General features: G+C 41.7%; 1 protein-coding gene and 3 non-coding genes across 4 annotated transcripts; 3 read left to right on the forward strand and 1 right to left on the reverse strand.

Annotated features, from left to right (window-relative positions):
• The first annotated feature begins 22,597 nt into the window (after positions 1-22,597).
• On the forward strand, positions 22,598-208,861 carry CFAP54 (cilia and flagella associated protein 54). The gene is made up of 69 exons (XM_038756067.1): positions 22,598-22,854; positions 24,577-24,682; positions 29,413-29,559; positions 32,003-32,174; positions 34,265-34,323; positions 38,153-38,296; positions 40,091-40,204; positions 42,011-42,112; positions 46,254-46,452; positions 49,900-49,989; positions 51,440-51,552; positions 51,645-51,810; positions 55,269-55,354; positions 57,212-57,358; positions 58,332-58,482; positions 61,984-62,057; positions 64,776-64,904; positions 65,279-65,411; positions 67,880-67,966; positions 68,053-68,174; positions 74,449-74,625; positions 81,168-81,260; positions 81,467-81,652; positions 82,959-83,101; positions 83,547-83,694; positions 86,694-86,849; positions 87,444-87,566; positions 87,835-87,987; positions 89,191-89,296; positions 91,048-91,137; positions 93,076-93,202; positions 94,163-94,277; positions 98,165-98,280; positions 100,592-100,813; positions 103,134-103,279; positions 107,136-107,305; positions 108,556-108,783; positions 111,596-111,819; positions 112,395-112,530; positions 114,051-114,159; positions 120,388-120,540; positions 123,072-123,266; positions 124,085-124,172; positions 124,414-124,623; positions 127,014-127,080; positions 132,229-132,411; positions 136,617-136,703; positions 140,175-140,297; positions 142,085-142,141; positions 148,655-148,862; positions 150,843-150,922; positions 152,536-152,705; positions 154,943-155,045; positions 157,786-157,933; positions 159,997-160,154; positions 162,795-162,980; positions 163,079-163,205; positions 168,313-168,468; positions 171,637-171,742; positions 174,422-174,509; positions 179,364-179,462; positions 180,007-180,148; positions 182,637-182,834; positions 183,843-184,063; positions 189,648-189,833; positions 190,578-190,684; positions 195,493-195,637; positions 200,466-200,540; positions 208,595-208,861. The coding sequence occupies exons 1-69, from the start codon at positions 22,598-22,600 to the stop codon at positions 208,712-208,714; spliced, it is 9,552 nt and encodes a 3,183-aa protein (XP_038611995.1). The 3' UTR covers positions 208,715-208,861.
• LOC119937341 lies at positions 43,365-43,502 on the forward strand. Its single transcript, XR_005454017.1, has one exon. It is a non-coding gene; the product is annotated as a small nucleolar RNA SNORA7 (small nucleolar RNA).
• On the reverse strand, positions 141,409-141,481 carry TRNAV-UAC. Its single transcript has one exon. It is a non-coding gene; the product is annotated as a tRNA-Val (tRNA).
• LOC119937356 lies at positions 169,467-169,604 on the forward strand. The gene has a single exon (XR_005454032.1). It is a non-coding gene; the product is annotated as a small nucleolar RNA SNORA7 (small nucleolar RNA).
• Positions 208,862-218,057: the final 9,196 nt, after the last annotated feature.

Consider the following 218,057-nt stretch of genomic DNA (forward strand, 5'->3'; position numbering starts at 1 on the left):
CTTTCAAGGGATCGTGCTTGTATCAGTGCCACCATTTTTTGTCCATATTTACTTAGTATAGTGCTGTGCACATTAATTATAACAATAATAATTATGGTATTTGTTAAGGGCTTACTCTGTTCCAGGCACTGTTCTAAGCACTGGGCTAGAAACAAGATAATTGGGTTGGACACAGTCCCCTGGCCCACAAGGGGCTCACAGTCTTAATCCCCAATTTACAGATGAGGAAACTGAGGCACAGAGAAGTTAAGTGACTTGCCCAGGGTCATGCAGAAGACAAGTGGCAGAGGCAGGATTAGAAACTGACCTTCTGACTCCCAAGCCAGTGCTCTATCCACTAGGCAACGGGGGCCTGGATCACAGAATGCTTAATTTGATGTTTATTTTTTTTTTACTTTTAGATTGCCAGTCTAAATGTAGGTAAGAAGATAGAAAGCCATAAATTGCTACTCTCAATTCCTTCATTCATTCAATCGTATTTATTGAGCACTTACTGTGTGCAGAGCACTGTACTAAGCGCTTGGGAAGTACAAGTTGGCAACATATAATGGTTCTTAAAAGTTCATTGTAAAGGAACCCTACAATCTGGGCCAGTCTTGGACTCAACCACACTTGGCATAAAATATCAGGTGCTTTGGGAAGTTTCATCCAGTCACTGGAGAGGGCAAGTGTTTCTCTGCATCAAGCTGGAAGCTGAATGCAAGGGGAAACTGACTAAGTTGGTAAGCAGTTTCCCCTTTCACCAACATTTATCAAGGATGCTAGTCAGTTTCCTTTTGCAACCTGCTTCCAGCTTGCTACAGGCAGGAAACAGCCAAATCCTACCCAATTTCCTCCTGCAAAATCAACACAGAGTGGAAAGGCAGAAAAAAGGCCCCGTTATTCCTCACTTTCCTTTTGCAGACACCCAGCAGGCCTTGGGCTTCTCCCCGATCTTCTTCTCTCCTGCAGTTCTGCCTTCCAAGCAAGATCAAGATCCGGAGCTGGATGAAATAAACAAGGCCTAATAGTTTCTTTGACAAAAGTTGAGGCACGTTGATGGGAAGGCTTGAATTTCTGCTTACTGGTCACCCCCAGCTTTCTGTTTTCTACATTCTGAATCCTTTTACTTGCAGTAAACCCAAGCGTTTGGCGCTATTCTTAGTGCCTAGCTGTTTCCATGGGGAATTTGTCTGCAGAAGCTAACAGGAAAACAGAGCTGTTTAATGAATTATGGGGCCTATTGTTTAAAATAACTACTTAAAGAATGCAATGATTTGGGGGAAAAACATTGAATTGGCATTCAGATAGTACTGGATGAAGATATATTAATTTAGCAGCTGGACTATTTCTTTACTCATCTTATTTTCTATCCTTTGATCTGTTTTAATTTTCCTTGGACAGTTGCCCTAATTTCTGGATTTCATAGGCATTATTTTAACTGCAGGCTAACAAATTGCTGATGAATATCTGTGTGAGATGCAATGTTATTTTGTCCAAATTCCAGAAGAACATATGCCAAGTCGGTGACAAAAACTGTGGGTTGTGATTGCCGCCAAAGTCATAAATAGTGTTCGGGAGATGGGACTAGAAAGGGACTGACTTTTGTCATGCGAAGATTTATTGAACAGGATGATTGAGCTCACAGGAGAGTGAGAGGGGCAAAAACTATCCGCATGTGGTTTGCACCAAGGGAACAAACCTATGAGCTTAGTCTTTTGGGCAGGACCAGCGGTGGAGCCAAAATAGTGGCTTCATCATTTGCCCCCACTGGCAGGAGGAGGAGAATAAGAAGGAGAAGAAAAATGAGAAAAAAGAGTCTGCTGATGCTTCCATTGCTGCTTTCCTGGTCCTTCCTGAGCTGCAGGGCCAGGTGGAACCTTTCCTCTCATCCCTCCAGGGATACCCTGATAGTGGGGAGCCGTTCCGCTTGCCTTATTCCTACCTAATAATAATAATAATGGTAATGATAATGATAATAATAATAATAATATTTGTTAAGTGCTTACTATGTGCAAAGCACTGTTCTAAGCGCGGGGGGGATACAAGGTGATCAGGTGGTCCCATGTGGGGCTCACAGTCTTAATCCCCATTTTACAGATGAGGGAACTGAGGCCCAGAGAAGTGAAGTGACTTGCCCAAAGTCACCCAGCTGACAATTGGCAGAGCCGGGATTTGAACCCATGACGTCTGACTCCAAAGCCCGGGCTCTTTCCACTGCGCCACGCTGCTTCTCAATATTTGTTAAGTGCCTCCTATGTACCAAGCAGTGTACTAAGCGCTGGGGGTACATACAAGGTAATCAGATCCCGCATGGGGCTCACAGTCTAAGTAGGAGAGAGAACAGGTATCGGATACCCATTTTGCAGATGAGGGAACTGAGGACCAGAGAAGTTAAGTGATTTGCCCAAGGTCACCCAGAAGTGGCAGAACCGGGATTAGAACCCAGGTCCTCCGACTCTTTCCACTAGGCCAGGCTGCTTCTCAATTCGTCCAGGAAGACGAGTGGATCGCATGGGAGTCGGAGTTCCGGAACCGTTGCGACGGAGGGAAGTACTGACACTTTTGAGCCAGGCCCCCCGGCTCTGACGATGGAGCTGAGTTGCCTCTGTGTCCGTAACAACCGTGGCCACAGCCGGTGGTCTGATGGAACGTGAGTAGAGCGCCGACCCCAGTCCCAACTCTGACGGACCCCCAAACTACCTGGGCAGAGTGAGTCGGGGTGAGGCAGGAGGCTGGGTCTTCATGGGATTTGGGGTGGGTGTGAAAGAAATGGCACCACTTAGCCACCATTGTGGGCCTGAAAGAAAAGCAGCAGTGGAGAAAGTAGAGACAGAGGAATAGCAGCCTTGGTTAGGTGGCTGGTTTTGTACCAGAAAGTCCGGTTTTATCAGGGCCCGCCTCGTTGTGGTTTGCATTCTGAGGCAAGAGGAGCCGCCTCGCCGTGTGATTTGGTGATATCATGTGGCATGGGGCAGTGTGACGTTCATCACATTGGGCCGGCCGTGAGGTAAGGCAGGGAGCAGTCTCTACAGCCCCTGCTAGTTCACTTGGGCACCTCCTCTGGCTCTGGCTGCCTGCTGGCTGTGGCAGGATGGGGTTAGGTACTAGGCATGAAGCAATGGGGACTGGGGGTGGGCCCAGAAATGACAGTACAAGGGAGCTTGGTCGGCGCCCACTTCCCCCCCTGCAACACAGCATGACTGAGCTTCCTGCTGCACTCACCAGTTACTGAGCAGTGGGAGAGAGTGAGGGAGGTACCAGCTGATCCGTTCTGAAAAAAACCATTTTGTGGGGGCAGGAAAAGCTGGTCATGGTCCATGACCAGGCCTCCTCCTCTCCCCCTCAGCAGGGCTGAATACTCATGGCTCCTCCTTCTCTGGCACTGGGCTGCAAGGTAGCAGTCACTGTCTCCCTCCCGGTGCTCTGCAGACCCCCCAGCTGGGTCTCATCAGCCCATCCACCCCTGCCTCCCGGCCTCTTTGAGGAAACTCAAAAACACCCACCTCCATCCCCTGCCTCAGCCTTACAGTGCGACACTCCCCAGCCCAGGAAGTGGGAGGGAAGGGGACAGAATGGAGAAAAATCATCAATCTGTAAATATATAAAAATAAACCAGCCTTGGTGGAGACTTTCTGTCGTGGGACGTTGTGGGGGCATATGCTACTTTTAGACTGTGAGCCCACTGTTGGGTAGGGACTGTCTCTATATGTTGCCAACTTGTACTTCCCAAGCACTTAGTACAGTGCTCTGCACACAGTAAGTGCTCAATAAATACGATTGATTGATTGATTGATATGCTAGGGGAGGATGAGGAAGAGTGGCTCCCTTGACCTGAATTTTGGGACAGGAGGGGCAGGAATGTTTCAGGAGAAGGGGCGGGAGTGGAAGATGACCACCTCACTGGGCAGCATCAGGAGGAGTGGGGGGCAGCGGAGACATGTGTGGTGGCCATCCTGATAAAGTAGGCTCTGCGAAGTAAGGTGGGGGCCATCTTGTGTATCGTCTCTCCTGCTGAATGCCACCTTGAAGAAATGGATGACCTCAGTTACCTTCTGAAGCCGGGCCTGGTTTTCAAACCAAATATCCGGCGTCCAGTTAGCCCGTCCCCCGTCCACTCCAGTTCCCTGTCCAAGCACATAATCAGCCACTCATCAGACTGCTGTCTTGGGCAGTGGTGGTGGCAGACTCCCGCCTATAGGAGTTGGCCGACAGCAGCCCATACATCTCTCTGTGCTACTACTCCACCCTCCATATTGCTCCAGGCCCTCGGCTGCCGCTCCTTGGGCTGCTGAAGGGCAACTAAAGTCTATGCTCCATGGGCGTTGGAAGCAGGAGTTCCTGTTTGAAAAAGCCTCAACCTACTTAATCCTTTGTGTGCCCCGGGTGTGGCAGAGTTGGTCACTGAAGCAGCAAACGCTATTAGTTGTGATAGTGTTTATTAAGAGCTACTATGTGCAGATCACTATACCAAGAGCTGGGAAAGAGTACACAGGTGGAAATTCATCACAGACCTTGTCCCTTGGGGACTCATAATCTGAAAAAGGGCTCACAGTGCACATACTTTCTTCCATACAGATAATAATAATAATAATAATGGCATTTGTTAAGCGCTATGTGTGAAGCACTGTTCTAAGCGCTGGGAAGGATACAAGGTGATCACGTTGTCCCACGTGGGGCTCAGTCTTAATCTCCATTTTACAGATGAGATAACTGAGGCTCAGAGAAGTTAAGTGACTTGCCCAAGGTCACTATTGAGCGCTTACTGTATGCAGAGCACTGTACTAAGCGCTTAGAAAGTACAATTCAGCAACAGAGACAATCTCTGCCCACAATGGGTGCTATCATCAATCGTATTTATTGAGCGCTTACTATGTGCAGAGCACTGTACTAAGCGCTTGGGAAGTACAAATTGGCAACATATAGAGACAGTCCCTACCCAACAGTGGGCTCATTTGTGCTTTCAGTTATTTACTTGGATCACTCTATTTGTAAACACTTTTCTGCTAGTGTCACCCATTAAACTGTAAACTCCTTGTGGGCAGGGAACATTTCACTGGTCTGTTTGGTACTTACCAAGCCTTTAGTATAGTGCTGCACGCCCAGTGAGCATAGGTGATAGGTACTCCGGAGACTAGCTGGGAGACCAGATTTCTTAGGAAAAATGGGAAAAGGGTAATGCTTTGGCTTATAAACTGAAAGTCCAATATAATCACAATCCAAGTTGGCAGGAATTACTATGACAGATTTTCAGAGCTCTTACTTTGACTGGATGTAATCTGTACAATTTGAACCATAACATTAGTGTGGGAGAGGTTTGGTTTTTGTTTTGTTTTTTTAAAAAAATATTATCAGCTAAGCTTAAGCACTTTGTTTTTGAATGGTAGCACATCTTTTAAATTGAGAGAATTCGTGAGCCACTAGAACAGAGTGTGACAGCCCAGAGTGCTTAGCAACAGAGCGAGCGTGGGCTGTAATGAAGGCAAGTGTGTGGAACCTGATGACATTACAAAGGCAGCTTGGAAGGGGTGGCTTTTATTTGGCAGAAATGTTTTTGAAGGTGTTTTGAAGAGCATGCGTTGGCTAAGGGCTGACGTCTAGTTCCCTGCTCGTAGGGGGTTGAGTGTCCATGTCTGCCCGTACCATGCATTATATATCAGGCAGAAACTCCTCACCCTGGGCTTCAAGGCTGTCCATCACCTCGCCCCCTCCTACCTCACCTCCCTTCTCTCCTTCTACAGCCCAGCCCGCACCCTCCGCTCCTCTGCCGCTAATCTCCTCACCGTACCTCGTTCTCGCCTGTCCCGCCATCGACCCCTGGCCCACGTCATCCCCCGGGCCTGGAATGCCCTCCCTCTGCCCATCCGCCAAGCTAGCTCTCTTCCTCCCTTCAAGGCCCTACTGAGAGCTCACCTCCTCCAGGAGGCCTTCCCAGACTGAGCCCCTTCCTTCCTCTCCCCCTCATCCCCCTCTCCATCCCCCCCATCTTACCTCCTTCCCTTCCCCACAGCACCTGTATATATGTTTGTACATATTTATTACTCTATTTATTTATTTATTTTACTTGTACATATCTATTCTATTTATTTTATTTTGTTAGTATGTTTGGTTTTGTCTCCCCCTTTTAGACTGTGAGCCCACTGTTGGGTAGGGACTGTCTCTCTATGTTGCCAATTTGTACTTCCCAAGCGCTTAGTACAGTGCTCTGCACACAGTAAGCGCTCAATAAATATAATTGATGATGATGATGATGATATATCCTAACACGGTAATACAAGGGACAGACTTTTTATTCGCATAATGCAGGCAGCACTATTGTGAATCCCACTTTAGCCATCTCAGTCAGACATGAACCTCATTGGTAAATTTTACTGCGAGTGATGTCTTCTTGGTATATGAAGCAGAACCCACTCATTCTGTTTCTTTTCTCCCTCCCATCCTTTGCCCATTTCCCTCTCCCTTTTTCTAAGGACAATAATGGTAATAATTGTGGTATTTGGTAAGCGCTTACTATCTGCCAGGCACCATTCTAAGCTCTGGGGTAAATATAAGCAAACAGTTCCTGTCCCACAATAGGGTTCACAGTCATAACTCCCATTTTACAGATGAGGCACAGTGAAGTGACTTGCCCAAGGCCACTCAGCAGACAAGTGACAGAGCTGGGATTAGTACTCAGTAAACTTCTGACTCCCAAACCCATGCTCTATTCACTAGGCCACACTGCTTCTCTCTTCCTCCCCTTGTCCTTTCCCCCCTCTCTTCACTGCCGCTTTATTGGGACTTGTAAGGCTGGGAAAGGAATCCCGCTCGCTCGGTTTTGCGGAAAAGTCTGTAGGGGGACCGGATCGGGAAGCAGCGTGGCTTAGTGGCAAGAGCCCGGGCTCGGGAGCCGGAGGTCGTGGGTTCTAATTCTGACCCCGCCGCTTGTCAGCTGTTGACTTTGGGCAAGTCACCACTTCTGGGCCTCAGTTCCTTCATCTGGAAAATGGGGATGAAGACTGTGAGCCCCACGTGGGACAACCTGATGACCTTGTGTCTCCCCTGGTGCTTAGAACAGTGCTTGGCGCATAGCAGACACTTACGTGGCTCAGTGGAAAGAGCACGGGCTTTGGAGTCAGAGGTCATGGGTTCGAATCCCGACTCTCCCAATTGTCAGCTGTGTGACTTTGGGACTTCACTTCTCTGTGCCTCAGTTCCCTCATCTGTAAAATGAGGATGAAGACTGTGAGCCCCCCATGGGACAACCTGATCACCTTGTAACCTCCCCTGTGCTTAGAACAGTGCTTTGCACATAGTAAGCACTTAATAAATGCCATTATTATTATTAACAAATACCACCCTTATTATTATTACCTCCGTGGGCGAGTAGCCTCTCTTGGAAGCAGCGTGGCTCAGTGGAAAGAGTAAGGGCTTTGGAGTCAGAGGTCACAGGTTCAAATCCAGGCTCCACCGATTGTCAGCTGTGTGACTTTGGGCAAGTCACTTCTACTTTAATTCTATTTGTTCTGACGATTTTGACACCCGTCTACATGTTTTGTTTTGTTGTCTGTCTCCCCCTTCTAGACTGTGAGCCCATTGTTGGGTAGGGACCGTCTCTACCTGTCGCCGACTTGTACTTCCCAAGCGCTTAATACAGTGCTCTGCACACAGTAAGTGCTTAATAAATACGATTGAATGAATGAATGAATTTCACTCTCTCTCTAAATACACACACCTAGAATCTAATTAGTTCATTTTATTCCTATAGGAAGCATTAAGCGTGACAAACGGTCCCTCCAGCATTGTGTGGAAGCTATACAGTTGCGTTCTAACCTGGGCCCAGCCACTTGTCTGCTCTGTGAATTTGGGCAAATCACTTCACTTCTCTGTGCCTCAGCTGTCTCATCTGTAAAATGGGGATTAAGACTGTGAGCCCCCATGTGGAACATGGGCTGTGTCTAATCTGATTAGTTTGTTTCTACGCCAGCCCTCAGTACAGTGCCTGGCACATAGTAAGCGCTTAACAGATTCCAAAAAAAGATGCTAACTCTGAGCATTTGTCTTACAAAGGTCAGAATGTGTATAAAAGCAGAGAGTTTGTGAGTACGTGGGAGTTTTCCGATGGTGCTGCCACAATGGGGAATTTATCTGGTGTCTGGAGGGGACACTCTGTTTTGTCTTCTTAAACACTAAGCTAGACTGTAAGCTCCATGTGAGCAGGGAATGTCTACCAACTCTGTTATATTGTACTCTCCCATGTGCTTAGTACAGTGCTCAGTATACAGTAGATGTTTAGTAAATAGGATTGATTGATCGATTACCTAGCACCTAGTAAGCACTTAACCAAGACCAAAAAAAAGAAAAATGAAGTTGAGATCCTGTTCTGCTCACCTGTCTCTTTGTCCACTCTGCCTGCCTAACCTCCATGTTGCTCTTTCCGGGAGCATAACCGTTCAACCGCAATACCAACGGTAACAACTTTTCAAAAATGTGATCTGGAAAAGAGGGATTGAAATGTAAAAAAGTGCTAATTTTGCCACTTCATTGTTAGTATGTCCTGTGTAGCACAGTCTTTTAAATTCTGTCAGGAGTGTGAGAAACCGGGTGAGAAAAGACAAAAAGATGGCAGAGGAGGGAGAGAAAGAAAAAAGGAAGGAGAGAGAAAGAAAAAAGGAAGGAGAGAGAAGAAAAAAGGAAGGAGAGAGAAAGAAAAAAGGAAGGAGAGAGAAAGAATTGTCCTTTGGGGTTGGACAATTTTGCTACTCATACTGTTAAGTCTATGGGCCTGGGGTCCAATGCAGGTCAGTAGTGTTCTCTAGGTTGAAGTAATGAGAAAGTAGCTGCCACTGCTGCTGTCATGGCCAGAACATTCTGCTTTTTTCCCATTGCTCCCCAATCCTGATTTTTCAGGAGGTGAAAATGAGTTTAGGAGCAGTTTCATCAAATGGCCTAGTGGAAAGAGCCCTGGCCTGAGAGTCAGAGGATTTGGGTTCTAATCCCGGCTCTGCCAATTGCTTGCTCCGTGACCTTGGACAGGTCACTTCACTTCTCCTGTTCTCCCTCCTACTTAAACTGTGAGCCCCATGCCAGACAGGGAATGTGTCCAAACTAATTAACTTGTACCTATCCCAGTGCTTAGAATAGTGTTTGCACTTAGTAAGAACTTAACAAATACCGTTAAAAAAAGCCAGGGCATAAAAAAAGGCATTTTTGTAGCAGTTGCATGTTACCTTCGGGGGTTTTCCTAAAAGACTGAGGATTTAAAGGAATAGCTTATAGATAAAACTTTCACCAATATATATTAGCTGAAGCAACTATTTGTGATCATCTCTCTTGTCAGTATGCATCAAAAGGACTAGTGTTCCTTATTCAGTTTCTCATGTGAATTATTACTTGTATTTTCTATGGCAGTTTTTAAATAGCATAACATCTAGAGTTGTTTTGTATGTTGGACACCGTCAGGAGGGGAATCATTTGTGCAGAGCTTTGTATGGTTCAGCCATACCTGGAAGACAAGGGTAAAAGTAAAATTATTCCTTTCATCATAATGGCAAGCAGGAGTTCCTGGAGAAAGTGATGGCGAGAGGCAGAGAGCAGGAAATTCCCATCTCTCCTGTCTCTAAAGAGTCTGGAGTAATTGGCACTCATTCTCCATTTTTGCTTATCTTTTGGGTGAATGTCATCATTTCACTTCTCAAACATACAACCCCCACATCCAAACTAAGATTAGGCTATTGTTAAACTTTGGATTGATGGTGGAGCTTGATATCCTAATTAAGTAGCATCTTAGCATTGCTACGATGACAACAAGCAGCCGTGATGTTTGTTGAGTGTTCCTTATCCATTTTCCTCAATTGCAAATACCAGAAAGAAGTAATATTAATGAACAAAGACATGCCACAGGTTATTGTATATGAATCATAACAATAAAAGCCTGTCATTTTGAAAATTAAATCTGTATTTTTACCCTTTAAAAAACTCCTAAAATCCCATACACTACAAATAGAAACAGTGTGGCGTAGTGGATAGAGCATGGGACCTGCTAATTCCAGCTCTTCCACTTGTCTGCAGTGTGACCTTGGGCAAGTCACTTAACTTCTCTGTGCCTCAGTTACCTCAACTGTAAAATAGGGATTAAAACTGTGAGCCCCATGTGGGACATGGACTGTGTCCAACCTGATTAGCTTGTACCTACCCCAGCGCTTAGTACAGTGTCTGGCACATGGGCTTAACAAACGCCATAAAAAATACGTCCAAGACAAATTAGACTGTTGAGTAATATCATCCTCCTTTTCACCCCAAGAAATTAACCTGCATATGACCTAGGACTAGTAGCTGATGGTATTTAGTGTTCAACTTCTTTTATCCATTATCTGCTGCACACAGAATACAGAATTAGGAACAGACAAAAAGAATGAAAAAAATAACAGACTCTACCTTTGTGGACCTTACAATAATGGGGAAAATGGTAGACACGAATGGAGCTTCCCTCCTCTCCCCCTTGTCCCCCTCTCCATCCCTCCTATTTTACCTCCTTCCCTTCCCCACAGCACCTGTATATATGTATATATGTTTGTACATATTTATTACTCTATTTATTTATTATTTATTTATTTTACTTGTACATATCTATTCTATTTATTTTATTTTGTTAGTATGTTTACTTTTGTTCTCTGTCTCCCCCTTTTAGACTGTGAGCCCACTGTTGGGTAGGGACTGTCTCTATATGGTGCCAACTTGTACTTCCCAAGCGCTTAGTACAGTGCTTTGCACACAGTAAGCGCTCAATCAATACGATTGATTGGTAATGTATCATGGCTATGAGTGAGAAAAGAGTCAAGTAACAGTCACAAATGAATAAATCAGTAAAAATCAATAAATAAACAAACACACGAGTGCTAAGGTGGCTGATGGAGGAGATGGAGAACATTGGGAATCATCAGCCTCACCCGTACCGATTTCCCTGGGTAGGGCAGCAACCTTAGCTTGACTGCTGTGCTAGAAATTGAAGCTGTGGTAGAATCTAGGTTGGGACTAACCTAGCCAAGATAGGGTTTTGGATAGGGTGAGGCTGGAAATCGGAGGTCTAGATAAGAAGAGTTGGCATGCCGGACCCTACTAATAATAACTGTGATATTTGTTATGCTCTCACTATGTGCCAAGTCCTGGGACAGATACAGAGTTGGGCTGTGTCCAACTGCATGGACCTCACAGTCTTATACGGAGGGAGAGCAGGTATTATGGGGAGGGAGAGAAGTGGCATGGCCTAGGGGCAAGAGCCAGGCTTGGAAGTCAGAGTACATGGGTTCTAATTCAGGCTCCGCCACTTGTCTGTTGTGTGACCCTGGGCAAGTCACTTAACTTCTCTGTGCCTGTTACCTCATCTGTAAAACGGGGATTAAGACTGTGAGCCCCACGTGGGACAACCCGATTACCTTGTGTCTACCCTAGCGGTTAGAACAGTGCTTGGAAGCAGCGTGGCTCAGTGGAAAGAGCTCGGGCTTTGGAGTCAGAGGTCATGGGTTTGAATCCCAGCTCCTCCACGTGTCTGCTGTGTGACCTTGGGCAAGTCACTTAACTTCTCTGTGCCTCAGTTACCTCATCTGTAAAATGGGGATTAAGACTGTAAGCCCCACGTGGGACAACCTGTTAGAACAGTACTTTGCACATAGTAAGCGCCTAACAAATGCCATCATTATTATTAGTAAGCACTTAACAAATATCATAATTATTATTATTATATTACGGATGAGGAAACTGAGGTGCAGGGAATAATAATAATAATTGTATTTGTCACGTGCTTACTATGTGTGAGGCACTGCGCCAAGCCATGTCCACACATGAGCAAAGTGGGTTGGACACAGTCCTTGTCCCTTATGAGGCTCATGTTCTCAATCCCCATTTTACAGATAACTGAGGCATAGAGAAGTGAAGTGACTTTGCCAAGGCCACAGAGCAGACAAGTGGTGGAGCCGGGATTAGAACCCATGACCTTCTGATTCCCAGGCCTGTGCTCTAGCCACTATGCCATGTAACTCCAGGTCACACCAGAGGCAAATGGCAGAGTCAGGGTTAGAACCCCAGCTCGTTCTGTTTCTCTGCTTTTCCAGCCCCATCTATCAACATTTTACTTTCCATAAACTACGGGTGTTGTGAGTCTTCTTTTCAGACAATTTGAGTGTCAGGGTCTCATTCTTATTTTCCTTTTCTGCCCTCCAGGTGCTCTGCTGCTTTGGGAGTCTCACCCCAACTTCACCCCCACGGTCCGATTTGAAGGATGGCATCTTTATGGGCAATCCACTGGGGAATGCCTCTGAGAGGAGGTGAGATTTTAGGAAGACTTTGAAGGAGAGTAGGGTTGTGGTTAGGAGAAGCTCAATAGAGAGGGCATTATAGGGAGAAGGATTGTGTGGGCTGTGTGTCAGGCAGCAAGAGAGTAAGAGATTCAAGAGTTGGGAGAAGCAAGATTATTTTAAAAGCCACTTTGATCAACCATTCAACCTCCCCCGGCACCAACACCAACCTAACTAGGGAGCCTCACACCATCTGTTCTCCCAGCCAGGCGGGCGTTCTGATGTTAACATTTATATGTTCCTTTTTTTTTTTTGGAAGGAAAAAAACATTGTTTGAGCTCCTAAAGGATATTTAATGCAGTGAAAAACAGAGCTAATTACCCGTACAAGATTTCACAGCAGCGTTTGGTTTTATTAGTGGACGACTGACCAGCCCACTTAATGTGCATTCCGAGAGTCTCAAACTCAGGACAAATTAAGTATTTTATAGGAATAACTCAGAAAACCATAAAAAGAGACTACAGAGAATGAAGATGACTTGGCAGGAAGCATATTACTCGGTAAAATATTAAATAATGTTAAAGGAAAATAAAGGACTGGTCATCAACAACATATGCTTTTATTGGAGTCTACCAAGTACAGGGCAAGTGGTCATCTTTCCCTAGTGCAGGAGTCCTATGCAATTATGGTCCCTCTGGCTTGAGAAACTGCTTGGCTGCTGATCTTGCCAAGGGATCAGATCTTTTCTGGAATGGGTCAAGCTGTCCCTGGGATACTAGTATAAGTGTAGTAATATCAATCAATAGTCAATCGATGGTATTTATTGAGCTCTTACCATGTGCAGAGCACTGTACTAAACACTACAAGGAGTACAACACAACAATATAACAGACCCATTCCTCACCCATAACAAGCTAATAATATTCATAAAGCACTTACTATGGGCAGAACAGAAGAAAAGCAAAATGGCGTAGTGGACGGAAGACAGTCCTGGGAGTCAGAAGGTCATAGGTTTGAATCCTGACTCAGCCCCTTATCAGCTGTGTGACCTTAGGCTAATCACTTAACTTCTCTGTGCCTCATTTACCTCTTCTGTAAAATGGAGATTGACACTGTGAGCTCCACGTGGGACAAGGGATTGTGTCCAGCCTGATTTGCTTTTATCTACCCCAGCGCTTAGTATAGTGCCTGGCACATAGTAAGTGCTTAAAAATACCATTATTATGATTATTATGATTATTAACACTATACAGAGTGCTGGGAAAGACTACTCAAGTGGGAATCGGACACCAACCCTGTCCCTTGAGGGGCTCACAATCTATGTATATACGTGGCAGAGAGGAGTGGAGACAGACACAGCAGGTGCACTAAAGCACAAAAACAGCCTAAGAGACAAAGATAAATACACAGTATGTAAAATAAAAATGAAAGTCAGTAGGGTGCTGTGGCTAGAGGAGCAGAATTTTTGACTCCTCATTATTCAGGGACCATGGATTGTCTGTAGCCACGAGCCATTCATTCAACAGTGTTCTGCACACAGTAAGCGCTCAATAAATACGATTGAATTAATTCATTCAATCGTATTTATTGAGCGCTTACTGTGTGCAGAGCACTGTACTAAGCGCTTGGGAAGTACAAGTCGGCAACATATAGAGACGGTCCCTACCCAACAACGGGCTCACAGTCTAGAAGGGGGAGATAGACGACAAAACAAAACATTTAGACTCTTGAAGCTGAGAGTGAGGAGTTTTTGCTACTATCTAGAGAGGGGGGAGACAGACATCATTACAAATAAATACATTACAGATTATATAGATAGGTAGATATAGATATATACATATAAGTGCTATGGGGCTAGGAGGGGAGAATAACAAAGGGAGCAAGTCAGAGAGACACAGAAAGGAGTAGGGGAAGAAGAAAGTGGGTGCTTAGTCTGGGAAGACCTCTTGGAGGAGGTGTGTGGGAGAGTAATTTTCAGATTTGAGGAGGGGATTTGAGGCCAGAAGCAGGATGTGGACTAGGGGTCGGGTGGCAGAGATAGGCAAGATGGAGGCCCAGTGAGAAGGTTAGCACTAGAGGAGCAAGTGTGCAGGCTGGGTTGTAGGAGAGTAATGAGGTGAGTTAGGAGGGGGCAAGGTGGTGGACTACTTTAAAGGCAATGGTGAGGGTTTCCTGTGTAATGGAACAAAAGAACTCTATTCAAAATCATTACCCTGGTAAAGATTATATGGATCAAATGTTTTGGGGTTTTTTCCCCCCTTTTCACTTGTAAATCCCTGTTTTCACCTTTTGTCTACACCAAAGTCCTGATGGAAAAAAAATGCTTCTGGGGATATAGCCTGAGGCAAGCCAAAGGAATATTTTCAGAGTCAAATACCACTAAATCCTGCCTCCAAACCTGTCCTGCCAGCTATGAGGTCACCCTAACCACACTATTGAAAGACAGCAACTTTGGGCTTTGTGAATTCTAAAGCCCGACTCCACCCTGCTGTTGTGCTAGGAAGACTCATGCCAGCTCCCGGAGTCAGTCAATCAATCAAACAAATTTATTGAGTACTTACTATGTGCAGAGCACTGAACTAGGAGCTTGGGAGAGCACAATACAAGAGAATTAGCAGACATGTTCCTTGCCCATAATGAGCTTACAGTCATGAAGGGGAGACAGACATTGAGATGAGTCTAACCAGAATGTGGCAGGTGGTTCAGTACTGAGACTCAGTATTCCCAGACCATCAGTCTATCAGATTCCCTTACCAATCCAACAGAAATTCCCTTACCAAACAAGAGGGATCACAGGGACCTGATCTCACAGACCAGGGCTGCGCACTTAGTAAAGAACTTAACAAATATCACCAGAGACCAAAATCCGTGTCTGCTGAGGTTTCAACAAGGGACTGCCACCCATCTGAAAAAAGGTGATCAAAAGAACTACTGGCAAAAGCCCTCTTTCATTAGGGTGAAGACAAATCTTTTCTGTTTGTATCTGTAAGAAACAAGGGATTTAGTTTGCTTTGTTTAGTGCATATTGCCTTCATTCAAAGCAAACTTGGCTGCTGCCAAAATGGAAGGTTCTAGCTTTGTTTATTTTAAATTACATTTGAGGTATTTTAGCTCTTCAATGTTATGATTTTCCCTGTAGTTAAATATACTGATTATAGCATCTTTACATTTCATTAGTTTTCCTTTAATGTTTTTACTACAATCAAGGAAAGCTAGAGGTTGGAAGCAGTCACGCACCTGACAATGTTATACTATGTAAATAGCTAGTAACTTTATAATTAGTTTCTGCGAGGGTTGCCTCATACCCTTACCCCCTCACTAACTAAAAATCTCTGAAGTTTCTTCCTCTATTTTTTACTACTGGCAAACCAATACATAATACCCATGCCTTTTATTAGATTATTTTTTTTTTGTTTTGCCTGATCCATCAGCAAGTAATTTGATCTTTCTAAAAATACCTCTCCTCATTTGTGTGTGGGTTCTTTTATTTTCTATTTTATTTTATTTTCATTTATAATAAATCACTCTAAATCCAGGCACGTATTAACTACTCCTTTACCCCACACTAGCACTTTATTTCCATCTGGTGACTGAATGGAGAACTGTCCAATCGGCAAATCCGAAAGGCACTATACAGGCATGTCAATAGATCATTCTCAACCTAAAGCATCTCAAGATACACACAGCCTGAAAAAAACACGATTATGATTTGAGAGTTCTCCCCCAGGGTGCAGGAACCTCTTGATGCATACAACAGAGAGATTCAGTCATTATAATTTGATGTTACCCCAGTTTACAGCCACCCCAAGATAATGCATATAACCCAGGAATACAGACCTGTATCATTTGACACTTTGACAATCCATGACATCATTACAAGATGCATTCATTGCACAGATGAAAATGTCATGGTCTCTCCACCATCGTCTTATTATCATTATCTACAATTTGAGGATTAAAAAAAATCTTGCATCGATTTTAAAGCCAGCAAATGAAATTTAGAAAAGTAATTGAAGTTGTCCTTGATGGAGAGTGCTGCAAGGTACTTCATGAAAATAAGGTTATTGTCCAACCTAAATGAGACAAATTATGTCACTAAATTTGAAAAACCACCACCATAGTAGAATAAGATTCTACTTTCGGGGCCTCCTGCAAAAGTTATGCTTTGAACTACTTATAGATTCAACCGTAATTTAATGGCGCTTAACAGCATATAGCACATAAAGGAACTTGGTACTTTTCTAGAGGTTTTGAAATGGACCCAATTAACATGTAAGTGTACAGGAAAAATATTTCATGAAATAGCCGTTCAGGATGCAGCCATGTTTCCAAAGAACACATTATGTTGGATCGTGGAATACACCGCTCTCCATCACCACCGAGCATAACTTGGGGTAACCTCAGTCTTACCTCCCTCCACTGTCTCGACTTCCCTCTGCTACAGGCTAGTGAAATGCTCCCCTTGCCCACCAACCGAGGCCCTCGCCCCCAGCATACTTTAAATGTGTAGAGCCGTGTATAAAAGTAGCTGCTGAACCCTCTTGGACCCTTTCCCCCCGGGGCCAAATAAAACATCCAGTAACTGCAGATTCCCTTCTCTGCACATTTTAGGCGTCCCTCGACCGCAGCCGAGCAAACTGTCTTCCCTCCCTGCTACCTGGGGCCGCTGCTCCCAGTATGCTGTGTGCCCTAGCTAAGGCCAAGCAGCCTCCCTGAGAGGTGGCACCTGCTCCCCTCTGAACCATCGAGGACACCCAGCCCACCACCCTGGTGGGAAAGAGAACAGAACAAGCACCTTGAGGCCTGCTCAAGATGGCTTCAAGGCTCTCCGTCACCTCGCCCCCTCCTACCTCACCTCCCTTCTCTCCTTCTCCAGCCCAGCCCGCACCCTCCGCTGCTCTGCCACCGCTAACCTCCTCACTGGGCCTCGTTCTCAACCGTCCCGCCACCGACCCCCAGCTAATATCCTCCCCCTGGTCTGGAATGCCTTCCCTCCACATATGCACCAAGCTAGCTCTCTTCCTCCCTTCAAAGCCCTACTGAGAGCTCACCTCCTCCAAGAGGCCTTCTCAGACTGAGCCCTCTTTTCCTCCCCATCCCTCCCACCCTACCTCCTTCCCCTCTCCACAGCACTTGTACATATATTTGTACAGATTTATTACTCTATTTTACTTGTACATATTTACTATTCTTTTTTGTTAATGATGTGCTTATGGCTTTAATTCTGTTTGTTCTGATGACTTTGACACCTGTCTACATGTTTTGTTGTCTGTCTCCCCCTCCTAGACTGTGAGTAACATATTTGTTACTCTATTTATTTATTTATTTTACTTGTACATATCTATTCTATTTATTTTATTTTGTTAGTATGTTTGGTTTTGTTCTCTGTCTCCCCCTTTTAGACTGTGAGCCCACTGTTGGGTAGGGACTGTCTCTATATGTTGCCAACCTGTACTTCCCAAGCACTTAGTACAGTGCTCTGCACACAGTAAGCGCTCAATAAATACGATTGATGATGATGATGTGAGCCCATTGTTGGGTAGGGACCATCTCTATCTATCTGTTGCCAACTTGTACTTCCCAAGCGGTTAGTACAGTGCTGTGCACACAGTAAGCACTCAATAAATACGATTGAATGAATGAATGAATAGTAAGCTGTCTGTTTATTGTTGTAGTGTACTCTCCCAAGCACTTAGTACAGTGCTCTGCACACAGTGAGTGCTCAATAAATACGACTGAGTGAATGAATGAATGAATGGCTGTGATTTTGAGGCAGGTGCCACAGCCTCCCTGCCCCTCTTGGTGATGTTCTGTTTTGGAGAAAGGATTCCAGAATTACGGGATTGCTCACTTCTGTGAGGCTCGGCTCCTCTTAGGGGAGAAAGGAAAAAGAGGAGGTGGGACACTCAGGCTGTCCAAAGTGCATTTGGAAGGACTGGGAAACAACACCAGTGGTCGATCCCCCATGAGTCCTGCCACGGCAAAATATCTATTGGCATGGATTATTTAAGGGTAGTGCTTCCACTCTTTAAACTCCTCTTCCCCCCACACTTTCCTATCCCATCAGGCTCCACGATCCCTGGCTAGATGCCCCAGATACTGTACCCCAGGAATGGTCCTGAGAGAGAGTTACACTCTGAATGCTGAAAGAAGGAAAGAAAAACATTTCTGGTTCTCTTCCATTTTGTTTTCTACAGGAAAAGGCGGCTGGAGCAGGCAAGCATGAAAGCCCAATCAGGCAGTCTCCTGGTCAGTCAAGACTCACGCAGACGAATTCAGTCTCATGGTCAAAAATACACATCTACACAAGGAAAATCAGGTATTTGCAGCCCGAATCCTGAGCAGAACTGATACTTATTATTGAAACATTTGCTATTATGCCATTGGGTTTTGTTTTGAGTAAAACCACTTGTTCTGTTTTTTCGTTTTAATTGGAGTTGGTTTTGTTCTATGCAGATGTCTCATGTATAATAGTTAAAAAGAGAAAACAATAGTGGGTGTGCTAGAACTGCTAACATGGCACCTTAATAGTTTATTAGTATCAATGATAAACCTCAGTCGCTGACTGAATTTCTCCAAACACAAGATACCTCTGATTTAAAATACCCCTGAATATCTGAGAGATTAGAAATATAAAAATGACCTCATTCTACACTTCCCTTTTCACACAGAAAATGGAGAGACAGAGAACAGAGAGGGAAAGAGAGACAAAAGGCCCACCATGATTCAGTGAGTTAATGTTAGCACAACATGGGTGTTACCTTAAATTTGGTGGCCTCAAATTTAACCTGCTCCTGTAACTGCTTCTACAAAGACTCCAATTTTACTCTTTTTCCAGCATTTATTCCATGGGTCCTACCTCCCTTATGGGTATACATATACATATAGTTATCTTTTGTATCCGAAGAACACATCATTGACAGTGAAATCCACCTTTGAATGTGTGTGAGGTTTAAAAAGATCACTGTCCCTTCTCTTATTGTGGTGTTAACCTTAATATATGCAGGGCCTGCAGCTTTTTTCTCTTTTGCCTTCTCTTTAGTTATTCATTCATTCAGTCATATTTAATGCATCGTAGTTAATGTTCATAAAGAAGGTGTTGGGAAAACAAAGGAGGTAGTGAAGGGTCCAAGTTGTTGAAGTCTTTGGCTTTGGCTAGATTGGTATTTTTAAGATAAGCCTTCGAGTACTTAAAGATGGTTCCAAAAAATCCCTAGTTTTGGTTTGGAAGCTAAAGGTTATCAATCAGTGGTATTTATTGAGTGCTTACTTTTTGCGGAGCACTGTACTAAGCTCTTGGGAGAATACGGTAACCTTGGTGTGGGCAGGGACGTGTCTACCAAATCTGTTGTATTGTACACTCCACCTTGGTTTTAAATGTCTAATTCAATCAGAGTAGGATTCATCTTGTCAAGGTATTCACAACGATGAATTTTTCAGTTACTGTGCGGTCATTCTTTCATTCTTGTTTACTTAGCACTTACTGTACTACCTCTTGGGAGAGTACAATACAACAATATTAACAATATAACAATAAGCAGACACATTCCCTGCCCACAGTGAGCGCACAGTCTAGAGGGCCACCATCCTTCCCTCCTTTAATTAGTATGAAAGTGTTTAAATGCAAGTTAGCTCAGCTCCCCAAACTAAACCAGTACCACAGAATGAAATCTAAAAAATTAGTTCTTATGCTTATGAGATTATTAACAAAAATGGAAAATTGACCCCTCATCTCTGGTGCTCACTCACTGCCATTAGCTACAACTCTGTGCGGTAGCTACAGTTGTTGAAGCTGTTCTGGGATGAGAGAACTAAATTTTTTTCCACCCTCTGCAAAGCTAAGTGGGCTCTTGTCTTTCACAAACTCATCTTTCATCCTGATTAAATACTGCATAAATTTGACGGTATGCCTTTTTTGTGCAGTTTCAGTAAGTCCATGTGATGACACTTTTATATCATCACCACCATGAATGGCATTTATTGAGTGCTTACTATGTGCAGAGCACTGTACGAAGCGCTCCAGGTTTATGCAGTTCAATGTACTCATTAGTGGAAGGAGCAACCTTTTGAAATAATATTCAAGAGCAATCCAACCTTCAAGACAGCGAGTACCAGAAATTCCTAAGATACTTAAACTAATTGAATTCCTTTTACCCCGCAGAGACAAGCACCTCTTCACAACCAGGGACATTTGGTCCTCCAGAAGCACAGGCTTTCAGAGATGCAAAGAGGGGGATAAGGGGCAGGGGGCTCAGACTTCAGGCCTCAGCTGTAGTGTGGCATGCAGCGGTGGTAGAATTGGCCACTTGGGAAGCACCTGACCTGCCCTATCATCACTGCAGATGCGTTCCGGGGCCAACTGGTCCAACCCTATTGTTATTATTAATAATCATATTAATTGAGCACTTACCGTATGCAAAGCGCTAAACGAAGCACTTGGGAGAGTGCAATATAACATCAGACACATTCCCTGCCCACAGTGAGCTCACGATTTGGAGGGGGAGACACACATTAATATAAATAAATGAATAGATCAATCAATTGCAGAGGGAGGATGAGTGAAGGAGCAAGTATGAGCCGTGCAGAACAGAGTGGGAGAAGAGGAGAGGAGGGCTCAGTCAGGGAAGGCTTCCCGGAGGAGCTGTGCCTTCAGATAATAATAATAATGATGGTATTTGTTAAGCGTTTACTATGTGCCAAGCACTGTTCAGCTGTGCCCTACAGAAACAGCATGGCCTAGTGGAAAGAGAACAGGCCTGAGAGGCAGGAAGACTGGATTCTAATCCCAGCCCTGCCACCTACCTCCTGTGTGACTTTGGGTAAGTCACTTGGCTTCTCTGCCTCAGTTACCTCATCTGTAAAATGAGGATTAAGACTGTAAACCCCACGTGGGACATGGACCGTGTCCAACCTGATTAGCTTGTATCTACCTCAGCACGTAGTACAGCGCCTGGCATAGCGTAAGTGCTTAAAAAAAACCACACCAACAAAAAACCCTAAAGAGGCCTTCTGGGCTCAGGGCAGATGGGAAAGCAGTATGGTCTAGAGGCAAGACCGTGGGCTTGGGAGTCAGAGGACATGGGTTCTAATCCCGGCTCCAACACTTTTCTGCCATGTGACCTTGGGCAAGTCACTTAACTCCTCTAGGCCTCAGTTACTCCATCTGTAGAATGGAGATTGACTGTGAGCCCCACGTGGGAAAACTTGATCACCTTGTGTCTATCCCAGTGCTTGGCACATAGTAAGCACTTAAATACTATTATTATCATTATTATTATTACTAGAGCTCTCCTAGGTGGGTTGGAGAAGCCTCTCCCTCCACAGGTTTGAACCCTCTGCATCCTAACCCTGTCCTTTTTTCCCCTGTCCTCCTGGTAGCAGTGGTAGGGCCGAGAGGGTACTTTGGAAGGGTTGGGTCTGCTCCTCCTCCCCTCCCCATCGCCCCTACTCCCTCCCTCTGCCCTACCCCCTTACCCTCCCCACGGCACTTGTGTATATTTGTACCTATTTATTATTCTATTTTATTAAGGATGTCTACGTAGCTATAATTCTATTTATTTTGAGGGCACTGATGCCCGTCTACTGGTTTGGTTTTGTTTTCTGCCTCCCCCTTCTAGATTGGGAGCCCGTTGTTGGGACCTCGTTCTTGCCTGTCCCGCCATCGACCCCAGGCCCACATCATCCCCCGGGCCTGGAATGCCCTCCTTCTGCCCATCCGCCAAGCTAGCTCTCTTCCTCCCTTCAAGGCCCTACTGAGAGCTCACCTCCTCCAGGAGGCCTTCCCACACTGATCCCCTTCCTTCCTCTCCCCCTCGTCCCCCTCTCCATCCCCCCATCTTACCTCCTTCCCTTCCCCACAGCACCTGTATATATGTATATATGTTTGTACATATTTATTACTCTGTTTATTTATTTATTTTACTTGTACATCTCTATTCTATTTATTTTATTTTGTTAGTATGTTTGGTTTTCTTCTCCGTCTCCCCCTTTTAGACTGTGAGCCCACTGTTGGGTAGGGACTGTCTCTATATGTTGCCAATTTGTACTTCCCAAGCGCTTAGTCCAGTGCTCCGCACACAGTAAGCGCTCAATAAATACGATTGATTGATTGATTGATAGGGACCGTCTCTGTATGTTGCCGAGTTGTACTTTCCAAGCGCTTGGTCCCGTGCTCTGCACACAGTAAGCGCCCAATCAATACGATTGAATGGCGGGGAAGGCCCCCCGCGCCTCCTCTAGAGGGCGCTGCTCCGCCGGCGGGGCCGCGTCCGCGGGCCGGTTGCCGGGAGACGGTCTCCATGGCAACCGTGTAACTGGTCCCCTCGCCCCGCCGGATGCTTCGCGGGATGGCGGCCCCGGGGGCTTCCCCGACGGCGACCCCGGCCTCGACCGAGCCGGGCCAGCGGGCGCCGCCGCCGCTTCCTCGGCCCGGAGCCCCCGGTCCCGCCGCCCGCTGCCCCCCCGGCGCCGCTTTTTACGGGCCCCTGGACGAGCAGAACCCGCTGCTGGCCTCCTGCTCGGCCCACTGCCGCCACCTGCTCGCCCTCCTCAGCACCGGGGGAACCGCCGCCGCCGTCGCCCGCCGCCAGCTGGCCCGCACGGGGTGACTGACCGGACACCGGAGAGGCCGGGGGAAGGGGCAGAAGAGGGGAGGGGGGAGGAAGGATGGAGAGAGAGGTGGGGAAGGGGGGGGGGAAGGGGAGCAGCGTGGCTCAGTGGAAAAGAGCACGGGCTTTGGAGTCAGAGGTCATGGGTTCAAATTCCGGCCGCTGTGTGACTCTGGGCAAGTCACTTCACTTCTCTGGGCCTCAGTTACCTCCTCTGTAAAATGGGGATGAAGACTGAGCCCCCCCCCATTGGGACAACCTGATCACCTGGTATCCTCCCCAGCGCTTAGAACGGTGCTTTGCACATAGCGCTTACTAAATGACATTGTTATTATTAAGGGGGAAAGAGGGGAGCGGGGATGGGAGAGGAAGGGGTAAGGGAGTAGGAGGGGTAAGGGAGAGAGAGGTGGGTAAGGGGGAGGAAAGGGGAGGGAGGGGAAGGGGGAGGAAGGGGGAAGGGGGAGCAGGAGCGCTTACTAAATGCCATTATTATTAAGGGGGAAGGAGGGGAAGGGGGAGGAAGGGGGAAGGGGGAGCAGGAGCGCTTACTAAATGCCATTATTATTAAGGGGGAAGGAGGGGAGGGGGGAAGGGAGAGGAAGGGGTAAGGGGGTAGGAGGGGTAAGGGAGAGAGAGGTGGGTAAGGGGGAGGAAAGAGGAGGGAGAGGAAGGGGGAGGAAGGGGGAGCAGGAGCGCTTACTAAATGCCATTATTATTATTAAGGGGGAAGGAGAGGAGGGGGGAAGGGAGAGGAAGGGGTAAGGGGGTAGGAGGGGAAGGGAGAGAGAGGTGGGTAAGGGGAAGGAAAGGGGAGGGAGGGGAAAGGGGAGGAAGAGGGAAGGGGGGAGCAGGAGCGCTTACTAAATGCCATTATTATTAAGGGGGAAGGAGGGGAGGGGGGAAGGGAGAGGAAGGGGTAAGGGGGTAGGAGGGGTAAGGGAGAGAGAGGTGGGTAAGGGGGAGGAAAGGGGAGGGAGGGGAAGGGGGAGGAAGGGGGAGCAGGAGCGCTTACTAAATGCCATTATTATTATTAAGGGGGAAGGAGAGGAGGGGGGAAGGGAGAGGAAGGGGTAAGGGGGTAGGAGGGGAAGGGAGAGAGAGGTGGGTAAGGAGGAGGAAAGGGGAGGGAGGGGAAAGGGGAGGAAGGGGGAAGGGGGAGCAGGAGCGCTTACTAAATGCCATTATTATTAAGGGGGAAGGAGGGGAGGGGGGAAGGGAGAGGAAGGGGTAAGGGGGTAGGAGGGGGAAGGGAGAGAGAGGTGGGTAAGGGGGAGGAAAGGGGAGGGAGGGGAAGGGGGAGGAAGGGGGAGCAGGAGCGCTTACTAAATGCCATTATTATTATTAAGGGGGAAGGAGAGGAGGGGGGAAGGGAGAGGAAGGGGTAAGGGGGTAGGAGGGGAAGGGAGAGAGAGGTGGGTAAGGGGAAGGAAAGGGGAGGGAGGGGAAAGGGGAGGAAGAGGGAAGGGGGAGCAGGAGCGCTTACTAAATGCCATTATTATTAAGGGGGAAGGAGGGGAGGGGGGAAGGGAGAGGAAGGGGTAAGGGGGTAGGAGGGGGAAGGGAGAGAGAGGTGGGTAAGGGGGAGGAAAGAGGAGGGAGAGGAAGGGGGAGGAAGAGGGAAGGGAGGAGCGGGAAGGGGGGTAAGCGGGGAGGTCCCTTATTATTTTGGATTTTCAGCTACCTTTCAATCCATCATCTGGTTTCTTGATTTTCATTAGAGCCACTTCTCTGTTTAATATCTGGACCAAGTTTGAGTCACGGCTGCCAGCTGCATATTACAATGAAAAACTACTTAAAGTTGGAGAGAGCCTGATGCAAATCAAAGTAAGTAATAGTTAGAGAATCTGAACAAAAGATGTGTGTGTGTGTGTGTGTGTGTGTTTATTGTGTGGGTGTGGTGGACTCACAGCAGGAAGTGCTGAATCATGTTCTCCCTAGATACAAAAGGGAGCCCAGAAGCACTTCCTCTTGTTTTTAGCTTCTTATGCTTGTTGGTTTCCTGCTTCACTCCCATATAATTTAGCTCCCAGGGTCCGGATTTGATGATTTCTAACTTTTCTGAACTCTTGTAATCAATCAATCAATAGCATTTATTGAGCACCTATTGTGTACAGAGCACCGCATGAAGTGCTTGGAAAAGTACGGTAGGATTAGTAGACATGGCCCTTGCCTTCATAGAGTTTACAGTCCTGTGGGGGAAATGCACACTAAAATAAGTTATAGGTTAGAGGAAATAATAGTCTACGTAAGTTACGTACATATGCCTACAGGTGTTTCTAAGAAAGTGCTTATAAGTGGCACCAAACAGTTCAAGTGGATATAATTTGAGGAGATGAGAGATTAATTGGAGAAGGCCTCTTGAAGAAGATTTCAGAAGTGCTTAGAAAATGGAAAGAAATGTGGATATGCAGGTTCATTCTGGGCAGGGAACCTGCCTGCTAATTCTGTTGTGTTGCACTCTCTCAAGCGCTTAGTACAGTGCTCTGTACATAATGAGCACTAGATGAAAACCATCGATTGAGAGAGCTGAGAATGAGGCACAGTGTGTTGTTTAGCTTCAGAGGAATGAAGAGTGCAAGCTGGGATTTGATGGGAGAAGAGAGTGGAAAGTCAGAAGGAGAGAGCTGAAAGCCTTAAAATCAGTGATGGAGAAGAGAGGAATTATATTTTTGAGTAATTATCCAGGCAGCAAATTAAAGTATGGACTGGGGAGGGGAGATACTGGAGGCTGAGAGGGGGAGCCGGTACAGTAATCAGCTGGAATATGACAAGCGCTTGGCCCAGTGTGGTGGCCATTTTGATGGAGAGGAAGAGTTGGTTTCTGGAAATGTTTTGGGTAGGAGCATGGTCTAGTGAAAAGAACATGGATTTGGAAGTCAGTAAACCTGGGTTCTAATCCCAGCTCCAGCACTTAACATCTCTGTTTGGGGCAGGGACTCTGTTGGACCTTATTACCTTGTAGTTACCCCAGTGCTTAAAACAGTACTTGACACATAGTAAGCAGTTAACAAATGCCATTAAAAAAATAGATGAAGAACCGATAGGCTTTGGTGACAGACTGAATCTGAGAGTTGAAAAAGAGGGAGGGTGTCAAGGTTTCAGGCTAGAGAGATGGGGAGGGTGATATTATTGCCGACTGTGATCGGCAAGTAGGAGAAGAGGATTTGGAAAGGAAGATGTTTTGCATAACTTTCTGATTTAGTAACTAGACTTGATTGAAATCAATCAACAGTATGTATTGAGTCCTACTGTGTGCAGAGAACCCTACCAAGAACTAGGGAGAATACATTAGAATTAGTAGACATGAACCCACCTTCAAGGAGCTTATGATCAAGGAGGGAAGACAGACACTAAAATATATTGTAGATTGGGAAAAAAGGGGATAATGGAGAAAGGAAATATAGATATGAGATGAATAACTGCTTAAATAGTAGGGTATATACTTTGAAAACTGAATGCTACAGAAACTAGCTGAAATGATGAAAAGTTTGAATAACTGAACAAAATTGGGTAAGTATCACTTGGACTACTTTATGCCTAACTTGGTTTGGCTACCACAGTTCTCCCCCCTCTTATTAGGACAGAATCAAAGTTTTAGCTCCCTGGGCCTTTTATGAGAATAAGTCATAAAGCGATAAAGAAAAGCGAAACTTTTTTTCCCCTCTGATGCAAAAGTTGTACTTTGTGTTTCAAACTGTACATCTAGTAGAATAAAATAATTTGAGAGCAAACATAGAATCATGAAACAAATTCATAAATTCATGTTAGAAAGTGGGTTGGCATTATTTCACATGTTCTCCCCTTGATCTTGGTAGATTTTATAACTCTGATCACTTTTTATTTAGCTGGGTAAATTACTTTTTATCTGGTACGTTTTTGACCCAGAGGAATAACCTTTTATACAGTTTTATGTAACTCCCATCAAATTCAGACGATGAATTAGTGTCACACGGTTCTTTGAGAAATTTGGAGTAGCTCATTATGAAAAATGCCATTTTCTTAAGGAAATTAATGTGACAGCTATTTTCTCCTGAAGAAATATAATTTTCAAGAAGGATTTTGAATGAATAATTTCTTAAAGCACCCTGGGGGATCGAGAGGCTCTTTTTAGCCTCAGTGGAGACGGGGACCTGAAAAGGTGCCGTAAAATTTGCCTGCTTCACCCAGTCGGCTTACAGAGAGACCTGTGACTGGAGCACCCTAGCCACACACACAAACAAAAGCAAACTGAAACCTACCTAATGAAAATAACAATTCCATTTGCCCGAGCATCAAGTTGTCGCACAACAACGAGAACCTCAGCATCCTATATGGAGAATGGTGTGAGTGGTACAAAGCTAAGTAGGGATGGAGTTGACCTCGCAGCCTTTAGAAGAACAAGATTTCCTAATGGCAGCTCATAGGAAGATGTGCTCTTGATGTGTCTCCTCTGATAAGTCCTCCCTCCTCTGAATGAAGTTTTGCAATAGTATTCCAGCCCTGCCAGACCTGCTCAGGGGCATGAGAGAGCATCTGGTGACCCTCAGCCTTTCTTCAAAGCAAAAATGCCATGCTAGAGTAATCAGTGCACTTGTTCCCCTGGCAACATTTTACACGAGTTACAGGAGACCTGGGTTCAAGTTTCGGCTCTGCCACTTTGCTGCTGTGTAACCTTGGACAAATCATCTAAATTCTCTGTGCCTCTGTGTTCTCAGCAGCAGCATTCATTCATTCATTCGTATTTATTGAGCGCTTACTGTGTGCAGCATGGCCTAGTGGATTGAGCATGGTTCTGGGAGCAAGAAGATCAGGGTTCTAATCCCACCTCCATCATTTATTTGCTGTGTGACCTTGGACAAATGACTTAACTTCTTTCTGCCTCAGTTACCTCATCTGTAAAATGGGGATTAAAACTGTGACACAGGAAGTGTCCAACCCGATTATCTTGTATCCACCCCAGTGCTTTGTACAGAGCCTGACACATAGTAAGCACTTAACGAATAACATTAAGAAAAGGTTATTTAACTTCCCTGTGCCTCCATTTTCTCATCGGTAAAATGGGGAAAAATACCTGTTTTCCCTCTTCTATAGACTGAGACACCCATTAGGGACTGAGGGACTGTGGAGCTGATTGTATTTTTTTTAAATTTAATTTTTAAATTTTTTATAAAATTTAATTTAAGCGCTTATTAGGTACCAGGCACTGTACTAAGTCATGGTTACAAGTAATCAGGTTGGACACACTCCAGTCCCACGTGAGGATCACAGTCTAAATCCTCATTTTCAGATGAGAAAGCTGAGGCACAGAGAAGTGAAGCAACTTGCCCCGGGTCCCATAACAGACAAGTGGCCGTGTCTGGATTAGAATCCAGGTCCTTCTGATTCCCAGGCCTGTGTTGCATCCATTAGGCACCACTGCTCTGAAACAATGCAGAGCATGACACACTGAAGCACTTAACAAGTACCATTATTATTAATAATCCAACTGATGCGCCCCAGTAGCCTTCTCTGAGGCTCCGTGAGGTCCAGGAACTGTCAGGTTGCAGCAGAAAGCAAGGAGGGAAAAGGCAGTGGAGACCCTCATCCCCTTGGCCTCGGCTCTTGCTCTGAACTAAAAGAGCTGTTGCTTCCACTGCTGCTGCTACTACCGTCCAGGCTTCCTGGGTTCTGGAGTCACTTTTCAGGAGATTCCCCCTGTACATCTTCTAAAGCTGTACCAACTACATGGCATATTAAACATCCATGGTAAGACCTGATCACAGATGAGGAATTTTGTCAGTTCCCCAACACTAAAGCTAAGTTAGAATTGACTTTTTTCCTCAACTGTCACGTGTTGAGAATGGGTGAGAGCAGGATACTGAAGGAGTTGTGGTCTCGTGAAGCAAAATGGGGGACTAATCAGGGAGCACAGAAGAAATATTTTGTAAAAGAAAATGAAGCAAACAGAAGTTATGTAACTACTACAGAGCTTAGTGCAGTACTCGGGACAACGTAAGCACGTAACAAATACCACTGTTCTTATTATTTGACTACTGTAGGGAAACAGAAGCGGAAAACAATTTAGCTTGGCACACAGTGATTAGGAATGGGTTGCCTTGCTGAGCAGAGATCCTGAGAAGCTTGTGAATCAAAGAAGTAGTAAAAATGATGCAAGGCACTGAGGGTAAAAAGTACGCTATTGTGGCAAGAGACAGTCTTGGTGTGCGCATGACGTAAAAGAGGTCATTGGAGCAGTTTTAATTTTTGGAAGCATCAACAGTTTAATTTGCCAGTGTTGGAATTCTTGGTTGTTTAATTTTAGATAGCTTGTCGCTTTCCCTCAAACTCAGCATAAGCCCTTAATCATTGAAAATTCTGTCCCATCTTGTGCTGAAACGAAGACCGTTCCAGGTGGAAAAGCCCAAATTGCCTCCAATCTGGGGTGAATGAAGCCATTTACTTGTACCCTAACCACACTGCCTGACATTTTTGGGTTTTTCTTCTCTTAGTGAATTGTTCATTTACACAAAGATGTTGTTGTGCTCAATTGAAAATGTTATTGAAGAACTAATCTGTTCTCTTTTTTTTTATTACAGGAATATAAGCTAGCCCTAACACAGTGTTATGGAAGATATCTTCAGCAGTTCAATGCTATGACTTTTGATGAGAGAAAAGCAGATGTGGATGAGTTTAAAGCCATCTATTTTCCAGAAGGTTTGGCACATAAAAGTGTTAGCATGACAGTAAGTGTAAAATAGTAAAAAAGAGGCAACTTTTATAAATGTTTCCTGTCAAACACCAGATGAACTTCAAAATTCTTTCACTTCCGGTGTCTTTGTGAGGCACGTATGGAGGCCGAGGTGTAATGATAATAATAATAATAATAATTGAGGTATTTAAGTTGTTACTATGTGCCAAGCACTGTACTAACCATTTGGGTGGATACAAGATAATCAGCTTTCCCAGGGGGCTCATATTCTAAGTAGGAGGGAAAGCAGTTATTGAATCATTTTGGAGATGAGGGAGCTGAGTCACAGAAACATTACATTGCCCAAGGTCACACAGCAGGGAAGTGACAGGGCTGGGTTTAACCCCAGGTTCTCGGACTCCCAAGTCTGAGCTCTTTCCACTAGGCTACACTGCTTCTCCGAGGGCCAGGTATAAAGTACATGGCCGACTGTAGACTTTGCTCACGAAAGTTAGCACGGGTATTTAGGCAAAGCTTAAAACCGTCCCTGACCTAGCTGATTTCTCCTCTGCGGCAATGTGTTTGTCCTCAAAGCACTGAATGGGACCTTTCCTGGGGCAGCAAACTCCCAAGCCCTGATGTCCTGGAGCAGGTCCTTAGAGTGGCCATCGGGATCCTGTCTTTGTGCTTTCCCTCTAGCCCCTTCAGGAACATCCTCTCAGTGCTGAGTTTTCATAAGAGATGACTTTGGGAATCTTTTTATCATCTGTCCATGTTAGGTGACCATACCACTGCAGCTGAGCTCTGATTATCATCACCTCAGTACCTATGATCCCACAACATTGCCAGTCTTGGTGTTGCAAGTGAAATTCGTCATTTTATCCTCCTCTGTCCACCCAAGGCAACACAGATGGAATTCGTGGAGGTGTTCTTTTTGTATCATTATATTGTCTGTGCCTTACAGCTTTGTAAGTATGGCAGTCAGCCTGGTAAATGTCCATTTTTTCTTGGGGCTGACTTCCTTTCCAAAGCCTATGTTCTAGATTTCCATCATCAATAACAGCACTTTCTGAAAGTACCCTGCCCAAGCTGTACAAGTTTTCAGTGGCTTTAAGCTACACGGATTGATGACAGTGATAACACCGGAACAGAAGCTGTGATTTTGGGCTGTGGTTGAATCAATCAATCGATCTCTAACATACAATCACTCACATTTGTTGAGTGCTCGTGTGCAGATACACCATAAGTCGTTGAAGTGTGACTTCAGTCTTTTCTAGACTGATTGTCAACGCAGAGCATTTAGCCATTCTTGTAGAACATTCACTGTGCACTTGTATGTCATGAATCATCTAAGTAGAAGCTCACAAGTGCAAATCAGTGCCACATTTGTCTTTCCACAGAGTCGCTGCACTAGGCGTTACTGCATGTAGACCCCACATTCTATGGCATTGAATGCATCATTCAACAGCCTGTGAACACGAGAAGTGGACTGGCCTAGTTGATAGAACAGGGGCCTGGGAATCAGAAGGACCCGGCTCTGCTACTCGTCTGTTGAATAATAATGATGGCATTTGTTAAGTGCTTACTATGTGCAAAGCACCATTCAAAGCGCTGGGGGGGATACAAGGTTATCAGGTTGTCCCACGTGGGGCTCACAATCTTAATCCCCATTTTACAGATGAGGGCTCAGAGAAGTTAAATGACTTGCCCAAGGTCACACAACAGACATGTGGCAGAGACGGGATTAGAACCCACGACCTCTGACTCCCAAGCCCGTGCTCTTTCCACTGAGCCACGCTGCTTCTCATGACCTTAGGCCAGTCATTTTTCTTTATGCCTCAGTTTCCTTATCTGAAAAAATGGAGATTAAGACCGTGAGCCCCATGAGGGACGTGGCCTGTATCTGACCTGATTAGGTTGTAACTACCCCTAGCCTGGCTTATTGTAAGCGCTTAACACATACCATGAAAAAATTGTAGTGAAAAACATTGGTGTGAGAACACAGACCTGCTTGTTGCATTTGTGACAGCAAAACATGTCAAAAAGCAGCTTTAACCCAGAACCCAAGCCACCCAAACCGTTTTGTCGATGCCATGCCTGGCCAGCTCTGAGGTGATGTTCAGTCTGCCACATGAGACAGTTGTCACTGTCCGACACTCTCAGGGAAAACATTCCAGGAAGCAACAATCAGATGGTTCCTCTTTATTTTTCATTCTCTGCTTTAGCAACAAACTATTCCCTTTTGTACTTGATTTGGTAAGCTTCATTTCTTTGTGAAAACTAATCACCTGAATGTGTCATTTTTGAAAACTAGTATATTTCTCATAATAATAATAATAATGGCATTTATTAAGCGCTTACTATGTGCAAAGCACTTATATGAATATCCATTTAATTAGGTATCGATGATTCATAATTAGGTTCTTATGGTACTGAAAATTGCTTCATAATAGAAAATGAGATTGATTTGTCACTTAATCTTTCCCTTTGTATTTCAGTTTCAAGCTTTGCAAGGAAGAAGTATTTGCTCTTTCCACATGGTCTGTGCCAATGACATAAACCTTCAGAATGAAGAATCTGTAAGACAGAGCTTGAATATATTGTCTTCTTTACGACTTACCATGCAGGTGGCATTACCTCAGGAACATCTTTGTTGGATTGTCTACAACGGTATGGTACTATAGACTTTTTTCCACACCTATCTTTTAGAAGGCAATTGCCCTTGCATTATTATAATTAAAATAAATGATCCGTAAGGGCTTTTTTACCCAGACTCACGTGCAGATGATCTGTGAGTTTGGCGCTGTCTTGCCAATTAACATTGCACAAGGAGTAGCAATATAGTTTGTCTCTTGCAGTCAACACCCTCCAAAGGGAACAGATGTGTAGCAGGACTGACCAGGGTCCGGATGCTATCTCTGCACAAGCCCTTGGTGATTATAGCTGAAATAGTATAAATATAGGTAGATGTCCAAATTCAATGTTTAATCAATAATCTAACTGGCACCAATATGAGCAGAGAGCCAAAAGAAGATTCCCAAATTAAGATTTCCAGCTGTAATACTGGGGATTAATAAAAAGCCACAGAGTGCTTTTTAACATTGTCTTGGGACCGGATTTTGCAATCTCAAGGCCACCTGAAGTCTAAAAGACTTCTGCTTCCTCTGTCAACGGAACATCCTCAGAGGCAGATTGTGGCTCCGGAGATCCTGGAACAGTGTAATAATCCTGAGGGTTCCATATACATTGAAGCATATGTTATGTTATCTTCTAAAAGCACATATATGCCTCTAGCACTCTTCCCCAGTACTGGTGGTGATATACGAAGACTAGTTGCCGCTGTGGGGTAAGAGTGAGGAGGGTGCTGCGAAGAACGTATTTATTACTCTATTTATTTATTTATTTTACTTGTACATATCTATTCTATTTATTTTATTTTGTTAGTATGTTTGGTTTTGTTCTCTGTCTCCCCCTTTTAGACTGTGAGTCCACTGTTGGGTAGGGACTGTCTCTATATGTTGCCAACTTGTACTTCCCAAGCGCTTAGTGCAGTGCTCTGCACACAGTAAGCGCTCAATAAATACGATTGATTGATTGATTGAGGGCGCTGCGAAGGACATATTTATTACTCTACTTATTTATTTATTTTACTTGTACATATCTATTCTATTTATTTTATTTTGTTAGTATGTTTGGTTTTGTTCTCTATCTCCCCCTTTTAGACTGTGAGCCCACTGTTGGGTAGGGACTGTCTCTATATGTTGCCAACTTGTACTTCCCAAGCGCTTGGTGCAGTGCTCTGCACACAGTAAGCGCTCAATAAATACGATTGATTGATTGACATACCTGGGGCTTAAGGACCAGACGGTTGATCTTTTTGTTCAAGAATTAAAATGGCCCCATTCACCCTGAAAGCGTGCAATTCCAGTAGAGAAATAGTTTTCATGTTTTCAGGTGGTACAATCAATCTTTTCCATCTGAAAAATGGTATTTTACATAAAATGGCTCTTCTTGAAAACTTTAAAATGAGAAAGGCAGGAGACGTGCACTCAATATGGGTCACTCATTAGGTTAACTAAGATTTTAAAAAAGGAGCCAGATTCCCCTCCAGTGCTAGTTCAGAGAACATTTTCACTTTTTGTCTTCCCCCAGTAAAAATAAAAATAACACTACTGTTTTTATATAATTATTTTAGAGGAGATTTTAAAAATTGTTTTTATAATCATCACTTGATAGCTAGATGTAAATACTCGATTGCTGTTAAACCAAACACTTGATGTTAAAATATTAAACATTATTTTTTATCTTAATGTTTCCACAAAAACTTATGAAGGGATGAATGCTGGAAAATGCAGATAAAAAAATCTAAAGTAATTTATGTCTCCTTGTAAATATTATTATTCAGTTTAACTTATTTCATTTGATTTGCTATGCTGGAGATTTTCAAACAAATTGAACTTATTTATAAACTTATTTGAATTCCTAAAACCCCAGTTTATTTAGCCTGTGTGCCTAAAAATATAATCACTCTTATGTAGACAAAAATAACATTAACATATTTGAGGCATGTATAAAATTATTTAATTGGATCAGGATATCCCAAAAACTGAAATTCAGGACTATTGTTGTTTTCCCTCTTGCTTTCTATAATGTTACAACTTGTAGCCTTTTTTGGGGAAAACTCAATTTGAAGGCCATCAGAGATTTTTAAATGTCATCATTTGATTTTAATTTGTGATTATTTTTTTCCCTCCATACAGGTACAATTCACATATACACTATATGCAGGAAATTGATGAGTATCGGTCAATCTAAAAAGGTATGGCATGGCATAAATAATGAAATATTTTCTCTTTAGTCATATCCTCCATTCAGTTTGTTTTAAAGGAAATTAAATTTTTACTCTAAGAGGACATGTTTGTGAATTTTGCATAGTTTTAGTTTCAAATTCTTAAAAAAATTCTGTTCATCAATAATGATAGCATAACAAATGTCATTCATTCATTCATACATATTTATTGAGTGCTTACTGTGTGCAGAGCACTGTACTAAGCGCTTGGGAAGTACAAGTCGGCAACATATAGAGCCGTCCCTACCCAACAACGGGCTCACAGTCTAGAAGATGAAGGGCTAGTGGAAGGAGAAGAGAATGTTTCTGTTATATTGTTATATTGCACTCTCCCAAACACTTAGTACAGTGCTCTGCACATGGTAAGCACTCAATAAATACGATTGACCGACTAACAAAAGAATACTCACCTTTTCCCCTCTTAAAAAAGCTGATAACAGTGTTTTCAAATCTCCTGTTGCTGGACCTTACAAGCAGGCCAAAATCAATATTTATGTTCTTAGCATAAATTAGTAGGGGTTTTTGAGCTGGTGGAGTCATCACTAGGAGATATATTTTTATCACTGGTCGGTAGGATCTACAGATAAGCATTACTTTCTTCAGCACAGGTGAACAAATAATAAACATTTTTGTAGACAAGTAATGTATTTCTCCAGTGTATTTCTTGGTAAACTCTAGAGCTGAGTTGTCCTAACCAGGTACTTTAGAATCTGAGGTCTCTATCTTGGCATTTGGAGAGGGCTTTGAACATTTCTCCTTCTCTAAATAAGTGCACGTTGGATGGCAATAGTTGTTTGAACAACTGTTGCCATCAAACACACACTTGCCAAAAAATTTTGTTGTGAACATTTGCAGAACAGTATCTCAGGAGGTTGACATGTAACTGCTGTTAGCATTTTGGTCTTCAAGAGATAGGCTTGTACCCTCAATCATTGTTCTACACATCAGAACGGTGGCCAGGAATTGAAATTATATCCCCAGTGAGACCACGTTCAAGTTGTTCTTGGCATCTGAAAGATAGCCACTGCCTATCCAACTGCATGAACAACCATATTGCAAAAGCGCCAGCATCAAGAACATAGGAATTGTTTTTTCAAACGGTATCAACAAATGACAGAGCATATTAAGAATAGACCTAACCTCTTGGGCGTCAGGAGAAGAGCAGCAAAAGCATTTGCATACAAAATGGCTAGCATAGATCGTGTGGACTCTGACAGCATGATGCTCTGCATTTGTTCCTTCAAATTAAGCTCTGTCACAACAGTTCCTTTATCAGCTCTTTATCAGCCCTTTAATCACTAATTAAAATGCAGGAGACATATAAAAGCTGACCTAAAGATTATTCCAGTGACTCTATATTCAATTGTAGAGGCGTTCCCAGAATAAATCACAAACTCTTGTTCCACTGCCATAGCAAAAGCCTTTGCCTTAAAGGAATTGCTTAACAAGGTTTATTCCAGAACCTGGCTGCCCAAACCACAAGGACAGAGATGTCTTTGGTAACAACTGTCTGTTACCTTTCAGTCAGTGGTACTTCATTCATTCAGTCATATTTATTGAGCGATTATTGTGTGCAGAGCACTGTACTAAGCGCTTGGGAAGTACAAGTTGTCAACACTATAGAGATGGTCCCTACCCAACAATGGGCTCACGGTCTAGAAGTGGGAGACAGACAACAAAACAAAACATTTAGACAGGTGCCTGGAAGAGTACAATACAGCAGAGTTAGTAGACACTATAGTTTTATGCTTTTTAACATAGTGAGAATTTTAGCACTATTTTAAGGTTATTTTAAGATATTTTCTTGTTTGTACAACATTGTCAGTCATTCTCTGCCTCTTGAAGAATTTCTGTAGAAAGATAATCCGGGCAGCAGAGTGAAGTATAGACTGAAGTGGGGAGACACAGGAGGTTGGGAGATCAGAAAGGATGCTGATGCAGTAATCCATTTGGGATAGGATGAGTGACTGTACTAACAAGGTAGCGGTTTGGATGGAGCGGAAAGGATGGATCTTGGCAATGTTGTGAAGGTGAGACTGGCAAGTTTTGGTGACTGATTGGATGTGTGGGGTGAATGGGAGAGCGGAGTCAAGGATGACACTGAGGTGGCGGGCATTTGAGATGGGAAGGATGGCAGTGATGGGAAAGTCAGGGAGAGGACAGGGTTTGGGGAAGGAAGATTAGGAGCTCAAGTCTTGGACATGTTGAGTTTTAGGTGGTGGGAGGACATCCAGGTGGAGATGTCCTGAAAGTGGTTAGTCCACTACCAATATAAAATCACTCAATTTAATACTTCCAGTCCAAAATATCTTTGGATTGATTTTGTAACCATTTGCTAAATGCAATATAAGCTAATGTAAGTGGTGCTTTCCTGACACCTTGTGGCTGACTGTGTTAAGGCTCTATTCCATTTAAAATGCTTCAAATCACCTTTTTCTGAATTCAGTCAGTAGGTATTTTTTGAGCACTTACTGTGTGCAGAGCACTATACTAATTGCTTGGGAGAGTATAGTATTATAGATTTGGTAGTCAAGTTCTCTGCCCACAAGGAGTTTACCATCTAGAGGGAATTTGCCGTTTAGATGGAAGTTTCCTTTAAGGACAGAAAGACAAAAGGCAGTTATGAGATTTGTATTATTTTGAAATGGTTTCATAACTGGAAACCTGTAATTTCAACCTCAGAATTTAAATTGGCTGTTGTTTGGACCTGGACTTTCAAATCACATCCAGAAGAACGATAGATTCTAAACTCCATTTAGGCCTCGACATTTTTGTGCTTATGGTTCAGCCTTGACTGTTTGTTCTTTCAATAAGGATTTTTATAATAGCATATATGGTAGAGGGGAGGGATGTCTCCATTTTAACCTTAAGAAGCAGCATGGGAGTCAAGGACCTGGGCTCTAATCCAGGCTCTAGCACTTGTCGGCTGCGTGACCTTGAGCAAGTCATTTAACTTCCCTGTGCCCCCGTTCCCTAATCTGTAAAATGGGGATTATGACGATGAGTCCAAAGTGGGAAGTGGAGTGTATCCAACCTGATTAGCTTGTACCTTCCCCAGCACGTGGTAGTGTGCCAGACAAATAGTAAGCACTGAATAAATACCGTAAAGCAAACAAACAAACAAACCAAAGCCTTGCAGACTCCTCTCAATCCTTCTCCTTAGTGGCACTTTTTCTTCACTCCAGGCCCACTCCACTTTGTCCTTCTCTTGTCCCTGATCCTCTGCCACTGTCTTCTCCAGATCAACCCAACAATCCTCATCACAACCTCCAAGTGTTCTCACCACCTTTAACAGCTGTGGCCTGAAAGAACTGCGGTGTCACTAGAGAAGGCAACATTGCCTTTTGGAAAGAGCAGAGATCTTAGAGTCAGCAGACTAGAAGTCCCAGCTATGCCACTTCCTACGTGTGACTTGGAGCTTCAGTTTCCTCATGTGTAAAATATGGATAGAATTCTTGTTCTTCCCCCTGTTAGGCTGCAAGCCCCATGTCAGGCATGGACTGTATTCGATCTGCTTACTTTGTATCTGCCCTAGTACTTAGCATATAGTAAGCACTTAAAAAATTAATACCATTATTGTTTTTTTAGGGGTGTGGGAGGTGATTTTTGAAAGTTACTGTTCAGCTGAGCAATCGATCATATTTATTGAGTGCTAATTGTGTGCAGAGTACTGATTTAAGATCTTGGGTGAGTACAATATAACCTGTTCCCTGCCCACTACGAGCTTGAAGTCTAGAGTAATGACCTCTTCTCCCAGTAAGACTATTTAAAATTGTGAATTGTTTTCGGTTTCTTACAGGCCCTTGAATATCTATTATGGTCTAGTATTTGTATGGAATCTTCTATTCCACTTTTGTCGGTTAATTATCTAACGTGGAGGACTGTCCTTTACACTGCCGTTTGCCAGTGCTATTTTGATTGCCAAGAAGGTCTCCAAGGAGAGGTAATGTATTTATCACTGCTTAGTTTAGATAAACACAAGGCATGGAGAGAGAACTTTTTAATTTCTCCCTTCAGATGTCCAATTAGAATTCGTGTTATACACTTTTCTTAGGTCTTTATGCTGGACTCTCTAATTCGGCCATCTAATCTGCCCTGTGGCCATCTTTGAGTCTCTCATGCAGCTCATTCCTTCTCGTGTCTGTTGTTTCACTTTCCTTCTGCCTCTTTGGTCTCCCACTTTGAGTCAGAAGCTTTTGCTTTTAATGAGGTTGAAATTGAGGTTGCTTAGCTACGTAACTCCAAAACTGGGCCAGAATGATCCACCTTGAATTTGGAACTATCAGAAGTTCTTGATTCTGGCCCCACTGTAAACAGAGGAGCCACTACCCTCCCAAAATGTCCTAATAGCTTTTGGGAAGTGTAGCCAAAACCAGCCCTTCCGCACAATGGGGGTTTTTAGTGGGCCCTCCCTTTCTTAGGATCCTACCATCCATTTCAAAAGAATTTAAAACACCATATTTCCATGGTGACCTCGCTCTCTAGTACATCCTTCTTTCTAAATGATTCTGTCGCTGCCTCTCATTTTCCTGACTTCTCCCCGCTATTATCGGCCCCTGTTCCCACTTCATGGATTGTATCTGCAGAAAATGCTCGTGATCGTTGCCTCCACCAATTTTATTTCCCTTTATCCTGTGATGATAATAAACGAGGTAATTTTACAAGAATTGATTAGTAATCAGCAGCTTTTTAAAAAGTGTCACCTACTTGTAGAACTACATATCTGGTTCATCCACAGGAATAAATGTGACATGCCTGTCGTAGGTAAAGTTGATGTCTGGGGCAGGCTTCTGGACAGTACTTGTCCTGTCCTTTCTAATTGTTTCTGGTCACAGCCTTTTCTTCTGAAAAGTTAATGATTTAAAAGAAAAAAGTGTAGAAAACTGTGATATAGGTTTACTTAGGAGTCTGATAATGTTGACAGCATCTTCCTCTGAATGTCAAATCAATAAAAAATATGAACTTTAAATTAAGCCTCTGAAAGAACAGAGAAGCATTACGGAATTGAATTCAATCCCCAAGGTTGAGAACATTAAAAAATGATTAATGATGTATCCTTGAACTGCCTTTTGGTAGCTCTTATCACAGTCGGATTCCAAGTAATGATCCCCTCCACTATTCTGTTATAATGTCCGTGCATGAAAGGCTGAATTAACAGGAGACTCTCATTTCTCTGAATTTCTTGCTTTAATGAGTGTCTTCATGTCTTGGAGACCTGTGCATTAGATGAGTGACAGATACATGCCAATGTTTCATAATATAAAAATGCTTCGGAGAAGCAGCATGGCTCAGTGGAAAGAGCCCGGGCTTGGGAGTCAGAGGTCATGGATTCTAATCCCGGCTCTGCCACTTGTCAGCTGTGTGATTTTGAGCAAGTCACTTCACTTCTCTGTGCCTCAGTTCCCTCATCTGTAAAATGAGGATTAAGACTGTGAGCCCCACATGGGACAACCTGATCACCTTGTATGCCACCCCAGTGCTTAGAACAGTGCTTTGCACATAGTAAGCACTTAACAAATACCATTATTATTATTATTATTATTATAAGTTCAGTTATTTATAGAGAAAAGTTAGCCAAGTGATCCTATTTTGCATATAGTCTGACAGCTCACGAGATTAAATCAACAAATTAAATCATTTGCCTGGAAGAATAAACCATCCTACTGTCTCGATGAATTTTTAATCATTGCATTTTTTTTCAAATGATGAGTCTTTGAAAACATTTAACTCCAACTAGGTATTTGCTCGACGTGCTTTAAGTAAAATTGATGAATTAAGGACCCTGGAAATGATGAGTTCCTCACCACCACAGGCGGAATCAAAAAATATTTATAAAGAAGCTACTATAAAGGTTTGAAAAGTTAATGTCCTCAGAGTCCAAATGTAAATGTGCTTTAAGAAAACTTGGGGCCTTTTATATTTAACCGCGGAAATAATGAGCTTCATTACCATGAGGATGGTGTTTTGGTGCCACTTGCAGCCATAATCAATCCATCGACTGTCTTTATTAATCAGTTAATTTGGGCAGAACCACTGTTTAGCACTTGGGAGAGTACAGTAGACTTGATCCCTGCCCCCAAGAAGTTTGCAGTCTGATGGGGTTGCAAAACTAGCCTAATCTAGCTTTATGATGACTTGTGTTGAACTCAGGACCGACTACAGACATTAGGCTGCTCTGAGGTGGAGAGAAAATCACCGCTCCTCCCATCCCATATGGCATCATTACATCATATACACATGCAGCATAAAGTAATGACATTGTGTGGAAGTGCACTAAATCCTAGATACTAGAGTTACTTTTCCGGGGAGAACCTTGACCCTCGCCCATTCACTCCAGAGCCATAGCATTCCTCCCTCAGGTTTCGGTTAACTCAGGTGCTGCTTCTGACTTGGGCAGGGGAAAGCTCACCACTTTCCAGTTTTCAGCTCCTGCTGCCCGTGAGACCACCCCACAGCCAATTTCTCTAATATCTACTATAAATCTGGCACCAGTTGGATTATTTCTCCAACTCAGCCGATCAGAGTCAAAGAATGCTTGGTCACTGAGGAGACTTCGGTAAACGAGGCTTCTAGGTACTGATGAGAGTTTCTGGGATTGGGTCGGATTAATGCATAGGCTCTAGGGGATGCAGCCCAGGGCTCCAGGCGAAGGAGGGCCTCGGCAAAATACAGCAATTATATATATGAATATCTCTCTATATAAAATGTGCAATCTATGTATCCTAAGTTACGAAGTAGGCTATTTTCAATTAATATTTTATGTATTTTAAGAAAGAAATGTAGCCACATAACAGCTTTATGTTAACTTAAGCTAGGCTTAATATGGTGTTAATAGTCTGTCATTTTGTTTGAGGCTTATGTAAAGGGACCCCCATGAAATCTAATCTCCTTGGGCCCACAGAAGAGTTTATCCAACCCTGTTTGTGTCATATGTCAGAGAAGTGATATTAGGGGCGGGACTGAGCCCTCTATTTCCTTCCCCCCGCCCCGCCTGCCGAAAATTGCAAAAACAACTTGCCCCACAGACTGCTGCCAGACACGTTCTCAGAGGTGTGATGGGATAGACTCTCACTGGTAATGGTTGGGAGAAAACCCTTCTCAAATTCACCAAAATTGGGGTACTAGAAATGCTACTAGCAAGTGAACTGGTGGTGGCAATGCAAAAAGAGGAGTCAGAAGGACATGGATTCTATTTCCGGCTCTGCCATCTGTCTACTGTGACCTTGGGCAAGTCACTTCACTTCTCTGTGTCTGTTAAGTCATCTGTAAAATGGGGATTAAGACTGTGAGCCCCAAATGGGACCTGCTTACCTTGTATCTACCCCATGCCTGGCACATAGTGAGTGCTTACATAAAACCCCGCAAAAGCTGTTGAATAAATCTGCCTCAACTTGCCCTGACCATGCTTTATTTGGGTGTTTATGAAAGGAACAACCTAGTTGAGCATGAGCAAAGCACAGAGTGGCTGTGCTGCTGCAATCTGTGGAGAACAGTTCTGCCCCGCTGACTTTAAATGAGCTCACTTCCCCTCCCCATTGCCTCCCTGCACTGTTGGGGAAGAGGGGGTGATGATTGGGTTCAAGATTTAATTCTTGTAACTTTAGATTGGGTTCAAGATTTAATTCTTGTAACTTTAAAATCATTTTTTCTGAGGCAGATGGCAGTGATGATCTTCAAAAGGGCAGTGTATGAACCAAGAAGAAAACCCAAAGGGTTCTTGAGGCCAAAAGTAAGGGTTAACCTAAAGGAAGTACAAACTGTAAGTCTGAAAATATATTGTATGGATTTATCTTTTGAGATATATGTGTGTGTAGATGTGTGTAATTCAAGCAAGCCCTGGAGAATATATTTTCATGGCTGGTAAATCAATAAAGCTTTATTAGTTCTTTTAAAATATGTCTGAAGCCTGTCCAAAGTATAAAACAGATTTTGCTGTTTAATTGGTGTGAACCTGATTCGCATGGCATTGCCGGTGAAACAAACCTTGACCTCTAGAGCCGGGGGGTTCAGAAGCAGAAAGATTTCAAATTAGTTCAGATCAATGATTTGCTGTTCTACTCTTTTATATGCTTGTTTTCTTTGAATACGATTCAGACCACATTTTACCAACTATATTTCTCTAAAAATAGTATGCATCTGAATAAGGAAACCTAATAATGGTTCCTATTATGGCTGGGACACTTTTAACTCTGGGTACAAAGTTCACAGCCATTAGGAGTGTGTTAGAGCATACTAATTGCTGACACATTATTCTGGGTTAAGGCATGTAGACAACCACACTATAGATCCGTGATGGGAATTTTGATTTATTTGCATAACCAAGAGTGCCACATTTATTTTTAAGGTGCTTTGGAATTTTGAGACTAGAAAATAACATGTAAAATAAAGGTTTATATTGTTTTTTATTCATGATGATAGTTTTTTAATTTTGATTGTTAAATGTGCCCTTTACCGTAGAAAAAAAGCTCATAATAATTCCCAACAGTTATTCTTTATAGAGAATCTCTAGCGAGGGGTTTGCTATCTTGCAGAAGAACCCTATTGTAGGGAAAACACTTGTTTAAATAGTCATCCTGTGTCCAGTTACGCATGACTACCCATAACTGTTTCTTCCAACACCATATCACTTTTTCTCCAGAGAGGCATGTTACCAAAAGAATATTCTCTAATTTATCAATAGCATTTTATCCAAAATGCATAATGAAGATATACATTGTCTCAGAAGTGACTGCACAGATTAACACACAGAAGCATATGTCATCAAGTACAACATTCCCAAACCTGGACCAGATCTCTCAGGAATCCTGAACAGCAACATTGATTTCTAGAGTGTCTGAAAGTATCTTAGACAGTCTTAGGGGTGGATCATTGTTAGACCACCTCTCTTTCATTTTTATTAATTCTATAAATGAGGCTTTTGTCTCAGACTTGAAAGACCAATGAAGAAGACTAAAGATACCTAATGCTGTGTTTTCATTGGTAGCCCTTACCAGCTCATCGGTGGTTTTAGTCCCCTCTTAGAATCACACCCGGAGAGTTTCCAGTACTCTACCAGTCTCGACTACAGGAGGGAGAGTCAAGCAGGGGCATACCCATTCCATTCCTAGCTTGGGCAACGGCTAGCGACTGGAAGGCAATCAGCTACAAGTCAAAACTCACCTGTGCTGGGCAGGAGTGGCACGGAAAAGACTCAAATTTACTGTGTGGAGAAGGCAATGGCAAACCACTTCCATATTTTTACTAAGGAAATTCTGTGGAACACTACCAGAATGATTGCAGGTGGAGGTGGGCCATTCTGGGAGAGATGTGCCCATGGAGTCGCTCTGGGTCGGAGATGGCTCGAAACCATAAGACTAGACAAGTGGTTTTAGTAGCTCGGGTAAGGAGATAGGACTAGATTATAATAGAGAAGGAACAGGAAGGACATTTAAAGGAGTCTTATATTGGGAAAAAATTCCTTTGGCCGACTCTTAACCTTTCTAGTTTTCCATAGCTTGTTTGTGTGTTTAACAGGCTGAATAGAACCCCTGGGACAACTGTGAAGCAGCATAGCCCAGTGGAAAGATCACAGGCCCCTGAGTGAGAGGGCCTGGGTCTTAATCCCGGCTTTTCCACTGGTCTGCTGTGTGACTCTGGGCAAGTCACTTAACCTCTCTGTGCCTCAGTTACCTCATCTGTAAAGTGAAGATTAAGACCGAGAGCCCCATGTGGGACAGGGATTGTGTCCAACCTGATTAACTTGTATCTAACCCCACACTTAGAATAGTGCTCGATACTTGGTAAGCACTTAACCAATACCATAATGTTTCATTATTATAAAGCATCTCTGAAATTTTGGCCATATAGTCATTTTAATGATTAAATTTGGTACACATGTATTTTATTCCAAAGAATGTACCACGAGCTGGAGAAAGGTATAAGGATATTCAGATACAGGCCTTCGGTGGTTCACTCTCTGTAACTGGGGATCTGAAAACAGACTCACAAGAAAAGAAATAATGAGTAACACTAGGAAAAGTCACTGTACTTTATTTCTGAAAGGAACAGATTCCAGGTTTTTCTTGCTCCCAACAGGGCTGTCTGTGGTTCTTCAGTCACAACCTCCCCCAAGTTATAAGTGGCAGGAAGGCAAGCTGCGGCCCACCCCACAACTGTGGGATGAGGCTTTACGGTGGGGAGAGAGGAGCTATCCCACAGACCCCGAGCCATGGGCCCGGTGGGCACTGCCCCAACTATACGCCCATCCGACTCTCGTTTTAGGCAGACAGCACTTCGATGGGGGTGCGAGCTCTGTAGGGTGAATTGGCTTTAGAGGGGCAATGAAACCTGTTGAATTCAGCTCCATTGTCAACCTATTCCACCCCCAAAAGGCAGATGGTGGACGTGGTGTCAAGCAACGGCTCTGAATTTTACTCTTGACAAAAGATTATGGCTCCCTAGTCTGGCCTGGAATCCCCTTTGCTCCACCTGAGTTATGGGACCTGATTGGAAACCTCAGTCACTCCCAATCTGACCCTAGAGTCTAGGGGAGGTTCTAGGATTAAGCCGTTGAGCCATTTTACCTCCTTCCCTTCCCCACAGCACCTGTATATATGTTTGTACATATTTATTACTCTATTTATTTATTTATTTTACTTGTACATATCTATTCTATTTATTCTATTTTGTTAGTATGTTTGGTTTTGTTCTCTGTCTCCCCCCTTTTAAACTGCGAGCCCACTGTTGGGTAGGGACTGTCTCTATATGTTGCCAATTTGTACTTCCCAAGTGCTTAGTACAGTGCTCTGCACATAGTAAGCACTCAATAAATATGATTGATGATGATGATGATGAGCCATTCATCGTTACCCTGGCTAGGCAGTCCGGCGGGCCTCTCGGGATGGGGTAGGGGGCTCATTTTTTTTTTATGGTATTTGCTATACACTTTCTATGTGCCAAGCACTGTTCTAAGCACTGGGGTAGGTATTCACTCATTCGGTTGTGTTTATTGAGCGCTTACTCTGTACTCTAGGTACAAGGTAGTCAGGTTGGACACATTCCATGCCCTACATGGGGCTCACAGTCTTAATTCCCATTTTACAGGTGAGGTAACTGAGGCACAGAGGAGTTAAGTGATTTGCCCAAGGTCACACAGCCGGCGAGTGGTGGAGCCAAGATTAGAACCAGGATTTGTGGGTTCCCAAGCCTGTACTGTGCTCTGGGGGCCAGACCAGATGCTTCCTCTGGTTTAACTCTAGTCCCGGAGAGTCACAGGATACCTGGGACTTCTCTCCTCTCTGGGGAGCTTTCGGCACCCAAATGAGGCAAGGCTCTGGTCAAGGCTTTCTTTGCATGTCTGCCAGTTTCTGGGACCAATCTGGGATTTTTTTCTCTCCCTCACAGGCTTCTGGATCAGTTGGGAACTTCTTAGGTTCCCACTGATGGGCAGTGGGGTGGTTTCTGCCTCTAGAAGCTGTGCCCCCCTCGTCCCCCTCTCCATCCCCCCCCATCTTACCTCCTTCCCTTCCCCACAGCACCTGTATATATGTATATATGTTTGTACATATTTATTACTCTATTTATTTATTTATTTTTTACTTGTACATGTCTATTCTATTTATTTTATTTTGTTAGTATGTTTGGTTTTGTTCTTTGTCTTCCCCTTTTAGACTGTAAGCCCACTGTTGGGTAGGGACTGTCTCTATATGTTGCCAATTTGTACTTCCCAAGCACTTAGTACAGTGCTCTGCACATAGTAAGCGCTCAATAAATACAATTGTTGATGATGATGATGATGCCCCTTCGAGGTAATAGTTAATCAAAGTTTCACCCCCCTAAAAATACTGCCCCAGATTCACCCCCAAGCTCCAAATAAAAAATTGGCATCTGGCTCTTAGGTTTTTGTTGTGGTTTGGTTTCAGTTACAATGGCCCCGCACTGTAACAGAGAGGTTGTTGACAGAGATGTTCGATAGCACTGCATCTCAGTTCCTGGCGATCTTGGAAGCCCTCTCTGACAGTAACCGGCGAACACTGCAAACTGGCCCTCCTACAGTTGATGAAATAGAAGTTCGTGATGTTGTCTTGGAACTTTTTATGGCAGGATTGGAACTTTTAACAGGTAAAGATAAAATAACAGTTTTTTGGCCTTGTGTATACTCTGTTTTTATAATTATACCAAAAATGTGTTCTTGAGACCCAGGAAAAATGTCCAGCTTGTTTCTAAAAAGTCATAAAAATGACACAGTTCCATTCGTTGGAGAACGGAGAGTTGGAGAGTTCCATTGGAGAAGCAGCGTGGCTCAGTGGAAAGAGCCCGGGCTTTGGAGTAAGTGGTCATGGGTTCAAATCCCGGCTCCGCCAATTGTCAGCTGTGTGACTTTGGGCAAGTCACTTAGCTTCTCTGGGCCTCAGTTCTCTCATCTGTAAAATGGGGATTAAGACTGTGAGCCCCCCGAGGGACAACCTGATCACCTTGTAATCTCCCCAGCGCTTAGAACAGTGCTTTGCACATAGTAAGCGCTTAATAAATGCCATCATTATTATTATTATTCGTGAATCACTATGCTCCTGCGCTCACATTGCAGAATGCTTGTGATTGGCAAATATCTGAACAGGCCAATTGTTCCACTGAAAATTCATCCATACCAGGCGTAAGTCTGCCCTTTCTTCTTCTCAGCAACATTACTTTCTCCTCCAAGGGCACCCATGCCCATTGCTCCCCGCAATAATTCCAGATCCCTAACTCCTTCATGAAGCTCCAGTTCCCCTATCTTTCCATGCTAATGTCCAGTAGTCTTAGCAGGTACATTTTCTTTTAAAATGGATGCCTCCAGACTGGGCTCCACAACTGCCCTCCCCACCTTCCTAAATCCCTCCCAGCCGTACATTCAATATTTCATTTTCCGTAGTCATCTCTGAAGAGGAGATCTCACCTCTGTTCAAAATCTACCTCTTCTACCTGTGCCTTTGAGGTCATCCATTCTCTCTTTCCAAAATCTCTTGCCCACTTCCTCCATCCCCCTCTAATGGCCATCTTCAACTGTCCCTTTCTGATGGGTCCTTCCCCTCTGCCTTCAAACACGTTTGTCTCTTAGTTAAAAAAAAATGCTCTTCTGTATCCCACTGCACTCTCTAGCTATTTTCCCATTTCCCAGCTCCCACCCATGTCGAAATTCCTGCTGCCTCCAGTTCCTCTCCTTCAACTCCATTTTTGACCCCTACCATCTCCTCCCTCCAGTGAAACTGCACTATGGTTACCAATGAGTTCCTCCTTGCCATATCAAATGGGCCCAATTCTATTCTTATCTGCTTAGGTCTTTTGGCTACTTTCAATCCTGTGGACTTTTTCTTGTCTCGATACCTGGCTTTTCTTTTATCTCTCACCCCCTAACTGTAGGGATCCTTCAAGATTTTGTTCCGAGTCCTTGTTTCTTGTCTCTTTACACTCACTTTGTAGAGCAACTCATCCATCTGTTCTCACAACTTCAACTACCACATCCGTGCTATCAGTAGCCCCCACCTCTCACCTCCTCTGCAATGTCACATTTCCACTTGCTTCCAGGATATCTCTGAATGGATGTCATGTGGGCGACTTAAGCTTTAATGTGCCTAAAACCGAACTCTTCAACTTCCTTCCCCAAACTACTCTTCCTCCTAATTTTCCTTTCTCAGTGGACAATTTGACCATTCCCCTTGTCGCCTGGTTCTGAGGCCTCCAACCTTGGTATTATCCTTAACTGCTGGTTTTGATTTATCATACTTCCCAGATCTGCCGCTTCCTCTCCATCCAAATGGTCACCATCCTGGTCCGGGTGCTCATCATATTCTGGCTAGACTACTCTGTCAGCCTCCTTACTGGTCTCCCTGCCTCCAGCCTCTCCTCTCTCCAGTCCATATTTCACTCAGCTGCTTGCATCATTTTTCTAAAATGTTCTGCACATTAATCTACACTAAGCAGAGAAGCAGCGTGGCTCAGTGGAAAGAGCCCGGGCTTTGGAGTCAGAGGTCATGGGTTCGAATGCCGGCTCCACCACATGTCTGCTGTGTGACCTTGGGCAAGTCACTTAACTTCTCTGAGCCTCAGTTACCTCATCTGGAAAATGGGGATTGACTGTGAGCCCCACGTGGGACATCCTGATCACCTTGTATCCCCCCCAGCGCTTAGAACAGTGCTTTGCACATAGTAAGCGCTTAACAAATGCCATTATTATTATTATTATTATTACACTCAGAAGTATTTAATAGTTAACCATTCTTCTCTGCGTCAAACAGAAACTCCATCGGCTCTCATTCTCTTGCTAATCCATTCTCTTGCTAATCCATTCTCTCTTCCGGTAAGTCAGTCAGTCGTATACGAACACTTACTGTGTGCAGAGCACTGTACTAAGCACTGGGGGAAGCACAGTACAAAAGTAAATGGATAAATCCCCCACTATACCCTAGCTCGCACTCATAATTTCTCTCCCAACTCTCGTAATTGTGCCTCATTTATGTCTCTCCTGCCAGTGACCATTTGGTCATGTTTTTCTTCTTCAAATCCACCAGACCACTGCTCTTTCTAGCTCCAGAGATCTTGTAAAGTCTCACGTCTCTCTAAGGCTTTCCCCAGCTATGTAACTTCTCTTCTTCTCAGGTCATATCCACCCAACTATCGTCGCAGCACTTATGGAATCACAACCACCCATAATACTTTTAATTCATACTGATTTACATACTCTTCTGTTTAAGCATTGATTTTCCCACCTATCCATCTCGTCTCCTTCGTATCTGTAAATCAGTTTATGTGTGTCTCCATTAGATTGCAAGCTCCTTTAGGGCAGGCACCATGTCTTCAATCAATCATTTATTGAGCGCTTACTATGTGCACAGCACTGTACTAAGCGTGTGGGTGAGTACGATACAACAGAGTTGGTAGGCACATTCCCTGCCTGCGATGAGATTACATTTCTTCAAGAGGACATATCTTCTCCTTTTATTATACTTTTCCAAACATTTGGTGTAATGCTCTGTCCACAAAGACCCTTTACCAACGTGGTTGATTCTAATACCATAACTATTCCACCTTGACAACTCATTTCTTTGAAGTCCCTTTTTATGCAGCCTATCCCCACGTAGTATGAAGGTGTCCTCTCTCTATAGTCTGTTAAACCAAGAATGGTCAAAAGAAAAATCATTCTCCAGATGGAATAGGCATTTTTCTACTTCCTGCCCTTGGTTAATCTCATGAACTTTCTTTAACACACTGAATTCAGTTGGCCTCCTTATGAAAATCTCTTTGGATAGGTAAGTAGGTTCCTCATTCATATTTGTATGGACAGTATTTCTTAACATTGCCACCTTTCACTTTAGTGTATATGTGTGTGACAGCCATTTAACAGAAAGGGAGAGAATAGACACAGATATTTCATAAACTGTTATGTAAAAAAAGTGTTTTTTTTTTTTAATTATACCACCCAAACTCTTATTATTGTCTCATTTAAAAAGGATATGCTTCATGGGATATTTGTAACCTCAGAAAAAATCCAAGGAAAATATATAGCAATTGAATGCACTTTTTCCATTACAGGTGGACCCAATGGGCCTAGTTTACGGAGAAAACTTGACTTTTCCCAAATCATTCATGCCAACTCAACTCAACTGCAACTAATAATAGAAGGTAAATTGATTAGAATTAGTGAAACATGTGCATCTACTCAAAAATGCATGTTCAGGAAAACCCAATTATGATTTTCTTGCATATTAAGGAGCAGCATAGCCTAGTGGAAAAAGCACAGGCTTGAAGGTCAAAGGACCTGGATTCTAATCCTACCTCTGCCACTTGTGTGCTCTGTGACCTTGGGCTAGTTTATAAGGTCATTGTGGGCAGGAAATGTCTGTTTATTGTTGTATTCTATTCTCCCAAGCACTCATTACAGTGTTCTGCCCACAGTAAGTGCTCAATAAATATGATTGACTGACCAGTCACTTAACTTTTCTGTACCTCAGTTTCCTCAGCTGTAAAATGGGAGTTCAATCCCTATTCTCCCTACTATCAATCAATCGTATTTATTGAGCGCTTACTGTGTGCAGAGCACTGTACTAAGCACTTGGGAAGTACAAGCTGGCAACATATAGAGACAGTCCCTACCCAACAGTGGGCCCTACTACTTAGACTGTGAGCTCCACTTGGGACGGCAAGTGTATCTGACATGATTATTCATTCAATCATATTTATTGAGTGCTTACTGTGTGCAGAGCACTGTACTAAGCGCTTGGGAAGTACAAGTTGGCAACATATAGAGACGGTCCTTACCCAGTAACGGGCTCACAGTCTAGAAGGGGGAGACAGACAACAAAACATAGACAGGTCCTCCTGAGTGGGAAGCATTTGTGGGTGATTATCTTATAATACTTAGAACATAGTAAGTTAATGTTATATTTTGTTTTCTCTGCATTTATTTACATCTTAGCCAAGGGCCCAGAAATTGTCTCTGAAACATTTCTCCAAATGCATTGTTGAAAAAAATTTACCCCTCTAGAATAAACTAACATGAACAGCAAATATATGATAGCTTAAATGCTAAAAATATATGGAGTAATCTTGTCTTCCCCACTGAAGAACCTTTTGGATCATTTGTCTTAAAAATTTATAATTTTAAATTTATAATTTATAACATTATAAAGTTTATAATGTTAAATAATGTTAAATTGAGGAGCAGCGTGGCTCAGTGGAAAGAGCATGGGCTTTGGAGTCAGAGGTCAAGGTCAAATCCCGGCTCTGCCACTTGTCAGCTGTGTGACTTTGGGCAAGTCACTTAACTTCTCTGGGCCTCAGTTACCTCATCTGTGAAATGGGGATGAAGACTGTGAGCCCCCGGTGGGACAACCTGATCACCTTGTAACCTCCCCAGCACTTAGAACAGTGCTTTGCACATAGTAAGCACTTAATAAATGCTATTATTATTATTAACTACATTAAATACCAACATTGCAATTGAAACAATCATATGGTATTATTTAGAAACAACTCTTTTGCCAAATACCTGAAAAATATTTTGATATACCAGATACTAATTAGTCTTTCAAAATATCATAAAAAGTTTTGTTTTTTGGGGTCGCCTTTACAGGAAAAAATGCCATTTCTGCGGATGCTGCTGTGAGATTTATAAAATTAGCTTTTACCTATGAAGATTGGAATTTATTTAATTCTACAGCTGATCTACTCATTAACTTTTTAAAGGTAATGGATATTTATCATGCTCTTTGAGTGTGTTTTTGTATATAAAGCTTAGCCATGCTAAATCGCTAATTAGTTGGGCATGAATTTCCTAGAGTCAAGATGATTCAGCATCGAAAAAATCCGAAATGGATCTAAAACTTCTTGTTGCAATGGAACCACTAGTCAATGTCAAACGGCTAAAAGGGACCCTCTTTAGTCAGGAATGCTTTAGAGATGGAACTCCTCGTGGCTCTGGAAAAAAAACAATTGCATTTCAAGGTAAGTTCATATATGGGAATTTTATTTTGGTATATCAATCAGTGATATTTATTTAGGGCTTACTATGTGCAGAGCACTAAGCACTTGGGAGAGTACAGTACAATAAAATTAGCAAATTCCCTGCCCATAAGAAGCTTACAGTCTAGAGGGGGAGACAGACATTAATATGAATGAATAAATAATTTATAATATGTAATTCATTCATTCAATCATTTTTATTGAGCTCTTACTGTGTGCAGAGCACTGTACTAAGTGCGTGGGAAGTACAAGTACAGAGACGGTCCCTACCCAACAACGGGCTCACAGTCTAGAAGGGGGAGACAGACAACAAAACAAAACATGTAGACAGGTGTCAAAATCGTCAGAACAAATAGAATTAAAGCTATAAATGGGGATGAAGACCATGAGCACCCCCGTGGGACAACCCGATCACCTTGTAACCTCCCCAGCGCTTAGAACAGTGCTTTGCACATAGTAAGCGCTTAATAAATGCCATTATTATTATTATTATTAACAAAATAAATAGAATAGTAAATATGTACAGGTAAAATAGAGTAATAAATCTGTACAAATATATACAAGTGCTGTGGGGAGGGGAAGGTGGTAGGGCAGGGGGATGGGGAGGAGGAGAGGAAAAAGGGGGCTCAATCTAAAGGTATGTGCAGAAGCGCTGTGGGTTGGAGATGGGGTGAATATCAAATGTCCAGAAATCACAGATCCGAGTGCATAGATGACATAGAAGGGAGAGTGAGCCTGGGAAAAGGGATCTTAATTGGGAAAGGCCCCTTGGAGGAGACATGACCTTAATAATGCTTTGAAGATGGAGAGAGTGGTGGTCTGGCATATAGGGGGGTGGGGAATGGAGTTCCAGGCTAGGTGAGGGTCGTGGGACAGGGTTTGCGGGTGAGATGGATGAGATTGGGCACGGTGAGTAAGAGGGAGCCAGAGGAGTAGAAGGTCCAGGCCAGTATGTAGTAGGAAATCAGTGAGCTGTGAGGTAAGACGGAATAAGCCGACTGAGTGCTTTTAAGCCAATAGCAAGGAGTTTCTATATGATGCAGAGGTGGATGGGCAGCCATCGGAGATTCTTGAGGAGTGAGGAGATGTGGACTGAAAACGTTTTTGCTGAGAAGTATTCCGTTCAGCAGAGTGAAGTGTGGACTGGAGTCGGGGAGAGATAGGATGTTGGGAGGTCAGCGAGGAGGCAGGTGCAGTAATAATAATAATGTTGGTATTTGTTAAGTGTTGACTATGTGCCAAGCACTGTTCTAAGTGCTGGAGTGGATACAAGGTAATCAGGTTGTCCCACGTGGGGTTCACAGTCTTCATCCCCATTTTACAGATGAGAGAACTGAGGCCCAGTGAAGTTAAGTGAGTTGCCTAAGCTCACACAGCTGACAAGCGGCGGAGCCGGGATTAGAACCCATGACCTCTGGCTCCCCAGCTGTGCTGTTTCCACTGAGCCACGCTGCTTCTCAGTAGTCAAGTAGCCAGTAGTCAAGGTTGGATAGGATAAGTGTTTGGATCAGCATGGTAGCTGGATGGAGGGGAGAGGATGGATTTTAGCAGGGTTGTGAAGGTAGAACCTTCACTATGAGGTTAGAATGGGAAAGGTGAGTCGAGGGTCAGTGTCAAGATTACGGGCATGTGAGGTAGGATAGCGTTGTTGTCTACAGTGATGGGGATGACGGGAAGGATAAGGGGTTTGGGTGGGAAGATCGAGAGTTTGGTTTTGGAAATGTTTAACTTGAGGTGTTGGCAGGACATCTAGGTAGATATGTCCCGAAGGCAGGAGGAAATGTAAAACTGCAGGGAAGAAGAGGTCAGGGCAGGAGATAAAGACTTGGGACTCAACTGCATAGAGAAGTTACTTGAAGCCTTGGGAGGAAATGAGTTCTCAAAGGGAGTGGGTACTGATGGAGAATAGAAAGGGACCTAGATCTGAGCCTTGAGGGACCCCCTACTGTCAAGAGGGTAAAGCAGGCCAGCTTTAAAAGATCCCCTGAGGGATCTTAATTGACTTTTAAAAACATGGCTTTAGTGTATATATAGACCAGTGAGCAGTGTTTACCACACTCAGCCTTCTCCAAATGAAAGTGAGTCGGTTCAGTTTCAAGATGAGCAAAATGCAGTTTCTCAGGTGAGTACCTGCTCACCTCCTAGAATCAACTGACCATTCATCCCACATTAGGTAAGATGGGCTAGAAATTCTTGCCCAACCACTCTCCCCAGAGATGCCGGGGGCTGCTTTCAGATGGGAGATGAAAGGGGAGAAAAACAGCCTTGGCAGTGGCACAGAAAGTATATGAAGGAATGGAGAAGAGGTTACCTTATCTTTCGCTCTTCTATCAGTGTCATTGGTGCTGCAGCCATCCTAATTGCTTTCACCTCTTGGGCTCTTCTGAGGATTTTAGCACAGGTGGAGTGGCTCCAGGGAGGTTTTGTGGGAAATCATCACGAAACAACCCACAGCTGCTGTGGGCATGGCTGCTCCTTCCTTCCCCACACTGTTGCTCACATGCCTGAGACTTGCAGTTGTGGCCTAGTTGGCTGCAGCGAAATGGTGGCTCTGCTATGGAGGTGACTGCGATAGAGCAGAGATGACTGTTAGGGCTGAGAAACTGCTTATGTGTGTAGGTTTCCAGGGACACGGGAATGTGGGCATGTCTGTCACACCTGCTCCTTTCTCCTCTTCTCTTCTCTCCACCTGTCTTTTTCTTTCTCTTACTCTCCTGCCCTCTCCAACTCTTTCTCTGTCCATATTGTTGTCGTTTTCTCTCTGATTCTGTCTTCTTTTGGCTTCCTTTATTTTTCTCTTTCTCTGGCTCTGTGTTTTCCCTTCCCTGCATTTTCATCCTGCACCAGGGGGCCCCACACCTTCATTCCAATTTAAGCCCCTGAAAATCCAGTCATCTTATTCTTAAGGTAAGAAATAACTTCAGAATTTACGTTTGGACTCTTTTGCACCTTTTAGGGTTGGGTCTGATGCAGTTTTCCTAAATTCTAGAGACTGTAACATACTTCTGTAGTCAATTTTGTGAAAAATAAATCTCCTTATGACAACATTTTGTGGCCATCTTAATCCTTTCTACTGGTCCAAGCTTGAAATTCTTTGGCAATATAAATGAATTCTTAGTATACCCTGTAATTGGCTAGTTTATTTTATATTCTATTATTAGATAGGTCACACATTCCTTGGAGACTGACCACTAGACAAGGGTATTTATCATGTACTGCAGAGCAAATAATAATAATTAGAATTTACAAGATATTTTCTATTTGAAGATCATGAAATTTTTCTAGACAAGATGTGGTCAAAACCACGTTTTGCAGATCAAAAGCAAAGATAAATGGGCTGCTCTATTTTCTCCATTCATAAGCATGTCTTTTATTCTGAATTTTGTAATTTGTATTTTTTTTTCACTTTGTATTTTTTTTTTATTGAATTGTCAATTTAGATGTATCCAAGAAGACTGTTGGCCACTCTGATGAACTCATCCACTTGGCAGCAACATTGCTTTCCTGTGTGCGTGATCCTTCTCAGGTGAAATAGATGTTCTGAACATTTCCTCATTTGTGTTAGGATGCTTTCTTGATGCATACCACTGGGTATTTTAAATTGTATTTGTTAAGTCTTGTAATAAATGATCATATTTGGTACTAGGTATTAAATTGTTTCCAGGGGTCCCTCAAGTTGACTTGTTTCTAAAATTCAGGAAAAGAAAAGTGTAGTTTTAAGGAAAGCAGAGTGAGAAGTAACATGGCTCAGTGGAAGGAGCACAGGCTTTGGAGTCAGCGGTCATGGGTTTGAATCCCGGCTCCCCCACGTCTGCTGTGTGACCTTGGGCAAGTCACTTAACTTCTCTGAGCCTCAGTTACTTCATCTGTAAAATGGGGATTAAGACTGTGAGCCCCACATGGGACAAACTGATCACCTTGTATCCCCCCCCAGAGCTTAGAACAGTGCTTTGCACATAGTAAGCACTTAACAAATGCCATCATTATTTATTATTATTTATTTATTAAGGAAAGGGCAACATGTTTAATTTGATTCACTCTTCATTCATTCATTCATTCAATCAATCGTATTTATTGAGCACTTACTATGTGCAGAACACTGTACTAAGCGCTTGGGAAGTACAAATCGGCAACATAGAGAGACGGTCCCTACCCAACAATGGGCTAACTTTTCATTTCATGACTGAAAATTCTAGAGTACTTACTTAGAATTACTAGTGTTCCTTTGTGCACAACGTTTCACAACATTCAAAGATATGTGTAGGAAAGTGAATGTTTTGGTAATATTGGTTTATATGTTTTCAGTTCTTTGAGAGATGCTTTTTGCACATAAATTCCCGTGTTCCATACATTGCTCCACTTATTCATAATAAGATTTTAGAAATCTCTTTCGTAGTGGCAGTTCAAGTCTGTATGTGTGTTAAGGTGATCTCACTTTGGGGAACCCAAAGTAGGTGAGGAGATGAGATCTCCAGGACTGTATCTTAAAAGGCAGGAGACATAGAAAACTAAAAAGCTTGAAAGGACAGAGAAGAACGTGAGTCAGGAAAAGAGGAGGCAGAAATAGAGGGAGCAGAGTAAAAGAACTAAGGAGAGTAGAGGGGGAAAAGATGGAAGCAGAGAGGAAAAGAGGGTGGGGGTGACATAAGGGACAAAGGAATACGGGGGAAAGAGTAAATATCACTCTTTGGCCCCTCTTCTCCCTCTCCCACTCCTCTCCCCCCACAGTCACTGACCTCCATCTCGTGGGTTTCAGCAGTGGGACTCCTGCCACTGTCACCACACCATAGCTGTGGGGCACTGCAACCTCCTGCTTCTACCTCCTGTATTAAAATATCTAACTGTATTTTTGTGGTTTCCATGAAGAATCATGTCATTATGGCTGCCCTGGGAACCTTCAGGAAATGCTGGAGAGGTGATTTATTTCAGCTACTGTGGAGGAAGAATGGGAGGAAGCCCTCTTCTGCTCATTTACTTCCTTGCTCTTGCTGAAAGGTTACCACATCCCAGCTGTTGCTTCCCTCCTACCACCTTGACTCCACTGGTTGTAGAACAGAACCTGAAATTCATGACTCTTCTCTCTAGTATGGAGTGTTTGGATATCCTGTGGTCACTATTCTCTTTGGGTCTGAAACATTTATATACCTTACGAACAGGAAAGGACCTGAGCAAAATTTCGGAGGGAATTTTCCCTGCCAAATGATATATCCAGCTCCCAATACTGCTTTTGTAACTGACACCCACAGATCTAGACTTTCTCTTCAAATTTGTAGAGGGAATAAAAGTGTTAATATTAGGAGATTGAAATTTTGGTTTTGTACTTATTATAACTTTTGGATATGTCTGATGAATCATTTGTCCTAACACCCTTTTTTTTTTTTAGAACATTCAACCTGACAGAGAAATAGTTATTGACATTATAATGTTCCTGTGGCAGAAGTACAAAGTAGGAGTAGAGCGGATGAGTATCAGTGGCGACATGACCGGATACGACTCCCTAAAATTTACCCAGAAAACCAGAGTCAACAAAGTATATTTTAACTTACATTTACATGCCCGTATTTTACCTTAATCCAATTAGATTGGTATCTTAAAGACAATCTTCCCCGTTAATTTCATGCTATTTCCTGCAATGTTATAATATCGATCAGTTGTATTTTTTGAGCACTTACTGGGTGCAGAGCACTCTTGGGAGAGTGCAGTACAGTCTACGGTATCTGGGCATTTATTTCAGTAGGTGTGGAATCAAAGCAAAAGTGTTTTTGAGAATTCCAGAGAAGATTCCCAGCTTCTTAGTCTATTAGTCTTAGTGTTCTCAGACTAATGTCAATTCTCAGACTACTCCTGATGCCAATTTTGAAGTGATCTGGTCATTACAGTTGGAAGTCTGGGTTTGCATGCTTGGCCATAAATTTCTGAATGTGGATGGGAAAATGACACCAGGAATTAGGCTTGGGTAGGTGTGTCCCCAGAGGGTGGTTATTTTGAGGGTGGATTTGCACACCTACCTCTGGTCCCTGGAGTAGCAAATCTCCATCAATCAATCAAATTAGTAGTATTTATTGAGTGTTTACTCTGTACAGAGCACTGGACTAAGTGCTTGAGAGAGTACAACAGAATTTGACACGTTTCCTGTTCAGAATGAGTTTGCCGTCTGGAGGGGGAGACAAACATTAATATAAATAAATAACTTTTATAATTTAAAAATTTGTTCATAAGTGCTGTGGGGTTGAGCATGGGGCAAATATCAAATGCTCAAAAGTCACAGATACAAGTGTATAGATGATGCGAATGGGAGTGCAGGTGGGGAAAAGAGGGCTTAACTGGGGAAGGCCTCTTGGAGGTGATGGGACCTGAAAAATTTCTTGAAGGTGGGAAGAGTGTTGGTCTGACATATGGAGGGAGAGGGAGTTCCTTAGTTTGGGTTCTCTGGAGTGTGATCAACATGAATGTTGGTTGAATCTCCCAGAACATTTTGTCTTTTGTATGTTTTCTGTCTTTAGTGGGTTCATCTGTTATGGCTGATAAATGAGATACTTCAGTGCTGTAAAATGGAGAACGTCGATATTGTAGTGGTGGCAGAGGCTGCGTTACGATTAAGTGAAATTTTGGAACATGTAGGTTACTTATCAAGAAAAAGGACAGAAACCTCAGGTAAAATTTAAAATTAACTAAACCGATGAGCCAGGTACGAAATAATGATCATGATGACAGCGGTACTTGTTAAGTGCTTACTAAGTGCCAAGCACTGTTCTAAGCACTGGAGTAGGTACAAGTTAATCGGGTTGGACACAGTCCCTGTCCCACGTGGAGCTCACACTCTTAATCCCCATTTTACAGATGGAGAAACTGGGGCACAGAGAAGGTAAGTGCCGTGCCCAAGTGAGAAGTACAGAGTGCCCAGCACTCTCAGCTCTTAGGGCAACCAGTAGCATGCATAAGGCTACCAAAAGTAAGGTTTTTCAGTTCTTCCAAGAAAAATTACCTTGAAACATAAAATATTATCATTGTCCTACCAACCAGACATGTTTTACCTAGCCCATTTATAAAGACATGAATCTGATTATTCTGTTCAAGCTGATTAGGCTTTCCTTGTAGTAACTAATTCCCCTTATTCAAAAGCAGTGTGGCTTAGTGGATAGAGAACAGACCTGGCAGTCAGAAGAACTGGATTCTAGTTCCGGCTCTGCCACAGGTCTGCTGTGTGACCTCGGACAACTCAACTTCTCTGTGCCTCAGTTACCCCATCTGTAAAATGGGGATTAAGACCATGAGCCTCATATAGTACATGGACTGTGTCCAACCTGATTAGCATTTAGAAAAATGCCTGGCACTTAGTAAGCTCTTAAAAAATACCATTGAAACCTCTTCCCGCCCCACTTGGAGATCTCTCGTTCACTTTCAGAACAGTCCCTGCCATAACTTCTCTATTCCATCCTACATTTCCCCCCGCTTACCACCCCAAGATATTCACAAAGTCAGAGGCTTTAGCTGTATTTGAGGAAATTTCACTACTGTTTTTGCCGAAAAGGCACTAATATTATCGAACATTTAAAATCCGATAACGGTAGAACCGTTAGGTTGTGGATTATGGCAGGGGACAGGACGTTCTGGAGAAAGTTTATCCGTGGGGTCACTATGAATCGGAAATGGCTCCAGCATTTAGTAATACAACAATAATAATGTCAGTTAGGAAGGGTTTATTAGTCATACTTTATTTTGAAAGTTCCATATGTTGAGATATAAAAATGATTGTGTTGAAGCAGCATGGCGTCGTGGATACAGCATGGGCATGGGAGTCTGAATAATAATAATAATGTTGGTATTTGTTAAGCGCTTACTATGTGCAAAGCACTGTTCTAAGCACTGGGGGGTACACAAGGAGATGAGGTTGTCCCATGTGGGGCTCAAAGTCTTAATCCCCATTTTACAGATGAGGGAACTGAGTCTGCTGTGTGCCCTGGGCAAGTCACTTCACTTCTCTGGGCTTCACTTACCTCATCTGCAAAATGGGGATTGAGACTGTGAGTCCCACACAGGACAAGGACTGTTCCCAACTTGATTTGCTTGTATCCACCCCAGCGCTTAATAGTTGAGTGCTTAACAAATACCATCATCAGTACTATTCATGTACACAGGTTGTATACCAAAGCTCAGCCATCGACTCTTTAAAATTTTAATCCAGGTAGATGACTAGGACACCTTCCTTCTCCACCCGCACCATCCACTGCCCAGGCTTAGTGTGTGTCTGTGTGTTAAATATGCTTGGCATGACCATTCAGATGAGTCTCATGCCCCCCCAAAAATCATCATATTTTCCGCTTTGCCTGTGTGTTTGCTGTGGTGAAGGAACAGCTCAGCTTCCAGGTGGTCAACTCCACCCACACCTTTGTGGACTTCCTCGTCAGTTTCCAGTTGGCACCAGAAAGTCTCTCTGAGTATTGTCTCTAGGTCTCCTCCACTCTTTATCCATGATTGTATTGTTATTCCAGGGAGCTGGTTCCATTAGAAACTGGGACTTTCAAAAGCAACTCAGCATTAACACATTAACAGCATTAACACACTCTCCCCCTTTTAGACTGTGAGCCCACTGTTGGGTAGAGACTGTCTCTGTATGTTGCCAACTTGTACTTCCCAAGTGCTTAGTACAGTGCTCTGCACACAGTAAGTGCTCAATAAATACGATTGATTGATTGATTCCTTCCCCAACAGGGGAAAGCCACTGAAGGGATCCTTGTTGGGAGCTACTTGGGTGTCTCCTGAAGTCTCTGTAAGAGACTGATTAGGGTCCAGGCCTTCCTTCCTGTGTAGTAGCCGCAGTGACCAGGTTGAAGAGGGCAGAAGTGGATCAATCAATCAATCAGTGGTATTTATTGCCTAGACAGAGCACTATACTAAGCACTTGGGAGGGTTCAATACAACAGAATTAGTAGACACATTCCCTGCCCGTAGCGAACTTTTAGACTACAGTGGGAAACAGAGAGTATAAATAAGTAATTTACAATATATAATTTGTACATAAGTTCTGTAGGGCTGGGGGTGGGGAGAATATCAAATGTCTAAGGGTCACAGATCCAAGTGCATGGTCAATGCAGGAGAGAGCAAGTTGGGGAAAAGAGGGCTTGATTGCGGCTCCTCGGAGGCAGTGTCACCTTAATTATGCTTAGAAGGTGGAGAGAGTGGTGGTCTGGAGCGTATGGAGGGGGAGAGAATGAAGGAAAAGCTGAATACTGTTTTGTATTTTAAGAGAATTACCTCACTCTTCCCTGCGGTGGCATCCAAGAAGCAGGGATTCAGCAGATAAGCAGGGAACCTCTTTCCAGAAACCCAGGCTAACTACGTGCTCCATCCTCTCTCTTCACCTAAACAAAAAAAAAAAGCACTTAAATCTCTAGGAGGTAAAATTGGTTGTGGTAGTGGACACCAAGGCACCCCCAAAATATTTCTGTGTTGCTCTGAACTATTGATTATTTGGTCGCTCAAAGCAATTTTCAGTTACTTCCTCCGAATTATTTTAGTCGCTTCCTGCACTTTCACTCTTTTTAATCTAGCATTTTATGTCTTTTTCCATATGGTGAACTCTAGGTCCTTTTTCAAAGTGAAAATAAATGTGCAGAATCTATCTTGTTTTTCTCAGTTTTTTTATATTTGATAATGTAATCAGGAGATGTTCCTGGTTCGTGAAAGAGTTCATAGTTGCAGTACCAGCTGCTGCAAACCGGGCAGTGGGAATACTTTTGTTTAGTACCGTAGATTTGGTAATACCCTAACAGTACCATAATTGTTCCTAGGCACTACTGCCAAGGTCACTGAAAGTTGAAGAATTTCATGTATTGTAACTTTTTTCATCTAAATACATATATCACTGTCTCTCCTCTGTGGAGTTTAATTTCTTTTTCTGAATGTGGCACTGTTGCAGAAACCCACAGCAAAAGAATCCGGCTATATTTTCTTGCCACCTTAAGGCATCCATTTACTCTGTTGAAGACAATACTTTTGATATAGGTTATAAAAGGACTTGTGTGGTGGATGTATTGTGAATACTTCTTAGACCGTGACTTAAGAAGGGAACTGTTATCCGTGTCTTGAGTTCATTTGGGAAAAATTTGTGTAATTTTACATGCTAAAATTTTCATTTCCTATTAATTTTTCCAGATAATACCAGAAACAGACCGAGTAGTGAAGTAGTCTCTTCTAAAAACTTAGCTGATATTCTTCCTATAATTCAGGTACAGTCCACTACATTGAAATGTTGGAGAAAATGTGTAAAAAAAAAAAAAAAAAAAAGAGGAATGTAAATAGTAAAATGTGAAAAATCAAAATGTTTACCTAAATCTGATATGGAATGCCTTTTAGTACTTAATTTCATGAATTGGAAGTTAAAATTCAGAATATATTAGATTGAGTAGGGACGTCTTCATACTTACAGAAATAATATGGAAGAACAAATCCTCCTGTAAATTAGCACAATGAAAACTCACCATGTGTTTTGTTATGCAAACACATTGAGTTAATGTGGTTTTCAATTCAGTAATAATAATAATAATAATAATGATGGCATTTATTAAGCGCTTACTATGTGCAAAGCACTGTTCTAAGTGCTGGGGTGGATACAAGGTGATCAGGTTGTCCCACGTGAGGCTCACAATCTTAATTCCCATTTTACAGTAATTTCAACGAGCCATTGAATTGACTCAACTAAATTTACCTCCTTCAATAAGTTCCTTTATCAGTGAGTTTAAAATTTCAAAGTTACTCATTTTAATTCCCTAGGAGATAATGGGCCAGTGTTGATAGAAGATTTTCATTTTTCCCAGTTGCAGTCCTCAACACGCATCATGCATCTCATATCCTGTCTTCCACCATCTGCCCAATACCTGGTTTTACAATTCTTCTGATTCTCTTGGTGACCTTTCTCACCTTTTCCAACAACATTCTCCATGCTTCTCTCTAACCCCTAATGAATCCCCTTATCTGTCACCAAACCCTTGTCTCTTTATTTTCCTGATGTACAGTCACTCAGCAGTATTCATTGAGCACCTACTGCATGCAGAGTACTATACTAAATGCATGGGCAAGAGTGATAGAATTAGAAGACATGACCTCTACCCTCAAGGACTGCCTCTCCCTGCCTTTCCTCACATGTCTCCATCAAAGAGAAGCTGTGTAGCCTCGTGGATAGAGCACGGGCCTGGAATTCACATGGATCCAGTTCTCACTGGATCCTGGATCCTTGTTGGAACCGGATCCAGTTCCAACTCTGCCCTTGTCTGCTGTGTGACCTTGGGAAAGTCTCTTAACTTCTCTGTGCCTTAGTTACCTCATCTGTAAAATGGAGATTAAGGCTTTGAGCCCCATGAGGGACAAGGATTTGCTTATATCCACCCCCAGAGCTTAGTACAGTGCCTGGCACATTGTAAGAGCTTAACAAATACCACAATTATCATCATTATTATTATTTACAACCTGCTCCCAACTTCCAGTACTGATCTCTGCACATAGTAACTTCCAGTACAGTGCTCTGCACATAGTAAGCACTCAATAAATATGATTGATGATGATGATCTCCATCTTCCACTCTCTGTATCAACCTCTCTCTCTCCTCTCTCCCCATCACCATGGCTCCTTGCCTGGACCTTTTCAGTTTTCCTTCATTTTCTTCTTTTTCATCTTGTCGTCCCTCTTTTTTTCAGTCTTCAGCCACGGTCCCTGCTCCTGTTGCATATTCTCAGCTTTGCATTTGTCTTCTTTAATTAGGAACCTCAGGATTCTCTGCCATTATCCTTAGAGATTGGCAGCTTTTGCGCTTTCTTTATATTTTACTGGTGACTATCTTTAGCCTCAGAGAAATCCAAAGAGAGGGGCTGTCAACAGGTAAGGAAAGGCTAAGGCTGAAAGCGGTCTAGGGAGAAGCTGAGCTCTTACTTGCTGAATGTTCAGAATGTGTATATTTGTTAATTTCAGTGTACAGTCAAGTGTTTGGTTATCAATTGAAGATTAATGCACAACTTTAATAGGTAGTTTTTTAGAAAATAAATTGAGTTTGTTTAAGATAGTCTTTTACAAGGCATGTTTTAAATCCTTTTTATTAAGAACTTCTTGTTTCACAAGTGATCTGGGAGATTCTGGAAAAAATAGCATTTTTAGATTACAAAGTCCATTTAAGTCACCATGATGAAATGTGGGATAGAGTTTAATGGTGAAAGTTTTGGGATTCTGAAATTATTGTGATCAAATCACCAAATTATTAAATTGAAATCCAAAGAAATTCTTGTTCAGTCAAACACCTTCAGCAAGCTCCTATGAAAAGTATATTTAGTATTTGTAAATATTCTCTCTTGTAATGTCCTGCATCCATGTTGATATTCTGCATTTTGTCATAAGTTTTGTTTTTATAGCCATGCTAGGGTTTTTCCCATAGTTTGGTAAATTACAGCTTTTTGTGTTGCGGAATCTTCCTCGAAAAGGGCTAAAACTTCATCTTTCCTTTTTTAAAATGCTGCAGTTACTTTCAAGTGAAAATATTTGAATAGAAGCAGTATCTTTAAAATATTACCCATAGATTACGACAATCAGTGTATAGTCTCAATACGTAGTGAGTGGCAGTAACAAATCATTTCCTGCTTTCTGATATAAAACATTTACATTTGCTCCAGATGGCTAGTAGACAAATAGGAGATTGAAAGTAAATTATTTTAAAAAGAATCTCCATTCTTCACGGGAAAAATCATGGTGCCATTCTTATGGGGAGTGATTTTTCAGCTTTATGGCTAATTCATCTTAAGTTCATTTGACTAGGATAGAGCCAGTCTGTGCTACATGCAGAGTTTTTAAAGTGTATCAGTACTATATCATGATTATTTAACCTAGCTTTCAGAAATTTTTTTATAAGGCCTTACTAGATTTTTATTACCCTTTGGTCGATATTTTTGTCAAATTCATTGTAGAAAAGTCCTGAAGAACAGTTACTTTTTGCTTATGAAAATTTCAACAAAGCAATTGACAGCATGAACGTGGCCCGCTCAGTAACTTCTTTGCCAAATGGATTATCGGCATTTGACCACTGTTACACCAAGGTAAGAGTTGATCTAAATTAGAATGAACCATACTATAGCAAGGAAACTATGTTTCAATTAGGGGCAACAATTCTAGTTCCACACTTTAGCTTTGCTCTTTTCTTCCTTTTTAGAATGCCACATTTTCATTTCTTTGTGCTTTCATTCATTCATTCATTGTCATATTTATTGAGCACTTTCTGTGTGCAGAGCACTGTACTAAGTGCTTGGGAAGTACAAGTTGGCAACATATAGAGATGGTCCCTACTCAACAACAGGCTCACAGTCTAGAAGGGGGATAGATACTACCGCTTTGATAGAGGTAGTATGTTGTGTAGCAAGTTTGTTGTTTTGATAACTAACTTTCCTATTTTCCTCTGGATTCAATTGGACAGAAGTTGAACACTTCAGAAGCAAATGGAAGTTGTAATACACCAGTCACAGCCAATAGCTTTGTGATGGATTTGCACCTTGAGCTTATCCAAGCTCAGCACCGAATAGCTGTAATGCTTCTTAACCAGACATCCGGTAGGATTCTCTGATGTACAATAATTTCTCTGAAAGCGTTTTAGGTGGGACTCAGTTGTAAATAGAATAAGTTTAACTTTTAACAACAGACACTGACTACCTCACGGGACATTTTGGCAATTGCCAAATGCAATTGCCAATTTCTCAAAATCTCCAGTGGCTACCAATCAATCTGCACATGAGGCAGAAACTCCTCACCCTGGGCTTCAAGGCTCTCCATCACCTCGTCCCCTCCTACCTCACCTCCCTTCTCTCCTTCTACAGCCCAGCCCGCACCCTCCGCTCCTCTGCCGCTAATCTCCTCACTGTACCTCGCTCTCGCCTGTCCCGCCATCGACCTCCGGCCCACGTCATCCCCCGGGCCTGGAATGCCCTCCCTCTGCCCATCCGCCAAGCTAGCTCTCTTCCTCCCTTCAAGGCCCTGCTGAGAGCTCACCTCCTCCAGGAGGCCTTCCCAGACTGAGCCCCTTCCTTCCTCTCCCCCTCGTCCCCCTCTCCATCCCCCCTTCTTACCTCCTTCCCTTCCCCACAGCACCTGTATATATGTATATATGTTTGTACATATTTATTACTCTATTTATTTTATTTGTACATATCTATTCTATTTTTATTTTGTTAGTATGTTTAGTTTTGTTCTCTGTCTCCCCCTTTTAGACTGTGAGCCCACTGTTGGATAGGGACTGTCTCTATATGTTGCCAATTTGTACTTCCCAAGCGCTTAGTCCAGTGCTCTGCACATAGTAAGCGCTCAATAAATATGATTGATGATGATGAAATGGAGCTGTGGAGCTGGTTGTTCTCCTAGGTATTTAAAAAGAAGGTGAGGAGGACAGGTAGTGCTTTGTACACAGTAATTGCTCAGTAAATAAGAATAAATACCAGTAGTCTATTCCTTAAGACACCATTGGCCATAATTTGTGGTTTGGATTTACTAGGCCTTAGACCCTGGTTGAGGACTTCAAACTCTCTCTCGCTCGCCATCACGATAATGACGAAATAAGGGGTATCCACAGCAGATCCCCTTCTGCCTCTTCTAGCACAAATTAAACTCAGCCCTCCACCAGTCCCTCAGACACACGCTCATATTTTTGTGTTACGCCGAATGCAACAGACCCTAATTTGCCACAGCTTTGAATGTTTCGTCTATTGGCTTGGCATCTTGGAAATTTGTCTAGGAGCTCATCCTATTCTTTTAGCCACCTGTTGTTGGCTTATCCTGGATAGGTAGTAAAACCTCATTACATATATTTTGAGCTTTTAGGGGGCTCTTCTTTTTTAAATGTTATCATTCATGTTTATCTTTTAATGGATTTATATTGATAGGCACAATAATAGGGACAATCTACATTATATTTAAAAGATCACTGCAAAGCTCCATACAATTCTTCCACTTTGAGTCAGGGAATTAAAGCATTGAATTTATCATGAATCACATGCATTGAGTTTAGTAGTTTGCTTTCAGTAGAAATTCTAATAATTAAAAGGAAATGAGTCAAGAAATTCTAATGAAAATTAATTAGTGTATAATAATATTATTCACGTAAGGATCGCACAATGCCTTGTATTTTTTTCCCAGTGCTTAATGCAAAAGGGCTTTGTGCAAAGTTGGCCTATAATAAATAATATTCCTACTTCTTAACCATTGCAGTGATAGATTGAATTTTGAAAAAAACAATTTCATCTCTGCACAATTCTACTTGATTTGTTCATATATCTTTGCTATTTTTCTACTGTAAAACATCAATCAATGGAATTTATCAAGCAGGTACTTTATGCGGAGCACTGTACTAAGCACTCACGTGAGCGCAGTACAGTACAGTTAGTAGACATGATCCCTGCCTTCAAGAAGCTTACAATCTAGTGTACAATTGTTGACATGTGTAGCTATATGTATTATATAATCCATCTTTGTGTGTATATTAGAAAAGAGGATAACTAGAATATTAACTGTAAAACTATTGTTTAATTCTTAAGGGATTGCTATTCTCCAGGTAGAGATTTATTATCTGCTCAGTAAAACTACTTATTTAACCTAAAGGCCAGAATATAAATAATTTTTATCTGAAGTTAGTTCTAAGACTGGCTTGTTTTACTAGATGTATCAATTTAATGATACACCTGGAGTAGCAGCCAATGTAGGCCATGGAATTGTGCAGTAAGAGGTCCTACCCTTTTCATCTGCAGTCCCCATTTACAAAAGAGACAAGAATTACTCCTTTTCTTGAAATAAAGTTGTAGAGAATAGAAATGGTATTTTGCATAGTTGGAGATTTTTCAACAATCCAGTCATTGCTGGCTTCTTAAGTGAGCAAAAAGGCAGAAAAGAATGATATTACCTACTCCGGAGTAGAAACATACCAAGATATCTTTCATCTTTAGTAATTCAAAAGAAAGGTGAGGTAGAATAGGATATGGTAATTAAAAAGACTGTGGGGGTATTTTTTTGACACATCTCTTTCTTTTTTAAGGTTTTCAAACTCTGGACAAGGATCTTAAGCCCACCAAATCTTCTGTAAATACCACACAATCTGTAAATAATGCACATTGTTTAACAGGTACTGTATAAAGGGTCATAAAAATATTTACAACAGGAAAAAAGTTTTATCCTCCTGCTTGCTTAAAATAATATCTTGTTTTACAGAATCAGATGTAATGAATACAATCAAGAAAAATAAATTATCCAAAGCTATCTTCCTGATGCAGAAAGCTGAGCTGATATTTCAAAAGCAGTTAGCCTGCGTTTCGCCAAACCACCTCTTAGAGGTAAGAGTAATATTTATCTTTTCTAAAATAATCTGTAACTTTCTAATGAGTTTTAAATTATAATAAACATTTTCTTAATACTCCTTGTTAGCCTCAAGTACTAAATTAAGTTACAAATTTATCATAGAAATAAGAAATACTTTCTATTTTTGTTGCCTGTTCCTTGGAGAAAATTAGTAAAGTGTCATAGAGCTGAATGGGACCCAAAGAATTCTATCTATTCAAAACCATTTTCTACAATAAGACCTTTTTCTCTTTTAAATTTCACTACTTCCATTGGCATGTTAGAACTCTCCTTATAATCATTCAAATTAATTTATAATCATTTTTCTCTCATATTGAAATTTAAGTGTATTTCTTCTCATTTGGTATTTGTAGAAATAGTTATTCCCCTTCTAGGAAGTCTTTATATACTTTATTTCTAAGAAACAAAACTACCCCTTCACTTTTGAGAGAAATAACTAAAATGTAAAGCTTCAGAATGGAAAAAGAATTTTACATAGATTATACTTTGTCACTTTATCTAGGTTCTCTCCTCTCCTTTTATGAGTTACAAAACTTCTTTCTGATTTTTCAGCCTCCATATGTGAGTTTGTGGCTCCTATCTTACTTGAGTGTCCTGTGAGAAATGTGGACCACCCGGCTTCCTATGCCCCTAGAGAAATTCCACCTTAAATAGTTTTTTTTAAGCGCCAAGATAATTGGGGTCTGGGGAGCAAATAGAGATGGGAAGTTCTTTGGCTTGCTTGATTTACTTGTTATTTCTGCCTGTTGGGTTTGTGGGTAGGGAACGTCAAAGGCATCTTGTGATGAGGGCGACAGCAGAGGGGTGGATTCTATAAATATACAGTTGTCCTTGACATTCAAGGGTGACATTGCTGACCGTGAGATTTCACCTGTGTGTGAGGGCTGCTGAAGGACAATTTTTTCCCCACCACGTATCTATACAAATGTGATAGTACACATTTTCTAGGCTGCCACTCTTTTAGGTGAGCAGGACACCCCCTGACTAGGCTTTTCAAGCTCCAAGAGTATTGCCAATTGGCTCTTCTAAACTTGTATCTACTCCAGGGATTAGTACGATGCTTGGCACTTACCAAATACCTCGATTATTCAGCTGTTCACTGTGATAAGGTTTTTAGGTAGAGTTTCCAGGGTGGGAAAGGATATCCTACAGCCGGCACGATATGTCTTTGAGTTGCTTTGCCAAGTGGTGATGGGATGTGCTGAAACATCCATACTCTATCACCATATACCTAATAACATGTCAGGGCCAGCAGGATGTGGACTGTGACCTCTTTTAGCAGGAGAAACTCTGGGCCTCATCCATTTTCTAAGCTGCCGTAATAATAATGATAACAATAATTGTGGTATTTGTTAAGCATTTGCTGCGTACCAGGTACGGTACAAAGCAATGGGGTGGATACAAGCAAACCATGTCAGACACAGTCTCCGTCCGCCGTGGGGCTCAGAGTCTCAACCTCTGTTTTACAGATGAGGTAACTGAGGCCCAGAGAAGTGAAGTGACTGGCCCAGAGACACCCCTCAGGCAAACAGCAGATCAGGAGTAGCACCCATGTCCTCTGATTCCCAACCCAGTATGTTTCCACTAGGCTATACTACTCCCCATGGTAACTCTTCATTTTGTGGCTCTCAAAACAGGTTTTAAAACTATAAAAGTTGCAGAGCAATAAGGAGACTCGAGGATAGTTATTTAGCCTTCCCTTTTCTGTGTTAAAGTGATTATGGTTGAGTCTTATTCGTTCTCACTTTACTAATAATCCACTTCCAAACCAGCAGAGCTTGTCAGATCATCTTCCCTTTTGAGCAGAGATCTGAAGCCTGTGTTCATATTACCAACCAAAGCAGCGTCGCTCAGTGGTAAGATCTTGGGCTTGGGAGTCAGAGGTCATGGGTTCAAATCCTAGCTCCGCCAATTGTCAGCTGTGTGACTTTGGACAAGTCACTTAACTTCTCTGGGCCTCAGTTCCTTCATCTGTAAAATGGGGATTAAAATTGTGAGCACCCCCGTGGGACTACCTTATCACCTTGTAACCTCCCCAGCGCTTAGAACACTGATTTGCGCAGAGTAAGCGCTTCATAAATGCCATTATTATTATTCAGCGCTTAGAACAGTGCCTTGCACATAGTAAGCGCTTAATACGTGCCATCATCATTATTATTATTAGTCTTATTATATATGCTGAGGAAGTAAAAGTTTACTTGGAAAAAATGGACTAAGTATATTTATAAATTAGGATTCCTCATTTTTATCTCTTCCTACTTGTTTGGCAAGTATAAACTTTTGAGATCTGATTTCTGAAAGACCATTGTATATCAAATTAAGGCTGAGGGAGTAAAAGTTTATTTGGAAAAAATGGAGTAAGTATATTTATAAATTAGGATTCTTCATTTTTATCTTCCCTTGTTTGGCAAGTAAAAACTTTTGATATCTGATTTCTGAAAGACCATTGTATATCAATCAATCGTATTTATTGAGCGCTTACTGTGTGCAGAGCACTGTACTAAGCGCTTGGGAAGTACAAGTTGGCAACATATAGAGACAGTCCCTACCCAACAGTATATCAAATTTTACAGGATTAAGAGTTAGTTATTTAGATTCTTTACTGGGTCAAAATCTTTTTTTAGAACAATTTATACTAAAACTTTATAAAAATGTATTCTGTACAATTGTTCTCCAAAATAGTTAAAAATGTAATTGAGTCAAATTGAGAATTGTCTTAATCTTGAATCATCCTACTGGGAATGAATATTCAGCTCAGTACACCAATAGAGGAGATTATATGTATAGTGCAACTAGGAAAATAAATTTATTCAAAATTTCATTGGATTACTGGAAGATTTTTATGTAACTAGAGGTTTATCATCCTGGAAAAAAATCCAACAAAGATTTATTACCATGATTATAATTCCACCATTATGCTAGGAGTAGGCACACACATTTTAGAAAAGGTTTTTTTGTAGTTATGCCACATCTGGTGTTGTATGCAAATGTTCTCTCTCAGTAAGTTGTATTTCTCTCTTCCATCGTGAGCCTCACGTATTGAAAGTTATAGGTGGGAAAATTTAGGAAGTTTAGAATATTACTCTATCTCAATCTAAAAAGCCCTTGTTTTTGTTTCAGTGACTGAAACAATTGCGTACTTTTAAAGCATTTGCCGCTGAAATGAATGTTTTCTTTTGGAAGTAAGCATTTTGCCAATTAAGCAAACATTGTATTTAGAAAATCTTTGCCAATTTAGATGTTACCAAAGTATAGTAGGAGCAAACAAAGCCATATGACATTGAGAAGGGAACTCAAACCCAATTTTACTATGTCTGGCTCTGTAACCCAGAGGAGGAGTGTGGTCTAGTGGAAAAAGCCCAGGACTGGAGACCTGGGATTTAATCCCTGTTCTGCAACTTGCCTGCTGGGTGACCCTGGGCAAATCACTTCACTTCTCTGGACCTGTTTTCTCATCCATAAAATGAGAATGAAATACCCATTCCCCCAACCCAATAAACTGGTGACATGCTGTTCATGATCCAATTATCTTGTATCTACCCCAGTGCTTAGCAGAATGCCTTGCATGTGTACAAAATCTGCCCCAAGCTTGGGGATTCCTACTTATTGGATGTGGTACCAACAATTGGATAACCCCCATTCTGTTGAAAGGTGGTGCATGATATCCCTGATGCATGGCTTGTTTTCTCTAAGTAGCTTTTTCATCTTCCATTCCTTCACTTTTATCCAATTGATTTTAGTGGGATCCTCTAAATATGCCAAATGTCTGACTGCCTGGTAGACAGCGCTTAATGGAGATACTATCATTTATCAACAAAAACATTGTCTGTGTCTCCCCACTCCTCAAGAACCTCCAATGGCTACCTGTCCACCTCCATAGCAGACACTGCTTACTCTTGGCTTCAAAGCACTCAGTTAGCTTGCCCCATCCTACCTCATCTCACTAATCTAAGGGAAGCAGCACGGCTCAGTGGAAAGAGCCCGGGCTTTGGAGTCAGAGGTCATGGGTTCAAATCCCAGCTCTGCCACTTGTCAGCTGTGTGACTTTTGGCAAGTCACTTAACTTCTCTGTGCCTCAGTTACCTCATCTGTAAAATGGAGATTAAGACTGTGAGCTCCACGTGGGACAACCTGATCACCTTGTGAACTCCCCAGTGCTTAGAATAGTGCTTTGCACATAGTAAGCACTTAATAAATGCCATTATTATTATTATTATAATCTCCTACTACAGCCCACACACTTCGCTCCTTTAGCACCAGTTAACTCACTGTGCTCTGATCTTGTCTATCTCGCTGCCGACCCCTTTCGCATGTCCTTCCCCTAGCTTGAGTCCCTCCCCCTTTCTATATGCCAGACCACCACACCACTCTCTCCACCTTTAAAGCATTTAAGGTCACATCTTCTCCAAGAGGTCTTCCGTGATTAAGCCCTCTTTTCACCAGCTGGCTCTCCTTTCTGCGTCATCTATGAACTTGGATCTGTGACCTTTGGATATTTGATATTTGCCCCACCACCACAGCACTTCTGTACTTATCCGTAAATTTTATATTATAAATTATTTGTTCACATTCGTGTCTGTCTCCCCTTTGAGACTGTAAGCTCATTATGGGCAGGGAATGTATCTACTAATTCTGTTGTAGTGTGTTCTACCAAGTGCTTAGTACAGCACTCTGCACAACCAAGCACTCAACCCATTTGCTTTTACATTAATGGGGGGGGGGGGGGGTCTGTTCAGTAGTTGGGGATGTTGTGATATTGTCAAGGATCTTTTAAAGTTGACTTTATTCTTCAGAAGGTTGATCTTAAACTATTTGAATGGATTCATTCATTCATTCAGTGTATTTATTGAGCGCTTACTGTATGCAGAGCTCTGTACTAAGTGCTTGGGAAGTACAAGTTGGCAACATATAGAGACGGTCCCTACCCAACAGTGGGCTCACAGTCTAGAATTATTATATAATTTAATAATAATAACTGTGGTATTTGTCAAGCACTTACTATGCACCAGGTACTACTCCATAACCTATGCACTTGCATTCATACCTCCGAGCACTCTGATTCCCCAACCCTCAAAGCCTTTATTTATGTACATATCCTTATATTTTGTTGCTTCCCCATCTGCAATTTAATTGTCCATCTCCCCCACTAGATTGTAAGCGCCTTGTGGCCCAGGATTGTGTCTAACAACTCTACTGTACTTTCCCAAACACTTGGGACAGTGTTTGGCACACACTAAGTGCTCAATAATTACCACCAATTGATAAAGCAAAATTTGGCATTAGACATTATTTTTATGGTATTTGTCAAAGGCTTACTATATGTACTATTAAGTATTCCAGTCCCAACAATTCTTTTCCACATTTCAACATTGCAGTTTACCCAGGCAATGGAATCTCCCCTGAAAATCAGTTTGTTAGCTATTGGAAGTGCTGAACAGAATTTGAATTTGCAGGAGGAAGGATACAGCATATAACAAATGGGTGGTGTAAGCATAATTTTTAAAAAGCAGTGGTGGAGATTCTGGTGTTACAAATTTTAGAGACTCAGTTATTAAATTATTATGGAGTGTGCATGGCTCTGAATTCCATAATTAAAAGTGGTTATTAATTCTGCAAGAATTCAATTAATGGTATTAAGAGCACGGGCTTTGGAGTCCGAGGTCGTGGGTTCAAATTCTGGCTCTGCCAATTAGCTGTGTGACTTTGGGCAGGGTACTTAATTTCTCTGTGCCTCAGTTCCCTCATCTGTAAAATGAGGATTAAGACTGTGAGCCCCCTGTGGGACAACCTGATCACCTTGTAACCTCCGAAGCGCTTACAACAGTGCTTTGCACATAGTAAGTGCTTAATAAATGCCTTCATTATTATTATTATTATTATTGAGCACTTCTTGTGTTCAGAGCACTGTACTAAGTAAGCTCCTGGGATAGTACAATACAGCAGAGTGGGAAAACATGTTCCCTGCCCCACAAGGAGCTTACTGTGTAGAAGCAGAGATCTCAATTGCCTCAGATCTTTAAAATTACTGAGTAATTATGCTAAGCTCTGTTGTGCAGTTACTATTTCCAAGCACCTTCTAAACTATTACTACAGGCCTGAAGTTAAGTGTTCAGTGATGTGGTTTGGATAACAGCTATGATTCGTGGTTTATGAGATTATAATGTTTATGATCAAGAATTTTTGCAAAGCTCAATGAGGCCTAATCCCTTTAAGCTTATTTTTCTGTCTTGTTTTAATTTTTAATAACAGGAAGCATTTTCTTTAATTCAGAAGACTGAGGCAGAGCAAAGTGCTTTGTATTCTTATCAGAAAAAATTAGAAGATTTAACTAAAGAGAAAAACAGAATTCCTCCTCCTCCTATACTGCTTTCCAGATCATATAATTCAATGACCTTTAAACCTGCTCCATTTACTTCGGGTGTTAAGGTAATGCTTTCACTTCAACTGTAAAAAAGTTCAGTAGTTTATCAGTCGATCTGTGATATTTATTGAGTGCTAACTGTGTAATGAGCACTGAATGAAGCATTTGATAGAGTTTAGTAAAGATGCAATCCCTGCTCTTAAGATCTAGCATGGTTATATTATACTCTTTCATTGGGCAATTAGTAGAATCAGTAAACTTTTTTATCTCGCCTTTGGGACTATCAATCAGTTAATCAGTGGTATTTATTGAGTGCTTACTGTTTGCACAGCCCTCTACTAAGTCCTTGGGAGAGTGCAGTACAACAAAATTAGCAGACACATTCCTTGTCAGGAATACGCGGAAACAGTCTACCAGTAGCCAAGGAATGGTACCCCAAATACTGGAGACATGTCTGCATTTTCTGGTCCTTCATTGAAGTCTATGGTGGTGTTCTTAGATGTACGCCAGTGCAGAATTAGGACCCAAATATCCTCTCTATCTGCAGCCCAGGTTTTTTTAGTAGAGTGGGATATTTTTAACTCAGAGATTGGGAGCAGGGGGAGGGGTTGCCATACTCTGGAATTTGATCCAGGTGGTCTTCTGGGAGTTTCCATGGGCCCCGTCTCAGAATTAGAAAAGGAGATCCAGGCAACCCCATTTTCCATGAAGGGGCTATTTGCCCCGAAACAAACCCACTTTATTTCAAGATTGGCTTTTTACAGATATCTCTCAGCAGCCCACTAATAATAATAATAATGGTATTCGTTAAGCACTTACTATATACCAGGTACTGTTCTAAGCACTGGGGTAGTTACAAGATAATCAGGTTGGTCACAGTCCATGTCCCACATGGGGCTCATAGTCTTAATCCCCATTTTACAGGTGAGGTAACTGAGCTGAGAAGTTAAGGGACTTGCCCAAGGTCATACAGCAGATAAGTGGCAGAGCTGGGTTTAGAACCCAGGTCCTTGTGATTCTCAGGCCCGTGCTCTATCCGCTGGGCCCAGCTTCTTCCCACAGTGTGTGATCTAGCTGATTTATGTGGGCCCAGTGATGTTAATGAACAGATCACCAGGCCCTTGTCTGATAGGTATGTCTTAATGAGTTAGTCAGTAGTATTTGAATATCTCACAGGTAGTTACCTCTACTGACAAAGTAAAACTTTAACATAAAAATATGTGACCCTCCATTGCTCAACCATTATACTTCTCACTTGACCTCTCCGATTCCTTTCTTCTTGGTATTCCCCATGTGTTTAAACTTTAGGTCGGCATTACCATTAACACCATCATCATCAGTGGTATATCTTGAGTGCTTACTGTGTGCAGAGCACTGTACTGAGCATTTGGGAGAGCATTCACTCGGTTGTATTTATTGAGTGCTTACTGGGTGCAAAACACTGTACTAAGCGCTTGGGAGAGTTCAGTATAACAGTAGACACACACACTCCCTATCCATAATGAGTTTACCGTCTAGAGTGGGAGACAGGCATTTATATAATTTACAGATATGTTCATAAGGGCTGTACAGTACATCAGAGTTGGCAGGCATGTTCCCTGCCCATAGCAAGCTTACAATCCAGATGGAAAGACACATTAATATCATCACTGTCCTTTTTTCACAAAATATTGCCTCTTTTCTGATTGCCCATAATAATAATAATGGTGGTGTTTGTTAAGTGCTTACTATGTGCCAAGCACTGAAAAGACCCCATGAAAGCAGGACAGTGGAACAGATAAGAACAGGGACTGCTCTTTGCTCTCTCACCATCATCATCATCAATCGTATTTATTTAGCGCTTACTGTGTGCAGAGCACTGTATTAAGCACTTGGGAAGTACAAATTGGCAACATATAGAGACAGTCCCTACCCAACAGTGGGCTCACCACTTTGGATGGGGTTCAGGAAGAGCCTGGAAATCCCAATTACTAGCCAAACCAGATGTTTATAATTGAGGTCAAAGGAAGCTTACAAATATTTTAATTCATCAATGGTTGTTGCGTTGTTTATTATAAATTGCACCATTGTTTTGGGGTAAAATAAACTCACGTTTCAAGTATAAAAAAATTCCAAGAAGCTAAAAATGGATAAAATAACTTTGAGCAATAAATGTCAGTGTAAAAAGAAATGTACTGTGGCAGAGATCTGTACTCTAGAAAATTGGTAGGTGGGAAACTTGAGGATTGTGGTGGCATATGGGGCTATTATGTTTTGGATTGGTTTTTTTAGGGCTTCTCCAGATCGCAACAGAGATCTTGGATTCCAAATAAATTCCAGACTTTTGTTTATATTTGTGATCATATATATCATCAGTTTGTTTTTGTTCTACATATAGTATGAAAAACTAATGTTTATCCTCTACATACACTGGACTTGAGACTTGATTTTAATGTATTGAATTGCCTCTCAAATATATTATTTTGATTAAGTTAGAACTAATGGTCCAGGTATTTTTGAATACTCAATAATTGCTCAGAATCACAAATTAGAAAATGTAGCATTTTAGCACTTTTATTAAGGATATGTGCAAATGTAAGGATCCAATATTTAATGAAAGAATAGCCTTTATTTCATTGTTTAAAACAGAAATCTAGAATAAAGGGAATTGTTGTCAATGTAGGTTGTTCAACACTAGATGGTACTGTGCGTCAACGTAAGATCTGTCTTTGAAAAATCAGCCATTTATTTTACTTCTTAAGTCTCTTCTGAAAGCATTTATTCCAGGAAAACTGATTTCATTGGAATTTCTAAAAATATTCAAATTAATGAAAAGCTCTTACTTTCAAAATTGGTGGTGACTTGTTCATTATTGGTATTATGTCCTTTATTCTCCAGATATTCTTATAGGTTCACTTTTCCAGTCCTCCATTCAATAGTGAAGTATTACAGTTGGTAGAACCAGATAAAAATCCAAATCAAATTTGTAAAATTTCATGGCTAACAGGGATTATGAAAGACAGGGGATGTCACTTTTGTAGGTCTGTTCAGGTTTGAATCTAACTGGGCTTTTGCTTTTATGAATATATTTTGGGGGTGAGTCATAATAATAATTGTGGTATTTGTTAAGTACTTTCTATGGGCCAGGCACTTTACTAAGCTCTGGAGTGGATACAGTGAAATCAATTTGGACGCAGTCCCTGTCCCATATGGGGCTCAAATTCTCAATCCCCATTTTACGGATGAGGTAACAGAGGCACAGAGAAGCGAAGTGACTTGCCCAAGGTCACACAGGAAACATGTGGCAGAGCCGGAATTGGAATCCATGACCTTCGGACTCCCAGTCCTGTGCTTTATCCAGTATGCCAGGCTTTTTCCAGGGAGGTTCAGGAGGGTGGTCAATTGCCTGGTTTTACAAAAACCATCTCCTTTGCAACTGGTCTGTTTGCTATCCGGTACTGATTCGCTACTAGGTGCTTTTTATGTCGGTTTTTCTTTTTAGTGCCGAACCTCCTCCTGCTGCCAAGTTCACCAGCTCCGCTCTGCCCCCAGAATTCATATGGCTCTGGGAGGGGGATGCAAAGCCTCTGGACCAAGTAGGGGGTTCAGAGATTGTCCGATAGAAATGTTCTACAATGGCGTAAAATATGTCCACTTCCCCAGAAAGGCACCTGTGAGGTCATTGTGGTTATGCTGGCATAATGTGTGTGATGTGTGTGATGTCATTGTGTGTGTGATGTGTGTGATGCACAAGGGACATCAGTGTCCCCCCCCACCCCCCCCCCCCCCCCACCCACAACTGTTTTCACAGTTGGGGAAAACAGCCAGAAAAGAGATAGAGAAGACGGGAAGAGAGAGAGTGTGAAAGCGAAAGAAGCCGAGACCCATAACGAGGGAGGGAGAAAGAGAGCGAGAGCACATAAGAAAGAGGATAAGAGAAATAAAGAAGACAGAAAATGGCTCTTGGTGTCATCACTGAACCCTTCAGGCGTTAACTCTGTTAGAAACATAATAATAATAATTTTGGTATTTATTAAGTGCTTACTATGAGCCAAGCACTGTTCTAAGCACTGGGGGAGATACAAGGTAATCAGGTTGTCCCACATGGGACTCACAGTCTTAATCCCCATTTTACAGATGAGGTAACTGAGGCACAGAGAAGTTAAGTGACTTGCCCAAAATCACACAGCTGATAAGTGGCGCAGTCAAGATTAGAACCCATGACCTCTGACTCCCAAGCCTGTGCTCTTTCCACTGAGCCACACTACACAGAGAAGCACACCCACAGAGACATAACTGCATTCACCAGGACATCTCCCTTCAGAACAGCTGGCTACAACAGGCCTGGAACGCCCTCCCTCCACACATCCACCAAGCTAGCTCTCTTCCTCCCTTCAAAGCCCTACTGAGAGCTCACCTCCTCCAAAAGGCCTTCCCAGACTGAGCCTCCTTTTTCCTCTCCTCCTCCTCATCCCCCCGCCCTAGCTCCTTCCCCTTCCCACAGCACCTGTATATATGTTTGTACAGATTTATTACTCTATTGGACATATTTACTATTGTATTTATTTTATTAATGTAAGACTGTGAGCCCCCTGTGGGACAACCTGATCACCTTGTAACCTCCCCAGCGCTTAGAACAGTGCTTTGCACATAATAAGCGCTTAATAAATGCTATCATTATTTAGCTCTAATTCTATTTATTCTGACAACTTGACACCTGTCCACAGGTTTTGTTTTGTATCTGTCTCCCCCTTCTAGACTGTGAGCCCTTTGTTGGGTAGGGACCATCTCTATATGTTGCCAACTTGTACTTCCCAAGCTCTTAGTACAGCGCTCTGCACACAGTAAGTGCTCAATAAATACGATTGAATGAATGAACAGGGAGACTCATTGTTTTCTCTGCTGCTGTAGTCATCATATTCAAACTAGAGCTGCTGCCATTACTGATATTTTTGCTGGAGGTGATCTCCTGGGGGTTTCTAGTCCAGGGAACTGGAGGTAGAGTAACCTGTCTGGGAAATCCACGGAGAGCCCTCTCCTCAACAGCGACAGTAGCAGTGACCAAATATATATAGTCCAGAATAGGGCTGTGGAAGAGCAGTGTGGCCTGGAGGAAAGAGAACAGGTTTGGGATTAAGAGGACCAGGTTCTAATCCTGGCTCTGCCCCTGGGCTGCTGAGTGACCTTAAGCAAGTCACTTCACTTCTCTGGACATCAGTCACCTCATAATTATAATGGCATTTATTAAGCACTTACTATGTGCAAAGCACTGTTCTAAGCTCTGGGAGGTTACAAGGTAATCAGGTTGTCCCACGTGGGGCTCACAGTTTTAATCCCCATTTTACAGATGAGGTAACTGAGGCCCAGAGAAGTTAAGTGACTTGCCCAAAGTCACACAGCTGACAATTGGCAGAGCTGGGATTTGAACCCATGACCTCTGACTCCAAAGCCCGTGCTCTTTCCACTGAGCCACGCTGCTCATCTGTAAGAGGGGGATTCAGTGCCTTCGACTGTGAGCTCTGTGTGCGATAGGGACTGTGTCCAATCTGATTACTTTGTGTATGCCCCAATGCTTAGTATACAGTGTTATTAAATACCATTAGTATTACTACTATCTAATAGTAGTAGTAATATTAATAACAATGAGAGATTCACTTGGGGAAGGGAGATCTGACCACCTCTTTTCCTCTCGTTGCCTCTCTCCCACTCTTGCATTGGGTTGCCAAGGCCACTTCTATTATACCTGCCAAAGTGAAATTATGGGAGATCCAGTCAGTCATCTTTTCAGTGTTGGGCAGAAACCTGGATATGTCCTACACAATGAGTGACTCCTGGAAATGTAATTTTAGCTCTGATTAGTAAAATGGGTCTTCCATATCAGTTATATATGAAAGATATATAATATGAAGCTCTTTCTGTGTGCAACAATAATAATAATGGCATTTATTAAGCACTTACTATGTGCAAAGCACTGTTCTAAGCACTGAGGAGGATACAAGATGATCAGGTTGTCCCACGTGGGGCTCATAGTCTTCATCCCCATTTGACAGATGAGGGAACTGAGGCCCAGAGAAGTGAAGTGACTTGCCCAAAGTCCCACAGCTGACAAGTGGCGGAGCTGGGATTTGAACCCTTGACCTCTGACTCCGAAGCCCGGGCTCTATCCACTGAGCCACGAGTTCAGTAATCATGAATTAATTTTGGTTCTTTGCATCCGGGTTCCTCCAGTCTCTTGTTCCTGGACTTTTTAGTTCTTTTGACTTAGGCTTTTCGAATTTTTCCTGCCACTTCAGGTCGGTGAATGGTTAATCATCAACTGGGGCACATGGTTGTCTACTCTTTACTTTAAAACCTCCGAATATGGAAATTAAGCCATTTCCCTTCGTAGTCTACAGTAATGTTTTTAGCAATCTATTATTCCCTAAGTCCAGCCCAAAATGTTTTCTGCCTTAAAGTCCATTTGTTTTTGGTTGGTTCCAAAACATTTGGTTAACTATGTATCTTTTATCAGCTCAGAATTTTTTTTTAATCTTGCACATAACATTATCATTCAAAAACTCATTCCTTCTCGCCATAATCAATTACTCTGTTAGCTCCCAAACTAAAAGATTACATTTTTTCTTGAAAGGTCTCTTGGTACCGTATTTTGGGATGTAAAGCAGATGGATGCAGTGGAAAAGTAAGACTAAACAATGATCATCTTTCAAATTCAGGAGAAATGGTAAGCTAAAGTTGAAATGTATACACATCATGCACCCTTGCAATGTTTTTCATAACTAAGTTTTTTTATTAAGTCCCATAAAGGTTAGGTTGAGTCTTAAATTATATTAATGTAGTGAGTAAAATGTTTTGCTATAAAGCTTTACTTACAAAGTTTACATTTTCACCTTGATGAAACATAAGCTTGAAATACATTTTTGCCAACAGATACCAGCTGATGGGAAAAGCATTTTGGAAGTCAAAGATTTAGAGGCCAATGAAAAATACATATTTGCGGTTGCTGCATATTCCTCAGATGGAAAACTTGTTGGGAATGCTGTTGGGGAAACGACTAAACCAATCCTTGCATATTCACCTCTTTCTACTATTACTGTTCGGACATTCTTGACTCAGGTAGGAAGATTTTTATCTATCACTTTTAATCTTCTTTACTTCATTAATAAGCTGTTATTGGGTAAAAAACTAAGATTTGCAGCACTAAGAATTTCCCATCGTTATAATTTTATCTTAATATAAATCAAATAGTTCTGTATCTCCTCAGACTGTTCCCCCTTGTTGTACTTATGTTTCTGCCCTCAATCAATTAAGCTTCATGGGGGATAGGGATTGTGTCCAACCTGATTAATTCTTACCTACCCCATTGCTTAGAATAGTGCTTGGCACAGAGTAGGTGTTTAACAAAGGCCATAATAATATTATAATTTTTAAATAAAAGATCAGATTTGAATTCAGTAAATCAGAATTTTTAGAAAAGTACATCATCATCATCATCAATTGTATTTATTGAGTGCTTACTGTGTGCAGAGCACTGTACTAAGCGCTTGGGAAGTACAAGTTGGCAACACATAGAGACAGTCCCTACCCAACAGTGGGCTCACAGTCTAAAAGGATTCCTTGATCTACATGATCAAGGAATTAGGTTTGATCTATTATAGGTTTTTGTTCTAGGTTTCTGGGCTTTGAAAAGCTGAATTATAATAATACTTTATATTCATATAGTGCTTTTATTTTTCCAAAACATTTCCCCAGGAATTTTCTCATTTTCTCCTCACCGCATTCTCTGTGGTAGGAAGGAGCAGGTATTATTAATCCCATTTTACAGGTCAAGAAACTGAAGGACGAAGTCTTACTTGGGACTGGTGGCAGAACTGAAAGTAGAACCTAGGTCTCCTGACTCCCAGCCCCATGCTTTTTCCACTAGACCATGCTGTATTAAACTCTCCTTAGCATCTCCTGATTCCTTTCAGCTTTCACTCCTTCCCTGTACAATAGCCCAGAAAGTGTCAGTCATAACCAGAGAAGAATGAATTGAATTTCATATTTTTGGCCTGGGAAATCTGATTGTTTCTCCTGGAGCAGATTGTTCATTATAACAATATTTATAACAAATGGAGTGCACTGCAGAGATAGATGGAAATGAAATTAATTTGGCTCAGCTGTGATCTTTGCTTTGCATATGACAATTTGAAATATTCTTTTAGATTTTTCAAATTTTCATGCGATTTAAGTATGTCAGATGGTTAAAATTTTGCCAGCGAACAAAATTAACGTAGTTTGATAATGTAAAGTCAGAATAGAATTCAGTCGCCGTGTTTGGAATTAGTGATTAAAAACACCTTCTTGTAATTAACGTCATGTCATGTGTGTATGTATAACAGATACACAAAACTAATTTTAGGAATCAATTTTTCTCTTGTAGGTTGCTTATCAGATTGGTAGCTATACATTAGCGAAGAGGGCATTTTCACCCATTTGGGATTATTTTGTCTCAATTCCTTCTTCACCATCTACTAATATATCAGTGGTTTCTTTGAGTAGTAAATTGAGCATTTCACAATTCAGGTAATGGCAAACAGTATTTTCAAATACTATAAATGGGAGGCATTGTCTATAGTTGATGGCCCTGACTGAATTTGTCATTTAAATGCTTTATTAAAATGCATCAATTTTTTTACACAATAATTAATTATTAATTCCTGTTTTCTCTTTGCAAAATTTTTTCTTATTGGAAATAGCAAATCAGAAAATCTTGCAATTATTGATGTTCAGCAAAAATCATTTATGGAAATAACCATATTGACCCTAGAGCCTTAATTTCTTAATTGCCTTTTCATTTTTCATTATATTTCTTTATGCATAAATTGCCATAGTGTTGAGCTTTCTGTGTAAGTTTAATAAGGCTAAACCATATGTTAAATATATGTGAAGTGCTCTAGACATAGTAAGTATGCACTAAATGCTGCTAACCTTTATAATTCAGTTTTTAACCTACTTTAATATTTTATAGGTTAATTCCTGAAATCCTGTCACAAACGTCTTCTATCCTCCTATACCTTTTTCTCCGAAGCATTTTTATAACTAGTGACATTATTATTAAAGAAAAAAATCTCTTCTGTGATGCTGTTTGTGGTAATGACATGTATTGTTGTCAACAAGTAAGTGACATGAAATTATTTTTATAGGTGCTTTTTCTTTTCTTTAACGCTTAATAAGTGGGGTTTTTTTTAAAGGCACACTTAGGTGGCCTACCTCTGTATCCTCTACTGAATTTTCTACGTTCTTGATACTCAGATTTTAAATCATGTCTTAATTGAGACATGGAAATCCCCTGTTTTATCAGTTCTCTATAACCAGTGTCATAAAGTAGGGATTTGTGATATATCCAACTGTACTCGATTTCTTCTATGGACCCTGATGGAGGCTGAAAGTTGGCCTCGGTTATGAATATACTTACAATCCTCCTGGACATTCTTTCAACTAGATGGGATCTGAACATCATTGAAAGTCATAGAGGCAGTCATTAGACATTTGCTATATATGGATGAAAATGATTCTGGTATCAAAGAACTTCTTGGAGTGAAACAAGCGTGGCCTCATTATCACCTTGCTAATCCTCATGGATCTGCAAAAATAATGCTTACGAGATGGAACGTAGAGCGAGTTAAGGAATCTGAGGGCTAAGGGGAGGGATCCTAAGACTGAAGAGATACAAGTCTACCAAGGGCTTTTCTGAATCCCTGGAAAGGGTGTGCTCACTCATATAAACAGTCAAAACACATCTTAAGAGAAAAGGTCATTCCATCATTTCAGTAACCTTTTTCAACAGTTCTACGTGACCCTTTTCCCCCATCACTGTCAGAGTGAAACAGGTTCATGTGATAGGTCCAGTCCTATTCAATCTGTTCTCTGCTGACATACTTCAGGATGCAGCTATAGAGATGCAAGCAGGCATCAAAGTAAACTTCTGATCCACTGGGAAATGTCTCCTGTTCAAAACACTAAGAGCATCATCAAAAACCTTTGAGGCAGTGACTTAGGAGCTGCTTTGCAAAGATGTCTGTCTATGCTCCAGAAGCACATACATGGGAGGACTGGCAACTGATTATGAATCAGCATAGCAATATGGTCTGACAATACATTTAAGGAAAATGGAAGTCATGTACCACCTTCTACCACCCCCAACCCCACAGCACTTAGAGTGCATATCTTTAAATTATGTATTATAAATCACTTATTCATATTAATGCCTGTCTTCCCCTCTAGCCAGTAAGTTCATTCTGGACACGGAACATACCTCCTAATTCTGTTTTATTGTACTCTCCCAAGCAAGTAGTACAGTGCTTTGCATATACTAAGTGCTCAAGATATACCATTGATTGATTGTCAACACTATTTAAGTTCATCTCATGGTCCAGTATGCGTTTTAAAATTTCTTTTAGTTGTACTTTTTACCGAGAGCCAGTTATTTACCATCATATATTTTTGCACTTTTTCATTTTCTTCCACTCAGTCCATTTTCCTTATTTAATTTCATGTGTTTCTTCCTTCGTTGTATCGTATCTGAAAGCGAAAACAATTCAAGAGTGGAGATAATGTTATTCCAACAGTTACTTGGCTGGAAGTCTAGTCTATGTGAAATGTCCAATTATCACTTCTTTAAACTCTTGGTGTCCATAATTCTTTGCTCTATCTGGAAGAAAACTTGTTTCATGTCTAAGATTTACCAGACTTAGCCGTAAATTTAAATGGAGAAAAAAAATGCCCAAGTAGTATTACGCTACCCCCGAGTTATAGAATTCACTACATTCACTACACTAGAGAAGCAGTGTGGCTCAGTGGAAAGAGCCCGGGCTTTGGAGTCGAGATCATGGGTTCGAGTCCCGGCTCCACCACTTGTCTGCTGTGTGACCTTGGGCAAGTCATTTAACTTCTCTGAGCCTCAGTTACCTCATCTGTAAAATGGGGATTAAGACTGTGAGCCCCACATGGGACAACTTGATCACCTTGTATCCTCCCAGCGCTTTAAACAGTGCCTTGCACGTAGTAAGCACTTAACAAATGCCATCATCATTATTATTATTGTTATTATTATTACATTTGACCTGTTTTCAGATTAGTATAGTGCTCTAAAACAATGCAACCAGATCCACACACTTTGCTCCTCCAACACCAGTCTACTCTCTGTACCTACATCTTGTCTATCCAGCCACGGATTCCTTGCCCATGTCCTGTGTCTGGCCTGGAACTCCCTCCCCTTACATATCTGTTATACCACCACTCTCCCCAACTTCAATCACATCTCCTAAAGTCACATTTCCAAGAGGCCTTTCTTAACTAAGCCCTTATTTCCCCTACTCACTCTACCAAATACATCACCTACGCACTAGAATCCGTACTTCTTATACGCTTGGTAGTCACCCCATCTTCAGCTCTGCAGCACTTATGCACATATCCTTACAGTCTGCCATTTCCCCTTTCTGTAATTTATTTTAATATATATCCCCCACCCCTAGACTGTAAGCTCCTTGTGGGCAGGGATTGTGCCTGCCAACTCCACTCTATTATACTTTCCCAAGTATCTAGTATAGTGCTCTGAAACCAGTAAATGCTCAATAAATACCATTAATTAGTTGATACTGGACTACTGTTTTGTTTAAATTTACCAAACATTCAAGTGATCCGTTACCAGATGGTACAGTTTTCTGAAAATTTCCCCATTTGGCTGGGAAATTCTTTAGGTAGTCTATCAGAGAATTTGGGATCTGCCAAAAGTGGTAAAATATTTTCAGGTAGTTGTATTTCTGTTTATTTTTCAGGAACATGTTTGACAGTATTACCAACGGATCTCTGAAAAGATAGTTTCATTAGAGGAATTCATTTACAAAGTGAATTCACATAGTTTATTACCAAAAGGACTTAAGTTTAATCCTCAGTTCTTTCTAGAATGACAGAATTTCATATTTTAGATTCATGAACACTGTTTTTTCTAAAACTTCTTAGGTACTAGAGGCCAGTGACTTCTTCCAAATTTAGACCTCATTTATAACAATGACGTTGTCCTTATTCCACAAGGATCTTGTCTTCCTTTATGGAGACGAGGAATTTAAGTAATAGCTGCTGCGGCCATGTAACCTGTATGTTCTTTGATTTGCAGGTTGGTAGACTAGCTGAATGTGAGAGATTGCTAGTGGCAATTGAACTTAGTACCTGGTTAAATGATGCAAATTATGTCCTGCAAGCTGTTGTTCAATGTTATGGTCTACTTGCTCCCATAATCTATCACAATATCGCTTTGGTGCCAGTTATACAGGTAAGAGCATTTTGATAAAGCACAGTTTATTGTCTGATTTTTTTTTCTCTATCTCAACTGGGAGAATTTAGTGGTACTGTTACACACATTTCCCCTCATTTTGTTGCTGGTAGTATTGCCAAGAAGTCTTAATAATAATAATAATAATAATAATAATGGCATTTGTTAAGCACTTACTATGTGCAAAGCACTGTTCTAAGCACTGGGGGGGATACAAGGTGATTAGATTGTCTCACATGGGGCTCGCAGACTTAATCCCCATTTTACAGATGAGGGAACTGAGGCTCGAGAAGTTAAGTGACTTGCCCAAGGTCACACAGCAGACATGTGGTGGACCCGGGATCAGAACCCATGACCTCTGACTCCCAAACCCGGGCTCTTTCCACTGAGCCATGCTGCTTCTCTGGGTCTTGGTTGGTCAACCAAATTCATACTGAAAGTCAAAGGTTAATGGTTAAAACTTGAACTAAGTACAGATCTTCACTTAATATAAAATCTTCACGTACTATAAAATTATAGTGAAAGTAGGGATAAATAATGAATATCTATTTTCAGATAATTCTCTACAGTCTTGTCAATTTGTGTAATTTTCAGGTCCTGATTAAATGCTTGGCAGTTCTGCAGGAAATCCCAGGCACCATCTTTGTAAAGAAACAGACTGGGACTTTTGAGAGTATACAGCACATGATAGCTTGCTCAGTCTTTTACACAGCCAAGGTAATGATTTCTTTATACTATGAGGATCAGTGATCCCGATTCTTGACACACACCGGGGAGGGCTTGTTTGTTCTTCTGAGGGGATGCTGCGCAATGCAGTAGCTCGTTATGTGCAGGGACTCCCCATTAAATATTTCCCATTGTTTCTCAGCAGTGACCTCTTAAACTTACATTACTCTTGTGTTTTTCAAAGAAATTGAAAAATAATGCTCATTATTGAAGAGAAGAAAATGCAAGAGCAATGAGTAAATAGTAAATGTTTCATTAGGTACTTCGCTCATGGAAGGAGTATGAGCTAGCAGTAATTATTATAAATTATGGAAAAAAAATGTTGGATTCCTCCGGCCTGTTATGCACAAACTTGTCTACACTATCAAAGAGCAGTATGATTGATGATGAACAAGATGACACACTGGAGGAGGTAGTCTTTTGCTTATTTTCTTATTGCCAGCTTGTACTTCCCAAGCACTTAGAACAGTGCTCTGCACACAGTAAGCGCTCAATAAATACGATTGATTATTTTCTTTGGCAGTCACCATTATTATCAAAAGTATTTCTTGAGCTCCTCCTATGTGAATTGGATGCTTGGAAATTTATAGAACAAAGAAAGAGATGGTCTCTGCCCTCAAGCAGTTTAAATTTATTATTTCAAGTGGAACAGGAATTGAGCAAGAAGAAAGGACTAATTTGCTGTAGTTCTATAACGAGGGAACCATTTCTATTCTTGAAACAATCTAGTGACCTTTTTGGACTATTCAATGGTCTTTAATATGATATTAGTTAATATTGTATTTAAGCGCTTACTGTGTGCCAGTTACTGTATTAAGACTGGGGTAATTACAACTTAATCAGGTTGGACATAGTTCATGTCCCACATGGGGTTCACAGTCTTAATGCCCATTCGACAGATGTGGTAACTGAGTCACAGAGATGTTACATGACTTGGCAAGGTCACACAACAGTCACGTGATGGAGCCACGGTTAGAACCTAGGCTCTTCTGACTCCCAGGCTGATGCTCTATCCAGTAAGCCATGCTGCTTTTCAGGTTGTAATCTCCTTTCTTTTGTGAAGACATTGATTATAGAGGGGAAACCAACTTCTTGCCTAGTCAGGCCTTGCCAGTAAAGAGGCCACTTTAATAGCAACTGAATCATTTCTTATTCAGTGGTAAAATTCAAGTCAGAAGGAAAATATTTTTCTGGGTTTCCAGTTGTGAATGTCTGTAGTATGCACAGAGGCACAGGAAGAAAATTCATTTTTTCTTCAGAATGCAATTACTAGATCACCAACGATTCATTCAGTCAGGCACAATTCCTCCAGGAGGTAGTCAAAATAGTATTTACCAAGCATTAAGAATGTGCATAGCACTCTACTAAGCGCTTAGAAAGAATACACGGTTGGAAGTTGCCCCAGCAATAAGCATAATTTCATGACCCTGATTAAATGATCTTGCAAGTTTCCTGCTAGTCTCCCAGTTGTGTGATTCTATTGTATTTCAATTGCTTTGTCAATTATGTTCTGCATTAGCCTAAGTGTGGAGATGTAAGTTTGAAATCACGATTCAGTTTTATTAGAACCAAATGAAATTTGTATCATGAAAATCTCCCCAATGTTTGTTTCTAGGGTGCTCCTACTAAGAAATCTTTGAAGAAGAAGACACAGTTATCTGAAAAAATAAGTGAACAGCTGAACATTCTGGAAAATAACATGCTCAAGCTTACAAAACAACGTACTTATTCAGTTTAATCAAAATACATTTTGAATTATAGAAAGCTTTTGTTGAGATACAGCGAGCAATGGATATGTCAGGACCTTGCATTGAACTCACAGAAAGATTTAATTTAACTTGCTAGTGATTTTGTCTTTGGTCACTATTTTGAAACCATCTCTAAAAATTTACAGTACACTCAATTTTGTACTTTTCAAAATCTGGTTAGTTTTTAGTGACGAGCAGTGTCAACAAATGTTGAGGGGCAAAGACCATGAATTTGTGAGAGTCCTTACTATAATAATAATTTATGATATTTGTAAAGCGGTTACTATGTGCTGAGCACTGTTCTTGGCGCTGGGGTAGATGCAAGGTAAACGGGTTGTCCCGTGGGGGACTCATAGTTTTAATCCCCATTTTACAGATGAGGTACCTGAAGCACAGAGAAGTTAAGCGGCTTGCCCAAGGTCACACAGCAGACAAGTGCGGAGCAAATCAAAAGCTACCTGTAGTCCTATGAAATTTAAAAATTATGTTTTTTTGCAAGAGAGTGGAGCCTCATTAGGGATCATCTTTCCACTTAACTTGATCAATTTGGAAGAAATTATGGCTTCTGTTGTTACCTTTTTATGTTAAACATGAAATCAGAGGTCAGATGATGTATAGGATAAGTATGCTGATAGGAGTTAAATCCTATTTGAATTTGAATGAGGATTTGAATCTCTTTTGTTGTTTATAGCCAAGTCTTTGGGGGTATCCAAGGTTCCACTAGCCAAGAGGAGGCTCTCCTTGGATCTGTGGATCTTGTTATTATTATTATATAGTATATTATTATTACTATTAATGGTATTTGTTATGTGCCAGTCACTGTACTAAGCACCGGGGTGGATACAAGCAGATTGGGTTGGACACAGTCCCTCCCTGTCCCACGTGGGGCTCACAGCTCACAGTCTGTCCCCATTTTATGGATGAGGGAACTGAGGCCCAGGGAAGGGAAGTGACTTGCCCAAGGTCACACAGCAGACAAGCGGCAGAGTTGGGATTAGAACCCATGACCTTCTGATTCCCAGGCCTTTGGTCTAACCACTATGCCATGCTGCTTCTCTGTCTCTTGTCAAGAGGATCTTCTTGTCTCTGATCTCCTTGTCCCCCTTAACTCCTTCTTATTGCTCGTTATTATACATTATGAGCCCAAGAGGTGTCTGAGAACCCTTTTCTCCTACTCTCCCTCCCTTCCTTACTTGTCCTTTTCTCTGTGCTCCTGTTCTTTTCAAATTAAATCCACCAATCAAGCCCAGTTCTCCAGTCTCTTCCCCTGACCCCATTCAACCTGGAGAAATGTTCTATTCTGCCGACTTAAAAAATGAATGTAGAACAATTTATAGAGGTACGGTTTAATTATAATGTATTAATGAAACGTGGATTTCTCAAATGAAAGTCACTTCAAAGCATAACTATTTAACATACCTGAGAAAACAATTCCATAAAAAGTTTCATTATACATTACTCTTCTCAATAGGGAAATGACTTCAGAATACTTCACCTGTTTAATGGCAGATAACTATTTTCTCTGCATAACGTTTTCAGAAACTGTTAAAAGAAATGATATAACAGATCATTGGATTTTTTTCTCATTTTTGAGGGTGACCCATTACTTTAAATTATGAATGAAGAATTGTTTTTCCTTTCTTTTTCAGTTTAATGAAGAATTTATGATGCTTTGGGTTTTCCTTAGTATTGTGTTAACTATATATATATTTTTTTAAATTTAGATCATGGATCAGATCTTTTGTGTGTAGACGATCCCATATTTCTCTACCCTATAGTTTTTAACTGGACAACAAAATGTGCCCTCAGAGAAGGTAGGATAATTCCAACTATTTATTGCTTTGCATTATCTGCTCCATCCTAAGAGCTGCTGGGAGCAGGGATGCCAACTGTTCATTTTATGCTTAAGGACAAACAAGGTGTGAGGTTTCCAAGGGTGAAGAAAATCCCTGGCTGTCACTGGGGATTGGTGGAGGAGAGAAAAGCCCCTTCCCTAACTATAGGCCCTGACAGGTGGTCCAGAAAAGTCCTTAGCTGAGGCCAGAGACCAGGGGAATGTGGAGGATTGACAAGGTGGACAGAGAGAAGGGAAGGAAGCTGAAATGGGAAGGAAAGAGATGGGAAGCAGGATGGTGTAGTGATCCTGGCAGATCCAGGATTAGAACCCATGACTTTCTGACTTTCAGGCCTGTGCTGTAGCCACTATGCCATGCTGCTTCCCTGTAGTAATAATAATAACAATGATGGCATTTATTAAGCATTTACTATGTGCAAAGCACTATTCTAAGCGCTGGGGAGGTTACAGGGTGATCAGGTTGTCCCACGGGGGGGCTCACAGTCTTAACCCCCATTTTACAGAGGAGAAACTGAGGCACAGAGAAGTTGTGACTTGCCCAAAGTCACACAGCTGACAATTGGCGGAGACGGGGTTTGAACCCATGACTTCTGACTCCAAAGCCCGGGCTGTTTCTACTGAGCCATGCTGTAGTAGGAGTAGCATCAGCAGTGGCCACACAATACGGTGGCTGCAGCCCTGAAGTTGCACAGTAGCTTGTAGAGCCATTGCAGTAGCTTCTGAGGCTAGATGGTAGCCTCCACCAAGGCAGTCTGGAGGGGGTCGTGAATAAGATGACCCCCCCTGACTTGCCCCACTCGGTTGCAGGCCGGGCTGGGGAGGTGCAACCTACCAGTCAGGGGCAAAAAGTGGAGTTTGTTTTTTTTTTAAATGGTACTTAAGTACTTACTTTGTGCCAGGCACTGTTCTAAGATAGGTTGGACACAGTCCCTGTCCCACATTCATTAAATTGTATTTATTGAACGCTTTACTGTGTGCAAAGCACTGTAGTAAGTGCTTAGGAGAGTACAGTATAACATCAGACACATTCCTTGCCCATAACAAACTTACAGTCTAGAGATGGGACTTGGAATCTTAGTCCCCATTTTACCGATGAGGTAACTGAGGCACAGAGAAGTGAAGTGATTTGCCCATGGTCACACAGCAGACCGGTGGTGGTCAGGATTAGAACCCAGGTCCTTCTGATGCCCAGGCTCTATCCACTAGGCCACAATCTGTACTCCACTCTTCTCTCCACATGGGCAGGACATCATAGCTGTGACTGTCCATCCTGCCCAAAATATCAAAGCGAATGGCTTCCAATCGTGCCAATCGCATGGGAACCTACATGGATCTGGTACTTCATTTACTAACTTGGTGGCATTCCCAAGCGCTTAGTATAGTGCTCTGCACACAGTAAGCGCTCAGTAAATACAATTGATGATGATGATGATGATGAGGGTGGATTCTCAGTTGTGAGCTTCCCAGTGTATTTTGTTCAAGCTGCAGCTGCTCTTCAGTTGGGAAGGACCAAACACCTATTATCACTGAAGGTTAATGGGCTTGAGCACTGGTGAAATATCCACTAATATTAATGCTTAGTTATGATTAGAATATTTGCAGTCGAAAATGTAACACTAACCGATCGCCAGGAAGGAAGTATTTCTTGCCCTTTTCTAGTTGCCTGGTCAGTGCTTAGAACTTCAACAGTTCCCAAATTGTGATTTACCAGTCTTGTTCAGAAAAAGAAGGAAATGTATATGTTTAGGGGGCTAAGCACGCAGGTGAATCAAATAAATAAGACTAACATTAATTCATCATGGTGCTTTATAAATGGAAAATATAAGTCAATGGATAAACTGGTAATTCAGAAGACATACAGTTACTAAGTGTTAACTTTCTTTTCTTTGTTTCACAGTAATGAAATTTAAGCACAGACCCCGTTTCCTTGAGTTCCTTGTTCAAGTTATGCAAAAATCTCTCAATGAAGAGAAATTTTTTCAATTGCTGGAATGGTCAGGTCCCATCCAGGATTTCTTAAAAAGGTACTGATTAAATAAGTATTAGAAACCAAATAATTCTCCATAGACTTTGCCATATTTCTCTGGGTGCGCAGAGTCTTTTGGGTTATTTTGGGTTAGAGAATCAGCATGGCTCAGTGGAAAGAGCATGGGCTATGCAGCCTGAGGTCATGGGTTCAAATCCCGGCTCTGCCAATTGTCAGCTTTGTGACTTTGGGCAAGTCACTTAACTTCTCTCATCTGTAAAGTGGGGATTAAGACTGTGAGCCCCCCGTGGGACAATCTGATCACCTTGTAACCTCCCCAGTGCTTAGAACAGTGCTTTGCACGTAGTAAACGCTTAATGCCATCATTATTGTTATTTTACCGAAGAGATTTAATAGTACATTATACTAGAAACTGGATATTCTCTCCCAGTGCTTAGTACAGTGCTCTCTATAGAGTAAGTTCTTAATAATTCCTATTAGTACCTCTAAAATAAATAATATTCTGGCTCAAAAGGGGCCTGGCTATAAGAACACAGTTTTCTTGCTTGGCTAATGTTGGTGAGGATTCAGATTCTGACTGGAAAGGGCCTTATGAGGCAGGTATGTGGTGGAGCAGGATTAAACCCAGGTCCTCTGATTCTCGGGCCCATGCTCTTTCCACTGGGCCACACTGCTTCTTTTAGCAAGATTCATTTTTGTTAATTCCTACATTTCTTAAAAGAGAAAACAACTCCAGGCATCAAAAACATTAAGTACACCATCCACGTTGGCCTCTATGCTAATGCCACACCCCCACTCGTAGGTGCACTTCAGTCAGGGACGTCTTCCTTGAATAGGGGAATTATAATTACTACTACTACTGCTACTCTACTGTAAGTACACTGAGGAGATGGGTGGTCTCAATTGCTTGCCTTTATGGGTCCTCTATTCATGTAAATATTTATGGGGGCATCAGAACTATATGGGTAGGCTAACTAATTTGCTATTTATGGTTTAGGAGAAATGACACCATTCTTGGGAACAAGAAAACTCCAATCAGGGAAACTCCTGGAAATCTAAATCCTGGTGAAGATGTGAGTAGGCCCACTACAGCTTCAACGGAATTTTCCAGAGTGAGTTTCATGTGGGTCTCTAGTTCACTAAGACATTGAAAATAGCAGGAGTTTTACTGTACCACAGTCCTCCAGTTATGAAATATGAGCAGTATACATTATCAATCCCCATGATTTCTCAGTGAAATGTTAAGCAGACTTGTTTTGATGGAGGTCAGAAGGCTCAACAACTTGTGCTATATTGAATTTAAATGCTGCCACTTGAAGAGCTTTGTTTCAGGTTGTGTAAATTTAATTGAAACAAGAGGTGCACAAGAATAAGGATACTCAGAGAGGGAATAGCCTCAAGGCAGAACTCACTTCTTAAGCCCTGAGTAGAACCAAGAAGAGAAAAATGGTGCATCGTTGTTGAGTTTTGGCCAGATAGTGGTATATTCAAAGTAAAAATTTGGGGTTCATGTGTTAGCAGAGCTAAAGCAGAATGCACTATGGGTTAGGTGGAAGGACAATGAGCTCCTCACAACCAGATATGGATTGTTTTGGGCTCTTTGATTTTGGGCTTTCCCTGCCCATATCCTGCCAAGTATATGGCAGTACCGAACCAGGATGGGTGAAGGAAGGGAACTGTATAACATGTACAATGTTGGCTGGATTCGTTAGTTTTTCTGTTAATTAGATTGAGTCAGGGGAGAGAGGAAGAGTGGTATTGCCATGCTGCCCTGAGTTATATTGCTGAGCAACTCTTGTTTTATAGTTATGTTTTATCTTTAATGCTTAATTATTGGTTGTTTCTACTTGTATGTAGCCCTCTGAGTTGTGAGTTCCTTGAGGACTTAAGCTTCTCTAATCCGGGATTTCTTTGTATTTTCCCAGGTGCCTTAGTCTAATAGCATCACATGCATTGCAGGCACTTATTAATGGCATTTGAGCATGATCATGATATCACGTCACCGTAAAGATAATTTACAAAATTAGTAGAAAAGGATTCTGCAGGTGTTTCTTTTAGAGGAGTTTGATTAAGAATTGCATAAAATACAGAGTTCAAATCCAGGAAAGAAAATATTTTTAAGTGTTGTGTCAGGCACTGTGATAAGTATCTCAACGTCTTTTGGTGAAATGTGATAGTCAGTTTACAGTTTATATATCCCAATGTGATATTATTTGAATGCCTCAGTTTTGAATGCCCACCTATTACTACTCTTTACTACTCGGTAGTAATATTTATGGAGCGCGCCCTGTGTGCAATGCACTGTACTAAGTGCTTGCCAAGTACCTAACAGACAAGTGACAAGTTATCTACCTACAGATGAGCTTAGATTTTGATGAGGGTGGCAGACATAAAAACACATATCTTAAAGTCACTGCGATGGGGTAACAAACCTAAAATGCACTATTTTTACTTCATTGGATAATGGATTTATAATATTCACTAGTTCTCCTCTTTGTTCTGTATGTTTTTTCTTCCTTTTTCATTTTCTTCTCTAACTGTTGTTCTTGATGATTAAACAACTCATTATTTTGGGGGTTCCCTTGAGCTCAAGAGTCTTCTACAAAAAGGCCTCTAAGTGTAATGTCAGGAGGATAGTCTCTTTCAGGATACATGACTCGGGCCTGCTCTCGACTGGATCTCACTTGAGCAAGAGGTTTGTCTTGCTAGTAGATTGGGACCTTAATTCAGGACTGCTCTAGTGAAACCTAAAGGGTTCCTCTAATATTTACGGGTAAGGTATACCCTCTCAGTGTGAGTAGAATTGTAAGGTAAATTTACATCACTTGTATGTACTGCCTCTTTTGCTCTATTTCCTCCCCCATGTCAGCTTTGTATTTCAAAATGTCTTTATAGCTCCCTCTTTCCCATTTATCCCATTTCCTACTTGTAGTCTCATCTTTATGTCTCTATTGTTGTTTTTTATCATCTTTAAGGACTTTACTTTCTCCTGCTCTAGGGATAGGAGTGAGGCAGAGAAAACAGCTAGCTTCATTAACAGCTTTTAAAATGAATTGGCAGTTACTCAGCACGATGCTCTCCTTGAACCTATACTCTGCCTAACTTTTCCATCTTTTTTGGCCTCTATTGGCTTTCTTCTTTCCTGACACATTGGGAAGGTGTTTTAGTATAAGAATAGCACTGTTTATTCCTCTTGGTTCTAAATTTTCTTTCACTGAGTGTTAACATGAAATGATTTGAATCGTCATCCTTAAGCTATATCAGAAGATAGGACTGTATTTAACTGTGGCTGGCGCATTAGGTTGAACTTTCTTTAGGCTATGGTCCTCAGCCCTATAATCACCAATTTTCAGATAGGTTTCAGGTTTTTTCCAGATGGCATTTGTGAAATTTCACAAATGTCACAGCCATATTACAGAATGAAAGATGACCACAGGAATGCTGTAATGTTTTAATAAAGCAGATGGCATTGAGCCATGAGAAAAATAATACTTCAAAGATGATCAAATCTTTGTATAAGTGACTCATAGTGATTACTGTTATCCCAACTGGAGCTCTTGAGGGTAATAATAATAATGATAGCATTTGTTAAGTGCTTACTATGTGCAAAGCACTGTTCTAAGCACTGGGGAGGCTACAAGGTGATCAGGTTGTCCCACGGGGGGCTAACAGTCAATCCCCATTTTACAGATGAGGTAACTGAGGCACAGAGAAGTTAAATGAGTTACCCAAAGTCACACAGCTGACAACTGGAGGAGCTGGGATTTGAACCCAAGACCACTGACTCCAAAGCCCGTGCTCTTTCCACTGAGCCTACTACAGTGTTCCCTTCTGAGGCTGCAGAGAGGGAATAATCTACCTCCTTTCCCCCCTACTTTTTTGCTGGCAGCAGGCATGAGTACTTCAAAGGGAAAAATATTCCAGCAATTTGCATTATTTCCCTTCACCCATCTCCCTAATGTGTAATAAAGAGCTATCAGAATGGGAGCAGACTAGTGATGACCCCACCAAAGGCAGAATCTACAAGAAGTCCACCCTCTACCATACCAAAATGGCCCTGGATAATCTCCCAAATGGAAGTGTATAGCATCTGTAGTATGTCAGTACAAAGAGCTATTTAGAAACGTTAAACTGTATGCAAAGAGGGACATGCATTTTTCCTTGTGCCTCAACTGAAGTCCATACATGGTACCAAGAAGAATGAAGAGCATGGGACTTGCTAATGATTAGCATCAGTTTTCCAGAAGAGAATCACAGGATCACGGAGTGAGAAAGGACTTTGAGAGATCATCAGGTCCAGCTCCCTGCTACCCAGAGTAATTCCTAAATCATCCGAGGCAGATGGTTGGTGATTCTATTTTAAAAGATCTCTGGAAAGAGAAATTCCATTCATCCCTTAGTGGTCTTATCCAATGTCTCTCTATCTCAGCAGTCAAGAAATTCTTCTTTATATAACCGAACACTTTTTTGAAACAAAAATGCGTAAAGGATTGACTCTGAGGTCTTTTTAATAGCCCATTTTCTCCCCACATTCTGAGTTTTAAATTGTTACTCACCAGGATGGAAGTGGCCGCAGGCCAGGCTGGTAAAATATCACAAAGAAAAGCTGATAAGTCAGATAACTGATATGGCTGCTCTCTTATTCTGAAAGGCCGTGGCAAAAGGAGAGGGAAGTATACATAGCTCTCAGTATAATTTAGATTAGTGATAATCTAGTGAAGTTTAATTTAGTGAAAACCAAACAGTCTAAATTGATAATGAAATATAATTATGCAGCAATGGTATCATGAAACATAAGTTTTAGGATAATTGTGCGGATATTTTATCATGAATACCCTTTTGACAAATATAGAAGTTTTTAAAATTACATGAAACAGGCAATTTCATCTTGGTGTATTAAAAAAAGCTGTACTTTATTTTAGGTGCAAATTATGAAACTGCTCAGAGTACACCTAGGGAATATTTAGAGTTTAAGATAACTCTTCCGATTGTTTTTAAGAGTGTGGAGTCGACGGGTTTGAAAAAAACAAGTAGAATGGAGACCGCAGTTCCTACAAAAAGACGACAATCAAGGGAATTTTATACCAAACGATACTCAAGTCAAGAATTTGAAAAGTAAGTACATTGAACTGAAATTTGAGGTTTGCACACTTTTAATTACATCATGTAAAAGTTGAATGAAAATTTGAAAATCAGATTTGTTTGGTACAATTTTGTGTTGTTTGTAACTTTTTCCAAAATGGCATTCTAATAGCAAATATAATCACGGTGAGACCTTAGACTCCTTTCATCTGGAATTTGTGATCATTCAATTGCCCACTTTTTTCCTTTGCCCTTTCTATTGTTTCCACAATAAGAAAGTGTTTGATTGTCACTGTGACAATTAAGCTTCAATTAAGCTATAAGTTGGAGAACTGTAGAAACAGCTAGTAGCATGGGGAAGTAGGGGAAACAGCAAGAGATAGCCCAGAGGTAGCAAACTGTTCTGCTACTTTGTTGTTAACCGGCTTCCTGCAGATGTCTTTGTTCTCTGACAGCATTAAAAGACAAATGAATATTAAGTGGAAGTGTTATTTAGCTTTACAGTCTCCTTTGTCTTGATGACATTTTTCAATGTTTGAAGAACATGTAAATGTTGAAGCACAGACCTGGGAATGAGTACAGACCTGGGAATCAGAAGGACCTGGGTTCCAATCCCGGCTCTGCCAATTGCTTTCTGTGTGACCTTGGGCAACTCACTAAGCTTCTCTGTGCTTCAGTTTCCTCAACTGTAAAATGGGGATTAAATACCTGTTCCCCCTTCTACTTTAACTGTGAGCCCAATGCGGGACAGGGATTGTGTCCGACCTAATTAACTTTTACCTATCCCAGAATTTAGAACAGTGCTTGACATTTTAAGCATTTAACAAACACCATAAAAAAAGTTTTGCTCACTTTTATACTGTGTTAAAATCATCCCTAACACTGAGCTTGTTAGATGTTGGTATCTTAGCACTTCTTTTTGGTCTTTACCCTAGGAGAGCTTAGGCATTTTTCCAAAATGCCTATGGTAATTAGCATAATAGGTTTCAAATTTTTCAATCTGAGATGTATTTTGGCATGGAAAAAATAGTTATGGGATTGGGGAAATGGAAAGGAGCAGAATCCCATCATCAAGTATGACAATTTTAGAAAGAGATAATATGTCCTAAGCTATTTATTAGCATCAGAAGCCCTTGCTTCATGGGGTTGAAATTGAGACCGCTTAACTGCATTACCCAAACTAGGACCAAAATTAACTTTCTTTTATTTAGAGTGATCCAAGGAGAATGTATGATTATAAGCACCAGCCAGAACTCAGTTGAGAGCCCTGTGAAGGCCCCAGGGTTCCTGGTCAAACCAGATAACAACCAATGTCAGGAGTTCATCCAAAGTAACATAAAATACCAAGGTTGAGATTTACAAGATGATATTTGAAGCCACTGTGGTTCAAAGCTGCAAGGGACTAGCTTGATGATTATCAGAAATCAAAAACCATGGGACTCTCCACATGTTTTTGCTTAGGAAAGTGGCTTGACAAAAGAATTTACTATGAGTTATCCCAAATTAACTCCTCCTGGTTTTTGTTTTAATCTCAGTATAACTTAAGCAGAAGGAAATAGTTGACTACAGGGAACTTCCTGACTTTAGCTCAAAGGAGCAAGCAGACAGGCATATCACAACCCAGGGAGCTCATAAATTGAATTTCCTCTGCCAGTTCTCCCTGAGTAAGACCTCGTCCCCTGTCCAGCCATGGCCTTGCTCTCAAATACCTCTGCCTAAAAATTTGCATCGGAAGCATCCTGGAAAGCACCGTACCCATTTTAACTGTTTGAAGAGTCCTTGAGAGTAGTTTAGTGGATAGATTACATGTGCGTATTCTTTAGAGAATCAAATTTTTAATCCTGTTTTCACCTCAACCCTGAAAGAAATCCCAATCCATTCTTTGAAAAAACGTAGTTTTAAAACAAATCGAAAGCAATGATAAAAATAACAGACCTGCTTCCCCTACTTGGTGTTTTGGTTAATGGTAGATAGAGCCAGAACAAGTGTAACTCTAGTCAAGGATGGATAAATTGAGTTCATGGATTTCTGGCAGAGATAAATAGGAAAGCTAAGGTTACTGTCCCCAAATACATGAAATGTAAATGAGGATAATGGGTTTATAAAATACAGCTTCAGGCTTTGAAGATGCAGGAACTCAGTTCTTTTCAATTTTGATATAATGTTCAAAGACTCCATTGGATCAAATCCTTACTGACTTTATAAATTAACCTAAATTCTAAATTTGAACTTACTGTAGTTATTGTTCTTTCTCCATTATTAGATAGATGAGAGTTTCTAGATTTATAGTTTGTGTAACTCTGAAAATTTTCTTCCTGGATCGGTACCTGGATCGGTACGCAAGGTATGATGGCAGAAAAATGGCTTCCAAATGTCTGATCGAATTCTTGAGTCCATTTATACTATACCACTTGAAAAGAAAAAAACTCCATCAGTTGTTTACTGAGGAAATGCCATGGAGATCTCAGATGAACATATATCTGGCAATGGCGCACTTCAATGTATTTAGAAAGCAACTAGAAGATTCTACAAATATTAAAGTTTGCAATTCTCAAAATATGATCAGGTAGAGTAAATTTTTTTAACTACAAGATCTTTAATCACGTTTCTAGGAATTCCGTGTGGATTAGCTGATAACCATGACATATGTATGGGAGTCTTGCCTTTTCATCTCTCTGATCTCTTTGTCCATTACCCTCTTTCCCTTCTCCATCTTCTGCTCACTTACTTTCAGAAGTCCCCCTCCACACTTCCCTCCCGACCCTTAGCCATAGGTTTATTGTCATCCTTCAGCACTCCTCGGGCAGTATTTTCCAGCTAGGTAGCTAGCGCACTGAGAGATTGGTCAAAGAAATCATTATTCCCAGCCCGTGACTTAAAGTGATGGCCTCGGAAAGTAGCGGGAATCAGTTGTCTGCTACTATAATGGGGCTAGTAGCTCTGCTTTGAGGGAATCATAAGCCCTCCTAAAGTATAATGAGGTCTCATTATGGTTATGGGTGCCCCGAAGTATTTTATTAAAGCTGAATCAGTCGATCAGTGCTATTTTTCAAGGCTTACTGTATGCAGAGCACTGTACTAAACATTTAGGAGCGTATAAGTTACTAGACCTGTTTTCTGCCCGCATGAGCTTATAGTCCAGAAGTTGTTTCTAGTGTTAAATAAAATCACAAAGATCACATCTGCTTTAAGTACACCACCTTCGAGTAGATAACTAGGTTAGAAGTAGGGTGGCCTAGCAGAAAGAGCACAGGCCCGGGAGTCAGAGAACCTGAGTTCTAATCCCAGCTCTGTCACTTGTGTCCTGTTTGATCTTGGCCAAGTCATTTAACTTCTCTGTACCTCAGTTTCCTCATCTGTAAAATGGGGATTCATATATGAGCCCCAAGTGGAACAGGATTATTGTGTATCTACCGCAGTGCTTTCTACAGCGCTTGACGTGTAGTAAACACTTAACAAATACCATAGTTGTCATTATTGTTGTTGCACCAGCATGATATCCAAGAATGTAAAATCAAATGGCACAAAGGCCAATGTGTCTAAGGCTTGCTTACCATTCTCTAAGCTGGAATCCAGGTTTATCACCCCATCGAGTCTGCTTGTCCGTCCATGGACTTTATTCTGCTGCTTTTTATTTTCATCCATGTGCTTCTCTTTCCATGTGGAGGGGGAAAAGCTATATGGGTCTTCTGTAGACAGTGATAGGTAATGATAACAAACACTAAGATCCTTCTTATTCATGGATTATATAAATGCCCACTGGTTCCAACAGTATGGGTGTCACACAACTCAGAAACTAACTGGCTGAAGAGAAATTTCTGGGTTTCACATCCAGCATTTACTTTGCTGACTCCATGTATCTGTTGGCACACCATCCATTACTCAGAGTCCAACTGGAGATAGTCATTAGAGGTTAGATAACAGAGCATACCCTGATGATGATATCCTCTAGACTGGAAGCTCGTTGTGGGCAGGGAGTGTGTCCGTTGGTTGTATTGTACTCTCCGAAGTGCTTAGTACAGCACTTTGCACACAGTAAGCGCTCAGTAAATATGATTGAATGAATGAACTGAATGAAAATGATCTGGAAACACTGCTGGGGCGAAATAAACTACACAGCTCTAGTACATTGGGACATTCCTAAGTGGGTCATCCGATTTGTCTTCAAAGCCCAGGAAGTGAACTCAAGAACTCATAAATTATCATTCCTGCTGAGGTACTAGCTGTTTCTGTGAGAAAGCTAATTCCTTTTTTGTGTTTTCCTCATCCACACAATGGAATAGCAATAATAATATAGCGACTTGTAGCCTATCGTATTTTGGTGATTTAAAGTCAAATAATAATTTTACAAGGCTCTCTGAAAGGAACCTATCATTTGAAAATTTTTTTGTAAATTAAATCTTTTTGAAAGTTTTCTTCATTGTTGCCAATTTGATTACACTTTCTTCTCTAGTGTTTAGTCTGGGGTCTGTTTGGAGAGACTGTGAGCCCGTTGTTGGGTAGGGACCTTCTCTATATGTTGCCAACTTGTGCTTCCCAAGCGCTTAGTACAGTGCTGTGCACACAGTAAGCGCTCAATAAATACGATTGAATGAATGAGAGGCTTGCTTAAGAAATTGGATTTGGCCTAAGAGGTTGTGAAAACTACATTGTAGTGTAACCAAGACAGATGTTATCAATTGTAAGTTTAAAAATTGTAGGAAGAATCATTTAACTTCCTATTAAATCCAAAATTTAGCCTGAAACTGAGGATGTACTTTTTGTTTTGAAAATGATGCTGATTTTCTTTTGCTCTATTTCTTTGAACATCTTTGTGTAACTCGTGGAAATGTTTAAAACATGAAGGATAAATCAATTGAAGTTTATTTTTCGTTTTATTTCTGTAGTTACCAAAGTTTAGACCCCGATCTATTTTCACTCTGTAATTCTGGTTCAGTGCTGGTGGAAGCATCAAATTTAAATCTGGAGAACTACAAAATGATAATGGCGTCCTTTCTTCCATTAAAGAAAAGAAAAGACAAATGGATATCAGGTAATAGACAGTACAGATTTCACCTACATTTTAATGGCTAATTAAGTCATATTCACATTCTGTCACATTTATTGAGTGCTTACTATGTGCAAAGAAATGTACTAAATGCTTGGGAGAGTACAATATAACCATAAACAGGCACATTCCCTGCCCACAGGTGAGCTTACATGATGGCATGCAGAGTATTTTTCAGGCAGAGGAATGCCAACTAAAGATGTTACTATTGGAAATATATTTCAGTGTACCACTGAAATTCACTGTTGGGGCAAGACAATTGTGGTGGGGTTGGGGTGGTGGAGGAGAATGCCTGATCTCGTCCCTGAGGATCCTGGGTATAATAACATAATTTTGGTATTTGTAAGGCACTTACTATGTATCAGGCCCTGTACTAAGCGCTGGGGTGGTTACAAGCAAATAGGGGTTGGACAGAGTCCAATTTTACATTTACAGATGAGGGAAGTGAGGCACCGAGAAGTTGTGACTTGCCCAAGGTGACTCAGCAGACAAATGGCGGAGTCAGGATTAGAACCCATGACCTTCTGACTCCCAGGCTGGTGTTCTGTCCACTAGGCCACACTGCTCCCCTGCATTCTACTTTCCTTCTCAGTTCAGTAGTTAAACTCATCTTTTCACTGGCATCTAACATTCTTCTCACCTGGCCTTGACTTAGTGGCCAGCGGGATGGACCGAGATGGACAATCATCTTCTCTCTTTGACCTATCCTCTGGTGGCTGACCCGAACAAGTAAATGGAAGAACCACAGGGCAGGGAACCAGGAGAGAAGAAAAAGCTTGAGGAATCCACTCCAAATAATCAAATACGTATGACTCTCCATCCCTCCCAAAAGATTGGAGAAGTATTGAAGTGGTCGTGTACAGTACTATTATTATTCTTCAGGCATCTGTTGACACATTATTCATTCAGTCGTACTTATTGAGTGCTTACTGTGTGCCGAGCACTGTACTAAGCGCTAGGAAAGTATAATTCAGCAACAGAGACAATCCCTGCCCACAGTGGACTCACAGTCGAGGAAGGGGGAGACAGACATCAAAACAAGTAAACAGGCATCAATAGCATCAACATAAATAAATAGTTATAGTTATATACACATCATTAATAAAATAAATAGAATTATATGTATGTACATATATACACACAAGTGTTGTGGGGTGGGGACGGGGGTAATAATATTAATAATAATGTTAGTATTTAAGCGCTTACCATGTGTCGAGCACTGTTCTAAGCACTGGGGTAGATACCAGGTAATCAGGTTGTCCCACGAGGGGCTCACAGTCTTAATCCCCATTTTACAGATGAGGCAAGTGAGGCACAGAGAAGTCAAGTGACTTGCCCAAAGTCACACAACTGATCAGTGGCAGAGCTGGCCGTTGATCCCAAACAGGACTCACAGTCTACCTTACCCCCATTTTGTGGAGGAGGCAGCGGGGGTCCAGAGAGGTTGAGTGCCTTGCCCAGGGTCGTAGCGTGGGGCCTTTGTGGATCTGGGATGTTATCTTGGGTCTCCTGGCTCCCAGTTCCAGAGCTCTGTCCTCTAGGTCCCACAAGGCCCAGTGGGGTAGGCAAGAACCACCAACTCCCTGGTTCCTTTCTCATGGAATTGCATCCACCTGCCCACCTTGGGTTTGAACCAGAACCAGGCCGGGCCTGGAGGTGAACTCGGGGTGGTCCAGACTCTGAAGACGTTTTGGTTTAGGCTCCCCATCTCCCGCCTCAGGGTCTCATATGGTCTGAGCGTCTGGAATGACCCTGTCTTCCAGGGATCTCTGGGCACAGGATACTTCCCCACACGGGAGTCAATCAATCGTATTTATTGAGCGCTTACTGTGTGCAGAGCACTGTACTAAGCGCTTGGGAAGTACAAGTTGGCAACATATAGAGACAGTCCCTACCCAACAGTGGGCTCACAGTCTAAAAGGGGGAGACAGAGAACAAAACCAAACATACTAACAAAATAAAATCAATAGAATAGATATGTTCAAGCAAAATAAATAAATAGAGTAATAAATATGTACAAACATATATACAGGTGCTGTGGGGAAGGGAAGGAGGTAAGAATGGGGGGGGATGGAGAGGGGGACGAGGGGGAGAGGAAGGAAGGGGCTCAGTCTGGGAAGGCCTCCTGGAGGAGGTGAGCTCTCAGTAGGGCCTTGAAGGGAGGAAGAGAGCTTGCTTGGCGGTTGGGCAGAAGGAGGGCATTCCAGGCCCGGGGGATGACGTGGGCCGGGGGTCGATGGCGGAACAGGCGAGAACGAGGTACGGTGAGGAGATTAGCGGCAGAGGAGCGGAGGGTGCGGGCTGGGCTGGAGAAGGAGAGAAGGGAGGTGAGGTAGGAGGGGGCGAGGTGATGGACAGCCTTGAAGCCCAGGGTGAGGAGTTTCTGCCCGATGCGCAGATTGATTGGTAGCCACTGGAGATTTTTGAGAAGGGGAGTAACATGCCCAGAGCGTTTCTGGACAAAGACAATCCGGGCAGCAGCATGAAGTATGGATTGAAGTGGGGAGTCCTGGACAGTCTTCTCCAATGGACTCTGTCCAAAACCAAGGGGGAAATATAGCAGTCCCTTTATCTGCTCCCAGGCAAGAATCAAAAGAAAATGGGATTGTGAGGAGAGAAAAACTGGACTCAGATGGGATACTGGAACCCCACAGCTGCTGGACCGCAGGCCTGGGCCTAAAACTACCTGGTCACTGGTGGGGATGGGGGCAGTCGCTGAGCATTTCCTGGGCTGATTGTGCTTAACAGGGATGTGATTTTTTGATATTAACTGCAGCACAGCCTGCTTTATAAAGGAGTGAAAAAAGTTCAAGGAAGTACGTGGTTGCTGCGTGTGACCTTGGGCAACTCACTTAACCTCTCTGGGCCTCAGTTGTCTTGTCTGTAAAATGGAGATGCAGTGTCTGTTCTCCCTTCTACTTAGATTGTGAGCCCTGTGTAGCACAGGGACTGCATCTGACCCGACTGATTGTCTTGTATCTTCCCCAGTGCTTAGAGTAGTCCTTAACACAGTGAGTGCTTCACAAATACCACATTATTAAATAGCATGGCCTAGCAGAAAGAACACAGGCCTTGAAGGCAGAGGGCCTGGGTTCTAATCACGGCTCTGCCGCCTGCCTGCTGTAGGAATTGAATATCCGTTCCCCTTCCCACCTAGACTGTGAGCCACGTGTGGGGCAGACACTATTCCCAGCCTGATTATCCTGTATTTATCCCATTGCTTAGTTCAGGGCTTGGCACCTAGTGAGCGTTTAACATGCACCACAGACCTGTTACAAAAGTCAGTGTAAATTGTATTAAACGTTCCATCTAATTTTGTCTAGAACATTTTTAGCAGATGGTTTCCGGAAGTCTTCCTTCAGAGTAGACTTTTATGTGGGAATTCAAGCTGTCTGATATCATAATACCAGAAGTATGGGAGAACGTGTTTTCTCTATCAGACAAGAGGAAAAATATTGCTGAATGTGACTCTTGGCATTTCAGAATTAAGCGGTTTTACATGAAGAGTGAATACTGAATAGGAAAAAGGACTCTCTCCGGGGCATTATTTTACAAATATTAAGTCTCTCTAACAAATTGGGCTCAAATTTGAAGCAAATTGCTAAGCTAGGAGAAGATCAATATGCTGTTGTTAATTTTATCAAGGTAGACATTTGTTATAAGTGTAGTGGTAAAAGAATGTGTCTGCTAACTGTATGGTATTGTACTCTTTCAAGCACTTAATACATTACTCTGAAAATAATGAGTTCAATAAGTACCCCCGATTAATTGATTGACTAATATCATAGAGACAAGTTAAAAGTTAACTGGAATTTAATGTAGTTGCTATTTTTGTCTTTAGACTGTCCTGAATTTTTTTACCCCGGCTCTAATGTGGATGAAGTGGATAGCCCCCAGGTGCATGTGACAAATGATAGTGACCCATCTCATCCCCCCATCCTGGACCCTTCAACTACAATCAATCTTTTAGATCATTTCTCCAAAATCTTTCTTCATTTAAGACGAGCAGTGGTAATGTAGCATTTCTGATTTGTTAATTCAATCAATTCAATCAATCGAAGTATCATGAAAGCATTACTGGAAAAAATGTTATTTAGGTAAGAGAAAAGAATCCCCTTTTGTATATTGTAATCACCTTGAGAATCATGGGACTTTTGGACTTTGCCAAGCTCATCGTTCATTCCTTTCATCATCTCTCCCCCATATTCCTAAGAATCTTCAGCAAAGGATATTCCTCCATTGATAAATTTGGGATAGTTGAATAAATAAAAGTGTGAATTTTTAGGGAATCATGTTCATCTCTAGACTGTAAGCTTCTTGTGGTCAGGGAACGTGTCTGCCGACATATATTGTACTCTCCCAAGCACTTAGCACACTGTTCTGCACACAGTAAGCCCTCAGTAAATACATGTGATAGATATTCCAAGTAATTTGTATCCTGTTGTGAATCCTTTTGTTATATTGATACCCTTAAAATCATTTCTAGCGATCACAGCTTTTCAGGAAGGAGTAGAGTAGCCAGCATCTAGACTTCATTGCTATCAGCTGCTTATCTCCAATATGTGTGGGAGGAAGGAAATGGCTGTTAGAGAGATGGCGGGGTTGCTTTGCCATCTCTTAAACTGATCTCCAGCTATGGACGACCCCGGTTGGCTAATTTAGGATTAATCGAGGTGCAAGATGAAGGGATGCAGCATGCCCGAGTGGTTAGAGCATGGACATTGGAGTCAGAAGGACCTGGGTTTGAATCCCAGCTCCGCTAATTGTCTTCTCTTTGCCCTTGGACAAGTCACTTAATTTCTCTGTGCCTCAGTTAACTCATCTGGAAAACAGGGATTAAGGCTGTGAGCCTCATGTGGGACAGGAACTGTGTCCAACCTGAACGTTTATTTACCCAATTGCTTAGAACAGTGCTTGACACATAGTAAGCATTTAAGAAGTACCATAACAATAATTATTCCTACTCTAGGCTCAGTACCCTATTGCTCTTTTTGTTTTCATTTTTTTTTTGTTTTTATCTTTGTCCTTTTCTTTTATGCTGTTTTTATTGTTTCATCTTTCCTTATATGTCTGCTATTCCCATCTCCCCAACTTATGCATAGAATTTTGAGTCTTTTGGGGAATCAAGGAACTGGTCTAATTCTCTACCGTGTTTTTTTTGTCGAGTGCTTCGTACAATGATCTACACATGGTAGGTAATTAATAAATATTATCACCACTCTTACTAGATGAAGTTATTTGTTCGGATCTTTATGCTGCAGGTTCTTGCTCATCGTGGTAGGCAATGGACGTTGCTACAGAATGCCTGCCGACTTCTTTGGAACTATTCTCAAGACATGCACTTACTTGTTAAACATGCAGATCAGCTTCAGACATCACTTCCTATTAACACAGATGTTCTCACTTGTGCTCTTGTGCTACCATTCTATTTTGCATCAGATATGCTTCTTGACATGGTAGTGGATCTTCAAAATACTAATTCCGTGAAGGTGAGCATAGTTCTGTAAATACATGTGTTGTATTGATGAGTTTAAAGCACTTTTGGAAACATACAGCTTCGTTTAAACAAGGATTCAATTTTGTCTCAGGTTCAGATTTGATTTACTTACTTTTTGACCGTTTTCCACAAGAATGTTGCACAATTCACTGCAACTTTTGCAGAAAAGCATTATATATTTCTAAAACTAAAAATGTCTGTCGTCTTGGCCAGTGAAAATATTGCCAACCTGTCCTAGATTTAAACCACATTACTAGTTTAAAGATGCTAGTGATCTAATCATGATGGGGATTTTTGTTATGTTTAGCTCTGAAAAGCAAAGGATCATCTTCAAATTAATATTTAAGGAATAAATCCTTGGGCTGAAAGATATCAATTCTCATGAGCATTTGGAGGCTCAAGACTTTATCTTTTTAGGGGCTGAAAAGCTTAAGCCTTTCTTCTGTCTGGATACTAAAATTTTCCCCAAGATCCAGGCCCCAATCCACAGCTAACTCCTGCTGCTGCTACTGTGCCCGCGGGCTCTAAGACTTACGGAGGTTTCATGAGTAGCGGTGTGGCCTGGCGGAAATAGCTTGGGCCTGGGATCTGGAGACGTGGGTTCTAATCCCTGCTCCGCCACTTCCTTGCTGTGGGATCTTGGATGAGCCACTGAATTTCTCTGTTCCTCGGTTTCCTTACATGTAAAATGAGGATGAAATACCTTAGACTGTGATCCGCATGAGGATCAGGGTCTGTTTCTGCCCTGATTATCTTGCACACGGTTGGTGTATAACAAACTCTACCCCACTTCAAAGCCTTATTGAAAGCACATCTCCTCCATGAGGCCTTCCCAGACTAAGCCCCACTTTTCCTCGCCTTCTGCACCCCTCTGACTTGCCCCATTTGTTCTTCTCCCCTCCCAGCCCCACAGCACTTATGTACATATCTGTAACTGTATTTATTTATATTGATATTTGTCTCCTCTAGACTATAAGCTCATTGTGGGCAGAGAATGTGACAGTTTATTGTTGTATTGTACTCTCCCAAGGGCTCAATACAGTGCTCAGCCCACAGTAAGCACTCAATAAATATGATTGAATGAATGAATATTATTATTATGGGTTTGAATTGAGGGATTGTTTAAGGTAGGGATGGGGAAGAAAGCACAGTGTCTTAATGACCCAGGAGATTGGTAGACCACATGCTGCTGTACTTCGGCTGCTGGCAGAGACCAGAGTGTGAAGGGGTGCCATGCAAGCCACTGTCACCATAATGAATTTCTCAGAACCAAGGCTCTTCTGCCATTCCTCATGGACGACCCCGACAGAATCAACTCTACCTTGCTATTGCTAGTTTTAACTCTTCTCCTACCTAGAATTCAGGAGTCGAGGCCTAGATCCACTTGAGGATGCGGATCCAGGTATTTCTTCCTTTCCCGCGGCTCTATATTCAGTTGGAAATGGCCCTAAAAGAGAGATCCCGGTCTGGCATTATACTATTCCCCTTTGAGCGCTACGTCCGTATTGTCCATATCTTCATCAGATAATCACTGAGCACCTACTGTGTGTGGAGCACTGTGCTAGGTGTTTGAGAACATTCACGTACACAGCGCGTGCACGTATATTGGTCGAGCAGTGGGTCACTCGGCTGCACTCGCACATATGGCTCTGTAGTGCTGTCTTGAAAGACATTGGTTCTTCCTGTGGTGGTGTTTGCAGGTAAGGATCAAAAATGAGGAAATTAATGAATAAATCAATAATAATAATAATAGCATTTATTGTGCGCTTACTATATGCAAAACACTGTTCTAAACTCTGGGGAGGTTACAAGGTGATCAGGTTTTCCCACAGGGGGCTCACAGTCTTCATCTCCATTTTACAGATGAGGAAACTGAGGCCCAGAGAAGTTGAAGTGACTTTCCCAAAGTCACACAGCTGACAACTGGCGGAGCCGGGATTTGAACCCATGACCTCTGACTCCAAAGCCCGGGCTCTTTCCACTGAGCCACGCTGCTTCTCTAGAATATGATAGGCTACCTTCTCTAGTCCCTTCCCTTCCCACGAGAAGCAGCATGGCTTAGTGGAAAGAGCCCGGGCTTGGGAGTCAGAGGTCGTGGGTTCTAATCCCGGCTCCGCCGCTTGTCAGCTGCGTGACCTTGGGCAAGTCGCTTGACTTCTCTGTGCCTCAGTTATCTGTAAAATGGGGAGTAAGACTGAGCTCCACGTGGGACAACCTGATAATCTTGTATCCTCCCCAGCGTTTAGAACAGTGCTTTGCACATAGTAAGCGCTTAATAAATGCCATCATTATTATCATTCCCTCTTCAGAATGCAGAGTTCTTAAGTAGAGCTGCTCAGACATTGTGTAGATCTGTGTTGTTATCCAACCTGTCTCACCTCCTCCCCCTGACATTAGAAGGTGGCCCATCAGGGAGCACTGTGCAGAAGAAAAAGACACTGCCCCTGCCAACTCTGTAGGAAATTTAATTTGGGCATCTTTTTATCATCAATTCAAGAAGCAGTGTAGCCAAGAGGAAAGAGCACTGTCCTGGGAGTCTGTTCTAATTCCGGCTCTGACACTCGCTTGCTGTGTGACGTTGGGCAAGTCATTTAACATCTCTGTGCCTCAGTTTCATCATCTGCAAAATGGGGATTAAATCCTACTCCTATTTGGACTGTGAGCCTCATGTGAGACAGGGGCAGTGTCCGATCTGAATGTCTTTTATCTACCCCAACACTTAGTACAGTGCAGTAAACACTTAACAAAGACCATAACCATTAATGTTATCTAGGTTTAACTGACCATATATTTGCTGTTTGCAGATTGTCGATGAACAAGGAGACTTCAATATTCCAAGCTGTTTTGGGAGCATCGGTGATGATGAAGGTGGTTCTAAGCTTACTTTTGAACAGCCTTTAGATGATGTGACGGTAGTTGACTTCAGATGGACGTGTGATTTTGTATTGAAAACTTTACAAATCTTATACCAAGTGGAGAAGTGGGAAACCTTGATACACATAGCCGTTCAGTTCAATTCAATTACACAGTAAGTACTACTAGAAAGGTGATTTGTGGAAGTAACTGATGGCATGTAAAGCTTTAACTAGTTTTGTTTTTTGCAGCCTTTACACTGTCACGCTTGTTGAAAGAAAACACCTAGCCCACTATTCTAAGGCTTCCCTTCAGTGAATAACTTAACTTCTGCCCCGAAGCCTCAGATAGTAATCGATATTGAGTGTCCTCAATTGCCTAGTCAATGTGCACACTCCAAATTCCCAGATAGGATCCTTATACAGAAAATCATTCCCAAATCTCCAAACTCTAGCTATTTAATAACCTGAAAGTATTGCTACCTCCCTGAATTTAGCAGAAATGCACTACTCCCTTTTTAGCTCCCTCTTTATTTTTCTTAGAGTAACCTTCCTTTACTGTCTTCTCCCAGTATCCTATTGAATTCCTCTTTACTAAAGCAGATTTGTGGGCAGTGACTCACCTTGGGCTCACTGGGCTGTCCTACCCAGAGACCCTGATTGGAGGGGTGCGGATTATGAAAATGACAACCTTTTGTGCCTCTGCCTCAGTGGTGGTTACACTTCAATACATTTTCTTCCCCTTATTCAGTGAGAAGTACACAGGACAAGTTACTCCATTACTGGTACATGCTCAGAGACAACTTATTGAAAGAGTGCAGGCTTTCGGTGGTCCAGATATTCCTCAACCCCATTTTGTGAAATTTGTGACCGATCACAAAGAGAAGGTAAGGCTTTTAATGTTGAATTCCATAGAATGCAACGCATTATGCTTTCCATCACAGCCAGGATTTCTGCTGTGGAGGTCTATTATTTTCAACAAAGAAATGCATATTAATTTTGGTAACATCTAGCAGTGAATTCGTAAGTGTTTCATAGTCAATCAGTTGTATTTACTGAGCACTTACTGTGTGCAGAGCACTGTTCTAAGCACTTGGGAGAGTACAGTATAACAGAGTTGGTAGATACATTCCTTGCCTGAAAGGAATTTACAGTCTAAAGGGGGAGAAAGACATTAATATCAATCAATAAATAATGGATATGTACATAAGTGCTGTGGGGCTGACAGGGTGAGTAAAGGATGCAAAGTCAAATGCAAGGTTGATGCCAAAGGGAGTGGGAGAAAAGGAAATGAGGGTTTAGTCAGGGAAGGCCTCTTTGAGGAGATGTGATTTTAATAACGCTTTTAAGGTGGGGAGAGTGACAGCCTTATAGTTACAAAGGGGAAGGGAGTTCCACGCCGGAGACAGGATATGAGCGAGGGATCGATGGTACAACAGGATGGTTGTGAGATTTATTTACATAAGCAGAATTTTGGAAATTTATAAAATCCAATCTTCAAGTCCTCCATGAGTTGAGCTCTATTTGTTCTTCTGTGGTGAGGGAGAATACAAGGGGTAAACAAGTGGAGATTTCAGTCCATCAGTTGGTTGCGGGAGCATCAGTTCTCTTGCACATCTCTTCTGGACAATTAAGGGACCAGGAGTGGTGCAGAAAAGCTGGCAAGAAATCTGCCACCAACTGATCAATCAGTCGGTCAGTGGTATTTATTTAGTGCTATATTAAGCACTTGGGAAAGTGAAATCAAGCAGATTGTTAAACACAATCCCTCCTCAGAAGGAGCTTACAGTCTACAGGGCGAGACCGACATTAGAGTAGAATAGGGAAAGGGGAAATAGTATAAGAATAGTTAAATAAGTGCTGTGAGGCTGGGGCAAGTATTAAAGTGCTTATGCCAGATCTTGAAATAAGTCAGTTGAAAGAGAGTTTGCTAAAAGAATTGTAGATGACGTTTATTCTGAAAACAGCAGGAGACTGCCAGGGAAATAAAATTGTATTAAATGATAAGAGAAGGAGGAGAAATTTCCCCCCACCCCTCTCCTGCCCCGCAGCCTGATTAAAAGGAAACATAAAAGAAACCCAAGTTTTTAAACCAGAAGGTTTAACTTGGTTAGAAGAAGAAACAACCAGAACAGTCAATTATAGATTATCAGGAAGCTGATGGTAGGTGCCATTCATCATTTTTCTAATGATCCTCCAGCTCTGATATACAAAAGGAATAAAGAAAAATCAGGTCATCAGTTTGGGAAGAAGTTTATAATGATTGAATGCCACCATGCCTATGACTAGATGAAACATCACAGTGCCCTCCTTTATTCTGACAAATGAGAAATGAGACAAAGTGTTGGGTAAACTGAAATCTTTATCTCTAAGTGGATGACTAAGTAATAAACATTCTTTTTTTTAGATAACCTGCAGAAACTACATCGACAAACAACTTCGTATTGCCACTACATCTAATGAAGTGATAAATCCTGAAAGCCTTATTGATCACGAAGGGAGCAGTGGGTATTCAGGTCAGAGCACATTCCAGTATAACCTCATTTTCTCTCTCTCAACAAAGATTTACTTTGTTCTGCATTACCATTTCAGATTATTTGAACTAAATCTTATATAATTAAAAAGTATTTAGTACTTGTTGTGGAGAGTTTTTTAATTAAAAATAATCCATTTGGCATTTACACATCTGCTTTATCTAATGAGTTTTGTTCTTTGTTATAAACTTGAATGAAGTGAATCTATTTTTAAAATTCATGTTTTTATTAGTTTAGTATAAGAGATAAAGCAAGGGTAAGATGAGTACAAGGAAAGGGATAGACAGTTGATGGGCAAAGGACTAAGGTGATTGTTTGGTTTTATTTTCCTTCCCTTATGAGAATTCTTCAAATTGACCTAAAGCATTGTCGCTTCAGTTGACTTCTTTCCACTTGTGTGCCTTGGCTTCTGCAGAAACAGTTATCGTAGTGATTAATGCTGATATTGTTTGGCTGAGATATAATGGAAGTCTTAGATTGCTTAAGAATTTACAGAGTTTTCTGAGAGCTCTTGACTCCCTTTGTTCGGGCATGTAGTTCATATGTCCTTTTTGGGTATTTTCCTCTATCCAAATCATGTACAGTACACATGTATTTCTTCTTCTTTCTCTCCATTATATGTCACTCTCAAAGAAGAAAATGCAATTCAACTGGTCAGATTTGCTCCTCATCAAACCTTTTTGATTTCTTCCTTTTATCTTTTGCTCCATACCTTATACTCTTTTAGTATCTTGGGTCTAGTATCTTACCACGTTTTGGTGTTTCGCTGCCGAAAGATTTGCCCAACGTCGATCCATTTCCAATTCTATCCTCCAGGACTCTCCAAAAGCAGGGTTCATTTCTCCTCCTGTCCTTAGAAAGGGTTAAGGTAGACACAAGACAACACTATCCAGTTTCATGAACAGTTAGATATTACATGATGGCTAAAAAGCTGATGTTTTGAAATGTATTTGCTTTTAAAAATTAGCATAACTACTCTACAGGAATGACTATCAAAATGTATCTACTCTTAGGCCCATGTCAATGGATTTGAGGAGCTCCTCGAGGCTCCTGATTTTCCCCCCAGTTTCCTCAAAATAGAAAGCAATTCAAAATATGGTTTCAGTGGAAATTCTGGTTGTGCAACAACCGCAAGCTCTGTATGAAGTTTTTGTTGAATAAAAACGTGTTCACATTTTCATGGATTGCAGATGAAAGGATATTTTTCATTGAAATTCAGTGTTAGAAAGGACCACAGGTGAAAATAAGACAGAACCATTTGGATTTCAGGATTGGCCATTGTGATGTCGCAGCTCAACTGGGCACTTAGGGCATCTCATCTAAGAGTTGTTGAATTGAGGGAGGTGGTCTGGGTGTTCCATGGCAGGGTGGGGTCGGGATCTTGGCCTCAGGTGGACCCTCACAATAAGTAAAAATGGAAGAAGGGACTCTGCAGATGTTCATGAACACGAGACAGGCAGGGCGAGGAGTGAAGCCGGGGGTTTGGGCCAGGCACTACAGCCCCCCCCTGGCCTGGACCAATTTGGGTGTGTGGGGGGGGGGTGCCAAGCCTGCCACTGGAAGACCCGGGACAACTTTCCCCCCATTCCCCCATTTCCCCATCTGTGCGAGCGGTTAGTGCCTGACACATGGCAGTCCTCGCCCCGCACTGTGGACAGGTGGAGCCAAGACACTCCTTGCCCTCTCCAAACAGAACCTGGTCCCTTGCCTGGGATTCGGTAGGTTTCTTATCTTCTTCATTAGGCTGCAGGTAGAGCTGGAGTAGTCAAGGTGGGATAGGATAAGTGTTTGGTAGTGGTTGGAGAGGAAAGGATGAATTTTAGCAGGGTTGTGAAGTTCAAACCAACAGGATTCGGTGAGAGATTGAATATTTGGGTTGAATGGTAGAGAGGAGTCAAAGATAATGCCAGGGTCACGGGCTTGTGAGAGAGGAAGGATGGTGATGCTGTCTTCAGTGCTGGGAAAGCCAAGGGAAGGACAGAGTTTTGCGGGGAAGATAGGAGTTCAGCTTTGGACATGTTAAGTTAGAGTTGATGGCAGGACATCCAAGTAGAGATGTCTTGATGGCAGGAGGAGATGCGAGACTGCAGAGAGGGCAACAGATCAGGACTTGAGGTGTAGATTTGGGAATGATATGCATAAAGGTGGTAGTTGAAGCCTTGGAAACGAATGAGTTCTCCAAGGGAGAGGGTCTAAGATGGAGAATAGAAAGTTAGAATAGAATAGAAGATTAGAATCCCGGTCCTCTGGCTTCCAGGCCCAAGCTGTATTGACTAGGCCAAACTGCTTTCCAGGCTTTCCGCGAATAAGGAGCACCTACAAGGATTTTTTTTTTCCTTTGGTACTTGTTAAGCACTTAATATGTGCCAGGCATTGTACTAAGTTCTGGGGTAGATACAAGGTAATCAGGTTGGACACAGTCCCTGTCCCACCTGGGGCTCCTTAATTTGGAGGGAATAGGATTTAATTCTTTTAATCCCCATTTTACAGATGAGGTAACTGAGATACAGAGAAATTAAGTGACTCAGCTAAGGCCAAACAACAGACAAGTGACAGCTGGGATTAGAACCCAGGTCCTCGGATTCCCAGGTCCATACTCTTTCCATTAGGTCATGCTACCTGATGTTTGATTCCCTTTTTCCTGAGACTTCAGTAAATGCTTGACATTTGCCACAGTGCATCAATGCTTTCAAATCTCCAAATGCTTTCACAGGATGCTAGCATTTGATAAAAACAGATGATGCCAATAATTCTTCAGAACAGATAGTGGGATACCCCAGTTCTGACACCCATTTGGCTCTCATGTCATTAAGAGCTTTCCATTCTCCTCTCAGCTTTTTAATGATGTGCAGTCAGTTCTCATATAATGATCCTGGGACAGGGAAACTTGTATTCTGAAATTCACTCAGGGTCTGATGCCATGAGCAAAATTGTTTCTCTTGTTACCGCATCGCAAGTATCCTGACAGATGTGTGTTGTTGGAAGACCATTTCCTAATTCTGTCATTGCATTCTATCCAAAACACAAAGTGAAAACACGCATTACGGGAGCACTGACTGTAAATGTAATTTGGTGCAGTCTCTGTGGAATTGTGTTATCTGAAAATACTTCTGTTTAGGGATTGTTTCCAGATGGATGACTAACTTGCCTGTTTCTTAAGTGAAATAGCTCCATGGGAACAATATCTGCATGGCTGAAACTTTTATTGCGTTTGTTTTAGCCTTATGCCTTGACTCCCTTGGCTGAGTTTAGGTCTCAGTGATATTTAGGTGTTCTGATTGAAATAAGTCCGTTTTCAAGAGTGCTGAAGTGTTCAGTGCTGCTACATTTTGCTGTTACCCACCCAGAAGTTACCAGGTGTTTTTCATCAGCATGTCTATGCATTTGAAATGATGCTGTTAAATTATGTAAGAAGCAGTCTTTTGGGGGTAGTAAGTGCTGGAATCATTCATTCATTCAATCGTATTTACTGAGCGCTTACTGTGTGCAGAGCACTGTACTAAGCGCTTGGGAAGTACAAGTTGGCAACATATAGAAACGGTCCCTACCCAACAGTGGGCTCACAGTCTACAAGGGGGAGACAGACAACAAAACAAAACATATTAACAAAATAAAATAAATAAAATAGTAAATATGTGCAAGTAAAATAAATAGATAATAATAAATAATAAATAAATAAATCACTCATTGTTTTATTATGGCTCTGTGGATTAATCTCTCTGGAGTCCCTGGCATTTCAGATCCAATTTCCTTAGGGGTGAAATGAGAGAGAAATATTTTTACTAACCTAAAATTCATACCATTTTGGGTGTTAATGTTTTAATTTGAGGTCCTGTGCTTGTTCTGTAATAGTAGAACTGCTTTTAAGGTAATCAGCATGGCGTACTGGATACAGCATGGGCTGGTGAGTCTAAAGGTCATGAGTTTTAATCCCAGCTCTGCCACTTATCTGCTGGGTCACCTTGGGCAAGTCACTTCATTTCTCTGTGCTTCAGTTATCTCATCTGTAAAATGGAGGTTGGTACTGTAAGCCCCACATGGGACAGGGACTATGTTGACCTTGATTTGCTTGTATCTACCCCAGCACTTAAGTACAGCGCCTGACATACAGTGCTTAACTATTACTGACATTATTATTATTAGTCATAGATTTCTCTCACCATAGGCATACTGCATGAAACATGTTCATTTTCAAGGACTATAATAATAATAATAATGGTATTTGTTAAGCGCTTACTATGTGCAAAGCACTGTTCTAAGTGCTGGGGAGGTTACAGGGTGATCAGGTTGTCCCACGGGGGGCTCACAGTTTTAATCCCCATTTTACAGATGAGGTAACTGAGGCCCAGAGAAGTTAAGTGACTTGCTCAAAGTCACACAGCTGACAGGTGGTGGAGCCGGGATTTGAACCCGTGACCTCTGACTCTAAAGCCCATGCTCTTTCCATTGCGCCATGCTGCCTTTCCTCACAATATGCTTGTATGCCACTGCTGAAGCACTTTCTTTTCCCCAGGTCCATTTTGCAGTGTCTTCTTTCCCATCTGTAATGTTTTTTTACCTATCACCTTGGTTGACTTGTAAACACCTTGAGGGCAAGGATTATGTCTTTTAATTCTGTATATTTCCCAAGTGCTTAGTCACTAAATAAGTATTATCAGTTGATTGGGATGTGTCACTCTAGGCATCGAAGGGCAGCATACTCACTAGGTATCAGAATTTGGTGGTCGTTGCTTTAAGTTCTGACTTGCCAGTGGAAACCTATGGATGGATCTAGAGATTCTCAGGTGTACATAACCTCCTCTTTCTTCAGATGTTTTGTCAAACCAAAGTGCTGTACTAAATCTGCAAGGCAAATCAGAATAATTTGCATGTCTTCTTGTTCAGGTGCTTCTAGAGCACGGTCATTTGAACCACTGTCTCAAAGACTAGTATAGTGCTCTGCCCACAGTAAGCGCTCAGTAAATACTATGGAATGAATGACAGTAGATTATGCTTATAGCCTGTTGATCTGCAAGATTTTCCCAGGGTCGCTGAAGTGTAATCTGGCTGATAGATCTTTTTTCACATCCGCAAGTATGGCAGTTTAACAAGAGTGGACCTATTATAAAGTCCTGCATCAGTCTGACAGTGATGGCTAAAGGATCAGACCAATTAAAATCAATCAAATGCATTTTAGGGTATTTCTTGGAAGTCAGATTTGCTTAGGAATTTCCAGAGGTCTGTTCTGTTGTCAGTGTCAACTGCTTTTGTTAGCTAAACGAACACCGTATAGAAGTCTTGGTGTTATGTTCCACAATTCTCCTGTGCCATAAAGGTCAAATCTGCTTTGCTGTATTGGGTGGCTTTTTTGAACTTTCTAAACCCAAATGATCTTGCTGTTGCACAAATGGAGTAGTCAGTCAATTCACAGCTTTTGATGTTCAAGTGCCTTTCACAGGTTTCTTCTTAAAGTAATTCCAGAATTTATAGAAATACCTAGATTTTCTCACAGTTTTACCTTCTGTTGGCTGCTGTTTTCACCCCTTCCCCACCCTTCTACAAATTTGCATTCCCATATCCCTCCCCGATAGCAAGCCTCCCATTTTCCTTTGGCCTTTCCCATCAACACCTCCCCCCCTCCTTTTTTTAAGATCTCTTGCTCTGAAATGGCTGCCTGGAAAAGACAGTATGAAATAGTTAATCTCTTATGATGGTTTTCTTGAAGGAAAATGGCAAATATAAGCTCATTTTTATTTTATAAGAAGTAAAAAATAAGTTTAAAAGGTATTCATCAATTTTATTTAAATTATTGTTCCCGAGGATCCTGATTTTGGGATATAGAAGAAAAAGTTGAGATTTGATAAAGGAGAAGGCACAAATGAAGAACTACCTTGCCTAGGCAGCAGAAGCTGTTTACGACTATGTTGGCAGCCCATTATGAGAAGCAGCGTGGCTCAGTGGAAAGAGCACGGGCTTTGGAGTCAGAGGTCATGGGTTCAAATTCCGACTCTGCTACTTAGCTGTGTGACTTTGGGCAAGTCACTTAACTTCTCTGCGCCTCAGTTACCTCATCTGTAAAATGGGGATGAAGACTGTGAGACCTGTGTGGGACAACCTGATCACCTTGTATCTTCCCCAGCACTTAGATCAGTGCTTTGCACATAGTACGCGCTTAATAAATGCCATCATTATTATTATTTCTCATCTGACTATCCCTTTTTTTGCTTTTAGATATCAGGCAAGCCAGCAGACTTGTTTGTGTACCTCTGGATTTGACAGACACTTTGAAATGTTTTAGAGAAACTCTAGGAAAATCAAAGTACCACAGCAGATCTCTTAGACACAGCAGAAAATTGCTTTCATTACTTCTTGCACAAACACAAGGTAAAATATTTGTTGCAAAGTTTCTTTCTTCATAGTAAATGTATTTCCAACCTATCTCTTTGATCACTAAAAATTGACTCCTTAAAAGAGAATTTTAGAAACTGGAAAATACTGATGGTTTAAAAGTAATCTTAGAAATTTGACAGTTTTTATTAGCTTTTTAAAGGATCAGAATCATATTTATAAAGAATTTTCGAAGACCATTTTGAGAGTGTTTTTAAAGAATCAATGTCATTTCTAAATTGTCTTACCTAAAATGTTCACATAATGATTTAAAAGCATTTCCAATGGATTAAGATCCTTTCTTCTTAAACTTTGAAAGTAGACAGTGTGGCTTTGGTGGCTTTCTGACGCCAATAATGTCTGTCTGTGATACTGTTGCAATCTCATTGAAGTGTTCTTTGGTAGTAGTAAGCTACGTTTTTGAATGGAAGAATTAGATGTATTTTCCAGAGGGCCCATGTAGCGCTCGGACACTCTCCTTGATATTTTGGCTTTGACCAATGATTTTCACTTCAGTTTCCATTCATTCTGGACTGCATCCTTTCTTTCTTTTTTTTTTACCTTCTTCTCTCTCCTCTTTCTTTCCACCTCCTCATTGTCACTTCCATCCCTTCTCTATTTAGATTTATAATAAAGTAAAACAATAGGCTAAATGAACTGTAACAAGGTAGAAGTTTCTAGATAAGGCAGACCCACAAATCCTGAATTACCGCCAGGTTAAAAAAAAAATTCTGAATTGTCTGGATTGGTTGTCTGCATTGTTTAGTTTCCAGTTCTGCCACCTGACTTTGTCAGTGTTTACTCAAGGAGTGTCCTCGAATGAAGTTTCTTGTCAAAGAGGATCTAAACCTGATTTTTGTTTCTCACTACTTTCCTAAAAGTCACTCTCTCCCTTCTGGAATCACACAATTATTATTGATAGAAAGAATGGTTGAGCCTTTAAGAATGTAAAGGACTGACTTTTTAATAATTCCAGTTTCTAATAGTGCAGGGAATAGAAACCTGTTGAACATATTTATGGGTTGTACTGGAAAAGTCTTCCCTGTCAATATAATTAGGCTTACTATGAACTGAAAACAAACTTAGAGATTTTATCATATCACTCCTCCAGAATAAATTGTATTACAGTATATCCCCATCATAGCATCAATAGAGACCGGGGTTCATAGCTTCAGAAACATGTGGCATAGGACCCCATGTGACTCTCATGTTGGACTGTCATGTTGGACAGCATGGCTGAATATCGCTCCTCCAAAGTACGAAGGTGGTAGGTTCTCCTCAGGGTGTATGTGGACTGGGGCTTCGAGCATGATTTGGGATCCCAAATCAATTAGAGAAGCAGCGTGGCTCAGTGGAAATCAATCAATCAATCAATCAATCATATTTATTGAGCGCTTACTGTGTGCAGAGCACTGTACTAAGCGCTTGGGGGAGGATGGGCTTTGGAGTCAGAGGTCATGGGTCCAAATCCCAGCTCCAATTGTCAGCTGTGTGACTTTGGGCAAGTCACTTAACTTCTCTGTGCTTGTTACCTCATCTGTAAAATGGGGATTAAGACTGTGAGCCCCCCATGGGACAACCTGATTACCTTGAAACCTCCCCAGTGCTTAGAACAGTGCTTTGCACATAGTAAGCACTGAATAAATGTCATTATTATTATTATTATCCCCTCTGGTCAGGAAGTGGCATGGAAAGGTTTATTGTGGAAATTTCATCCTTAGGTCATTCTTCTCATCCGAAAATGGTGTGCAGTCTAAGGACTCACACACGAGTCACTCTGTTGCCCCTGCTTCTGGTACCTCTTGCCCAGTCATGGTGATGCTTCAAAGCTCTGAGCTGTAGGGCACCCTGCCTTTCCCAGTAGCGCAGCAGTATGCCTCTTGTGAGTCAGTCCCGCACCTGCTACGTGATGGCGGTGGAGTCGGATGGGAGAAATTTAATTGTTGTGCCCTAAAGCCTCCTCTCCACCTCATTGATATTGTTTGGGTGTAGCCCGCAGAGGTTTGTCAGTCAGTCATATTTATTGAGCACTTCCTATGTGCAGAGCACTATACTAAGCACTTGGGACAGTTGAGTATAATAGTAAACAGACACATTCCCTGTCCACAATGACCTTGCGGTCTAGAGGGGGAGAACTGTCATTACTAGCTCCTTTTATTGATCCTTCAGGCAGGTCTCCAGACAGTCCTGAGTCTCCGGGTCTGCTACCTATCTGCTCCTCCTCTTGGAGGTAGTGGGAGGAATAGGAGCAGTTGGTCACACTTTAAGCAACTCAGATGCAGAGCAATTCCCACTCTTCCCCACTCCTCCGTGCAGTTCCAGCTCTCTGGCACCCCGCTCACCAGGAGGGGCAAAGCCTCATGGGCCTAACAACTGGGAGAGTTGCCTTGATTGGCCCAATCCTACAATTGCCCCTACCTGCTGATCCTCGCTTTTGATGCAGAGTGTTTTTGAAGGTGAAATGGTGCTGAAATAAGAACCATCCTGTTGCTACTATTCTAACTGTAAACATGTTTTACGTAATTTAGAAACTTCTCCAGCAAGATGCAGTCCAGGTGGCACAGTTCGAAAAGTGGAATTTAGCTCTAAAGCAGAGCAAACACATCTCCCAACACCCCCTGATCTTTCTCAGGAAAAATTCATTTCCCCCAGTACGGTTGAAAGCAAGGGACTACCTCATTCACAAATTGCGATTGTAATTTCTTCCTATGAAAAAACTATCGGTAAGACTTCATAAATATTTATTTAATATTAATGAAAAAAGCTATATCAGCCATTGCAGCGGCAGCAGCATTTATTGTATGCTTACTGTTTGCAAAGATTGTATCAGACGCTCCCTGGGGTCATGCACTTGGAATTAAGGACACTGCCTGCTTTTAAACTTCTGACCAAGTCAGTCATATTTATTGAGCGCTTACTGTCTGCAGAGCACTGTACTAAGCTCTTGAGTCAGTATGGTATAACAGAGGCATACCCTGCCCACAGTGAGTTTACAGTCTAGAGGGGGAGACAGACATAAATAAGTAGAATTACAGATATGTACATAAGTGTTGTGGGGCTAGGAAGGGGGATGAATAAAGGGAGTTGTCAAAGCAACACAGAAGGGAGTGGGAGAAGAGGAAAGAAGGGTTTAGTCAGGGAAGGCCTCTTGGAGGAGATGTGTCTTCAATAAGGCTTTGAAGGCGGGGAGAGTAATTGTCTGTCGGATATGAAGAGAGGGAGGGCATTCAAGGCCAGAAGCAGGATGTGGGTGAAAGGTGGGCAGATCTAAAAGGGGCAAATGATGAGTAGTGAGGTTTGAAGCCAAGCGCTTAGTATAGTGTAGGATGTGGGTGAGAGGTGGGCAGATGGTGAGTAGTGAGGTTTGAAGCCAAGCGCTTAGTACAGTGCTCTGCACACAGCTCTCAATAAATACAATTGAATAAATGAATGAATGAAGCAAGTACCCAGCTGTTGCTGCCGCTGTTACTATTCCCCATATTATATTTTTGTGAATTCATGTGGAATTTTATTTATTTATTTTTGTGTGTGTGAAAACCAGAACTCCTTCATGCCACCAATCAAACAGGTCTCAAAGTGCAGGCACTTCATGAACTTGGAAATCTTCTCTTCTTTACAGGAAACAAAAGGTACATTTTCTGAATGGAAAGAGTTGATGAATCAATGGTCCAAATTTTGCTTTAATACTTTTCAAAATATTGTAATACAAAAAAAATTCAAATATTTTCATAAATTTATGTTTTCCTTTCCAAAGTGACTACTTCTGTAAATAATGTGTTCTTTTCCCTCACTAATGGTGAGGAACATGAATGACAAAATAATGTTCGTGAAGAAGCTGATAAAGTTCCCTGTTTTCATTCTCTGTTATAGAATGGCTTTTAAATGCTGGTGTCAGGCCTTAGATGGAATACTCAGGAAATCGGATGTGCTTAATACATGGAAAGAGTTTAACTGCTTTTCAGTGAACGTTACTGACAATCCTGCAGATGCAGTTCTCAGAGACTACAGTGAAAAATTTCTATTTCAAGCAGGCATTTGGGGATGTTTGCAAGGAGCAGTCATAGCAGCAAAGTTGGCTCAGTAAGTGTGGCAGATTGGAGTGTGGTGTTGATAAATACAAAAACAACATTCAGATAAAAATACTTATATTTTAAAAAATCTCTGAGTATTATAAATGAAAACATTATTGGCACTGACTTTATAGCTGAAGATTAGCTTAATTAGCTTTGCTGATTATCTAGAATTGAAGTTAAAGGCAAAGATCAAGGGAACATGAAACTTTGAGTACTAGAGAATTCAAAGCCCCATGTAAATATTTCATCCAGACTTTTCAAAAAAGTGATGATCAAACTCTGGGCGTTATGCTGCGCCAGTAAACTGTGTGTCAAATGAACTTGAGAAATTATGCTTCAGGGCCATGTTTTGAGGATGGGGCGAGTGGAATCAGAAGTCACCTTTCCATCCCTCTTGGACATACTGAGAAACAGATACTCAAGTAGAAACTAGTTACCTCCATTGCAGAGCAAGATTGGGCTGGCATATACCTGTTTTTCCTCCAAAAAGGAATCCAGAGGGAGGGCAGAGGCTAAATGAGTTGTTTTCTCAGAAATCTATTCTCTTATCTAATATATAGAGAGATGAGATATAGAGGGATAAAATTCCACACATTTTTAAAGGGATCTTTGAAAAGCTGAAAATCCATTCTCCCCATAGTATTAGCACCTATAGACAATACCTTTAAAGAGCCAACAGCTTGTAAGCTTTCCAAGGTCCCAACAAATTTCTAGGGAAATGGGTCCTCATAACCCACTGGTTACAATAAATGTATATTTAAATGTGAACTTTTTTTTTTACTTCACCTCCCTTCACCTCCACTTTCTCTTTCTCTTCCCCTTTCTCAACTCCATAGGAGGTGAAAAGTAAGAAGAAAGGGAGTATAAGTCCTGATGAGTCCAAATAACTTCATCTCTGTGTTCACCCGTTCTTGTCTTCCATGCTTCATTCCTGAGCAAATAGACCAGATGGCTCACATGTTAGAGAATGCATGTACATTTTATAGCCTTCTCATCCTGCTACCCAGAAAAAAGGGCTGGCAGGGTCCCCAAAGTCATGGTTTTGGCTAGAGGGTTGGGTTGAGTCAAGGCAGCAAAGAAGAGGGAGGGTACAATAGTCAGAGAGTCCCTCTCAGCATCTCTGCCATCTCCTATATCTGGATGTAAGGGTCCCCGTTGCACTCTGCTCCAAAATATTTCTGTGCCGCTACATGTAGCCAAGGCCATAAAGAGTTTCTAAGTGAAGAAAGAGTATAGCTAGTTGAATCAGAAGAGACAGAAAACTCCAGGAGAGTAAAAGCAGATGTGAGATGATCTGTTATGGAATTTGTTATGTGCTTACTGTGTGTCAAACACTTTATAAAGTGCTGGGGTAGATATAGTATAATCAGATCAGACACAGTCTCTGTCCTATATTGGGCTCACGACCCAAGAAGGATGGAAAACAGGTATTCAAACTCCATTTTACAGATGAGGAAACCTAGGCATAGAGAAATCAAGCATCTTGCCTAAAGTCACAAAAAGCAGGTGAGTGGAAGAGCCAGGATTAGAACCCAGGTCTCCTGACTCACAGTTATGAACTCTTTCCACTTGGTCACGATGCTTCTCAGACTGCCAAAAGGAGGGTCATGGAAATTTTGGTATGCACGGTGGCAGTAAGGTGTAGAGGGCAAACTCCAGATCGAAGAGGGTTTAAGTGTTTCAGAGTGTAAGTGGCGGCAGCAGGCATATGCAACCTTTTTTAAGAGTTTAGCCTCAGCCTGTCTTCCTTTTCTGGCTTGATTGGGGTGACGTATTTTTGTCATTGTAGTTCATCATTATGAGTGTAAGATCTTTATCCGTCCTGGCCCACTGGCCTGGAAGTAGTACTGAGGAGAAAAGAATGCCTCTGGGTTTATGTGTGTCACCCTTGAAAGAGTGTTTATCTGTCTCACCTTATGCCATTTCTCTCTCTTCCCTGTTTTGTTGGCCCATCTTTCTTTCCAGTTCTTCCTGTCTTTATTCTGCTCCCATTTCTACCACTACTTTCCCACTTCCAGAGCTACTTCACCCCCTATTTCATATAGAAAATAGAGCTACTTCAGTTCAGCAGGGCCAATGGGCTCAGAAAGAGCTCCTTATTATAGTACTACTCTAATGCATTAAATGGTCCTCAATCTGAAAAGGTGAAGTCATCTCCCCCAATGCCTAACTTACTTTTAGGGGAATGAGCTAGGCACAGGACAGAATGGGACTTAAATTGTTGTTATTGCAAGGATATACGCTTCATCCCATCTCTTCCAGACTTGATGAATAATACTACAGACATGAACTTTTACATTATAAGCAACTTAGAAGGTATTCTAAAATATTCTTAATATTTTAGGGAAGTAGCTGTACCAATCAAATATAATTTTCCTTCTTTCTCTGCTTATTTAGGTATATATTAACATCAAATATGAGACAGAGGACTGAATGTTGCATTTTATCTGCATTTCTTTTTAAGGTAATGTATGATTTACAAATCTTTGATTGCATTGCTTTTTGTTAAAAACGGTGGCTCAGTGGGTTATCACTGGCCCGAATGTGTTTGTGTGTGGCTTTACAAAAGTCTTGGGGAAGGGGACTGTGTTTGAAACAGTTAAGTCCAACTTGATTCTCGCTAACATTTCAGAGCTCTTTATGACCTGCTCCCATTAGTCTCATCTTCACCTAGTGGGTAGAGCTAGCACACAGTACTCGTGATGTGAGGCATTTTGTAACATACAATAAAAGATGTGGAACTTTGCTTTTGAGCTTAAAAGTCTAATAATGGGAGAGAAATTGGCCTAAAATTGCAATATAATGCAATAGATGTATAAATGGAAAGAATGAATGATACATGATTAAGTAGTCTAATAATAGACACATGACTGGGTAGGGATTGTCTCTATCTGTGTCCGAATTATAGTTTCCAAGTGCTTAGTACAGTGCTCTGCACCCAGTAAGCACCCAATAAAGACAATTGAATGAATGAATGATTCCTGGACTGATTGGTGTTGTGATTGAGGGGCATTATTGATATTTATTACATGTCAGAAGCAGAAATATCAGGAGAGACATAAAGACCTCGTGAACCTTCAGAAAATAATATGACACTATTAGTAACCTGTCTCTGGACAATTGCTAAAAAGGTTGGACTCCCAAGGTTATTGGGCTCTAAATTTATCCCATGATGTTAAGGGAGGGGCCTTGTCAGATCTTTTCTTTGTCACCAAAGGAATTAAAGTGTAACTGTGAACTAGGGCCAGTTCTGTTCAACCTGTTCTATGCAGCCATTCTCAAGAAAGCCACAAAGAATACGGTTCCATTCCTGTGATTAAACTCAGCTCAGCAATCTGCGAGAGCATCAGAAGTTTTTCAGTTGCTCAGACAGGAGCTCCCTAGGCACTGATGACTGGGCTATGGAAGCAAACACCCAAGAAGACCTGCAGATATTATGATCCACTTCAGAATGGGCTGACAGTCTGAAAGGAAGTGATTTAATTAGTTTGGGGAGAGAGTGAGGAATTGTTGTACACAGGCAATCTCACTTCATTCTTTTCAAAAGGCGATTAAGTAATTTGGCTCCCTTTGTGTGCATGGATCAGATTAATTAAGAGGATTTTCAGCTTGCAGCAAACTTCCCCTTTCAAACTGCCAAGCCAGCCCCCTCTGTTCATTTAAAACTAAAATTAGTCCCACACCCGATCTTGATTAGAATAAGGTGGCGGCTTCCTCTTGCATGACTGGTTTAAACCTTTGTCATCCTTCCACAAATTAGATTAGAAACAACGCCCCCCCAAGAAAACAAACACATTGACAGCCTTAAAATTGCTACCATAAAATATTCTGTTTCATTAAAATGTTTCTTTTCTGAATGTTCTGTACAATTATTTTCAAACTGGGTATTCTCAGTTAATCCACAGAGAAACACCGTGGCCTAGTGGAAAGAGCACAGACCTGGGAGTGGGAGGACCTGAGTTCTAATTCTGGCTCTAATAGTTACTTGCCATGTGACCTTGGACAAGTCACTTCTCTGGACATCAGTTTCCGCCAGTGTAAAATGGGGATTAAATACCTACTTAGGCTGTAAGAGCCCTGTGTGAGACAGGGAACGTGTTCGACCTAATTAACTTGTACATACCCCAGTGCTTAGAACAGTGTTTGATGCATGGTATCACATACCATGAAAAAGAGAACTCATTTGTTTTGTTCTACCCTTCAAATGATGAATAGATATGAGTAGTATCCTGGGCTTAGATTGAATTTGGGGAAGTAGTTGGCCAAGGGAAGGATCGTTGCTCCTGCCGAGATCCAGTGGTGTGCTTAAATTACAGAACCAGGGGGCCAGGGCAGATTGATGGACTGAACTGAGGCAGGGGGCCAAGGCAGCTATTCCCAAGGGCAAGATGAACCGCACAGCCAAGCACGAAGATAGTTTTGGCTCAGGTGAAGGCATGCTGAAGGTGGCCCAGTGACTGTCAGAGCAGAGCATTTTGCCCAGGAATAGTCATTCATTCATTCAGTCAGTCGTATTTATTGAGAGCGCACTGTGTGCAGAGCACTGTACTAAGCACTTGGAAAGTACAAATCGGCAACAGATAAGAGACAGTCCCTACCCAGCAAAGGGCTCACAGTCTAGAAGGGGGAGACAGACAACAAAACAAATCAACAGGTGTCAATAAATAGCCTCTGGAATAGCCTCTGGAGCAGCTTTTCTAGGAGGGTAGATGGGAAGTGAGGCCTCTAAGCAAGTTATTCCTGGGCAAATTCCAGAGAAACTAGAAAAGGCATAGTCAGAAGAAAAAGAAGGATAATAATAATAATTCTGGTATTTAAGAGCTTACTACGTGCCAGGCATTGTACTAAGCGTTGGGGTGTGGACAAGCAAATTGGGTAGGACACAGTCCCTGTCCCACATGGGGCTCACAGTCTCAATCCCCATTTTCCAGATGAGGGAACTGAGGCCCAGAGAAGTGAAGTGACATGCCAGAGGTCACACGGCAGACAAGTAGTGGAGCCGGGATTAGAACCCAGGAGGATTCATTCATTCAATTGTATTCATGGAGCGCTTACTGTGTGCAGAGCACTGTACTAAGCGCTTGGGAAGTACAAGTTGGCAACATATAGAGACAGTCCCTACCCAACAGCAGGCTCACAGTCTAGAAGGAGGATGCAAGGGAGCATGGCCTAATGGGTAGAGTACAGGGCTGAGAGTCAGAAGGACCTGGGTTCGAGTTCTGGCTCTGCCTCTTGTCTGCTGTGTGACCTTGGGCAAGTCACTTAATTTCTCTGTACCTCACTTCCCTCATATGTAAAAAAAAAAAAAAAAACCCACAGAAACATGGGGATTGAGACCATGAGCCCTATGTGGGACATGAACTCTGTCCAACCTCGTATCTACTTAAGCACTTAGAATAGTGCCTGGCACATAGTAAGCACTTAACAAGTGCCATACAAAAAGGGACAAAAGGAAAAGGCCAGGGACAAGAGAGGCTCAGGAAGAAAGAGAAATAGGAAGAAAAGAAAGTTGGTAAGAGGAGAGGAAGGATGTCTGAATGGAGGAAGAGGAAGTGTAATGGCATTGAGTGGTCACTATAGTAAAGTACTTTGAAAGTGCCCCCAAATCCCTGCTTGTGAGTTGTTTATACTCTGTGCATAAGAGAGACAGAGGACTATAGAATGAACTTTTAGAAAAAGGAGAAGGGGTAAGAGAGAAACAGATGGAGAAAAGATTAAAAAATGTGAATGTTTCACAGATTTCTGTTAGAATTAATCAACATGTTTAAACCTTCTATATACTGGAAAGGCAGCAGCTTTGTTCTAGATCCGAGCTTTCAGAATTACTTTTGCTTGGCGCACTCAAACATCTTTCAGACATCAGACGAGTCTCTCAGAAAATCAGTAAAGTTTTTAATCTTGGCACCAGCTAAAAACAGAATTATGAATGTGTTCTTTTTCTTGTGAGGCAGTCTGCAAAAGAGAACCGACGTCATTAATGTCCCCAGGACAGTAGTAGATCAGTCTTTTGAGGTGACTCTTCAAAGTGTATCAGAAACATGTCAGCTTTAAATTCAAAACAGAAAAAAAATGTTTCTCTGTTGTTGCGAAGCCTAAAACTAAAGCTTCAACAGTATCAGCAGGAGTTAAACATTTTCTTCAAGGACATAAGGAGAAAGTAAAGGATGGCCATTTCAACTGACTCTGAAGTTTTTAGGGGAGGTAAGATTCTAAAGAGAGAGATGAAAACCTTAGAAAATAACACTTGAAACTAAATCTTTGGGATTAGCTAGTGCTAACAGATTAGAGGGTGCAGCTTGTTTAGAAAATCCTGGGCATTTCCAGGGTGTCACAGTTACATATTTAGGCTAGTGAGGTGGAAAAATAATTTAGTCTGAAAAATGCCCAGGTGGGCCTCACTAGCCCACTGATACCTAATATAAATAAAAACAAGAAGTGATTTGGAGGTTGCAGTAGAATTGGGCAGCTTGATTATTTGACTTAATTACAAAAGAAGGAAGGGGCTTTCATCTGAATCATGAAATGCTTTAGCATTTTGGGATGAAGCCATGGGCTTTTGAACCCTACAAGGCCAGATTTATTCTGAAGAAGGGATGTACTCGTTCTCTATAATAGAGACAGATTGCTTTAGCAAATCTAGATAGAGCAATTAACTGGGATGATCACTGAATGTGAGCCCATTATTTTCCCCTCCTTCTTTATTCCTGTATGCTTCAAAGTGAAGAGGAGGGAGTACGTAGGCTGCCAAGGGCATTATATAATGATTTTGTTGTTTCTAAACATTCTTGTTCCAGAATCCAGGATATGCTGATTTTCATAAAACTGCTAAAAATGTAAATCTATATCTCCTAATTTAGTGTAAGTGGAAATGTTTACAATTGTGAAACAAAACAGGGAATGCAGCTTTCCATAATGGAATTGCTCTAGACGGTGAGCTCATTGTGGGCAGGAAATGTCACTGTTTATTGTCATGTTGTACTTTCCCAAGCGCTTAGTACGGTGTTCTGCACACAGTAAGCGCTTAATAAATATGATTGACTGAAGTAATGTAGTGTCTTCAGAGTGTATTGTACCATACTTGGGAAAGTTCAGCAGAAAGTTCAAACACATGTTCCTTGTCCACAAAGAACTTACAATTTAATGCACAGCAGTGTTAGCTTATGACCGTTGGACCAATTGTGCATTTAAGATATTTTGAGTTTTGAAGATGCTCCAGTTAGAAAATTCTACTAAGTACTCTCACATGGAGGCATTAAGAAAATGTAAAAATAGAGAAACTGCTAAGTGTGAACACTCACTGGAAAGGCCGTAGTCATGATGGCTCTTTTCCATTTGTCAACTGTGGTAAACAGTGTTATTCTTAACATTTCGGCATCACATGGACTTCTTCTAAGTTAAGTTAAGGCACCTCCTACAGTTATTCACCACCCCCTCGTTCACTCCTACTCAAAACAGTAGGTAATTTATTTACATCAGGTTTGCAAGATCAGGTCCAGAGATATCAGAAGGTGTAAACATCGGAAAGTAATTTGTGTGCTTCTTTGTGCTTCAGGATTGCAGAAATCCTCTGATAAGTTCTTTTGTAACTTTGTCTTTATTTCATACTTTTCAGGCTCTATTTAGAAGTTCGCTTCCACATCCAAAAGTTGATTATGATTTTGCCCAGTATGAAATAACCAAACTTGCTCCAGGAATTGATCTGTTCTCTGATCGGTACAGAGCAGACGTTTCCACTGTTGTTGCGAGTCTAACTTTCCTTATCTGTGAACTCCATTTTGCTAAGCAAAATCTAATCGTAAGTAAATTTATGAGTAATATTTTTTTAAAACTAACTTAGTATTGTTTTGGGATTTTCCTCTTTTATGTATTTCCTTTCTTCCATTAATGTATGACTTTTTAAAAGAACGATTGTGATGCCAAATTGTTTGCTCTTTACCTTTTTAACCTTTAAGGATAATGTAATGCATGTTTTGAAGTTACTACATGTTTGAAGGAAAATAAGTTAAGTGTTCAGTTCTTGAAGGGAATAATAGTGTTTTTAAATAGGATAATCCAAAAATACAGGCAATTATTTCCATACATTATTATTATTGCTTACATGAATTAAGAACTTAAAGAAGCAGCATGGCCTAGAGGAAGGAGCACGGGCCGGGGAGTTCTAATCCCAGGTGTGCTTATTTCTTGCTGTGTGACTTGGGAAAGTCACTTAGCTTCTCTGTGCCTCATTTCCTCATCTGTACAAAGGGGATTAAATACCTGTTCTCCCTCCTACTTGGACTGTGAGCCCTTTGCAGGACGGGGACGGTGTTTGACGTAATTAAATCGTACCTACCCCAGCGTTTAGAGCAGAATTTCCCACACAGTAAGCACTTAACAAGTACCCAAATACCATTTTTTTAAAAAAAAAAGTGTATGCAAAGCACCATATTTAGTGCTCGAGTGATTATGTGAAGATCAAATTAAGACCCGGTTCCTAACTCTCAAGGGGATCAAAGTCTGTAAGTGGGAAAAGGTGAACCCATTTGATAAGACCGCAATACAAATAATAATGAAAGCAACCTAAATTCAATAATCTAAGGTATCAAGACTAAATTATGTCAGTCAAACAGTACTCACAGAGGGTAGTCATTGGGTATCTCACTGCTCACTGCTCCACGTGAACAGTCCTTAGAGAAAAACGATAGCTAAACCTTCCTGATATTTTACGAGTTGGAAAGGCAGGCCAGCAAGACTCTGAAAATTGGAAGAGGGGAAGAAGGGGATGTGCTGAATATTGTCTGGCCCCTTTGGACCTTGGAGTCCCAGCAGGTATTCATACTTCTGCTTCCTCTCAGAGACGTAGGACGGAAGAACCGATTGAGGTTTGGCTCCCTTTTATGAGGTGCCTCCCCACAGACATCTGTTTGAATTTTCTAAATTTGCTGGATTTTGATCGTCATATTTGTATCACTTTCTGCATTAAAAAGTGTTGCCTATAAACCAATCTAAGATTTTAGTTCCCTGGTCCCACCCCGAAGGGGTCACGGTTCTTACCAGCAAGCAAGACTCTAGATGGCTGCAGTGCAGAGAGGGACACTACATAACCTGGGTGAAGTCCCAGCTTCCTCTGCGGAAGACTTTTGAGGGGTCAGGCAGGTTCTCCTAGGGCATAGGAAGGTGGTGGAATACGCTTGGAAGAGCCCAAATCTTAGGGGTAGTAGGAGGAAAAGAGTGAAATATTGAAATATCTTCCCTTTAAATCCTCTTCCTTCTTCCTGAGAAGGCTCTCCCCCTCCCCTCCCCGCCACTGGCCTCCTCGTTCTGGGGTCTGCAGCTTTTTAAGGATGTTCTTTCATGTAGCTCATTATCCTAAACACCTCAAATTTCACTCAGATTCAAACTGATTCTATTAAAAATGCTTTTGTACTTGAGCTGTGCATTCAATACAGGTACAGCTGTTTGCATCCGTTCTCTTTTCCACCTCCTAAGGTGCCCAGGTGGGCAACAGATTGCTAAGTGAAATATAGCAAGTACATTTATTCAGGTCCCAGAGAGGGACATTCACAATTCATGCCAACTGGGAAAATTAAAGAGCAGTAGTTTTCCTTTTAATATTACTGTGCTCTAAGATTAGGCTATATGTAGAGTAAAATGTTCTAAATGCCATATCTGATGTTTGATAGCATACAGTTTTTCTTTTTCTTGGTTTCCTCTTCTCCCATTTTCTGTCTCTTTCTTATATATATAAAATACTTGTCTTTCTAGTCTCTTCCACATCCTCTCTACAGTTTCCCTACCCAATTTGTTATCCATTTCTTCCTTGTTGTTGTTCTACTTCGGAACATTTTTTCCCATTAAATTCAAAGCTCATCTTTGTCTAGTCACTTGAAAAGGCCTGCTAATCCCCTGACTCTAGCTGATCTTTATGAGTTATGAGCAGGTGTTTGGTATAAGAGTGAATGTCTCTAATCAGAATAAAAGAAGCTCTATTTTCCAGTTTTCTAAACTATATTCATTTTCCCACCCTACTGAATAGGGTCCATGTATGGTTTCACAATACAGATTCTTCAGTTACTTGTTGATACAATTTATCTTTTCCATGACCGGGGATTTTTTTTTCCTCTAGAAACATTGGAAAGCAATGTGGCTCAGTGAAAAGGGCACCAAGTTCCACCATTAGCTCTGTGACTTTGGGCAACTCATTTAACTTATTTATTCCTCAGTTTCCTCATCTGTAAAACAGGGATAAACTACTTATTATCCTTCCCTCTTAGACTGTAAGCTCTGAGCGTGACAGACTGGATTTGATCTGATTATCTTGTTTGGCCTGTAGTGCTTAGCACAGTGCTTGGCATGTGGTAATAACTTAATAAATACTGTTGTTACTATTATTGGAATAATAATAATACTTGTGGCATTTGTTAAGCACTTACTTTGTGCAAGGCACTGTTCTAAGCACTGGGGAGGATACAAGTGACCAGGTTGTCCCACGTGGGGCTCACATTCTTAATCCCCCTTTTACAGATGAGGGAATTGAGGCACAGAGACGTGAAGTGACTTGCCCAAAGTCACACAGCTGACAAGCGGCAGAGCCGGGATTAGAACCCACGACCTCGGACTCCCAGGCCCGTGCTCTTTCCACTGAGCCACGCGCTTCCCTGATACAATATAAGTGGGTATCTCAGTGGTCAAATTCACAGAAAAGTTGTATTTTCTTTGTTCCCCAAATTCAAAAGACAAGCCTAATATTAACGGCCAACTTTTTTTTTTAATGGTCTCTGTTAAGTAAGGCATGGTTCTAAGCCCTGAGCTAGATACAAAGCTGTCAGGTTAGACACAGTCAATCAATCAATCAATCAATCAATCGTATTTATTGAGCACTTACTGTGTGCAGAGCACTGTACTAAGCGCTTGGGAAGTACAAGTTGGCAACATATAGAGACAGTCCCTACCCAACAGTGGGCTCACAGGCTAGAAGGGGACTGGGCCTGTCCTGCATGGGTCTCAGAGTCCTAATTCACATTTTACAGATAGCTTTTCACTACCTAAGTGACTTACCCAAGGTCACACAGCAGGCAAATGGAGGAGCAGGGATTAAAACAGTGCTCTGCACACAGTAAGCGCTCAATAAATAGGATTGAATGAATGAAAACCCAGGTCCTTCTGACTCCTAGGCCCTTGCTTTATCCGCTGGGCCACGCTGCTTCTCAAACTTATTGCACTAACAACAAGTATAGACAGACCAAATTGCTTTGGTGGCCCCTAATAATAATAATTGCTAAAAACTTTGTGCTGAGCTGGGGTAGATACAAGATAATCAGTCCCTGTCCCATGTGGGAGGCACAGCGTAAATGTTCTGCAGAAAACCCATAAACCTTGATATTGATAAATTCATCTGTTTGCTAGCATTTCCGACATCTCAACACCTGTCCCGCCACCCAAATGTCATCCTTGGGCCTTTTGGGAAGTTTTCAAAACCCAAGCAGCATGTTCTTGGGTGAAGGGTAAGGAGAGAGAAGCCCGCTCCCCTGGAAAACAGCCGTCCAGTGAGCATTCTCCTGGGCCATTATAGAAGAAAGCATAAAGACCATAATATAGTGTTTTTGAGTGCTAGGGTCAACATTATTGAGGAGTCATATTTTACCCTCCCCAACACCTCTCCCCTATCTCATTGTTAGACTTGGGTCCAGGTGTCATTAAATTAAAAAAGCCATGTTCATGATATGATAAATATCATTGAGTTGACAGGACCATGTAGAATTCTCCACTCTAGCTTTTCCAAGTTGTTTTCTGAAAATGGAGCAGCTATCAGTAGCAACCTGAGAAAAAAATATATCGTGTTGTTTTCTCAGGAAAGAGAGGAGGCTGACTCTCAAAGATAAATCTTCAACTGAATGACAGCTCAGCTGCTAACGGTGGCTCACAAAACCCAACAGTTATCTATTTTCTTAAATTTTGGACTATTTTTGTCCCACAGTGTATGAAATGTGCTGCTTTGCTTCATGAATTATTATTTTTCAGACTCTGCCACTCTTCACGTTGTACCAGTACTTTGTTTCTGAGATCTGTCAAGACCCATTAAAATGTATAGAAGGAAGAATTCTTAAGGTAATGTCCCCTACATTTGTCTCTGTTATTTTTAAAATACCTTTTAATTGAATTTTTGAGATTACTGCTGTAAAATAATTTGAGTTTAATATTACTGGGCACATAATTTAATGACAGCTAAATGTTAAATCTTATTTCTAAGCACTTCTGACCTTTTACTTTATCCGGCGTTTAAGGGCAAGACAGTTAGAAAGGGTTATGGATTATTCAGGTGAAAACAACCTGGTTTTGACATAAATGATTCAGAATGATGGCCTCCATTGATCAAACTCACTGGATAGCTGTTTAATTCTGCTTCATTTTACCTGTGTTGACAACTTTTGTTCAGACATAGCAAGCCTGGCCTTTTCTAAACAGTAACCTGTGGTCAGAAAGTGGAAAGTAGAAAAGGCTTTAGCTTAGAAGCAGGAAACGGTGAGACAGCAAATCAACAAACTTGCACTTGTCTGGGTACTTTGGGTTCTACAATTCTTTTGACCCTCTGGGGCAGCCTTTGAGTCCTCTACTTTGTTAATTATGAGCCAGTCTCACCTTAGTGTTGTCAGCATTCAGAAAGATTTATTGCTTTTAATCGTATCAAATATGACTGACTGGTCAAAGAATTGACTCTGGTTTTCCTTGTGCTAAAAGATTGATTTTTGGGTGGTGACTCTTGCCACATTGCTTTTTACCCATTGTTATCACCGTGACTTTTTGAAGGTAAAAGTTTTTACTGCAAGATGAACTTAATGCTAGGCACAGTTCTAAGTATAGGTACAAATGGTCTCTGCTCTTTAATTTTTGTATCTGCATATGTAAAGGCAGATGGGGTGCAAATATAAGAAAATATTTCCTTCCAAGGAGTGTCAGAAAGTTTACTTCCATTGCCCGTCTACAAGCCAATAGCAGTTTCTCAGTTAAATACTTGCAGTTGATTGAGATACAGATTAGATACTAGAAGCCACGTTTTCTACAGTATCTAAGGTGACCCAACCCTTGGAAGTCAGTTAAATTGTAATTGTAATCATAATGATGGTATTTAATTGCTTACTGTGTGACAGGCACTGTGCTGAGTGCTGGACTGGATACAAGCTAATCGGGCTGGACACATGAGGCTCACAGTCTCAATCCCCATTTTACAGATGAGGTGACTGAGGGACAGAGAAGTGAAGTGACTTGCCCGAGGTCACACAGTGGATAAGCGGCAGAGCCGGCAGTAGAACCAGTCATAATAATGGTATTTGTTAAGTGCTTGCTATGTGCCCAGTAATAATAATAATAATGATAATAATAATAATAATAATGATGATGGTATTTGTTAAGCACTTACTTTGTGCAAAGCACTGTTCTAAGTGCTGGGAGCTACAAGGCGATGAGATTGTCCCACATGGGGCTCGCAGTTTTAATCCCCATTTTACAGATGAGGTAACTGAGGCACAGAGAAGTTAGGTGGCTCGCCCAAGGTCACACGGCTGACAAGTGGTGGAGCCGGGATTCAAACCCATGACCTCTGACTCCCAAGTCTGGGCTCTTTCCACTGAGCCACGCTGCTTCTCTAAGCACCGGGGTAATACAGGTTAATCAGGTTGGACGTAGTCCTTGTCCCACTTTGGGCTCACTCTCTGATGAGATAACTGAGGCACAGAGAAGTTAACTGACTTGCCCAAGGTCACACAGAAACCATGTGGAATAGCTGGGATTGGAACCCATGATGGTTCTTACTCCTAGGCCCATGCTCTATCCACTGAGCCATGCTGCCTCTTCTTAACAGTGTAGCATGGCACTGTGAAGAATCTCAGGTGCACCCATGATGATGGAGTCTCGGGTGAGCCTTGGGCATCAGACCTCAGGCCCAAGAATTTACCTGTCAATTGAGTCCATTTTTTTTTTAGCAAATTGAGCAGTCACTCACACTCTCTCATCCCTGCCAATTGCCGTTCCCCCCGGAGTGCCACGGAAGTAGGTGGCCGGGGGTGAGGCACGTTGTGAAGGCCGTGCAAAGCCTTTCATATTTGGGACCCGTTTAAGGCCGAAGTGGCCCAGCAACAGTGTCTGCGCTGAGTCATTGGACCATAGCCCAGCTGACGGTTGCCTTGGTAACCTCTACGGTCTGTCTGCCCAGATTGGCCAGCTAATTTTCAGGATTCCTGCTTTTTTTATTTTTCTCCAAATATCAGGAAGCCCCCCTGTTTGCTCATACCAGAATATTCCCAGCTTTATTTTCAGTGCCATCAAAGGAGGGAGAATTTTGCATGGAAATTTCTGATAAGGATGTAAACTTGGAGCTCTAAATCATCATCATCATCAATCGTATTTATTGAGCGCTTACTATGTGCAGAGCACTGTACTAAGCGCTTGGGAAGTACAAATTGGCAACATATAGAGACAGTCCCTACCCAACAGTGGGCTCACAGTCTAAATCCTATCAAGTGATCATTAGGAAGATAGGGTTTTCTGCTGTCAGGGGGCATTTTACTGGAAAGTTTTTATTTCTGGCCTTGCTTCTTACTGGGACCCAGAGGAGTAAATTAACTACTCCATACCTCAGTTTCCTCATTCATATATGTGGCCCTGCACAATTTCTAGGTATACTGTGAGGACAAAATGGGATAATGATGATAATAATAATGGTATTTGTTACATGCTTACTGTGTGTCAAGCACTATTCTAAGTGCTGGGGAAGAAACAAGATAATCTGGTCAGACACAGTCCCATCCCACACAGGGCTAACACTCAAGTAGGAAGGGAAACTGGTATTGAATCCCCATTTTACAGATGAGGTAACCGAGGCACAGAGAAGTTGTGACATGCCCAATGTCACACAGCAGGCAGGTGGTAGAGCTGGGATTGAACCCAGGTCCTCTGATGCCCATGCTCTTTCCACTAGGCCACACTGCTTCTCAGATAATTAATGTCTAAGAACTTCGGACCTTCGGAAAATTCAAGTGGTTATTGTTGTGATTCTGACACAACACTTGTGCTATATACCTCCAATAATACTCCCTTTAACTATACACATCTCCCTTGACATTTATTTATTTGGACCCAGAAATTTGGTATATTTGATGACCTTTGCGGACTAGGGCATAAAAAGACAAATTTCTGAGAAAAACTAATTATTAAAATCATAAGAAAAAACAACAAACTTTTGCCCCATGAATACTTAGCTACTAGGATCAGAGATGAAAGCTGTGGACATGATAATAAATGTATTTGTTTTGAAAAAATTCTACTTTATATTTCCTTTCAGATGCTTAGCAAGTTCCTTTTATGTCCATTACATTTTTGTGAAACATAGAAATGTCTTGCTCAGTGATTAGAAATACAATTTTGGATGTTTAATGCTTAGTATTTACAAATTTAATAATCCAGTAGTTTTATAGGAGATTAGAACAATTGAAAGAATAGTGATCAGGTTTTAGTATGTGACAACATTCTTTTATTGTGATTGAAAGAAAAAACTGAAATTTAACCCTAAATTTTTCTTTAAAGATGCAAGTCCTTATTGATTTGGGATTTTTTGCTGATGCCTTTAATGAGCTGAGTCTGCTTTATAGTGGAAAAAATATCCCCTGTAAAGTTCCTTCAGGCTACAAGTCCACTGGAAAACTAAAGGTAAAATATGAACTCATAAACCAGTCCTCCTCCTTCATCTATAATAATTCACTTCCTCCAAAATCTTGGAAAATCTGACCTGCCTTAATGAGCCCTGGAGATGCTGAAAAGTGGTTAAAGTATTGCACGTGCTGTTGGTTCCGAGGAGAAATTCTTCTGAGGGTTAAAAGGTGTATTTTCATCATTCCTAGAGTTTATTTCAGGAAGGAATTGAAACAAGGGAAGGATTTTAAGGATGATTATATTTAAAGGACTTAGTGTCAGGAAGCTCATGGCTTTCAGATTTTGGCTTTGTGTTTTAGAAGACTGATGCAAGTTTGATTTATTGCTTACATCTTAGTATTCACTGTGAATATTCAAATATTACTGGAACACTGACCACATACTGCACATACTAATATTGTCTCTTCAGTGGTTAAGGGTAGTGCTGATGTAATAATGCCTCAGGAATTCTGGTAGTTAATGTTGGTTAATAAGCCCTGATTTCTGTTTCAGATAAATTAGTAACAAAGTTACTGTTATTAGAATTTTTAAAAAGTCTTAGATCAAATGAATTGGTCTCTTACAGTGTCTCAAATTTGCTGCTACCTGTTAACTTTTCTACAACTCATTTAGGCATATTCATATCAATTTCATGTGTGTTTTAATTTTGGGGATGGCTATTTCCTAATAAGTAGAAAAATGAAACTTATCTTGGCCTAAGACTTTCTTAGTCTTCTATACTTCTTTCCTTTCTACTTCCTACCTCACCCTTGAGCCTGGTTTCAGTTTTATTACTGTTAGAAGATTGTTTTCCTAGACCTGGCATCAGGGGCACTATCAAATAATAATAATGATAATAATGGTATTTGTTAAGCACTTACTACGTGCAAAGTACTGTTCTAAGTGCTGGGAGGGATACAAGGTGATCAGGTTGTCCCACGTGGGGCTCACAGGCTTAATCCCCATTTTACAGATGAGGTAACTGAGGCACAGAGCAGTTAAGTGACTTGCCCAAAGTCACACAGCTGACAAGTGGCAGAGCCGGGATTAGAACCCGTGGCCTCTGACTCCCAAGCCCGGGCTCTTTGCACTGAGCCACACTGCTTCTCTGAAATAATGAATCGATATCTGGTTCCACCGGGGCTCAAACCCAGGACCTTCTGCGTGTAAAGCAGACGTGATAACCACTACAGTATGGAACCACTCAAATGTAGGTTATCCTCATTATTCAGTTTTTCCATGGGTGTGGTCTCCTCATCCTTAATAATTAATTTTTAAAATGGATTCTCAGTAGTTCCTCTTCAGTTTGCATCCTCCTCCCCTGCATTCCTGCCAGTGTAATGTTGTAGGTAGAAATCCAGGAAAGCTATGATAATGCCATTAGAATTCAGTCTTTCATTAATAGTAAGCAGTCAAAAAAGCACAGAAGAAGCAAATGGAAAATTATTCTCAATCATACATGTGTACTTTCTATCCTGCTAATACTTTCATCATTTTGGAAGGCCCCCAAATCAAGCTCCTAACTTTCAATTTTCTTCAGAGTCAAGAACAGAATTATTCTTCCTAAATGATTTTTTGACAGTACTTTCCAAACTAAGATGTTAGAACATTCTCCTGGAGTCGATAAGCCCAAAACCTGGTCTGCTAGTGAAGATACAAGTCTTCAAAGAGAAATCTGTTCCAAGAGGGCCAGTTTGCTGCTATGGCAATGCTAGATTTCCACATTGTCCGGTTTTAAAAAAAGAAAAACTTTTATTAAAGGATTATGAAAATGACTTGATCCATTATTGTACTGTCTTTTTTAGCAGCCGATTCAGAAATTTGAGACAGACAAATCCCTCCTCAGCAAAGAAAACTTAGCGGTAAGTAAAATATTTGGTTATGAAACACTTTAAGTGAGGAATAAGGATATTTTAACTGAATATGTATTATGAGAGGAAACAAGAGTGACTTGCTTTAAAATCCTGCTGTAAAACATAAGAACATGAGATACACAATTTTCGGGGCAAATCAAAGGTCTTTTTAGCCCAGTTTATTTTGATGCTGACTGTGGCAACAAAGAATATTTGAAGGAACAGTGTTTTTGTTGCTTACCTTCTTTGACATATGACCTATTAGTTATAGATCAAACATTTAACATCCCTAACCTTTCTTCCTGATAATGCATTATAAACCTCTTGACCATTAATTTATCCAAACCTTCCTTGACTGTATTCAAATTTTTAGACTTTACAGCCTCTTACAGTAACAAATTGTATTTGCTTTATTACTCATATGGTGGTAAAGGGTTTCCCATGTGTGTATGTGGGTGTTGAATCAATCACTGTATTGGATTTATCACATTGTTTATATTTCTATATATCTCCCTTTCATCTCAAAGAACTAGAGAAAGCGCAGTGTGAGTTTTTAGAAACATTTTGGCATATGGGGTAAAATGTAATGGTTTGTTTCCATTCCTCCAATTTTTAGAAGTTTTTTTGGACGAGTGTTGTCGATTTTGACCAGTCATATTTGTTGAGTACCTTCTGTGTGCACAGCACAGTACTAAGTGCTTGGGAGAGTATAGTATAGCAGAGTTGGTAGACACATTCCTTTCCCATAATCAGTTTATAGTCTAGAGGACTATAAAAGCTCACCTCCTCCAGGAGGCCTTCACAGACTGAGCTCCCCATTTTCCTTTCCTCCTCCTCCCTTCCCCATCACCCCCCCCGCCCTAACTCCTTCCCCTCCCCCAGCACTTGTCTATATTTATACATATTTATTACTCTATTTTATTTGTACATGTTTATTACTCTATTTTATTAATGATGTGTATGTAGCTATAATTCTATTTTCTGACGCTTTTGACACCTGTCTACTTGTTTTGTTGTCTGTCTCCCCCTTCTTGACTGTGAGCCCGTTGTTGTGAGGACCGCCTCTATATGTTGCCGATTTGTACTTCCCAAGTGCTTAGTACAGTGCTCTGCACACAGTAAGCACTCAATAAATAGGATTGAATGAATGAATGAATAACCTTACAAAAGGATCATCTCGAAAAGGCAGATAAAGTAATTGAACCAAAAACAATTGCACCCAAACCCTTTACTCTGTTCTCCATACTGTTTTAAACCCCCTTGTTGACCTGAGGCTAATGGATTTGTGGGGGCCCCTACAAGATGTTTGTCATTATAGCATTACTTGGTATACGATGAGTGCCTGCTGAGAATCCCAACCCCAAGTTGCTTCCACCACTCTCCCAGCCCAGAAGGAAACGATTTCTCCTCTGTATTCCCAGCTCACTCCCATTAACAGTCAGTAATGGAGCTGTTAATATTCCAGCTCCAGGGCAGATGCCATCTCAGAAACTCACCCGGTGCAACTCTTTCCAGGCGAGCACCCTTGCAGGCATCTGTTCCGGGGATAGAGGAAGGAAAGGAAAGGGAGTGCGGGGGAGTGATCATTGGCACTTACTTCTTTCCCCCTAAGCTGGGACTCTCTGACTTACGGAAGCTGATCTGGGATCTTCCAAGCCAGAGCTGGCTGTGTCTGGGAGCCTCGACCCTCAATTTTGGGGACTGTGGCCCCCATAGGGCTACACGTGGGGCAGAGACCATGTCCAACCTGATTAGCTTGTGTCTACCATAGTGCTGCGTACAGTGCTCAGCACATACTAAGCATTTAACAAATACCATACAAAAATAGGACAGACATTCAGGAAGCTGAGGGACTTCCATTTTGGGATTGGGAGTGATTGGGAGAAACCATATCCCATCCGGCTGTGCCTGAGGGTGACTTTTGGAGGGGATATGGATTGGAGTGATGCAGCTGGGGCAACATTGCGGCTTCTTTGAAGACCAATTCTCCCAGGGCTCCTAGGCTTCAGCCCTCTATGGCCCTGCATTAATCTAGCCCCACCCCTGGTTTATTCATCAATTAATCCATCAATTTCAGTGGAGATAGGAGATAAATGAAGATCATAGGCTGTTGGGGAGAAATTAATGGAGGGACTCTTTTTATTCCTAAACAACAATTGTAAATCTGTTCCTAAAATTCAGGATCCAGTTGACTTAAGAGCAATGTAGGATATATTTTTTTCTAATGTGACAATTTTCATATAGTCGTTCATCACGATTTGTTAACTTTAGTTATTCATATACTCTTCAACTTTACTTCTAGTTAGCACTTCCTTACACATAACTTTTGTTATAAACTTCAGGAGGTTGGCTTTCAGCTAAGTGTTTTGGATTGCTAAATCTTTACATCCATCAATCAGTAGTATTTACTGAATGCCTCATTCGATCATATTTATTGAGCGCTTACGGTGTGCAGAGCACTGTACTAAGCACTTGGGAAGTACAAAATGGCAAGGTATAGAGATGGTCCCTACACAACAATGGGCTCACAGTCTAGAATCGGGGAGACAGAGCACTGGGCAAAGTGCTTGAAGACAAACCGGAGAGGTAAAAGATGTTATCCCTACCCTCAAGGAGCTTAACATCTAATAATAGGAGGGACAGATATAAAATAATTTAGAGATGGCAGGGAGGTGAAACTTGAAAAATGCTTAGTATTGGAACTTGTAAACCTATATGTACAAAGTTCTATGGTTGGCTGTGAATGTATAAATGCTGAGGTGGTCATTTGGGAGAATATGAGTGGGGAGATGAAAAATTAATCAAGGAAACCCCTCCGATGGAGGTGGGATTTCAGGAAGGCTTTAAAGATGTGGAGCTTATAAGATTTGAAGGGGCTCCTTCTTGTTTACCCAAAGTTCCTTTAAAAAAAAAGAGCCGAGTTCTCCTTCAAACTCAGATAATCTCCAGTTAGTCTTGTAGTAGATCTACTTCTACTGTATATAACCAGCTTGAAAAGCTAATGTAAAAAACTTCTCGTATGCCCTCATCCTATCTACTGGTACTAAACATTTTAAGGATTTGTATGCCTCTCTGCTGTCGATCAATCGTATTTATGGACTTCTATCCTGCTCTTTTGAAGGGTTACTTATCTATAGTCAGTGGGTTTGATGATTGCATCTTTAAAAATATATGTAAGAACTATTGCCTTTAAACATAATTTTAGAAATCCTCTACTTATGTTTATTTCATTCCCAAAACTTGGTTTTCTGTCATCTTTAAGATGGTTCAGATATAAGGTGTGTGCTGTGTGCCGTTTTAGACAAATATTTTGACAGTGCGAAAATGTAGATACAAGTTAGTCAGATTGGACACGTTCCCTGTCCCACTTGGGGCTCACAGTCTTAATCCCCTTTTTACCGATGAGGTAACTGAGGTACAGATAAGTTAAGTGACTTGCCCAAAGTTGCACAGCAGACAAGTTGCAGGGCAAGGATTAAAACTCAACTCATCTCACTTCCAGGCCCATCCTCTTTCTGCTAGCCCATACTGCTTCTTGTGGAATCTAAAATAATAACAAATAGGAGGAAGAAGAAAAAGGGATAATGCTTAAATATCAGGGTTGTAAGACAACGTTTGTAAGTGCTATGAGAATCAATCAATCAATCAATCAATCGTATTTATTGAGCGCTTACTATGTGCAGAGCACTGTACTAAGCGCTTGGGAAGTACAAATTGGCATCACATAGAGACAGTCCCTACCCAACAGTGGGCTCACAGTCTAAAAAGGGAGAAGTTGTGAGTGCAACAGTGCTTAAGTGCACAAGGCAGCAGAAGAGGCATTTGGGAGGGGTATAAATTAGAAGATGAGAAATTAGTCACACAAGGTTTCCTGAAGGAGATGTGATTTCTGTTGGGCTTTCTGGATGGGGAGAGCTATGTTCTGTCAAATATAAAGAGAGAGCTTCCAAGCCCAAGTGGGGAGGGGATGTGAGCAAGAGTTGAGAACGAGGCTCAGTGCATAGGTTTGCTTGAGGGAAATGAAGAGTGTTGTGTAGCGGGTAGTCGGCGAACAGAGTGGAAAAATAGAAGGGAGATTTGAGTGCTTCAAAGCTGATGGTGAGAAGTTTAGGTGTGATGAAAAGGGGAATGGGCACCTTTTGCGGTCTTTGCGAAGTGGGGAGGTTTGTGCCGTGTGCTGTTTTAGACAAATCATCTGAGCAGCAGTGTGAAGTACAGACTGGAAAGGGGCGAGGTTGGAATTAGGGAGATCAATAAACCTGCAGTCAATTTGAAGTAGGAAGATGAGGAGAAGTAGGATATAATCATCGTATATTCATGTTTTGTTAAGGGAGCTAACATCTCAGAAAGTTGGAGATAATTTGTTTCTTTTCAGGAATAAATGCCAAGCTATCATTATTTAATATACCCTGCCATGAGAAATAATTTTCTTTGCAAAAGAGATGTCATTCAAAGCTTCTTTACCTTTCCTGTTCTTTATGTTCGGGGAGAGACTGTCAATTTATTGAATAGCAATTCCCACTTCGCTAATTAATTAAAACACTTATTTTTGAACTATATAAGATTCTTCAGGTTACACTTTTTCTTTTTAGTAGAAAGGAAATTAGTGCTAGAGGACAGTACAATCCCATCTTCTTGTGATCCTTAAGAAAGAACATGATTCTTAATGCTAATGAAAATACTGCTCTGAGGAAAAAAATATAGTAACACCTTCAGGGTGCTGTCTTGGAGAAAGCATAAGAACAATAGCAAGTTGTTTTAACAGCCAGTATTGGGCCCTACCGACCTTTAAAGTCTGAGGAAGGCAGTGGGTGTGAGGAACAGTTATTGATTGTTCTGCTGACAAGAATTTCTGGCTTATAGAATTGCATCCCTAGGAGCAAACAAGGAGCACCCCATCCTATCCCTTTTCCTCTTTTCTCTCATCTGTGTTTATTTTAATCCCTGTTGAGGACCACACTTCTCTGTCTCGACTAGGAGTAAGAATTTTTGCTTACATGAAGCAGCAGGAGGTGGACAGAGAGAGGCTGTTCAGATTCTAAATTTCATAATTATTACGGTACTTGTTAATGTAGGCGTGTTACATTATTCAGTCCACTCCTGTTCTCATTGCATTTAGCAATTCAGTAATTTGCAACGTACAACAGATAGGACTGAAGCAATGTTTTGCACTCTGTGGGTACTTAATTCTTGCCAACCAAGAGACAGGCTGACTGGTGCTTCAGCAAATGTATAATTTCACTGGTTTTAGCAGTCGGATGTCACAGAAGCAATAAATGTAGAAATTGGAAGGCAACTAAGTGCTCTGTTGGGTAACAATACCTCCACTAATGTATGCTGGCATACTTAAATCTCACTTGCAATATGTATCCAAGCGCTTATGCTAAATTTGAGAAGCAGCATGGCCTAGTGCAGGGAGCACAGAACGGAAGATGAGGAAACTCAGGAAACCCAGGTTCTAATTCCAGCCCCGCCACTTGACTTCTGCGTGACTTTGGACAAATCATTTTACTTCTCTATGCCTCTGTTCCCTCATCTGGAAAGTGGGTAGGAAATACCTGCTCTCCCTCTCCTTTAGATCGTGAGCCGCAGATGGGTCAGGAACTATGTCCGATCTGATTACAGCGTGGCTCAGTGGAAAGAGCACGGGCTGTGGTGTCAGAGGTTATGCGTTCAAATCCCCGCTCTGCCAATTGTCAGCTGTGTGACTTTGGGCAAGTCACTTAACTTCTCTGGGCCTCAGTTACCTCATCTGTAAAATGGGGATTAAGACTGTGAGCACCCCGTGGGACACCCTGATAACCTCGTAACCTTCCCAGCACTTAGAACAGTGCTTTGCATGTAGTAAGCGCTTAATAAATGCCATCATAATTATTATTATTACGTGGTATCTAACCCTGCACATTACTTGGCACATGCTAAGCGATAAATAAATACCACAGTTGTTATTATTTATAAGAAGTTCTAGGAAAACCTTACTTTAAAAATGGTCACTGCAGCCTTTCTACGTCTGAGGTGCAATTCTATCTATCCTCCATACACTGGAGGATCAAGATACAGTCCGACATGTACCTGAGGTATCCTTGTGAGGAGATACTTTTGCACTCCCCCACTCCTTAAATGGACACAGAACCATTCTGCAATTGTGGGCCCTTTTTTCAGCACTTTCCAAAATGTGGGCTATAGGGTGGTTTGGGGCGGGGTGTGTGCAGTTCTGGAAAGCTGAGGATATTCCTCCTTTCATTAGTAGTAACACGATGAGAATCGCCAAAGGGGATAGAAATGCTTACTTGAAATAACTTTGGATTTTCTTTGTATAGTAGCATAGATTTCCTCTGTACTCTTCCCCGCTAAGCCAGCAAAGTTCATGCTTTGGTAGAGAATACCAGGCTGTAAAATGGCTTGTCTCCTGTCCATATCCGAGGGAGCTCATAGGTAATGAATGCCCTTCTATGCAAAAAGGAATCTGATGATGGATAAAATAATGCCTTGCTGATTTTCCTTATAATTTATCTTTTTCAGGTAATAGATGACTTGTTGAATAAAGGCCTGCCTGTAGCTCTGGCTTCTCTGTGCAGCCAACAAATCCTGAATAAGTTATTTTTGGCCAGAATGCACTTCCTCATCAGCCTTGCAGCAATGATAAATGGTCTTCCAGAGAAAGTGTTGAGATCTCTGTACTGTGCCTCTACTTCTTTAAGGAACAAATCAGCACTACTCAGCATTAAAGGTATTCCCTGGCACTGGCGCTGGAGGAGTTAATCATGAGAATAATAATAATTATTATTGTATTTGTTAAGCACTTACTATGTGCCAAGCACTGTTCTATGCGCTGGGGTGAATACATGGTAATCAGGTTGTCCCACTATCTCACAGTCTTAATCCCCATTTCACAGATGAGGTAACGGGCACAGAGAAGTTAAGTGGCTTGCCCAAGGTCACACAGCGGTTATTCTGTTACTCCATTTCCAAGGGTTGGGTGTTTTCATAATTGTTGGAGTATTTCATAATGTACTGCATTTTTTCCTGGGCCATCGTTGGTGTGTAAGGTAGAAACTAGTCTCAGCTTTTACTGAGTGGATTGCTTTGGGAGGAGAGAAAGTAAGAAGAGATACTCTGCTGCTGCTGCCACCCCAGCTCCCCAGAGGTCATGCCTATTCTAGGAGCACTGCCAGGGGACAAACCCTGGCTTTAGAAGTCTAAACTTTGGGCAACTGGAGTAGCAACAGGAAAACAGTTTCTCTTCTGAACTGCTCTGGCAACTCCCTTGGCTCTGACTCCTGTGAGTTTGAGAGAGGAAGTGTGTTTATGGCATCTTTCCTTTTGTTTGTTCCTTCTGTTGTATTTATTGAGCACTTGCTGTGTGCAGAACACTGTATTAAGAGCTTAGGAGAGTACAATATAATAACGGACATATTCCCTGCCTATAGCGAAGTTAGAGAAAATGTGCCTTCAATAAGGTGGAGGACAGGAATTGTCTTTCAGATTTGAGGAGGGAGGGAGGTCCAGGCCAGAGGTAGGTCGTGAGCTAGGGGTCGGCGGTGAGATAGTTGAAATCGAGGTACAGGGAGAAGGTGTGAGGGCAATTTTCACCTCCCCATTTTTCTTAGAGCATAAGCTTTCAAAGGCCTGGGACCATGTGCAATTCTCACTGGGTATTTTTCCCAGTGGTTAGTGAAGGCTTAGCATGCAGTAAATGCTTAATAAATCCTAACACTACAACTGCTACACACACAATACAATAAAAAGGTATGTAACTCTATTCATTATTGTCATAATTTTGGGTATTCCACAGATGAATAGTAATAATAATAAGGATGGTACTCGTTAATTGCTTACTATGTGCCAAGCACTGTTCTAAGCACTGGGGTAGATACAGGGTAATCAGGTTGTCCCACGTGGGGCTCACGGTCTTCACCCCTATTTTACAGATGAGATAACTGAGACCCAGAGAAGTGAAGTAACTTGCCCAAAGTCACAAAGTTGATAAGTGGTGGAGCTGGTATTAGAACCCGTGACCTCTGACTCCCAAGATCGGGCTCTTTCCACTGAGCCACGCTGCTAAGCCTGACCCCTGAAAAGATAGTCATTTTCATACTTCAGTGAAGAAAAATACATGGAGCGTTGCCTAGGGGAAAGAGCATGTGCCTGCTAGTAAGAGGACCTGGATTCTAATCCCAGTTCTGCCATTTGTGTCTGCTGTGACTTTGAGCAACTCACTTAACTTTGTGCCTCAGTTCCCTCATCTGTAAAATGGGATTAAGTCTGTGAGTCCCTTGTGAGACGTGGATGGTGTCCAACCTGATGCAGTTGGGCACCTTTTCTGGTCCCTTGCCATTCAAGTAAGCATTGTTCAAATACCAGTTGTGGAACACAGAAAGGTTTATTCTTTGGCCAGCAGGACATGCACTTGAGATGTTTTTGCAATAGTACTGTTGATTTAAAATCAACAGAAGACCCGTACAGAAGAAGGAATTTCACCTGGGGCAGCCTACAAAAATCTGAGACTGTCCTGGCTAAGGTAACTGTAGCTTGCTCACTGGGAAACTCATACTATGTGAGATTATATTGAGATTTTTTTTGGAAAAAAGATGCAGTGTAGTAATAAAAATATGTTATTATAGTATGATGCATAATTGTGAAAAGTTGGAAAATTTTTAATTGATATGCTGTTGTTTTTGCTTTTCCAAAATTATTTGCGTTTGTGTAGAAGTGAATTCAAGAGACCAAATAGGCTTGAGTTCTCAACTGATTAAATGTAAAGAAGATTTAACTCTGAATATGCTAAAGGTAATTTAATGATTTTGGATTTTTTTTGTCTCAATAGTTAGATATATATTTCACCTAAAAGAAGGCTGATCACATTATTTGTATTAAATATGGGGACACGGAAATGTCATCTCTCTCCCTCTAGACTGTAAGCTCCTTGTGGGTAGGAACCACATCTACCAACTCTGTTATGTTGTACTCTCACAAGAGTTCAGTCCATTGCTCTTCCCACATAAGTACTCAATAAATATGACTGACTGATCTCTAACTTGTTCCCTTTCTCCATCTTTCTGGGTTATCTTGAGACTGTGGAAAGGGATTCATCATGGGGTTAAATAGCCCAACATTTGGGGATGTTTGTTACAAGTCCCAGAATTCTGTTGGTTATCAAGTAAGCATCGTTTCTGAGCATATTCTAGACCAGATATGGAATACCAAACATTTAAAAGAGAGTTAGAACAACTGGCGGTCAGAACAACCCCAGTTCCAGGGAATATTTTGAAAATTGCATAGCCCTCAAAAACCTAGAATGGTCTTGGCTATAGTGCATTATAAAGTCAGTCATCCTAAAAGTTATTGTATCAGGAAGTGGAGATGGTGTCCTGATAGGTTTTCCATTTTCGTTGCTACATTTTCAGGGTTAGATTAGCCCATAAGCCTTTAAAAAGAACCCACCTCTCCTAATTGGTGGGCAGCAGTCAGGCTGACTTTATAGGGAGAGGAATATTGGCATTTTCTGTCAACATAATATGTTCACTTATATCTACATTTGCTCATTACTCTTCCATAACTACATTTTAATACATTGGGTTTTAAATTGCCTAGAGCTCAGTCAATCATATTTATTATCATCAGTGGTATTTATTGAGCGCTTGCAGTGTGCACAGCATTGTACTAAGTACTTTGGTGAGTACAGTACAACAGAGTTGGTAGACCCATTTCCTGCCCACAGTGAGCTGTACAGTCGGAGGGAGCAGACATTAATGTAAATAAATAATTTATAATAGGTGTTATAGATATATACGTACATGGTGTGGGGATGAGCGTGCGGCAAATATCATATGCCCAAAGGTCACAGATCCAAGTGTATAGATGACACAGATGGGAGAGGGAGCCAGGGAGAAGAGGGCTTAATAGGGGAAAGGCCTCTTGAAGGAGATGTGAAATTCAGAAGGTTTGAAGGTGGGGAGATTGGTGGTCTGGTATTTATGCTTAACTCCAAGTCTGAATAATGGCAATCTGCACCACGTTCCATTTGTTAACTTGTGTTTTCAGTAAAACCTAATAATATCTGTTTGTGTCATCATGGATCATCTCAGTCCCTCTTTCTTTTGAAACTAGTATGGGTTTGGCCCCAGGCAGACGTGGCCAGCCAGAGGTCACTCTATTGGATGGGTGATGCACTCTGGCTCAGACACTATTCAATTTCACAATTACATCAAAGTTTCACTCTTCCCCACCTCAAAATATGGAACTTCGGGGAACCGGCTTATTGTGTGATTCATCCAATTCATTTTGATCTTTCAGGACATGAAAAATATTGGATGAGTAAGAGTGAGGTTCATTTATAAGCAACTTTCCACCCTTCGTATTTTTTGATATAATTATATGATGGTGTGATGTTCTTCCTTCAGGGAATTTTATTGTCAGAAGCAGAAGACAGGCTTAACTTGCTTGTGGCAGACATACAGGATGGAAATGACAGGATGATTTCTCAGTGTTCTGCTGTAGAATTAGAGGTTGTTATTGAGGCCAAGCTTCAACTGGCTGCTATTGCTCAGCAGAGACATCAAGCAGCTTTCAGGTAAATAGCTCCATGACCAGAATACATTTTCATTTGCAGTGGCAAAATTCAAAGAAAGACAGAAAGCTTTCCAAACTGTTTCATTTTACATCTAGAAATAGACTGAAGTAACGGAAGTATACATGGGTCCTAATTTAAAATTGCTTGGGTTTATTAAAAAGGCCTAATTAAAATTTTCCAGCTAATTAAAATTGCCACTAGGTAGTTTTGGTTTTTTTTTTTCTGGCAGGCACACAGCTAGTATGTGTAGTAGGTCATATAGAAAATCATTTTTCTACCTTAGCTGAGATAGTCTTAAATACTTAACAGCATTATTCACTTATATGTTTGATATAGATACGCATCTGAGTATTTTTACAAATGAAATTTCTGTATAAAACTTAACACCTTCTGTCATGCATTCTAATGAACCTCTGAAGGTGTTCTGCAGTTGGATGAAGTTTTAATTTTCCGCAGCTTATGGTGCCAAGTCCTTAAGAGGTTATTTTTGATGATGATGATGCTAATATAATTTTTTAGTCCTAGTTAATCATGTCAGAGTACCCGAACCAGCGGCACCCAAGTGATCCTTGATCAGCTATGTCCCTTGCGGTGCCTTTTGGCCCTTTTAATAAAGGCTCCAAGATATAGTCTATTAGTACCCTGTTCCTTGTTGATCTTTATAATACAGCGGGAGGACAATGGGGATGGATTCAAGCCCACATTTGTCGACTAATGAGGAAAAAAATCTCAACCCAGGAATAGATTAATTTTGTTGTTTTTTTTCACCAGTAAAGAGTATATGTCAGAAGCAAATCACCCATATCTGTGGGGTAGTCAAAGCTGTTTAAATACAACAATCTTAGAAATAAGTGTTTCTATAACCTTGCAATAGACAGAAGACAAGAAAATTGATCATCATAGTTCTTATTAACAAGTTTGCTCCCTGCAAGACTGTAAATGGACAGAGTAAATATAAATAATAAAAGATGGCCCACCTTTGGTCATGTATTATGTAATTAATATAGGAGGACTCAAATTTAATCTCTCTTTAGGAAAGAATCCTCCTTGCTGTGGACATTTGGAAATGTAAGCTGATTCACTGTGTTGGTAACATGCTGTTACCAGGTGACTCAGACAATCAGATCTGGCTCTCTTGGGGTTCTGAGTTTGCCCCAGGGGAATCTCTGTGGTCGAGAACCCTCAAAGGAGGGTTAGTGAACCCCAGATCAATAGTTTTGGTTTGGAAAACCGTGGAGTTGGTGGCAGACAGAACAAGGCAGATCTGCAACTATCTCTGCTTAGATCTGAGGGAAAATGCGAGTCTTATCCTTTACTCTTTCCCCCAGCCATGAAGTATTCATAAATTGATAAATATTGTCATTTTCAGGTAGCACCTTTGTGTCATAATAAAAGAGCTTTATATTCTTATATTTTGGGTGACTATAGTGATTGGGTGGTTGCCACAGAATTTCCTCAAGTACCACGAGACTTTTAGCCCGTTACGATTTTGTGATACAACTTTCCCTTCCCAACTTTGAAGGTTAGGTTTCCAAAAAGCAACTGTGGTTGACAGAGCCATAGTGGGTAAGACCATGCCAAGGAGTTTCCAGTCTAGCAGGAAAGACAGACACTAAAATAGATTACAAGTAGGCGGAAACAATGAAGTACGGTAAACGGAGTTAAAATCGGGAGTCTGTGTAGGTGGGGGATGAGGAAGTACTGAAGAGGTTTTTTGTTTTTGAGGTGTATAGCGATGGGGGTAGTGTCAGGGCCCTGCCAACCCCCACAGCTCCGAGTACAAATCTAGCCAGCTCTGGGTAAGTAAAACTGGAAACAAAAGATCTGGGAATGCAAAGTCCAGACTATAATGTACAGGAGTCAGTAGTGGTGAAAAACACAGGGCATTTGGATTGCCGGGATGGGTAGCAAGTGGAATTACAGGCAGCCGGAATAGCCTGGTGGTGGGATGCATTGCCGCAAGAACAGTCACTTCTCAAGACTGTGTACCGTGGTAGCCGAGATGGTATACAGGATATCGGTAGAGCATTGGCAAAACTGCCCTTGGGAAAACCATGGGTCGATAAGTATGGTAATAGGCACTACATGAAAGTCTATTGAAAGAAACACTTTATGCATGACCCCTAAATTTCACAAATTGATCAGAGTGTGTGTAGGTAGAATAATGCATGAAGACATGGTCTAGGCCTTGGCAATCTCTATAAATACCACTTTTGTAAATGTGTTCCCTTTTTTAGTGCTGCCATTGCTTTCTCGGTACTCCAAACTCTACAGGATGCAGAAGTGTTCAAGGAGATTCCACAAGTTCATAGAGACAATTCTTCCAGTCCTCCAGAAAGTGTATGTATGAATTTAGTTTTTCTCTTTTAAGTATCTTTTAATGTCACCAAATCCTGTTGGTTCTGCTTCCACAGCCTCTCTGGAATCTTTCCTCTCCATCCAAACTGCTACCACACTGATCCGAGCACCTTATTTCCCATCGTGACTCCTGCATCAGCCTTTTTGCTGACCTCCCTGCCTCCTGTCTCTCCGCACTCCAATCCATACTTCACTCTGCTGCCTGGATCTAACCGAAACATTCAGTCCATATCAACCCACTCCTCATAAATGTGATCTAAGGGAAAGAGGAGGGGCCTGGGAGACAGATGGCCCACATTCTAACTTTGACTTTGCAAATCACTTGCTGTTTGACCCTAGATGGGCCACTTGACTTCTCTGCACCTCAGTTTCCTCAACTGTAAAATGGGGATTCAGTACCTGTTCTCCTCCTACTTAAATCATGAGCCCCATGTGGGACAGGAACTGTATCCAACCTGTTTAACTTGTATCCAGACTGCACTCTCTAGACTGTAAACTCATTGTGAGAAAGGACTGTGTCTACCACCTCTGTTAGATTTGTACTCTCCCGCGCACTTAGTGCAGTGATCTTCACACTGTAAGCGCTCAATAAGTGCAATTGATTGGTTGGTTGATTATCAATCCCAGCACTTAGAATAGTGCTTGACAGATAATGAGCGCTTAACAAGTACCATTAAAAAAATAAAATCAAACCGACAACAACCCTGCAATGGTTGCCCATCCATTTCTGCATTAAACAGAAACTCCATGCCATTGGCTTTAAAGCACTAAATCAGTTCTCCCCATCTCCCTTATCTCACTCATCTCCTACTACAACAGCCCAAAATGCATCTGACCTGGTTATGTTAATAGTAATAATAATAATAATAATGGCATTTTTTAAGCACTTACTATGTGCAAAGCACTGTTCTAAGAGCTGGGGAAATTACAAGGTGATCAGGTTGTCCCACGTAGGGTTTACAGTCTTAATCCCCATCTTACAGATGAGGTAACTGGGGCACAGAGAAGTTAAGTGACTTCCCAAAGTCACACAGCCGACAAGTAGCAGAGCCAAGATTTGAGCCCATGACTTCTGACTCCAAAGCCCGGACTCTTTCCACTGAGCCAAGCTGCTTCTCAGTAATTTTAATGATTGTATTTGTTAAGTGCTTACTATGTGCTAAACACTGTTCTAAGTACTGGGGTATATACAAGGTTATCAGGTTGTCCCACATGGGGCTCACAGCCTTAATCCCCATTTTACAGATGAGGTAACTGGGACACAGAGAAGTTGTGATTTACCCAAAGTCACACAGGTGACAAGTGGTGGAGTTGGGATTTGAACCCACGACTTCTGACTCCCAAGTCCGTGCTCTATCCGCTGTGCCATGCGGCTTCCCATTACCAAAGCTTTCGTAAAATCACATCTCCAAGAGGCCTTCCCTAACCCTTATTCACTTTCTATTCTTCATCATCTATGCACTTGAATTTGTACCCCTTACGCACTTCATATTCACCCCGCCCCACAACAGTTATTATAGCCTTATAACCTGTGGTTTCCCCGTCTGTAAATTATTATAATTTCTGTCTCCCACTCCAGACTGCAAGCTCTTTTTGAGCAGGGATCGTGTGTACCGACTCTATTATATTACACTCCCCTAAGTACTTAGTACAGTGCTCTGCCCACAGAAAACAATAAATACCAATGATTTACTCTCCCTTCTGCTTCTTTCCACACTATTTCCCCTTCTTCCATGCATGCTTCACTCTACCCCTATATCTGTGTCTGACCTTATAATAATAACAATAATAATAATAATAAATGATGGTATTTGTTAAGCGCTTACTATATGCCAAGCACTGTTCTGAGTGTTGGGATAGATACAAAGGTAATAAGGTTGTCCTACGTGGGGCTCACAGTCTTCATCCCCATTTTACAGATGAGGTAACTGAGGCACAGAGAAGTGAAGTGACTTGCCCAAAGTCACACAGCTGACCAGGGGTGGAGCCGGGATTAGAACCCACAACCTCCGACTCCCAAACCCCGGCTCTGTCCACTAAACCATGCTGCTTCTCTCCAAAAGCCAATGGTGGGGGTAGGGGAGTGAGGAGAGGAAGGGAGGGAGGGAAAAAGTCTCAGTACTTGGCTTTCCTCTCCTCTCCTGCTGTTTTTTTTTTTTGTTTGATCTTTACTTGCTCCCTGCCTGTTTTTTTGCCTTGATTTTCCTCTACTCAATATGTATTTTTTTTATTTATTTTATTTTTGTCCTCCATTTTAGTAAAATCCCTCTCTATGATTTTTTGATTTCTCCCTTCCTCCTTGTCCTCTACACCTCTCGAGCAATCGTCTAGACTGCAAGCTCCCCCTCTAGACTATAAGCTCCTTGTAGGCAGGGAACATGTCTGCCAACTCTGTTGTACTGTACTCTCCTATGTGCTTAGTACGGTACTCATCAAACAGCCTGTAGACTGTAAGCTCACTGTGGAAAGGGAATGTGTATGTTTATTCATTCAATCTTATTAATTGAGCACGTTTACTATTATAGTGTACTCTCCCAAGTACATAGTACAGTGCTCTGCCCACAGTAAGCACTCAATAAATTCAATTGAATGAACATGACATTTTTGGAGCATGACAACGTTTCTGTTGCAGCTAGTTGCCATATGTTATATTATTTGTGCTGAATTAGGGGTGTTGTAGTGAAATGAAAAATTATTCACAGAATATTTTTTACTACTTCAGGAATCTGTGCATAAAGAAGACACTAAGTACTTGGAGCCTTCTATGATGGTAGCCCGAGAACATCTGGACATTCGCTTGTGGCTGAGATGCCGCTTGGTGTTATTGGCTGCATTGGTAGCACAGATACGGGGCATTGTAGTCATGAAAGGTAAAAATGTTCTTTCTTGTAGCTTCTTTTTAAATTAATCGATTATTTGAGGGGAAAATATGTTCCTTGTTAAATAGCGTATAGTTCAGCATGAAAAATTTCAACTTCTCAGCATGATGTATCCTTCTGAATCTAAAATTTAGGATTCAGTAAATCAAATAATATTGATTTGCTGAATGTCACATCTTTGATGTTTCATGCTGTTTGTTTTTCACTGTGTATAGAAAAAACAACTTGATTTTTAAAACCCCCCAAAAGTACATGACCTAGTGGAAAGAGCACAGGCCTGGGGGTCAGAGGACCTGGTTTTTAATCCTGGCTCCACTACTTGTCTGCTGTGTGACCTTGGGCCTGTCACTTAAGTTCTCTGAGCCTCAGTTCCCTCATCTGCTAAATGGGGCTTCAATCCCTTTTCTCCTCTTTAGACTTGAGCCCCATGTGGGGAACTGATTTAACTAAACTCTACTGCTTAGTGCAGTGCTTGACAGATAGTAAGTGCTTAACAAATGCCACAATTATTATTATTATTATTACTTTAAAATAATTCCAATTTTGTTCTATATGGCTCATAAGTAGCACACTTAAATTTTCTCCTTTATTTTATTATGGGGATTGGATTTTTCTATTTTCGCAATAAATTATGAATATAGAAAATGTAGCCGCCAAAGTTTCCATATAGGAGAGCAGTTGGGTCCTCTGAGGGTAGCCACAGGAGGTCTGCCTCCAGCCCTGGGCCAGGATGATGTCTGGTTTGTGGCCCCCAACATGGGAGTGATATGATTCCCTGACCCATCCCAGTCCTAGGATGTTTCAGTAACTAGGACCTAGTCCAGTCTAGATTTCCCTGCTGCACCTTGTGGACAGGGAAAACGTCTCTCAACTCAGTTATATTGCACTCTCCGAAGTTCTTAGTACAGTGCTCTGCACACAGTAAGGGCTTGATAAGTACCATCGATGGATTGATTGATGGAAAAGATCCCACACTGCCTTGAGTCACTGTCAAGTCCAGAACTCCTGCCTCATTGCCAGACCCGGGGGGCTCAAGGACAGTCCGTAGCCCCTGTATGTCGTGGCGAGAGGGCCTGGGGGACTCAATTTTGAACACACTCTCAGCTGCTGTTGTACACTGAGCTCTCAGAAACACTCTGGGGGTGCAACAGCCACAGACTAAGCCCCCCTTCTCCTCGGCTTCTCCTCTTTTCCTCATCAACTCAACTGGTTCCCTTTGCTCTCCCCCCTCGCCCCCCGCCCCACAGCACTTATGTATATATGTATATATCTACAGTTCTATTTATTTATATTGATGCCTGTTTACTTGTTTCGATTGCATCCATCTATAATTCTATTTATTTATATTGACACCTGTTTACTTGTTTTGATGTGTGTCTCCTCCCACTTCTAGACTGTAAGCCCGGGCTGGGCAGGGTTTGTCTCTCTTTATTGCTGAATTGAACTTTCCAAGCGCTTAGTACAGTGCTCTGCACACAGAAAGCACTCAATAAATAAGGGAATTGGAGAAACAGCGTGGCTCAGTGGAAAAAACACGGGCTTTGGAGTTAGAGGTTATGGGTTCAAATCTCTGCTCTGCCAACTGTCAGCTGTGTGACTTTGGGCAAGTCACTTCTCTGTGCCTGTTACCTCATCTGTAAAATGGGGATTAAAACTGTGAGCTCCCCATGGGACAACCTGATCACCTTGTAACCTCCCCAGCACTTAGAGGAGTGCTTTGCACATAGTAAGCGCTTAACAAATACCATCATTATTATTATTATTATTGAATGAACCTAGATGTTTCTCAGCATGTCGATAATAGAGATTTGGGGGGCATGAAGGAGGAGGGACAAATTTCCCATCCTGCTGTCTTCCCATTCCCCCTGTATAGAGTGACCAGGCCAGTCTCTGTCTTGCTGTGGCCTATTTCCCCTTTACAGAGACAAAATCAACATCAGCCACTCAATAACATGTCAAAAGCAGTTTTACCTTTTTTTTGGCATTATATTTTCAGGTTATAGTTTTGAAAGCTTAATTGCATTATCAAAAATGCATTCATTTGTTTGCCGTAGAAAATGAAACCGCAGAGTGCTTAAGTCTGATAGATCAAATGTTAAGGGAGGCACGGGCCTCTGGTGACGTTGAGATAGAGGCCGAAATCATGGTGCAGACTGTCGTGCTCAACCTGCAAGAAAGAAGACCCAAGGCGAACACTATCCAGCTGCTCCAGGTATGTCCAGAGGATTCCTGATTTTTGCTTTTAAGAACGGATTTCGTTGTGAATGACATTACTGTAGTCATAGTAGTGATGACTACTTTCAAGTAGTTTTCAAGCAAAAACTCCTCACTCTTGGCTTCAAGGCTGTCCATCACCTCTCCCCTCCTACCTCATGTCCCTTCTCTCCTTCTCCAGTCCAGCCCACACCCTCCGCTCCTCTGCCGCTAAACTCCTCACTCTACCTCGTTCTCGCCTGTCCCCCTCTCGACCCCCGGCCCACATCCTCCCCCAGGCCTGGAATGCCCTCCCTCCACACATCCACCAAGCTGGCTCTCTTCCTCCCTTCAAAGCCCTACTAAGAGCTCACCTCCTCCAAGAGGTCTTCCCAGACTCAGCCCCCTTTTTCCTCTTCTCCTCCCAATCTCCCCCACCCTACCTCCTTCCCCTCCCCACAGCACCTGTATATATGTTTGTACAGATTTATCACTCTATTTATTTTACTTGTACATATTTACTATTCTATTTATTTTGTTAATGACGTGCATTTAGCTTTAATTCTATTTGTTCTGACGACTTGACACCTGTCCACATGTTTTGTTGTCTGTCTCCCCCTTCTAGACTGTGAGCCCGTTGTTGGATAGGGACTGTCTCTATATATTGCCAACTTGTACTTCCCAAGCACTTAGTACAGTGCTCTACACACAGTAAGCGCTCAATAAATAGGATTGAATTAATTAATTAATGAAACCAGTATTGGCTAGAGCACGGGCCTGGGAGACAGAAGGACCTGGTTTCTTATCCCGGCTCCACCACTTGTCTGCATTGTGAACTTGGGCCAGTCACTACCCATCTCGGTGCCTCAGTTACTTCATGAATAAAATCAGGATTAAGACTGTGAATCCCCTGTGGGACATGGACTGTGTCTAATCTAATTAGCTTGTTTCTACCCCAGTGCGTAGTACAGTGCCTGCCACCTAGTAAGCACTTAATAAATACCATTAAAAGTAAAATAATAATGGCATTTGTTAAGCGCTTATTAAGTGCCAAGCACTGTACTAAGCAGTGGGGTAGATACAAGGTAATCAGGTTGTCCCACGTGGGGCTCACAGTCTTAATCCCCATTTTACAGATGAGAGAACTGAGGCACAGAGAAGTTAAAGTGACTTGCCCAGGGTCACACAGCTGATAAGTGGCAGAGCTAGGATTAGAACCCATGACCTCTGATTCCCAAGCCCATGCTCTTTCCACTAAGCCATGCCCTGGGAGCAGGGACCATGTCTAATTTCCACCTGCATATTCTTTCCCAGCACTTAATTATAATGATCTATATATAGAAGCATTTACCAAATACTGTGACTACTAATAATAACTTTCATTGAGTACTCATTACGTACAATGCCATATCCTAAGCGCTTGACGAGTATACACCAAATAAACGACCCATTCTCTCTCCTCAAGGAAGTTAAATTCTAATGGGAGAAAATGACATAAAAGTGCTTACAGAGTAATCAAAATAAGGTATTGAATGTTCAATTGAATAAACATAAATTGAATATAATAATAATAATGATGGTATTAAGTGCTTACTATGTGCCAAGCACAGTTATAAGCACTGGGGGGAGGAATGCAAGGTAATCAAGGTTGTCCCACATGGGGCTCACAGTCTTCATCCCCGTTTTACAGATGAGGTAACTGAGGCCCAGAGAAGTGAAGTGACTTGCCCAAAGTCACACAGCTGACAAGTGGGGGAGCCGGAATTAGAACCCATGACCTCTGACTTCCAAGCCCGGGCTCTTTCCACTGAGCCGCAAAGGAGCTGAGTATAAGAATATATAAGAACAGAAGCAGTGTGGCCTAGTGGAAGCAGCGTGGCTCAGTGGAAAGAGCCCGGGCTTTGGAGTCAGAGGCCAGGGGTTCAAATCCCAGCTCCACCAATTGTCAGCTGTGTGACTTTGGGCAAGTCACTTCACTTCTCTGGGCCTCGGTTGCCTCATCTGTCAAATGGGGATTAAGACTGTGAGCCCCATGGGGGACAACCTGATCACCTTGTAACCAACCCAGCGCTTAGAACAGTGCTTTGCACAGAGTAAGCGCTTAATAAATGCCATTATTATTATTTATTATTAGCGGAAAGAGCAGTGGCTTGGAAGTCAGAGGACCTAGGTTCTAATCCCAGCTCCTCCGCCTGTCTGCTCTGACTTGGGCAAGTCACTTGATATCTCTATTCCTCAGTTACTTCATCTGTAAAATGGGGATAAATCTGTGAGCCCCATGTGAGACATGGGCTGTGTACTGCCTGATCCTCTTGCACTTACACCATTCATTCATTCAATCGTATTTATTGAGCATTTACTGTGCTGCAGAGCACTACTAAGCGCTTGGGAAGTGCAAGTTGGCAACATATAGAGACGGTCCCTGCCAAGTGCCTGCACATAGTTAGCACTTAACAAATACCATAAAATAGTACCTGTATTAGCCCATTGTTACTGGGAATAGATTTTGAATGAGTTAGATTAAAAATGTAAAATAACTGATCATGTGAAAAAGGCGAAACATGAATGAATGAGTTAGATTAAAAATGTAAAATAACTGATCATGTGAAAAAGGCGAAACGTAATTCTACGGCCATGTCAATTGTTTTTTTTTAAATAGGATATAATACATTTACTTGAAGAAAAGCCATTTATTTCTCCTCAAGCTTCTTTAATATTTGTCCAGAGCATCCTTTTACTGGATGATTTAATGAAAATGGAGACTGAAGACATCCAGGGATATCGCTCTTTGGGAAAAGAAAAATTAAATTATTTAATTCTGTCTCACAAGCTTATTATTGAACAGGTGAGACTATAATTTGTTCCCCAAAATTACAACCCTTCTCAAACTTTTTAATTTCCCCTTAGGAAACATGCATAAGTTTTCTCTTTTATTTCCCAAAGATTCTAACTTTTGGAGAAACTGTTGAATGGCACAAAACTGAAGTTGAATTAACGACACCACTGCAGCCTTTGAAAAACATCTACCTTCCCCATATCAACCTCCTGGCAAAAGTCAAACTGAGACTCGGTAAGAAAATGGAAATGCATGATTGCATTAGAAGAGTAGATGGAAACCCTCAAATCATTTTCTGAGTAGGCTATCTTAGGCGAACCTTTGTAAATACTCTCAGTAAGCAGAAAAGTTGCATTTATTCTATATTTTTTTAAAAGTACTGATTTTTGAAAACTCAGATATGTATTACATCGTCTATCTACTTTTCCCCACAATGTGCAGTTTGCAGTGTTCGCTTGACAGGCGTGCTTCCCTGGGTGGGTCATTTTCTTATTAAATACTCAAAGTCCCTAATGAGCTTTGGTATGAAAGTCAAAATGCAATTTTTGTTAAAGAACTGATACTGAAATGCTGGTATTTTGACATTGTGTTTAAAATTGCCTCATGTTTCATTTTCATTTAACTGCCAAATTAAGGTGGATGCACATTATCCACACATCCCTATCCTGGGTCCGAGGCATTCCTTCTATCTTACGTTCTTCTTCTTTCCTATGTTCCTTCCTTTTTGGAAGCACCAGTCCTGTTTGCTTTGCTCAGTGGACATTTTCTCTGGATTCTGTTTCCTGCTGTGGCCCCAGTTTTCCCTTGGATTGTCCAGTTTTTCATTTTTATTCTCACGCCTGATTTTAGAACGTAAGAGCATTAGAAGAGGAGATCAGAGAAGCAACGTGGCTTAGTAAATAGAGCACGGACCTGGGCTATAATCCCGGCTCTGCTACTTGTCTGCTGGGTGACCTTGGGCAAGTCACTTCACTTCTCTGTGCCTCAGTTACCTCATCTGTAAAATGGGGATTAAGACTGTGAGCACTATGTGGGACAGGGACTGCGTCCAACTTGATTAACTTGTATCTACCCCAGCATTTAGTATAGTGCCTGGGACATAGTAAGTGCTCAAGAAATACCATAAAAAAAAAACTGAAATGCCTTTGATGGGTTGGACAAAGACTTTTCCAGCCTAATAGTCCCACCCCAACGATGGTTGCAGATTTCTTGGAGGAACTGTTTTATATGTAACCCAATGGAAGGGAGCGTTAATCAAATAGCTCACTTTTCTTCTCTAAAAAAACCTCCCAATATCCTCAGGTACATACGTGAGCCCTCTTAGCCTTAACTTTTCCTTCTTACAAGCCTCAATTTCCCCAGTAATAACCCATTATGGAGCACTCATTAATTAGTTTCTCTGAACTCTTCAGAGCCTTTTGGTATTTTTGGTTTCCACAGTATCTCAGGGTAGCAAATTGCAAACCCACTGCCCAAGTCAAGAATTATTCAATTTGTGCAGAGCACTATACTAGACATCTGGTAGAGTACAATAGAGTTGGTAGACCCTGTCCCTGCCCACATGGAGTTTACAATCTAGTGCATCTCCTGTAGATGACTTTGAAATTAAAGTTTTAATCTTCAAGGGCAACCCCTCATCCTAGGGTGCTGGAGTTTGGCGAGCCAGTCTGCTGTTACCCTATTCCTGTACTTCATCATCATCATCAATCGTATTTATTGAGCGCTTACTGTGTGCAGAGCACTGTACTAAGCGCTTGGGAAGTACAAATTGGCAACATATAGAGACAGTCCCTACCCAACAGTGGGCTCACAGTCAAAAAGGGGGAGACATGATTTTTCAGGCTCTAATCTTGCCCTCTAGGTTCTTTTTTCTCTTTAGTGATGGATGACAGTTTTTTTAGTCGGTCTCTGTAGGCAAGTTCTCCATCCCTCTAATTACGACGCCTTGCCCTGTATTATTTTTCAAGTTCTGTGATATATTTTCTAAAGTGAAATGCTGAGAACAATATTCTAGGTGTAGATGCATCATGGTTTATTGGGCACAAAATTCTGTATTTTTAAATTTGGTTTAATGCCATTTCTGATAACACTCAGCATTTTTGTCCTCTTCTGCTGTCACTGCACTGAGTCGATAATTTGTAAGAGCCACCAATAACCGCGAAATCTCTTTTCCTGGGTTATGATTGATAGCTCAGAGCCAATCAGACGGTAATTGTAGTTTGGATTATTTTTCCAAGATACTTTTTCTTCTACTTGGTCATGTTGATGCTTCTCTGACACTTTTCTGCTTATTCTCAGTTTTACTTGATCACCTGCAATTCATCTCTATCAGCATAACTTTTCACTACCTGGAGATGCTCCGTGGTCCCTGATAACTTGGAAATTTCACTGTTCACTTCCTCTTCTAGATGATTTTGAAGATGAAACGGTTTCTAGAATCAATCCATGGAGAGCCCCACTAATCATAAAGCAGCGTGGCTCAGTGGAAGAGCATGAGCTTGGGAGTCAGAGGTCTTGGGTTCTAATCCCGGCTCTGCCACATGTCTGCTGTGTGCCACGTGATGTGCACATGACTGGCGTGTGGTACGCACGTGACCGCCAAGTGACCCACACGTGACCGGCGCGTGCCGCGCACGTGACCGCCATGTGATGCGCACACGACCGGCGTGTGGCACGCACACGACCGGCATGTGGCACACACACGACCGGCATGTGGCACACACACGACTGGCGTGTGGCACACACGTGACTGCCATGTGGCACACACGTGACTACCGTGTGACGTGCACATGACCAGCACATGATGAGTATGTGAACGCCCCGTGACCGCCATGTGATGCACTTGTGTCCGCTGTGTGCCATGCACGTGAGCACCACGTGACCTTGGCGTGTCACGCACGTGATCCCCGCGGGTGAATCCCGGGCCGTGCCCGTGATCACAGAGTGTCGGGCAGCACCTGTCACAAAAGCAGCGCTGCTCTCTTGGTTCTTGGCCTCATTTACTGTTGAACAGCTTGTTTTCCGTGATATTGCATCACTAACAGATCGGTCACCGGCTTTCCCATCAAAACAGCACCAATTTATGCCGCGTCTAGTGCATGGAGTTGATGTTTATTGAGCTCTTCATTTTCCCGCTCTGTCAATACTGTGAAGAATGGAGTTTGTAAATCGATGTATCTTTGGCAGGAAATGAGTTTTCTTTTATAGCGGTAATGGAGATCTCAGCCCCAAATGACACTATTTTAAGAGGATTCTTGTTTCTTCAGATTCCTGATAGACACCTTTTGGTATTTGGTGTAGTCGGAGAAAAGAACATATTAGCTGCACATTTTAATAATAATAATAATAATAATAATGGCTCTTTTTAAGTGCTTCCTGTGTGCTTTTTAAGTGCTGGGGAGGTTACAAGGTAATCAGGTTGTCCCACGGCTCACAGTCTTCACCCCCATTTTACAAATGAGGTAACTGAGGCCCAGAGAATAATAATAATAACAATAATGATGGTATTTGTTAAGTGCTTACTATGTCCCAAGCACTGTTCTAAGCATTGGGGGGATACAAGGTGATCAGGTTGTCCCCTGTGGGGCTTTACAGTCTTCATCCCCATTTTACAGATGAGGTAACTGAGGCACAGAGAAGTGAAGTGACATGCCCAAAGTCACACAGCTGGCAAGTGGTGGAGCCGGGGTTTGAACCCACGACCTCTGACTCCAAAGCCCGGGATCTTTCCATTTTAGTTACTTAGTCGACACACTGATTCGCTAGTTGAATAATCGCTTTGTAAGACTAGTGAAAATTACTTGAAGCCATTTTCATCTTCGAGGGCAAATACAAATTAATAAACTCGTTGCTTCCAGTACTACCTATTTGGTTCGGTAGTTTCTCAATTTCTTCAAAGGGTTTGCTTTGCATTTGTGATTGTTTTAATAAATGTATGTTGAACCTGAAGTACTTTCAACTATTATCGAGGATGTTTTGACTAGAAATTGAAAATGACGAAGACAACATAGATATAATAACAATAATGATGGTATTTGTCTTGCTATGTGCAAAGCATTGTTCTAAACACTGAGCAGGATACCAGGTGATCAGGTTGTCCCATGTGGGGCTCACAGTCTTAATCCCCATTTTGCAGATGAGGGAACTGAGGCCCAGAGAAGTGAAGTGACTGGCCCAACGTCCCACAGCTGATAAGCGGTGGAGCTGGGATTTGAACCCATGACCTCCGACTCCCAAGCCCGGGCTCTTTCCACTGAGCCCTGCTGCTTCTAAAAAAGACCATGTTCCCTTCCCCAGCTTCCATTTTTCATATTGTAAAATCCAAATCTACAAAATATATGTGAAAACCTGTATTAGATGTTCCTCTCAAGACAAACATCCCTCAACTTTCCCCTTGTAATTCAGTTAGTGAATACAATCTAAGAGACCTACGATTAGGTAGGAGACCTACGATAAATACGATTATCGATTGATAATAAATACGATTGATGAAATAAATACGATTGACCTGTTAAATCCAATTATTGAGGTCAAAGGTTATAATTAATATTAATAATATTTCCAGGCATTTATTCCTCTCTTGTCTCCAATTTTCTTAAGCATCATTAAAATCTGAATAAGTTGTGTTCATCTACTCTTTGATTTTAATAGGGTATTTCTTCAATTTTTAATAGCAAGCTGTGTACCACAAGCGGGTTTCAGTCTCTGTCTGAATCAAGGATTTTTTTAAAAATGGTATTTTTTAAGCGCCTACTGTATGCCAGTGAGTATACTAAGCGCTAGGGTAGATAGAAGGTTGTCAGGCTGGACACAATTTGGCCTTTGTTGGGAATTGCTGCCACTCAATAACTTGACCACTTGACTTCGTTTTCTACAAAAGCGACTTCTTTGAGCTTTTCTCTTAGAAGAACTGCAAGAATGCCAATGATGCAGAGAAAGATTCCTATTAGGATAGTATGTCTGCAAGGCATTTTATCTGTTTATTTTTGAAGTACATTAATAAGTAAGTAATTGTTGGGCGAACAAAAACCTTCAAGGTGGCTCATAACTTTGGGATTTCAAAAGGAAGAACTGAGAGGTTATTTAGCAGTTTGATATTGCAGGATCTTAGTAGCTGTAATTCAGTAATAACCAAACAATACGGAATTTGTGCCTGAGCACAAGCCCATTGTAAATCTAGTCTCTCTCAAACTGGTACAAGTACGTGGAGGAAACTGGAACCTAGAACAAAATAAATATTTTGTTTGTATTAAAAAATAAACACAAAATAAATATTTTGTGTTTTTATAATAGATTTGGATTTTTTTCTTCTAATTTGACAATTCTTTTTTTAAAATTCTAGGATATGAGTTGGCAAAACAAGTAGCTTGCACTGCACAGAGAAAGGATCCATCGAAATGGTTACCAGCTCTTCAGCTCCTTAGAACAGCATTAGAGTTATGTCGGGCATCAGCGGTGGTGGAATTTGATCTGGAAGCTGAAATTCTGTTTCAGAAAGGTGAGGACTTTCGTGGGCTTATGATGCTTTAGCCTTCTCCTTTTGTCCATATTTGCAGATTACAGTCATGGTCTAGCCACTTTTCATGCAGCACGTATTAAATACAAATCAGCACTATTACTTCTGCTGCACCTATTGTGAAAATAATTCAGTGTTCTATATAAAGATTTCCTACTCCAAAGTAGACTACTGTTTTATTTTCATATACTTCAGTCAGTCGGTAATATTTAGTCAGTGGTATTTTTGAGCACTTATTAAGTGCTTGGAAGAGTACAATACACTAATAGACAAATTCCTTACCTACAACGATTTATTCATTGTCCACAGAGTGGGCAGAACTCCACTCTTAACTCTGGGAAATACCAATAAAATTAGTAGAAATGATCCCTGTCCTTAGAGAGCTTGCAATCTAGCGGGGGAGAGAGACGCTAAAGGAAACTACATATTAAATCAGTCAATGTCAAGTGCTTGCTACGTGCAGGGTGCTGTGCTAAATGATTGCACAAATGCAATACGGTAAAGTTGGTAGACATGATCGCTGCCCAAAAGGATCTTTCAGTCTAGGGTGGGGAACTAAAAGTCTAGTACCTGTATATATGTATATATGTTTGTACATATTTATTACTCTATTTATTTTACTTGTATGTATCTATTGTATTTATTTTATTTTGTTAGTATGTTTGGTTTTGTTCTCTGTCTCCCCCTTTTATACTGTGAGCCCACTGTTGGGTAGGGACTGTCTCTATATGTTGCCAACTTGTACTTCCCAAGCGCTTAGTACCGTGCTCTGCACACAGTAAGCGCTCAATAAATACGATTGATAGTACGGGAAATAACTGTCTAAATATGAAGAAGTAGTGCCCAGTGCTTAGAATAGTGCTTTGCACATAGTAAGCGCTTAATAAATGCCATTATTATTATTATTATTATTGTGGGAAGCTCACCCAAGGAGGAGAAAAGTGGCAAGATAGGTAAAAATAGGAAATTAGACTGGCCATCGCCTCTCAGGGTCGCACCTAGAGAGATTCCAGTACTCTACCAGTCTCGACTGTGGGAGGGAGAGTCAAGCAGAGGCATAGCCATTCCATTCCTAGCTTGGGCAGTGGCTAGCGAGTGGCAGGCAATCTGCTACAGGGCAAAACTCACCCGTGCTGGGCAGCAGCGGTATGGGAGAGAGCCGAGGATGGAGACTCAGGTTTACTGCGTGGAAGGAGGCAATGGTAAACAGCTTCCGTGTTTTTACCGAGAAAACTTTATGGATCCACTACCAGAACGATTGTGGATGGAGGTGGGGTGTTCTGGGATAGATGTGTCCACGGCGTCGCTGTGGGTCAGACGTGACTCAGCAGCACAAGACGGCAACAAGACTGGCCATAAATAATTTGAAGATCATTGTATTTATCTGTACATTTGTATATTTGTACATCTGTACATTATCTGTATATTTACTGTATCAGCCTCCTCTCCGATCTCCATCCTCTTGTCTCTCCCCACTTCAGTTCACACTTCACGCTGCTGCCTGGATTGTCTTTGTCCAGAAACGCTCTGGGCATGTTACTCCCCTCCTTAAAAATCTCCAGTGGCTACCAATCAACCTGCGCATCAGGCGGAAACTCCTCACCCTGGGCTGCAAGGCTGTCCATCACCTCGCCCCCTCCTACCTCACCTCCCTTCTCTCCTTCTCCAGCCCAGCCTGCACTCTCCGCTCCTCTGCCGCTAATCTCCTCACCGTGCATCGTTCTCACCTGTCCCGCCGACGACCCCCAGCCCACGTCATCCCCCTGGCCTGGAATGCCCTCCCTCTGCCCCTCCGCCAAGCTAGCTCTCTTCCTCCCTTCAAGGCCCTACCGAGAGCTCACCTCCTCCAGGAGGCCTTCCCAGACTGAACCCCCTCCTTTCTCTCCCCCTCCTCCCCCTCTCCACCCCCCCGCCTTACCTCCTTCCCTTCCCCACAGCACCTGTATATATTTATATATGTTTGTACATATTTATTACTGTTTTACTTGTACATATCTATCCTGTTTATTTTATTTTGTTAATATGTTTTGTTTTGTTCTCTGTCTCCCCCTTCTAGACTGTAAGCCCACTGTTGGGTAGGGACCGTCTCTATATGTTGCCAACTTGTACTTCCCAAGCGCTTAGTACAGTGCTCTGCACACAGTAAGTGCTCAATAAATATGATTGATTGATTGGTTACAAGAACATAATAATAATTGTGGTATTTGTTAAGCACTTACTGTGTGCCTGGCACTGTACTAAGTGCTGTGGTGGATACAGGTAAATCTGATTGGACACAGTCCCTGTCCCACACGGAGCTCACAATCTCAATCCCCATTGTACAGAGAGAAGCCGCATGGTTCAGTGGAAAGACCACGGGCTTTGGAGTCAGAGGTCACGGGTTCAAATCCCTGCTCCACCGACTGTCAGCTGTGTGACTTTGGGCAAGTCACTTAACTTCTCTGTGCCTCAGTTACCTCATCTGTAAAATGGGGATTAGAACTGTGAGCCCCCCGTGGGACAACCTGATCATCTTGTAACCTCCCTGGTGCTTAGAATAGTGCTTTGCACGTAGTAAGCGCTTAACAAATACCATCATTACCATTATTATTATGAGGGAACTGAAGCACAGAGAAGTTAAGTGACTTTCCTGAGGTCACACAGTAACAGAGGTGGGATTAGAACCCTGGCCCTTCTGACTCTCAGATCCGTGTTCTGGTCCTAGTTTCCTCCAACAGAGGTGTTCAGGAGAAAATATCCCGTCAAGAAAGAACTGGATTGTAAATGGTGGAAAATGAAAGAGTAGAAAAGTAGAAAGGAGAGGTAGAGACAAGAAGGAAGTCAGACCAGGAAAGAGTATAGGTTGGGGAAACTGAGTCGAGGAGATGGACAGGTAGGAAAAATCTGCTTGATGTTCCATTGGGTGTCTCCCCCAAAGAGGTGTCTCCCCAAAAGACAGACCTGTTCATTTAGTACCTCCTTCCACCTTACATTCCTGTTTCCTGGTACTGGTTCTAGTTTTATCTTGCATTTGAGAAAAATGATGGAGTCTTCTATTGCTTGCCAGTGGAGAAAATAAACAAAACAGTCTGTTTTCTAAAGCATAAAATAGGCTACAGAATGCAGGAAAGTGCCCAACAAGTTCAACTGTGGTTTATCTTTTTCTTTCAGGTAAAGTGGAACGCCAGCTATTTTTAGTAGATAATCCAAAGCCGATGACAAACGATGATTTCTTTGAAGCCATAAAACTCAGCCAGAGAAATGATCAAAACTATGGGTAAAAAAATTCAAAATATTTCAACACATTATGCCTCAAGATTTGGTTATGATCTTGATATTGTTATTTCATATGGTTTATGTTCATATATATATGTATATATATTTGTATATGTTTTCTAAGGGCCAAACCTTGAATTATGTCCTGGTACTTCATTTGTATTCTTGCCCAAATGGCTTGGAAGTTCTGCCAGTTGATTTTCTGCCTTGCTGCTCAGTTGCATGGCTTAACTCAGATTTGAATTGAATCCGGGGATTTTTGAAATCACCCTCCTGGTGGTAGTCTAATTTGGCAGGCACAGAACCCTTCCTTGTATTTTGTGACTCTCAATCCATCAATCAACTGTATTTATTGAGCGCTTACTATGTGCAGAACACTGTACTAAGCACTTGGGAGAGTGCAATACAACAGAAGTAGCAGATACATCCCCAGCCCAAAATGACTTTACTCTTCTTCTTCAGAATGCAAAGACAGTCCAAGGAAAGCCAAAGTAAGATAACTGGGTGGTTTGGCACACACCATTCATTCAAACATATTTATTGAGCACTTACTGTGTGCAGAGCACTGTACTAAGTGCTTGGGAAGTACAAGTCAGAAACATATAGAGACGGTCCCTACCCAACCGTCTCTATATGGGCTCACAGTCTAGAAGGGGTCACGCTGCCCACCCCACCAATCCAGCTATATGCAGAGTGCTCCTTGTCTGCATCCCCTATCTGGGTTCACTGCTGGGGCAACCTCAGGATGGACGCTCAGTTGAGGAAAACTTCCTATGGGCCTCTGGCTAACTTGTCCTAGTATCCAAGAGAGGGTTTAGTCTCTCTGAGTTCAGATTGGCCTGTGGCCATAATGACAATGAGGATAATAACAATAATGGTATTTGTTAGGCGCTTACTTTTTGCCAGGCACTGTACTAAGTGCTGCCGTGGATACAGGCGAATCAGATTGGCCACAGTCCCTGTTCCACATGGGGCTCAGAGGTTTCATCCCCATTTTACACTTGAGGCACAGAGAAGTGAAATGACTTGTCCAAGGTCCCCCCAGCAGAAAAGTGGCGGAGCTGGGATTGGAACTCAGGGCCTTAGACTCCTAAGCCTGTGCTCTATCCACCACTTCACACTCACTTCACACCCAAATCTCCGCAGTTGTCCTGAAATCTCCGGACCTGACCTCACGTGCGTCTACGGGGCCTGTGCAGGGGTTGTACCAATCTGGAACTGGATGTACTGACACTCATAGTGCTTTCTAAGGCCAGTGGGATAGGAGATAATCAGGTAGATCCTAGATACAAGATTATCAGGCTTGTATAGGATAATCAGATCCTTCCCAGCCCTGTCCTACACAGGGCTCACAGTCTTAGAGCAAAGGAAACCACAGTTTTATCCCCAATTGACAAACTAGACTGTAAGCTTGTATGGGCAGGGAGGGTGCCTGTTGTATTTTTGTGTTGTAATCTTCCAAGCGCTTAGTACGGGGCCCTGGATGCCGTAAGTGCTCAATAAATACAATTGATTGAGGAAACTGAGGCACATATCTGTATAAGATCACAGAGCTGGCAAGTAGCAATGCTGGGACTAGAATCTTAGTTTCCTGACTCCCACGCCCCTATTCTTTCCACTAGGCCATAGATCTCGAAGAGATTGTAAACTCTTTGAGGGCAGGAATTGGGTCTATCAACTCTATTGTACTTGCCCAAGCACTTAGTACAGTGCTGTGCACACTGTAAGCACTCAATGAGTACCATTGATGGATTAATGGGAGCTGGAGATCAGCACAAGGTAGGGTAACCAGTTTAGTCAAGGTAGTTCCAATTCTAGGAATTTGTATATTTTTCTAAAATTTCCCCAGCCACCTTACAAACTCTCGAGGAGTGTCCTTACTGTAGGAGAATAATAATTGCAGTATTGAAGCACTTACTTTGTGTCAGGCACTGTACTAAGGGAAGCAGTGTGGCTCAGTGGAAAGAGCACGGGCTTTGGAGTCAGAGGTCATGAGTTCAAATTCCGGCTCTGCCACTTGTCAGCTGTGTGACTTTGGGCAAGTCACTTAACTTCTCTGTGCCTGTTACCTCATCTGTAAAATGGGGATTAGGACTGTGAGCCCCACGTGGGGCAACCTGATCACCTTGCAAACCCCCCGGTGCTTAGAACGTGCTTTGCACATAGTAAGTGCTTAATAAATGCCATTATTATTGTTATTATTATGGTTATTATTATGTGTGTGTGTGTGTGTGTGTGGTCGGGGTGGGGGGGAATACTAGCAAATAAAGTTGGATACCATCCCTGTGGCACATGGGGCTCACGGTCTCAATCCACAATTAACAGATGAGGTAACTGAGGCACGGAGAAAGTAGTGACTTACCCAAGGTCACACAGCAGAGAAGTGACAGAGACAGGATTAGAACCCATGACCATGGAGAATGGATGGCCTTCCTACAAGCCACAGTTAACCCGCATAGCATGCTTTTCTTACATTCAAGGTTCAGGAACTCAAAGTTAAACATCAATCTGGGGTTCCTCGAAATGGGCATAGCTGGAGATTGTGGCCTTCTCTGTTGGTCAGGAAGTCCACAATTAAGTCCTTTTTTATGTTGAGCTGTGGCCGATAAGGGGAAAAACTTCCAAGTATTCATGATTATGTGCTCTATTAAATAGATTCTGTGGGTTTGGTTTCTTTCAGGATGATAAGGAAATCCTATCTGGAAATAGCCCTGTTTTATTTCCACCTGGCAGCAATTAAAAACACCGGAGCCCCTTTAAAATCACAGGTAATAGATGGAAATATCAAAGTAAATACTGTTGATTTCAATGTAAATTTGTCAGGTCTGTACTATTGTTGATTCTGCAAAGGATGTGCAAATTATTGGAAAATCTCACATGCTAATTGGTTAAAATCCAGAGTTTCCATTCTCCTACAGTTTCTTTGTGATTCCGATTTCACTGTTAATGAGTCTGGGAAAGAAATATCAGTATTCTACCACAGTCTTCCATTCATTTAGGTTTTGGTGCCTAGTAAGGGCTGTGACAGAGTAGCAGCAGCACGACAAGGCGTAATCAACCAGTCACTGGTATTTATCGAGCACTTGCCGTGGGCAGAATTCTGTCCTAAGCTCTTGGGAAAGTACAATAAAACAGAGATGGTAGACAGGCAGAAAGTTGTAGTTGAAGTATGGAACTCCAAATCACACACCTACCTACCGGGGCAAGCACAGATCTTGACAGTAGTGCCCAGGCAAGATACTTCTTCCCAGTAATGAGGCGTGAGATGATCTCAATTCCACCTGCACTCAGCTCTCACTTAGTGTGACTCAGACCCAGACCAGGATCTAAATAATAATAACAATAATAATAATAATAATGGTATTTGTTAAGTGCTTACTACGTGCAAAGCACTGTTCTAAGCGCTGGGGAGATGTAAAGTGATCAGGTTGTCCCATGTGGGGCTCACAGTCTTAATCCCCATTTTACAGATGAGGGAACTGAGGCACAGAGAAGTTAAGTGACTTGCCCAAAGTCACACAGCTGATAATTGGCAGAGCCAGGATTTGAACCCATGACCTCTGACTCCAAAGCCCGTGCTCTTTCCACTGAGCCACACTGCTTCTCTAAATGAACCACTGTTTCTCGTGCTCTGCACACAGTAAGCGCTCAATAAATACGATTGATTGATTGATTCTCAGCCCAGCATTTCGGTCACATTTATTGAGCGCTTTCTGTGTGCAGAGCACTGTACTAAGTGCTTGGCACAGTTCTTAATGCAGTGGCCACACATTTAAAGATGCCTTGGCCCCTCCTCCTGTTCCAGTAGGATTCATACTTTTACATTCACTGCTGAGTAGTAAGAACTTTTATTTTACCCGAGAGTGTCCATGATGGAAAACCTGACCGACTTAAGGTTTCAAATTAGGGGAATAGATTATTTCCTAATTGCATAACAACTACTTTTGCTTGAATTGACACAGTGTGAATTGCTAAATTGCTAATTGCTAAAAGAAAACAAATACATTTCATGGAAGTACATTAAAGTTATCTTATAGAACAAAATAGCAAAGTGCACATTATTAAAACATAATATAAACTCTGAAAAAACCAATTATTTTTATTACACTCCTTTTTTCTTTTATCTCTTGGACAAATGTTCTACCTTATGGAAATATCAATAAATGTGATGTTTAGATTTAGCATTTTAAGAATCTGCTGAAGATGTAAGCCCGGTATGGGCAGGGATTGTCTCTCTTTGTTGCTGAATTGTACTTTCCAAGCGCTTAGTACGGGGCTCTGCACCCAGTAAGCACTCAATAAATACGATTGTATGAATAAATGGATTTAAGAGCTATAGTGATAGCCCTTGAGGGACCTTAAGAGTTCATCTACTGCCTTTCTAACTTTGCTCCAGAACTGTAGGAAAGAGTACCATAGCCTAATGGAAAGAACATAGACCCAGAAATCAGAGAACCTGGGTTCTAATCCTGACTCCACCACTTGTCTGCTGGGTGACCTTGAGCAAGTCACTTAACTTCTCTGTGCCTCAGTTACCTCATCTGTAAAATGGAGATTAAGACTTTAAACCCCATGTATAAATGACCTGGCTCCAACCTAATTAGCTTGCATCTCCGGTGAGTACTACTGGCTCATAGTAAGCTCCTAACAAATGACATTTAAAACAAAACAAAAGAAAACCGTGTCCAGGAGTGAGTTATCACTAATCTCAGATCTAGCACCTTATAGGAATAGGTCCCTTGAGTCACCGATTTGCCTTTTTTTAGAAATCTTCCCCACGGCTCAGTACAAGAATGCTACTCCTTCTTCCTTCCCTACTTACCCTTTTTGCTGCCGAGAAAATGAAGGGATAAGTTGGGAGGGAGAGGAGGAGGTGCTCAAAAACAGTGAATAGCCCATCAGTAATATCAGAAGGGAGGAAGAGGACAAATGTCGGGTGAACCTTTCCAACTTTACTTTCTTGAATAGGACTGTCTCGGTGGGCTCTTAGGATCCAACAGGATAACTGAGAACAGATGCTTTAGTTAAAGCTACTAGATTGTACTACTTCTACTGCCGCTATCCTCTTAATTTCATCCTCTTTGACAGCTTCTGTGGAGGTGCAGTAAAGCCATGATAAAATCCCTTCTTTAAACATTTCCTAAATAGGAAAGTCATATAAAGCAGCTATCAATAATTGATCAAACAAAACTGTTATTTTATGACATTTCCCTGCCTAGACATTCAAAACATGATCTTCTTGTGAATTTTAAAGTCACTAGATTTTACTAGCTATAACGTTTTTAGAGACGAAATGGGAGTTTTAAACGGCAGTCCTTCCGTCTTTATCAAGAACTATTTTGCATTCCATCAGCTCTCCCCCTCCTACCTTACCTCGCTGATCTCCTACTACTACAGTCCAACCCTCCCGCTTCACTCCTCTAAAGCCAACCTACTCACTTTATCTCAATCTCCTCAGTCTCACTGCCGACCCCTCACCTATGTTCTCCCTCTGAACCGGAACACCCTCACCCTTCATCATCATCATCATCAATCGTATTTATTGTGTGCTTACTATGTGCAGAGCACTGTACTAAGCGCTTGGGAAGTACAAATTGGCAACATATAGAGACAGTCCCTACCCAATAGTGGGCAAACCACCCCTCTCCCCACCGTAAAAGCCTTTTTAACATCACATCTCCTCCAAGAGACCTTCCCCCACTAAGTCCTCATTTCCCCTAGTCCCTTTCCCTTCGTCCTTTCACTGAGTGTGTATTCTTTAAGCACTTCCCCCTCAGCCCTACAGTTATGTACAGATCCGTAATTTATTTTAATGTCTGTCTCCCCTTCTAGACCGTAAGCTCCTTATGGGCAAGGAATTTGTCTACCTGTATATATGTTTGTTCAGTTTTATTACTCTATTTTGCTTGTACATATTTACTATTCTATTTATTTTGAATAAATAAATTATTTATAAATGATAAATAAATTTATAAATTATTTATAAATTATTTAAAATGATGAGCATTTTGCTTTAATTCAATTTATTCTGATGACTTGACACCTGTCCTCTTGTTTTGGTTTTTTTTCTGCCTCCCCCTTCTAGACTGTGAGCCCGTTGTTGGGTAGGGACCATCTCTATATGTCACCAACTTGTACTTCCCAAGTGCTTAGTACAGTGCTGTGCACACAGTAAGCGCTCAATAAATATGATTGAATGAATGAACTTTGTTTCAAACCATCCATCATATGTTTTGAGCGCTTACTGTGCAGTGTGCCCTGTACTAAGTGCTTGGGAGAGGACAATGTAACAGAGTTGCTAGACATATTCCCTGCCCGCAATGAGCTTATGGTCTAGGTAGAAGCAGCATGGCTCAATGGAAAGAGCCCGGGCTTGGGAGTCAGAGGTCATGGGTTCTAATCCCGGCTCCTCCACTTGTCAGCTATGTGACCTTGAACAAGTCACTTAACTTCTCTAAGCCTCAGTTACGTCACCTGTAAAATGGGGACTAAGACTGAGCCCCAGGTGGGACAGGGACTGTGTCCTACCCAATTTGCTTGTACCCACCCCAACGCTTAGTACAATGCTTGGCGCATAGTAAGCTCTTAAAAACCAGAATTATTATTATTATTATTATTATTATCATCATCCTTTTTCTTCTGACTATACCTTTTCTAGTTTCTCTGGAATTTGCCTAGGAATAACATGATTATTATTATTATTATTGTTGTTGTTGTTGTTATAGTCCTTAATATAAATGAGTGAATTACGGATAGGTACATAAGTGCTGTGGGGTTGAGGGAGAGGTGAGTAAAACATGCAAATCCAAATGCAAAGGTGACACGGACGTGGGAGAAGAAGAAATGAGGGCTTAGTCTAAAGGCCTCTTGGAGAAGATAAAATAATAATAATAATAATAATAATGGTATTTGTTAAGTGCTTACTATGTGTCAAACCCTGTTCTAAGCTCTAGGGTAGAAACAAGGTAATCAGGTTGTCCATGTGGGGCTCACAGTCTCAATCCCCATTTTTCAGATGAGGGAACTGAGGCACAAAGAAGTGAAACGACTTGCCCAAGGTCACATAGACAAGTGGCTGAGCTGAGATTAGAACCCACAACCTTTGACTCCCAAGCCCGGGCTCTTGCCATTAAACCATGCTGCTCCTGGGCTTTCAGTAAGGCTTTGAAGGCGGGAAGAGCGATCATCGGAAGGATATGAAGAGGGACGTGGGTCACGGGACCACAGCAAGATGGACGAGATCGAGGTCTAGGGAGCAACTTGTATTCGAGGAGCGAAGTCTCCCAAGCACTCAGTACAGTGCTCTGCACACACTAAGTGCTCAATAAATGCCACTGAGCAGTGGAAAGAGCCTGGGCTTTGGAGTCAGAGGTCATGAGTTCAAATGCCGGCTCCACCACTCGTCAGCCGTGTGACTTTGGGCAAGTCACTTAACTTCTCTGGGCCTCAGTTACCTCATCTGTAAAATGGGGATTAACACTGTGAACCCCACGGGGGACAACCTGATCACCTTGTAAATTCCCCAGCGCTTAGAACAGTGCTCTGCACATAGTAAGCGCTTAATAAATGCCATTATTATTATTATTATTATTATTATTATATTTACTTTTGTCATATTTTAGAATGTTGCTGAACAGCCAAACGTATCAAAAGTAAGAATCTCACCTCAGTTTGAAAAACACAGTACTTTGGCCTGGATTGCGATAAGAGCTGCTACCCAGGTTGGTGTGACTTTTCTTGTGCAGTTGATTCTCTTGTGCATTTCTTCTTAATTTTGTCATAACTGCGTTCTGCTTGTAACGACTGTGAAGGACAGCGCAGTACCCCCATCCTGAGTGAGGAGAGTTTGTATTCCCTGGGGTTTCTGCAGGAATGATTTTTGCATGTTGAAAAAGAGACCCTATGAATGCAGTGTTCTTAATCTTTTCTAGCCAGCCCCGCACTGTTTACTTCTCCTTTTATTTAATGAAAATATTGGCAGATATGCTTGTGAACACATTTGACATGTGGATAAATGTCAACTGCATCCAGGTGAGGTCGCATTATTTGATATCCCTTATTATGATTAAATAATTAACATTAATGATTTATCTGACTGTGACATGGATTTTGTGTCAGGGAACCGTGGACTGTTTCCTGACATTTTAAAAAATCAGTCCTGCAGATGTTTTATTGGCATAAGGAACTTTACTTTGCAGTTTTGCATTTCTGAAAACGGATGTTTTCGTGCACCTTCATTGAATAGATTCTAACTTGTTCTTTTAGGTCAATGAAGCCATGGTAGCATCTCAGTTACTAATTGGAAAGAAGAGTGTTAAGGAGCATCCGGTTAACTATACGACACAGATACACATCCCACAATTTGCTTACTTAGATCTTCTTACATCATACACAGATTATTTGAATGGTAGGCCTGTCTAATCATTTTTATGGAAAAGGCTGGGAGGTTATATATCTAAGTATCGTAGGTTAAATACTTTATTTTATATCAAAGATCCAGATAAGTCAGTCATCCATATTGTGCTGGAATGATAGGACATATACTGTATGACTATTTAAATTGCTAAATTAACTTAGATGGGCATCAAGAAAGAGAAATTTATGCTAGTGTCATTTTAAAAAGTGGTATTAACAAATATCATAGATTAAAACCAGTATTTGAATCGGCGCTCAGCACACAATAAGCTTCGATGAATATCATGGATTGATTGATGGTTATCTAAAAGCACCCTGAAAAAAAATCTACCCCTACCCCAAAAAGCTGCTTTGGTTGAAATTAGAAAGCAAACCCTTAAGAAATCTTGTCTTCAGAGTTGTAGAGACCCAAACGTGAAGTTAACTCAATGAATATTAGATCTGTATCATCTGAGAACAATTCAGGGCCATTTAGTAAATCGATTTTCAGTCAGCAGCACCGTTGTAAGAGGGTGGCGGTCCGATTGAGATGAATCAGTTCGTGGCTTTTATTAAGTGCTTACCGCATGCAGAGCACTCAACTAAATGCTTGGGAAGTACAACAGAGTGAGTAGACACACTCCCTGCCCTTAAGATCTAATGGTCTAGGCTGGGAGACAGATATTAAAATAAATTACAGGTAGGGAAAGAAATGGAGTATAAGAACCTGTGCATACGTATTGTGTTTATATGGTAAGTAGGGTTGAATGCCTAATTGCTTAGAGGGTACAGGTACAAATGCATAGGTGACACAGAAGGGAAGATCATATAAGGTGGGAAGATGAGAGAATCAGTCAGGGAAGTCATATTGTCCATACTGTCCCAGTGGATTTCTTTACATGAGAAATAATAGGGTCTAAAGTTTGGGGAGATTTTATGATCTTGGCTAAAAACTAAATCTGGGTAATCTTAATTAAAAACCAAATGACTTATTTCTCTAGGGAACTTATCTAAATAAGCAGAGATGTCTTTTGAGAACTAATTATTGTCACTGACTGTGTCCATTAGTAAAATGCTGCTACAGTTGTTATGAGCAAACCTTTGTGGAAGAGGGGTGTAAAATTGGAGGGCTCGAATAAAATGAGCATTCGTCGGGCCCATTAAAAAAACTGCAGAAGTCCCTCAGATTGTTTAAACTCCTTGGCATGAACCTGAAGATAGAGCCAAATGAAAAAAAAATTAAAATCAAGAGAAAGCAAAGCTTTTGAACTGTTTTGGTAGAATTATAATAAATAGTGCGATTACAGGCTTTAAAATTAGACTTCAGTGAAATCTGCATTTCTAAGGGCTGCCTAATTCCCATGCAAGGAATGATATGTTTATTTTATGAAACCAAGAATTCAGTATAACACAATAATGCTTTGTCCCCGTCACTTGATTAATGATGTGAAGTATTTGGTATAGATTAACTATACTATTTTGAAGATCGCATCTCCCCCAAGGGGTCTTTTAAACCCTTTTCCCTGGCTTGCTCGCCCTTCTGTGTCATCTACGCACTTGCATCTTTGACCTTTGGACATTTGATATTTGTCCCACCTCAACCCCACAGCACTTATGTACACGTCTTTAATGTATATATTATAAATTGCTTATTTATTCATCTAAATGTCTGTCTCCCCCTGTAGACTGTAGGCTCGTTCTGGGTAAGAAACAGTCTGCCAATTCTGTTGTATTGTACTGTCCCAAGCAGTTAGTACGGTGCTGTGCACATAGTAAGAACTAATATATAAGTATTTAATTGAATTGAATCTATATCGTACCAAAGCCTTTTGGTTAGTATTTTCTCTGACGTAGGCATTCCTGTTTCCATTTCCTGTTTTGAAGCAGATAATTCCCTCTGCCTTCAGGAAATCAATCAATCAATCATACTTATTGAATTCTTACTATGTGCAGAGTGCTGTACTAAGCCATCGGGAGAGGACAATATCATAATATAACCGAGTTGATAGACACATTCACTGCTTACAGAGAAGCAGCGTGGCTCAGTGGAAAGAGCACGGGCTTGGGAGTCAGAGGCCGTGGGTTCTAATGCCGGCTCCGCCACTTGTCAGCTGTGTGACTTTGGGCAAGTCACTTAACTTCTCTGTGCTTCAATTCCCTCATCTGTAAAATGGGGATTAAGACTGTGAGCCCTACATGGGACAACCTGATCACCTTGTATCCTCCCCAGTGCTTAGAACAGTGCTTTGCACACAGCAAGTGCTAAACAAATGCCATTATTATTATTATTATTATTGTGAGCTTACAGTCTGGCTCGTCCTCAAGACTGTAAACTCTTGGGCCGAGAATGTTTCTGTTTATTATGTTGTAATCTCCCAAGCACTTAATACAGTGCTTTGAACACAGTAAGTGCTCAATAAATATAATTGAATGACTCAATGATAACCGTGATGATTGCTAGGAATAAATATTCATGCAATATTAATTTTTGGGACTTTCAGATGGCCATCTAGCTACTTTCAAAAATCCGTTATTCCCTTCAACTCCAAATGAAGAAGTCAGTGAGAGTCTGAAAAAAGAATGCAGATCAGAAAGTGAAGTTAAGAAAATCAACGAGGACCAACTGACTGTTACATGGGTCCACCTTGTGCGTTATCATAATCACTTAATGAGACTTAACAATATGGGTACTCTGCTAGGTAAGATATTCATTCTTCTTTTCTTCAGAAACCTGCATTATTCCCCTTTCAAGTAGTAACCACTCATTTCTTCATAAACCATTACCAGGTCCTGACACCCCTCCAGCAGGAGAGATGAGGTTTAGATGTATTTCCCGTGAGGTTGTCATATGAAATCTTTTTGCACGATAGCATTTACCATCCCCACACCTCAAATGAGTGCTCCAACCAGTTCGGCTGTGAGACGCTGACTTTAGACCCACTAATGGATCGCTTCCTCCTACAGTTGTCTTTGAGAAGGGTAATGGCGCAGCCATCTCTAAGAAATGTCACACAGTGACAGCTTTTAAAAGGGGCCAGATGTCCACCATCTTTGCAATGTCCCTCTTGTCTGCCCGCACTTCAGGGAACCCTTAGACGATGGCTTGCCTCAGTAACCCTCTAAAGACGGTCCTGATTTTGTTAAAAGTAAAAGAATTCTTAGAATGCGTAGGAATACCATCCAAACACACACCTCTTAGTTGATCAGTGAAAAGAAAAATAAATGGATGTCTTCAGGACATAGATTTTACCGTCAATCCATATCCCTTTAAAAACTGATTATGAAAAGCTTTAGAAACTAGGCTATAAAATAATGAAATACTCAATGTGCAGTCTCAGAATAGGCACATGATTTCTATCATTTCCTATTTGAGGCTGTTCATTTCTCTAATATGGATAATATCCACTGCAGGAATAAAAATCTGATGATCTTGTATCTATCATAATGCTTGACGATTAATAATATCACCTGATACTTAATGTTAAGACTTAATACCGTAACAAATGCCCTAATCATTATTATAGTTACCATAATAAACACCATAATAATAATAATGTGCATTATGGTATCAAGTGTTCGTATTAAGTATTAGGCAATATTATTAACTGTCAAGCATTTTCATTATTATTAGTCTATAAGGGTGCTCAACCCACAAATTATTTATGGGGTTAATTTTGTCGACTAATGAAAGCTTTCTCTTCCTAAAGCATCTTCAAAGCCAGGATCTGGAATGCCTTCCACAGATGATGCCCTGTATACTTCTGTTTTCAATCAAAAACTTGTTCTACGCTTGAGAGAAATGCATTATTTCTTAAAACTCTTTTTGCATGCATATTCATTCTGCTGTGTGGAAGAATTCCCCAAAGACCTTCTTCAAGGGTTAGAAAAGCCAGCTGAAGGTGAAAAGACACATGGGTCAGTAGTTAAGGTAAGGAAAAAAAAAAATCAGTGATTCATAACTGTAGCCCGTATTAAGTGTATCTGCTGTATCTTATGCACGTTCCTCAATCAATTGCATTTATTGAGTGCTTACTGCGTACAGAGCACTGTACTCATGGCTTGAGAGAGTGCAGTATAACAGAGTTGGTAGACGCAGTCTCTGCCCACAATGAGCTGGAGGGATTTTTTTTTTAATGGGAGTTCTTCCTGTGACCAGAATCTGCACGTCAGACATTACCCTTTGAAAAAGAATATTGCTTGTGGAGAAAGTGCTGGAGCCACATATCACTGAATCCCTGCCGCAACCTGTGGCATCTTGGCACTCTTATCAGCTGTAAGAACTTCAAGAACTATTAAGCTGAGAGTTTCTGGGCTCCTGGGTTCTCCCCATTCCCCAAAGCTCTTGGAGTTTTTCTTTTGCCTCGTGATGTAAACACCTCACATTTCACGCCATCCCAGGACCCAGAGCTCTTGGAATTTTTCCTTTGCCTCATGATGTAAACATTTCCTGCCACCCCTCCCTCGATTTTACAACAAAGCCTCTACAAACACAGGTGAATCTTTAGGGTTTTGGCCAATACACTCCAAATTCTAGAAGCTTGCATAGTTTAATTGTGAAGCCACCCAATCTTCTGAGCGGGGGGCACAACCGGGAAGTGGGAGGTGGGATCCTCACCATGGAGACAGGGGAAAGGAGTCCACCAAGGAATGCGTGTGGAATTTGGGGGTGGGGAGCGGACTCTGTCACAAGACCTCTTCCCCAGAGCTGACTCCCGCAGCAGGGGCCAGAGGGAGCCCCGTCTGGGCTCTTGCTTCTTGTTCACGGGCCAGCCTGAACTCCAATCAATCGTATTTATTGAGCACTTACTGTGTGCAGAGCACTGTACTAAGCGCTTGCACTGTACTAAGTGCAATGATTGATGGATGTCAATCATAAGGAAGGTGATGCCATGTTAGGGCATCGTTCAACCCCTTCCTCTCAGGAGTGGGAGAACTCATAGGATTCACAGAAAGATTTGTCAGGCAGCCAAACACTTCTCATGCAAATCACATCCCAGTTGCCAACCAGAAGCATCATGGAGAAACATCATGGCCTAGTGGATAGAGCACAGGCCTGGGAGAACCCAGGACCTGCGTTCTAATCCTGGTTCTGCCACTTGTCTGCTCTGTGACCTTAGTAATAATAATAGTAATTGTGGTATTTGTTAAACACTATGTACCAGGCAGTGTACTAAGCACTGGGGTGGATATAAGCAAATCAGGTTGGACACAGTCCCTGTCCCACATGGGACTCATTGTCTTAAGCCCCATTTTACAGCTGAGGTAACTGAGGCTCAGAGAAGTGAAGTGACTTTGCCAAGGCCACACAGCAGACCAGTGTGGCAGAGTCAGAATTAGAACACATGACCTTCTGACGCCAAGGCCCATGCTCTATGTCCTTCACCATGCTGCCCCAGTGCTTAATACAGTGCCTACACATAGTAAGGGCATCGCAAATACCACAGGTATTATTGAAAAGGGAGGCTTTTTTGGTTGCAATCCCGTACGTGCTCTTAGAGACGATTGACTTCCAAGGGAAACCCTTCTCTGAAAAGAAAAGGATGTGCCTGTTGATTGCTTCTAGTTCACGAGCCAGCCCGAACTCCAAGCCTGAGCCCCTCCAATGAGGGTGGTCCTGGGAGGTATTTTCCTGGGATATTCTCCAGCAGGGAAGAGCTTCCCCTAAAAGTGAGCAGCTCCATTGGCCTTTTCCTGCCAACATACAAATTCAGGTTCAGTTCTTATCCCATTTGTAGAGTGGGCCAACAATGAACACCGCTATGTTTTTAGTTTTGCGTTCTAGACGTTGAAAGGTCAATTTACACATAATTCTCCCCCTTCTAAATTGGAGGGAGGCTGATGGTCTTAAAAAAGATGGGAGTGAGACATTTAAAAATGGATTTACCAAGTCTTTCAAATATAGCTACAGAAGTCTGGAAGCCGAAGCATCTAAGTTTGAAAATAATGCTGCTAAAGTCTCTGTATGTACAGAGGACAACCCATCGTTATTTAGCTCGCTAGGATGGGACACCAAATGTACAATTCTGAATAAATTGTAAATATAAGTGACATTTATATTAGCAGTCGCATAGCAGAAAGTTGTTTCACTCTGTTTGCTCTTCTTTTGATATAATTAGTGTTACTTTCTCCTAGGATAATCAGCTCTGGAGATCACTGTCATATTCGTGACAGGTGCAAGCAGCCTAATCATGTGTTAGTTTCACTGTTGTAGACAGCTAACAAGCGTAAAGCTTTTTGAAAAAAAATGATCAACTCCAAGCTTCGATGATTTTTATAATAACGTTTTTCGAGGCTTTAATCACTCAGGAGACTATTTCAGTCAGATTCTTGCTGTAATTTGATACTTAAACCTGCTTTTAAGCACAAAGAGGAAGACGACTTTTCAAAGGAATCATTGTTTTGTGCAGGAACTCATCAGTTATGTCCATCTGCATAAGGTTTTGTCGTCCGAAGCTTTTTGGTTGAAAAACAAAAGAGCCAAAAAATTACATTAAATATTCCTAAAATTATATAATTAAAATTCTGTATGGTGTTGATGAATTCATGCCCAGGCTTTATATTCCTCTCAGGTACAGGCTAGCATTGTCTTGGTGTTAAGTACCTGAAGTAGGAGATGAAATATTTAGATGGCTTTGAGACCCGTTATCGGTATGCTCACAAAGCTCTTAGTCTTATAATAATGATAATGATGGTATTTAAGTGCTTACTATGTGCAAAGCACTGTTCTAAGTCTTACCTGTGCATACCACTTTAATGAATCAATCAGTGATATTTACTGAGCACTTACAGTGTGCAGAGCACTGAACTAAGTCCTTGGGAAAGTACAACACAGTAGAATTGGTAGACAAGATTGTAAAAGCTATATTATCCCAAAATAGACATCCAACTGCATAAGAATTATTTGCTTAACTGTTCATTAATAATAATAATAATGATGATGATGATGGTATTTGTTAAGCGTTATGTGCCAAGCACTGTTCTACGTACTGGGGTAGATACAAGGTAATCAGGTTGTCCCACATGGGGCTCACAGTCTTAATGCCCTTTTTAGATGAATGAATTGATACAGATGTAAGCTTTAATTTAGAAAATCACTGAAGCGTTTTAATAAAACACTTGTTTACTCTGACCCTAGTAGTACTTTAGATACTATTCCTAATTAAGGTGAGTAACACTATTTCTTTCTGAGAAAGTAAGTTCATCTTTGAAAATCTTCGCTTTCAACGGTTATCTTTCATCATGCCGTTTGCCTCTGTTTCCATTTTTTATTTTAAGAACTGTTACCGAATGTTGCATCTTTTCCTGAATTGGCAGAGAGACAATGTGAAGAATGGGGCACTAGAAGAGGAGTCTGTTTTTGGCTCTGCAATTCCTTAACTACCTTTGTTCTCACAGCTGTAAAAATAAATGGCGGGGGAAAATAATCTCCATTTTAACCCTTTAATGCTTTAGTTTTCATAGTGGTAAAATTGAAATATTTGCTAAGTACATACAACACCTGGAATTTAAGAATATTCATGAGTTGAGGCAAATGTGCACTGAAGACAGGCTCTTTGTAAATCCATGGCGTTGCGTTTGCTGTTATATTCTGTTCTTTGGTTGATAGTTATTTGTTTTTCACCCCTTTCCTGTCATAAAATAATTTGTGAATTATTGATGGCAGTGTGGATTTGATTCTTCACATTTATATTTCTGGTAGAATCTTGATTCAGGGTTTGTGTTTTAAAATAAGAGACTATAATTTTTGATAGCTTTCCTGACCTCAGATTCACCCTGGACTGTAATCACAAATCAGCTTCAGTGTCTGTGATAACAACAGATTGCAATCTTATAAAGCAGGAACTTTGACTTCTCCTGTGAGTGGTAGTATAATATCAAATACAGCATTAGTGTTGAACAAATAATACATTATAACAACCATATTGTTACATCTGTCACCGACTGAGCTTGAAATGGCCAAAGCACAGATCTTTAGAAGTAGTACTGAAATTGAGATGGATACAAAGACTTTTGAAATTCTTTTCCCCTTCAGCCATCGCCCTCGAGGTCAGATTCACTCCCAAAGGAGAGAGGCATTTGTCTAGTTTGCTCCTGCTTCGTTAGGGCCAGTCTTGTAGCATGGAGGCCCTTGTTTCTACTTGTAAACCAAGTTCTCTTTCTCAATGGGAGGAAGGCTTATCAACTTATATTTCTTCCAGGACTTTGTCTTTCCTGACCATGCCCAGAGTAAATGAAACGGTGATTTGTGTAGCACGTACCAAATACCAGAATTGTGAACCTTGGCCCAGAGACGGAATTTCCTTCTGTCTGTGTACACTTACCCAAAGTAATAGAGCAATCAATGGAGTCTCCTGTTATAAATAGCAGATGAACCTCCATCTAGTCACAGAGAAGCTGTGGCATCCCGCCGAAGAGCACCAAAGTAGTTTCCTCAGGAGCCACCGAGGTGGCCATTGCTGCTGTTGAACTTGTCCACTTTGCAAAATGTCCCACGTGGTGTTTCAGAGAGAAACCCGCACCACTGATGGCATAGCTCCAAAAGCCGTTCCTGAATTCTGGCTTTTTCCCTTCCCTCTGCAGTGAGGTGTGAGGCCTAGTTTAGTAGTCATTTAGCACCCTTTGTGTGCAGAGCACTTAGCCCACACTTGGAAGAGTACAACTGAGTAGGAGGCACTTTACCTATCTCCGAAGGAGCTTTTAATCAGTTGAGAAAGGCAAACCTCTTGCTCTTACCTCTTCCACATCCAATCCAGTGTTTTTGCCTTGCCTCCTGTCTGGAACTCCTTCCCACTTCAAATCCACCAGACCACTCCGCTCCCAGCTTTGAAGCTCTCCTGAGTTCCCTTAGGAAGTGGTCCACAGCAAATTGAACCACCCCAAGACAATGAGATCCTCCAAACCCTCACACAATATATGCACATACAGGGTAGCCTTAGCAAATGAGAGCGTCCGTAGGAGATATTTATGTTGTCCGTTGCATGTACATACTATACTGATCAGTCAAATCAGTGGTATTCATTGAACACTCACTATATGCAGAGCACTGAACTAAACACTTGGGATAGTACAATATCATAGAGTTGGTAGTTGTGATCCCTGCTCATGAGGAGCCTCATTCGTTGACGTTGATGCCTTTGGTTTCACAGTCACAAGCGATGACCCGAATGGGGATGTGGAGACTGGAGCTTCCTTCCGCCTCCCTGTGAAGGAAAAAGGATGGGGGTGGGCCTGGCCATCATGGAAAAATACTACTTTTAAACCGCCACAATATATTTCTCCAATCTTGTGTCATTAATATGCACTGGAGAGTTTCACTGAATAAGCCACAGCATCCCAGTTGTGGGCAGATTCCTCCAAATATTTTTTCTGTTGAGATCAAACTGAATGTTTATGGGTTGTATGGGCACCGAGAGGACATGTAGAGTGGTAAAACTAACATATTATCAAATGTACTTTCCTTCAGGAATGAAAAAAAAAACTTGAAATCTAACTTGGTATCATTTACTTTTCAGATTTACCATGGCAGCACTACAGTGCTACAAAATAGTTCATCGATAAAACTCTCTGCTGTCTCTTCGTTCTTTCATAATTTAGACAGTATGACAGAAAGCAGGGCAACTTATGCCTCAAATAAAGAACTTTGCTTTCAGTGGTACATTCCGCCTCTAGAAGTATCAGCAGTGGAAACAGAACCAAAGGTATAATTATAAAATTACCCAATTAAAGCCACCTTTAAATATATTGTGGATGCTAGCTTCTAAATGTTGAATGTAGATTGCACACTTCTTGAGCTCTTAGTGCGCTAAAGTACTGTTGCTATTGATAGAGAGCAAAACAGAATGTACCTGCTAATTTGTGAAATTTAAAAAGTCAGGTGACTCACCCATTTGATAGTATGCACCAGTCTGATTTGCATTTTCTTGCACTCCTGGTATTTGTGCTAGGAATTCTGTACATCCTGAAATGAATAGAATGCATTAAGGTTACTTAACACGGAAAAGCACAAAGTTCAATTCAAAGGGTTTGCCAATCTTCTAAAGTATTAAAGGAGTCATTTTCTGTTACAAGAATTAAAATATATTTTTTAATATTTTGATTCTGATTTTTCTTTTTATTATAAATTTGCCTGTCTGTATTGTGAATATTTTTGTCAGAAATTCACCTTTTAAGAGATAACATTAGTAATAGAAGCATATTCCATTCATAATATTATTAAAAGTTTACTATTAAGAATCAATTCTTGACAGAGTAGAGAAACCAAGTTAAATGTGGAATTCTTGTTAATATTTCTGAATTTTTACTCTTGGTGAAATGAGAAAATAACTGTTTTAATAACTCTCATGGTAGAAAGGAAGTTATATTGCTTCAAAGATGGATACTGAAATATTTGAGGTAAGAAGTCTGACTTCTCTATCCTTTATGTATTTCTTTATATTTTATAGGTTTTGTTACTGTTTGCCTATAACACAAAGAAGGTCAAAATTCTCTCTCTGAAGACTTTCAATCCAACCAACATATTTTCAGGCCATTTGTGGATCCACCTGAAGAGGCAAGTACATTTGAACTTGTGTGCCTGCCTCCCAACTAACTGAACAACCCTTTGACTTTGAAGCGGATTCATTAGATCTGGTAGCATTTTTAGTATTGTGTAGGTAAGCTTGGGAGACACTGGTAGAAATAGAGAATTACATATCAGTAGAATATTGGAAGTGCATGTCCATAAAATCTTTATTAATTTGGAAGTTATCTTTTCCCGAAAGCATTGGAAGTAACCCCTCATGTACATGTAAAAATTGTTTTGTATCTTTTGGCCATAGCTTTTTGTCTCTATATCATCATCATCATCATCATCATCATCACCATCAATCGTATTTATTGAGCGCTTACTATGCGCAGAGCACTGTACTAAGCGCTTGGGAAGTACAAATTGGCAACATATAGAGACAGTCCCTACCCAACAGTGGGCTCACAGTCTAAAAGGGGGAGACAGAGAACAAAACCAAACATACTAACAAAATAAAATAAATAGAATAGATATGTACAAGTAAAATAAATAAATAAATAGAGTAATAAATATGTACAAACATATATACATGTACAGGTGCTGTGGGGAAGGGAAGGAGGTAAGATGGGGGGGATGGAGAGGGGGACGAGGGGGAGAGGAAGGAAGGGGCTCAGTCTGGGAAGGCCTCTTGGAGGAGGTGAGCTTTCAGTAGGGCCTTGAAGGGAGGAAGAGAGCTAGCATGGCGGATGGGCAGAGGGAGGGCATTCCAGGCCCGGGGGATGACGTGGGCCGGGGGTCAATGGCGGGACAGGCGAGAACGAGGTACGGTGAGGAGATTAGCGGCGGAGGAGCGGAGGGTGCGGGCTGGGCTGTAGAAGAAGGGAGGTGAGGTAGGAGGGGGCGAGGTGATGGACAGCCTTGAAGCCCAGGGTGAGGAGTTTCTGCCTGATATTACTCTTCTTGTCTTGAATGGCCACCGTTAGCTTACAGTAGGAGAGGATTTAATCTCTGCCAGGTTGTGATTTCCCGGTGCCCACTCAAGTCACCCCACCAGCATAGAGTATGGATGCTCCTGCTGCTACTATCGATCAGTGGTATTTATTGAGCGCTTAGTGACTGTACTAAGCACTTGGGAGAGTATAACAGAATCAGTGGATACATTCCCTGCCCATAACAAGCTTACGAGTATTACTACTACTACTACTACAATTACTACTTTGTGTCCTAAAGTGGGTGAGCATGTAGTATTGCTGATGAGCATCCCATCCCTGGATTCTCCAGAATCTAGCCAATTCACCCGTAATAGATGGACAAGGTGATCGACAGCTCCCTTCACCACCAGACAGCACACAGTTCTCCGAGGCAGCTGGCTCTGTCTTCTCTTCACCTAGGAGAATGTCCAAAGTGAGGAGGGGAAGCTCTTCTCCTCTACCAGCCCAGGGAGTACTTGTTTTCAAAAGGAAATGCTAATTTGACCAGGATCAAATCTCCCCGACCCTTTCAGGCATTTATCTTAAACTAAACCCCACACCAGCTGGGAGACCTCTCGCAAGTCATTTTTGAATTTATGCAAGAATTCTAAATTACCTGGACCTTCATTTGCATATCGTAATCTAAATCTGTCTGGTGCCAAGGGACTGAAGAAAGAGTCTAATTTCCATGTAAAACAAAGTCATACTCTTCACTGAAGGGAAAGAGAAATTCATATATTGTCTCCCCTCCGCCCCCCACCCCAAATTCTTCCTCTGCTTATTTTCCATCTTAATCACCGGAAGACAGTTCCCGTATTCCTTTGCAAGTCCTCCGTAGCAATGTTGGGAAAGGAGTTACGATAGAGAATAATAATAATAATAATGATGATATTTGTTAAGCGCTTACTATGCGCCAGGCGCTGTTCTAAGCACTGGGGTAGATACAAGGTAATCAGGTTGTCCCCATTAGGGTTCACAGTCTTAATTCCCCATTTTCCAGATGAGGTAACTGAGGCCCAGAGAAGTGAAGTGTCTTACCCAAAGTCACACAGCTGATAAGTGGTGGAGCCCGTGTTCTTTCCACTAAGCCATGCTGCTTTATGGCAATATTCCCAGTCTGGGCAAATAATGTGGAAGCAAGCAATCGTCAAACAAAGTGGGATAAAAACAGAAGCTGTCTGGAGGCTCAATCTCCCAGTCCCACTAGCTCTGAATTTGCAGTAGCTACTTCCTGCTTCTCCCAACCACACCTAGCACAGTTGCTGTTGGAATGGTTCCCATGCCATCTTTTTCCACCTCAAACTGATAAGTCCTCTCACGTCATGGTCAGGCTTCCTACGTTTCCCACTTTCTCCTCCAAGTTTTCCTTTGACTCTCTCCCACCAGTTGAAAGTCCTGTGCATAGGTGACAGGCCTCCTTTCCTACTCTTGCCCTTTGCGATGGTGGCGTTTCTCTCTAAGGGCTGCCCCAGCCTTGAGTTGGAAGTGGGTGGATTTATTCTGTGGCTGACAGAGTCACCCCTAGGGTGAGGCCACATCAGAGCTTTTGTCCAGAATCTCCCACTAATGGAGATCACATCCTTCCTGGGCCAAGGGACTTCATTCATTCAATTCATTCAGTCATATTTATTGAGCACTTACTGCGTGCAGAGCACTGGACTAAGCGCTTGGACAGTACAATTCAGCAACAGAGACAATCCCCGCCTGCAACGGGCTCGCAGTTTAGCACGGGGGAGACTTGAGAAGCAACATGGCCTAGAGGGTAGAGCGTGGGCCTGGTAGACAGAAGGGCCTGGGTTCTACTCCCAGCTCCACTACTTTTCTATTGTGTGACCTTGGGTAAGTCACTTCACTTCTCTGGGCCTCAGTCACCTCATCTGTAAAATGGGGATTAAGATTGTGAGCCTTATTTGGGACAGGGACTGTGTCCAACCTGATTCACGCGTATCTACCCCAGGGCTTAGTAGAGTGCCTGGCCTATGGTAGATGCTTAACAAATTCCTTAATAAAGGGACTTCCAACAACTTCCGCTGCGTGAGGCTGGGAATGGCAAAGGGTTAGCCAGTGTAGTAATGATAATAATAATAACAATTATGGTATTTGTTAAGCGCTTACTATGTGCCAGGTACTGGGGTGGATATCAGCAAATTGGATGGGACACAGTCCTTTTCCCACGTGGGGCTCACAGTCTCAATCCTCATTTTAGAGAGGAGGAAACAGGCCCAGAGAAGTGAAGTGATTGGCCCAAGGTCACACAGCAGACAAGTGGCAGAGCAGGGAATAGAACCCATGACCTTCTGAATCCCAGGCCCGTGCTCTATTCACTACACCATGCTGGTGACTGAACCTCAATACCCAGAAGCTTCTTCAACAACAACAGCTGCCATCTTGGAGCACCAGGAAAGCTTCACTGTTCAAAGTCTCCCTTCCTCAGCCCATCAGACAGTCATCATCAATCGTATTTATTGAGCGCTTACTATGTGCAGAGCACTGTACTAAGCGCTTGGGAAGTACAAATTGGCAACATATAGAGACAGTCCCTACCCAACAGTGGGCTCACAGTCTAAAAGGGGGAGACAGAGAACAAAACCAAACATACTAACAAAATAAAATAAATAGAATAGATATGTACAAGTAAAATAAATAGAGTAATAAATATGTACAAACATATATACATATCTGCAGGTACTGTGGGGAAGGGAAGGAGGTAAGATGGGGGGATGGAGAGGGGAACGAGGGGGAGAGGAAGGAAGAGGCTCAGTCTGGGAAGGTCTCCTGGAGGAGGTGAGCTCTCAACAGGGCCTTGAAGGGAGGAAGAGAGCTAGCTTGGCGGATGGGCAGAGTCCCTGTATAGTGGGGCCCTGGGCAGCTCCCATTCCTTAGGGGCATCATCCCCCTCAATGCATAGGTCTCCTTAGAGCTACTGCCACATACAACAGTGGAGGGAAGGAGAAGGAAGTGGGCACTGGGGACTTGGGCATGGGAAAGCTCCCTTCCTCTCTCACTTTGGCCCACACAGAGATAGCTCTCTGGAGCCTAAACTGTCTGAGAGACTTGAACTGTGTGGAGGTGGATCTGGTGCCATGGGGAAGAAGCAGTAATGACGCACACAACATTGGGAGTGAAGAAATATAAGAAATGACCTTCCTCTTTTAAATTCCCCCATTCCCACTTGATGAACCGTGAAGCTTTCCTGGTGTTCCAGGACAGCCAAAGGGCTTCTGGGTTCTGAGGTTCAATCTGTGACTACACTTGCCAACGCTTTGCCATCCCCAGCCTCACAAAGTGGCACCTGTTGGAAGTCCCTTTTTTTTTAAATGGTATCTGTTGACCACTTACCATGGGCTGAACGGGCCCCACACTTCCTCGAGATAATCCTGAAAGCTCAGGTGGTCAGTCTGTTTGGAGATCTGAGGTGAAAATGATGGGTTCTTTGGGAAATTCATGGGGATGGACTGGGAAGTAATGCCTTAGGGCAACTGATGTTTTATAAATTCATTAAAACCATTTCTTTCTCTATTTACCCTAGACAACATTTCATTCCAGTTTTAATTGCGTAGGCTTTGTGGTTGTTCCTCCGTTATACCAGGCTATTCATAGTTGTCATTCCAGTGATATTTGAACTTGGAACTGCAATACTTAATAAGCTTGAGTGTGAGGGGCCATTTGTGCCTTTCTTCTTCCATCTTAGATATGTGGATTAATCAAGCCAAGGATTTACACATTTTTGAGCCTATTAAACCCACAATTGCGATGTCTATCAACAAAGATAAATTGTGCGGTGATGCATATTTTAAAACACTAGGCCTCGTATTAACATCTCGTGGTTTGGAATTATAAAATGAAAGGCTTACGATTCTTTCCGATTTGCGTTATTTTTAGAGTTCTTTCTTTATATGAGAAATTATCACACCTGAAGCAACAAGCTGAAATCTCATTACCAACACCTACTGATATTTCTCCAAATGCAGAAAGTGAAATCTTGTCATCAGCATCCAAAATTGAAATGGAAAAGTCAGAGATTGAGGCAAGTAAATAACTTGAAAACAGAAAGTTAAGCATGCAATTTGCATTGTTCCATATTTCCTGGGGAAAGTTGTTACTCACATCAAAGGGCATAAACACATTTTTCTGTTTTTTTCCTTCATTTCAGCAGGGCATATGCTTTTCACAAAATATTTGGTTTGTGCATTTTTACCTTTATCTTTTCACTTGAAATATCGCATGTGACCCAAGCCTTTTAGAACACAGGGAGTATTTCCCCCACTGTCTCCAAAGAACAAGTCTTTGTGATTCTGCAGATTAAGATGACCCCAATCCAAAGAGGACATAACCACAAATTCTGTTAAGCAAGGCCATAAATCTTTCTAATGCAATGACTGGCTTAATGCATGAAATCTTGTCAATGCTGTTTTAAGCTTGCAGTTTGTCACCATCTTTTCCAGGTCCCTTAATTTGATCCCTGTTCATTAGCATTTAGAATAATATCTTCAAAATTTCAAAAAGAATCTCATACCGTGTTTCTGATACAGTTATGCGTGTTTATTAGCTACAGATTTTGTGGGGGCAGAGAAGGGAGGAGTGCTGTGTGCTTACATAAAAGTGATGAAGTGGAAGTTGGGGACATATAGGGTGGGGTGATTGGAAATTAATCAAGGCCCTATGGACTGTAAACTCTTTGTGGGCAGGGAACATGTCTACCAACTGCTTAGTACTCTGCTTTGAACACAGTAAACATTTAATAAATATGATAGATGGATTGAAGGCCTCCTGGCAGAGGGCTGATTTCAAAAGGACTCTTCCTCCCCTCCGACTCCTCCAAATTATTTTGGTATAATATTTTTCAAAATAATTATCTCTTTTTCCAGTTTGACACAAATAACCTGCTTTGTTTAAGCAGTGTACTTTTTTTGCTGCTACTAGAACTAGCTAACTTAAATATTTGAACTGTTGTCCTCAAATATGAGAAAGGCACAAAACAGGGGATGCATTGATATCAAAGCTTATATGTACGATATTAATTTGACTATTTTTACTTTCTAATTACTCCAGCTTTCTTTTAAGTATCACAACATTTTTCCATCAGAAAAAAATAACTTTTCTCTTTTTAGTTCTGGTAACTACTTAGTTCTAGTCAGAATTGTACCATTTTTACTTTCTAATTGCTCTAGTTTCCCTTTGTGTCACAACATTTTTCCATCAGAAGGGATTCTCTTTTGTAGTTCCAGCAACTTCAAAAGCCAGCTATGGGTTGTGTTGTCCTCTGTGAAATGAATTCTACTGCCTAAACTTTCTAGCTAGTTTGACATAACTCTCTTTTGGAGAAAATTAGAAGTTCTTTTGGACTTTCAGAGAGAGAAACCTGGTTCCTGATATTGGACAGGAGTTTCTCAACTTTCTAGTTTGAGACCTTTTTCGTCAATTCGTAGTATTTATCGAGTACCTACTGTGTGCAGGGCAATGTAATGCACAGTTGGAGGAGTACAGTAGAGCTAGTAACATGATCTAGGCCCTAAAGAGCTTTTTACTTTCTTCTCTACCATTTTCTCAATGGGTGTGGGAGTATGAGAGGCTAGAAAAGATGCAGTCGGCTGAGAAGAAGTCTGACAGTGGAAAGAGCACGGGCTTGGGAGTTAGAGGACGTGGGTTCTAATCCTGACTCCGCCACTTGTCTCTGTGTGACTTTGGGCAAGCCACTTGACTTCCCTGTGTCTCATTACTTAATCTGTAAAATGGGGATTAAGATTGTGAGCCCCAACCGGGACAACTTGATTACCTTGTACCTACCTCAGGGCTTAGAACAGTACTTGGCACATAGTAAACACTTAACAAATACCATCATCATTGTGATTATTATGTGGAGGGGAGAGGAGTCTTGCATCCTAGTTTGTATTTCTATTTTCAATTCCTGTTTTAGACTGTGAGCCCCATGTGGGACATGGATTGTGTCTGATTTGATTATCTTGTACCTCCTGAAGTTTTAGGTACATAGCAAGCATTAAATGAGTACCACTATTATTATTGCCATTATTGATATTATTTGTACAATAATAATAATAGTGGTATGTATTAAAGCGCTTACTATGTGTAAGGCTCTGTACTAAGCGCTAGGGTGAATACAAGCAAATCAGGTTGGACACAGTCCCTGTTCCGCATAAGGCTCACAGTCTTAATCCCCATTTTACAGATGACATAATTGAGGCAGGGAGAAGTGAAGGGTCTTGCTCAAGATCACATAGCAGACAAGTGGGGGAGCCAGAATTAGAACCCAGGACCTCCTAACTCCCAGGCCTGTACTTTATCTACTAGGCCATGCTGCTATTATACTGAAGTCCTAGGTAAATCAAGAACTTCCCTGTAGAGGCACTGATGCACCTGTAGTGACACAGAACCTTAGTTCCATTCAATTTTGGCTTTAACCCTGATAAGCCCTGTAAAATCAGCCCAAGAACTTAATTAGGAAATAGCAAATATGTCTTTGGAAACCACTTGAAGTCACAATGAAGCCCATATTTTCTTTTGCTGTTCATATAATTTGCTCCTATTTAATTTGATTATTAAGTCACATGGAACCCAGGAGTTGATTCATATGTAAATAAGGGGAAGCAAATTACTTGGGATTTTGCCCAGAGGAGGCTACTAATATTTGAAAAGTTCCGACATACATGACATTGTTTGATCTTTAAACCCCACTTCCATGGAATGCATATTACTCAGATACTTGGTGAATGAGAACACAAATCTTGAGGTATTCCTAGCATGTTGGAGCATAAGCTATATTCTGGTTCCTGACCAGAGCATATAATAATAATAATAATGATGGCATTTATTAAGCACTTACTATGTGCAAAGCACTGTTCTAAGCACTGGGGGAGATACAAGGCAATCAGGTTGTCCCATGGGGGGCTCACAGTCTTAATCCCCATTTTACAGATGAGGGAACTGAGGCACAGAGAAGTGAAGTGACTTGCCCAAAGTCACACAGCTGACAAGTGGAGGAGCCGGGATTTGAACCCATGACCTCTGACTCCAAAGCCCAGGCTCTTTCCACTGAGCCACGCTGCATGTCAGGGCATTTTTTGGGGGCTTTCTTTTTCCACTGAGGCTTTAATTCCTTTGTGTATAAGCAGACCTTATTTGCAATTGTGATTTCTAAAGAAGATAACTGACAAAGCAAAACATTGAGGGGGGGAAAAAGAAGAATCTGTAAACTCCTCAAGGGCGGGGACCATGTCTTCTATTTTAATTGTATACTCCAAAAACCACAGCGGAGTGCTCTGAGCTCAGCAAATACTGATGAAGCTGGTGGAGGGGAAATATTCAAGAATATGTTAACAATTTTTCAAAATGGGAATTTTGAATATTGTAGGAGTGGAGTTTTTGGCTACTTTTATGTTTTCATCATACTGGCATCTAAAGAATGGACAATAAAAATAGACTTAAATGTAACATTATGAAGTAATAAGTAGCAGTGAACTCCATTTTCCCTTTGCAGCTCCAGAGGGCACAGCATTAACATACTTGCTGAGGAGAAATAGCCAAAAAACTCAACATGAAGATATTAAATTTTAGAATTTAATTGTAGTTAGGAAAAACCTAAAAAAGAATAGGCAGGAAAATAAATGACTTTAAGAAGCAGCATGGCTCAGTGGAAAGAGCCCGGGCTTGGGAGTCAGAGGTCATGGGTTCTAATCCCGGCTCCACCACATGTCTTCTGTGTGACCTTGGGCAAGTCACTTCACTTCTCTGAGCCTCAGTTACCTCATCTGTAAAATGGGGATTAAGACTGTGAGCCCCACGTGGGACAACCTGATCACCTTGTATCCCCCCCACGCTTAGAACAGTGCTTCGTACATAGTAAGTGCTTAACAAATGCCATCATCATTATTATTATTCTTACTTGCAAGAAGAATGGACGCTGTTGTAAAACCGCTGTTTTGTAGACACGAGTAAAACAATCAGTCATATTGAATGTTTAAAGGTGCAGAGCACTGAACTGAATACTTGGGAGAGTACAGTAAACAGTCAGGGAGACATTTCCTGCCCTCAAGCAGTTTATGCGCTACAGAAATCGAAAGATCAATTAGTTTACTGTGGGCAGGATTGTGTCTGTTGTTATATTGTACTCTCTTGAACACTTAGTACAATGCTCTGCACACACTAAGCCTTCAATAAATATGAATTAGTGAATAAATGAATTACTAACAGCCCTATAAATAACAAAAGTAATGATGATGATGATGAGTAATTACAGTGATTTTTGTTAAGTGCTTACTCATCAAGCGTCATGCTAACTGGCTGGGATAGATATAAGGTAAGCAGATTGGATAGTGTCTCTATCCCACAGCTGAGGACCCTGCCTGACCCAGGGTCCAAATGGAGAGTGAGCTAAGCCACGCTTTTTTTTTAAATAATATTTATTAAGCGCTTACTTTGTGCAAAGCACCGTTCTAAGCGCTGGGGAGGTTACAAGGTGATCAGGTTGTCTCACGTGGGGCTCACAGTTTTCATTCTCATTTTACAGATGAGGGAACTGAGGCACAGAGAAGTTAAGTGACTTGCCCAAAGTCACACAGCTGACAATTGGCAGAGCCAGGATTTGAACCCATGACCTCTGACTCCAAAGCCCGGGCTCTTTTCCACTGAGCCACACTGCTTCTCAATTAGTCGTACTTATTGAATGCTTACTGTGTTGCAGAGCACTGCATTAAATGCTTGGGGGAGTACAGAATAACAGTATAACCCTGCCCCCAATGAACTTTTTACTTAATAAAAAGTAGCCCATGTTTCACCACACAGGATGGATGATATCTCATTGATTTTTGTTTTGTTTTGTTTTGCTTTCTTATTTTTAGGAAAAGGTTAAAGAATGTTGTACGGAAGTAAAATGTCTTCTGCTGGGTGTTTCAGATACCTTACCACTAACTGAGGTACGTAGCTATAGTTTAAAACCACCTCTTTCTCCACACCAGTTTTATTGATGTGTTAGAAGTGTCATTCCAGAGGGTGTTTAAAGCTGAAGTTGCAAGAACCAAATCCTCTTTAGATTTCCTAGATTTCATTTTGCCTCAGAAAATATGTAGCATCTAACCACCAGTAATCAATCAATCAGTAATATTTATTTAGTGATATTTACTGTATTGCATACAGTGATACTTACTGTATGCAGAGCATCATCAATCATATTTATTGAGTGCTTACTGTGTGCAGAGCACTGTACTAAGCGCTTAGCACTGTACTAAGCGCTTACTGTACTAAGCGCTTGGAAGAGTACAATACAACAGGGTTGGTAGACATTCCTTGCCCATAATGAGCTCACAGTTTAGAAGGGGAGACAGATATTAATATAGATAATGTAAAATGGATCATTTATAGATATTTAACTGAGTGCTGAGGGGCAAATACAAAATGCCCAAATGTCACAGATCCAAGTGCATAGACGTCTAATAAAGTAGACAGCAAATCGACTTGGACATGGTGAAGTGAAAAGTTGGTATTTTTGGATTTTACAGAGAGATTGGGTTCTCTGAATTGAATAAAATCAAAGTGGGGAAACTGCTGAAGGTCCTTTCCCAATCTAAGGTTTCCCTACCCCAAGAACAGAGAACCGTCAGTGGTTTCTTTCGATGTACGGATCTCAGCATAGTCTTCTGTATGTGGGATAGCTTCCCCTTGTCCCCTTGAGACTGCTAGGTCCCAGAGGGCAAGAATCAAATCTTTAATAGTTATTATTTGATTATTATGCCGATGATACCCTCCGCACATCCACCAAGCTAGCTCTCTTCCTCCCTTCAAAGCCCTACTGAGAGCTCATCTCCTCCAGGAGGCCCTCCCAGATTGAGCCCCCTTATTCCTCTCCTCCTCCCCATCTCCCCTGCCCTACCTCCTTCCCCTCCCCACAGCACCTGTATATATGTTTGTACAGATTTATTACTCTATTTATTTTACTTGTACATATTTACTATTCTATTTATTTTCTTAATGATGTGCATCTAGCTTTATTTCTATTTATTCTTATGACTTGATACCTGTCCACGTGTTTTGTTTTGTTGTCTGTCTCCCCCTTCTAGACTGTGAGCCCATTTTTGGGTAGGGATAATCTCTATATGTTGCCTTAGTAGTTTCCTTAGTACAGTGCTCTGCACACAGTAAGCACTCAATAAATACAATTGAATGAATGAACGAATGAAGTACATACTACGTACCAGGCACCATACTAATCGCTGGAGTAGTTTACAAGCTAATCAGTTTGGACACAGTCCCTGTACCACATGGGGCTTCCAGTCCAAAATACAGGGCTCGATCCCTGTCTTAATCCGCATTTTACAGGTGAGGTAACAGAGTCACGGAGCAGTTGCGATGTGCTCAAGGTCACAAAGCAGACAAGTGGCGGAGCTGGGATTAGAATGTAGATGCTTCTGAGTCCCAGGCCTGTGCTCTGTCCATTAGGCATGCTTCTCAACTGTCATGTTAGTGATAATTAGATAGGTAGATGTTAGTCTTTTGTTAGCTCAGATAGGACTGTGGACATTTCATACTTCATATTCCACCAATGATCAACCAATCAGTGGTATTTATTGAGAACTTAAGTTTGGGGGAATATATCTGGTGGGCTTGCCCTGCTCAAGAGTTGCCTAGGGTTTCCTCAATCCATACAGCCTTTCCTGACCCCAGCCACCAGCTTGTGCATTCTGGTGGAAGGGCAGTAATATGTAGGTTATTCTCCTGGGTCAATCAATCGGTGCTATTTTGGGAGCACTTACTCTGTGCAGAACACTGTACTAAGCCCTTGGTAAAGTACAGTTGACATTTCACTGACCAGTCTCAAGAACCTTCTTTCTCAGGTGATGTGAATTCACGGCATGATCCTAGTTCCAGCTCTGCCGCTGGACTTCTGTTCGATTTTGGACTGGGCTCTTAACCTCTCTGGGCCTCTTTTCTCATGTGCAGAATGGGGATAAAATAGATTGTGAGTCCTATATGGGACAGGGACTGTGTTCAATCTAATAATCACCTACCTCACCCAGAATTCAGCGCATAAATGCCTAGTAAATACCATAGATACCTAGCTGAATATGAATGCTAATATGCTTGCCTTCTTTGGAAAACAATTCTGTGCGATATCAGTTTCACTTCATTTTTAAATCACTGTGCTGACATGGATCCTTTTCTTTCGTTGTTCCAACTGTCAAGCTTGGCTAAGGAAGCAAACTAAAAAAAACACCTAGAGAAAAGGCCAAGCTATTAACATAGTTTTCAAAATGCTAAGGAAAGGCTAAGCTGATCATATCGTATTCAGAAAGCTTGACTCTCTGGAGCTTTGTGAGTAGTAGTGTCAAGGTGTAATATACTCTCATTCATCACAAAGCTGAGATATTGTATACAGTCAAATGTGTTCCAAAGCCCCGGGGATCACTGTCTTTATAGTGAGATCCAGGGCACTGTGGCAGATTTTGGAGGTAAATTGAAACCTGATGCAATTGTGAAGATAGTAGGGTGGTTCAGTGGAAAGAGCCCGGGCTTTGGAGTCAGAGGTCATGGGTTCAAATCCCGGCTCCGCCACTTGTCAGCTGTGTGACTTTGGGCAAGTCACTTAACTTCTCTGGGCCTCAGTTACCTCATCTGTAAAATGGGGATTAAGACTTTGAGCCCCACGTGGGGCAACCTGATCACCTTGTAACCTCCCCAGTGCTTAGAACAGTGCTTTGCACATAGTAAGTGCTTAATAAATCCCATTATTATTATTATTATTATTACTGGCAGCTAGAATACCAACAGCACACAGCAATACTTACACCACTCTGTACTGTTAAACCATGGCAGATATTCCTGAGTTTCAGTGGCAGGAGGGATTCCTAAATTCCAATTCCTTTCACAGCTCTAAAAATCAATTAATTACTATATGGTCCTGGGAGTTCCTTCAGATAAAGACCCAAAGAAATACACTGTATTGTTTCTGAAGCTTATATCTTGTCCTGAAGGTCAAAAACCACATTCCCAGGATATTTGCAAATCATTCATTCATTTGTATTATGAGTTAATTACTAAATTCACCGAAACTCTGGAGAGGGACCAATCTAGATAAAATTACAATATTTGGGTCATTTACTACCACCCAAAATTTGATTACTTGTGAATTAAGTTAATTTGATTTTAGCTTTTTTTTCCAGTTCTGGAATTTCAAGCACCAACTCCTATTCTGGGTTCTCTGATTTGAACCCAGATTTTCATATTTATTAGAAAAGTAATTTATGCACCACATTAAAGCAGTTTATTATAATCATGAAGATAAAATATTGAAATAATAGTATCATACCTTCAATCGAATACCTTTATTCACTGTAAACTTTTCTCACCGTTTTTCAAAGTGTCTTTACAGTTTGTGTGATAGTGATGAGAGTGATATTGATTATCCCATGTAGTGTTACTTTATCCTAGCTATCCTCTATCAAATATATCTCCACTGGAATTCCTCATAGCTGAATCACCATTTTTCATGGCATTAAATGATGTTCAGATTGTATTATCCTCTTAACTGTAGATTTCCATATTTGTACTTGCTAGATTTTAGAGTAGAAAATTCAGAAAATATACAAAGATAGACATTAATAGAGAAAACTGTTTATGTGTGACAGAGAAGCACAGCTTTTCTTCCTCTGGAGAAACACTCCAGGGCCTTCCTTAGCTTTGTTAGCAGCATAACCTAGTGGGAAGAGTGTGGACTTGGGAATCAGAGGACGTGGGTTCTAATCCCAGCTCTGCCACTTGTCTGCTGTGTGACCTTGGGCAATCCACTTTACTTCTCTGTGCCTCAGGGGATGAAGACTGTGAGCCCCACGTGGACAACCTAATTACCTTGTGTCTACCCTAGCACTTAGAACAGTGCTTGGCACATAGTAAGTACTTAATAAATACCATTATTATTATTATTGTTATTAATAATGATGAAGTCAATAAGTAAATATCAACTGTCACAACAAAGAGTAGGGGCAGGAGACCAACAGCTGGTCTAGTGAAGGGAAATGATTTTTGAAAACTATTTTGTCTCTGCTCCCAGCTGGTAACTGTTCAGAACCTCTCTGTTTTTCTATCCACTTATCAGGGCCAACCTTATCGATGACTCCAACCCCCAAATTTGTGGCCAATCTCTGACTTGGAAGTCAACAGTTCAGAATGAATTTGTTATGTTGTTATAGTGTGCTCTACATATATATATATGTATATATATACATATATATACATATATATACATATATATATGTTTGTACATATTTGTTACTCATTTTACTTGTACATATCTATTCTATGTATTTTATTTTGTTAGTATGTTTGGTTTTGTTCTCCGTCTCCCCCTTTTAGACTGTGAGCCCACTGTTGGGTAGGGACTGTCTCTATATGTTGCCAACTTGTACTTCCCAAGCACTTAGTACATGCTCTGCACACAGTAAGTGCTCAATAAATACGATTGATGATGATGATGACTGTCTCTATATGTTGCCAACTCGTACTTCCCAAGCGCTTAGTACAGTGCTCTGCACACAGTAAGCGCTCAATAAATACGATTGATGATGATGATGATGATGATGACTCTACCAGGTGCATAGTACAGTGCTGTGCATGCAGTAATGCTCAATAAATCCGACTGTCAGTTCCAGGACTTTTCCATAGAGAGAAAGCACAGATATGAGCCAGGCACTCTTCTAAACACTGGGGCAGATATAAGGTAATCAGGTAGGACACAATCTCTGTCCCACATGGGGCTCCCAGTCCATCAACCCTATCCGCCTTTAGGCCTCCATCATGCCTGACCTTCTCTTTTAACTATAAGCAAACAAACTTTCCTGGACTATTTGTGTATGCTTCCCCCATTCTTGACTCTGCGCCTTTTTCTATGCTATTTTCCAATATTTGAATGAACTGTCCCACTACTACATCATTCTTATTCCTGTCACAAAGCTTTCCTTCCTGACTAAGCACTTCACCCTAACTCTAGCAAGTAAGCTTCAGCTTTAAAACCTGAAATGCATATCTATGATTATGTATTTATTAATCTTACATTTGTTAGATCGGAAACTCCTGGAAAGCAGAATTGTACTCTCAGATGACTAGAAAGTGCCTAAATTTTATAGAATAAATTAAGGGATAACTAAGGTCTTTATCATCTCCAAAGGTACCTGTGATTAGTAGATTCTCAAAATAGTTCCGATCATATTTATTAAGAATATATATTTCTTTGGAATTTAACATTTCAATCATGTTTTTCAACTTGAATGTCAGTTTCTGAATCCTTACCTAGAGACCATTTTTGGGAACCTCTTGGTGGGTTGCCTCGACATAAAACGAATGCTTAAATAGGAAAATGAAATCCCGAACCTATTTCTTAACATGCAAACATTCAGAGCCAAATTCTCAACCAAATAATTTGCAGCTAGTTATTTCTGTCACAGCGTGGGTGGTTTAGCTGAAAGTCATTGCTCTGCGATGGAACAGTGGGGTTTTAGGGGGCCATGTCATGGTGAGCAGGGGCATGGTTCCTGTTTGGCATAGAGGTCTTCAGGATCGATAGCTGGTTGCTGTCTGGGCGCTGCTCCTATCAGATCTTGTTCCTTATCTTCTATTTGTAAGAAGATTCCTTTCTGATCTCCCATCCTCCTGTCTCTTCCCACTTAGAGAAGGAGCATGGCTCAGTGGAAAGAGCACGGGCTTGGGAGTCAGAGGTCATGGGTTCTAATCCCGGCTCCGCCGCTTCTCAGCTGTGTGACTTTGGGCAAGTCACTTAACTTCTCTGTGCCTCAGTTACCTCATCTGGAAAATGGGGATTAAGACTGTGAGCCCCACGTGGGACAACCTGATCACCTTGTATGCCCCCCAGAGCTTAGAACAGTGCTTCGCACAGTGTAAGCGCTTAACAAATGCCATTATTATTATTATTATTCTGTCTATACTTCACTCTGCTGCCCGGATTATCTTTCTACAGAAACGCTCTGGGCATGTCACTCCCCTGCTCAAAAATCTCCAATGGTTGCCTATCAATCTCCGTATCAAACAAAAGCTCCTCACTATTGGCTTCAAAGTTCTTCATCACCTCGCCCAATCCTACCTCACCTCCCTTCTCTCCTTCTCCAGCCCAGCCCACACCCTCTGCTCTTCTGCCGCTAACCTCCTCACTGGGCCTCGTTCTCACCTGTCCCACCATCGACCCCCAGCCCACGTCCTCCCCCTGGCCTGGAATGCCCTCCCTCTGCCCATCCGCCAAGCTCGCTCTCTTCCTCCCTTCAAAGCCCTACTGAGAGCTCACCTCCTCCAGGAGGCCTTCCCAGACTGAACCCCCCTTTTCCTCTCCTCCTCCACCTCTCCGCATCACCCCCCACCCTCCCTCTGCCCTACCCCCCTTCCCCTCCCCACAGCACTTGTGTATATTTGTACATATGTATTACTCTATTTTATTAATGATGTGTATATAGCTATAATTCTGTTTATTCTGATGGTATTGACACCTGTCTCCATGTTCTGTTTTGTTGTCTGCTTCCCCCTTCTAGACTGTGAACCCGTTGTTGGGTAGGGACCGTCTCTATATGTTATGTTGCCGATTTGTACTTCCCAAGTGCTTAGTACAGTGCCCTGCACACAGTAAGTGCTCCATAAATACGACTGAATGAATGAATGATGTGGCATTTTAAATTTATTCTCTGACATGGAAATGGAAAAATCGTGGCTTGCTTTTTTGTCTTCTTAATAAAGGGGCTGAGGAGATATAGCTTTTTCTCCTCTAAGAATGATTTATTTTCCTTGTGGCTCAGTTCCTCTATTTCTTCTCTTTCAGTAGGTAAGGGCCCTCTTTTTAAGGGTGGAAAACAAAACAGCTCTCTTGAACCCCTCCTTTTATCCGTCTGGAGGTTCTCTCCATGCTTCCAGAAACGACAGTGAGATTAATGAATAGTAATGGGTATCAGTGTAAAAATACAAAATGCAGTCTCTCTGTCTGTTAGGGAGGCAGGCGGGCTTTATTATATCATTATTCCCTGTTGAACTTGATCCTGGATGCAAAAGCAGTGGTCTTGTTTGCCAGGAGTAAACCCAGTTACCGTAATTTGCTTTGTCCCCTACTAGTAATTCCCCAACGAGTATCAGGACCAAATGGATTTTTCCACTGTAAATATCCTTTCAACTATATGCCTGCCTCAGGCCAAAAGGAGCAAGCATTACCTTTACCATTTCCATGACCAGTATATTTTAATTTCAGTTCAAAACTAAACCTTGACTTTAGGGTGCATTCAGTTCAGTTCTAGACTCTAAACTCTTTGTGGGCAGGGAAGGTGTCCACCAACTCTGTGATGTTGCACTCTCCCAAGTGCTTAGTACAGTGCTCTGCACACGGGAAGCACTCAGTGAATATGATCGATCGTGTTGGTTCTGTGATCGAATGTAATGTATTGTGCTCTTGGAGAGGAGGAGGAAAAGCTTGCAGTTGGTTTCCATTTCTCATTGGTGCCCTTGAGGGGCTAATTCAATTCATTGAAGGAGATCTTCACATTTAGATCAGGCTTGGATGTATGAAGCCGGGTGGAGGAATTTGAGGGAACCAACTGAAAGGAAGGTATTTAATTTAGACTCATGAAACTGCTCATTTCCTACTATTTTTCTTCCTGAATCACGCCAATATGAAGAAAAATATTTAATTGAACTTAAATTCATCTTTCAATAACTAAATTCTTCTTAAACAATGAAGAGGGTTCACATATTTTTGGACACCATTTTCCAGTCAAAAATATGAGCTCTAAATTGTGTGAGTAAATTTTTGACATTGTTCCAGTAATCATCTGTATTAAAAAGCAATGTTCACCCCCCCCCCCATAGGAATTAAATGTCCTCATCTATAGTCTTTATAGGAAATGTTTTTGAAATAGTTTAGAAAACATGTTTTTTCTGGTAAATATCTGATTAAAAAGCAATCCTTTAATGAACACTTCTTTCCCTTTCTCAGGTTCCATTTGATATTTCTTTGGAGTCTATATCGAATTTGAAGAAACTTTTTGATTTGGCTAATGGCTGTGTTTTACTGGGAGGAAGCATTTTCCAATGGATTACATCTCTTCTCACTTGATCATTTCTTTGCAGATGAAGTTGATAGTTTCCTAATGTTTCATGAGAGTTGGTAGTCATTTTTAAGAACTGTCATCTTGTTTCAGAAGCAGTAAGCAGTGTTTTTTCAAAAAACATATTTTCCGAAGTTACGTAATATAATAAAGTTTTTGACCATCTATAGCTTTAACTAATTATTTCATATTAACTTACCCAGTTGCTGCTAATTAAATTCGAATTGTAATAAAGGAGAGGTTCTTACAGTCGTAGCGCGGAGAGAAAAGCTGGGAAAAGTAATAGAGTTATTTAATCATATTTTAGAATAAAAGATCATCAGCCTGGAGACCCTATTTGCATACTGAAAAAAGAAATGCTGATCAGGACAGAATCTTTGTGATGGCAGGCTCACTTCCATTTGATTTGGACTGCCAGCTGTCTCCTGCTGTGGCCTGGCCATTAGGACAACACTCTCTTCCGAAGGGAAGTTTTAAGTGTCCAGACTGTTTTCCCTCGAGAAGGCCCTGCCTGCATGTGAATGATCTGCATGAAAAAAAAAGTGTGTTTCATTTCCCTCAATCGATCAATGGCATTTACGCAGAGCATATGTGCAGAGCAGTGTAGTAAGCGTTGGGAGAGGATAATGCAATAGAATTAGCGGACACATTTCCTGTCCAGAGCTGTTTTGTTATCCAAAAGTGGAGGATTTTAAAAGCAGTGGGTTCTCAGGTTCCCAGAAGCCCTGGCCTGATAATGCTTAGCCAGTCTACAGTGGCTAGTTACCTGGTGGACTTCCCAGGCGGGACACTGAAATCAATCTATCAGTCGTATTTATTGAGCACTTACCGTATGCAGAGCTCTGTACTAAGCACTTGGGAGACTACAGTACGACTTGGGAGAGTACAGTTGCAAGAGAAGCAGCATGGAAAAGTGGCAAAAAGAACAGGCTTGAGACTCAGAGGACGTGGGTTCTAATCCCGGCTCTGCCTCTTATCTTCTGGGTAACCTTGGGAAAGTCATTTAACTTCTCAGTGCCTCAGTTACCTCATCTGTAAAATGGGGATTAAGATGGTGGGACAGGGACCCGATTGCCTTGTGTCTACCCCAGTGCTTAGAACAGTGCTTGGCACATAGTAGGCACTTAACTTCTCCGTGCCTCAGTTCCCTCATCTGTAAAATGGGGATTAAGACTGTGAGCCCCCCGTGGGACAACCTGATCACCTTGTAACCTCCCCAGCGCCTAGAACAGTGCTTTGCACATAGTAAGCACTTCATAAATGCCATCATCCAGCGCTTAGAACAGTGCTCTGCACATAGTAAGCGCTTAATAAATGCCATTATTATTATCATTATTATTATTATTACAACAGTTGAGAGACTTGTACCCTGCCTAAAAGGAGCTTTCAGTATAGAGCTTCAATTTCAAAGTCGCTTCAGGGGTCTCCAAGGCCGTTGAAGCCTAACCTGTGCGTCTGCACCGAAAGCCTGCTGCCTTACTCACCAAGCCATTCTACCTTAAAAACAGGAGCTAGGAGGAAAGGAGTCAGGCCAGAGTCAAGGATATTAAGTTGTCTCGAGTCCAGGCTGCGGCAGTTGCTATCGACACAAAGAATAGGCACCTAAATAGCAAGGACACGTTGGGGGTCAGCAGGCCCAGGACACAGCTGAGTGCCATTTTTTGCCCTGGCCTTTACCCCAAACTGTCCACGCAGAGGGGCGACAGTGACTTTCTTTTGAAGAAACAGGCTTTTAACCCACTGTGGTCAAACAAATCTGGATTTTTTTTTTTTTATGTCCATATTACACACACACTACAGATGTAGTTTCAGCACATTTATATATTTTATTCCTTTGCAGTTACTATGGATGTTGTTATTCTTGGCTGCTGTTGTAACTGAGAAAATCCTCTCCGGCACCTCTCTGCCAGTCTCCTGTGTTCACAGCTCCTCCATTCTAAGAGATCATTCCAGAAATCACCCATAAATCACCCGTCTTGGCTGAAGTAAGATTAACACGTATCTTGTCAAATGTGTAAACTCTACTGAGTGGAAGTCGATGAGTCTGGATGTGAGGAAATGAAATGGTTTGAACTGTTAAAAATTAAAAAAAAAATGTAAATCAACCCAAATATAAGAGCAAGACAATAGCTATGTTTTCCGATTATTTTAATTATGATAGCTAATGATACGGGAGAGAGAAAGAGAGATTGAACTGCTAAAATGATGGGTAATAGGATTCCAAACCTTTGACCTGCAGGAGATTGCTTTGAGCACAACCCAAGCCCATGTTCTGCGGCAGTTGCCACCCGCCAGCTGTTCAGTGGCTTGAAGACAAGGTGATTTTAGTAGTCTCAATCCCGTTCTTGGTGGGAGGGCATTTTACAAAATCTCCACCGCAGGGCTAGGGGCTGGAAATGAAGCCTAAAGAGCAAGGCTTTAGTTTATTGGAAAGCAGCAATGGAAATTTGATTGCTGCCTTGGGTGTAGCTGGAAAGTGTGCCCAAGGGATTACACCCAGAGATGGTGGACTCTACCCTGCTCCCCTTTGTCATCTCTGTTCACGACTGGAACCGCATTTGACTCCCTCACCCAGACGTGAGAATGAATGTTTTTCAAACTGTTTGAAACTGTCATTTAAATGTGAAGTAGCGTGATGGCATTATTATTACTGTGACTGAGTTTCCGAATTGAAATTCAGGCGCCTGTCAACACCACACAAAATAATATTAAAGTCTATCTATCATATGTTTTTAATATATTTCCTTAATTTAAAGAAATAGCCTTCCCTTTAAACAGCTAGATTTTCCACTTGCTCAACACTTCAGTTAAATCCTAAGTGCTGAAAATGTGACACCAAATTTCCATAGCAACAGATTTTCTTGTCATAAACTCACGGATATTAAGAGTGCTTGGCAAGAACTAGAACAAAGCAATTGAGGCAACACTGGGTTTTTTTTAGCTTCTAATTAGACTCATTAGCTATAAAGCTGAGGTAAGAAGGATAGACTTCTTATTTCAGATACAGCCCATTGTAGCACTGAAGAAAACATAAGATTAATTGCAAATAAACTGCTTCTTGTCTTATTTGCTTTTACAGATGATTTTTAAGCCTTTGAGTATTCGATAGAGGAAAAGAGAGTTTTGGTAGAGGAAGACATGGCTTTCATCAGTCAGTCAATCAGTGGTATTTATTGAGCACTTTCCGACAGTTTCCCCTGGTTGTCAAGGTTAGCTCAAGTCTAGGTAATACAGGGCTTCCATATATTCAGTTGGTACAGCCGTAATGATAATAACTGTAGTATTTGTTAAGCACTTACTATATGCCAGGCACTGTACTGAGCTCTGAGGTGGATAGAGCAAATAGGCTTGGACATAGCCTCTGTCCTACATGAATCTCAATCCCCATTTTGGAGATTCATTCAATGGCATTTATTGAGCACTTACTGTGTGCAGAGCACTCTACTAAGCCCTTGGGAGAGTTCAATACATCAATAAACAGACACATTCCCTGCCCACAGTGAGCTTACTGTCTAGAGGGGAGGATGGGGTAACTGAGGCCCAGAGAAGGGAAGTGACTTGCCCAAGGTGACACAGCGGACAAGTGGGGAAGTCGGGATTAGAACCCACGACCTTCTGACAAGCAGGCCCATGTTCTATCCACTATGCCTTGCTGCTTCTCAGCAGGGACAATACCTTATAGATACTTTGAGAAGCAGCAATAAATTCCCACTTGGGTGTGTTTTCCAGGTAATCAAAAACCAGTGATAAACTGGTCAGGGTCCTGACCTCAGGAAGGGAGAAACAGCTTCATCCTGACTTGAACCGATAGCTAATCTTCCTGATAAGACAGGCAAAATTGGAGGAAGGGGAAGAGGATATATGATGTGCTGCCTTTTTCTATCCTGCTGTGAGACAATCATGTGGGCCTAGAGGCAAAACAGCTAAGAGGGGAAGATTGGAAGAGAAGGGGGCAAAAAGCAAGACCTGTGACCACTGTACTTCCACAGAAGCAACTACAAACAGCTCTCATGCAGCTGAGTGAGGGACCGAAAAGGGGCCACTCTGCTCAGAGTGAACAAGCACTGCATAATGCACCCAGGGAAAAATGATCAGAATTACAACTACGAAGTGATGGATGGTGAGGGAGCTCTCTGTCCTGGCCAATAAAGAGATCTCACTGTGCTTGTTGACTGTGCTTTTGAATCACAGTCCTCTGGATTTCGTGATTTCTACCAACAGTGGTTTTCTTTTCGTGGAAATATATTAAATTGTGTGCCTCTTTTTACCATGAAATAGATCTTTCAACAGTTAATACATTTAGCACCCCCACAAAACCCTGCTGAGTTTGCCCTCTTGGAATATTTCAATTTGTAATGGCTACATCACTCAGTAAAGGCTGCTTTCTTGGCATACTTAAATCAACCTGATTTATCAATCTTGACATAATAATTAGAGATCCTCTAAAATGCAGTCATCATTAAAAATAAGACTAACTATAAAGCAATTTGCACAGTGGCTCAGATAAAGCATAGTTGGGTTGGAATTCTAGTGTCTAAGTATCACCTTTGATCTGATGTCCTCAGAGACACTATTTCCATTGGATTGGCATCCCCAAATTGTGCTTTCAATATAAACAATTACAGTATTTCTGATTGGATGTCATTTGTTATTTGATTGGGAATTAATGTGCTTTCATTGCTCTTTTTGGTTTTGCTCAACACCACTACCCGTGCTAGGTTGGCTGATTTAGGATAAAGGATTTAATCTCCCTGGGCTCAGATTCTATTTCCATAGAATCAGAATGAATGATTTTTATTTATGGTATTTGTGCCAGGCTCTGAACTAAGCTCTGGGGTAAATACTACGTTGGACAGATCTCCAACATGGGGATCACAGTCTTAATTTCCATTTTACAGATGAGGTAACGGAGGCACAGAGAAGTTAACTAACTTGCCCAAGGTCACACAGCAGACAAGTGGTGGAGCCGGGATCAGAAACTAGGTCCTGCTGACACAAAGTCCTTGCTTAAGTGCTTAGAATGAGGGCAAAAGTAGCGGCCTTCCTTTAATCTAATCGTTCGAGAGAAATTGCCCTGACTTGTTCCCTTTGCTCTCCCCTCCCTCCCCGCCCCACAGCACTTATGCATATTCATACATATCTATAATTCTATTTATTAATATTAATGCCTGTTTAATTGTTTTGATGGGTATATATCTATAATTCTATTTACTTATATTGAGGCTATTGATGCCCGTTTACTTGTTTTAAATGTCTGTCTCCCCCCTTCTAGACTATGAGCCTGTTGTGGGCAGGGATTGTCTCTCTCTGTTGCTGAACTGTACTTTCCAAGTGTTTAGTACAGTGCCCTGCACACAGTAAGCGCTCAATAAATATGATTGAATGAATGACTGAAATAAGGGAGATGTGGAATTTGTCCAGGATTCAAATGGGAACCCTGCATAAGGCCTTTAAAAGGCTGTAAGGCCCTTTGTGAGCATGTTTGGGAGAGAATTTCCCAGCAGTAATGGCCAGCATTCAATTCTTTACTCAGAAAAGGTTTACCCAAAGAAGGAATGCCACGGGAAAAGCAAAGATTTCAAATAGCAAACCAGGGCCCTTTTTTGCTGAGCTAACCTTTCCCACAAGGATTGATCGAATGCAAGGGAATGATTCATTGCACGTCTTCAGGTCAAAGGCTGGAGGAGAAAAATATGGCCTACCTCCCTGCAGGAAAATCCAAGGGAAAGAGAATAAGTTTCCTGCAAAGACCCTCCAAGAGAACCTCGTAAGGTTGTTCGGCATTACACTAAGGCCAATCAACCAGCCTGTGGGCAGGGAGGGGGACAGCACATTGGGGAGTGCCCATTTAGCCGAAGTGACCTCGGTATGATGTCCACACTCATAATAATGAGAGTATTTGTTCAGCGCTTACTATGTGCCAGGCACTGCACTAAGCACTGGGGTGGATACAATAATAATAATAATAATGGTATTAAGTGCTTACTAGTGCAAAGCACTGTTCTAAGCGCTGGGGAGTTTACAAGGTGATCAGGTTGTCCCACGTGGGGCTCACAGTCTTAATCCCCATTTTACAGATGAGGTAACTGAGGCCCAGAGAAGTTAAGTGACTTGCCCAAAGTCACACAGCTGACAAGTGGCGGAGCTGGGATTTGAACCCATGACCTCTGACTCCAAAGCCCGGGCTCTTTTCCACTGAGCCCTGCTGCTTCTCTAAGCGCTGGGGTGGATACAAGTAAATCAGGTTGGACGCAGTCCTTGCCCCAGTCCCTGTCCCACGTGGGGCTCACAGCCTCGATCCCCATTTTACAGATGAGGTAACTGAGGCCCCTAGAAATGAAGTGACTTGCCCAAGGTCACTGCAGCAGACCATCCACAACATCATGCTGTTTGTAGCACTGTAACACCAGAAGGACTATCCACAGTCCAGATGTTTTTTGGGTCTCCAGCTGGGCCCGTGGACCTTGCAGAATGATGGCCCTTTGGTCAGCACCTCTAAACCTTAAGCTCCTTGTGGGCAGGACAGGTCTGTTTATGGTTATACTGCACTCTCCCAAACCCTCAGTACAGTGCTTTGCATACAGTAAGTGCTTAATAAATACGATTGAATGAATGAATGAGCCTCCACCCTGGTGACATCCCCAAAGGCAGAACTGGATCAACAGTAATGCTTCTGCACCATCTCGAGTAGTACTGCAGTGCTTATAAAGTGCTTTAAAACCTCGAATCAAAATGAGACAAAGGGATGAAAAATTGCCCACCGCAAGCACGGTGTGTGTTGACTATTTATCATGGAGTCTAATCTTCCAGAGAACAGGGTTATGTCTCCCGTACATTCATTATGTTGCCCTGCACATTTTGGCCACCTGATAAATACTAATCAATCCACGAAGTCTATTCCGGCATCAGCTCGTTTCACTGGCAAGTGACGAGCTGCGCATTAAAGGAAGAATGTTAAAAAGTGATGAGATTTATACTTCCTTCATTTCAGCGGTCTACAAGGAAGAAAGATTTTTTCATATAAGAAACAAAGATAGGGGTTCATTTGCATAAATTACTTGGTAATAAACCTAATGACAATCAGACAAAAGAATGGGACTCATTCAGTCTTGCCAGATGTTCTCTTTGCATGAGGCAACTACTGTGACTTCAGGGGAAGGGAAAATTAGCACAGGAATCTGTGAGGTGAAATAAATAGAACGAATGTGATGGAAATAGTCACTAGGGACCTTCAGCCTTTGAGAAGGAGCTCAGTTTTAAGAAGCCAGGTAGAGGGTGCACGCTCTAGTTTTCTGCCCTCAATGTAGCAGATTGTCTATTGTAAGATCTCTGAGTTTTCCTTTTCTGTCTTGGGTTCATTTTACATTTAATACTTTTTCCTTTCTTTTCTGGTTCTGTACTGCGAATTGGGATTTAGACCTCCTCTAACCCCTCCCCCTCCCCACCCCGCGCAAAAACAGACCACCTTCCCTTCCCTGTGGAATTTGTGAATACATTTCTTTATTTGTCTTTCCGTGCCCTGCAGGAATTGAACCCTGCCCCTTCTTAGCCTATGTATTTCCAGGCTGGGGCAGCCTCACTTTTTCGGTTATCCTCACAAGGAAGCTTCCGTCTATGAAGTGGAACTCGGTTTTAAGAGAAATCCAAGCAGAGTGGATACAGTCTAGTTTCCAGGCTCATCTTGATTGTCCCTCCCTGTCCCCTCTCCATTTCTACTTCACCCTGAAAATACAGTAACCAGAATTCCCCATCATTATTAACAACCTTTATTGAGCATCTGTATGTGTAACATTTGGGGAATTCCTCGATTTGGGGAATTGAAGCTGAAAATCTTCAGAATACACAGGATTGCAGTGGTGGGTGCACATGGCTTTAAATAGCGGCAAAAAGATTTATTTTGCTATTTTTTTATGCCTGCCCTCCCGTTCCTGGTGACATCCTGTATTCCGCTGGGCATCTGCTGTTGACAAACGCTGAACTGATGATTTAAGAAAACAATTAACAGTGACTCAAAGATCCATCTCCTGAGTCACCACTCTGCGCCCCAACGGATCACAACTGTTAGGGAAGACGGAGTGCCAGTGACACTGCGCAAAACCACTAGCGCTATAATCAATTCCTTTCTCCTTGGTTCTGAAGTGGCAGGACCTGAGCTTGTCCCGATGCTGGATGGGAGACTTCATCACCGTGTAAGGGTAATCTGGATTATTGACATGGCCTAGTGAAAAGAGCATGGGCCTGGGAGTAAGAAGGCCTGGGTTCTAATTCTGCTCTGCCATTTGCCTGCTGTGTGACCTTGGGTAAATCACTTAACAGCTCTGTGCCTCAGTTTCCTCAACTGTAAAATGGAGGTGAAATACCTGTTGTCCCGCCCCCTAGACTGTGAGTCCCATGTGTGGGACATGGACTGTGCCCGACCTGGTTATCTTGAATCTACTCTTCTGCTTAGTACAGGTCTTGGCACTTAGTAAGGGGTTAACAACTACCACAATTATTAATGTGTTTTTTTAAAGAAAGCAGAGCTTTTAAAGAGTTTTTCATCATTCATTCAATCGTATTCATGAGCACTTACTGTGTGCAGAGCACTGTACTAAGTGCTTGGGAAGTACAACTTGGCAACATATACAGTCCCTACCCAACAATGGGTTCACAGTCTAGAAGGGGGAGACAGACAACAAAACTAAACATGTGGACAGGTGTCAAGTCATCAGAATAAATAGAAATAAAGCTAGATGCACATCATTAACAAAATAGAATAGTAAATATGTACAAGTAAATAAATCGAGTAATAAATCTTTACAAACATATATACAGGTGTTTGGGGAGGGGAAGGAGGTAGGGCGGGGGGGATGGGGAAGAGGAGAGTTTCTTTACTCTTGTGTATCAACACTCACACATAAAGAAGTTAAACAAAATTGTTAATAGCACTGATCTATGTGGGACACAACTATTTACACTTTTCCGGCCTAATTTAGGCTTTCAGGGGTTCTGCCATTTGTCTCCTGTCCCCGAACATGAAGTTTCTCTTTCTTTGCTGTTCTTCATTACTGCTTTCCATTCCCTTTCCGTTGCTCTTCCTTCTCCTCCTTGTCTATTGCTATAAAAACTGCCCTGTTCACCATCATTTCCTAAATGCTGTTGGGTCAATTCTGCTCTCAGTATATTAATGGCCTCAGTCAGACCTACACCTAGACTAGCAGAACAAGTGGATATGTAATGTGCAAAGTGATGATGCTCCTAGTCAGAATTCCAGAGTGAGCTACCTGTTTGCAACTTCATCATTAACAGCAAGTGCCCGATTATCTGCTCATTAAAATAGTGGGAGGAAAAAGGAGCTGAATCACAGCCATG

Source organism: Tachyglossus aculeatus, chromosome 14, assembly GCF_015852505.1.
Source record: "Tachyglossus aculeatus isolate mTacAcu1 chromosome 14, mTacAcu1.pri, whole genome shotgun sequence".
Lineage (NCBI taxonomy): Eukaryota > Metazoa > Chordata > Mammalia > Monotremata > Tachyglossidae > Tachyglossus > Tachyglossus aculeatus.

Coding starts and splice junctions, on each gene's coding strand:
- CFAP54 (XM_038756067.1), top strand. CDS start 22,598: ATGGCGGCCCCGGGGGCTTCCCCGACGGCGACCCCGGCCTCGACCGAG. Junction 112,531..114,050: donor TGACCGATCACAAAGAGAAG/GTAAGGCTTTTA, acceptor TCTTTTTTTTAG/ATAACCTGCAGAAACTACAT. Junction 200,541..208,594: donor ATACCTTACCACTAACTGAG/GTACGTAGCTAT, acceptor TCCCTTTCTCAG/GTTCCATTTGATATTTCTTT.